The 272,176-nt window shown below is 40.9% G+C and overlaps 7 protein-coding genes across 12 annotated transcripts; all 7 read right to left on the bottom strand.

Annotated features, from left to right (window-relative positions):
• Positions 1 to 86,890: 86,890 nt before the first annotated feature.
• Positions 86,891 to 94,043, bottom strand: LOC142376751 (ADP-ribosylation factor-like protein 8B-A). The gene is made up of 7 exons (XM_075460288.1): positions 93,650 to 94,043; positions 90,970 to 91,050; positions 90,777 to 90,850; positions 90,547 to 90,640; positions 90,032 to 90,099; positions 89,711 to 89,781; positions 86,891 to 88,728 (listed from the first exon to the last, which is right to left on the bottom strand). The coding sequence occupies exons 1-7, from the start codon at positions 93,770 to 93,772 to the stop codon at positions 88,679 to 88,681; spliced, it is 561 nt and encodes a 186-aa protein (XP_075316403.1). The 5' UTR covers positions 93,773 to 94,043; the 3' UTR covers positions 86,891 to 88,678.
• A 676-nt stretch (positions 94,044 to 94,719) lies between these two features.
• Positions 94,720 to 99,322, bottom strand: LOC142377709 (dynein regulatory complex subunit 3-like). Its single transcript, XM_075462016.1, has 13 exons — positions 99,220 to 99,322; positions 98,685 to 98,842; positions 98,475 to 98,591; positions 98,202 to 98,368; positions 97,946 to 98,092; positions 97,625 to 97,744; positions 97,431 to 97,543; positions 97,162 to 97,336; positions 96,894 to 97,025; positions 96,607 to 96,677; positions 95,857 to 95,980; positions 95,406 to 95,537; positions 94,720 to 95,282 (listed from the first exon to the last, which is right to left on the bottom strand). The coding sequence occupies exons 2-13, from the start codon at positions 98,824 to 98,826 to the stop codon at positions 95,187 to 95,189; spliced, it is 1,536 nt and encodes a 511-aa protein (XP_075318131.1). The 5' UTR covers positions 98,827 to 98,842; positions 99,220 to 99,322; the 3' UTR covers positions 94,720 to 95,186.
• A 3,036-nt stretch (positions 99,323 to 102,358) lies between these two features.
• LOC142376750 (N-acylethanolamine-hydrolyzing acid amidase-like) lies at positions 102,359 to 108,736 on the bottom strand. The gene is made up of 11 exons (XM_075460287.1): positions 108,517 to 108,736; positions 107,073 to 107,237; positions 106,864 to 106,987; positions 105,161 to 105,251; positions 104,996 to 105,081; positions 104,739 to 104,911; positions 104,596 to 104,658; positions 104,450 to 104,516; positions 104,323 to 104,351; positions 103,497 to 103,566; positions 102,359 to 103,382 (listed from the first exon to the last, which is right to left on the bottom strand). Exons 1-11 carry the CDS (start codon positions 108,687 to 108,689, stop codon positions 103,356 to 103,358), a joined length of 1,068 nt encoding a protein of 355 aa, XP_075316402.1. The 5' UTR covers positions 108,690 to 108,736; the 3' UTR covers positions 102,359 to 103,355.
• Positions 108,737 to 116,150: 7,414 nt separating this feature from the next.
• On the bottom strand, positions 116,151 to 119,649 carry bhlhe40 (basic helix-loop-helix family, member e40). Its single transcript, XM_075460285.1, has 5 exons — positions 119,148 to 119,649; positions 118,972 to 119,035; positions 118,773 to 118,880; positions 118,287 to 118,410; positions 116,151 to 118,136 (listed from the first exon to the last, which is right to left on the bottom strand). The coding sequence occupies exons 1-5, from the start codon at positions 119,222 to 119,224 to the stop codon at positions 117,280 to 117,282; spliced, it is 1,230 nt and encodes a 409-aa protein (XP_075316400.1). The 5' UTR covers positions 119,225 to 119,649; the 3' UTR covers positions 116,151 to 117,279.
• Positions 119,650 to 121,826: 2,177 nt separating this feature from the next.
• On the bottom strand, positions 121,827 to 206,384 carry itpr1b (inositol 1,4,5-trisphosphate receptor, type 1b). Of its 5 annotated transcripts, XM_075460279.1 has the most exons (62): positions 206,183 to 206,384; positions 205,140 to 205,253; positions 199,832 to 199,902; positions 189,666 to 189,781; positions 189,462 to 189,548; positions 188,724 to 188,882; positions 187,266 to 187,364; positions 186,555 to 186,638; positions 186,274 to 186,420; positions 185,985 to 186,089; positions 185,748 to 185,792; positions 185,604 to 185,633; positions 184,959 to 185,113; positions 181,427 to 181,526; positions 181,180 to 181,340; positions 180,895 to 181,036; positions 180,647 to 180,805; positions 180,384 to 180,556; positions 179,954 to 180,073; positions 179,680 to 179,871; positions 179,206 to 179,457; positions 178,973 to 179,114; positions 178,715 to 178,868; positions 178,378 to 178,571; positions 178,164 to 178,302; positions 177,972 to 178,026; positions 177,673 to 177,838; positions 177,394 to 177,561; positions 177,182 to 177,253; positions 176,926 to 177,063; positions 176,681 to 176,806; positions 176,384 to 176,584; positions 175,901 to 176,152; positions 174,404 to 174,529; positions 174,104 to 174,232; positions 172,962 to 173,082; positions 172,678 to 172,868; positions 171,297 to 171,445; positions 170,625 to 170,736; positions 169,714 to 169,749; positions 164,892 to 164,927; positions 163,874 to 163,921; positions 163,065 to 163,194; positions 161,366 to 161,550; positions 152,568 to 152,751; positions 151,956 to 152,218; positions 151,022 to 151,222; positions 149,799 to 149,909; positions 149,236 to 149,331; positions 149,029 to 149,163; positions 148,454 to 148,561; positions 147,728 to 147,959; positions 145,240 to 145,362; positions 139,150 to 139,325; positions 138,865 to 139,029; positions 138,489 to 138,678; positions 138,135 to 138,227; positions 137,150 to 137,295; positions 134,962 to 135,127; positions 133,864 to 134,024; positions 124,507 to 124,668; positions 121,827 to 123,186 (listed from the first exon to the last, which is right to left on the bottom strand). In XM_075460279.1, exons 2-62 carry the CDS (start codon positions 205,229 to 205,231, stop codon positions 123,100 to 123,102), a joined length of 8,358 nt encoding a protein of 2,785 aa, XP_075316394.1. In that variant the 5' UTR covers positions 205,232 to 205,253; positions 206,183 to 206,384; the 3' UTR covers positions 121,827 to 123,099. The 5 variants fall into 5 exon arrangements, with proteins under 5 accessions (XP_075316394.1, XP_075316396.1, XP_075316395.1 ...); XM_075460281.1 differs by lacking the exon at positions 169,714 to 169,749; XM_075460280.1 differs by lacking the exon at positions 185,604 to 185,633.
• A 7,622-nt stretch (positions 206,385 to 214,006) lies between these two features.
• Positions 214,007 to 220,578, bottom strand: setmar (SET domain and mariner transposase fusion gene). The gene is made up of 2 exons (XM_075460284.1): positions 220,449 to 220,578; positions 214,007 to 217,327 (listed from the first exon to the last, which is right to left on the bottom strand). The coding sequence occupies exons 1-2, from the start codon at positions 220,542 to 220,544 to the stop codon at positions 216,530 to 216,532; spliced, it is 894 nt and encodes a 297-aa protein (XP_075316399.1). The 5' UTR covers positions 220,545 to 220,578; the 3' UTR covers positions 214,007 to 216,529.
• Positions 220,579 to 237,690: 17,112 nt separating this feature from the next.
• Positions 237,691 to 250,472, bottom strand: lrrn1 (leucine rich repeat neuronal 1). Of its 2 annotated transcripts, XM_075460278.1 has the most exons (3): positions 250,217 to 250,472; positions 250,021 to 250,061; positions 237,691 to 240,841 (listed from the first exon to the last, which is right to left on the bottom strand). In XM_075460278.1, the coding sequence occupies exon 3, from the start codon at positions 240,672 to 240,674 to the stop codon at positions 238,521 to 238,523; it is 2,154 nt and encodes a 717-aa protein (XP_075316393.1). In that variant the 5' UTR covers positions 240,675 to 240,841; positions 250,021 to 250,061; positions 250,217 to 250,472; the 3' UTR covers positions 237,691 to 238,520. The 2 variants fall into 2 exon arrangements, with proteins under 2 accessions (XP_075316393.1, XP_075316392.1); XM_075460277.1 differs by having other exon boundaries at positions 250,021 to 250,472.
• Positions 250,473 to 272,176: the final 21,704 nt, after the last annotated feature.

The raw sequence follows: 272,176 nt of genomic DNA, 5'->3' as shown, positions 1-272,176 counted from the left end.
AGTGGTGATTATGGTGCTTACCTGTTTGAGCACATTTTAATCTTCTACTATTAACGGACTGCTACAGATGACGAGCTTTACTGAGTCTTTTGAAAATGAGGCAGAAGAGCTGAAAGTCATCAAAAGACGAGCAGACATTACCTCCTTATTGTTGCTTATTTGATTTTTTGTTGATTCACCTGATTTAATCTAAGAAAATAAAGTAAAAATTCCCTCCGTTTGTCACTACAAGCAAAATCACAAAGTCACTTGATCAACTATATAATACAGGTTAAAGCAACTTTAGTGACAGATTTGTGTGGTGTTATATAGCATAGAAATGATGGTGGTAGAAATACTTTCAAACAAAACCAATGGCAATGGCACCAACAGTTACAAACACGTCAAACAGTCTTGTAAAAAACAAGTACATCTTCTTTCAATGCTAAGGTTTTGTGAATCATCATTATAGGTCTTAATATTGGGTAAATACAGCATCTGAACAACAACCCTTGACATACTATGCTTTGTCATTTCTACTGAACAAAAATAAGTCCAAACATAGAAGCAGTATCTGGAAAACTAAGGACACCTTACGGTTCAGTAGCTTTTAGAACAAACGACAACAGCAATAACTTGAAGTAATTGTTTTCTGTATGAAGTTATCAGGATTTTTTTTTTGCCTGCTCTTTACAACTTTATTTCAGTTCATTCAGTTTTGAGGGCATTTTGTTAACGCACAGCTCTCTTCAGTTTGCACCACAGCCGTTCAACCAGTCGGAGGTCTGGAATTTGACGGGACCATTGCAACTTGATTCTTTTCTTGCCTTTTGTAGATTTTGACATAGTTGACCCAATGACTGCAAGATGTCCAGGTCCTGTAGCCCAAAGCCCAATTCATCAGCCCTCAGCCACCGTGATGGTATGAGGCGTTTGTGCTGATATGCTGTGTTTGGTTTTAACCTAATGTAGTGCTGAGTATTATGGCCAAACATCTCCACACAGTTCCAGAAGTCTTGAGGTTTGTTCAGATGCAGCTTTGCAAATCAAAGCTGTGTTGCCTTGTTCTTTCAAAACAAGCCAGACTTGTTTAGCCTTTTTCTAATTGTACTGACATGAACTTTAACATTTAGCACGCTGACTGACACCAGTGGTCTGACATGTAGCTCTTTTAGGTAGGCTTTTTTTGTGCACTTTTTTACCATGGGGTGAACTGGCTGGGACGTCCACTCCTGGGAAGATTGGCAGCTGTCTTGAATGTTTTCTACTTGTGAATAATCTTTTTCTCTGTAGAATGATGGACTCTAAATCTACTAAATGTCCTCCAAATGTTTGGAAATAGCTTTATAACCATTCTCAGATTAATGGGCAGCAACAATTGCTTCTCTAAGATGATTGCTGATGTCTTTCCTCATTGGCATTATGTTAACGCACACTCGAATGCTCCAGTAAGACCTAGAAAGGAACATACATTTTTTAAATCATATCATGAAGTGTAAAACCTTAGAAAAGAAAGGGTCTACATACTTTTTCCCATGACTGTCAGTGGCATTGTGTAGACCACTGAGGTGTGAATATATGCGTTAATCATCTTCAGGTAAGGTCTTTTATCCTTTCTCTCTAGAGTCTTTCATAGAGGAGTTGTTTGCTTGCTTTAAATCGCTCGCCTGGATTTCCATCATCTATCTCTGTGACAACTAGCGAGCCACCATCTGCCACCCACACATGAGGTGTGGAGGGAAAAATTTTAGGCGGAATTGACTTAAACGACGCCTGCATGTGATCCTTTTCTCACAACAAGTGAGCGGATTCAAATGAAACCATTTTCTTTACATGCTGACAATTTCACAGTGTATATTAAAAGGGATAAGAAAATCACTTCTATTAACTTAAAAATTGAGTGTGACAAGTGTTTAACATCTTCAGCATTGTATTACATTGACTTCTCTTTCAGTTGAACATTTGACCTTTAAAGTTGTTCACTGACAATGTAACTATTGTCGGGTCTGCCTTATCAGAAATTAAAAGTCTTATCTCAGTTATGTACTCGGTGATTTAATAAAAGGGTGAGAAATGTAATTCATTTGATAGTATTTGAAAAATGACATGAAAATGCTTAATTTGCTCACCTATTCAAACACTGATTGGAGACTTCAAAGTCACAGAGTTACGGTCTGGGAAGAGTTTCTAAAGCTCATTGAGAAAATTAAACATTTTGCCCATTTTTTTAATCACATTCTGTTCAGTGCCCTTTCATAACTGCATTATCTGCCTTTCGTTCAGTCTGGAGCTTTAATGGTGAAAGCTGGAGAAAGAGTTTGAGGTGTTCAGCTGTTAGCTCAGAGAGGTCAAAAGAAGCTGCCCAACTTGACTTTTCTTCTATGTGAAGCCATGATGTTGGCTCTGTAGCCAGCAACCCGCAGCCTCACTCGACATAAGGGTTCTTCTTTAAATAGCGACTTGGCAACGGTTAAATAGAAACAGATGAGTGTGATGAGCCCAAATGGACCTCTTCCTCTTCAGAACAGAATATCTATTCAGTTAGGACACAGCTGATTTTCTAAGAGTCAGGGCCTTGAGCTTCCACAAACACACTCCTCATCCCATCCAGTTTTCTTAAAGGAACAAAAAAAACCTGCTGTCAGACCTGATTTGATGCGGTCGACCTAATGCTTATGTTTTTCTGGTTGATGGGAATCCGAGGTGAGTTGTGTACATTACAGAGGAGGACTTCTTGCTACTAAGTGGGCCCGAAATGTTATATTCGTGATAAAAATCTGCCCAGTGTGTGATTCCGAGCTGTTGCTGACATCTATCTAAGTGGTGTATGAAGTTGTTCTGTAGAAGAACCAGCATTCCAGCTGAGGTGTCAACTGTGCTCTTTGTGGCTCTGCCTGCAGAGCGTAAACAGGTGCCAGGTGCGTGCACACCACAGTACACGAGATCATCGGCAACACAATCCAAATCAGTGTGTGTGGAAAGATGTGTCACACTGCATGCTTTGTGATTTTGTGTTGCGCTGAATCGTTAAACATATCGGCGATTCAACAGGAGGTAAAAATGATGGGATGTGCTTTTGTTTTGTCTATTTCCCAGTTCTTCTTGGATTATCCCTCTTTCTTACCTCTTTTTAGGCCGTTTTACATTCTACTTTATCATTGCTCAATTTGACTTTGTCAGATTTTCCTTCAAGCCAATTTTAAGTCTCCAAAATGTAGTGTGGGCCATATTCAGATCCTTTTTTTCCCAGTGAAAGTAACAATGCTACATTCTGAAATTACTCAATTACATGTGAGTTTTAACGAATAAATGATATAATACAGTATGCAAGTAAACTAACTTATTATGCAGAGTAAACTTTTCATAGTCATAACATTTATGATAGAACTCTAAATAAAATGAGTCATTTGTACAGTGTGATACAACAATAACTTATGAGAAAATTGTATGTTTTGGATTTGAAACTCTGTATGAGTAAAGTACTTTAATGTAGTGGCAAAAAAAGAACATTGTTGCTCTCTGAAATGTTGAAGTACTAACTGGTATGAAATAGAAGTACTCATTGGATATCTCAATATACTTATACTCACATACCACCACTTTAGAAAACATGGCATTGTACTATAAGAACCAGACATCCTTGAATTGGAAACTATTTGCTGATAACAAATATTTAACATTAGCTTAACTGCAGTGAATAATTATTAACAGCATCTCTGAGGAGGACGGGACTCCTCAGAGGACAGTATGGTAAGATAACAGCATTGAATAACAACTAAAACAACAAACTATTTATAGAAAAAAAAACTTAATCATAACAGGACTTATTTCATAGTTCTTATTTTCATAATTACAGAAGTTAAATTCTATTTTGTGATACACAGCTTTGTTTGTCAGGGATGAGCCGGATTTAGAGGCATCTAGTGGTGAAGCTGCAGATTGCAACTAAGTGGACACAATAATCAAGCTACAATAGCTGTGTAAATTGTGAAATCCCTGCTTTAAATCCATTCTGTCCCACCTGTAGAAACATGGTGGGGCAATAAAGTGGACTAAGAAGGAGGGAACAAGCGCTACCTATCTACATGTTGGTAGATTTTAATGGCTCCTTTTAAAGGGAACGAATACACACATTCTAACATGATTCATCACTAATGAAAACAGAAATAAATGTGTTGCATTTATGTTAATAGATCCTGCTACAATCTAAAACGTCCTTTCCTAAAGTTTAGTTTAAATGCTTTTTTAAACTATTTTCTAACTGTTGTTTAATGTATGCATTTAGTTGATGAATTTCATGATGTAATTTTTCATTTACTAAGTACTCAATATTTTAGGATACACACAGGATCCTCATGTTTAATCTCATACCTTCTTTACAAATGAAACATCCTATCTCTGCATGAATCATAAGATGAATCAATGCCAAGCTTTCAAATATCTGCAGACAAACTCAATTTCTTAAAGAAATTGATTGTTACTTGTATTAGAAATTAAGTTCCAATAGTATCCTTACCACTCGATGGGATGTTATTAAGTTAAGCTTGTAAGACACTATGACATGCTTTTTCTATCGCAGACATAGAAAATGCAAGGCATATAAATCATAATCCGCTCTTTGTTTCACATTGGCATCTATTACATCATTGCCAGCTAAAGTATTAGGTCTGCAGCTAACAGACACTCTCACAAACACACCCAAATGCTTGTGCATTCACATGCACAAAGCCTTTAAACAAAGCTGTAACTGCCTTTGCCTCTTGAACAAGATTTAGCTGTTTTTCAAATTTAGCAGGTAGGTTCTCACCTTGTGCTGTGGCCAGATAGGAGAAAAGCTTTGCTCACAGCACTTTCCGTGGAGAATGTCCTCAAAGTTATTAGCATTTAAATGAGAAAAGAAAAGTGTCATATCAAGATCACAGAACAACTCTCACAAGTATAAAAGTTGTTCAACACTTCAAGAGTGTTTAGAACAAACTTTTCTCATCTCTTGAGGTGGGGGATTGAGTGTGAGAGAGTTAGAGAGTCAGTTTAACAAGCAAATTAGGTAGAAGTTAAGGGACGAAGTGGATTTCAGGCTCTCTTATCATAGTAAATGGAAATATGTGACTTCTTGGAGCGAAAATTGCAGCTGAGTGCTTGGACCACCTTTTTTTTGTCCCCACCTGTGGTTGGTGGTTTTGAGCAACAGTTTCCTCTGTTGTTTTTGGCAGCGCACAGAACTCTGTCAACTTCCCAGACTCTGAGGGTCAAACGATACTTAAGTGCCAATGTTGCCCCCGTTGCCGGAGGGAACCATAACCAACTGCAGCCAAAATGAAGGAAATGGCTTTGATTTCCTTCCACTTTTCACACATCAGATGGGCAAAAGATTGAGGTCCTTACACTGGTCTTGACAGAGCTGCCTAAAGAAACTCGTGCCACACTACGTGTGAGTGTGTTTGTGCACATGTATTTCAGGTGAATTGCTTACACATTGAGCACAGCGGGATGTGTGTGTTGAGGAAAGGGTGAGTTCATTTTTACCCACCGCTGCTATACATCAGTGTTGACATTATGTGAAAGGTAAATACTTTGTAATTGAATAAAATCACAAACCGCAACATCAGCCAGGGAAGACATGGCCAAACCACTTTCAGATTCTCAATGCACCTCTGTTCTCCAGAAGTGGCTGCCTGGGGTCTTATTTGGCCGTCACTGTAAAGTTGAGTGACAAAATCCGGACAAGTAATCCATCTACCAAAGTCTAAATGGGAATTCTATTCAGCAGAGGAATGGCCGTGATTATATATTAAAAAAAAAAAACTCAACCGAGTTCTTGTGTTGGGTCATAGATGATTCATTCTCAGTATGTGTCATACTTCCTTTAAACACCAACTTTCTGGGAGGTACCAGACCAGCACATAGTTGATGTTGTGTGGCTATGACACATGGGAGAGTTAACAACTGGATTACATCACTGAACACTGAAGAAGTATTTAAATATGTACTGTATGTAGTAGGAATTATTTTTACACATACAGTGCAGTGATTATGTTCTAGTTGAACATAGGCTCTCATGGTGCAGGCCACTAGTTAATGATTGCTCTTGGAAACATTTGCCCTGCAGCTTTCACCTGTCTGTAATGTGTCCGTAACAGCTCAGATGGTCTGAGGGACTCTGCACGATGTAAACCTGCATGGATGGTGTCCAAAAAAAAAGTCAAAAGAAAACTTTGCTTGTTCTTTGGCACAAAACTGTAAGATTAAACTTTGCTCAAGAACATGAACATGCAACCACAATGAATGCAGAGAGTGCATTCTTTGGTCAGATCAGACCAAGATAAATGTGTGTGGTTCCAGCAAATATGGTGTGAACCTCGCCAGGACTACCACAGTGAATACATAGTGTTGACAGTGAGGTACAGAGGTGTGAATGAGTCACGGTTTGTTCAGGCAAACAATGAATGAAGACTCAAATGCAGAACCATGACGGATAGTACTCATAGTCTTACAATTTTATTCTGCACAAGGAAATAACTGAGATGAGAGTTGGCACGAAGGTTCAAGGGAGCAGGTCTCACTAGGGGAGGGTGGGAGGGAGAGAGCTTCTCTGGGAGAGAGCAAAGAGTGATTAGTCCAAGTGATTCTGATGAAGAGATTCCATGGTGGATTTCCAGCTGGAGAAAGCTTTTTTGGAGGAGCTTTTCTATAGGAGTGGAAGATGTTGGAGGGTGAGCAGGTGAGTGACTTGGTAGGGTAAGTGTTCCAGAGAAGGTTTTCAAGAGAAGTGGACCAGCTTGACTAAAGGTAACTGGTAAGTAGTCCACTCTTCAGCCAAGGAGAATTACATTGGAAGCAGTGAGATGAAGGCGTGGGCACAGGGAATCGACAAGTTCACAAGAGAGATATAGATGAGCCTGATTTCCACACTGATGAGGCAGATAATCTGGCGGAGAATGATTGCTGGAGATGGTCCTTAAGTACTGGCTGGTGATGAGGCTGATGAGACACAGGTGGTCCGGCTAAAGAACGGGAACTCCAGACTCCACCTGGAAGAAACGCCTGCCCAACCCAACCTGAACTGCACAACCTGAAAATGTTAATGGCTCCACAATAAAAACAAACCAGTGCCTGACTATGACAGAGTGTGATGTCAGTTACACAGCAACATATGAAATTGCCATGACAATTCATATTAGTCGCTAGCTTCTTTATCAAGGTGGTTTTATAGCACTTAAAGTAACAACAGTAGCTGCTGTCAACATTAAAATTGTCATATGTCACTTAAGCAGGGCTGTCCACCACTGCTGTCTGCTGCGTGTGTGTTCAGCTCCTTATTTGAATACTGAATGTTTCCAATGGGATTTCCCTTGCTACATAGGTCATTGCTTTTTCATTTCTACACCAACCTGACTGAAGCAAACCTGCATGGCCTGACCCACAAAAACATGTGCTAATCAACCATCTAAACCTGATGACCTGCAAAGTTCATCATTCATCGATGCCATGGCAGATCTACAATATTTCAGGTTTATATTTTCAGTTTATGCAACATTATCTTTCTCACTCTTTGCTCTATACATCACAAACAGGACTGTTTTAGATGAGCCACATGACCTAGAATTATTCATAACAATATCAACAAACCCCTGTGACCTTGTTGCTGGATTGTTTTTTGGTTTGTTTGTAGCTCTAAGATTTCTGTCAAACTCCTGTTTGATGTTCACTTCCTGTGTTACATTGAAATCCTTTCTCCTTTGAGCGTTTCTGCTACTTTTGTTTCATGTCTGGGTTCTATCCTGATTGCCTCACCTGCATCTTGATAGTGATCCTTGTCTTCTGCTAGCATTCGTTTCCTTTGCTCTTTAAAAGATCTTCATTATCGTTATCCCCCATCTTCTTGTGTATGTTTCATCATTGCCTTCTGATCTATACCAGTTCAGTCTCACATTTACCTTTAATTTGGATTTCTGTTCTCAGAACTCATCAATTTCCACCCTGTGCACCGCCTTCTGTTTTTGTAGGTTTATTCAGAGACTTTTTGTTCTTTATCCTGCCTCTTGTGTCTTTATCCAGAGCTCACATCATTACAGATGGATAAACAAGTCTGAAAGTGTGACTAAAAGGGGGCCCATTAGGACTACATGCCAGAACACGGTTACTAACAGAGCATTTCATCCTGTTGCTGTGTTCCCAAGTCTGTAACCACCACTGCAAAACAACTTGTGTCTTGCCTCTGATAGCATTTCCACTCTTGTCATGACGTGACAACGTTGAAGCTTGCAATGTCATGACATTGACAGTTGCCACCCTTAAGTAGGACAAAAATGCTGTAGGGGGAAGGAAGGTCAGTGGGTGGCATTAAAGCCCTGAACTTTGCCATAGATCATTGCTTTAAATCCTGAGCTGCTTTTCCACAGTCCTCTCGATTTCTTGCATTTCTTTTTGCTCCCACCTGCCAATGGTTAGATTTAAGATTAATGTACAAGATCAGATGTATATGTTTAAAAATACATCAATTCTACATTGTCACAGATCACACAGTTTTATACTTACTGGTTATGGTTTCAGTCATATGACATAACATTACCAGCGTGTTGTTATCTCAATATTTTTAAGCCTGGATTGTGAATATACTACATATTGGGTATGTGGACAAACATTGCTATTCAAAAAATTCTGGTGAGAATGGGCAGCACTAACACATGTCTGTTCAGATAGGAATGACAAGGGCTATTAAATGTCGTTGTCAGAATAGTCATAAATTCATTTGTTTGCAAATTTCAGTTTTTGCCTGTAGATGTCACAACATCCCACACTCAAACTACTGCTACGTCAGCATTAAACCATATTACAAGCAATCCTGTGCCAATCTTTAATGGAACAGTTAGACTCTAAGAAATATATTTTTTTTTTTTAATTTTTGGGGGCTTTTATGCATTTAATGGACAGGATAGTTGAAGAGAGACAGGAAGCAGGGGCAGATAGAGGGGGAATGACATACAGCAAAGGGCCATCTGATGCGGGACTCGAACCTGCTTAACCCACTACGCCACCGACCACCCCCTAAGAAATATTTTTAATATAAACATCTGATCAGCTTGATACCATTTATACATTTGTATCATAAATATGTGGCTCAAGTCAGTGGCCAGTTAGCTTAGCTCTGTTCAAAAGAATAAAATCTCACTAACAGCACTAACTCACTTTCTTATTTAAGAAGCAAAAAGTCTATTAGCTCTTTAACAAGAGTTTTTGTGTGTAACTAACTATTTTTTTGACAAAGTGCACTAATATCTTGGAGTCAACTGGATGCTCAGAAAAAGATTCCAGCCAAGTTATACTTTTTAATTTTTGTCTTTAAATTTTGTAGTTTGGGTTGATTCAGCAGCCACACTAAGTACAAGGTTGGTTCATTCTCTGTTTCTGGTGCCTTATCTTTTGTTATTGACATGAAAAAGGAGACCATATGACAGTCATGGTGTTCCTATTTCAGCATTTGTTGTTACCATTATCCTAAAACACCAAATAACAATCACAATCTGGATTTCTGGCCCTCTTTGGCAGTATTTTTGAGAGCCTCCTCTGAAAAGTCTTTATCTAGCCAAAAAGATACCTGATGCAGAGTGTTCCCAGCAACAATGTTATTAGAGGAAAAGCAGAGAAGCCTACAGAGGGAGAGACCAGAGATATGAATAACAATCTGAGCTCTGCACTCTCTCCCTGTAGCTTTCTATCTATTGTGCTGTTGACTTGGCTCTGCTGACTGCGATGGAGCTTCCTGAGGATGTCGCGGTACTTCTAATGTGTGAGAGTACAATACTTTCTCTGGAATCTCATTCACTTCCTGCCTTTCGATAGGACACCGAGGTCCTGACCTCATCTATTGAAACCATTCAGGTTTGACCGAGTTGACTGAACTCTTGCCGTTATTTTCAGTTGAGGGAATAAATAACTTTTCAAACCTGCCGGGTGAGTTTCACCTTTGCTGCATGTCATGATTTGTTATAGATATCATACCTGAAGTCACACGAGTTCACAAGAATGTCAACATTGGTCCTTGAAAAGAAATGAAAAACATTCAAATGATGAATGGTAAAATGAATCCAAATTCAAAATGTCTAATAGGCGTGTATGATTACGTTGTTTAAAAGGCAAATCTGAACCTGAATATTATATATGGTTCAACTCAGTTTTACACATGTATTTCAGTTTTAAAAGACAGTCATTGTCATTAATATACCCGACACAAAGTGAAGCTGAGAAAACAAAAAACAAAAAATATCTACTCTTCTCCAAGGCAACAACCATCATTGAGATCAATCCTCCCACTGGAACTACAAATTGGTGCCACTTTTCCTTTCCTAAGCTGATGTACTTTTTATGTCTCTATTTCCATGCCAACCATGTAAACTAGCCTGCTTTAGGAGCTGGGAGTTGCCTCCACCAGGACTCCAAGGCTATCATGAAGTCTCTAAGGGAACAAATCCTACATACTCTCAATACTGGCCTGTACAACTATTGTTTCAGTAGGGACAGGAAACTCCCTTCCTCTCCCACACCCTCATCCATCCCATGATGTCAAAAACACTTTTAAAATATCAAACTGCTTAAATTGATATGAGTTGTGGAGAAAAGGCCAGCTCATGTTAACGCTTCTTAAACAAATAGAACATTATTGTTAATACGTAATGGGATATTTCTTCAGCTACCATGCTATGGCAACATTGACTTACAATACTTGAACAAATAAAGGAATAAAAAAAGAAAATTTAAAAGACAACATACAACATACAATGGAGAGCTGCATACAAATAATTGTACAAATCCCCCCCAAAACATAAACTGGCATCAACTGAAAAAAAGGCATGGCTAACAAGAAAAGGAGATGCCTCAGGTACTCAGGTGCAAGGATTGGACCATTTTCAAGAGAATATGTATTTTGTTTGTCGAGTCACTTAAAAAAAAAAAACTTAGGCGATAAACCAGCGTTGTGCCTTCACATCACAGACAACTTAGCAAAACATTTATTTTAAGTTGTATCTTTTGGAAAAGACGCATTAATTTGTTACTCTCTCCTTAAGTGCACCTACGAAGAATGCCAAAGAGAAAAAAAAATGTTCCACCAACAAGGTGATGTCCAAAGAGCTATTAGCTGGAAACTTGGCATATGTCTGCAGTGCAGTCTGCGCTAAAATGTTTAAGGAAACTGGACAAGTGGAGGACAAAAGAATAAGAGATAGGCCTAAAAACTATCCGCAGCTGATGAACAGTAATTGAAAGAAATATAAATATATCTTTAAGAAAATAGTAAAAAATCCAGCAAAGACCTGGCACGGGATCTGAGTGATGCATTTGGACCGTCAGCTGATCCATCTACTGTTCACTGAAGCCTCATCAGAAATGGTCTCCATGGAAGGGTGGCTGTTAAGATGTCATTCTTAAGGAAGGGAAACAGGGAGAAAAGGCTGAGGTATGCCAAATGACACAAGGATATGATTGAAAATCAGTGGCAACAGGTCTTATGGAGCGATGAAACCTCCCCAAAGCCCCGACCTCAACAGTATTGAAGCAGTGTGGGATCGTCTTGATAGAAAATGGAATAAAGGGCATGCAACGTCCAAAGAAAAGCTGAAACTTCCTTCAAGAAGCATGGAGAACTATTCCTGAGGACAACTTAAAGAAATGACAAGCTTTGGCCTTATACATGTGTCTCCATTTATGTTTGAACGTTTGAATAAGTTGGTGCCCCTGCTGCAATAGCAATGCTAGCAAACAATGCTAACTGCAATCCTGAGTGACTTTTGACCTGTTTTGGCAGAAAAACAAATTCAAACCATCATTTATTGTGACCTACTTACCATCCATCCATTACTGGTTTTACCTGTTTACCTGTGTCACAATGGCTAAAGCCTGTCCCTGCTGCCACAGAGCCAACACAGAGACACCATATAGCCTACCACATACATTCACATTCATTCCTACAGTCAGTTTGGAAAACAATTAACCTAACACGAATGTCTTTGGGCTGTTTAGATGAAACCAAGGAACCTGTAGAAAACTCATTCAAACATGTGAATAACATTTAAACTCTGTGCAGAAAGAACCGCCAGTTGAAGCAACAGTGCAACCTACTAAACCATCATGCTGTCTTTCACCCATTAGGTAACAAGATTTTTCAATAAAACACAAGTCAAAACCTATACAAAGGATATGTGTATCACCTAGCAATTCTTACAAATTTAATGTTTTGGGTCAACTTTGATATAAAGTGCCAACTCTGTCTCGGGTGTCTAATATTGCTGTTTATTGAGGCCAGAGGCATTTTTGAGATACATAGGCCTACAATGTGTCTTGTTGTAACACAAGGAGGTTCAGTGGCAGAAAAAGTCTTGAGACATGTGTCGGCAATGTAGGTTCATGCCATATGTGTAACTTTTTTTTAAAAAAATATCTTTTCTTAAACTTAGAGAGGTCTTCGTCCAAAAACACTTTGTAGGGTTTTGTAAAGCTAACCCTACAACAACTTTAACACTGCGTATTGACCGTTATGTTACAGGGTATGCTGTGAGGCTTCTGACAAAGCACCATCATGTGACAAATTACAAATAAGCCTGGGGTAAAAGTGCATTTTACGCTATCAGGTCATATATAATGGATCTGCAGGATCTATGTAAAGACAATATGACACAGAGGGATTGAACTCTTTCAGAAAGATGTTGAATCCAGGAAAACACAAAGGAAGGATGCCACAACACTCCTCTGGTTTCTGTCCTCCCTACAGACGTGTTACTCGCTTCACCAGCTCATAAGAAACCACTGCCATAGATACAGTTGCTGCTGAAGGGTGTGGCTTATACACCTAGGTGGGTGAAACTTGGGTACACGCCACCTAGTATTAATGGAAACTAATTTTTTTCATAACAAGAGGCATAAGTTGGCATGACACTGCATCCCGAAACCTATTATTCACCACCATGCCATGTTCATGGAATGCAGACTCATGTTATGTTTCTGTTGCTGTGCTGCAATACAGTAGGTGTGAGCCTGAAGAAACCCACACATACCTGCACGTTGTGGAAAGTGCAAAGCCATCCTCAATATTATCTTAAAACCATCTGCAACTGTAGCATTTCCGGATGTGTGAACACTTTGATATCCTTTCCTGTAAGTATAGTACAATAACCCCCCCATTCCCTGAAGTGGACAACAAAGTGCCGATACATGCCTGCATAAGAGTTCTGAGCAAAAAGTCCTGAAAGGACACCTTGTAACCTTCCGTTTCAAGTGCTGTGAAAAACTCTTGGTCTCTATGTGAGATACTTGTGTTGTCTGCCATAATGCTGGAGGGGCTGTGGGCCTTGCATGTCTGGGCTGCTCACTCTCTCAGTTTGTAGGCTACACTGCACCAATAGCACTAAAAGCCAAAGCATGGATTGAATTTATTTTTTCGGGAAATTGAGAAACAATTTCAACATCACCAAGTGACACATACTTTAAAAAGTTTCAAGTGTGGAGTTATCGTTAATCAGTAGAATGAACTTAATATATCACAAACTTTTCCACGTTTGGGTATGAACTAGATCAAGTGAGATTGTATGATGTCATGGGAGTGGCTGCTGGGCTGAACATTGTGTGTCCTTGGAAGTCTCCAACAACACTTTGCTCACTTTTCTATTTTGATGTGGCAAGTACCAAGGAAGCATCAGGCCAAAAAAAGACCCAGCATACTCCTGAAAAAAAAGCAAAGAGCTGCCATAAAACACAGGAGGAATGAGGGGTAGCATTATACTGTAAGCAACTCTGTAAGCAGTAAATGACCAACACTTCAATTTATACTGAAGAAAATTCCAAATGAAACTTGTGAAAGTGTGAATATTATTATTTCTAACAGTGCAACTAAGTCTGTTTTTTGTGGTTTCAGAGAAATCCACAAGAAATATGACACATTTTATGAAGTGATGTCAACAGAATCAGAGCTCGTTATAATATGGAAAGGGACTTGCGGCTGCCTTTAATCTTATGACTTCATAGACTCATAAAATGGTTAAAATTGCACAATGTGAAGCTGCCATTAGTGACAAACAGCAATATCATCAAATCTCTAATTGAACTGTTGGCTGATGGATTACATTTTGTGTAATGCAATTCTTAATATTTAAATGAAGATTCTATCTTTTTTACTTTACTTATCCCAAGGGCAAATTCTATTGTTGCAGTCATTTTTTTTCTTTTATCGATCAATTATTATAAGCTTTCATAATGAACAGATGTTGCAGCTGGCAGGAAGGACCTCCTGTATCTTTCTGTATTGCTGAAGACGCCTCAAACTGATTTAATATTGTGCAACCACTAGTGAGGTTGATAATGATAATTCCGATGATAATTTTCAAACCCATACCATGTAATATTACTGTTTAAACTCAACCGCAAAGTGTTTTAGTAAAGTATTTTCACATTATTGACTGAAAGCTGGTCTCAGTCTCATTTCACACAAGAACCAGGGGTTGAAAGCAAAAACTGTTCTGATGTGAGCTGAAGATTCAACAGACAGCTGGAGAAGTCATCCTGATCAGATGTCATCCCATAGTCGCATTGTACAGATGTTATACCCATGTCTCCAGGTGACCAAGTCATTAAGTTTTATGCACTTTTAAGTATTGATGGCGATGGGTGCCATCGTGGATCGCATTCTACCCAGATGATATATGAGCAGATAATGTGAAGTGAAGTGCTTGTTACTAAAAAGGCCCCCCTGTACTCTCCTAAATGCCACCTGTCATGTCCTGTAATAGTATTCAATTCAGCATTAGGGCAGCAGCAGCCCCGTCATTTTCACACTATTGGAAATTATTCTGGCTTACATTGCATTGATCCAAGAGCAGGAGACTTCAACCAACAGCCCTCTGCATGAAACTACTGAACCACATACTGCTTTGGTTTCTTGGCCTCGCTGGATTTCTGTCCTTCCCTTAAACTTCTTGTGCTCTCCTTATTCAACCTATTGAAAGTGTCACCTCAAGAGGATTTTCCAGCACAGATCTCCCCTGGCATCAAACATTAGCTAAAAGCATGAAATTTGCTTTTGGCACGTTAGAATGACTCACAAAAAAAGAAAAAGAAATCATCCTTTCACCCACAGTTAGAAAATACTTGCTAACTTCAAAGCAGCTTCTTTTGTTTTGCATAAAGAAAAGAAATTGCATAACTGCCTCAGGATTTTCTGTTTGATTATGTTATGCAGTGTAAAGGGAGGACAACGTATGCATGCGATGCCAGGTCATTAAAACAAGTCTTACTTCCAAGGGTGGATCTGTTGCTGTTAGCTCTCTCCGGGCCATATTTATGACAGGGTTAGCTGGCTTCATAAACACTCCAGAAAAAGTAAAGCAAGAAGGACAAAAATAAATCCACTGTGTGGAGAGACTGATCCTGATCCCAGAGTTAAGTCATTACAGTATGATGGATGAGCAGTGGAGCCAGTGAGTGTTGGACTGGTTCTCAATGATGGGGGAGAGTGCTGTTTGTGTGCCCTGGGGTGGGAGTTTCAGAGATCAGCAGCTTGCAAAACAATGTATATGGCATCACTTTGGCATATGACACATAGATATAAAGGTCAGTACTTTTGTCACAACTCAAATGTAACAGTGTGCCATCTGGCTGGATCGTTTATACCACTATCTCATCTTAACTACAATTACTACAATAGGAAATGACCTACTACAGGAACATGTTGGCAAATATCCCCAGGCCACAAAGACTGTTTTCCTCATGAATTAGAAAGGATGAAAGGGGTCTTTTTCTGAATACTAGGGTAACAATTCTGCCCCTGTAGGGACATCTTGCCTTTAGCATCTAAAGTTTTCTCGTGAGAAATACCTGCAGGGGTTGGAGGAACTTTATTGCGTTATTAGTGACCCTAAATGGTAAGTATTTGGAAAGTTGTCCCTGCTTAAGCAGGTGACGATAGGAAACGAGGGAAAATGCAACAGAGAGAGGACTGATTGGGGAAAACAACACCTGCAACCACAACCTGCAGCCCTGTCAGATAACGCGAGGGAATGCAGCGTGCAGCAGGTGATCAGATAATCCCCCTATCCCAGCAGGGGGCCCGACAGTGTACTCAAGTATTAGCAAGCACCTCTTTGATGGAGGTCTGGATAGAGACACAGCTCCGTGATGACAGAGGACAGATAGAGGAGATTAAACATTCTGTGTCACGACAAAAGTGCTGGAAGACGGAGATATATTTTGACGTAAAGGCACCACATGTTTTTTCTGTTATCTTGTGCAAAAATCACTACCTAACTGGTTTTAACAAACACACGAAAGCCATAAAAGAGACTGTGCTTTCATATGGTACTCTGATTAAGATCATACTAGTGAATGCAAGTGTGTGATCTAGAAAATATTTAAAGAAACCGCTCTAATGATTCATAAACATGACAGAAAACAATAATGACACAAGATAAGATTAATATCCCCATCGCAGTAGTTCTGTGAGGTCGTTTCAAAATTTAAAAATAAGCTTGCCATGCTCAGAGAAACTGTAATAAACTCAGTTAGAATTTCAAATGCTAAAGTTCATGACAGTACAATTTGAAAAACACTCAACAAGTATGGCTTGTTTGGAAGGGTTGCAGGAGAAAGCCTCTTCTCTCTAAAAAGAACATGGCAGCACAGCTTAGGTTTGCAAAGTCACATCTGAACAAACCACAAGACTTCTGGAACAATGTCCTTTGAACGGGATAAAGCCAAAGTCAAAATGTTGGTCAGATCCCTCTGTCACAAAATCACAGGTATATGGTGTAGAGCAGGGGTCCCCAACCACCGGGTCGCGGACCGTAAGCTCACTACTTACTTAGTTTAGCATTGTAAAATGTCCAGTATATAACAAATGAGGCACAACAGTCTTTTTTCATCTCCTAAGTCAACAGTTCAGGCAAATTATCTGATGTATTAGTAAACAAGCAATCCAACCAACTTGTATGCAGTGGCCCCCAGCTTTTACTTTGCTTAGGCCACCTCGGGCTGGAAATATATAATTTGGGGAGCTGTTCAGATTTGGCAGCTAGTGTTAAGTCACACTCCTAGCTCAGAGTAGAATTATCCAGTTCCCCATCTTCTCATCTTCATCCAAATTCAAGTTCAAGTTCAAATCATGCCTGGTTATAAAACCTGACCAGACAGGTTTTATAAAAGGGTAGACACTCATCCACTAACACACGCAGACTAATTAATCTCATAGATTATTTTACCACCAACAACTTGGAAACCACAATTGTCTCTCTAGATGCGGCAAAAGCATTTATCGAGTTAACTGGAAATTCTTATCTGCAGCATTAAACAAATTCGGGTTTGGGTCGTACTTCATTAACTGGATAAGGATATTATACAGCTCCCCAAATGCATGGGTCAGGACAAATGATCAAATTTCTCCAAGCTTCAGTCTGCAGAGAGGTACCAGACAGGTTTGCCCACTTAACTTTTTGCCATCTTCATCAAATCTTTAGCATTGCTATCAGACAAGATGGAAATATTAAAGGCATCCATCCCAAAAATAGTTGACATGAAATAAGTCTTTATGCTGATGATGTATTACTTTTCCTTCAGAACTCACAGACCTCTCTCACTCACACGATCACACTCATAAATAAATTCTCAGCACTTTCTGACTACTCTATCAACTGGTCTAAGACCACCGTTCTGCCCATTAACTGTAGTTTCAAGAATATACCTGAATATACCTATCACTTTACAGTCAGGAAATATAAGATATTTAGGCATAAACATTTCCTGCAGGCACTCAGAGCTAACAAAGCTAAATTATGTTCAACTCTTAAAGACAGTAGAGGATGATCTCACTCGTTGGAAGTCATTACCCATATCATTTATGGGGAGAGTCGCTACCATTAAAATGATGGTATTACCAAAAATTAACTACTTGTTTTCAATTATCCCCATAAAACCATCCGCTACTTGGTTTAAGTCACTAGATTCAACCACCCATCCATTTTTTTATACCCGCTGAATCCGTCAGTCTGGTTTGCGGGGGGGCTGGAGCCAATCCAGCGGTCATCGGGCGAGAGGCAGGGTACACCCTGGACAGGCCACCAGTCCATCACAGGGCCACACGAGACAAACAACCACACAGGAAAATTTTAGAGACACTGATTAACCTAACATGCATGTTTTTGGACAGTGGGAGGAAGCCGGAGTACCCGGAGAGAATCCATGCATACACGGGGAGTACATGCAAACTCCACACAGAAAGGCCCCAGCCAGGAGTTGAACCTGGAACCCTCTTACTGTGAGGTGACCATGCTAACCACCACACAACCGTGCAGCCCCGACTAGATTCATGTATCTCAAAATTTCTGTGGAAAAACAAACCACCCCGTATTAGTTTAAAAGAAGACCAAGGACAGTGGTGGATTAGATTGACCTCATTTTCAGCACTATTTCTTAGCCAATAGGTTACAATATATATCAAAATGGTTTAAACCTAGCCCACTAGATGAACCATGGATAAATATAGAACAAGCATTATGTGATAATCTGGAAATCTCGGACCTGCCACTTATTCGTCCAAACGTAAAACATCACAAATGTTTCAAAAGCATTAACATCAGCACCTCTCTGACAGCCTGGTGGGAATTTCTTAAAATTACAAAGTCCCCACTTCTCCCGTGTAAACTTACACCCATCTGGAACAATCCTGACTTCCTGCAAAACAAAAAAATGCTAAACTTTACTCTATGGAAGAACAAAGGAGTAAAACACCTGGAACACATTATCCAAAATGGAAATTTTGTTTCATTCGATACGCTCATATCACAACATGGTATAGGAAGCAATATATTTCCAGAATACCAACAAGTCTATAATAACTAAGAAATATATCCTCCACCAACCAGACTTACAACTCCCCATTAGGGTAGCAGAATTTTTATTTTTAAGCATCTGCACACCAAAACTGCTATCAAAAATATAAAAATTACTGTCTAAGATGGATGAAACCATTTCTTTACCATCCTCAAAATGGGAGGCAGATCTATCCTTCAGTTCCAATTCTAACCATAACTTCTGGCCACAAATATGTTTGAACACCTTCAGAATGTATTGAAATCCTAATTTGCAGCTCATACAATACAAAATCCTTCACAGAACACATTATCCAGGACAAAGGATGTTCAGGATGGGTCTAACACACTCAAATATCTGCTCACATTGCACAGATAACAAACCTGATGATTATGCACACGCTTTATGGTTTTGTGCGCCTGTCCAGAATTTTTGGCTTGAGGTCTGTGAGGACCTATCAACATGGCTTAAGTGTGGTATTCCTGCATGCCCCACACTGTGCATACTGGGTAACTTGGACAACATCAACATGGAAATTAACTCGGCACACATGGTCCTCACAGTGCTATGTATCGCAAAGAAAACTGTTTCCAGTTCATGAGAATAATCTGTGTATTAAACAGTTTAGAAATTTTCTTTTAGATTATATTAGCATGGAAACAATGTCCGCCTCCTCAAAAGATCAACTGGCTGATTTTCATTCTCTGTGGTCTCCGCTGATTAGATTTATCACATAGTGGGGGTGGTGTGTTGCTGTCCCGCCACTCTGGGCGGTTGGTTGTGTGCTGGGGGGGCTGTGTGGCTTCGGGTGTCTAGTGGTCTCTTGGGTCGTGGGGGCCGGGTTGATCATTGCTGGGGGGGACTGTGTGTCTGGCCTGGTTGGCAGTTTGGGGGGCTTGTGGGTGGAGCTGTCTTGCGGTGTGGGGCGTGGTCACTTGGGGGCCATGGGGGGGTGGTCGCTGGCTCTGGGTCGGGTGGCCGCGCCGCTCTGGCATGGGTAGTAATGCTGGGGCCTGGGCCCTGGTGTCTGGGCGCTGCCTTGCGCCCCTGGGGTGCCCTGCCTGTGCCTGGGGGGTCTGGGTTGCCCTGGGCACGCCGTGGTGAAGGTGGGTTTTTCTTTGTAAGGGTGTGGTGGGGTTTGGCGGTGCTTTTCCCCTGTTGGGGGCAGCTTGGGTGGGCCTGGGTGATGGTGGGTCTCAGGCCCGGGCTGCTGTGACAGGAGTGACTGCGTGGTTAGTTTGTTTTGTTTGTTTGTTTTGTTCTTTTCTTTATTTGTAGGGGCCGTCTGGGGTGGGGCGGGTGGGTGCCTTTCGGGTTGCCAAGAGGCTCCCCGAATACGCTGCGGGCCCCGGACCTGGTGAACATCGGGCCCTCCTGCCCTGTGACAGGTCCCAGGAAACTGGGGTGCCTATTGCAGCCATTATGTGGCTGCCCTCTCCGGGAGAGCCTCTCTCCGCCCTTATGTTTTTTTTTAAATGCAAATAAAAACAAAAAAAGGAGGGGGGGGAAAGGAAAAAAACTAATGGGAAGAAAGGTCATTTTGTGCTGAGAAAATTACATTATTTTAACCAGGCGAACATGGAGATGGAAAGGCTAGAAGAGTAATAAACCAGACTGAAAATCTCCAGTCTTGCACTATTCATCCCATGAGAGCAACCAGACAAAAAGAATTTCTGATAAAAACGGAGGCAGGCAGAAAAAATTTGGTCTGAATTATTGAAGGATTCTGAGGTTGTAATGTAGGCATACGACTGTGTTTATGCTCAGAGACCCCATGAATTCATATTTAGGATTGTCTGAAGAATGTGTCTGATTAAGTCAAATTCAAATACCTTCAGTTTCAGTCAATCATATACCCTTAGGTTCAGTTTCTTTGTCTCATGTATGCCAACATAAGGTTAATAACAGTCAGTTTGATTATTATCTCAATGCTGTGACATTTCACCAAGCAAAAAGAGTCATAGCTTTAATTTCTGAGGCTTTGTGTTGGATTTCTGAGGTGGTGTGGCCTTCACACTGTGCCACGTGGAGACTAATAGAAATTGGCGTTGAGTATGTGGTATCCATGGTGACCAACCCATAGTTAAAGGGAGGGATTCTCTGCCAGTATTGTGCGTCTAGACCGTGGAAGTGTTTGCTGTCGGTGAAGCAAGTCTGGTGTGTCTCACTTTCATGTCCTAGATCAGAGGCATGCTAATGCTACTTTCAGCAGATCTCAGCTCATCCTCCATTTAATTGTGAGGTGTCCATAGCAACCAGTGATTGTAAATAAAACGGTTCATTTTTTTGTTTGTCTTTGGCAAGAGTGTTGCACAAATCATCTAAAACTGCAGCTTTATTTGTGTTTGTCATGTTTAAATTGTGATTTCCAGAACCAAATAAGCTCACCTGTCATGTCTAGAAAATAAACCTATTTGTTTATCTCACTACTTTTTTTGTTTGTGAGTGACTTTCGTGCATTAATTTTGAGCAGCAAAGATAAAGACATCCTGGTTTGCCTACTAAAGGCCTCTTCTACTGCCAGGTGTGCTGTTACGACAGAACAACACATTACTGAATTAAACCTGAATTATTAAAGACAGAGTCAGACATGTTAATCCATCTTCAAAGGTGAAAGGAAACTGCTCTAATAAATAACTGGTCCCTCTTTGTGGGCATGAAGTTGTAATCAGAAAGGGTTAATGGGTATTTATGAAGATGCCTAGTTTGATTATGTGTACGCTCATGACGCCCTTGTTATAACAATAATAATTTACAGTTTTTAAGCTATGGAGCTGATATATCGGTCTCATAAATAAGTACGCTTGTTCATAACCTTTTTGTCGCTGGACTGCATGCATTAAAATCTAAAGTCAAACTTTATGCATACATTATGTTTATATGATTTTGATATATTTTTGTCACGGTTCGATGGTGGAGGTGAGGAAGGAGGACCAAGGTGCAGACACGGAGCTAGAGCCAGGAGGCAAAAATTAACTGAAAACTATTGATTTTAAAACAAAGCCGGAAAAAAACAAACATGATAAAACAAAATCAAAATGCTGAATAACGGGAACTAACAGATTGACCAAAACAGACCCGATGAACTGGGAGTAGCACGACGGAGCGTAACAGTGAGAATCTGACAAATGCTGTGAAACTACTGGGAGACTGGGGTGCTGTTTACACATACCCGGGTATTTTGATAAACGCATATTTTCTAACCTTCATTTGCAAAAAAAACTAGGTGCACACAGCCCCGTTTTAAAAAAAACCCACGTCTACATGGATCCGCATAAATACGCTATCAAGAGCTGTTAAATTACGCCAAGCCTGACGGTGGCAGTGTTAGAACAATGAGAATTCCACACAAGCCAATCAGAAGCCTAATAGAGAACCGCTGACAGGAAGAACTTCCGGATCCTTTTCAAGAATAAAGTATGGCGCCAGGCTCATGTGTGTGGACTGATAGTGAGACTGAGTTACTTTTACACGTTGCGCTGGACTATAAAACTGCTAAAGCCGTGAAAAATGTCTTTGTTGTTCAATACATTGTATGACTGTAATTTTCAAAATCACATAAGCGAGTATAGCTCTCAACAACAGAAATGCTGCTAGTACCTCCATGCTTGCCAGATAAACAATGGACGGAGAGAATGGCGTTTTCACGCTAGCATCCTGCCAACATGGCGGATAGGGGCGGGGCTCTGTACTATGACGACAACTCCTCATTCCATTCCCAAAACTCCGTTTTTGTCTCTTTCAATCAGTTTACACACAAACGCTAAACAGAGTTTTTAAAAAATCTCCACTTTTGCCGGAGTTTTTTTTTAGCTTCGTTTTCGGAGGAAAAAACTCCGTTTGTGTATAAACAAAAGGCACAAACGAAGGGAAAGGTCTTCGTTTATCAAAATACCCGGGTATGTGTAAACAGCACCTAAATACTGCGAGGAGAGCGATTGGGGAATGAGTGCAGCTGAGGATAAGTGAACACAGGTGAGGGGAGTGAAGCTGATGACTGGTTGAAGAGAGACTGAGGGAGGGAGTGAGGAAATGACAGAACCCAGCCAACAGAATGAAAACAAGCATTAAAACATTAAAACAACACGAATCATGACAATTTTAGGAAATGTGATAATATCATTGACTCTGCAACTATATATCTTGGACACTCGGGTGAGGATAGATGGATAGATGGATGGATGGATGGATTATTTTACAAATTAAGCTGTAGTGGGATTTGAAAACTTCTAAACATGCAGTGCTTGTAAGAAACCATTTGAGATAAACAAATTGTTCTATATGAAAGTCCCACTCTGGCAGTGCCTAAAAATAGTTCCTTTTATATTTAGACGACTGACTGTGATGCACGATGGGAGAGTGAAGAACAAAGTTAATGGTTAATTAAAACATTTCAGTGACGTTTGGAAGTTATTTTAAATCTTCAACATGAATTACCTGGAAACTGAGGAGAGGCAACAGACCTGTGCTTTCATTCACAATATGGCCCATTGCAGGGTTTTTGTAAAGCTTCAGGGGGGACTGGTGTTGGGGAAGGTCTCCCGGGGGACTGATAAGTATTTACCACCTGTTCCCCAGAGCCAAAGATCCTGGCATTTGATAGCAGCTCAATCAACATGGTATTGCTGGTATTTGGCAACGTTATCAAGTGACAGATAATCACTTCATTGTCCTGCAGCCATGCTCTGCCATTGCTCAGTACCAGAGCTGGACTGGAATCATCCAACCAGCGATGGCCCGTAATGAAATACTGTATTCCAGCATCCCTCTGCTTATCCAGTCAGGTATCTCATTAGCAGTCTGGTTGTGTGGTATTTCGAGCAGGTGGGCAGCCTTGTTGCAGATGGTGAGTGACATCCCCTTTTATCTCAGGCTGTTTCTTTAATGTGTCTCAGCCTCACACAGAGAGCTGCAGAAAAAGGGAGATCGAGACTCACTCCTATCCCAGCTGCACTGTTGACATTTTACTCAGACGGTTTTTTTTTTCTGCTAAAGCACAAGCACACGATGTTTATCATTCAATTTTAGCCGAGATAAATACACACATACACACATACAAGTACATAAAGCATTAATCAAACAATGATTTATGGATGTGCTAAAATGCTGCTTGTCGGAGTTATGACACGTTACATACAAACCGACATGCTTTACCACACACTGACCTCACAGTTGGCACATATGTTACTGTCTTTTATTACAATGTCTGCACTCCAGATGACAACTGGGGACCACCAGGAGCTCCGTCAAGTCCAGCAGCAGTAATGAGGACAACTGATATTACGTTTTTTTTTTGTTTTTTTTGCTACCTTTGTGGGAAAAAATGTGCACTTGTTGCATAGTCACAGTAGTCAGTTGCTTACATTTTGAAAAAAAAAGTGTTGTTTTCATGCACACGTGAGCATTCACTATTCATCAGGGACTTCTGCATAGAGTATCTTCATCTGATTTATTCCTGAGTAGATACTCTGACTGACTGAATGAAGTACAAATACAAGTGCATATCTCATCTGTATTGATTAATAATCAATACAAAGTTCATTTTTTGAGTTTAATTATTGACTACTGCCATGCATGCCTTTAAAAGTTTTGACTGTAAACAAATATGTGATGTATTAAACTGAATTATATGGCTTTGTTCTCCTGTAGTCTTTAACTATTTCTTTGTTGGAGAAAAATAATCCAAAACTTTGTAGCAATGAGTTCTTAGCAACGTAAGACCTTTTTATTTGTTCAGGTTTTTTCTTAATTTTCTTAATTGTCTTAATTGTCTTAATCTTCTTAATTGTCTTGGGCTGCTATGATTACCACTGAGTTGCTTTGGCCTTTTTAAACTTATACTTTTATGTACTTCTTAACTGTGTTTTTCTATTGTACCTGTAAAGCGCTTTGTGACCCTGGTCTGTGAAAGGCGCTGTACAAATAAATTACTTACTTACTTACTTCATCATTAGAGAAGCTAGCCATTAATGAGAGCTTTGAACCCTCTTTTGGAGGAAATGGTTCAAATTGAAGAGCGGCTGTCAGGGATAAAAGATCATTTCAAAAAAGTGTTAACCATTTACAAAAGAATGTTGTACTTGTTAGCATGTAATAGTAATATTGGGCTAATATTGGGGTAATTCAGCCTTAACCAATGAGTGACTCTGAACAAAATAGAAGCTAAACCATATAAGGTCACCTGCAAGTGTAAAGCCCTTTTCACACGTGCACTGCTGTCCATTTTTCTGGTGACAATTGAATGTGTTAGTGTCATTTGTCAATTACCCTCTTGTTGTTTTTCCCTAACATTTCTTTGATAATCTCCATTTGAACATGCCACACATGTGAACTGCAGCGTTCACATTAATGAACAGAAAGAAGCAGGGAGTTAATTTGTCACATGATCAGCTGTTCAGAGGAATCTCGACAGGTTGCAATATTAAGTAAATAAGTAACAGTGTGGTCCAAACTTCCCTCCACCACGGTTTTATCTGCAATAGTTAGATTCTGCACCAAGTTGTTTTTTCTCAGCATCTGAGATAAATGAATGAGAGTTAAATATTTGAACTGCTGCTGTTCTCCGTCTGACCAGATATCAATATGTCCCCTGCTCCCATTCTTCACCGTTTTGTTTATCACAATGCTCCAAGTCTGTTATCTTGTTTTTGCTAAATGGAAACTGTAACTCTAGAAGGACTGACAGAGATTTGTGTGATGATGCAGCTTGTCTTTTTGACAACCTGCTATGACTTGTGTTTATGCCTCTTAGATGAAACTGACAGCACATATTCCCCAGTTGATTATAGTTATGCTCTCACTGTAGTGCAATTAAACCCTAATGGGTACAACACTGACAGTTCATAAACATGTAGAGTAGTGATATTTGCAGTTGCTTTCATCCAACACTGCTTTGTCATACACAACCATTGTGTCCTTTGCACGCTAATATAAATTGTTACAGCAACATGTCATGTTGCCAAAAAACTGAAGAACCATTGTATTATGAAAAATGTGAAGTTACATTTTGCATGTTGGGACATAGCACCATCTCTTAAGGACTGCTTACCCGTTACCTCTGCTTACCTCTATTGTTGCCTAGTTATTTTTGTTTTGTTGGCTAAAAATTGAGAAATCAAAGGAGAAATGGACCTTACTGAGAGTTACTGAATTGCACCGTTGAATCTGATCTGCTAATGAATAAGCCAATATCAATAAGACAAGATACTTATAATAAAAGTGTGTTCAAATCTTGAAATTTATTGTAAACATTTTTAACTTGCAGTGGACAGATGTATTTAATATTTTGTTATGAAGAGTAGAAAAAGTCCGAAACATGATTTTTGAGGCTGATCTTACAGGTGGACTGCAGAAACATTATCCTGGAGTTAGAAATCAGGCTCTGCGTACACAGAGGACACCCTCAGGGCAAGCTGGAACACAATGTGGCATCTAAAAAGACTGCCAACTGATGCCAACTTCACATTCTCTACAGCCTTGTAGCCATAGCCCATCAGAACTAACACAAATAGAAATTATTGCTCACTCACCATGGCTTTTTCACATTAATGGAAAATTGACCAGTGTGTCATCGCTTTAACAGACACACTGGAAAAAATGCCCCTCCAAAAATAAGTAAGAAAAACAACAAATAAAAGACGTTTTTCCTTGAAATAAGCAAAAAAATCTTCCAATGGAACTAGTGAAAATCGGCTTGTCAAGATTTCTTGAAATAAGATGTGATATTTGGGACGTTTGAGATAAAAAGTGATCTTGAAATTAGCTTAAAAACCTCTTCAAATGTCAAAAAAAAGCTTGTTTCATATGATATGTGACTCAAAACAATTTGTTTTCAAGACTTTTTCATTTAACAAGATGTAAGATACAAGATGTATTGTCTTCAAACAAGTCCCTATATCTGGCTGAAATAGTACTTGTTAGGCAGTTGTGTCTTATATTAAGAGTAATGAGATATTTTGACTAGAAATTAGACAAATATACTTGGTAAGACTTTGATTTTTTTCCAGTGCATCAGTAATGCACCCTGTCTCATTCATTAAAAAAGGATTTAAGTATCAGAATGGTAATGTTTTCACTTTCCATCATTTTCAACAAAGTTAGAAACATCCCACGAATGGATTATATGAACTTATGGCTTGACAACAGTAATCAGCGGGTAATAAGACACAACTGATAATGGCCATAAATCACAGTTATGTGTAATCCATGGTAGATATGACTTGAAAAGTGAAGACATGGATGATATTCAAGTTGTAATTTAGTGATAGGCACTGCAACTGTCAAAATGCTAAGAAAATCAGTCAACATCATTATTGTTGATGACATATTGCTTAGACATTGAAACTAAAGGTATATAGTTGCTGCTATGAGGTCAAAATGATGACCAACAAATGTTTTAGCTGTGCATTTTTCAAATAACCACTTTACTGATGCTCGTGTATAAAAACAGGCACCACACTGAAACTCGTGAAGCTGCAGCTGAGATTTGTATGTCTTGGAGCTCATGTGGACGGTATAATCTGTAAACATTGGAACCAAAGCATTTTGCTGTTAACTCACACGCAAAACTCGAAGGCTATTCACGTGAGATGCAACACTGAGAGCGAGATGTGCGCAGTGGGTGGCAGTCAGGCGGTTTGGGTCCACCCACCTTCCGCAATGCTACCAGCAACCCATGTACTGCTGCAAATTACCCCTACAACCCAACAAACGTATGGATGTGTTAAGAAGTTTCAAAACTTTTTTCTTTTTAACATAAAATGGGGGGTCTTCAATAAGAGTAAACCATAATCATGATTGAGAGACAGACACAACTTGAAACAAGCACCAAATGTCTTCACATTGTTAAAGAACACTAAATCATCTTAAACACTCTTTTAACACACAGAGTGACTTCCAGTATTAACAGTAACCTTTGGAGGGCAGTCACACTGTAGCAGGTAGTAATTTGAGGCCATTGCAAGCACTTATTGACTTCTTTCCTCTTGCAAGACTGTAATTACCTTGACCTGCGATGACTAAATGGCTCTAACCTTAACACTTCAAAAGGGAGAATCCCTCACGTGTTCCCTCTGAAGATGAACACAGCTGTTAAGGTATCATCTGGGGACAACACCTTCAGGGCCAAAGTCCCACTTACCACTGAACTTTGTGTGCTTTCTCTGTTTCTTCCCTAATACAGGCTTTTTTCCCCCCTCTGTGAGTTGCAGATGGTGTCAGTTAACAAGCGAAGAATAGTATGGCTTTTGTTGAAATTGTCACACCTTTTGGAGTTGCAACCACTTGGCTTGGGTAATTTTCATAAAAAAACTTCATATACAATCATTTTCTCTGCTTATCATTATGGAGCTAAGTCAGGGAGCTTTTACATTTCAAAACTTAGCAGCTACTGTGCATGGCATGCTATGACAGATTAAAACTAGAACCTTCACAGCATCAGCTGCAACAGCAGGAATACATCTATTGAAACAAAAACTGTATTAAAGTCAATGTTTCCATGACATTCTAATAGTAGGCATTATTCACATGACTAGCCTGGTGGGGATTTCCTATCTAGTTTCTATATGCACATTACCTCATTGGCAAGGCAATGCAGCCAATTTGTCTAGTTGCATGATCCTTGAGTTTTTAAACCAAATAAAATCAATCAAATCCAAATTTCTAAACCCAATAGGTGTTCTGCTATAGCCAATGAATTTATTTCTACTCATTACCTGCATAAATAGTCGTTACCTCTGGCAGTGATTGGGTAATGGGTAATGATTCCCACACTGGATTAAAATTGCACAGAGCACAGAGGATTCAAAGGAAACCATGCATGCAAGTTGCTGAATGAAATTCAAAAGACAAGAGGTGGCATACTGCATTCAATTTATGATGTCCATATTCTTCATTCCTTCTGACTGTTTGCTTTAGACTTGATTGCAAACAATATAATGAACACAATCCTCTCAGTCTGGAGTTTGAATTCAGTCAAAGCTCAAAGAGTACACACAGTTTATGTTTAGGAATGCTTATAACAGACATGAAAGTAAAGATGAACTTGGGTTTAAGTTCTTTCTTTTCAAAGCCAAGGAACAATCACATGATGTAAATCGTGCATTATAAATGGACCAAAATCACCTTGGTGCTCAAGTTTGCTTTAGTTGTGGGCTTTCTAAATGGTAAAATATATACTCATTAAAACAATATAAATATACCTGCTTAGATTATTAATTTAGTTACAAATGATGTTTTAATACCCTGGTTCTAAGGCCTCTTCCTTTCTCCAAGTGATCGCGATTAATTCCTCCCGGTGGCTTCTCTTTGCCTACTTAAAAAGTATGGCACAGTAAAAGATCAAAAACTATTAAGTACCCAGCAGTGGCTACATTGTTGTAGTTGGAGGCTAAATCCCTCCCAAAGCCAGTGACTGTTCCTATTAATAATAAGCCTGCTCTGCTACCTGAGTGCCTAGCGGTGGCAAATGAGAAGACATTCACATATTCTTTAAAAAAACATTCTTGAATTGGGGTACACTAAAACTCAGCTAAAGGAACACAGCTAAAGCAAAGCTAAAATACATTTATGTTACTCCATTTCACTCCAAATGAATTCTAAAGTTGTTCTTGTTCCTCTGCACTAACTATATAGTGCCTTTCGTGACCACTATAACACATTATTTATTTATGTAAGTTTTAGATAATATATTTATTATTCTATATATTTTACACAGAAGTAAAGCACAATAAATTATTTGGGAGAATTAACCCTTAAGAACATAAATTCTAAGATATAACAGAAACAAAGTCTTTTAAACATCATGCGTATATCAAAATTAGGAGTAGATGTGCTGAGGTGAGCCATTGCTCTTCTGTGTAATAAATGCTTTTACTGGGGTAAACTGATACCAAAATCCTGATATCTCAATTACAATTTCCTTCTAAATCTTTACTGATAGAGATTAATTTATTATCCCACTTCCTTCTCGAGGAATAAGAAACAGATGTAGAGAAACATTACCACCGGCTTAACGGCACTGCATGTTCAGGAAAAAAGGTATAAATGACAACATTAGGGGTCCCAAAACCCATAAATGGATACTTTGCATTCTGAGTCACTGATGAATTAAGTAACAAGTGCAGGGCAGGCCACATTGTGTGTGACCCACGCCAGCAACTCTCAACTCAATGGGGCTTTTTAAAGAAGTGAAGTTAAAGAAAGTGCCAGAATGGGTGGAAAAACAGCCCTGACGGTGAAGGCCTGACCTAGCATTTAGATGAGTTAGCCCCTACATCCTTTTTTCACCAGGGAGAAAGCACGAGTTCCTCACCACAGGACTAAAAAGAAACACTGAAGCAGTTCATTGGTTTAAGTTCACAGAAAAGGTGATTGCATATATTTTTGGGTCATCATATTACAATGTGGCGGATATCTGCCCTTTAGGCAAGGAGAGGCAAGGCATCCGTATTTATATAGCGCATTTCATACCACAGGCAACTCAATGTGCTTTACATAAAGACAAGGCATTTAAAAGAACAGCATAAAGCAGCAATTTAAAGAGGAAAAAAATAGAATAATAATTAAAAACACTGTTAAAAGCAATCAAAGAAGAGGGGAAAAAGAAAGATATAAACTCAACCATAAGGACACCGAAAGAGAAATGTTTTTAACCTGGATTTAAAAGTGCTTACAGCTGTGGCTGATTTCAGTTCTGCTGGTAGTTTGTTCCAGTTGTGTGCAGCATAACAGCTAAAAGCTGCTTCACCGTGTTTGAACTCTGGGCTCCACTATCTGACCTGAGTCAGCAGATCTCAGAGCTCTACTGGGTTTATACTCTACTAGCATGTCATTCATGTATTCTGGACCTAAACCATTCTGTGATTTGTAGACGAGTGGCAGAACTTTAAAATCTATTCTGTATCTGACCGGGAGCCGATGTAAAGACTTGAGAACTGGGGTGATGTGATCTGATCTCTTTGTTCTGGTTAAAACTCGGGCTGCAGCGTTCTGAATGAGCTGCAGCTGTTTGAGACTCTTTTGGGGAAGTCCAGTCAGAAGACCGTTACAGTAGTCAAGTCTGCTGGAGATGAAAGCATGAATCAGCTTCTCCTGATCTGTTTGGGACATGAAACCCTTAATTCTGGATATGTTCTTAAGTTGATAAAAGTCTGATTTGGTGACTGATTTGATATGATAGTTGAAGGTCAGGTCTGAGTCTATCAGCACGCTGAGGTTCTGGACTTGGTCTTCAGTTAATTTAGACATTAACCTTTGGCTGTAGCCTGAAGGGTTAAATTTGGAGGATGTAGAACAGAGCTTAGCTGATTTTGTAAGCTGGTGGCATTTAAATAAGCCTTCATCCTTTTTCTTTTTTTTTTCGGGGTGACCCATTCATGCAAAAACACACACCCACACACAGAAAACACTGGCAAACAAAGACCTTTTCACTTTGTGAACATTCACCATGCTCTTCAAGCTAAACAAATCTCATAGTCCCCTAATATTTGCCAAGGATTACATATAAGGTGTTCTTTTAAATAATGAAGACTTCAATCACGGATAAAGTAATGACAGCAAACACAAACTTAGTCATCTCAATGTGTGGTCAGTTGTATGGGCTACTGTCTTCTGTGGAACTTCAGCAACACTTTTTAAGGAATTCTTAAGTTTTTATGGGTATTATTTAATTAGTTTTGAACATCACTTATTTCCATAATGAAAACAATGTAAAGCAGTATTTCAGACGTGTAGCAGCAACAGAAAGGATGGTGGTCAAATCAACGACCATCAACTTTCACGAGAAATTTAAGCATTAAGTAACCCATAGCCCTATCACCTGTATACAATGTGACTTTTGCTGCCTTTCAGAAAAAACAATCAGCTGGAAAGCAAGTGATGCTCCCAGTTTGCCCAGATGACTCTGCCAAATTGTAAACTGGGAATAGAGAACTGCAGCTATCATGGTTTTCATCTCTCAATTCTTATCGGCCAGACATGCCCTGAAGGCAAAACAATTTCCTCCTAAATCCAAGGCACGCCAGTATGTTTATGATGCTCAGCATGCAAAGTTCCCTCAGTCCCTTTTAATCCTTCCAAAAAATAGAGAAAAATGTTATTTTGCTCCAGTTTTTCAAAGCGGAGCCAAGAGTTTGTGTACAGGGAGTCTGGCTCTGTCGCTTTCAAGGCTTCAAAAGGCAAGCTGGTAAACATTTATTGAAGCTTTTAACTTCAGTTGATAAGAATATTTATACTGTTCAGAATAGAGTATGTCATTAGGCCTGTCACAATTACCAATCACTCATATAATTACAGTCAGAGGATCATGAACATTTGTATAGTCTTAATTGTACAGTCGCCATAATTGTCTTCATTCACCGGTGTGAAAATTAACAAGGTGAAGCTCACAGATAATGTCATATTTCCACATTTTTTTACTACCATTTAGTAAAGTTGACTGACTGCCTGTCAGCATTTAATAGGCCTGTTTTCTGCTCTAGAAATGCGGTATCTACCACCATGTGCTTGGTTATCACAAAAGCTTGTTCGTTGAGCTTTTGTTTAAAAAGCTTAAAAGCTATAATGTACATCACCTGTTTACAATAAATCAATTTGGCCTCATGTTATTAAAACTAGATGGTGCTCTTGGAAAGCTGTTTTGCCGAACAAGAGCATGAGCAGAAACAGACCTCTGCTTTTTTTACAGTACAGTCTGAGGTTTTTTTTGTTTGTTTTTTTCTGTTTGTATCATCCAGCAGTTCCAGCAGATTCAGAACCCATTCCAGCAAAATCCGGTTTCTAAATTTAGCCTTTCCATATTATGCTCTCGTAGACATAATCACAGGTATCAGTGCCATAGCTGAGTTCTCTCCTTTAAGCTGCAGTGGAGCAATGACAGTCCCAAAGATACTGATCCAGTTCGAGTGTCAATCCATCCATTCTCAGCCTGCTTTATTCTGCTTGTTTATAGGCCTAAAACCAGCAAACTCAAACTCATATCCACATAGATGAACTTTAACTGCAAGTGTCGTACAAGAAGCACAATTCTATTAGCAAGACTGTCTAATTCTGCTGTCTTTAAAAGACTGATCAGCAGAGGGGTCCTCACTGTGGTGTGTTAAATGAGAGGGAATGTAAATCCACAGGTGTATGGATTTATTCAGATTTCTTTCCAGTGATTTGGTTGAGCTAACCCTTTAAAAAGCTTAGAATAAAAGGTGGAATGTGTGTATGAATGGAAAGAGTTCACTTGCATTGAGCCTCAAGTCTCTTAAAAAAAACAATGTCCTAAATAATTCATTCATATGGTAAATACCAAACAAATGTACTGTCTGGGTTAATAACATAGCAATTTCATTGCTTTGTTTTTTTATTTTGGAAAAATGTTGCAACTGTGTGATAATGATAAACCAAAGTACAGCTATAGATGATGCAATAAGCTGTGTTTTATTCATTTTTAGGTTGTTTGTCCCGGTTTTTATGTTGCTTTAATTCTAAGAGGGATTGAATTTCTTTACAGAAAACATTTATGCACGCAGTGATGATGCTCTAATCACCTCTGTGAATAATGACTTTGACTTTCAGCACTTTACCAGAAATAATTACTTTTTTTCCCCATTTCTTTTCTTTTCTTTTTTTTGCATATCAGCGCTGCATGTTAACGATGAGCTCTTGGGCTTTGAAGGTAGGAAGCCCATCAGTCCAGCCTCACTTCTATAAACTCTCATGATTCTTAACTCCTACACAAAGAGCACACTAATCCCTGCATTGGCCATAACTAGACTGAAAACTGGCTTCACCAGGAGCAGTCCCTCCTTTCAGTTAAGCCTCACCAAATGCGAATGTTTGCACAACGTCTGGTTAAAGCAAGTATGCAATCTACTTTAGGTGTGGGCTCTGCAAAATGTCAAAACTCTGTGATTTCAGCTCGTTTGAGTGAATGAACAAAACACAGCTCCATTTGAGCGTGACTCCCGTGTGACTGCTTGGTGTTTACACCCATCATGCCCTGTTAATTACCTGCATGCCTCCAGAGCCTTCAGTTATGTCCCCTGCGATAACTGGCATTAAACAGCCATACTTCATAAATTGATCTTATCATTTAATCGCCTTAATTGCCTGTATAGCTTTGAGGATTACCTGCCTTGTTCACAGCGAGGCTTAATCTCTGGACTTCAAAACAAAAGGCAGACATATGTAAAACAACGGCAGATATAAAAGCGGGGGAGGCTTCACCCTCGTTGTGGGTCGAGGCATCTTCACGCGAGTTCTCTGCACGGAATACCAAGAGGCTGCTGGGAAAACTTTTGTTGTGCCATTATGGGGAATAGGGGTATTTGACTTAGATCTACATGATTGCTTGTGGCCGGTGGCTGCACCTCTCAGTCGCTTTCTGCAGCGGAATGCATGGACCAGCATCGCTTTCATGTAATCAAATGCAGGATGAGAATCATGAGAAAGTGGTTGCACTGATGATATTCTTTACTATGTAGAAAACTATTTCTATATGCATCTTCTAAACTCTTTTTTTAAAAAGAAAATTCAAGAACTATTACTGCATAGAGTTTTTTAAGTTCTGCTGTAACTTCCTCGGATTGAGTTGACCCAAGTTTGTTAGATACTGGCTCAGGCCCACAGGGGACAAGGGGTTATCATTACTGTGACATATCTCATATGCCTTTTTGTGTGGAAAGTTTTACACTTTTACCACTTACACGTGTAGCAGACCTGACCAAAGCCCTCATGCACAGGTTTTAGGCCTTCCCTAACCTCACAGCCTCTCAGTTATTTGCCTCAGAGGCTAACTGTATGTCAGTCAGATGGGACATATGACCACAAGGGTTTAACCACATAGTACATCATCTTTACAGCTTTCTTTGTTTTGTTTCCGTACATCTGCTTTCCATCAGACAACTGTTTGTGCTTGATTTTTCACAGACGTCTGCTGTATCAGGTCTCCAAATGGCTTGTTGCTTTGCAGATTATCAGGTGAAAATAGAATTCATATGGTGGTTGTGATTAGAAATGTGTGCTTCAGAGCAAACTGCTTATGAGATTTGGCTTCTAAGCAAGAAAACATTTTTTTTTATTTTGGATAGTTCCAATACAACATGCAAAGGAAGTTGGGAAGATGATGTCTGTTTCCCTCTTGCCGTTGAACCATGTAGTTGTAGTACATTGTAAGACAGGAAAAACCATGTTCGCCTAGTCTCACACTGATCCGCTCATTTAAAATTCAGCTTTGATTACAGTACATGGATAATTTCTATGTTTATTTTCTATTTTCTATCTTAACTAAAACTTAACAAGAAAGTTTCGGATTTCTAGTGTCGTATCTCACACTCCACCACTTCCACAAATGTTTCAAATCAAATCAAATCAAATTTATTTATATAGCACATTTCATGTACAAACAATTCAAAGTAGGGAGTGGAAGAAGCATTAAAAATACATAAAAGAATATAAAGAGAAACAAATAAAATAATTTAAATGAATTTAAAAACAAGCAACAGTCAAGATGAGTTAAAAGATAGCGTAAGTTTCTGTAAAGGCTGTGCAAGAGATTTGCGTGTCACACTGTACAAGATGGAAGTTTTGGCCCCTGCACAACCTCTACACAACATACTGATTAAACAATGCCATTACTTCAACCAGAGGCTGCTTCAGCTCCGCTGCAATAAAAACCAGCACAGGTGGTCATTCTTATTCACTCATTCTTATAATGACTAATCTTTTAGTTCATCCTAGATTTATTCACCATGTTATATGCTGCAATAACAAAATTGAAGTTAAGGGACAAATAAAAGAGTATTCTATCGAGCAATCTCCTTTAGAAACAATTAGAGGCACATTGTTTTTATCTTTTGAATTCTGACTGTGTGTGTTACCATCTTAAAATGTGCTCTTGATGACACCTGCTGTACCATGTTGCACCATCAAGGCATTTTTACTTATTGGTGCTAATATGATGGTTTGGATGTTTGGAGTCATTTTAAACAACACAATAGTATACATTGGAACAAAACACTTCAGATGTATTTATAGTTTCCATGACTACGAAGGGCAAAGAAGGGTGTTGTCTAACTCATGAGAGCTGACAAAAATTTCAAAAAATGAATTCAATTGACTAAGAATTATCTTTAGGTCTCTTATTGTTTTTCATCCTTTGAATATTAAACATCCTGGAGATCCTTGTACCAGAAAATTGTCGGTTTCTGTCATTAACATGTTACCAGTGCCATTTTTTGTCTCACTGTCTCACTCTGCGATCTTCCAGAGATACTATTTCTAGGAAACTGGCAGGAAAATCTCCAGAGTGGAAATACCAGAAAATGAACGTCTGTGCAACATTCAGTCAGTCTATCTCAGTTGTAATGTTTCAGTCTGAACTGCATTGTTGCTCTGACTAATGTTGGCATCCACTGAGGTGGGTCCTTATGGCTAAAAAAGGAACAGATGTTCAGTTTTTTTTTTAATGCTTTGATTTTCTTGGCTGACTTTGATGGACCAGTGTTTTAGTATTTTAATCTTATGACCATGTCTAAAACAAGTTCAAATCCAGATTGTAACTCAGCTCTAATGCCGTTTTTATATTGAGGGAACCACAACAGTGTGGGACTCATTACATGCTATTACGACTGGACCGTCTTCAAATAATATATTAGTTCATCAAAGTTTCAAACTGGCCATTAAACATCATGTTAAAAGTCCATTTAGGGGTTCCATTTGTACCCATGATGTTGGTCCTGAGACCTGCACCAGGCAGCGGCGATAACACAGTCCTGATAAATCCACCGCTGATTGAAAGCAGTGAACCCTACACCTCTGCTTGTTGTCTGGAAATGGAGAGCCATGAAGCTTGTTTGGCTGACCTTTCCCATCATTAATCAGGTAGGCCAGGCACAGCTCTGCGTGTGCCTGACATGCTGCCCCAAACAGCAGCATACCAGAGTTAAGTTAAAAAACTATACTGATAATTTCTGATCAATGTTACATGCTTCATGCTAATGAGATGGGAGTACGGCAAAAGGTCGCTCTTGTCTGAGCTCTGGCTTACACAGCATCTGTTTCTAATGTATGCTTCACGCTGTGTGATGGAAAACAGTAATTGAAGATATAAACTTTTTCTTTTGTACAACATGAGATGTTTCTTCAAAAAATAGTTTTGTAATTCAATTTCACTGTTGGTCATGTGAAGCGTTTTCATATTAGATATACAGTTCAGAGGTCAGCCATGAAACATTTAAAATAGGAAACAGTGATCATTTGGAAACCATACAACATCTCTATGATCAATGTGTTTGGTCAGCCAAACTGTTATTTAATAGTGTTAACTTTGTGGTCACGTATACATGATATGGTAGCATACTCAAACCGGCCAAGCAAGTTCATGGAACAGGAAGGCTCATCAGCAACTCCCCTTTCTTTTGGAGCATTTTCAAACAGCCATACTAGGAAAGTGAGTGATGAACCCTCCCTCTTACAACTTCACACAGCACTTTGCATCTGCCGCTAGGCCATCATCGACAGGATACCCACCATCCAGAGTAATATGAGAGTTGGCGACCAAGCCACAGTGGAGAAGCTTGAGTGGCAGGCTACAAGAGGCTCCAAACGTCACCTAACGGGGGACTTCATGCAGGGAAAGACAGACAAGAGAGTGAGGAGACGCCATGAAGATCAGGGCGGCCCTTTCTGAAATAGGGGCAGTCAGCTGCCAGCAAGGAGATTGGATTTCCCTACAACTTGTTGCCTAGTGCTAAATAAACGCTGGCATGTTGTGGGGAGACACCCTACACCCTGGCTGAAAGGGTTGCTCACCCAGAGTTGTTCAGAGCACCCAATTTCTGACCCTCCTTGTGCCCTCTTAACCTCCTCCTTCCCTGTGCAACCCATCATTCCCCCCTGCTCACTGCTGCTCCCGTCACATCTGACCTGCCAACAATTGTTTGCTACCAGGTAGAGCACGGTCGCCTCTCACTAACAAGGATATCTCATATTTGCTAAAAAAAGCAAAACAAAACACATCAGTCTTTGAAATCCAGTTATCTTTTTTTTTTCTTCTTCTTTGCCAGTTTTCTGCCTGCTGTGCACGAGCAAACAATTAACCCTTCCCTCTTCAGTCCAGCCATGCTTCAGAACTCAAGGCCAGTTCCAGACAACACACAGCTCCTTCAGATTCTCCTGATTCAGAACAGCTAGGGCCTTCTTCTTATGCTTTGCCAAAACCATTCACAGAGAAAAGGTCTGCTCTGTGGTACAGCCCTCACTAACTGGCTTTCCGAAGCACAAAGGGAATTCATCATTAGAGAAGCGATCGATACCTCTCACCCCATGCACGGCAAAGCAAAGCAAGGCAACGATAGTGAAGCCCGGTGCTGAGCTTCTAGAGGGGAATGTGGGGTACCAGAGGAGCTAATTAAAGGCTGAATGTCGGCTATCTTGTTAGCCCACATCTAGCTGTGGGAATGGTACTAATGAGACATGCTGTACCAACACAGACAGGCTGTTATTGCAATATGGAAGATCACTGCACTTCCTAATCTTGTATGCTTGTATAATCATTCAAATAATGCATATTTAATGTTTTATTCCCCTTTGGAGGTTCACGCTGCCGAACAAAGGAGACTCTGCCAGCTACATGGACACAACATGCAAGATCATGTCTGACGCCAAACAGGCACTTAAGAAATGCTCCAAATATTCTTGAGGCATGATCTGTAGGACGCTCTTCTCTGATACAATATTCATGTAAGTCGACATTTCCAAATGCTTATAAGACAGATTTTACACATGTTAAAAAGTCCTCTTTTGGACCTGTTTCATCAGTAACTTTTTTTTTATTGATGTCATGTTTGAAACTAACAGATGATAAGAGCCGCAGCACAGTAAGCATTTAATAAAAAAACTTCCACAAATTGAAAACCCTACCCTGTGTGACTGTTTGAGAGGCACCTCTTTTGCTGATTAATCTTGTAATTACCAATTAGCTGCGGTAATGGCTTGCATCCAGGCAGTCTGTGGAGCAGCATGCCTGTTTTATCTTCATTAGCAGTGAGGAGGCTGAGAGCGGTGAGGCACATTTTTACCCCTCTCTTGGGATACTATTGGCAGCAGATCAGGCTTCATATCACAGTTAACCCCCCCCTCCTCCCCTTCTTTTTGTTGTTTTTAGAGTGCATACTTCTCGCAAAACCTCTTGGGAGAGATTAATAAAGATTCTTCCGAAACTAAACCAATGTTTTTCCTGTAATTTATTTAAGAAAAAATAAACACAAGCTCTTCAAATCAACCAAATAGGCTGCAAGATTTATACTATTAAGTGTCTATCACTATATCTCCACCACTCAACTCTGAAATGTGAAATCATTACGGAGGGCACTATGAAAGTAGTCATCTGAGGATTATTATCCCTCACACTTAAACCCCTCTGGCTATGGCATCCAATTCAAAGTATATTACAGCCATTTGTGAAATAAAGCTGAGTGGCCACATCCCATGTTTTGGGTTAAAGCATCCACAGAGCCTTCTCGTTGAAATTAGAATGTGGCCAATAACTGCAGAGCCCTTTCAGAACAACCTCTAAGTTTGAAAACACAAAGCTAATTCAGAGGCCATTATCTGCAGCTCTGTCAGCGTCGTCGACATTGACTGCACACCCCTCAGTTTCATAGGCTCCTCACCAGGGTAAATATTTACAAATGTGCACTCAGTAACATCTGCTGCGGTTTGGGCTGAGGCGGCATGGCAGAACAGCGGAGATGAAGCTCATCTTGAACTCATGGGAATGTACACACTCTCAGGTTCCATCTGCTTATCAGGAGGCTTCAAATGCCACAAACAACTGGTCCCAGATGTAAGCCATGATGCAACACAGATGAATTTAAAACTGAAGGCATACCTCTCATCGTTTAATGTAAGAAATAGGTAAGTGGCAGTTGGCAGCGTAATATAAATGAGAATCATGCAAACAAAAAGAATAAGTGCTTGGTAACTTAATGAAAAACTGAGCATAACAAACAAATAGGGAAAAAATATACATTACAACTTCTTTTTTTTTTTTTCCAAAAACAGTGAGAAAGGTTCCACAATATTGGCATCATTCAATTAAAAAAAAACAAGAACTTTCTTGAAAAATACAATATTTAAAGAAATTAAAATGTTTTTTTTACATTTAAGCCGGTGGCATTGCTTTGATACATATTAAAGGCAGATTTCGTAGCTTTGGTCTGATCAGAGTTTTACCAGACAAGGTGTAGGTTTCCATTTCTATTCAAGATTCCAGTTTAATGTATTCATTTATAAGTCTGTATTACTTATTTATTTGATTTTCAACCTACTGAAAGATGAAAATTCTGCTCCTCATCAGCTCTGTTCTGTCGATTCAATGCTGGCTTCTTTTCATCTTCACTAAAAACAAATCACTTGAATAGATTAAAAAATCAAAAAACATAAAACAATTAAATGAGCATATGCTAATTTTGATCCTTATTCCTTCTACTGCCAAAACAAGACAGTTGCAGCGGTTACAATATTCAAAGCAACAATATCAAAACCTTGAGACAAATATCGTCCAACATCAGTCCTCAGCGCTCAGTCCTCAGAGTCTGTATATAAAGGAGATTTGATTTGTGAACACATGCAAACGGTCAACAGGTGCAGGCACACATCTCGCCAAATGTTTTTTAATGCTGTACCCTGGGAGCCCTAACTGTGGTTGTGTACCAGTGCCCAGTCAAATGCTAGGGTTTGACGGAGCGAGCATGTAGGACATCAAGGACTGCTGGAAAAGGAGACACCTGCTAGAATACTCCTTTCTAGTCGTACCATTAAAGTTGTCTTATTTCTGCTTATAAATCACTCCTTCAAAATAGTTTATGACTGAAGTGCCGTGCACATTCACGGGTAAAGATGAGTCTGCGTCTACACACAGTGGTTTTTTTGTACAGATGGCTTACAATTTGTCCCACTTGTGGATCCCCACCAAAAGTAAAACTGCAACATGGTGATATCTCCACAAACAAATAGTGTGATTGTAGTCATATATTTCAATGCTGTTGTCATGCTTGCTTTCACAGCATGTTTTAGGACCCCAGCATAAAGCACTTTGTTTTGCTCTGCAGAGGACTGTGTGCCCCCAGGTCCAACCAAAGAAAATGTTGTGCTGCAGTGTCTTTATAGGTAAAACCTTCCAGAGCCCACACTGGCATGGAAACACATTGGTGAAAAGGACCGGCCATACAGGGAACCTCATTCATTTCATGAAGCATGACACTCTGAGTCACTGCTCAGAATGCATGAAAGGCAAGAGGAAGGAGAGATTAAAAGGAGAGATAAAACGAGCTTGCTGAAAAATGGGCTTTTTGGTGGGGTGAATGAGGGAAGCACACAGCTCAAAGAGCACCCACGTGTCACCGATAGACTCTGTGACACAAATCTCCCTCTTCTTTTTTTCTTGTAAACAGTAACACAAACATCATGTCCAGTACAGTATTCTGTGTAAGCGTCATAAACACGACTAAAAACAAAGTAGCTACTGACTTAGAGGAACCGCCTTGTACGAAATTGTCACAAAGCAACATTTGCATCACATTTAAGAGGCCACAAAGTCCAAACACAAAGGTTGGATGGAAGTAAGTAATAAGTGACCGTCAAGTCAAACAACTGACTCCCACACCCATCTCAACCACTGAAGTTTTAAAGTGGTTTCACTTTGAAATATTGTTTTATGATTCAGCCATTGTTTGCTTGCACTTTAAGATGCTGTTTCATCATTTTTACATGTTACAAACTAACACTGTTCTCCTCCCCAAAACATGCCTGCGTTGCCTTCGTTCATGCTGGTAGATACCGACAATAAATAGGTTCAAATGTGGCCGTACGAGTAATTGCGTTGTAAAAGTGATCATTTTTTAGCCCTGACCATGATTTATTTTTCACTGTATGCAGGTAGTTTTTTAGATTTCTAACACTAATCAAGTGATGTGTCTCTAAAGCTAACCAGGAAGTGACAAAGTGTCATGTGTTTAAAAGGCAACCAGTGAAATGGCATCTATTACAGTGACAGTCATAAAAAAAAAGTGCTTTGGATCTAACCATGATTCTTCTCAAACCCTTCCCAATGTATGTTATTATTGTCTCAAACCAACCAGGGAATGACACAAATGTTTTAGTAAAGTGTTTCAATGTAATTGGCAGAATATGTTGGTCTCAATCTCAAGTAACATTAAAGCCCTGTTGAGCTTAACTACTCCATTCACCCTTCCTTCTTCCTTCTTATTAGGATTGTGCGGCTTTTTAGACTAAAAACTTGAGAATAACATCTGTACTGAGCTCTACAAACACTCAAATTAGTCCCATTTCTCTCCCGGTGTGCTAATTTAGGGTATAAACTATTAAAAGAAATAAAAAACTTTCAGTTTGAGAACCTGTTGTAAAAACCACTTGGTTAAGATCGTGTTTTACAGCATAAGTCATTAAAGGAAGGCATTAAAAACTGTATGTGGGTATGGTCAGGAAAACAGACACCTGGTTAACATTTTACATCAAATATCCTGCTGGATCCTGAATTTTAACAAAAAAAAAACAATACGTCCTACTGAGACACATTACTTTAAAAACTGTGCTGGATGGCATGCATGCAAGAAAAGAAAACTAAACAAATAAAAAGTTTTGAAAGCTTTTGGTTTTGTCAGACTGCGCTGTCTGCACGGGGTAAAATACCAAAGCTGGGGTTGAAACACTTACCAGAAATCTGACTTTAAGTGGTGTTTCCTATGTCTTGCTACAGTAATTGCATGACGACTTCCCATTTGTCACAGAATGCAGCATTACATTAAAAAAAAAGCGGATGAAGTAAATGCCTCACTTTTAGTGGCAAGTGATTCATTCACCTGAGCAGATGATTCAGAGGTGAACTGGAGGCTAAAAGATGTGGATTTGCCACATCAAACCTTCACCCACATCCCAAGCAAATGTGCATGAGTACATCCGATACAAGAGAGATGAGCAAGAAAAACTTCTGATCTCTGGATCATGTCATATGATCCAGAGATCCAAGTATGCCTTCAACTAGTCTGTTTAAGTATAATGCAATTAACGTGAAAGAGCAAACAGTGATTGTGTATATACTGGAAGTCACAAAGCTTCTCATCTGGGCACCTCTTCTGGACAATGCACTGTAAAAGCCTCCTTATGACCTGATGGTCATGGTCCGTTTCCCACGCTGACGTGAGCAGGGGCCCCTGGCACTAAGGGCTTATAAAAAGAAGCCAAGGACCCCTCCAACAGCGTGACAGAGCACCAAACTGCTCTTAACAGCCTCCTGCACACCCCCAGCATGAATAATGCCTGTATAAGTGAGCTGTGTAACCCCCACAGCTGCTGTGAACATGTTTTTTTTTTTTTTAATATAGGTCCTGGAACGATACCATGCCCTGTTTTAGCTGTAATGAGCCCTCAAACATTGCCACTGCTTGCTTACTAAATCCGGTTAGGGTGGGAATATTTGTCTTTTTGGGTCTGCTGCTTTGTGTCGAGTTACTCCACTATTAATGTGAAAGACAATAATTAGGATTTGGATAGTACAGGCTGTGGGCAACAATGCCTGCTGCTGAACAAACCTGGATGAAAACTGCTTTGATGCACAGTGAAAAATAACGCCTGAATTGCCCAATTACTATATTTTTTCCAATAATAATAACAACAAATATGTAAGCAACATTAACATTAGCAGCATTAAGGCAGTGCAAGAGAAAAGAAAGCTGAAGATGACATCAGAAATGTAAACAACTATCATATCAATAAACCCCAGTTGGTCAAGGTGGATGGCCACCCTTCCTGAGTATTGTTTTTCCAGAGGTTTCTACCTGTTAAAAAGGAGTTTTTTTTCTTTCCACAGTGCTCAGGATGGGAGAGTGGATCGAAGAGAAGTCTCAGTGCAATCTGTTGCTTTCCTTAGCTAGGTTACTTTTTTTTTTTTTTTTTTGACTTTGTATGAATTTGACTAATTTAGACATTAATAAATTGGATTCTAATTGGCTTGAATTGGATTGTATCTCCGAAGTGTCTTGAGATGACATTTGTGTAATGTGGTGCTATATAAATAAAATGGAATTGAAAACTGAACTGAATTGAATTGAAAAATCAATGCTAGAATTCTATCCCCGTATCTTCTCTGATATTCAACATGATTCTAATAATTTAACATCCTCTTTCTAAAACTTGAACATGCAGGAGCTGGTAAGGACATTTGGGCTCAAAGTTCAATTCAGTTCAACTTCAAGCAGCAACAGCAAGTGGTTTTTTAGCTGAGTGTGATTTACGGAGCTGCTTTGCAATACTTTCCTCTGAACAGCCTTGGTTGTATGTAGTGTCTTTTTAAACTAAAACAAAACTGAACAAATAGATTCAGAGTCGCTTTTGTCAGTTCACTGTCAGCACAAGTACGGATTTTAGTTTATGTACCTATTCATTTTGATTAAGAAACTTACAGTCATGTGAAAATGAAAGTACATCCTCTTTTATTTCTAAGGTTTTACATATTTATTCCTATAAGAATAAAGAGGGTAAGTAGCAGCCAGGTGCTGCTAATCAGTTGATTCACTTGATTAATCGATCATAAGCAAGTGTGAGCAACTCTTTAAAAGCAGAAGTTTCTGCAGTTTGCTGTTCTTTGGCATTCAGGTACGTGTTAACACAATATCAGAAAGGAGAGACATCAGCAATAATATTAGAGGAGCAACTGTTGTTGCGAGTCAATCTGTGAAGGGTTACAAGGCCATTTCCAAACTATTCCTAATATGGAGAGCTAGGAGGCCACCGTGTTCATGGACTGCATGATGGTGATATTAATCATGGACAATCACATCAGGCATCTAACATCGAGGCTGGAAGAGCTCACAGAGAGAGTCAGGAGACGATACTTTTTCATTTCATGAAGGAAGAAAGGAGAGCAGAGCGCTGCAGACAAAGGAGACCAGTGTAAGTTTAACTTATTAAACACCCGCCGGTTCTGTCTGTGTTGTATGAGTAAACATTTCAGCCGTGACAGCATAACATGGGGCGTAGCTACCGACCACCAAACACCTCCGTCAGATGCGTTCTATAGAACCATGAAAAGACCCGACCTCAGAGAAGGAGCTGAAATGGTTATAAGAACTAAGGGAGAAAGCCCCGAGTTCCTGTATGTCCGAACACTGGAGAAAACGGCCCCGCGGATTAAAAGGTTATTAGAACTGCCAAAGGTTCCTACAGTCCGAAAGCGGCTAATGATCCAGCTCACAGCAAATCTACAACAGACTGACAAGAAAATAATTGAATTGTTGCAATGGCCCAGTCAAAGCCCAGACCTCAACTTGACTGAAATATTATGGCAGGACCTTAATAGAACTGTGCATAAACAAATGCCTCCTGATGACGAGAGAGACTGATAACATCATACAGACAATGATTACTTCAAGTTATTGCTGTTAAAGATGGTTCTAAAAGCTGTTGAGTCATTATGGTGTATCGACTGTTATATGTGTTATATTGTTGCTCATCTGAGGTAGAATTTACCTAATTTTAGGACCTGCCAAGGACCAGATGATTTTTTTTTTTTTACCCCGGACATTTAAAATGAGGCCCAATAGCTGTGTAAAGTTAGCCTTTTAGTTCAAAACTTTTTTTTCATTTGTTTTGTGATAGCTACTGTTCAGTAAAATCAGTTAATCTTCTGATATTTCATCAAAGCTGCCAATAATTCTAACCAGGACAATGTAGCAGATGTTAACCACGTCCCCAAATATCATTCAGACACATGAGCCATTCTTGTTTTTTGTTTCAGTTGTTTTGTTTGTTCTTATGAAGTACGGTCTGTTAAGTGTATGGTTTGATTAACTCATTTTCATGTATTTTAAGCTTTAGGTGGCTGTGATTAAACTAGTCTCGGGACAGCAGATTGGTTAATTGGCAAAAAAGGCACATTTCTCAGTGTGCTTAGCCCTTGTATTTTGAACTGTATAACAAAATCCATGATAGGCCTTAAAGTGAAAAAATACAAGTCGGCGCAATATAGAAACCAACGAGGTGCCTGCCAGCTATAATCTATAAAAGTCATTGTTAGCAGCCAGCGAGGGGAGTTGTATATGTCTTTTGTGAGGAAGGGAAATGTTTGAACAGAGCTGTTAGCCGACACACTGTAGGGCGTGTGGATTGAATGTTGAGGCTCAGCTCTCCCTCGTTTCCATAAAAGTCACAAAAGCAGAGTAAATGCCCTTCAGTTTGTGGTGTAGCGTTACAGTGAACCCCATGAAACCGTCCTGCCTGTGCATTAACCAATGTCACATGTTTGGTGAGCAACAGGCTGCTCTGTCCTGAAATGTCTAAAAACCACTTCATGAATGGAAGACAGTGGGAGAGCTTATAAACGGTGATTCGAGGAGGCTCTGGGGGATTGTGCGTCTTTGTCAGTCTGACATGAGCCAACAATAAAGGATGCCCTATAGGGTGAAAGTCCAACCTTTCTAACTTTTCGAGTGTCAACATGAATATGAATCTCTGGACACACTGTTCATCATTTTTATAAGGGTCAAGTGGCCATGGCTGAGCTGAGGAAACACAGGAGGAAATAGTTAATGACTCCATGTTTACTCAGGGACACATGCGGCACAACCATTGGTTCCATTTGTACCCTCTTTGCACCACCTTTACCCTGTAGAGACACACAGGAACTGTTTATAGTGTATTTACTTAACCTGACTCATTAAGTTAGCTCATGTGCTAACTGATAACTGCAGCTGCATCACAATCAAGACCCGACATCCCATTTAACAGTCTTTGCTCAGCATTCTGCTCCTAAGGGTCAAGTGGCCATGGCTGAGCTGAGGAAACACAGAGGAAATAGCTAAACTGACCTTTGGTTAACTGATACAAATGTATACTGAAGCTCTCTAAATTTGGATTTCTTCATGTGTAAAACTGAGTCTAACATTCTTATAATATTGGACTTCATGAGATTGCTGACAAAGGCTGATCTTTGTCGGCACCAACACGAGGTGGGACTTCTCTGCTCACTCACATTTAACCAGGCTGCCAAACCTCTTTTTCAACCTGCCAGCCACCACTATTTTTCAACCGATAACTGTGTTTGCTAATGCGCCAGCAACAATTATGATTTTAGAAGCTTGACTTTATTCATTCATATCTGATGTCTGGGACCTAATTTTTAAAAGAAGATTACTCGAAAGTCAGCGTGGGAAGGAGCAGTATGCTCTGTGCTCCACTGCACACATTAGTTTTACCATTGTGATGCGTGCACATGTGCCACAGATGGTGTTTTAAGTCAAAGACTTTTTAAACCCCAACAATTCAAATACCCGATGGCTTAAAAAAAAGTTGTGGGGTCTGTTTTGTATCACACAGGTGTTACTTTGTCATGTGTCAAATTAAGACAGGAAATGTTCATTTTGATAGACGGCAGGCTCACTCCTCCCGTCCAGTTCATCTGAAAGCACTGCATTATATATTTCTAAATGAGTGACTGTTAAACATTTAAAACGAGCAGAGGGGGGCCCTTTGACAGACGTACAAGTCATAGGCAGGTTCTCTGAGGTCATTTTGAGTGACAGTGTAAAGGGATGGAGGTCAGCAGGGACTGGGTACCTTTGCCTCTTTCATTTCCTCTAGGGTGACGAGCTAGTGCCCTCCTGCCTCCTTGTCTCAAGCCAAGAAAACCCTGATGAGACCCAGAGCGAGGTCAAGCCACAGCACAGACCCAGAAACCTCTGCGTAAAAATTCTGCACATTCCAAACTTCTTGCACCCACAACAGGACCTGTGCACTCGGTGTCCTCTGCTGTTCCGCATGACACAGCCCTGAAGATACAATACTGTCGACTGTACTAAGAAAGTGATACGTTATGATGAGTGGTCAGGTGCTGTTATTCTTTTCAGGCTTAACCTACTAGATGACAATGTGCTTGCCAGGGTGTAGAGATTATGGCAGGAAGTGTTCTGAAGCGGAAGACTGAAAGATTTACTTTGAACAATGTCAGTTCCAAGTCAACCAACCAGAATGTTCTACCTTTTAGAGCCAAACTAGTGGACTGGACTGTTGCTTCCTGTAATGAGAGATTTGTTGCGATTTTAATCATTGTCAACAAAGGTTAATTTAATCCTCCACCCGAAAACGACCCTCTTTTGGTGGCGGTGTTATGTGAAATGGGAGAAACAGGACAAGAAGGACACATAGGTAGAGAGTGGGTACAAGTTGGGTGTTCTGTGAGTGCTGGGGTCACACAGTGCAGACGTCCGTTTATAACCAGAATGGTGGTCGAGTCTGGATGGAGCAACTAGATGCGGCGCTTTCAGCTATAGGCCGCTTATGAGACGTAAGATCGAGATCATCATACCTTCTGTCAGTTACACGGCAACAATTTACAACTAAACTTTTTTTATTTCAGTTCCTGGTTCAGCTTAGATGAAAGCATTACTTACATTACTCAAGGTTTGAGCTAAACAACGCAATCGTCACACGTAAGCACAACATGCTACTACAAGACCTTGTCATTTGTAATATCACTTGATTAGGATTAGAAATGGATCATGGTTAGAGGCTAAATTACCTTCTTTTTTTTACAACATGGTTGCCATTTTTACCCACATTGCATGTTCCTTGAACATAATTTTAGTCCTTATCTGCCTACATGCACATACACCACATGGGCACATTTCGGGGAGGAGGACCATCTCGATTTATCTGACCTGCTCTAACGTCAAGCAGATGTAGTCACTAATAAACAATATGAAAGCAGACAAATGTTTTAAAGAAAAGTGCAACAGCTGGTTTCCACTAACTTCACAGCCTTTGACAAAGCGTCCGATCTAACAGCTGACTGCCGATTGTGACTTTTTTTTTTTTTATTTGACATTCAGATTACTGATCATAAACTTCATATCATTGTGTCAGTCGATTGTTTATTAAAACAGGATGCATACTGAACAACTTCAGATGTGATGCCCTGAAGGTCTGAATGATTTACATGTCCCTCCTGAAAGCCATATTTTTGGAGTTCTTTCCCCAATGTATTTGACCATTTATTGATATTATCAGTTCATTAATTACTGTTCTGCTGATCTGATTTTTATACAACTAAAAACTGATTTATGTGTGGATTCATGTAAAATGGAGGCCTAACCATGAGCAGAGATCACTGATCACTTGTGCAGCATTTTACCAGGCAGCCATGTCATAATTTACATGGCTGCTGAACATTTACAAAGTGATTTATAGGTCTGATAAGATTCTATTAAATCAACATCAGGATATGAGCATTTTTGTGACTTCCTGTGCAGACTGGAGGCTGCAGGAAACTGTCTGACTTGACTTCTGGTCTTAGTTTCTGCCCCCTGCTGTGTCGGCTTTCCAGGGAGGGTGCAGTTCATCTTGAACGAGCCCAACACATGACCTCTAAGGAGATGACAGGGAGGAAGAGAGCAAAGGCAGAAAATGACTCTGTAACTTCGATACAGTTGATAATAATTATTTTCTTTTCGACATCATTACGTGTATGTATCATTATGAGTGCTTACAGTTAAATTAGCAAAATATACTAAAATATCATATTTACTTGTGAAAAAGACATCTTTGCTTTGCGTAAATTTTACTTAGTCTTTAGATTTTTTAGAACACACAAATATCATCCATATACCATTTCCATGTTAAGATCCAGTGTTTGGGATATAGTGACCTCTAGTGGCATACACTGCAGATTGCAACCAACTGAAAACCCCCACCTCACCCTTCCTTTCAAGTATGATTAAGAGAGCGTTTGGCTGCTGTCGAGCAGCACAACCTGCTAAAGTGCATTTCATTTGCAGTCATCCTCACTGATGGGTTTAATGAGTAGTGAAGCTGAACGCATATGGACATTTTAGTGTGTGTAGGAAGTATATTTATTCATGTAGGCATGATAGTGGTGCTGAGAGTGAGGCCTAGTTCCAATCATTTCTACAAAACTTAGTTTAATGCGTCTGGCTTATTGTCTAGACATTTGCTGAATTAGAAGATTGTGTAACCTATCGAGCATCTGCTTCTTACCTCAAAGCTTCTTTAAAGTCATTACCTATACTAAGGTGAGAGTAACTTTTACTGAGTAGAAGAAATATGAACAGGCAAATAATAAAATAAGAGAATAGCTCTGCTTTTAAGGATAAACTAATCTCGTTAGTGTAAATTGTTACTTGTAGAGTGGTTAAAATGTTTCTAAACACGCGTTCACCTGCTTTTCTTTTCCAATTTACAGTAGTGGCATGTTTACTCTCTGTGCTCTGAGGGCTATAACTTAGTGGTCCAGTATGCCACTGCCTCCCTGGGGACAAGCCTGTAACTAAGACAACAATAGTATGGCATTGCACTGTATCACAACTTTCTAAGATAATTAGGTTAGTTGATTAGTTTTACTGGATGCTGGCTGACTTAGAGTAAGCAACCATCTGTCTTGCAGACATGCAAGATCAGTCAATTGCCATGTTCTCATTATGTATCATGCATCTTGGGTGCATAGAAATGACTCCTGTCGACAAAACTCACTTGCGGTTGGGTTTTACACCCTTTGCCTTCAGACTCATTGGCTCTGATTGATGCAGTCAGCTACATTGTCAGATGTCAAAAGCAATAAATATTTGATAAAATCCCACTAAAGGTTCCCTGTCGAACACGAAACAGCAGACCAAAGGATAAAGTTTGTGTCTAGTAGGTGGTGAAAGCAAATGCAGTATTTAGAGGACACCCAAAAGAAAAAGCTTGTTTGTCATCTGTGTAAACATTCAATCAGAGCTATAGGAGAGTGGACAGAGGAATAGCTCTCAATAGGTGGCTGAACAGAAAACTCCAGAGAAAAAAAAAAGTCAATCAGTTTTTATTATCAACTGTAATGTTTAAAGTAGTTGAGAAAGAGGTTAATCTCTGTTTAATCTTTTTATTTCATGTTTGAATGTTCAACTGCTAAATTAGATACTTCAGCATATCCAACACTTTTCACTTTTTTGAATTTCCCCCATTGGGGAATGAACAAAGTATTTTTCTATTTCTATGTCTATTCTATTTGATATCATTACATTGTTTTTTCTTCCAGCTTTTCTCACCACTTTTAACCTAGTGCAGAAATTCCCCATATATGGCCACAAATTCCAATGAATGCTGTAACAGAATTAATTTCATGTTAATAATTGTAAGCCATCAGACACAGTTCAAACAAACAGCTAATCTGTGCATGAGGAAACATTCTGATTAGGTCCAGGTTTGAGTTTTGGTTCAACAAACAAACGGTATCGCCAGAAGTGTGCACGGGAATACCACGCACGAAGCCGTCTGATTCTGAGAGGAAGGTATGAACAAAGTGACCCTGATGGATCTGGAAGAGGAGACCTTTCTTTTTTGTCCCTCTTTGCCTCATCCATCTATCAATCCTTTATTTTGAACGGTCAGGTATGTTAAAAACTTTGATCTATGTCTTTGAAGAAAAACTTGTGACCATCTAACGAGAGGCCTACTCCTGCCATCCATCTCCCAGCCTAATAAAACAGCTACAGCTGAAGGCAAACCATTACAATCCCTTCGTTGTTTTGTACCTTCAACCTGTCAAGACCTACTTTGTTATCCGTGTCCACACTATGTCTTCTACTGCCACATTCCCACAACTCCACACAAGAAGCCAGCCTTCTGCGGTCAGAGCTAGGGTGGAAAAACAAAACCCCCATACCAGCTTCACATGAGAACGCTGTGAGATCCTCATGAGATATTGATGAAAGGCTCCGCCCAGATGGGTTATAGATTTTCACAGCCTTCTTTGAAGAAAACTCGAATCTCTTCTTTTTGTTCAGAGAGATATCAGGAATAGAGATGAGAACTTGCTCTCTGGGGACTTCAGCCAAGATCAGAGATATGTGCACTTCTTCCTTTCGTACTGAGATGCATCCACATGGTGAATATGTCTCTGAGACTAGCTTGGGTTAGCAAGAACTGCATGAAATGATCAAACAGAGCCGAAAACTCTGACTTGAGAGGGCTGACCACTTGTCCAGACAAGTGTGAATGAGAGGAAAGAGTATCGTTTTTTAGTGATCTAACCATAAGAATATATCACAGCAAAGTATTCTGTGCATGAAGCTTTCTTCATCTTGGCCTAAAATGAGCACTTTTTCTTTCCAACTGCTCTGTCTGGTAAGCCTTAACCATACCATAAGTATATTAAGTTGCCCTCAGTTTACAAACTTATGATGGCAAAACATATTTTGTGGCTGACCACAGGTAAATATCCTGAGTGAAGCCCATACTTTTCCAATTCAAATTCAGTTAATGTTGGAAGTTTTCCTGTAAAACTGCAGTGTTCCTCTGAGCCCACTAACCTCTTAAATAACTTAACCATGACCATATGATCACAGGCAATGCCAACATATACAGTACATGCAACATTACTCACAAACACATGCGTACACAACTGTAGAGGTTTTATGTCTTTTTTTTCTTTCTTTTTACAGAGAATCCTACGTAAGTGACTCATGTTGTTTCGAGCATTTAGAACTGTGTGACAGAGTTTCTGTGTCTGTCTGCAGTCAGACCCCGAGTCCCCAGCTGGCAGGAGTTTCTCTGTCGCAGGTTCAAACAACAGCAACTGGTATAAAAAGTTACTTGTAATTTCGATTCTATGAGAACATGGGGAAATAATAAATCTTTAAAAAACAGTCGCTTTCCAGAATTTACTACAACATAGAGCAGAAACAGGAGAAGATGGTGTGTGTTTTCAAATCTGGAACTGCTTTGAAAATGAAAAAACAGCCTACATCTAAAGTGTGCATACTTGTTATTATGCTGCTATTATGAGCTCAGCTTCTACAACATCCTGTTACACTTTCGAGTTCTGTCCCACAGGTTCTTTATGTTCGAGCAAAGCAATATGCGGCGTAAATACGGCAAACTGCAATTTTGTGTTCTGTATTCTGTATTATCTTTCTTGGGGCGTGCATGTAAGGCTATGAGCAAGCTACAATGTAGAGTATGTCACAGCCTGATATGAGCATGTGCTCAGATGAGTCTGCATCCGCCCTGAAAAAATGTGCCTTCCCCATAATCCCCTGCATGGATAGAGAAGACCTAAATGCTATGTGGTCCCTAAAAACTGATAGTAACTTGCTTAATTTGAATGCAAATTAAGTGTTGCTTAATGTAAACAGGAGAGATGGTAATGCTGATTAACAACTGCGGTCCCAAATGTTTTGAGCTGTCATTCGCATGTAAGACCGGCCTCTTCTTCATAGTTACTATAGATCCAGAAGTTACTATTATACTCAAATCTTCACCAGCTTGTCACTAAATGTCCAGTAGATTTTTTTGAGGCCCTGGAAACCCAGTAGAACTAAACTAAGGCCTATTTCTTACCATAAATCAGCAAAACCACATGACTTTGGTGATGCTCCCATCAAACCGCTGTATGAGCAGTGGTTATTTGTGTTCCCAAGAGGGACACATATAAGTGATGTGCTTGTGTCAGTGTTTAACCGCCGCGGCTGTGCTCACGGTCTCTCTTCACACAGTCATCCACGTGCCTGACCGCATCCGTCCCAAGAGCCACATCTGGAAGCCACATGTGTTGAGGACGTGGGTGTACCGGAGCCAGGGCCCAAAACTGCTCAAGGCGACATTTTATGCAAAGCTGGATTAACCTGGCTGCTTGTCAATCATTTATAATTACCAGGAACGCCTATTAATATGAGCTCCTTTCCCACATTTTCCTCATCAGGGTGAAGTCATTCTGTCTGAATAGAGGTTTTAGTTGGTAGCAGGGGTTGCATTACAGATTACATTAACTTTATGAGCAACACATCTCTACAAATCCAAACATGCTGTTTTTCAAAGCACAAATATAGTATTTAACACAAACTTTCCAAATGTCTTTAACCATTATGAGACCAATGCTGTCACAAAGTCATTTTCTTTATCTTAGCTTATTTCTTTTTCTTTTTTTTTTTTGGTAATACCTCACACCTTCTGTACACTCGCAGTTCTTTATCCGGGACATTTTCGTTTTATCTCCATCTAGCTTTGACTAGCCACGCCTCTAAAATCATCCGTTTAGAGGGAGCTGTTAGAAAAAAGGAGTAGCTAATGTGTCACTCTGTATTGTTTTTACAAAAGCACGTCACAGCTTGTGAAAAAAAGGGCACAATATTTTTCTTTTAATGATCCATTCAAGACTCACTGTAGTGATCACTCCATTACAGTCCATAAACCCTGGACTTCATTGTCACTCCATTTCTCTGTGTTCTTTTAAGTTTTTGAGCGGCTAATATTAAGAACTAATATGGGCTACTATACAGTAGTAATGAAAGAGGGCAGTTGAAATTTACAGCTCACGATGTCCAACTACAGACTGGGGAAAAAAAATAAAAATCAAACAACATCAATTAGTAGTTGAATATCTTTGTCTGAACATAAAATATTAAATGTGCTATAAGTGCAAATTCATAATCTCTTTATAATCTCTTTATAATATTTTTTTTCCAAGTAAATCATTGGCTGCTGATAAGTATTTGCTGTTAATAACAAAGCAAAACCCAAGAAGTAATTTAGTTTCGAATCCAAAGTACAATGAACACAACATGATTTGAACTTTAAGTTAAGGGGAGAAAAAGATAATACGCTGAGCTGAGACTTGTGTCATACTTTTCCCCTGCAAACCTGAATGGATCACTGAATGATATATTTTCAGATCCAGTGAGGCCCAAAAAAGGTCCACAATTGTGCTTTTTCTGAGTTTTTGAGTTGTTGGTGACTTTCAACACCCAAATACACACTTGTAAACACCCCCTTAAGGAGAATCTGCAACTGCAGAATCTGTTTTGTACCCTTCAGTCATTGGTTCTTGACCAATTACGCTGCAGAAATCAAACTGCAGACCTTAAACTTACTCAAGCCAGTAAATATTTTTGTGACACATAATGCATGTTTGATTAATTCATGTTCAATGTGTTGGGCAGTAATTGTGCAATCTGACACATTAATTTTGTAGCACAATATATATATATATCTATCAGTAAAAACCTAGGATTCATTCAGCCAACCCACTTGGATGTAGCACAGGTGCAGCTGTCATGTTTGCTGTTGGCACCGACCTCGACACCCCACCAAGTTTAGCACAGCAGGGAGTAGGAGGATTGCAATATCTTTGCTCCTAAGAGAATGTAGACTCCCACCAGTGGGAGTTCAAGTCATGGTGTTTTGTTTTGAATAATAAATGAACGACAAGAGTGTAGCAGCAAATGATAGCATACAAAAGCTCTGATGTGATCAGCGAGATAACAAGTAAGGCAGTACATTTTCAGACAAAATTATGCCTTGAATGTAAGGCAAGGCAAATTTATTTGTATAGTACAATTCAACAAGGTGATTTAAAGTGCTTTACAGATACATTAAAACAGTAGAGATAAAAAGTATAATTTAAATTTTAAACAAAAAAAGAAAGAAATAAGAACAATATGAAATCAGTAGTTAAAATGTGATTAAGTTTTGAAACTCAAGCTTCAGATTTGGAGCTTTATTCAAATGCAGCTGAAAATAGGTGTGTCTTCAACCTGGACTTAAATACACTGAGTGTTTCAGCTGATCTGAGGCTTTCTGGGAGTTTGTTCCAGACATGTGGAGCATAGAAGCTGAACGCAGCTTCTCCGTGTCTGGTTCTGACTCTGGGAACTGATAGAAGACTGGATCCAGATGACCTGAGGGGTCTGGAAGGTTCATACTGGACTAGGAGGTCACTGATGTATTTTGGTCCTAGACCATTCAGAGCTTTGTAGACCAGCATCTGAACTTTAAAGTCTATCCTCTGATGGACAGGCAGCCAGTGTAAAGACCTCAGAGCTGGACTGATGTGCTCCACTTTTTTGGTCTTAGGGAGGACTCAAGCAGCAGAGTTCTGAATAAGCTGCAGTCACCTAACTGACTTTTTAGGTAGACCTGTAAAGATGCTGTTACAGTAGTCAAGCCCACTAAAGAAAAATGCTTGGACTAGTTTTTCCAGGTCCTGCTGACACATCAGATCTTTTAACCTTTTGTAAGTAGCAGTGAGATGATTATGGTTTAACTGTGTGGTCCTATGTTCAATGTTTCTGCAATTTTTCAAGACTTGAATGGTTGGAACCCAAAAGGAAGCTCAGAATGTTGATGTTCATCTGGGTGATGACAAATGTAAAATAAAGACATTCTGGCCGACTCATTGTCTGGCATGTTTGCTGACTGCCGTCACGTTATCCTCATTTCCTCCATTTCCACATGTACAATAATAAATACGAGGATGTTTGGTGAGCTTTTGGTCATACTGCAGCTCAGTACTGATTAATTGAGCATGACTCCATTGTCATCATTTTTTTGTTCCAATGTTAACTTAACGTGGTTCTGAGTGTTGACATAAAGGCATTTTATGAGCCAACTGTTACCAAAGAAGATTAATATGATGCAGTGACTGTAAACAGTGCTGGAGAATCCATCCAAACAGTGATGAAACAGCATCAGCTCGATGTAAAAGCTCCCCTATTTAACAACAGTGTTCTCCTCTGTTGATGTCAGCTCCTCCCCTGATGCTTGTGACAACCACTTGGTCCCCTAAACGTATATAACAGATGTAGTTAATGTAGAAGTAGTTATAAAAATGTTTTGAAGTGCTTGTGAGTTTTTCTGGGACAAGCTGAAGACTTTTTCAACCGTGGGTCAACTGTCCCACCGGAGAAACTCGAAATACTCTCTCACCCTTTTACCTTGGTTTCATTTTGCTCAGCTATTATGGAACATTGTTCAAAGGACTGTAATCTGTAATGCACCAGATATTTAAACTGCATTACACGAGGATTATACCTCTTAGACCTGTCTGTGTTTGCTTAGTCGAAAAGGAAAATGGATGGACAAAGGGATTTGAAAAGCTTTTTACAGCTAGATCCTCAGTCTTGTACACCTTGAGAATTCTAGTGCAGGTTAGTGTCAGCAGGAAACAGAGTGTGAAGCTCCTGAGACAACAATGACCAATGAGACAAAGGGCGATACTGAATATTAAAAAAAAAAAAAAACAAGCTAAACAGGTATCTGTGTGTGGTAAAAGGCATGCAGAGAGCTGATGTTCAACAACTTTGGGGGAACGGTAGATGGCATCTTGTCATGGTTCTGTGCTTGGTTAAACTGAGATTAAAGCTGCAAGATCTGAAGATTGGTAGGCTAAAACAGGATTACACTTCTTAGAAGAAGAGCTTGCTGCATTCCACTGCTCACTGCAGTTAAAAATGAAGCGTGCAGAAAGTCATGCATTCTAACAAAAGGAACTCAAAGAGGCCGAGGGCGTGACGCCTTGCTGTCAATCACTCGTACGCTATTAGCTAACCAGAAGAAAAGTGAGACACTGTGATTTGTGTTGGTTTGAATTTATACATTTCCTCCCAAACATTCCTTAATTAGCTTTGAAAGAAAAGAAAAAAAAGGATCTAAATCAAGGCTTAAATCCAAAATTTGGATGACATTTTAGCCTATTATTTCAGATGTAATATCTATATATAACTGAGAGAATGTCAAATTAATTACAAAAATGGCAGAACAATGCAGCTTGTCATCAAAGCAATAGGTGTGGCTTAAACTGCTTGACAGCTTGAAAAGGTCAAGATGGCTGTTATTTTGTATCACAGATAAGATTGCTTTTTTTTTCTTTAAAAAGCCTTATTAGGCTCTCAGAATGAACACCAGTGCTTTGGGCATGAATGCAAACTGTGTGGGAAGGCAAAAATTTTCTGTCTTCATGCATGCAACTGGGTTTCAGCGCTTATACACATAAAAAGCAAGACTGTGCATGCTACTATTAAAATGGGCTAAGGTTATTCATACCTGGCACAGACCCACATAATGAATAAAGTACAATCCATCTTCGTCTTTAACTCGAGGCTTAATGAAGGAAAATAGCGGTGCCCCTTTAGGAAAAGTCCTTATGAAACGGGCTCTGTTCCGTGCTTCAGTCTGGAGTACATCATTCCAGGTTACAGGGGACAAACTGCACTGTGTCTATGTGATTACATAGCAACAGACCCGTTGGACAGTTTTTGGCTTTGCTTCTCACCAAGACTGTTTCTAAGATGAATGTTAGAATGTAAAATGAAACACACACCGTCAGGGAAACTCAGGATATGCCAACAATTACTGGATTACCAGTTTCAGACTACACAACATGAGCATGAAAACAGACCAACCTCAAAATGTCAGGATTTAAAGTGAGCATATAGCACTACATTTAATGGTTATAGCCTGCGTATCGCATCTTAGTCAATGACAAACAATGGCACAACAGGTACACCACATGACTTGTATGTCAGATTTATTCACTTTACCTTGTAAACTGAAACGTTACAGCTTTTATTGACGAGCAGGTGCGCAAAGTGCTCGTCTGAAGACATCGTGGAAAAGTGAAAGTGGTGCTAAACCATAAAAATTATTTTTTGTAATGTTTTTAGATAATATTTCATGAAACACATTTCAATCACATGGTTTTCTGTCATTGGACTATGGAACCTCCCTATCAATTATATCATTATCAATCAATCGATCTTCATCTAAACTGAGATATACTGAGGCCAAGAACTCTTTTACATTATTACTGATAAAAGACACGAGGAAAGTTAGATGCAGATTAAAGTTTTAAAAATTCAAGACAGTTCCATAAATTTCCATGGAAATATCTCAATACTAGGCGGACTAATGTAATTTATGGCAGTGAAATTCATTTTCCCCTAACAACTTCTGATACTTTTACCACTTTTACTTTTACCACCATCATGGGCCTAAATTTCACTTTGTCCAATCGTTTGATTTATAAGCAAAAAACTTTCAAACATAAGACTTTCCCATTAGTCTTATATGTACTTTGTGTCCACTGCAAAGAACAAAACTTTTAATGGTGGACATCATTCCGTGCCTTCTTCCCTTTAAAGCACAATGAGTTGCCTGTGGTATGAAATGCGCTATATAAATAAAGATGCCTTGCCTTGCCTTAAAGATTCGATATATGACTTCAGTCAACAACTTGTTTTTTGACTAAAGAAGCAGAATCTCATTCCAAAACAGAGTCTAAATCTAAAGGGAAATCTATCTTCGATCCCCTCAAGCAGATCTGTCTGTCTGAGAAAAGCCAGCTATGTTATCTTATAGTTGAAGAGCGTGGTTTATAAAATTTAGGGATATCTGGAATTCTGCAACCTCCATATGCACAAATATGCACACAAGGCCAGACTGGCTGTGATGGCACAAAAACAGAGACAGTGCTCTGTAGTAAGAATAATATAAAACCTTTATATCTTGAGTATTTTTTGGTTGAAAATGTGTCTAAAAAGATATTCACAGTAAATAATCCACAGACCAGACCAAAACTGGGCTAAATTTGGTTTAAAGGTTTAGTACACATCTAAGTCTATTTGAATATGTTGATGAAATGTTTGCATTTAGCTTCAGTTTCACCAGGACTGGCAATGAATAGAAATGTATTACAACACCATGGTATCATTTTGCTGTTCATTGTCAGTCTGTTCGGCCATCATTGCCAAATTGTAGTAAATGATTAGTTGTTTTTTTTAAACATTTTTGTAACTGCCCTCCTTATAATGCCTTTAACTACCTTGTTGGCAGCATAAAGCCTGCAAAGTTCCACATTTATAACAATCTATATAAAACGTCTTTGCATAGCCTTTAATCCATCAATGAAATGTGAGATCAGTATTTTCACTCTTTCATCTCCCAGCTGAACAAAGTTACGGTGTGTTTTTTTCTGACAAGCTAATGTTATAACAGCATTTTCAATCACTGAAAAGTGACTTTAAAAGGTTTTTTGGACATTTAGAATCAACCAATTTTGTACATAAAACTGCACTGAATTCCAAGTTTGTGCTCCTTTAGATTTAAGCATGATTTCAAGACTTCAGTTTAGCATCTTACATAATTAGTTGTGATACATAAAGTAATAATGACTTAACTGCTTGAGAAATTTAACCAGAGATGTCCAAGGATGAATGAGGCTACGACTAGACACGTCTTCGAAACCCCGTCTAGTTCAGTTAGCAAATCATGGTTTTGCAATGTTGTTAATTTGCAAGTTATCAGTATCTTGGCATGCTTTTAGTATTAACTGTTATGAGAATGCCATCACTTGTACTGCTTTCATACCTTTTTTGACAGGCATGAATCTCAGTTTCTCAAACCTCACATGTATTCAGTGATCATCCTTCAGATTTTTTTCGAAATCTATCCTGAAGTCCATTTCCATCCTCTCCAAAGTGGTGACACATTTAATCAGCAGTGGCGAACCAGACGATGTTGGTTTGACTTAGACAAACACACTCAGACAAACACATTCAGAGTGAAACAGGGTGAAACCATCAGACCACACTCCTCACAGACTGTCAAACACACACCGGCCCAACTCCATATCATTCTAAAAGATGAAAGACCAGATTCTTCCTCTTTGTAATCCAGATGCATTCTGAGATCTTAAATGTGTAGCTTTTCTGTCTCCAGTGGAAAATTGAACAAAGTGGAAAGGCATAATCAGTGTGGACTGCGATGACATCGTGAAAAACAGATATGCATCTTTTGTTTTGTCTTATCATGATGAGACCAAACAAAAGCAACAGGAGGCCTTTGAGCTGTTCATTGTCTCCATTTATAAAGACATACATGAATTAAGACAATGATATTCATGCTCGCATAATTCACATACAGTTAGGAGACACTGCCAAGGCAAAATTACATTGTCATGTTTGCCTTTTATGTGGTCAGTGACATAATGTGTGCAGCATCTAGCATTATCAAGGGACATTCGTATTTACATTACAGCCAAAACCACAATCAGGATTACAGTGACACAGACTTACGGTGTGACAACAATGAGAAGCTCCTCCGTGAAATGTTTGGTTATTGATGAGTAAATTGCTAAAGACTGAAATTTTAGCTGCATTTGGCCACAGGCAGAACAGTGACTATCAAAAAGAAGCAGAGTAAAGAAGGAATGCTGCCGTTCAGAACGCCCACTGACACAAAGACCCTACATAAAGAAATTCACAAAAAACAACGCACCTCTGGCGTGTAATGCAACTCCTTAGTTCTAACAATGATTCTGTGGCAGATGGTAGACGTACAGTGAGCACTCGCATGCCAGTAAGAGGGTTGAATAAGTGCCCCAAGGTCAGATCACCCACTTTTATTCAACAACAAACCCCAGCTAAAATACCTTGGACCTCTTAACAATTACTGGATCATGTTTCTTGGAAAGCTGCACTAAAAGATTTCATCAGCTTTATGACCTTAAGATATATGAAGCTCTAAGTTCAAAGATATGACGTTGTATTTTAGTCAGGTTAAATGCGGCTGATTCATAAAGACATTTGTTAATGCATCCACTCCTCTCTCTTTTTTTTTTTTTTTTTTTTTCCACTATGCACCAATGAGTCATGTGTGTAGGATTTCCATTTATGACTCGTAGTGATGTTCAAAGGGATCATTGTGACTTCATACCTTTAACAATGCACTCATGACAATGGAGTGAAAAATGAGAAAAGTATCTCAAAATGTGGGTATTGAAAGCAGAGACAGGACATGATGGAAAGATCCATACAGAGTCAAACTGGGGACTCAACTGCTTATAGCGATAAGTCTGGAGAATTTGAAGAGCATTTTTTTCCGTATTTAATACAACTTCAACTTATTACCCTGTTCTAGAGTAGCTTTTGCTTGATTCATCACAATGCATCCAAAGTATGCAAGCTTACTATTAATTCTAGAGCCTGCCTTCCTTTAGTCTCTAGTCCTACTTTCTGCAACTCAACATTTTCACGCACTATTCTAACCATATTAGCAACCATATTACCATATTTGCACAATTAAAAACACACAAACATAGGCAAAGGCAATTTCAGCAGGTGAGTAAATGCAACGTTAAAACAACCGGGGACAGCAAAATGTCAAATACCTAAACAAAACCAAGAAAACAGGCGGCTTTGTGACAAATCTGGTGTGAGAGCATCACAATGGATAAAATCATACTTAGTGGCAATGCATGACAAGTGAGGACAGAGTTTGTTTAAGCGCAGCCGTCTGTGCCAAGGTCAAAACAAAAGTTCAGCCTACATTACAGTTTCTCTCCTTTGGCTTTCTGCTGTGCAAAGTCCTCTGTTACATTGTTCTGATTCAGCTACCAAACGCCACTAACTCCTCCATAGGTATTTTTTGATCCACATTTCAGGATACCACTTTTTACCAGTTGTAAATATGTTTTGCTTCAGTGTGCATTAGTTGTATATTTAACAGTGACACCTGTCCCATCTCATAGTTTGGTGGCTTCCATACAAGTGCAGCGGTGTGTGTGCCGGCATTATTTATCATGGCACGTTCACAGTCCATAAGAATATTGTTAAATACTGCCAGAAAGAGCTGTGCTTCACATTTAGTCATAAACGTCCCTGTTCTGTTCAAAATTCATGGATAATATGAACGTCGCTCATTCTAAAATATAGTACCTATAAAATATGTGTTCTTGTGATTATGATGGCTTCCTCACATATTCTCTGTGTTTTTGGAAAGTCAATTGTACACATCCTTTATGAATAAACTATGCGTATGCAAGATGAAATGTGGAAGTGAATAGTAGAGGCAATGTAGAGACAAATATGACCATAGGGGCAAACATCCAACATCCTTGATATAGTAGCTTTAAATACCATCTACATTTCTGGAGATGCTGCTTATTCTTACATGATCTTAACATCAACCAAATACTAACCTTGTTTATCGTCTCCCTGTATGTAGTGTAATGTCTCCCTGTTTATTGTTTACATCCTGCAAATCCAGAAGTTCTGTTCTGAAGTTCCATGGTGTGCCCACTAAAGGAATCCTAAAAGGTATGTGAGCAATTACACCAGCAATGGAGCCAGTTGTCTAAATGAGTGTGACAATAAAAAGCAGGTATTATATTAGGCCATTATATTGAGTTACCTAATCCAAACAACTACTTATCCAACTTAACCTTAAGCAATCTTTCCACCCTTAAATTTTATGATTTACAGTCATTGTTCTTGTTGTCCCCTAAAGGAAGTTGAGTGCCTATAATGTTGATGTATCAGTATGCTAAGGCTGTCTCTTGGGCCCACTTACACTCCCTGATCCAGTTACCTTTTCTTGTTCCATATACACTCATGGTGAGACAAACCTTTGCCGTCTGCTGCTGGACCCTCACCCCGCAAGCTTGCTCTGACCCCCCCCCCCCCCCCCCTCCCCATCCTTCTCTCTTTCAACCTCAGCACAATCAATTAATCACATCTTCACCTGCATACATATTCACCCTCCTCTCACAAACCTCAGGGCCCCAGATCAAAACCTCCGTTTAATTTATGCTCGACTTTGCTGCAAGGCCATGTGCCCCCCCCCCCCAGTTGTGAGGTCCTACACAGTGCTGGCCCATTTCTTTTAAAATGATAAAGGTTATTTTTTAATGTCATTTCAGACCGAAGGTGGAGGTGTTCTTTTGAGGTTCAGAATAATTCTGCTCTCCACAGGGAGACAAACTAAGGTAATTCCACTGGCATTAATTAATACGAATGAATAGTTTAAAAGATTTCAAAAGCTCATTCTGAACAGGTTTGGAGAAAATCAGTTGGGTACTGACTATGACTACCAAATAGTAGCTCTTCATGGGGTTGTATGTCCTGCCTGACTTAGGCCCCTTTGATTTTTGTCCAAATATTTTTTTTCCTCTCTTTTCAGCTCTCGTCTTTTCAAGAACCATTAATTCCTCTGACAGCAGCTGGAAAACCTGGAAGATAATTCGGACCAAAAAAAACTCTTTGTTTTGACACAATTATCTCAGTACAGAGAACACCTCTCCACACGTTTTGTCCTGGTAAACAGGCCGGCTCTGAAACTACTGTGTGGAACATTTTGGCAACAACTTGCTACATTTAAAAAAAAGAAGAAAAAAAAGAGAACATAAAAAAGAAGTGACATCAGCTTTCAAATAAAAGTTGTCAGAGTATTGGATGGAAACTTTCGTGAGGAGAGATGGACTTCCCTTTTTTAGACAGATATTTGTCTGTCTACAGCACATTGTTTGGATCTTGAACTTGAAATACGAACAACAAATTCAAGCACACAAAGAGTCCATGAGTCAGAGCAATATACTACAATTTCTCTACAAGGTCTCCATCTCTAATACGAGACACACTATCATTACGTCTCGATTTAGAACTGAGTGACGTGCCACCCTGTGTCCATACATGCACATGCATAACAAGTGATATTTTCATAACCCGGTTATGATGAGGTAGTCTGCTATAAAGGAAGTCCTCCGCCAACAGCTGCAGTGAGGATGATCTTGGCCCGAGATCATGAAGTATAAAGATGGCTGCTCCCTTTTCCTCACACTAAGGCACTTTTCACTTTCCCAGAAAAAAAAAAAAAAAAAAAAAGGGGGACGGAGAAAACTAACATATGCCACTCTGACACCAGCACGTAGTCAGTTAGGCTGTTCAAATGTTTGGACCTCTGCAACAAATAAAAAATCTAGCAGTCGTCACTTCTGAGTATCTGCTCGTGATGTGGAAGTGTAGAAAGGTACCAAAGTAAAAAAAGAGAGTAATAAGGTGTGGTGTTTTAAAATATATGCTTTCATTTCCTCTTTAATAATACTTTCCAGAAAAACCCGTGCATGGAAAATAGCAGTGATGACTGGAAAATGAATTACATTTCATTCTCTGAAAACACAAATTAATTATATTTTAGCCTTTTAAGTGACTTTGAGATGGAAAAATAATTTGCCAATAATGTACCAATAATTGAAGGTGACAAACTACTTAATGACACCACTATGTGATTGAAATGATAAATAACAGAAAGCAAGCAATATCCAGCTTTGGACTCTTGTAAGTCTTCTAAATATACATTACGTCAGGGGTGACGTTATAATCTGCCATCGTGCATAAAATATACATACTCTACACACCATTTATCACTATGGGTCAATTTCAACAATTAACTTGGAGCTTCAGAGGCCAGAAGGTCTGTTTGCATTTATAAAATGCCCCACTGAGAGTTTCTATTCATTGCATAGCTCAACACTGCCATCACACTGAGAGGATCATAAACAATTTAAATATCTGAATTGAATAATACTTTCTTAGAATCAAAATAGTACAAAAACTATTTTTGCAGATTATGTTGATTTGAATCTTCTTTGCTTCATCAGGTTCAGCAGAGAGACTGCCGTCTGTATCAGTTTGTCCAGCTTCTTTGAGTCTGTGATGCTGCTGTCCTGCAAAGAAAACTACCCTCTCCACCGCAAACTTATAGAAGTTTCTTGTTGCAGATATTGCAGGACAATAAGCTTCCATAAGAAGTACAGTCTACTCTGACAGCTGCAGTGTTGCATTTCCAGTCCAAACTGTCCGGATAAATTCTCAGGTATCTGCCGTCCTCCACCGCCTTCACCTCACCTCCAAGGATGAAAACAGTGTTTGGCTTTTTCCTTATTCACAACTTGCTGAAATTTCAGATGATTTTCCTGATGTTTGGTCTGTTGCAAGCTATACATCAAGTTTTGATACCAAAATACTTGGTGAATGATGACAGTTTGAAATAGTTATGTAAATGAGGGAAATTAGCGCAACCTCTAACAATCTATTGTGTCAGTTAATGTGTTGGCATTTGCCTCATTGGTTTCACAAATTCTCTGACGTTGTGGTGGACGTGTGCCTTTACCTGTTGAGCTTTACCTTTCAAACCAACCTGGCTGCTCTGGCAAACAAATGTGAAATAAGGACTTTATTCCTCACAAAGCCAATGGAGGAAAAAAACTGATGTTTTCTGTGGAAATGTGGAACATTGTTTTAACGTGTGCCTTCATGAAGTAATGAAGTGGTAAGAGGCCACGCAGGTTTTCACATATTTCGAAGACCAGGCTGCTAAAGTATATTTTGATATCTGCATGTATTGTTATAACATGTATGCCATGTTTGAATGGGGAAATATGTGTGGAGAACATATACACAAAGGGATTTATTTATACTTCCCGAATGAGTGGAGGCATTTTCATTAAAGAAGCTAAGTTTTAAACAGTTTTCAATAAACTGTGCTTTTATGCTCGAGACCATTGTTTGTTATTAAGCTAGCTGACCATAAATGTTAGCGTTTGCTATACTCACATCATGTTACAGCAGGTTAATACATTGTTTAATCCACTGTGTTTGGAGGAGGGCTGTCAAAACATCATTTTAAATGTCAATAACTGATGAGTGTCACTCTTGGGCTGCATTCACATGTATGTGTTTCAGTGTTTTGGGGTTTTTTCATGCGTTTCAATGGTCTCGCCTACACTTCACTTGAATGGTGTCACGTTCTCCGTTGCCAAATTGAATTCTTGGTCGGTTGCTTTTGTATCTTGTGGTGACAAGTTGAGAATAGTGCAACAGTAGAGACGCCGGCAAATCAAATCACCCGACTAATTGCGTGGCTGATCTTGTGACTATTGTCGCAGATGTCAGGCCGGTTTAGTGCTGAACCTGGGTGCATTGCAATATGTGAATCCTGCCTTACTACTTGTAGACATGCACACAGCCTCAGGATGCTGAGAAAGTCCTGTTGACAGGCCTGTCGTGCCTACTTTGCTAAGCAATAACTGGAAACGGATCAGAGGAGAGGTTTACGGAAAGGTCAGCGAGACCATCAGCGATCAGTAGCTGGTGGTGCTTGCAAAACTTAGAATTTTCAGTTAGGAAACCGATTCATCATTAAAAAAAAAAAGCTTTAGAAGGCTTGATTTTGTGCATTGTAATACCTGCAGTGTTGGTGTGTGTGTGTCTTGCTTTGATTCGTGTCTGTGGTAGCTTTCATAGACAGGGGTCCCTGGGAGAGGTCGGGCAGTCATCCCAAACCAGAAGGGAACAGGTGGATATGCCTGTAACTGGGCCTTTCCCCAACACCAGGGCTCTAAGTGAGCATGGTGCTAACACTTTTACAGCTCCCCAGGCTACACTCATGACTCATGACAGGCCTTTATAAAAGCCTGTGGTGACAGGTCACCTTGGCAGAGTATGGCACTGCCTTCCAGGGCACTCTGCCTGGTTACGGGTCGAATCCGTATAACCTCATAGACAAGCTGTTGCTGGAACGAGAAAATCAAACAGCTGGTGAGTGTCTAAGACAGAATCACCGAATAGTTTTAAGTGTTGAAATGACAATGTTAAGTCTTTACTGCATATTAAAATCATGGAAGCTGGATTTCTTTTTTTTTTTTAGTTTATTTTTGATAAAGAGAACATGGACAGGCATAGATGGAGTTTAGTTAAAACAAGAGATGGACTGCAGCTGTCTGAAAGTGAATGTGACAATAAATCAGCAACATCTGCTTTGAGAAGTAATGCTTCCATTATTTACCATTAGCAGCAGTTATGTGATACAAACAAAAATAAACTGACGTGTTGGATGTATGTTCCTCATCACGACCCTTACAATAAACAAGGTATCTAAGATATTATAGCTGTTGCCTGGACCATTAATCCAATAACTTCTGAGCTCACCCGGGCAGTGCTGCTGTCTCAAGATTTATCCATCCATGTATTGATTTATCAACCACAAGTGAGGCTTATTTTTCACAAGGAAAACACAGTAAAGTCCAACCCTAATGCATAGAAGATCCCAGTTAATGTTACAGGTCCAGAAATGAGTTCGCATGCAGTGATGTATGTGTGCTGTCAGCTGACATTACAGGAAACATTCTCCTTGCAAAGCTTACAGGGCTGGCCTGGATTAGTATGTTAAGTGCTTCATTTGATCCTGTGAGAACTCCAGGACTAGCTTGATCAAAGAAAGCCATTGCATCATGAGCACAGACGCAGTAGGCATAGGTATCACTGGGGGACAACAAATTAACATGAATACCTCTGAACAAAATGAGATGTCCTCCAGAAAATCGTTTTGTGGTACATTGTATTGATTTTTGGCCATGAATGAGGCTTCTCAGACCGTACTTTGAAAGTCCCAACAACTGCAAGATGTGTTTAGTGTTAAACAGCAAACGCTTATAAATAAATTAATACCAGATACCTTAATACATTTCTATTGTCGTTTTATTCTGTTTAAATATTGTATCTGAAATTTAACACATTATTTTTGTGCCACATCTTATAGTATGCGTTGGTCTCATACATGCAGTTTAAAGGCAAACAAACTGATCAGTCAATTTTATATTGATTTATTCATTTATGAATCTTGTTGCGAAAGAAGCTGGTTAAAAAAAAAAAGACATTTATTTGAAATAATTATTATATCTAATTACAATTTAAAAAAAAAAAAAAAAAAGACTGGGACAATACAGGTATTGAGAATGGTCATATAGTTAGTTTGGCCATCAGCATTTTGTTTATATCTGTTCTTTGTCTTATTTTTTTTAAACCTGGACAACTTTTTTTTTTTTATTATCTACAATGTCTTTGGCGGCCCATGAAAAATGGGAAAGAAAAAATGATGAATGAGTTCACTTTAAAATTCTTCCTAAATACTGTATTTTATGGACACATGGGACTAGAAGTAAGCTTGATATTTCTTATTTTTTTAACATAATTTACAGTGGGTTGATCATTTCTTCGTGCAGGAGAATTTGCTCACTCTTCCCAAATATCCTTGGCCCCCGCTCAAAATGGGGAGGACATAAATCTCACCCCTTCAGAGATTACATACTATTAAAGGCATATGATTCAGGTTGGATGGAAAACAGGAGTGTGGAGGGGGCAACAGGAAAGGCTCCAACTCAACTGGAATGACTCTGGCTGACACACTGGCCCCATTCAGCGCCCCATTCTCCTCCGTGCAAGCAGGTTGTGACTGGAAGCCTGTTGCTGCATTTATTTGATTTCATTGTCAAAACTCAGTCTATTTCTGTATGTCAAATTCAATGGAATTCAATGGTAGGGTCACTGTTTACCCATAAATATTTTCATGTCCCACTGACCCACATTATGAAAGAAGACTGAATATGAGAAAATCCCTTTTTTGACATTGTTGCTACGAAATGTCTTGTACATTACAACACCTTCGCCAAAAATATAAATATCTTCTGCAGAAAATATGAGCTAAATGAAAGGCAGAAAGGTCTGAAATAAAAGGCGCTGCCCCTTAAAAACAAATGTCAGTTTGTCAAGATGCAAGATCATATTACTTGTCACACCCATCTCTCGAACTAACCATAATCCTAAAAAGCAGTTCATTAGTAGTCCTTCCTAATCCAGTAGTTTCTTTACCATGTCACAGTACAAAGACACACTAAATACTTCTTACCGCAGATAGAAGTAAATGTTTGATTTTACTTTATTTTTATCTAAGTGCTGCCTTTAATTCTGTTAATCATAGCATCCACAGATCTTGCACACTAGTCAGAGTCCTGAGTTAAAAATCAAGGTTTCTGTTCTCATTTTATTACTCTCATACCTCTAAAACAGAACATTCTTCGTCACTCTTAATAACTGCAACTGTCAGAATTGTGAGTTGTGACATGCCCCAGGGGTCAGACCTATCTCATTCAAGATCATAACCTATACTGCTATTTTTTTGCAGATGACCCTCGGCTGTACATGCCCGAATCCTACAAGCCCTGCAACTCGTCTTTCTGATGATGACTCGAAACTCTCTTGTAATAAGTCCGAAGTCATTCTGGTAGGTCATCTAAATTCCACCAGTTCTTCTGGTGTTAATCTTGGCAGTCGGTCAAATGATATCACCCAGGTGTCAGGGAACCTAAGAGTAAAGATTCTAAGCTCAGTTATGATGCTGAAGTTAGATTTAGCATGAAGCTGAAGTTAGATCGTCTCAATCTGTTCCCAGTTTAAGACAATCTCTAAAAGCCGGTTACTATTATAATTCCATATGTGACCATGACTGTGAATAGAATACATCACTGTTTGCAGCAGAAAAAATGATTTTTACCATGACAGCTCATATAACCTCAGATTTCATTGTTACAATCAATCTTAGTGCCAAGCACTGATGAGCTACTGTTCCACAAGAACAGATGGGGATCTGGCTGTGTTTTGAACTGTTTGGCGCATATTTTGATTAAAACAAGGAAATCCCTTCCTCCTTCAAAGTGCCATCAACTGTGCAAGAGCATGAGTTATGTGTTAGATTTATGGGAAGCATCATCATTCATCATTCCATTGTCATTCTAAAATTAAACCTTAAAATTCTTTTGTTTACAAAAAAGGAAAAAAAACGCCCTTTGTAGTTTTATCGTTAGACTTGCAGCTTTGGGTCTTTGAAGATCCGGTGAATAGAGATGCAGTGCTGTCAACTGATCATCACCTAGTGGTAAGCTGGATCCGGCGGTGTGGAAGACTGCTGGACAGACCTGATAAACCCAAGCAACTAGTGAGGGTGAACTGGGAATGTCTGGAGAGATATTCAAAACACCTCCGGGAGAGTTTTTTCAAATGTCCTGGAACATTGGTTTCAGATTGCCCATGTCTAGAGCCTCAATTGCAGATGCACCGTCCAGAAGTTGTGCCCAGAGGGTTGTCAGTACCTGTCATGGTGTCAAGCGAAGGCCCTGCCGGTGGCCACAGGCGGTGAGGCCAGCAGTCAGGCTGAAAGAGAAGGCCTTTCGGACCCGTTGTCCCTCAGGTTGCCTGAAGCAGCTGGCAAGTGCCAAGTGGCCAAAAGTACAGTAACATTGGTAGTTGCTGAAGCTCAAACTTAGGTATGGGAGGAATTCGGCGAGGCCATGGAGAATGGTTTTCAGTTGTCCTCAAGAAAGTTCTGTTAAATCATAACCAAGCAATGGAAAGCAGGGCCCATTGCAGGCTGTAGTCTTCAATTTGAAACTACAACTGGCAACTAAACATTGTCATCATTAAAGTCAATATCACTTGTCTTCTTGATTCGTTGTCTATGTACACTGTAATGGAAATCAACTCAACTGTGTCAAAAAACAGTCATCCTAAGTGTTTAAGGTACCTTCTATACAGAATAGTTCTGCTTATGTCTTTGGTTAATTACGTTAACCAGACAGATAGATGCAGGCACACACACACACCCATAATCCCATACATTCTTGATGGATAATTCCTTTAACATCAGTATGAGCACACACATCAAATGATTTCCACAAAGCCTTGGTAAAATTAGTAAAAGAAAAATAAATACATGCCATGTGTTTGCGGTTATTAAACACACTCGAACACACTGTCAATCCCTCCCCTTCCGACTGCTGAACAAAAGCTTCTCTGTTTGAAACAAAACATCACAATGTTGAAGAGGCCTCAGACTTTGCTTGGCTTTGCCCCAAGCTCTCCAATGGCTCATCAAAGTGAGAAGAAGGAAATAAATCCGTTGTGGTTTCATGACAAGCTCAAACATGGACTCCGTTCTGTGTAAAATGTTTGAAAAATCACCTTCACATGCAGTATTTACACAAGGCTTGCCATGTGAACAAAGGGTAAAAAGATATATCTCCTGTGCTCTTACAATGCGTTTAGAAATCATGTATTATGAGCATATAAGTCAAGAAAGGGGAAATAACAGTGGACATCTTTTGAAAATGCGCAGGGAGCATCTTTTACCGACACCCTTGATCTATCTCATGTAACTACAATATAAAGAGCCACACCTCATCTGGAGGTATTACCATTTGGTAAAGGAGAGGTTGTTACAACAGGCTGTCTAACATCCGACGCAAGTTTTTATAATTTATCTGCGCCTGGGTGAGAGGGAGGCAAGCATCTGGCGAGTCAGGCAGGCAGTCATGCAGGCCAAGGTGTCTGGGTGGCAGCATGACAGACAGGAGGGGGGGAATGGCTATACGAAGTGCATGGGAACCTTGCTCTAAGAGGATGACAGCTCTATAAGTCAGGCCCTGATAAAGCAGTCAGGAGTGACAATCTCTGGGCCCCAGTCCGTCCTGCTCAGATAAAGTCAGACAGGCCATCCATCAGCTCGGAGACAGAGAGCTCTCCCATGTTCTCCCGCCTCAATGGAAGCAACTTAATGAGCAACTGCTGCAGGAATGTATGGAGCTTTTTGCTCTGGAGAGGCAGTCGTGGCAGGAAACAAAGATGGTTGTGAACCCTCCCAAGAAATCATGCATAGAGATTAGTGGGAGTGTGTGACGTGCAGTCTGTTGAGTGGCAGAGGAACCATGTCTCAAGCTAAAAAGGCGAAGTAGGCTGTTGACATTGATGGCAATATGACATCTTTTTAGCTGAGGACCACCACGGCTGCCGGCAACAGGCCAGTTCAGGACAAGCCTCGTACCATAATGAGAAAACAATAAGCCATGGAAAACTGCAAATGTCACACATCACATTCCACATGTCAAGCCTGCGCAAATGCAGACAATAGCAGTGCCATAGAGAAACGAAGGAAAACACCATCTTTGGGTTCTCTTTTCAGTGGACGGATGGACAGATTAGTGACAGATTTTCAGACACAAAATACCATAATGCATTGATTAAGGCAGGGGAATAATGAAATGGATGAAGAGGTCTATTTTAAAAGACACAAATAGCCATAAACACCGTGCTGTAAATGTGATTATAAAGACTCTCACTGGAAAGACCTCTCTCGCCCTTCTTTGATGGACAACCTCCCTTCTGCCTAGTCTTATCCTTCAGGCTCGATTATGGTCTCAAGCCAGGTGCCTGCCTCTGTGCCACTCCAAAGAAAGTATAAACCAATTTCACATGAACAAACAATGTCCTCCGCCTGTTTGCTCAGAATTAGCATTTTGTGGGGGCACGTGATTTAAGTTAAACATTCTTTCAATTTGATGAAACAAATTATTTGCATGCATCAGATGCCTCTCGAGTCATACCGATTATAAGAAATGCCTTTTATTAGGCCTTACAGGAGCCCTTACAATAAATGTGCCTCACATGGGCCTCTTTTAATGGCTGATTTGTGTCCAAGTTATAAGAATGTGTATACACCTGGCGTGGGTAATTTAAAAAAAAAAAAGGTTTATTTATATTATTTATAATTATTAGTTATTTATTTATATGTAATGTTATAGCTGTATTTTAAAGGAGACATACTCTGGAAAAATCCCATTTTTCTGAGAGTATATATTTGGCTTTCCTAAGTTTTTACCAACTCGAAATATCAAAAAACAAAAGCCTTGAATTTTGTGTTGGTTCCTCAATATCTGAAAATGCAACATTCGGTGAGCTGATCAGATTTTTTGGGGGAAAAGTTACATCACTCTACATGGTTATCCAGCCTTCTCCAGCTGTATCTCTTCTAGCTTCAGTCTCCGATGATGATGCATTCGCTGTACCTCAGAAGTGGGAAGATGAAACTCTTTGGCTCATCGTTAGTTATATAGTTCAGTTAACTCAACAAATAATGAGCTAATAATGATCCGCCAATACTTTATTTCATGTTTTTTATTCTGACAAGGAAACCTGATTTTTTTTTTGACTCATATAAGCAGCAGTTCTCAATGTAAACCACTAAAAAAATTGTTTTAAAGTATTTTTCAGTTTCATGTGTGGACTAAGCTCTCAGGTCATTCACTGTGTGCTCTCCTATATTACAGTAACAGCTTGAAAGCTATAAAGAGGAAGACCCTGCGGAAGAGAGGGGAGGAGTGGGTCACTCTATGCCCTAAAATGATCCGCTTGAACACAAGTGTAAATTAATGGAAGAAGAAGGAGCTGCTCTACCGTCTGTTACATTTGGACTAAAGATTGTTACAGATATTATCTGAAGATCTCAGTGAATTGTGTCAGATTTAGAAAAGAGGATATAATATGTCTCCTTTAAACGGATACATTTTGGGATTTTATGTAATGAATCAACACAAAGCAATCTAAATTGGTGTGAACATGAGTGGCAAAAATCCCACAACTCTCATCACCTCTAAACCACATTTTCCACTGTTAGGTATATTGATGGGGGGGGGGGGGGGGGGGGGGGGGGGCATTTTACATTAGCATTGACTGGAAAATTTGTCAGAATTATAGGAATGGTGGATGGTGTGATACAGGCAAGTAATTCCAATCCTCCAGAGACCTGAGACTTGTACAGGAGTTTAACTTTCAACATGACAATGAGCCTAAGCATACTGCCAAAAGAGCAAAGTGGTTTAAGGGGAACGTTCAAAGGTCTTAGATTACCCTGGCCAAAGCCCAGACTTCAGAAATACTGAAATACTGTTGCAAGACTTAAAGATTGCTGTTCAGGAGTGAAATCTACCCAGCTCTAGAACGTCTGCCTTTAAGAATTGGCAAAAGTCCCAGAGGCAAGATGTGACAAATTTATAGACACACACCCGAGAGACTTGCAGCTGTAAATGTTGCACAAGGGAGCTCTATAAAATATTCACTTCAGATCCTAGGGGAAGTGCATGTGTGTGTGTGTGTGTGTGTGTGTGTGTGTAGATATTGATGTTGATCAATTCATAGAATTAAAAATGATTAACAAACAGAATATGAACAAATTAAAAACAATATATATATTTCAGTATATTTCAATGGGAGTTCTAATACATTATCTTTAACTTAAAGAAAAGGCCAGACAAAATTTTAAAATAAAGATAATAATAATAATAATAATAATAGTTGTGTATTGTTAATAGGTTAAAGCTTGAATACAGTTCAGCTAATAATTTAAAATTTGTCTTAATGCATGCCTTACAAGACTATTGACAAATAGGCTGGGATAGCCAAAATGAAAAAATTTAGTATCTAGTTTTTACAGTTTTTCCTACTTTCAAGTTATAGAAAATGAAACTACTGTGTAACAACACAAAGACACACACAAAAAAATAAATAAATAAAATACATTTCATGATATGGGACCTTTAAAGCAGGCTAACCTTATAGGAAGCCACAGGGAGTATATGGTTTAAACAAAAAAAAAAAAACCTGCCAGCTCGTTCTTTCATAACTAACGTTGATAAAGCATTTCTATATCATAGTACTTGCGTAATGCCAACAGATGTTGATTTGTAGAGGTTTTATGTCACTAATCGTCACAATGGTTTACTTGAAAAATAGAGACATGAATGTGGACTTTGCTACTTTTTGACAGCTATCCATTTCTCTGTTTCCTGTTTTTATGCTAAACTAGTTTAGAAGCTGCCTCATATTTTGTGGACATTTATCACAGTGGGCCCATTTATCTGATCTAACTCCCAACAAGAACAGAAAAAAGGAAAATATGAAACAAAAATGTGAACCTATTTCTTTATTAATTATACTGGAGCAATACGAGGGACACTCCTGTGGTTAGGAGGTTTCAGCAAGCTGTGACTTCTCGACTAGAAACGTTATCAGTGCTCAGGCTTTTCCATTAATACCCTGGTTTGCGTAGCCTAGGACATCAAGTTTTTGTTTACCACCAACCTCTATGAAGTGTCACCTTCAGAGGGAATTGTGCTCGTTGTGGTCTGGCACAATGAGTTCGAGGCATTCTCCACCAAAAATAGCAACTTGCCCTCATTTCAGAGTCAACAGCATGAAACAGCATTCCTAAAAAAAAAAAAAAACACAGGCATTCCAGTCTTGCTTCATCACGCTTCTTTATGGAAGGAATCTGTGCCCAAAGACTTGCAAAGGTACTGCCCGAATTTTGTTCAGCATGTAACCCTTAATCAGGCTCGCAGAAGTGCTTTTAACTTGGCAGCAGAGTGAGTGTGAAAGACACGCCATGTCAGAGAATGTAATTCTTTCTTTGGCTGTGATTGCCATGCCTCATCTCCTTTCCTGTGTACTCAAACACTTTTCTTCATCAGATCCTGTTCAAACACTTCTTTAATTACACAATAACACAGAGAGGCGGTTGAATAGACAATCCTTCACACAAAATATGGCAACGGGATTAATGAGTGGAAAGCTCGCTTTGGAAAATACCCAACAACAACATCCTGAGGCAAAACTACCACTTACAAAGCAAGACAGAAACTAAAACTGACAGTCTATTAGAGTCGCATTCAGAAGACAACTTAGAAAATGTGAATGATTCACAGGAAGAAAAAAGGACATCAAAGTGTAAGTTAGAGAAACTTATCTGTACATATCAGCACACTTTTCTGTGTGTTTCTCCACAGACTGATGGTTGATAAAAAGCTCGGATGATCAGGCAGGTGGTTGGAATTTGCCATGTTGCCATTTTTTTTCCAATTTCTGTAAGTGAAGTGGCTTGTGTTTCAGCTGTTTCTCATCAGTAAAACTTCAGCCTCCTTACAGTCTACAGTGGAGCACCAACCCACTGGGAAAACTCTCGCTTGTACTGTATGAGCAAGGATACGTCATGTTGCTCTTGAGACCGTACTTGGATATTTCCCATATGTAATAGGAAAAAAAATGAAGGAGAACAAAATTCAAGCCAATGTTGTCATGTGGGTTTAGCGAAAGAAAGAAAAAAAAGAGCAGCAGGTCAGTGCCTGTCACTTAACTTGGAGGCCTTATTGCAAACACCTTCTGATCTGCAGCAATAACGACTCCATCATTTCTGCACAGGCATGCTGTAAGGATGAATATTCAATCACCCTGTGTCTTCTCGGACTCTGGGAGAGTTGTCCTGGCAGGGGATCAGACCAAAATAAAAGCTGTTCTTCTATTAAATTGGACTCATGCTGTCGGCCAGGGCCAGCTACCTGCAGTTGAAAGGCTCTGCTGATATCAAAGGCAGGTTACCTGATCCATATCCAGCTGTCACGGATCCATATCCAGCTGTAACTGTTTCCAGTTAATCTTGCCCGAGGGAACATCTGTCCTTCTCATAAAACCGAGTCTAAAGACTCATCAGAACCTTATTTGGAGGTGTGGGGATAGTGGGATTGATTTGAACTCTTTCTGGGAGGTTCATCACCTTGACGAAAAGCAAACATTGATGTAAAATATTCTTAAGTTTAATGTTTAAAGTGCCAAACAAAACCTACACCTGTAAGTTTGGACACGATATACAAAAGAAAATCTGTGAAAACAGATTAAAATTGAAATTGTTCTATAACAATATTTGGAAATTATTACAACCCCCCCCCCAACATTCCACCTTGTGGTGCACCGTTTACCCTGTCAGACACTATTCACAACCTGGGGGTGTGCAGCCATTGTCAACCAGTGGCTGTGGTGATTGAAGGATAAAAGCACGGCCCTTTAAAGTCTTCTTAAAGCATTCATACCGTCCGCTGCGTGCAAAGAAAAAGCGGCACATTCTTCACGTCTCCAAATATGCAGGCTCGGGTGCGTTGAAAAGACATCTTTTGTTGGGGATTTGGACATTTATCAGAAAAGACACGTATGTGATATATATATATATATATATATATTTTAGCAAATGTTTCCTCAAATTTGAAAGACTTTTTGTGGGACCCAGCATGCATGTTCATGAATTGTCCAGTCTAACAACACAGAATTTGATTCTTAGTTTTAGAAAACAGTGATCGGGTGACATTACATAGCATCAGTTTGCACCCAGTTGTAAATACACACATTTTACTTCTTTTTAAAAAAAATTTTTAAATCATTTTTTTTTTTAACTTTCATGTTTTGTGATCAATACCCTTTCCTATTACAAGCTGTTCTGCAGTAATCTGCCACAACTTTAAATTCCATATTCCTGTACTATTTGCATTGTTTTCATAACGTGCCCTGTGTTGAGATATCAATCCTTTTGTTAAATGCTCTTTTAGATTAGTAATATTTGTATGTGTGGTGGCTCAAAGTGGTCTAACAATGTTGGACTGATTCTGAAAAGTAACAGAATGACAGAAAATCAAACTTGTTGTGAAACCTTTAATCCGAGTCAGAATGCATGATTTATATACTGTAATACAGCATTGTATTTATTTTTCAACATGCAACAATATCAGATGATTTGTTGTGCAGCCTTTGAAGATGAAACATGCTCATTTATGGTGACATTCATCACCTTCTAACAAAGAAGACTGATGCTAATATAAGCTGTCAGTTAGCTTAGTTTAGCACCTGGCTAACCTGGCTTTGCCCGGATGACTAAATTAGCACATTAGCATCTCAAATCAAACAGTTTAACATATTATCTCTCTATACATTTGTTTCAGCTGACAGTTGAAGCGGGTCATAAAGTTTGTGCACCTAAGTAAACTAGGGGCTCTGGGGTAACAGTACACTGTAAAGAATTATCCTGCAAAATAACAGGAAAACATGCCTGTATTCAACAGGACATTTACTGTATTTAATTATTGTATTTTGGATTATAATACTTGATTTTATGTCATTTTATAGAGTCCTCTAACATGGCACTACTGGTATTTACTTACAAAGGGTAGTGAAATCTGATTCTTTTACACTTGATTTTCTATAAAGACCCACCAACTGAAAAAAAAAAAAAAACACACCAGCTTTTGTCTCTAGTCTAAAAAGCCCCCATACTATAGTCTAAGGTGTGACCCAACATGTACAATTCAAATTCAAAAACACTATTAAAATGGGTAAGCATAAAAAAGACAAACATAAGACACTGCTTTCTCTTTTAAATAACATGAAAAAACTTTTGTCCCCTCTTGGTAGGGTTTATTTGGGTCTGAATAAATCTATAGATATAGATAGAGATTGAGATGAGAGAGAGAGAGTGAGAGTGAGATAAATATAAACTATATACTGTTAAGCTCAAAATTATTCACATCCCTGGCAGATTTATATTCAAAGTATTTTTTTCATTTGACCATGTTTCTTCTGACTGGAAAGGATAAATACAATTTGCCATAGATTTCAACGAAAAAAAGAAACTTTCTATGTTTGATTTACATTTCATGGAAAATAGCGTGTCCGACATGATTCAAGCCCATTGCGAATTGTCAAAGTCTATGGGAAAATTCCAGGTTCTATGCCATTCCAAATAGTCCATGCTGTTCTAAAGCATCCAAATTACACTGATGAATTGGGAACAGCTGTTTCCATCAACTCAACAGGTGAAAACCAGCAGCTCTCTGCAGTTGGTTTGTGGCAAGTCATGGCTAAAACAAAAGAGCTCAGTGAGGACCTGCGGCTGCTCACAACTCAGGAAAGGGCTACAAGGCCACATATAAATATGTTCAAGTTCCAGTGGTCACAGTACAAAGTACTGCTAAGAAATACAAGACGTTCCACATTGTGGAAAATCTCAGAGGATGTAATAATCTGGGACGTGCTGGTGGCAACATCTCAAGGCAGACAGTCTGAAGGACACTGCATACTGCTGGATTCCACAGATACAGACCAAGGGGGGCGCCACTTCTCCAAATAAGGCACACAAAAGCCCACTTGGCCTTTGCAAAATCTCATCTGGACAAAGATGAAACAAAAATTAAATAGTTTGCCCACAATGCCTTCCTTTTGAGTAAAAAAAAAAAAAAAGGAGAAGCATTTAACCCTAAGGACACCATCAACACGATCGAGCATGGTCGTGGGAACATAATGCTTTGGGGGTGTTTTTCAGCCAATGGGCCAGGCAACCTAATCAAAGTAAAAGGCACCTTGGAAAAAAAAGAAGACTCCATTAAGATTCTGGCCTTGGGCAGCACTGGACATTTCAGCATGACAATGACTCAAAAAGTGAAGAAATGGTTAGCTGACAAAAATATCAACGTTTTTGAGTGGCCCAGCCAGAGTCCTGAGTTGAATCCAATAGATAATCTGTGGAGGGAGCTAAAGATTAGGCTGATGGCAAGGAGGCCGTCCAACCTCAAAGACTTGGAGCTCATCACCAATAATGAATGGTCAGAAATACCAGGCGAGACGTGCAAAAAGGTTGTCAGCAATTATGAGAAGTGTTTGATTGCTGTAATAGCCAATAAAGGCTTCTCCATTGATTATTGAGAAGGTAATGAATAATTCTGAACATGTCATTTTTTGTTCAAATATAAATTAAAAACAGAAATCTTGTCATCATTTTTTTCTTCAATACAAATTTAGCTGTATCGATATTCAGTTACGCTTTACTTAAAAAGATGGAACTTTGGAGCATGTTTGGAGCCGCCAGGCCCTGTGTGAATTTTGAATGTTATATTTCCAATACTCTGGAAAAGAAAAGAAAAAAAGAAAGAGGGGGGGGTGGGAACATATTTTTGTTGTTTCATGTTTTCGTCATTTCTAGCATCTACGGAAAAAGAAGTGGCTTTTGTCCTCAGAGAAGGAGTTTACCAAAGCTTGTATGACTTCTCTCATAACTCTCTGTTTTGACAAAGACAATAAAGACTGATGCCCTGTATTCTAAATCAAATCATAGTGAAACGTGCGTACGCACCTACTCAGAGCAAAGTGCAAAGAACATGAAAAACAAAGAAAACAACTGCACCGCACCATGGAAATGTACAGACTTCAAAGCTGAGCTGTGCGCAGCAACTGCATTACTATTCAGCCCACATAGCAAGTATACTCTCTTGTTCAAAGAATTACACTCTCTACATCAACTTTTCATTAAATATACATAAATCCAACATGGTTTAATAAAGTGGGCTACAGTGAATCTGCTGTAAAGTGCAGACTGATAAATACTCAATCTATATGTAAATATGAGGCATATTGGGGAAAAAAAATCAAAAATGCAGGGAAAAACGTATTAACCAGCCTATTTGATCAGAGCCCCAAGAGCTGAAGTTTTGATTTTTAATGGAATCTAAGGTGCGGAGAGTGTCAGAGCCGGACTAGGGAGGTGAGAGTATGAAAGAGTTCACACGGGAGCTGGCTATCTGAGAGGCTACCGGATAACAAAATGGACCTGAAAGATTACTTTCACCGAGCGGAAATGGAAACATTGCATTTGGAGAGCTCAGCAGCTTTTCTGCACCTCCACAATCACCAAAAAAAAAAAAAAGTCTTTAAAGGTTTAAAGGTCAAAAATAACTTTCCAATTTGATGCCTAAGCAGCAGCAAACACTCCAACGGTAGCAATCCCCACAGGAAAATGTTGGTTTCCCAAGCATGATAGTTGTTCTAAGTAGTTTTTAAGCATTTAACTATTGTTTATATAATTAAATGAACAAAAAAAACCATTATGTAGCCTCATAATTTAGGTAATCTGTAGAAAATTATATTAAAAAGATTGCCAGTTGGCTTTTATCATCTAAAAAGAACTCACTTTATACTTTGGCACAATGGTGCTTTGATGAATGATAATGTCAGCATGCAAATGTTTACAATGATAATGATCAAACACTGATGCAAAGATAGAAGTGAATGCTGAAAGAGGTTATTAAATACAATCAGCCATAAAGTGTCGAGATAAATTGGGCTTCCAGGATAAGATAATCAAATGTTGTACACACTGTCACAGTCTCAGAAAGAAAAGCCCGACTGGCTGAAAAGTTGCAGGAGAAGCTGGGTTCTTTACTTTGAAGCAAAAGAATGAACGAGAATGAATTGTGTTGCCAGAAGGTGGCGGTACAGGCTACGTTCCTAGAGGCGTAATTAAGTCAAAGAAGCAGCTGTCTTAACCAGAAACAAACCTCAAACAGGAAAAAAGAAACCCAACACGAACTGGAATGGACTTCCATGGGTTCTTCTTCTGGAATTACTTTAATCTCTGGGAATATTTGGGATATTATATCACATCTGGAAAGATGCCAGTCGGTGATAGAAGTTCATTGTTTACCAAATATTGTTAAAAAACATTCTTTGTCTGAAAAAAAGCTTATCAATCGTCTTTTTTTTTCACACAAGTGTAATTTTTTTTCCATTTTCATCATTTCAATTCACCTTTTCTTGAGTTTTTCCATCACAGAGGACAAGATATACCGTTTAAAATGGGCTTTTAAAATGTGGGTACACCCGCTAAAACACACACTACCACATCGCTCTACCAGGGAATAAGCCTGAGAGTCGCCATTACACGGACAGCTTTTTTCCAAAAATTACAACTTTCTGAGATAATTGGGCAAGTTTATCATTTTTTTGACTGGATTATATGGAGGCGTTAGCCCTACACAGCAGGGCTGCCAGCTTTCTTTCAGACAGTAAAGTAAGTAAAATGTATCAATCTTGTCTCTCTCTGTCCCCAAGTTGTTGCTTTTAGTGTCAGACTTCCACGTGAAGCATTGCAGTTGGTAAACTTGTTTCTGTAAGGAAAAAATAGGCTGGGCACACTCCCGCAGCCCCGAGCGCAGCACCCTCCCTGAAAATTAGGATTTGTAGAGCAATTTGATGTGCGACTTAATGCTTGTGAAACACGTATCCACTGGACAAAAAAAAGGTAAGGTTTAAGGTTATTCTGTGGCAGTTTCAAAAGGTATTAAGTTAACAGGCATGGGTTACTTTATAATAAAGACAAATACTAATATTAGAGGTCTTTGGATCATCAGCAGTAATGAATAAGATCAGGTAATTGGAACACTACTATCAGTTTTCTAAAGCTTGGTTCACTGTGTGGTCTGCTGCATATTACGACAGCTAACATTAGTATTAGGTGGGCGCATGACTTGCATGTATAGAATATTGTATCTTCAACTTCTTGATCTCTATCAGCATTACTACTACCAGCCCGTCTCCCGCGAGCTCGTGCAGAGAGGAATTTGAAGAATTGACACAATCCTGAAGTAGTTACATACTAAACACATAAGCGTATAGGTGACACATCTTTACATTGATGCCATTTATTCTGGTGTTTCAACTGTTTACCAAAACATACTACAGTTACACACGGTCTGACCCAAAAGGGCACAGCAGGGCCATTTGTACACATTTTCTTGCACACAAACTGGTATTTATAGAGGAAGAAAGTGTGGTGAATATGTGTTCACCTCACACACTCCTCGTGCCATGCGTTTTCAGAGCAATGTAACCCTAATATGAGGTTGAAACAACAAAAAGATCAGTGACATAAATTAATATAAAACAACAATTTTACAGAGCTTCTCCTGCATGATAGTATTTATTGTTTTGATCTTGTGCCTTGTAATTTAGTATTTTTTTTTTCCTGGTCCCGATTCCAGAACTGAGACCACCAAAAAAAAACAAAAAAAAAACCCCAAAAAAAACAGATTCACTTTCTTTACTGGACTCATTAAAACAGCTTTTTCTTTACCATTGCTTTCATTACATTTATTCGGTTGGGGTGCAAACAGTATTTTTCTATTCTTTCAATGCAAATGATTAATTAGGGGAGTGTGTGTGGTTCCACAATGACTGAGATTCATAAAGATTCTTTATGAACATTCTTTCCTCTTACTACACATGTTTTTATAGATAGTAAGCATCCAAAGTGCTATTAGATGAGCACGGCTCAAGGCAGGAGCTATACAATTTATTTTTTTTACCCAGGCTGAGATAATACTAAATGCACAACAGTAGGCATAATTTGTGGGTTTTTAAAAAAAAATTTTAAGAGTAGCATAAAGACTTTTGCCTCTCAAATTGTGTTATACATCTTCCTGTAGAACAATAATATAATATTCATATTTTATCTTTGACGAACCAGAAGAACATCAGTCCCATCCGCTGTTTGGCATCGTTTGCTAACCCGCTGAGAAGTTCATTATTTTTCTAAAATAATGACAAAAAGCTTCAATTTTGACAAATGCGAACTAGATTTGCTGAAACCGTTTAATTGAAAACCTTTTAAACACGCTCTTTTGTTGATACATGAACCAATTCCGCAGAAATAAACATCAATTATTGGCCAGTACAAACCAGCTATGTAGATGAATACATTCATCTACAGAGCCCCATTAAACTGGGCTATTACAGGGTGTGTGTGCGTGGAACCATCTGCCTTTAACCGCGTGTAGAACACTAAGGAATGGTGATATGTGCCATGCGGCTCTTTATGAATCATGTGACATTCCACACATAGTGATTAGTGCCAAATTATGGTCCAGGCAGGGAACTTAAATGAAGTGCTTGCAGATGCCTGTCAATCCCAGCACTCCCAACCTCTAATCCCCAACACTACAGTTTAACAGCTTTGGAACACATTATTTCTGCATCATAAAGTTGGCCTTTTAGATCCCCGAACAAATTAGCCCACAGTTACAACCCCTAATCAAAAAAATAAATAAATTTGTACGTGACGGTTATGAAAAAAAAAACAAGATTTTTAACTAGATAATCAACTTAAATTCATTATTTACTATCCTTCCATTCCTGCCTTTCAGACCCGTAACACATTACAAATAAAGTTGGGACAGAGGCAGTTCTGGGCTAGAAATGAGGAGTAAAAATGATTTAAAAGATATATGATGCTATTTTAATCTAGTGATATCAACAGGTGCCAAAGCAGCATCCATGAAAGGCTGAGTCTTTAAAGAGCTAGGATAAGAATATTTCAAGTTTCTCAAAGAAAGATTGGAATGGATATGCATTTTTTTCCTCCACTACAGTGCATAACAACATTATACTGTTCAAGGTATCTGAAGGAATTTCAGTACATGGAGGGCAGGGGAGCAAGCCTGAGTTGGACACTCGTGATCTTTGATCCCTCAGATGGCACTGCATCAACATCCAGCATTCATCAGTTGCTGAATTAACCACATGAGCAGGCGATCTCTATGGGAAGCCCTTTGTCAAGCACTACAATATGGAGTTACATTCACAGGGGCCAATTCAATTTTACTGTGCGAAAGAAAGAGGCCTTAAACCCTCGTGCAGAAGCTGTGTCGACTTCTCTGGGCTCGGAGGCATTTGGGATGGACCCATCAGTGTGGTAGATCTTTTTGAAAAGAGACGGACGCCGTGAACTCAAAGACCAACAGGAACACCCAGACTGTTTTCTGTAACAAGTCCAAAAGCCAGGCTCTGTGATGGTGTGATCAGCTGGGATTAGGGAACCTCTGAGACCCTGAATCAGATGAAGTGGGAATGATGGCTGTATTAATGTAGAAAACTTTATTAAGATTTTAGAGTGACAGCTGCTGCATTAAAGACAACATATCTTCAAGGCATGTCCATGCATTCTTTCCAACCAATGAAATACAAAACCCACATTCTGCACACAGAAGGCACGGCTGAGGAAGAAGAGGTTGCAGGTACAGGTTCTCCCCAGTGTGTGTCCTGTTAGAATTTATTTTCAAGCTTCACGTCCTCTTTGTAATTCTCTGCTGAAAACTCCCACCAACACAGGTGCAGTAAATCAGACATGAAAACACCTTCACCTTCAGAGCCGTATATGTCGTCAGCTTAGGGATTGAGAAAGATGCTCCGTGGGTGCACTGCAAATACACACTGTAAACATTATGACTTTCAAGTCTAAATGCTGGAAGTGAACTAAATATTATTACAGGCATGCCTGGAAGACATAAAAACTGTTTACAATGATACAGCCAATGTGTGGGAGGAGGAAGGAAACCGGGGTGCTTCAGCCTCGATAGGGATGGAACGTGAGTCAGTACTGCTTACATGGCAACTGCTAAATAAGCAGCAGAGCACACACAAATTAAACAGGAATGGGGAGATTTATTTGGACTAAACATTGAACGTGTTCTTACATCGAGAAAAGTCTTCCCATAGCTGCAAAGACAAAAGAGATGGCTCCAACGTGTCCTCCATGAAAGAACGTGGATTATGAGGTTAAAGTAGGCTAGTAAAGCGCTCACTTGTTAGAGCATTGGCAGCCGACTAAGTGAACGTAAAGTGAAGGCATCCCACATCTACAGTGCGATGTCCAGGTTCTGTTTGCTCTAAAGACGGAAAAATGAGGCAGTAAACAGGAGCTTCCACCTGGAAACATTTACATAGAACATGGTAAACCCAATCGATGTCCCACAGCTGCGTTCTGTTGTTGCGGTTCAGTACTCTTTTACGGTTAAACTCAACCCTGGACATTGTTTGGACCACACCAGATCAGACTACAAACTCGGATCCCTTTTGGATGCTGCGTGGCGCTATCCATCACACTCTGGGCCGCGCGTTGAAAGCCAAGTTACATCCTCATTAGAACATCCATCAAGGTTTGACACAGAGGACGGATGGGGCTGAGAGCTGGAGCAGTTAAACAGAGGGAAAGGATCATGTGTGATGGAATACTTAAATAATTCAGTCCATAAGAGGCCCTTGTAAATTTGCTGATGAATGTCATTCGTGGGACAGACTCAATCGTATGGGCGCTCAGGGAATGCAACCGGTGTGGTTGAGTCAGGCGGTAGGTGTAAAACATGTTGCATTACATAATCGTAACGCAGTGCAACTAAATGAATAGCGTGTCACGCCTTTAGGTCGTCTCCGTGACCTCTTCTCTGCCTAAATCCCTGCGGCAGGTCTGGAACCACCATTTAATCCCTGTCGGTCACTGTGGTTGTAAAACACACTCAAGGACCCACAATAAAGACCCCAAACGGACGCACACGTGCTCCGTTCTCCACCCACCGACCTGTGGAATTCGTCGAGCAACACCCACGCCTGTCCACACCCTCCACCTCCCACCCGGGCTTACAATAAATGCCAGCAGCTGTGCATTAAAAGCTGCGGTGAAGAAATCTGATTTATTAAGGTGTTCCTGTTGGAACAGCATGAGTTCGCTCCCCTGCAGTCCCGGCTGAAGGAGCTTTTTTTTTTTTTTTAATAAATTGGCCCCCAGTTGGCGACACACTCCTCGCATTCGTTTAACACTCCGAGTGTTAGATTTCAAGGCATCATTGTTCTTTCTCTGCCAAGTAACACAAAGAGGTGCTGAAATTTATCGTGAGAGCCGCAAGACAAGTACTGTAGCTGCTTCTAAGAAAATAGAAAAAGCACATCAATCCTCAAAGGTGGCACCGAATTCAACGTGACTGGTGCAAATGAGAAGAAGCCAGCATATTTCAGGTGTTTGCCTTCCATATAAATTGTTGATGAGGGTGGGGGGGGGGGGGGCTACAGGTGAGAACCCCAATCATGTGGGAAGCGTGCAATTATACATCTCAAGACATCTGCGGAACTCCACACAACCTTGTGTTCCAGTAGTTATTCCACAGAAAAGAAGAGAGCACGGTCATGTTGCACCAAAAAAAAAAAACAGACTCAAACTGGACGTCCTTGCCTTACCATCATCTTCCCAAAGTCCTCTGCTTCCATCTAGCGGCGGAAGACCAAACTGACGATTACACACAAAAGACCGCACAGATTTGAAATCCTTAAAAATAAAAACAAATTTATTCGCAATCACTGGGAGGAGAATGCATGACATCTACGGGAGCATTTGATCGAATAAAAATGCTAGCGTCTTATTTACAAAGTCTGCAATTGAATGTGAATAAGCTGAGCACATGCACATAGAAATTGCAAGTTGGATATATTATTACACAGGTAACAAAAGCTTCATCTGCAGAATGACTCGCACGACCGTCACCCGACCTAAAACACCCCCTCACTGCTGCTGTGGTCCCAACAATCAACATGGAGACGATCATTAACAGACACAGACCAACATGTGAGAAAACCAGGAGCGGTGGAATCGTGGGGAATTCACTACGGTGAAATGCAGAAGCCACGTAGAAGGGAGAGGGGTCCAGGGACACCCAAAAGAGAAAAAAACAAAAAACATCTGAGATGCATCAGCCAGGCGAGCAGATCAGTGGTTGAACTCATCAGAAATCATTGTCTCATCAATGAGATGAAATGTCAATTAAGCCGTCGTTTTCAGAGGAGACCGTGTTGCTCTTGGACTGCTGAGGCTTTCACAAAAACACATCAGGATTCAGACAGCGGTGCGGCAAAGGGTGGACGGCCTCAACAATCCATCCAACGCTTCACTGCAACGGACTGTCCTCTGTTCTCCTTCTGCTCAGTCATGGTGACTAACGCCGGCTTTCTGTTGTCCAACCCCAACAAATAAAACGCACGAGGCAGGCTCCGGGCCGCCCCCTGAACGGTGTTCGGACTCTTTTCTTCTTTAAGATATCCTTTAATAACCTGAGAGCTGCAAGCAAAAGTTAGCTCACGTTTCAAAGCTACAAGTGAAGACAGCATTAAATTACCCGACAACCAAACATTATGTAACTTTTCCTCATACATTCATCATTACTGCATTCTTCATCCTCGGCACAGCACTCGTAATGCGTTCATGTGATTACAAAACATAAAATGAGATTGTCGACAAGTGGTTTTAAGTGTAATCAAGGGATCTACGCAGTGTCTGTACGCAGTGTTTATGGATAATAGTGGGTTAAAAATTGCATTGGGCAATAATTGTCTGATTGGGACACTATCATAGCCGAAGGCACTTAAAATTTTGCGTAGGACTTTTTTTGTTTGTTTGTGCGTTTGCCTCTGACAGAGCAGCCACTCAGAAACCTTACCTTGATTTCATATTTTGAGTCATGTGTAAACCGGAGTTCAAGTCACTTGATGAAGATACTTTCATTAACGCCAGCAAATAAAATTCAGGCTACATTGCTAGAGAGATTATCAGGAACTTAATGGCATTAGCAAAAGCAACCGTCGTCTTTTTTTGGCAAATAACTGTTCAAAACTACAATCACACAATGTCACAAACGCCAAATGTTGACAGGAGACATGTTCGATCGTAGGATTGGAGGAGCTCCGTCCTGCTGTAGTCAAAGAACACGGCAAAGCCCATAGGATTCCTGGAAACCATTTAAAAAAAAAAAAGATACCTCCTCCATGATGTACACAGATGCAGAGCATGTCTGTAATGGCTAGTGATAAGGCATGAAGAATATGGACAATCCACCCCTCAAGCACAGTAGTGAGACTCCAGATGGTTTAGGGCGGCGGTAGTGCTGTACAGAGAGCTACGCATCTATGGTAGTGTACTGGGTGGTGCAGGAAGTGAGCAGAGAGCTGGATTACTTCACAGAGGCAGTGGAAGGGATGACTGTCGAGGACCCGTGAACAAGGGGGGCTGCGGGGGCTGAGGCCAGAGCTGCGACCAGCGGAGGGGGCGCGAGGGGAGGCCTTCAGCTTCTCCGTGACTTTGAATGCTGGATGAGCCACTGCAGTGTGATATCTGCAGGTTGAAGGGGGACATATTAAAACTGTTTTTAGGACCTCAGCAGGTTCAAATATTCACTCAAATAAACACTTAATGCGCAGGAGGCTGGATGTCGTGTCATTTAAGCTGCAGACAGGCGTTTCATTCCGCCCAGAGGAGTCCTCTGTTCGCTCAGTTTACCGCAGAGCTCTGCAGTCATCTTGTCGTCTTGTGGGTGATGTGAATTTGCTCTGAATCATAAATGTTTAAGGCAACTATGTGTCTGCACTACACATTCGGAAAACATCGTCAAATTTGTCCCTCCCCGTACTGAGAATCCACGCACGAGCAAATGGAGGACTGCACTCCAACTGAAAGCACACTAAACTTCCTGGTTTGTTTTTTTTCCACTCTAATAGTGACTTTGTTCACCCACCAATAGTCCTCATGAATAACTCATGTGCAAAAAAGAAAAAGGGAGGAATAATAGCAATATAGTTTAACTCCTTGAAATAAAGCTGCACTCTCTGATCACAGACACTGCACTTGATTTTAAGGGAAGCAGACTGGTTGAGAAAAGAAAAAAACTGTTGTTTTTTTCCCCTGTTATCTGATGCACATTTATAATTTGAGATGTGTAATAAAGAGAAAAAGGTTAAGGACCTCTAATCTGGTGCATAAAGGGAATATGACCCCGATTCCTTTTCAGCTGGATTTTATTTGTACAAAAAAAAAAATAATAATAATCTCTGAGCGGGTAACCCAGAGTGCTCCGTTTTTAGATTTCCGGGCCTGTGACCTGCTGCAGTTTTAGAGGAAATGTCAAAATGATTTATAGTGTTTTACTACAATCACACAGTTACATCTTCAATTCTTCTCTGTGTGCTTGTCAGCGATAATTCTCAGAAAGAAGACTGGAGAGAGTTCTGTGCATCCCTACTTTAAATGCTGTTACTGAAAAGAGTGAGCCCGGCCAACCCAAACAGTCTTATCAACAAAACATCTGTCAGATATTTACCTATGTTGTCTTTCTCTTTGCAGGAGACAGAGTAGCAGCAGATCTCTCGGTCTTGAATGGCAGAAAGGTTCCTGTAAAAGGGGTAAAAAAGCAGAGTGGGAACTGGAATAATGCAAAAAACTACTCTCTGGACATGCCGCCATTACAATCAGCGACTTTTTAGATAATGCTGCCAATTCAAAATACATGGGTACCCCTGTCCACATTCTTTTGGGCACAATGTGTGAACCCATTATTATTCCAATCAGGCACTACTTAAGTCTGGGAGGCTGCTTCATTTCTAATCAACACAAGGTTTAATATGAAGGTAGTATTCCTCACATTTTTTCAATGAGCTGCTTCTCATCGAGTGCGTCGGTCAAGTCTCGTTTGTTGCCGAGGACTAGAACCTGCAAATGAAGAGGGGGAGAAAAAAAAAAGAAGAAAGTGCCGATCAATATCCAGCGGCCATGCATCAGTGTTATCCTTTAAACGGTTTGATCGCAGTGCGATATCCATCAGCCACCGGCCTCACCCTGAATCCCTTACAGTTAGGACATAACAAACTGCCTGTGTGTGGTGTCAGATCGCAGCAGGAAGAAGGATATTGATTAAGCACGTCAGACACTGTAAAAGCCAATAATCCTGGCTGATCATTAAAAGTAAAAAAAATAAACTCATTGCTCAGGGTTGAATGACCACTGAATGACCACCAAGTGCAAAGTCATCAAGCCTTAGTCACAACTAATTGGTAGTTTAGTCCCTGCTTGTGGCCAGAGTCGCTCGGGCCTCAAAAATCCCCATAAAGTGAATGCCGTAAAAACCATCGGCTCATGCTCCAAAACAATCACGCTTACGGGAATTCCTTGTAGTTGTGGTTTTTCTAAAAGGTTGTGCAGTTCGTTTCTGGAAGCTTCTACTTTGTCTCGGTCTGCCGCATCCACCATGTAACTATAAAGGGAGAGGAAAGAAAAAAAAACTGACGTTAAAGGGTCAGACCAAAACGGAAACACATCAAAGAAAAGAAAGCATTGGCAAACAATCAATATATCCAGCCACAAACGTAACGTGACGTCAACACACTTACACAATAGCGTTGACTCCTCTACAGTAGCGCTCCCACATGCTTCTGAAGCGAGGCTGTCCCCCAATGTCCCAGATCTGAGTGAAGAAAGCACACGGTCAGGGACGCAGAACACTCGGCGATACGCGGCGCTAAAAGGATGTCGGCGAAAGTAGCCAGGAGCATATCACAGATATGCCATCATATATTGGCTCACCTTTATTGTCACATTGCCTTTGGTGACCTTTCGCATGTTGAAACCGACTGTGGGGATCATGTCTTCACTGAACTGTCCCGACTGCACGAGGAAAAAGCAGGACAAAAGGGCAGCATATTAGCAAATGTTGCATGCTACGTCACTAGAGTCAGCACGGCTTCATCTGACCCGAAAGCCACATGAGAAACATTGTGGATGTGAAACATATCTGCTTGAGTAGATTAAGAAATGATTAGTTTACAATTTAATGCCCCCCACACCACACACACACACACACACACCGAGTTGGAACGTTTGCCCTTTTACTCCACGAATCATGATAAGATGATTGCATCAATGCGTCGTCATGCAGTCTGGGTCCTTAGAATTCTAAATGCTTCACATGTTGAGCTTTTCCCTGATCTGAGTGAAAGTACATTCAATGTGAAATACAATCATGGAAGCTTTCTTCAAGGGGCTACAGTGTGCCGTAATCTTAACATGCTGACATCAATAAGGGGGACAAAATCAATACATTTGCTGACAAGCCTTAGAAGTCAATGACCGGAGGCCTGGAGCGACAGACATCTGCGGAGCAAACGCTCTGTATCTTCCCTGGTGATGCTCTCAGGCCTTTACTTTTTGTGGAGTCTCCCCTTCTTTTCCTTTAATCTTCAAAAGACGCCAAACGCAGCTCAGACCGAGCGAGATGAGCCGAGTATCTCAGCTGGTCAAAGACATTCAACCTCTTTTGCCCTAAAAAGCTCTTAGGGTCGCCGTCTGTCTATCCGACGAATGTCCCATGGGTTTCGATGTATTTGGCGGAGTTTGGGCAGACGGAAGCCTCCGGAAAACATCTGCGTTACACCGGTTCCTTCCATCACCGCTGGTGAAATTGACCATTAAAGCCGACGTGCCTGTTCTGTTGTCGGATGTATGTGCCAAAGCTGTTCGGTTCTAAAGGTGTAAACAGTCTTTGATTAGATTGTTTTGTTATTACTTTAGAACCAAAGGGGAAGCTCTAAGAATAAGAAAAAATTAAAAGTGTGAATAGCTTTGTCAGAAGGTCCCTTCTAGGCAAGGAGAGGCAAGGCATCTTTATTTATAAAGCGCATTTCATACCACAGGCAACTCAATGTGCTTTACATAAAAAACAAGGCATTTAAAAGAACAGCATAAAGCAGCATAAAAACAAGCATTTTAAAGAGAAAAAAAAATAGAATAAAAATTAAAACACAGTTAAAAGCAATCAAAGAAGAGGGGAAAAAGAAAAATATAAACTCAACCATAAGCACACCGAAAGAGAAATGTTTTTAACCTGGATTTAAAAGTTCTTACAGTTGGGGCTGATTTCAGTTCTGCTGGTAGTTTGTTCCAGTTGTGTGCAGCATAACAGCTAAAAGCTGCTTCACCGTGTCTAGTTTGAACTCTGGGCTCCACTATCTGACCTGAGTCAGCAGATCTCAGAGCTCTGCTGGGTTTATACTTTATTAGCATATACTCTACTAAACCATTCCGTGATTTGTAGACGAGTAGCAGAACTTTAAAATCTATTCTGTATCTGACCGGGAGCCGATGTAAAGACTTGAGAACTGGGGTGATGTGATCTGATCTCTTTGTTCTGGTTAAAACTCGGGCTGCAGCGTTCTGAATGAGCTGCAGCTGTTTGAGACTCTTTTGGGGAAGTCCAGTCAGAAGACCGTTACAGTAGTCAAGTCTGTTGGAGATGAAAGCATGAATCAGCTAACATCATTAATGCGCCATGTTGGAAGCATTAGTCACACTGTTAAGATGCTAGAACACAATGCAATGTGCTGCAAATGTAACTGTAATGTGTTTTAGAGGTTACATCCTTTTGTTAATGCGTTTGGAGTGTAGGTCACATCTAGACTGGGCCCAGAGTAAAGGGAAGGGTAGCATTGGTTATTAAAACAGATCATTTGACACAACTGCCACTAAGCAAGAAGAAGAAAGAAATAAAAGAGGTTTCTTTAAAAGTGCCGTGGCCTAGAACTGATAGGCCACTTCTTCCGCATAGAGGTATGGCCAACAACAACATAAATCAACTTTCCCACTTATGCCACATCCACACAAGGGCTGTGAAAGACCGGACCACTGAAAACAACTGTCAGTGTCTCACAGGGTGCCAATGGCGACACTGACAACACCTAACTTAGCTAAAAAAATAAAAAGGAAAATAAACCAAAAGATATCCATTTACATTACTTAGCTGGTCCACGAGATAACCGACAACACCACACAGCTGCGGTGCCGCATGACGTAGACGATACAAGACTGTTTTCAAAACTAACCACGCGCCCGTGCTGTCGACATACTGCTCGTGCTGACACTCCTGGGACCTATTAAAAAGCTCCAACGAGTCCATTCACATGACCGGTTTCATAAATAAACGCAGAGTCATAACAAGAACTTCGTCATCCCAGCTAGCCAAACAACAGCTGTGTGAAACCATTGCACGCGCACCACTGTGGCAGGTTTAGTTATTTCCGTCCAAGCTAAACTACCGTTCAGTGCAGAGACGTTTATCGGCTATTAGTACAACATGCAATGTATGCCGTGGCAGACAGTTCTTGTTAAAAAAAAACAAAAAAAAAACAGAAACCTTCGTCCACAACCTCACCCAGGCAGTAGCCTGGGCCCACACTGACTGTGCGTCTTTGCTAACATCAGCTCTACTTACAGCAATCACATTGACAAATGTAGTTTTTCCAGAGTACTGAAGACCCACTAATGTGAGTTCCATCTCCTCCTTCCAAAAGAGCGACCTGAACCAGTCTAACAGTCTGTTTATGAGGGCCAGCATCTTGGATTTCACAGAAGTCGCAGTCTCTGTGGCCGTCTGGATGGGAGCTGGCTAGCAGTCTGCACAGGAAGCGGCTAGCTGCTTTGTCATATCATGTGATCCGCTCACAAGTGTGGCTTATTTTCCTTCTCCTCCTTCCTTCTCTTCTTCTTCTTCTTCTTTGGACACCGACAGTACTTTGCATCCAAAACGTTGCACTGCTACCATCGTCTGGAGCTAGTTGGGCCTGCCTCATGTGTCCGGTCTGTCAGATCTTCACTGTTGCTACAACTTTCTTTACATGTATTCTCAACTTTCTCTCAGCTTCATCCTCATATGTTCTGCAACCAACAAGCACGCGCTTCCAAGTGAATACTTTTATAGAAATCACAAAAATTAGTTGGATGAAAGTTGACGTTTCCTGCTCTTTTTTTTAATTTTTTTTTAATAAACTTTATTTATCTTCACAATATCACAGTAACAGTAGTCATGAAAGAAATAGTTTACAGAATCAGAATGCCTTTATTGTCATTATACGTGGTATAACGAAATTTAAAGCCACCAAAAAGAATATAAAAAATATATAAAAATATATAAGTAATGTAAAAAAAGGGAAGGATGTAAGGTGCAGTTTTTTACGGTAATAAAATAAATAGAATCAAATATGGTGTTAGTGGTGACATATAAAATAAAATAAGGTGTTAGTAGGTTCAAGTATGTACAGTAATGAACAAAGGACATAAAATGAAAGAACATAGTTAAAAAAAATACAACGATAGAAAACTGTTAGAAAAGAAGAGAGAAAAAAGGGAAGAAAAAAATTACACAAGTAAATGCGAGTTACAAAAATAAGTTATAGTCTTTCCAAATACTTATTGTTTTTATTTTCCTGCTCTCAGACATGGTAATTTTGAGAATCCTACGTCATATCTCAGAGAGAGGCAAAGAACTTAGCCTAACCTATGCCAAAAATCACTCAGGTTTGATATTACACGTGCCAACACACACACACACACACACACACACACACACACAGCCCCTCCCCTCCGTGCACACCGCGTGTGTCTCAGATCATCCTAGTCATCTGAGTATTTCTGGAGATGCCAACATTTCTAGAATCAAAATCTTATCATTGAATAAAGTCAGGTTAAAAACTCTAGACACATTTTGTTGACAATGTGGAGATAAAGATTTTTATTTTGGGGTGTTTGGATAGCATAGGCTCAGTGCTGTTTATAGAAGCCATTATTATTTTACCAGTAAATTAATACATTAAAACAGGCTGAAATGAATGGAATTTTCCCAAGTTTTTGGGAATAAAATGTTATCATTCAAAAATTATTATTATTTTTTTACTACATATGATAAAAATCTGCAAAATTGTAAAAGACAGATATTTTACTTGCACACACTTGAATTTGTTTTACTGATAAAGCTACAGCACGACGTTCAGCTGCCTCCTCAAATGGTCCACATATCTCTTTATGTCTGAGATGCGCATACGGTTTTGCTGAAATCCCTTTTCTTGGATCTGTAACAACCCATAAAGACAAAAAACAAAAATAACAAAACTGTGCGAGAATGAGGAGAACTTTGTCATCCATACATAATTATAAATCTGACAGTTTGACTCGAAGTATCTTCAGTTCTCTACCTCTTTGATGAGGGACACTTTCCAGTTACTGACACGTGTAACCAACTGATTTTCTCGGTCACTGATCCTGAGTAGGCGGCTGTCATGGCTGGTGGCCAAAGTATCCATCACTGCGTTTTTGTCTGTAAACAGCTAGGCATACAAACATAAAATCTCATGGTGTATACTGCGGTAATCAGGCTTAGATATCTCTGAGACAGACAACGAGGGAATTACTAGAGATTTTTTGCAAATAATCAAGTATGTGCTCTTATTTTGTCAAGTGATTCTTTTATAGACTGTGCGAATGCCCTTGCGGCTAAAGTAAAGTGCTCTTTTTGCCTTGTTGCAAAAAGGCACTACACAAATAAATCTGGTTAAAGGGTTAGCCTAAAGATATAACGAACCACATAACAAGTAGCAAAAATATTGAACTGTACAGACAGTTTGATCTGAAAGGGTAAATACTGACCATTAGCACATCATGTGGCATGTCCTCCTCTAGGTTTTCCTTGGCCACTCTTTCCAGAAATGCAATAGCGATTTCTTGCACCTTCTGATAGTAATTATCCTCCAGATCTCGACATTGAGCAAATGTATGATAGTGTCAAAGAAGACGTCTACACGGGACAGGATTAAAGACAAGGTATAACAGACAGGGTGCTGGCTTGAATGTTTATGGTGTCCCATTCAAATTCAATTGTGAGAAAGCAGGGAATTAAAAAATGTGGTAGTTTTGTCGATAAGCGAGCAAATTACACTTTTTTCCAATAGACTTTTTTTTTCACCATGATTGTCTGGTCGTTTAACCTGGTATTGCATCAAGAAACAACCCAAACATATTAACTATGTATATAACATACGCTGGGTCACCTCACAACAAGAGGATTCCTGGTCTGCATGTTCTCCCTTTGCACGTGTTGATTCTTTTAGGATACTCCGGCTTCCTCCCACCGCCAAAAAGAAAACAGGCATTTCAGCTTAAATGGTCTAAATTGACCTTAGGAGTGAGTATGAGTGTGCATGGTTGTTTAGTCTCCTTTGTCTCTGTGTGGTCTATTATAGACTGGCGACCAGTCCAGGGTATAGCCTGCCTCTCGCCCTATGACAGTTGGGATAGGCTCCTGCTCCAATAAAATATTTGATTTAGAATGGTAATAAATCAGTGCTCCTGGGAATGGTTTATAGCTGTAATGCAGACACCTACACGATAAAAGGATATATCCCCTGTGCTGTTTCGCTAAAGTTGGCCACCATGTCCGAGATGCTGGTGTCAAGCTTTTTGATATTATCCTGAAATAAACAGAAGTTGTTTAGAAGTTGCAAAGGGAGAACAGATGTTTATCGTCACTGACGATAAATGCAAAACTGAAGCATAATATCAAAGTAAAATGAATGATTAATTCTATAGCTATAGAATCTAGAAAAATATAATACAATTCTCAAAATATTATTGTATGCAAAACTTGTTTTTCTAACCCGCCAAAGATTCAGAAGTGGCATGTTTACCTCCAGCTTTCTGTCCAGCTCAAATTCCAGTGCCAACAGGCTTTCATATAACTGGGTGATTTCATCATTATGTTGGTTGACCTTGACCTCAAATGCATGTGGGTCTGATAACTGCTTTAACTCCATTGTGCTCTATAAAAAGTGAAAACACAGGAGATTAATATTAGCAATCACACTGACCATATTTACCAAATGACTGTAAAGTATTTATGTCCACAGAACAATCCAAACGGGTCATTTGAAAAATACAATGGTCCTCTCTGCCTACCTCTTCGTGCTGCTCATCAAACATTGCCAGCACCTGAGATGTTTTCTTCCTGTAGTGTGTCTCACCCTCACTCTGACCGCTGAAGAAAGAATTCAGCTCCGTCTCCCTTTGTTTGTGCTCTGCCAAGCCTACGTCAAATAAGTGCACGCACAGCGCCACCATTTGGTCCTCAAATGTAAGTGCAACGTCAAGGAATTGAAGGACTTTCTTGGTCACCTTGTGTAGTAATACACTTATGTGAAGTAGGAAACCGGGAAAACAAAGGATATGTTTGAAGCAGAGGAGCCACCCCTAGAACGCAACGTAGTCTCTGTGCCTCTGGATCATCTGTAAACATGCTGTCAAACAGACACGACCCGTTAAGGAACTCCACGAAGGCATCCTGTAACAGAGAAAAACTTAGTTAATACACAGTATATGTCAGCTTCAGAAACTGCCATAACCCACCTCAGCTTTACCATACTTTGTGTAATTTTAGCTCAGCTTCACAGCTTTGCTGAGCCATATAGACTTGTCGTTTCTGCAGCTGTTCATTCTTCATTTTCTCAAGGATGTCTCGGTATTTGGTGAACGCTTCCTCTCTCTGTACGTGCAAGAACATACACGGTTTAGTTATTGCACTCAGTATCAACATGGCACAACAAATACGGAGATAGACATGCTTTTAGATAAGAGTTTTTTGATGAAAATCCTGCTTTAACAGAAAGGAGAGTATATATACGTTATGTGACTACGCTAATTTGCAGCTGGGTTTATGTTGCAATACACTATGATTTACACTTACAGTCTCTTTGTTAATCAACATGTCGTCTAGGCCCATCAAGTCGGGAAAATGGGCAACGATGAACAATATGTAATCGTCCCCCTTGGAGACAGGATTTCCCGTCATGTAGACTTTGAATAATTTCTTAAACCTCTTAAGGTAAAGGACCTTTGAAATAAATCAGATTTGGGTTGAGTTACCTTTTTGCAATAACATACTGTTTATACAATACAAATGCAATATTTTACATTTATTTCCTATAACAAAATGCTCTAACATTGTCCAACTGGCTGAGGAGGTTGTTTGCAATGAGGAAATGAGTGAGGTTTTCGAGTGTATCCATGTTCTCAATGAGAGTGATTTTGTTGTAGGACAGATCCAGCACTTCAAGCTTGCGCAGAGACTCCAGACCCTCGATTTTCTCGATCCTGTTAAATGACAGATCTAAAAGACACATACAAAAATGTCACTGTCATTACCACCGACACTTTGAGGGCTCATCTTTTCCCAGTGCCGGCAACAAAATGTAAAATGAAAAAGTTATTCTTACTAAGCCACTTCAGATTAACCAGACTGCCCAGGCCCTGGATCTTCTGTATGAGGTTGTTATTCAGATTAAGCTTGACCAGAGATGTGAATTCCGTTAGGAGGTCAATCTTCAGGATGTCTATAAAGAAGAAAAAAAAAACACCTCTCACATTACTACACTCAATAATCATCCATGCACCAAATAGCAGCCGATTTCATTATTTCTTCTCACTTTTGTATCCCAGGCGTAAATCAAGAGCTTCTTTAAAGCGGATTTTCTTTTTTTCAATTCGCAGAATTTCTTCTTGAGTGACTTGCTTTATCACAGCCTCCCGCAGCATCTTCTCATTCATGTGGGTGGGCACTGAGTCCATGTTGCTTTCACTGGTTCTGGGGACACTCTGGGAAACAATTCAATCACCGTTCAAAGATTATGGCAAACTAAGAAAAACAGAAAAGAACATTTGAAGATGCTGCAAATTAACGATTAAGTGGCAGTATCCGCCTGAATTTATATAGCTGTATATATAAAAAAAATGTTTTGTGTGTCTTTTAGCCTTTAAGTAGATGGTAAATAATGTCGAGATTATTAATTTCACTTGTGCACAAAAAATAAATAGAAATTTTGGTATGTTGCAAATTTGCGACAACATCCTGGTCAATTTGGAGTCAACGGTTACTCCGGCTACGGTTTGTAGCATATATGCGACAATAGGCATTAAGCGGTTAATTCGGTAAGGTAAATGTCAATTCAAGTTCATACTTACTATTGACAACAGAAAATGTCAGGACAATCTAGTTATTGTTGTAAAATATCTGTAAAAGGACGTAAAATAGTTCTTAAAAAGCGTAAGCGTGTAACGTCTTCCCTCTGTTGGTTACTTACTGTTACATAGCAACAGCAGGTTGATCCTTAGCTGCGTTCAAAAACACTCAAGCTACTGTGTAAATATAAGCTTTCAATCCCACAGAATCCTATTTGTCGAGGTTGCCTCATGAAAATAATGAACAAATAAAATCACATTCTAGCAAGTTACAAACTCTAGGAATTCGCACAGTTTACTCAGTTTTCTTTGAAATGTGAAGCGTTACATTCACCATAAGCTCCAGATCATTGTTGACGTTGATTTAGCGCATTACTATTCATGTATTAACCGCTTGAACTCAAAAGTTATGTTTGAATGAAGTATTGTTATTGTAAACGTTTATTGAAGGCAGCTTTAGTTCTTAAATATGACTGTAATTGATTTCACTTTGGATTTCACCCAAACATATGGAAGGATCCATTTTGTTCCGTTCAATAGTATTCATCAATCAGATCAGTCACGTCCACCAACGCGGGTGATGGTGCTTCGGTGAGCGAGTTTACTTTATTTGCCATTTGTGTTAGTAAAATTGAGCAACAGATATCACTCAATATCTATTGAGCTGATCTGTCCAATGGAGCGTAACTTGATTGGCTGCCGTTGGATGAATTGAGACAGGGATCGATTGCTTCTCCCTGTTTTCCTGGATGTTTAGTCTGGTTCTTTTTTCACTGAATTTTTAGATGTTGAATTTTTTTCCACTGATTTTTGTTTTTAGAAATTGATATTTTTTTTTTACACTGTTGGTTTTTCAAATTCAAAGTCTGATTTTGATGCTGTAAAAATTCAGTATTAGAAATTCGTATTCAAACTCTGATGGCACAGAAAAACTTCTATACCAGACCCATGTTTGACTGTGCTGTTAAAAATAAATCAGTGCTAAGTCTAAATAAATAGCAAGATAAGTCATTATCATGGAATATTATGTAGATGACTGAGGTTGTTCCAGCTGGGTGGTCTTCTGATGTCTGTCTCTATGCACTACAAGCAGGGACTCAGTATGTTACCTGATTTGGAATAACGTAGGGCTGTAAGCAGCTTAATGCGGTGTGCTCAATGCAGGGTATTTTCCTCAGTCACATCAGGTGCTTTTTCAACAGATGCGAGGGGGGGCATCTCCCATTTCACTGTGTTTGTCAAAAGTGTCTCCTCGCCTACGGCCCAAATATCCACAGAACGTATAAAACAATAACACACAAAGGCAAAAAATACATTTGCAAACTCCAGAAAGGCTGGCGAGTTCTTTGGAAATCAAGCAAGGATGGAAAAACAATTCACTTTCAAAGCTACACTTGCAGTTCCCAACCCCCCCCCCCCTAGAATGATGCTGATGATGAGCTGATACAACACAGTGGAATAAAACGTGTTGCTGCCATCAAATTCAAAATCATTTCAAATGACAAATCTTAGTTGTAACATCTGACTGTGTTGTGATCCGAAGGTAAAGGAGGTTCACGGTGGACCCAAAGGCAGACAGGCCGGTGGAAAACTTAATGTTGAACCAAAATGTCTTCATTCAGACCAATGTGAGGCACTGAGGGACAGAAAGGTAATCCAAAACTAACAGGGAAGACACAGGGAGACGGGGAAACCAGGCAAATGAGTGGGGAAGCTGAGGGGCTATAAATACTCTGAGGGTTTATGAGTAGAGACAGAGGGACAAGACCAAGACAACCGAGGACCTTCAGGGTGAGGACAGGAACAGAGGGAAACTATACTGAAGACTGAAAACAACCAGAAACTAAAGAGAATACGAACTGAAGACAAACTGACAACAGAAAGAAAGAATACATCTCAAACAAAAATCCAAAACACACGACAGAGACCAAATCAAGACACCGAGAAGAGCGAAACCAAAACACTGATGAGCAAGTAAAATAAAGAGACTACGATGCAAAGAATAAAATGAAAGAAATCCCTCATAAACTAAAACCAAGAGAACTTAAAAAAAACTGCAAACCCTAACATATTAGGATATATTCCAAATACAAACCGAACGAACACATATCTATCAGTGAGTGAGCTGTAAATAAACGTCCTGTAAAGAAATAACACTGCCTTCTACACGGCATCCCAACTTTTTCAGATGCGGTGTTGTACTGCTGTACATGTCTTACTCACGTCTATGTGCTCGGTTCACCAGAATCTCATTTTCGATTTTCTATCATGCAGCTCTGTGTCAAAATGAGGAAGTCTCACTCAGACAGTCAGTGAAATTTGAATCTTTCCATGTAAATAGAATGATTCAGCAGAAAATGTCTCACACCAGTTTAGCTCTTTATTATTCGATATTATATGGGACTGCTCCTAACAATATAAAGCTTAAGTCTGGAAAAGTGCCTAAACTGTAACGGCCTGCTCACTGGGCTCTTAACGGGCTGTAAGACAGCTGCAGTACATCCAGAACTGCTGCTCGAGTCCTGACTAGAACCAGGAAATACGACCATATTAGTCCAGTGCTCAGGTCTCTGCACTGGCTTCCTGTCGCTCAGAGAATAGACTTTAAAACAGCTCTGCTTGTGTACAAGTCTCTTCATGGTCAAGCGCCAAAGTACATCTCTGACATGTTAGAGCCATATGAACCAACTCGGGCTCTGAGAACCTCAGGGAGGGGTCTCCTGCTGGTGCCCAGAGTCCGGACTAAACAAGGTGAGGCTGCGTTTCAGTTTTATGCTCCTAACATCTGGAACAGCCTTCCAGAAGATGTGAGACAGGCCTCAACTCTGACAATGTTTAAATCCAGGCTGAAAACAGTTCTATTTAGCTGTGCATATGACACCTGGAAGTGTTTTATCTGCACTCTTCACTTTTAAATGAATGAATGAATGATTATTTTTTTATGGGTTTTTTATTTTTTATTTATTTTTAATGATTTTATTGCCTTCTTGTGATTTTATGTAGCTGCAAAGCACTTTGAATTACCTTCTGTACGAATTGTGCTCTATAAATAAAATTGCCTTGCCTTGCCTTACAGTAACAAATGTGAGTGCATGTGTGTCTATAGACATGGTCAAACCCCAAATCAGAAGAAGTAACAATATCATTTCAAACAGGTGAGTTTAATCATGATTTAGTACAAAAGCAGGATCCATAAAAGCCTTAGCTGTTCGATTTCAGTGCGTTAAGTGCAAGGGAGCAAGCCTGAGCTGGACACTCAGACCGTCATTTATCAAAAGCTGCTAGAACCGCACGGATTAATGCACGAAACAGTTGCCAAGCGCTACAATACAGAGTTCTATTCACAAATGCTACTTAAAACCGCGTGAACCCGGTCCAGAGGCAGGGCCCACTTCTCTGGGCTTGAAGGCATCTGGGATGGACCGTGGCACAGTGGAAACCGGTACTGCGGGCCAGACCAGTCAGGCTCTCCGGATCTTTCTCGGATCGTGCACACTTCTGGGACGGCAGCATTAATGCAGGGAAGTTCACCGAGATTTTAAGGGACATTTGCTGCGTTCTTCAGCGCAGGACCACTTTCTGCACACGTGAGCAAAACACGGCTGAGTAAGAAGAGGGTAGCCCTCCCCGGCATAAGAGTGCGGGGAAGAATTTTTGGAGCAAAAAAAGAAAAGAAAAGGCAATGACAAACCCTTAATAATGCACGTGTTAATGCAGGAAAAATGGGATAAAATAACACCTGAGGAGTTTCGGCTCTTTGCATCCTCAGAGCCAGACATTCTCATTAGTACAATGTCAACATCACAAACAATTTTTTTTATTTTTTTCCAGGTGTTGTCGGCTTGACATGATAAAACGTGGATGTGCAGTATGTTAACTAATTAAAATGACTGCACTCTTTTTCTTTTCCACCCCCCCAAAATGTTTACGTGTGAAGCTCACTGGGTTTATGTGTTATAAATCCACAGAGGGTCGATGAAAGAGCTACAGGATTATGGCTGTTTTAGAGACGCCATCTTCCTTTTTCAAAAGAAAACAGGATTTGAGTCGTATTCCATCGTAATCTCATCAATTTTCTAACTGCACAGGATCTCCACAGGAAGTCCCACAGTCTGTGCCACAACTCCGTGACTGTCAGGTCACTCGGGTGGAGGGGGGGCGCAGCCCTTAAAAGATATCAGAGGAGTTGAGTGAGAGAAGACCTGATATTTTCTTTGGGGTATCAACAACAACGTTGCTTGTCATCCTGAAGGAAGGATCTAAAATCCAGTGTGGGTTACCTTTGATCGGACAAGTGTAGTGTACTTTTCAGGCGACGCCGCGCTCATTACTGTTGTATAAATGGTGATTCTGGGAGGTTTTACAGGCAGAAGACAGAGAATCAAATCAAACAGGATGAAATACACAGATCTGCAGTACTGTGCAAACGTCTCGGGCCGCCCCGGATTTCTTTACGTGTTGCTGGTAAAACAGGAAATAGGTCTTTTCAACAGGCTGCCAGTAGCCAAAGAGCCTTAAGATATAATTCAAAATGGGGTCGTTGCAAAGTTTGTCAACACTGGCTCATCCCTTAAGTTAGGCGCCTTTTTAATGCCCGAATGCTTCATAGGTCAGTGTTTATTGGTGTAAAAAAACAAAAGAAACCACATTCCTTTGAAAATGGTCACGCCATAGTCCGTGGGGTTTGTCTCAGTGGGAGTTTCGTTTTTTTTCTAAGTTCTCTATTTTAGTTTAGTTTTCGTCATCTGTTTACACTGCAGTTTCCTCGCTTCCTGTTTTGTTTTTGTATCATTTCATTTATGGACTGCCAAACCTTCTTTCTCCCTCAGTATTTATACGGCAGGTTTTCCTTCGCTTGCTCAGTGCCAGATCCTCGTCGTTGTTGCCTTGCCACTTTAAAAGACTGCACGAAATCCCGGCTGATTGGAAGCTAAATATAACGCAACGAGGGGCAGCTCAAGACTTTAGCACAGTACTGTAAAACAAGCCTGTTGATAGTAATGCTGAGGTTGGACGAGAGGAAGTAAAACTGTCCCACCTCGGCAACATTAACTGTAATGTGATTTGTTGAAACATAATTCAGAGAACAGATAACTTTCTCCTTACCCATTACACACCGGGTGCAGCGACAAAACCTGCAGGAGGAGGCTCTGTTATATTCTCATTCTTTCACTCTGTAACGTTCAGAAATATGCAGCTTATCTCTGTCTCTGATGGTCTTGTCCATACTTGCCTGATAAAGTGTATCCGCATTGATGTGTTCTTGACCAGTAGCATTTAGTGCCTCGTTTGCCACTTCCCTAAGAGACGAACACACACGCAGTGTTATAACAGCAACATAACATTATGGATGAGTGATCATCATGTGAGGTGACTCGCCTTCGATGATCTGCCGGTGGGGGAGGAAGCCAGTGGTCAAAGTTCGTCTCCACTCTGTACCATCTAAAACAGTCAGAAGCACACTGTTTAATGTTTGTTCAGTTCACGTAATATCACACACACACACACCAACTTCTACTTACCCTCCATTTAACGGATCCAGCGGCCAGATATCAACGGGGCCCGTTCCATCTCTGGTGATAACGACGCCTTCGCCTGCTCGCACCCCGCCCACGATGTAATACACCCCTGTAATGATGGGGGTTTTTGACAGGCGCATGACTGCATCCTGAAAGTCCTCTGCTTCCTCCAGCGTCTGCACAAGTCACACACAATCTATTTCCTACTTTCCCAGTTTCTCCCATCACAATAAGCTCCGCGAACAAAAAAAGAAACTCACCTCCCGCACCAGCCAGCTGACCGGAGATCTGTGGAACAGGACGGCAGACACAACATTCTTCCACCAGTTCCACCAGTGCTCTGTTCCTGATGGAGTGGAAACAACCATGAAGACGCCGAGAAACTATGACATGCAACTTTTTTTTACAGCCAGCAGAGGTCTAACCTCGCTCGTCACCAGAGACGGTAAACTTGTGAGGACTCTGTCCTGTCCATAAGCCCACGTAGCCAGCGAACGAAGTTCCACGGTACGCCACCTGCAAAAGGGCGAGTAAACGAGGAGCTAAAACTTTGCTCTTCATGTCAAAACATACACAAACGTCCACTGTGCACCTGAAAGAACTTACTACTCACATTAGATTCTGCAAATTATTGTTAGTAATGAGTCTGTGGACACTCTCAGCCATGGGCGTCAGTTTGATTTCAGAAGTGCGGGGGACAATTACCATAAACCTGAGTAAGGTTTGAAAAGTGCTGGGTACAAGCTAGGCCCATTACTTCCGAATTGAGGTTTCATGATAAATAATGGGCATTGCATTAGATGATGCGTATTGACGCGATATTGTCCCCATATTAAAAGTTAAAAACCATATGCGCTGTCTTGTTTAGGCCGTCGGAAACATCTGGGTTGGGACAAACTTAAGAGTAGGCCCTATTCGTATTTCAAAATCCGCATTTTAGTACTAGACACGATTTCGGTTATTGCACAGCCCTTGACACACCAACAAATCTCAGACAAACCTCGACCAAGCAAGAGCGCATCAGGAGACGTAGCCTGGCTACAAACAGCCCTTACCCTGACAAAGTTTTCAAACATTGCCAGGCTATGAAACGACGGGCAAGAGTGAACGAGCAGCAACCCCTCTTTGAAATAAGTTTTCATTCATTGTCTATCTCGCCTGGCATGCATCATAAACACTGACGAATCTTCACCTGCAACACCAGCGAGGTCTTTCATCGCTCGTTACACTGTAACAGACTGCAGACCGCAAACGCAGTGTGTGGGAGCGGAGCGGATTCAACATAGTTGCTATTCAGCAATGGGGGCTGATCGCAAACGCATTCATACAAGGAGAGTGAAAGCAGAGCGGATCAAATAGTCTTTGGTTAGGAGAATGCCATGATATAAAATTATAGTTTTTAGCAAAAGCGGCGTTTGCACTTTCTCTACTTTTTTAAAGTGGTGGGGACAAATCTGCTCGTCAGACGGGGACGCGTCCCCACCGTCCCCGGCGGAAATGACGCGCCTGCTCTCAGCCTTCCAGGTCATAGTAATCCCATGTGCTTAAAAAAGACAGTTTATCCGAAAAGTTTCTATTTAAGCATTCAGGGCTGGTTATACTTTAAACAAACACGTGAAGTAAAACTCCACCTTTTTGAACAGAAAAGTGTGCCTCTAATGAGTCTAGACACCCAGAAAGAACAAAAGACCACCAGAGAGCAGGATGGAGGACGCACAGACAGGCGCGGTGCAGCCTTCAAAAAGCCAACAGTCCTCACAGATGGCGGCAAACGCATGTGGAATAACGACTGCTTTGAAGTTAGCGTGAACGGTAAAGGCGCCGCGACAACAGATTTGATCACAAAAAGGAGGAAGCATGAAAGCGATAAAGAACAAGGAAGCACTTGTGAAAAAGCACAGACAATGGCTTAATTTAGTTCCACAGTCCGAAGCCGTGCGCTGCACCGAGACAGAGGGACGCAGCACTGAAAGCTAAAGTGGCCGAAAAGAGTCCTTTTGGACCATGACTAAAACCAGAGCTGTGCAGGGATGACGGCACAGGTGAGGAAAAGAGGGTGACAAAATACAGTATAAACTTTAAGGAAATACAACAACTTTGTAAGAATTTTCAGGAATACACGCCGCACCTTTCCATTCTTGAAGAAAACTACGTCCACCGTCAGATTCCTCAAAACAGAATGTGGATAATCGAGATTCCTGCCGTGGTACACGCTCCCATTTCTGTCCTGGGTTAAGATGCTTGTGCAAAATCTGCAGATGAACACAGTTGATTGGCACGCATGGCACACTCGATTACACTCTGTGGGTCCTAAAGTAGACTTTAAACGATACGTACGCAGTGACTTCATAGGCAAAGTTGAGAATGATGATATCAGACAGGGTTCCTCCCGAATATGAAGCCAGGCCGCGGATCTCGCCTGCGTAAGGCTGAGGAATGTACTTTTCCAGGGATTTCACAATTGGCATGATTGCACGATGCACCCATTTTGGAACCGTGGAGCTGGGATTAAAAGAAAAACATGGCCGTCACTATCAACAGACATAGTGAAAGATAGATACAGCAACTCAGGGCTCATCAAAAATGGCATTTTTAGTTCATTACCAAAAAAAGATAAGTCGCTGGGGCTTGGAATTGTTGGGCGAGATAACTGATGTAAACACAAGTTTTCGAAAGGTCGAACAAAGAGAAACAATAAAAAACAACTTATTTTAATCCCGACTTGTGGCTTGGGACACCAGTTTAGTTTCAGCAGGGCTGGTGTGGACATGGACGCGTATGGAAGTTTTTCTGTGCCATCAGAGTTTGAATACGAATTTCTAATATTGACTTTGAAATTGAAAAACCATCAGTGTAAAAAAAAATCAATTTCTAAAAAAAATTCAACATCTAAAAAAAAATTCAGTGGAAAAAAATAATCAACATCTAAAAAAAATTCAACATCTAAAAAAAGATTCAACGTCTAAAAAAAAATTCAGTGGAAAAAAAATTCAACTTAAAAAAATTCAGTGGAAAAAGAACCAGACTGAATTTTTTTCCAATGAATTTTTTTGAAGAGGAATTTTTTTTAGATGTTGATTTTTTTTACACTGTTGGTTTTTCAAATTCAAAGTCTGATTTTGATGCTGCAAAAATTCAATATTAGAAATTCGTATTCAAACTCTGATGGCACAGAAAAAAATCCATACGCGTTCCAAACGCGCTTTTCGGGGTTGAATCACTTCACCAAAGCCCTTTTCAAACCCAACATTTCGCAATTGCAGTTCACTTTTATCCGAGGGGAATTTGCTGTCAAGCAGAACTTCTTTTTTTTTTTTCTGAGCAGTGCTTGCATGGATACAGGCAGCCGTGTCGGTCATTTTCCAGAGTGTTCTTTAAACTTTACACACCGCTGAGGTCAAACCACGCAGCATGATCAGCAGTGTTGACACGCAGTGTTTAGTACTGACGAGAACTCCGCAGTAAAAAAAATATATATATATGTAATATGTAGTTAACAACGTGTAATAAGTAATGTGGTGTCAATAATTACTAATGGCGTAATACATTAGCGAATTACAGTTTCTGGGCCCTTTGCTCAAGACAAGTGCTCATGAACCCAAAGTCAGGCTATCAAAGCTCTAAAAACTGGTTTTGTGTTAGCTTAACAACGATAATTTACCGAGTTAGCATCCTAGAAGATCTCTTTTTTTCACTTTGTTCACAGTTTAAACTCCTCTCCGCGGCAAGTGGGGGGACTTTCGGGTAAATGATTAACCACCACGGCATAAGAAAAACTTACTCAATGATTTCTGCGGCGGCTTTTCTTAAGTAGTCCACGTCAAAGACTTTGACAAGAGGCTTCCATCTCACCGCTGGATCTTCGTCCAGGTTGATGTTCACCGTGGGAGGGGCTTGCTGTGCCCGGCACGAGGCTGCGAGTCCGAGCAGCAGCAGCAGCGCTGTCCACACCATCTCGAGCGCTCCACTCCTGACAACGGTCAGGACTAAAAGGTGACTGCGCTGATGCCGGAGAGAACTAAACTGACGCTTCCGCAATGACCTTTTTCAACATAAAATAGGGATAATACTCATTTTACGAAAACTCTTTGGTTTCAGGTGCGGGTTCACTGGCATTAACTGGTTCATATAATTGTTTGCTGTTTTTCGTTAAAATTAGGGCATTTCCTGATGTTTGTAGTGGCAGGCTTTTATGTTGAACAAAATCGGACCGGAAGTCCAGCAGACTTCTAACGGTGGCAGAATGAGCTGGTCGCAAAATTCATTTGGACTCCCAACTAGTACGATGATTTTATAGGGCTCGGGCACGTGACGTCACTACGTGAGCGGCGGCCATACTGGAGGCTCAGAACTGTTTTGTTTACATTGTTTTCCACTGCGCGCAGACGTACTCCCGTCTGGTCTCGGAACTTTCTTCGTTGGTTTATCTATTTTACTCATTGTCTTTGCCACTATGGTCGCACGTTGCTGTGTCGTGGAGTGCAATAGCGCAAGCCGTGACAGGAATGGGGGGGAAATCGTAAATGGTTTATCTTTTTACCGGTTTCCTGCTTGGAGGCGCACCCACGGAGACCAAGTGTCCGAGATAACAAAGCGTCGTCGACTAGCATGGATCGCTGCTGTAAGACGACCAAGCATAACTTTCCACTCAATCCCGGTGTCGATGAGAGTGTGTTCTCTGCATTTTCATTCTGGTAAGTTACAGACTTTTGTGTGCTGAGGTAAAGATCCCCGCCTTCACAAGAGGACACTGTCAGTTGGAAGCAAGGGATGTCTCAATGGGTTAAAAACGGAGGACAAATTTCATGTGTATGCATGTATACATGAAAATAAATCTGATCTTAATCTTAATTTAATGTGGAAAATACAAGGAAAATTGCCCATCTCCAAATTCACATGGAAAGGGCGATTGGAACTGTCAGAAACAATACACCTTTTTGTCAGCAAAAGTACCTATCAACATAGTTTTGCCATGCGAAGGTGAAGACAAAACATTCTTTGACAAGATTGTGTCTGTATGTTGTACTCTGACCACCATGAGCAGGAGTGTTGTGCAAAGTTGAAGTCGTCTGAAATAAATATGCTTTGAGATACAGCCAAGTGTGTGTGTTTCATTTTTTATTTACAAGTAGAGTAACATGACAAAAGTGTAAAGTGTCATTATAATTGAAACTGTTGCAAAGTATAAGCACTGACACCACATACTATATACGCAATTATGTCCGAAAGGGTGAACTTAGGCAGTAAATCTTCGTCGACAATCCATTCCTTGCTCGGTATTTCATAAGGGTCCAGTCCGTTTATAACGCCAATCTTCTGTATGTACCGATCTCTGGCTTCCTTCTGTAATGTATCCCGGTATATCCCACATCCTTTCTTCGATTTTAACATGCTTTTCTCTCGCTTTTCTCTCACTGTTTGGTCCTTGATCTCCGTCTTGCCTCAGGGTTTGTTTACGAGATTGTGCCTCCAATATGGCGACCATATCCCAGAATGCAACGCGTGTGCCCGAGCCCTATTCTTTTTTTTATTATAATTTTTTTCAGCCCTCATTTTGCTGTCCTGATATACGGAAGAGTATTAGGGCCAGGCATAAGAAAAAATATTAACATTTTGTCTGTCGAGATTAAAGTCAACATGTCGAAGTTTTCAACTTTATTCTCGACATGTTGATATTAATCTCGGCAGGCACAATATAAATATTTTTTCTTATGCCTGGCCCTAGTACTCTTCCGTACTGATACAACTGATCAGGTTTCCTGATTATGAAAACGATAACAAGTTGTTAATGGCTTTTTTTTTTAATTGTAGAAGTGTAGCAGTATGATTATAAATCCTTCATAGTGTTGATTCCACAAAGATGGAAACACAAATCTTTCATGTGGAGCAGCCTTCTCCTCAATTCAAAGACGAGCCGAGAGCTATTGAGTGGCAGAATATTTTACCCAGTACCTTGATCAATCACAGACTGGTCATGAGTCCATCTTCAAATCACTTGAGGTGGGATGACTACATTTTCTTTCTTCTCGGTCCCCCAGAAAAGAACATAAAGGTCCTTGCGACTTGCGAGAACCCATTCCTCCATTAACCCTCATGTCCTGTCATTTCAAATAGACCCACAGCAGAATTTAATGGGCTCTTCCTATTGGCCATACTCCCCCTCTCGAACAAGGTTTATGGAATTGAGTCTGTCCATTTTTGAACAAAGGGACAAACAAATTCCCCTAAGTTTTGCCACAGTGATGGAATAAAGGTGTTTAAGCCCTCAAGTTCAACCTTTTAAAGAATATCAATATCAATTCAATTCAGTGTCATTTATATAGCGTCAAATAAATTACAACAAATGTCATCTCAGGGCACTTAAATTCAATTCAAGCCAATTGGAGTTCAATTCATTGTAATCATAATTATTTATAAAATAATCCAATTCATTCATATAGAGCCAATTCAAAAACAATTTCCTAGCTACGGAAACCAACAGATTGCACCGAAACTTGTCTTCAGTCCAATCTCCCGTCCTGAGCGTGCCTGAAAGGAGCGACTATGGAAAGGAACGACTCCCTTTTAACAGGAAGAAACTTCTGGAAGAACCAGACTCAGGAAGGGTGGCCATCCGCCTCCACCAGCTGGGGTTTGAGAAGACAGAAAAGAGGGGACAACTAACACTGTAACACCATTCAAAGGATACCTGTTGGAACAGGGAAACCTGAGTTAATGACCACAATAATGTCACATGTACATAATATCATATGTAGTAAAGTGAGGAAAGGTGTGACAGATGAGCCCCCCCCAGCAGTCTAGGACTATAGTAGCTTAACTATCAGTAAATATCAGTTTACATCTACTTTATTACAGCACCAATATAAAATACATGCAAGCTCTTATGGTGATCTGCAAGAGTGGCAGATTTATATTCTTCTGAAAGCCTGTGATTGTCAGATATCGTTTAAGGCCGTATATTTGTAGAAATTTATAGAAAACAGCCCCTCGGCCATCACATCCCTCCCAGCTGCCTCGCTGACAGTGTGCACTCTGTTGTCAGCACCGGTCTCCATGACAGCCCTGTCCACGCTCAGAAGGTCTTGGTGAAAAAAAAAGACCTCACTGATTCCTCAAAACTCACTGATAAAGTCGTTCTTTTAATACCAACACAATTTCGTGGTTCAGAAATTTGATCTTGTGATTGCCACTTTGTCTGCATAATCAATTTGAGGTTACCACCTCAGGCAACATGGCACCAGAGACACCACATCCTGCGTCGTTCAATTAGAAATACCCTTTCAGGAAAAAAACACTTTTACATAAGTTTTCACTGTGACACGAGTGAGCTGGAACGTCCCACATTTGATTTAACTAGTTGCGTCCACCTGTCAGGGCTCTGCCCTGAATGTACAAGCTGGAACCGGTTTCAGTTTTGGGGGTTTTACGTATCAGATTCTGGACATTCTGAAATAAATGTATTTGGTCCCTACCAGGTCTTGAAATGAGGTCAAAGCAACCTCAGTTGAATAACAACACATGACATATTACAGCTTGCCATTATTTCTTAAATAGGTCACAAGCCAAAGTGCAGAAGCGGTGTTTGAATAGTCCATCTCATGATTCAATAGCTTCTAGAACCACCTTCATCAGCAATAACTTGAAGTAATTGTTCTCTGGATGACTTTAACATTCGCTCACATTGTTTTGGGCAATTTTTTTCCATTACCTCTTTCCAGTGTTGCTTTAGTTCATCCACGTTTGCAAAGATTCATTTAAGCACAGCTCTCTTAAAGTTCCACAGCGGCATCTCCATCAGGTTGAGGTCTGGACTTTGAGTGGATCATTGCAACAACTGGATTCTTTTCTTTCTCAGACATTCTGCTGTAGATCTGCTGCTGTGTTTGGGATCATTGTCCTGTTGATGACCCAGTTTCAGCCAAGCTTTAGCTGTAGGACAGATGGCCTCACATTTGACTATTTTGTTATATGGAGACTCATGGTGGACTCAATGACTGCAACGTGCCCAGGTCCTGTGGCTGCATGACGAGCCCAAACCATCAGCCCTCCACCACCGTCCTTGACAGTTGGTGTGAGGTGTTTGTGCTGATATGCTGCGTTTGGTTTTCTCCAAACATGCCGCTGTGCATTATGACCAAACATCTCCACTTTGGTCTGCTCTGTCCAAAGGACATTGTTCCAGAAGTCTTGTGGTTTGTTCAGATGTAACTTTACAAACCTAAAGGGCTGTGTATACTCTCGCAGCAGTGTGTCGCAGTGAGCTTGTCGCAGACACGACGCAGTTATTTTTGATTTATGCCCAATTTTGAAGCGCGGTCTGCGCTATGTTAATTCCACGCCACAACGCAAGAGGGACAATCCCGAACAAGCTAGGATTGTGGGTGTGGTGGGTGGCGTGTTTCTCTTCCGGTTACGGAGGTCAGTCAACAACAATGGCGACTGGACGAATGCACACTTTGATTGAGATGCAGCTGATCGATCTAGAAATAGAAGAAATATTGCTACTACTGGAGCTGGCAGAGAGGCGAAAGAATCGTCACGGTTAGCACGGTTAGCGTCACCATTAGCCGGTTAGCAAACCGGAAATACGCATAGTGTAGAGCGGATGTAGAGTTGACCAATCAGAGGCCGCCTTTCTCTCCTCCCTGCGACGATATTTTTCTTATTGTACCATCATGAACTTTAACATTTAACATGCTAACCGAGGCCCGTGGTGTCTGAGATGTAGCTCTTTGTGTTTTTACAGTTTCTCTGAGCATTGCACCGTCTGACCTTGGGGTGAACTTGCTGGGACATCCATGACAACTGTCCTGAATGTTTTCACTGTAGAATGATGGACTCATGATAGCACTCTTTCTACCCTTCCCTAAGAGCATTGCTTGTGTCTTCCCTCCTTGACATTGTGTCAGCACACACCTGAATGCTGTCAGGTTTGGGTGGTACGAGGTGTAAAAGGACACGGATGCGGACTTCAAAAAGCAAACTTGATTTATTATTCCAAAAAAAACAAGGTTAACACAAAGCGCAGCTGAGCCGGATGACAATAACTAAACTGTGAGAAAACAAAAACATCACTACGGCTGAGAAAAAACTAAGAACTTGACTTGACATGACATGACATGACATGACATGCTTTACTTGGCGTGGCATGAAGGATATTGACGGGTGGAATCTGGCAAACACAATGAGGAAACCTGGAAACTAAATACTGACTGAGTGATAGGTGAGTGAGTGCAGCTGAGGGGAAAAACAGGTGAAGTGAATGAAGGTGATGGCAAAGCAACAGAAACTATGGGGAAAACATGGCTAAACTAAATACCGGACCTGGACTAGAAAACTAAGGCATGAGGGAAAACTAAAACATGGCAAAACTAAAAACTAAACATGAGCTTGAAAGCTAAAGACATGACAGAAAACTAAAGCATGGTAAAACTAAGAACTAAGCAGGAACTAAAAACCAAGACATGAGATAAACTTAAAAAACTGATAAAACTAAACAGGAACTAAAAACATGGCAAAAACCCCATGGACGTGATAAATGCAAACTCCAGAAGCTTTTGCTTTCATAGAGGTGCTCACACTGATAACGAAGCGCTAGTGAAGTAAATCAAATTAGTAGCACTTGGCTGCCACTTACCATCTTAACTGCTATGAAAGCAGTAAGGATGGACTTGTTTTTTTTTAACTTTCTGCTTCTGCAGTTTGGCTGCCCCAGACATACGTCTACAGAGGCATTCAGAAACAAATCAACCTATTTCTGGCCACTTGGGGGCAGAAGAAATCAGCCGTGACTACAACTTTGTTCTGCTGCATACAGGCATCAACCTGCTGCCTTCCAGATGTTATATCCCTATAGGATCTGTCCTGCTTCCATTGCTTTTCCCATCATTTATTGGTGATGTGCATCAGGACGCCATGATACCAACATCAAAATGTATGCAGGTGGTACAGTAATTCATATACATTCACCATATCCCAACACATGTTAGAGAAGTAGAGACATAGTTGTGACAATCTATTTAAATTAAATGGTGCTAATATCGGTGCAAGTACAACAGATAAAAAAACCTTTTCTTTAGTGTTTATTCATGTGTACAGTTCAAAATATAATTGATGTCCAGTTGCCAAACGTAACTCCAGTTCTCTAAATATTTGATCTATATATCACCTAGGAAAAATATCAGACCGAGTAACTGCCAATTCAGCAAGTTTAATGAGAAGTTTAAAAGTTTAGAAAATGCGTAGAAGTTTCATGAAAGCTACAGCGACAAAACCAGGGGAAGCAAAACTGAAATAAAGACCTGAAAATCTTCTGTGGTTTTCCTACAACTAGGATTTTTTTTTTTTTTCGCAATACAATAAGCCACGATCAACTTCATATTAAATAACTGATAGCTGCAGCTAAACAACTTATTTTCTCTTCAAACTCTCTAGTACACATGATACAGTAGAAAAGACATCAAAACAACAGAGAAAATGACACGTTAAGGGGTTTACACAGACTGCTTTGCTAACGCAGGTTTTACAACAAGGTCCTCTGATGTGAAAATGGGAGCCAGCGCAGTGTGTCCCTACTTCCACAAGATGGTGCTGGTGTCGCACATTTCAATTTATGAGAAGCCTCAGCAGTTCTGAGTTTCGAGGCAGCTGAGATTATTTCACCGATCCGAAAAAACGAAGCACTGTTGTGATTACAAAAAAAGAGAGAGAAGAAAGAAAAACAAACAAACTGATACTCCCACACATCTCCGGGAGACGGGGTGGGTGGTAAAGCTGCTGCGGAAGAAGCTCATGACACAGGTCTTTTTTCACAATTACTTTAACTACAACCACCCAGGAGACATTAAAGGTCGATGGAGACTTGTATTCCATATCATTAAATATGAAAGTACATCAAAGGCCGAACCCTTCCTCCCCCCCTGCACCCTCAAATTGCATTTCCACCGAGGTGGTGTCAGGGACATCCTGCCTTGGGGGGGGGGGGGGGGGGAAATAATTAGACCACTTATTTAAACCATAAAAGTAAAGACGATTATTTTTCTATCTTTGCTTCTAAAAGTTCCTCTCTCAAGATTTGTAAACCAGCACCGTGCACTGCAGTATTAGGGGATAACATGACGGTGAAATAAGGAAATGCTTCCTGTGCACTGTCACCCCAACCGCGTAGAGCTTCAAGTTGCAATATTAAAGAAATGAAACTGCCGTCTGTCCTTTGCAACGTCACTTAGAAATCCTTTAGAATTGTTTACAGCCTGTAATCCAAGACATGCTATTGATTTACAGAGGCTGTGCAGCTTTACGGGTTATGTAAGTGTTATGTAAGCGTGTGGCGTCATGAGGAGAAGTCAGGTTGGCTGGCCGCAACACGTTCAAGCCAACCGGCAGTCAAACACAAATTCCACAGGGGAGGGGGGGTGTTCTTTATTAATACTTTAATATATATATATCAATAATACTTTATATACAAAATATGTACAACCTTGTGTTACATCTCAAAATAAAAATCCAGAGTACCTTGCTCTATACAAAACTATTATTTTTCTTCTAACTTTACATTCACACTCGTAGCAGATTCTGTGTCTTCTGCTGTCGTTGCGTCTGAGTGAAACAAGTAAAGGCGACAGCATGAGCGAACATCAGGCCTCATCTTGACCGAGAATTTGCGGGAAAGATGCAAATCTACATGCCGTTCTCTCTGCATACAGCAAACTGCTACCTCATCCTTCCTCTGGTAGCTAAACAAATACACTCAGCGGGTTGTGTATCAAAAATAGAGATGTACAAGTAGTATAGGCAAAACAGAAATACAGGTCATTACTTCACAGGAACGCCATTTAAAAATGCACAAACAGTCATGAGTCACAAATTAAATTGTAAAAGCACGTATGGCCACATAGCGCTTCAACAGACGAGTGACACACCAGGTACAGTGACAACACCCTGAATTCTCTGAACATCCTGAAGTCATGTAGCTACGACGTAAGGGAGCAAAGTCCGCCGGGACGCCTCCGGTCAACATGAACCAGACGTGTTTGTTTTGGTAACATTCTAGTCTAAGCGATGGCTTGTTGCAGTTACGGGAGCAACAAACACTGAAGGTAGATCTTCAATTTGTAGATCTACAGCAGGTGATAGCAACTCAAGCAGCATCTACAGGGAGCAATCGGTTTCCCATCTTTACATTCATTACAGAGGGGCAGGTCCAAATGGTTTTGTAGGGAGGGGCTTTACATTCTGGGTTTGATCCTGACATTCAGAAACGAGTGCAGAGAGGCCGAAAATATTAAAACAACAATAGAAAAATAAACCCTCCCCATCTCTTGTGCGCTCTCTATAATGACCACCTTCACTGTCTTTCAGAGCCAAGCAACAGGTGTAATTTAAGCCTCCACACGGACACGGTGTTGCCCACAAAGTGGTGGTGACCGTCAGAGGTTCTGCTCTGGGGTCAGGGTGCTGATGGGCTGAACTACAGCTGTGGTTTGAAGGGTTTACCCTCCATTCTACATTCAAAGGGCGAGATTCTGACAGGAGCACAGCTGCCTCAGTCTTTGCTTTCCAAGTTCAAAGGGGAGACCTGCTTTAAAGCTTTGTGGAGAGCGGGGGAGTCCACTGGGCTCTGGTGCGGTGCCGGGGACGCTGCCCTCGGGGACATCAGAGACGAGGACAGGGTCTCTGAGGGTAGGGTCGCCGCAGAGCCGCTCATTCCCGGGTACATCACCGGCATGCCCCCAGAGTACCAGCACTTCTCCAGCATTGGCAGATACGCTGCCGCTGCAGCAGCTGCGGGGGGGATGAGGTAGAAGGGGAGGCAAAATGGCGGCTGGTTGGGGGAGAAACTCATGTAACTGCCAGGAGCCCCAGCCGCATGGACGGAGAGAACCTCATCCTCCGAGGAGTCCGATCTCGGCCTCTTGGCCCGGGGCTCGTCGGCCTCCTGCTTGATGGCGCCGGCCGTCCGCTCAGACGCCAGATTCTTGAGCTCGCCCTCCCTCCTGTGGCTCTCCGACCACTGAGTTTTGGGCTTTTCGTGTTCTCCCCCATAGCCACTGTCAGTGTCCGTGTCGCTGCCGCTCTGCTCCCCCATCATCCCGTGCTGGTAAGTCCTCTGAATGACAGGAACGCAGTTCTTAGCGGGGGCCTCGGAGGTTCTCGCGGGCTGTCTGGTGGGTTTATTCACTTTCTCCGAAGCTTGAAGAGCGGGCTCGTCCGGCTGCGGCTCGCTTCGATGGTGCAGCACTTCGGCGGCGACCTTTTGGATGTGACCGATGAGGTGGGACGGACTCAGGTCTCTGCTGCTTTCTTGGCTGGCCAGATAGTGGAGGACCTCTTTTGCGCACAGATGAAAGCCGGAGCGGAACATCTCCTCGCTGCTCTCGCCACCGTCCCCTCCATTGTCGCCTTGGTGATTGGAAACGGCAAAAATGAAGAAAATTAACATCAAATCCCATTTCCTGCAGATGCTCTGCTTGAATTAAGTCCGACAAACCCACCGATCCAACTCGCGCCTCATTAACTTGTGTTTTTGTAAAAAAAATAAATCCAACTTACTAATCTGCAGGTCCTTCTGTAGCGCCATGATTTTCTGCTGCTGCTGCTCCAGCAGAGCACTCAGGGTTTTCACATGCTTGAGAGTGAGCTCCAGCACCACGGCTTTCTCCAGATGACCCAGCGTCTAAAACAGGAAGACCTTCGATAAGCATGTTGATCTTACTTATGTAACTCATTCTGCAGCTGAACGCGGGGCAGCACCCCTGGGAGCACATGCAAACCACTACACAAATACTCTAAAATCTTTAAAAAAAAAAAAAAAAACAAAGCTAGATGAATCTTATCAAATAGACCACACTGACACAAACCCACACAGAAAACAAAACTATTCAGGCTCATGCTGTTCTGCATTACATTTTTTTTTTTTTTTTTTTTTTTTGGTACTTGAGGCAGAACTAAATCCAAAGTGTGGAGCAAACACACAGCTCAGTGGGACCGTGTGATGTCTCCGTGTCACATGCCACATATCGCGCAGATAACACTCACCGTGAGCTTCAGATGTTCTGGCAGCAGGTCCTTCAGCTGGCCGATGCATTCGTTGATTCTGTCACGCCTTTTCTTTTCTATCAGTCGGTGCGGCAGCTTGTAGGTCTCCTGGTGAGGGATGAAACGTTTCCGTTAACATTCAAGTTCCAACCGATCAGTGCTGAATTATCACGCATTTTTTTTTTTTTTTTTTTTTTACCTTGCCCTCATCCCGGTGCTTCATGCCCCTCCTGGGTTTGTACACGTAAATGGGAAAATCCATTCTTTAGAGAGGAGATTCAGAGGAGTTTGTTTTAGGCTTCAGAGCAAAAAAAAAAAGTGTTTCACAGAGCAGAATAAACCAAACAAGGAAAAGTAAATAAACTTTATATTTACCCGTGCATGTCAGATATATCCACTGGTGGGTGTTTCGGCACATAAGGAGGTGGTTGCGCACTTGTAATCCTCTCCATGTCGATTTATTATAAGTATTTTTCAAAGAAAACCCGAAAAACGTTTTTCCTTTTTTCTTCTTTTTTTTTTTAAAAAGCGCAAACCTTCAAAAGGGTCCAAAATGCTTCTCTGCGATCGCACCTCAAATAAAAAAAAAAGAAGATAACTCTTCTCCTCGTGAGTGTTTCCGTACCACGTCGAAGTTGAGCACAGCTGGAGTGTTGTCACCCTGAGGTCCGGACTCGGTAGTAAGACTGAGGAGGCTCCACGCCCTGCGCGATGTGTGAGAGCTGGGTGGGTTCCTGACTACGTGTTAAATAAACCCTGTGACTGCAGGCGCGTCTCTCGGCTGGAGAAAAGCGGACTCCGTCACATGAGGCTCACGTGTTGGACGGCGCTTTCAAGTCCTCGCCCGCACACCACCGCCCCCGCCGCCGCTGAAGCACAACCCACTTTCTGTAGTACTCCACCACCGGGGCCGAGTCCCGTGTACCACCACGCGCCGACTCGCGAGGCCGAGCCGTGTTTACAAAGATAGAAAGTAGAGCAGCAGCTTCCGCGTCGTGCTTAAGTGAAAATATTACGTCTTTAAACTGCAAAAGCGTTTGTCTCGCGCTTTGAAAAAACTATGTAATGCACAGATTGGAGACACGCGCACGGGAAAACGATAGGTCAACTGTTGGAAACGACAAAACTAAATAAGAACGAGAGAAAAGCTCATTTTGTTTTTCGATTATTCTTATTCACGACAAGCTAAAACCCGTACTGCGTGAAAAAATGCCTTAGAATGAGATTAACTAATAAAAAAAAAAAAAAAAAACCGACACAAGCACGTTTCGCACGTTTTTTTTTGGTAATTTGATAGGCTATTTAGTTTCTCACCCTCTGGGCTTTTATTGCAGATAAGGAATATCACGCATGTCAATATCGAGTCGAACAGTATTTATCCTCGTAACTTCGACGCATTACTGTTTTATTGCGGCTAACAGCGTGTTTATTTGCTGTTGTCTGTATTGTAGAGCCTGCCAAAGTGTCAGGAGAGGAGAGCACACCGTGTAATGGTGTACCGTGTTTGCCTGCTGTGTGGCACGTGCACGCACCTGCGGCGGGATGACACGGTCGCTGTTGTCGGACGGTTAGTGAAGTGTGCGGGTTTTTTTTTTTTTTTTCTACCCGCCGCTGTGATGATTAAACCTGGCTGTACTGTACTCGGCGAGCTGTCACGTTGAGCTCCTCATGGCCGGCAGAGGAGCAGATCCCTGCCGCTGACGTCAGCGGGCAGATGGCCGAGAGTGCCCGACTGGCCGGTCGGTTCCAGCCGCCGACATCCCGAAGCAGACAGACTATTTATAGAAAGAGGCTTCACAACAACAGTCACCCACCCAGGCCAGAGAGCAGGGAGCGGGAAAGGGTCGCGGTTCAGCGCAGTTCCAACATTTGATCGGACTGGAAAGCAAATAGCTTTTCATCCCCCCCCCCCCATTGTTTTATGAAGTTTAAACCATAATTGTAGCTAAATATTACTTCCCCCTTTTTTTTTCGACATTTCAGAATTGTGGGTTGTTCTGTGTGCCTTTAAAAATGAATAAAATGTTCAAATTTGGATTCATCAGTATGCTTAGTTACTTTTGCCCACAGTTGTCAATAAGAGGATAGCTATAGGGATGCTATTGGCTGCAGAGATGCTACCGTTGTTCAGCTGAGGACCACTGCAGGTCCTCAGCTCACATTTAAAGCTACAAGTCTGAGGAACAGATGGTCTTTTATTTATTCTTTGCTTGTCAGCTTATTCTGTGGGCTGATTAGATGTTTAAGGCAACTGAATTTATTTATTTTCCAAATTGGTGTTGAACAAGCAACATGTCTCCCATGCACATCTTTTCCATTCAAAAAAAGCCCCCAGACTGTACCCAATTTTCTTTTTTTTCTCCACACTGTAGGAGAGTGTAAGGCAGGTCAGCATCAGCTCGTCCAGAGAACCAGTGCAACTCGATTAACTTTTCCGGAAAGTCCCTAATTGATGAGGATGTATGCAATGTTAAATTCAACCCAATTACACACATTCCACTCATTCTGCAGATGGTCGCTGATGTCAGGAGGCCGATTTCCAATCAACAGACACGGTTTCTCTGAAAGCCGAAGAGTTTTTTAAAAATTTTTTTTGCATTCAGGATGCGGCCCAGTTTAATGGTGGAACTGGAAAAATAGCCTGAAATCGCTGCGTTAACCTGTGCGAGACATGTTGCATATCATCAGCGAGCGTTAGACATTTTTACTCGTGACTAATTTATCACTTCCAGTATGCGCGCCCTCCATTTCCTTACACAGAAAGATTTTTTTCCTTCTTCTCTGAGTTCAGATTCTATGAGTGAAAGTCACACCCGGCTTATGGATGGCCGATGAGCATTTTCTGAGTTGGGTAGTGACTGAAAATGGCAAAGTATTAACAGAAATGAGTCAACTTAGATGAACTGATTGTTTTTCTTTTCTTCTTTACAGTATAACACAAAGCAAACTGCAAACATGTTCTGGGGCATGGTTATTCTTTCTTTTCAAACACAAGAATAAGTTCATGTGGTGCTCTCAGTATGCAACATCAACAGACAGTAAAGGACAATTACATGAATTTTAATAAATAATTCTACTTTAATATACAAATTGACATTGCTTAGATTCGTTTAATCTTAACATTCTTGAGTAACATTTTGTGTCGACCACCTTATTTTACTATACAAAAGCAAAAGGTAAGCATCCGCACTTTATGTACATGTTGAAGTTCAACAAAAGTCTTATCAGTAGCATGAAAACCAACTAAAACGTTTAAGTTATCTTGAACATAAAATTTAGCAGACTTAGCAGAGGCAGAAAATCAGATATTTAATTAGCATTTTTTTTTACTTGACAAAAAAAAAACAAAAAAAAAAACAGGCACAAACGGAGCAAGTCTGCAGAAAAAATAAAAGGGAAAAAAAAATTGAGATTTTACGCTAGAGGTGTTTATTACTGTATAAATGACACGACTCCTGAGCAAACTGTGACAACATGAGTGACACGGAGGGCAGTTTAAAGACAATTTCACAACCCACTTAAATAAGAAAGTTAATGTCTCGTGAAATAAGTTAGCGATGAGATATGACTGTTGGATTTACACAAGTGGAAGTCGTCTATCGGTTTATATTGCTCTCACACAATATACTATCCCTACTGAATGCGGTAATCAGTCAAGAAGTATGCACATTTTCAAGGAACAATAGAAGAAAACAACTTCGAAAAGGCCAGCTTATTATATCATCTATATTTTCGTTTAAGTACAGACAAACAAATGGCCCAATTTATCGAGTTACAATAAGGAACAGACAAAAGTTGTGGCCATCACTTTTAAATAAGACATAATGGATGGAACTTAAATTCACACACTGATGAGGTTGCATATTTAAGTTAATATATTGCACAAAATACAAAAATGAGACATCAAATACTGCTCGTGATGCCAGTAATATAAAAAGAAAACTTTCAAATAAAATTTAAAAAAAATGAAAAGGAACCGATTCCTCCCGTCCAGTCAGCTTCAGCACGTTTCAAGTTCACCCATTAAAAGGTCATGTGTCGAGAAACCCAAATCATTTCTACACAGAAAACATTTGGCACAGATTCTAAACTGAACTGAACAGAACGAGGTGGGCGAGTGTTACTGTCTGGAGTAACACGTGCGTGGGGTAGAGCTACACGTTGCCTTAGAACTACCTATATTACAGTATTTCCCTACCGTTTTTTTTTTTTTTAAGTTACTCTCACACTCAGTGCTGCACACGTGAAGCAGAACCCTGGCATGAGGCGTGCGCTTTGTCCACACAGCGAGTCGACGCGGAGAAGCTTCCAGACTTCACAGGGTTCTTCACGCAGGCTGCTGGGGGTTGACGTTCATGTGCTGAGGGTGTCCCAACAGGCCGATCCGCTGCTTCTGCTTCCTCTGCTCGGTCATCTGAAGACGACAGAAAGGTCAGACCTGCTGCCGCACACATCCTCCCCTCTGCTCAATGTACAGGCGGCTTCTGATGTACAGCCTCGATCGATTCAGATGTCTGTGCCACTTTGCAGGAACAAACAAATGCAGCACAAAACTCTGCACACTGCTCAACGGAAACCGATTCTTTTGAAATTCCCTGCCAGCCTCGTCATCCACCTTGCTTGGGTCTATTGACGAAAGCAGCGCAATACAAACTACTAATAATGAAACTCGAGTCGATAGAAATTTCAGAGATCAAGCAAAGCGTGAATCATAACACAGGCGTTAACTTTTGCACCGGCAGGAACAAGTGGCTTTTCTGCTCAGAATTAACTTTAATTAACATAAGGCAGTGATGTTCACCTCAGCACTGAAACACAACAATATTAAAACTGAGAAGACCAAGCCGTCTTGCAATGAGTGTTCCAGGAGAAATATCATTTAAGCACATCAAGTGGACAGTTTAAACTCAGTTAGCAGAAGAATGCAGTGCCTTTCTGCACTATAATTTCCCCATTAAACCAATTTTCTTTGGAATGATCCAATAACAGAGAGCGCTTGCAGCCCAATTTACCAATCTGTGCTTTTTCTAGGAATCGAGGCCATTTTTTTCCCCCCAAAGAACAGCATGCTTAAACTGATATAAGTGGCACCTGAAGGTTTTTTTTTCTTCCGAAAAACTCCTTTTTAATCAAACAAATAAAAAAAATAAAAACAGGTTCGAGTCCGTTCCAGTCTGGAGCGAAACGTGGCCGATTTTACGCCACCCTCCGCAGCTTCCAGCAACACAATAATCATTTCCCCCTGTCTGGGTCAAAATGTCTCAGAAACATTCACTTCCTCAAAAAATAGTTCTCATTTCGAGGGTAGAGACATTTTTACAATACTGTTTACTAGAAACAGTGGATTGTGGCTATTGTGCAATTGTAGCCGAGTTTATATGTAGCATCAGCAGAAATGCTGGATGGTTTCTCATGGGGATACAATCTTACTTGCAGGAGCAGCTATTCAATCACTAAGCTCCAACCTTAAAGCAACAGGTCTGTGATGAAGTCCACAGGGGAAGATAAGTTGTTGGTAAGTTATGAGATTGAAAGCCTCACAAGCTGTGCTGTGAACTATGACTCATCACCTTTAGCATTTAGTAAGCTATGCATCTAAAAGGGCAACGAGCGGCAAACAAACCAACCAACCAAGAACTACACAGGCAGTCCACATCTTTGAGAAAAAAAACCTGTGATGAGGTGACAGACCGTTCGAATTCTTTGTCACAATTTCACTTTACATGACACCAACCTGCTCTTTGAGCTCAGTCAGCTGGCCCGAGAGGTTGGTCACAAGTTTCATGGTGGACTCAAGTTTCTCCTGCAGGTTTCTGATCTCATTCTGCTCTCCGTCTGCATCGCTGCTGACTAGTGACATGGCCCGCATCCGTGGAAACCAGTCCAAGTTGTGCTCCTGGGAAACAGAAAAGCGTGTTCAGGTTACATCACGACATGAGGAAATGGACTCCGTTTTCTAGGAAATAACTTGTTTTCCAACCAAATCTAATACAGCATGTGGCATCGAGCCCATTTTTGATTTAGATTCGCCATCTTAGACCCAGTTTTGCTCTTTTGGCGCTGTGCAGTGATTTCAAACAAACTACTCACAATGGGACTTTCCATATTAGAATCACATGGGATACGCAGACATTCTTGAAATCACTCAAAACAGGCAGTGCGCTTACTGGTGACACGTTCAGGTCACACCTATTCTTGCCATACACACGATAAACTCGCCGAACTTACAATAAACTGATGCAGAGACTTCCTCATTAATGCAGACGCCGAGATGAACACATCGTTCCTCCGTGCACAGAACTAAAGTATACTTAGTCACAGCGGCTGGAACCAAGGAGCCGTGCTGCTCTGTCTTTTTTTCAGTTTGGTGCCATAGCAATCATATGGGTGTAACACGTATATAGATTTTTTTCAGGAGCGGCGCACATGGTTGGACTTAATTTAACATTCTAAATCTTGGCTGGTGCGATATTTATGAACTAGAGTGTCACAAATGAGATATCGGACAGCACTTCAATCACAGTCGTGTCAGCGGCAATCACAAAACATCGGAGTCTGATGGCTGTGTTTTATTCTTTGGTTTTTTTGGTCATTTTTGTGCTGGCCAACTTTCAACTCCCAATCAAAGCACTGTGTGACGGTCTGTGATTTTTCTTGTTAATGAAACTGTGTTAATGAAAAGGTTACCCACAGAGCAGTTTGTTGCGTGGAACTGGAAACCCTTGCTCAGCACATTCCGGTGTTGATATCACTGACCGATGGGTAAACAAGTACAGGTTTGATATCGGTTTTGCACAGTGGGAGCTGTGAGTGCACCAGGAATAGAAAAAAATAAAAACATACAAATGAATAGAATCCTACTAGGTACCCAATAATTTTGATATATTTTGGATTTTTCTTCTTCAGCAATTCCAATCCAGTATTCATTTTCTTGTAACTGGGACCGAAATCATTAGGATTGTAACTTCCAATAAATAGAGTTTGACCTAAATGTACTTTCTTAACAAAAGTGAAAAAGGATGTAAACGGGACACCCAGCACGCACCCAGAAGCTGCTGCGCTCAACACAGCTGCAGGCCACTCGGTCACATTCTTTCACGCTTTTATCTCCTTTGGCACTTAGCTACCACATGCTACTGTTATCATGAACTCAAAAATAGGCCAATGTCATGTGAGCACAACTATGTTTGTTTCTTCATGAACACACACACACACTTGTATCCCTATGGTATGTCCTCAGTCGGCACAGAATATGCCCCCCCCACCGAGGTCGCGCTAACAAAAAGGAGGATGCCGCGTAGCCGCTGTGGTCACTGGATAGAAACGGTGCAGTGCCAAAGAAAGAGGCAGAAAAAGTCCCCAGGTTTCAGTGGTTGATTTGGAAACAGTGGGGCAAGTGAGGTGGCCGTGCGTACCACAAACCAGTACTAGGTCAGACGGCAGCCAAAGGGGAATCACACAACACTAAGATAATGAAGAGCACACACTCATTCTGAAAGGAGGAGAAGACGTTTGTGAGCATGTTCCACTTCCTGAATGCAAAATGATCGAGGCCGTGTTTATCCACATGTCTGCCCCCCCCTCCCAAAACATGCACACACCAACTATGAAGTCAGGTTCAAAAGTGTTTAGACGGCAAAGTCATTTTTGCAGCTGTGCCACTTTCTTAAGACTTTCAGCTTTAATTCGAGGGGTTTACCAAAATAACTGCTGAAGTGTGGAACCCGTTGACATCACCAGCTGCTCAGCTTGTGATGCGTTGCCCGGCCTTTCCTGCATGTTTCTTCAGTTTGTTTGTCTGACTGAAGACTAAACCTGTGACAGTGAGAAGCACGCTCAGTTCATGGAACTGACTCGACTGATTGTATAAAGACTCCGCTTCGACAGGAAACTTCAGTGTTGCTATACGTTTTGGGTCATGTGAACGAGGGAAACATTGTCCTTTTTAGTTTAGTGACGTTTTAATCTAAGTAGGCATACATGTCACACTTCAGAACTCATTTGCTTACTCCAACTATAATCGATAAACAATAAAACACCAATGACCCATTTCTTTTGGTAGCCTCTTAAGCTCACATCTATGGTGCAAATAGGGAGCAAATTCTTTTTTTCAGTTCAAACTGACGACTGAGCTATTGAGCTGGGCGGCAATGCATTTGAACTAGGTTGCTACTTGGGTCTCACAACCAGGTGAACAGACAATGCTTTTCACACAAAGGTCTGAGAACAGGCACACTTATTAAATTTAAGGGTGTTTTTGTTACTGAGATTTGAGAAATGGGGAGTGAATACATACAGGATGCACACACTACCTTTTAGCTTAAAATGTTTTCGTTTTTTTCCCCTCTTTTAAATTTCACTTCCCCCATTTGGATCAGCTCACGTAGTTCCTGCCCATAAAATCTTTAAAATACATGCATTTAAATTCGAGCTTGTAATGTAGAAAAACTGGGAAAATGTCAAGGGGAAACCTCTTTTACAAGGCACCGCACCAAAAGGGTGATTTTTGCAACACTAAGTTTCTGTTCTTGATCATTGGTCTACTCTGGGTTTTTTTTCCCCCCTCTCAAGACTATCGGCAAATCTTCAGGCAGCACTTGAGAGTTCCAGCGCAGAGGGAAAATTCAACACCAAAACACTTATCCGTTCCTTTTATTCAGTTGACTTCTAACGAAATAATACGGAAAAAGGGTCACAGTCGACCATAAGAATGTTTATTGATCAATTTGTTCAATGACACTGAAAATGAAGGCAATACCAGAATTCATTGCTCTAAGAAGTCTTTGAACTTCCAAACATTTAATGCAATGTTTTATTTACCTTCTTGAATTAAAGTCGTAAATCTTCATTTCAATCGACTGCTTAATCTAAAATTTTATGTATTGGTGTACAGGTGCAAAATTTCTGATATTCTTTTTTTTTTTCTGAGAGATTTATATATATATATATATATATATATATATATATATATAAAAATAAAGTGCAAATACTGGACCTAAACACAAATATTCAATTATAAGATTCTCTAATCTAACAAACCTGCCATTTATTTATTTATTTCTGTGTGTATATATACACACACACACACACACACACATAGACACATACATACGTATTTAAGAGATGCTTCTATGATAATTTTCTGTCACCCCAAACAAGTTTGACTCCAAAAACGATGACGAAGGACATTTCCACAGTCTGTAATTTGACCGATTTGGCCGAAAGACATGCGTTTGTTTGATGACTTTTGTCACCAGCAGCCCTCTTTCCATCTGCAGTGTTTATAACTGAAAGCGGTTCCAGTAAACTGATCAGTGCAAGTACGATTAAAGACTACACCTCGATGGGTTCAATGGAAATGACGGAAGTACATTTTTCATTATTAAAACCGCACGGGCCATGACAGAAACAGGATGCTGTGTGGTTAAAACAGCAACAGAAAACGTCACAGTCATGCCACAAGCCACCTGATGCGCTGACAGCCCACTCACTCTACAAATATTGCAAATATATGCCGAAAAAAAAAGAGAGAAAAGTCATGTCTGTTAAACAGTTTTTTTTCCTCTTCTTTTGCTGTAAAAGGTGCTAAGAAAAGGAGAGTATTATTTCAGTGCCAAGGAAAAAAAAAAAGAATTTGGGCAGTGAGTGTGAACCATGCATCATCTTTTTACACCTTAGATGTGACATTTCACCCAGAGCCCTCTACCATTGACGTCAGTCCCAGTCATTGTCGGAGTAGTCTGACTTCAACTCCCCCCTTTCTGTCCGTCGCTTCTTCCACGTTACAGTAGCATCAAATAAATCGAAACACAGTGGGAGAGAGGAGGTGCAGATTGAAAAAAAAGAAAAAACAAAAGTCTTACGTATTCATCTTTCTCCTGAAGTCAACAACAAATAATAAATGCAGAAAATTCAGCAGCAAGAACCGTGAATTAATCACTCGATTTTTTTTTAAATCGTTCCCAAATTATTTTTCTGTTTTATACTTTTTTTTTTACCTTTAAAAACAGCTTGCATAACATCTAACAGAAACAAGTGATCTCTTATTTAATGGCACTTTTCTGTCAGAGTCAGTGACTCTGAGTTGTATCACCTCCCGATAACGATAGAATTTCATAATGAAAAGTAAAAAAAAAAAAAAGAATTCATTTTGCATCAAAACTATTCAAAAAATTCAGATAAATTAGCAGCAACCCACAGCTACAAAAGTGAGTATGTGTGATTGCAGCAACAACAAAAAACAAAGTTGAAAGAAAACTGAGAACACCTCTGATTTCCAAATGCAAATGAGCATAGTCATAAGAGCCCGGTGTATGACACGTTGGGCCGACAGTCTGTATCTGTCTGCATCAAGGATACGGACAAGAAAGACACGTTACAGACAGATAATGATCCAAAACATACTGCGAAAGCAAGATGATAAAGGAGTGAAATATTCGAGTCGATCACCAGATCTCAACCTGATCAAACTGCATTTTACTTAGTGAGAACAAAACTAAAGTCTGACAGACTGGTAAAAACAACTGAAGACAGCTGCAGCAATGGCAGGACCTTCTCTTGTAATGTCCATGACTTCCACTCTTCTGGGAGCGAGAGATGGCAAAAAGGCTTTGATAAAATATTAAAAATAAACACTTAAATTGTGGTTATGATCATTTGTTGCATTGCTTTACAGCCTCTTCAAGATGTCGGGGATTTAATTCCAAAACCTTTTATCCGATTTGGACGTAAATACCCCCAAACTAAAGCTGAGATCCTGTGCTTTAAGCCTATATTCATTAATGTTCTCTAAAAATTATTTTATTTAAATGTTATCTTGGAAATTCCTGGTTTTACCCAAATGTTTCTGTAGAAATAAACCCCTTAAACCTGTCCATTTAGTTTGTGCCGGCATGTGAAGGGTTGATTAAAAAGAAGCCTAAAGGACTGTCATCCTATCAGAATTCTTCAAGCTGTGTTGCTAGGAAGACAATGGAATGCGTTCAGCTCTGTGATCGGTGGGCCTTCTGTAGTAACAGACCGTGAGGAGCACATCGTCACCAGTTTATTATCCGTGCAGTTCCAAACATAACCAACATAGAAATAATGCAAAGGCATGCTGTGAAGGGCATTTGCTTTACAGGATGGACTAAAGCTTTTCTGCTTCGTTTGGAAATGGTTTTAAAATGTACGCCATCATTAAATGATCAGTAATTATGAATTTTGTGGGTTGCTGTTCCAACTGCTTCTACTCCAATCTCCGTGTACACCTTTTTGTTGCCCAGTGTCAAAGTTTATTAAGCTCGGGTTCCAATCAGTTTACCTGCATGTGATCACTGGAAAATTCCCAGAAAAAATGAAAATTGCTAAAGTAATACCACTTTTTAAAAGTGGAAATAAGCACATCTTCACAAATTATAGACCAGTCTCTCTTCTACCCCAGTTCTCAAAAATATTAGAAAAATTGTTCAACACCAGACTAGAAAAATTTATTGAGAAACATAAACTGCTTAATGATGGACAATACGGATTTAGACCAAAGAGATCAACCACAATGGCAATCATAGACGCTGTAGAAGAAATCACTGATGCAATAGACAACAAAAAGCACGCTGTCGGAATTTTCATAGACCTGAAGAAAGCATTTGATACAATTGATCACGGTATCCTACTTCAAAAATTAGAAAAATATGGCATACGAGGAGTGGCTTTGAACTGGATTAAAAGCTATTTAACAGAGAGACAGCAATTTGTGAAGTTGGGTGAGTTTGAGTCTGAACGAATGGGCATTGTTTGTGGTCTTCCTCAAGGTTCTATACTGGCCCCATTACTGTTCAACTTATACATTAATGACATATTTAAGGTCTCTAACGTACTAAAAATGGTATTATTTGCGGACGATACAAATTTATTTCACTGTGATGAGAATTACAGTAAGCTAATAGAAGAGGTAAATCATGAATTAACTAAAGTACAAACATGGCTGAATATGAATAAATTATCACTCAACTTAAACAAAACAAAAGTTATCACATTTGGAAATTATAGAGAAAAAGATAAATCAGCAATTAACATAAATGGTACTGAAATAGAGAAAGTAGCTGAAATCAAATTCTTAGGAATCACAATTGATAATAAACTGAGCTGGAAATCACATATCAGACATATACAGAAAATGGCAGCAAAAAATATTTCAATAGTGAACAAAGCTAAATATGTTCTAGATCCTAAGGCTTTGCATATATTGTACTCCTGCCTGGTATCGCCATACTTAACCTATGGAATTGAAGTCTGGGGAAATAACTATAAAAGTTCACTTCAGTCCCTAGTAACAATACAAAAGCGAGCCGTAAGAATCATTAATAAAGTGGGTTACCTTGAACACACAAATCCATTGTTTCTGCAGTCCAAAATATTAAAACTACAAGATTTAATTAATTTCTATACAGCACAGCTATTGTTCAAAGCAAGTAAGGAATTATTACCGACAAATATACAAAGAATATTTTTAAAAAGAGAAGGTAACTACAATTTGAGGGGCTGTGGAAATTCAAAGTACCAGCAGTGAGGACCACGAGGAAAACCATGTGTGTTTCTGTATGTGGCGTCCGTCTATGGAACAGTCTGTGTGTCAATATTAAACAATGCCCATCCATTCACCTTTTCAAACTAAGATACAAAAAAATTATATTATTAAAGTATAGTGCGCAAGAAGATCGCTGCGTACGACAGTAAAATATGTTATAATCAGTTACTCACAGGTCTTACCCTTGGGGTATTCTTATTACCATTGCTGGTATTTTTTAAGGAAGAAGAAAGGGGGGAAGAGAAATGTTTCTATATATATATATATATATCTATATATATATATATAGATAGATGTGTATGTATGTGTATGTATTTTTTCCTTTTCTTTTTTGCAACTGTACTATGTACACACATTTGATGGAGAACAAATGATGTAAATGGCGGCGGCCTTATTATTTATTAAGAACTGAATGGGGGTGGGAATCTATAAGCTTGTCTTCATCCCACTCCTTTCCAAGCTTATTTGAATTTGCACAAATACTTAGCCGCTTGTTCTGTATATTATTTTTGCTTGAAATAAACGAAACGAAACGAAACGAAACGAAACGAAACGAAACGAAACGAAACGAAACGAAACGGGTCACTGATCACTAGTGCTTGGCGCGTGTGCGCACTCTGGGAAGTAAAGGAGTTGGTTTGTGTGTCGGCTGTTTTGCATTGTTGCAGTTCAACAACTGAGGGTACAGAAAGCTTGTTTGATCATCCCAAAACATGAACCATTTTTTTGGTTTTGGTAACTAATTTGGCAATGGCACAGTTTCAAAAATACACTGCGATACTGTCGCATCCGCCCACCATGATAAGTGAACGAGGGTCAGAGGGTCAAAATCTGGGAGTCATGGTTGGCTTCTGCAGTGGAATATGTTTTAGTAATTGGTTTAAAAAGAAAAAAAAATGTCTTTGTCCAAATGTTTCTTGCTTTGCGAGAGAAGCTCTGACAACACCGCATTACTTTGGACAACAAGATGAGGCCCTTCATTAAAGAGCTGAATGTGGAGCTGAGAGTTAAAGCTAAGGATGACAGGGTCACCTGACAGGGTCATCGGGGTCTTTCACATGATGTGCTAGCTCTCTTTTAAGCCTGAGCGCTGCTGGTCAGAATGGACCCCCAAAAGACTCGGTTTGGCTCTGCAGGGTGGAAGCTTAATCCTAAATCAGGTGGTTCCTCACAAGACTTAGAAAAGAGGATCGAGACAAAAGGCTGGAAAAGTGGGCCAAATCTTGAAAAACCTGACAGCGGCACAAGTGAGTCAGGGAAGCCACCACTTCACAAAAGGGGGGTTTTCCTTTGGCAGTGAAATGCTTTCTAATGGTTTACGTGCAACAATTCAAACAATACTCATTTCGGTTTTTACTTTTGATGGCAAATTGCAACAGATGTCTAAAACTCCAAACTGCTTTGCTCTTTTTGGTATTTTTAATAATAAACATTTAATCACTACTGAGATGTTTCCTCCTGCAGGTCTGTCGAAGAGTCTATCGTGGTGATGAGCAGTCTGAAACCTGCGTGTGTGTTTTATGCTTGAGGTAAAGCACGGCTGCTTTGGGGTATTAAGACATATTATGTCAAAAGCAGACTCCATTCACAAGGCAGACGGTTGTTTATAATAGCTTTAGAAGGATTACAGGAAGTGCATAACAGTCTCAGTACTCTGGAGCACACGAGCTAGAAAAAATGTCCTGCGTATCGGCAGGGGAGCAGGCATTAAGACTGCGATAACCATTTCTGACCAAACCCGTGGAAAACTGAGTGTCAGACTCCGAAAGCAACAGCAGCGTTCTTCAGGAGGGAGGGTTAACCTCAGCAAAGACCACAGCGGCAGCTGACAGTCAGCTGTCTGTATTAGCAAAGAACATTTACACAGTGGGGGGTGGGGACACCTGTAATTTGAGAGGAAAGTGTTCAGATTTTTCTGCAGCATAAAGGTACATCACTGCTCCCTTTTAGCAGAGTCAGGCCTCAGGTCTTAATTGGTGAATTAACTCCCTCTTATGTGTCTTAATTGTGTTTCCACAGCCAATACAGCCAAAGACTTGAAAAATGAGTTCAGGTAAAAAAAATTACAGACTTATTTGTTTCCTAAATTGTCTTCCCATTTGTCTAGGTACCTAACTTAGCGCACTTACTCTAGCACTAGTTATGCTCTTAGCTGTTTGGTTTTGGAAGGAAATGCACTTGTGACTTCTTGTCACCTGAAGTTCTTTTGCCTACCGATGTGGAACACACTTATTTTAAGTCGCTTTGGATAAAAGCGTCTGCAAAATGACCGTAATGTAATGTAATGTAATTTGACAGGGCCGTCCAAACTCCGCGGGAACAAAACTCACTAACTTTACGACGCAAAGTACTGCAAAAATCAAGAGCTTTTTACTTTTTACATGTACCCCGTCTAGTTAGTTTATCAAAGGGAAATGCAAATGTGGAAGAAGAAGAAGACGAAGAAAAAAAAAAGAAGCGCGCCTGTATGTAGAAAGCTGGGGAAGTTGAGGGGTGAAATATGCTTGTGCATGATGATGTCCTTACCCTGATCATTTCGGCCACGTAGCTCTCGGGGCCAGTGTACTCCGTCGAGTCCTTAACCTTCACCAGGACAATGAAGAACAAGTAGTGCCACATGTTGTGCTCAACTTTGATGTGTTCTTCAAAAGTAACCGTCTTATTGTCAAACTTGTCTCTCTCCAAACCTGAGAATGGAATAATACACACACACACACACACACACACACACACAAAATAACCATTACACTCATTTCTTTGGAAGAGTGAAGCAATACTTTGTGTTGCAAGATGACATGATTGTTCTTGTGACCTAATTGAAGGTGACTGATGAAAAAAAAAGAAAAAAAAGAAGAGGAAATGGGCTCCTGCGGAAACGTCAGAGGTGAGACGTGCTCAGATTGCTCCCATTGCCCCCCCCCCCCCTTTTTGACTCACTAAATCCCAGTCATCCATACAGTTTTACACAACATTTTCACAAGAGGAAATAAAGTTAGCAGTTTTGTCAAACACACACACAAAAAAACAAACATAGCAGACGACGAGCTATTCAGATAAAATACCAATTGCTGACTAAGGTCAGTGTCTGAGTGTGTGTACAGTCTAATGTGGTCAAGCCCCGTATGGCAACAGGAAGAAACACTCCTCCTCCACAACAGCACCTATCATGACTAACCATTCATTCTGGGAAGAGGAGGCGTTGGGTTTTTTAACCAGAAAAACAGCCCCCATTTTGCAAGCAGGCCTGATGTGAAGCTGCATCACTGCACTCGTGTTCCTACGAGAGCAGGCTTACAACAGACCACTCGCTTGATTTCTCTTAAATCCGTCATCATCTGCAAGCCTCGGTATTCACACCGTTGCTGCTCAACTAAGGCTGCAGGCGACACGTCAAGCACGTCGCCTGCAGCTTCAACTCGAATAGCACTGAAGGGCTTTTTTTTTTTTTTCTCTCTCTCTCTTCTAATCTATTCTTAGAAGGGAGTAAGACTGCTATATGTCAATGACGGTTATAAAACAGGAAAATATGCGACAAAGTGCAAAACAAGTGACACTGAAAACCAAAGCATCTGCTTAGCAGGCGGACTGGCAGTAAAAGTAAAGTCAATTCAGTTATTGCCCCACCGCAAATAAAACAGGTCGTCTTCAGGATTTCCTCTTTCTTCTGCTTCTCACTTCTTAGGTCAGCAAATGTGTCGATGATGACACCGAAGATGAGGTTGAGGACAATAATGATGACCATGAAGAAGAAGAGCAGGTCGTAGATGACTCTCGCTGCAAACAAGGGTTCCTGTGGAAGTCGGGCGAGGAAACAAACACGATGAGCTCGTCAGTCATATTTAGCCGCTTTTCAAGGCAGAGCGAGAGAATGTAAAAATCTCCCCCATGCAACCTCGTTCCAAAGACAGTTGTGAAGGTACGCAAAATGATTCAAACCAAATGCAGTTATTTGTAGTTAAATGTAAATAAACATACATTTAACTCATAATAGAGAAATACGCAGTGCTGATTGAGGGTCGGAAGAAGACCCCGATTCATTATTTATTTTTTATTTTTTTTTTTTAAATCGGGGTGATAATTTAAAATCAGCTAAAAATGAGATCTGAGAAAATGAATGGATAAAATCAGACATTACCATTTCTATCCATATAATCTGACGCTGCCTGTTTCACATGTAAAGCTGCACCAGTGTTAACACTTCTCCTGTCTCACAGCCTTTGTATTTTTCAAGTATTTCTTTACAGTTTCTCCCAATTGTTACCATTCCATACACTTTTTTGCAACTCGTGTTAAACGTACTGGCATGTTGGACAAGTAGCATTACGTACCCTGCAATCTCTCGCAGTTAAGCACGATGCCTTCGTTCCAAACACACACCTGTTCATTTTAACACACCTGCATAAAATGGATTCTTTGACGTTGGGCGACGTCTTCTTCTTGATGTTTGATCTCGGGTGTCTCCGTAACACGTACCCACGATTTCATTATCTCATTCCCACACATCATCCAGACACTTTAATACCTTTATTCTTTCTCCACGTTGGTCTGAATACAGCCTGCAAACCTTTCTCCTCTCAAAGGGTTTCATAGCTACCCACCAGATTCTCAGGAATTGTGAATAAGAGGTTTAAGTAGTCCACATCACACTTGCTCACTTTTGAGACCACATACACACATATCTTCATCATTTCCGTGCCATGGCAAAAGGTGTCTGTTTTTTTCCCCCCACTTTAGTTTGAAAGCTGGTTAACACGAAAACTGCTGAGCAGGCTATCGAAAAAGTCTACAGTAAAGGAGGAGCCCATTTAATGTAGCTGGATCACTTTGTTTAGGTAAATCTACGGTATGAAACTGGTCTCTGTGGATGACTCTGTGACAGCCCTTCTGTGGGAACATATAGAAAACTGAGATTTAAGGGAGGAGCACAAGCCTTTCCTGTTCAGCAGATCAACAAATAATGCACGAGTCATTCTGCACAGCCAAGCTCAACAATACACGCCAAGTAACATCATGTTGAAACACATCAGTTTCCATATTAAAAGTCACGTTTGAGCTAGAAGTACAAAAACTTATCAACTTTACATTCTCAAAACTATATGTCTGTACATACTGTATTAACCCAATTACTATCAAACACAAAACACATGCAGGTGCTCATAGTGTCCTCTGTGCATACAGGGTAATATCTGGTTGCACATACTGCCAGTCACCTCTCTGTAAAACAGGAAAGGATGTTAATCTGAGTGTAATGTCACATAAATCTGAGTGACTCCCTCCTTCTGTGGGTCAAGCTGCAGATCTAAAGCATTCAGTGCCAGTGAACATGCTCGTCTTCATCCTAAATGAGCCTAATTCATTAAACGCCCTATGCAGTCTCTCGGTCACACAGGTGACAGCCTTTTCCTGCTCTTCTCATAAAGCAACTCATCAACATGACGCACAACTGGCTTTATTTTTGCTTATTGAGTCAGATTTGTAATGAACGTTTTGAAGTCGGAGAAAATCAAACGCTTGATCTTCTAATGCCCCCATTATAGCGTAAATGCTGTTTTTGAGATCTATGAAGTTTTCCTCATTCCATTTAACTCAATCCAGCTTAATCTAATATTTGTGTCTGGGGTAGGAGAATGTGCAACGATATGTCATGTGTCGTGTTGTCCGTTATCAGTGTGAGAGTAGACAGCAATGTTTAAAGATAAGATTGGAAGGAAGCAAAAAAACTTAACAAAACCTTTTTCTTTGTTTTTTTTCAACACTCACAAACTTCCATACGTATTTTTATTCTTTGATGTTGTGTTTCTGTTCTTTGTACCTCCTTTGATGGTTTCCGCAGGACATCCCCAACACCTCCTCCACTCCTGAGGCCGTGACTCAATACTGTCACAATGCACATGAGCAGGGAGTCACACGATCGCTCTTTGTCCTCAATCACCACCGATGGCTGGACAGCAAGGGAAGCTATGGAGGCAGTGGGAAAAGAATCCATTTGAGGGCTGAATGCAAGCTTTTGTCTGTTGTGCGAGTGATCATTTTTGTTTTAAACTCCATAAAAAACAAAAACAGCATAACAACAGCTTGAATAAAAAAAAAAAAGACAAATTTAGATCCAATATACTGTAAATGCAGTATGCATTTGGATTTGAATTTCAGGCTTTATCATTGGTTTGTTGGTCTGCGAGGGCTTAACAAGATTGAGAATTTTCTCAAACTATCCTCACAAAAGCAAGTCACCAGACCATAATTGGTCAGTCCGGTGATAACAAATTCAGAAGCCTAGACAAGGTCAAGGCCCTGGCAGGTTGAGGATTGGACATGGTTGACTGAGCGAGTTTTAAATGGCGTCTTTTCCAATCACGGTCAGCCAGTTTGCAAGAACTCATTGTTTGGAGTTAGAGGCTCTCTGCGCCGTCACTGAGCGGATTCATCGAACCTAATTATAGTAGTATAATGGTATTTAACCTTTCCACCCTGGGCCCCTAACATTTGGTCTTAGGCTTGGTCCCCTCAGACCACAAGAAGTCTAAGGTCCTGGCATTTCATCCTGCTGCCTTAGAGCCCCAACCACGCAAAGTTTGAATCCCATGATCCCCCAGCCACCTCCATTTGCAGCTGGCTAGAACACCAAGAAATAAAAGCCCAAACATATGAGCACACACATGCCATAAGCACAAAGACGGCTCAAACACTCAGGAATCTCTTGCATGCACAAACACGTGGCTTCAAACTAAAAAAGGACCAAATTGACTCCAGCAGCCAGCCTCCAACTATCTGCACGTCCTTCGCTCTTGTCAACCTACCATCCGTTACGGCCTCTGCTGAGCAGTTCTCCCCATTTTCTTTCTGACACACTCCACCTGAGAAGAACTCTCCCACCATGCTGGCTCCATGTTCTGTTCAGATGGGAGCACAAACTGCACATTACAGCCAAATATAGATATTTACAAAATGTATATCCATGGTTACATTCTTTGATATCATAAAGTGTCGAGGGAGGGGCGGGGGTTGTCCTTAAAGGAGTGTAGAAAGATCAGACACGTTTCTGACAATCAATGGCCACAGTGATATTTTTTGAACATTGAACTCTTGAGTTTTTTGGGTGAGGGAGTGCAACAACTGCCAGGGAATGAGAGGAAACCTGTATTTCAACGTACCTAATGTTTTGTTGGGTATCCTGTCGACATTCAAGATGAAGTCATCCTTAAAGAAGATGTAGCCCACAATAGAGAAGAGGTAGACGAGGATAAGGGCCAACACGGCTGTCAGGACAATTGAACGGCCATTGCGGGTGACGCTCTTTATTACGTTCAGCAAGGTCTCTTCTCGATAAACCAAATCGAAGAGCTGGAAAGAGGAAGCATTTAAAAGCGTGTGTAGCTCTGTGAAATGTGCATCAGAAAGAAACAGCTATGTCTTTGAATGAGTTCTGAAGTGAAATCTTGTTTTTGTTTTTTTTTTTAATATGAGAAACATTATCATGTATATGCATGTTGGGGTAAGTTTATGCGGTTTATGTGTGCGCTCACATACTAGCAGGCTGTAAAAGAAGACATGGACAAAGACCCCCAGGCTGCAGATAATCAGATAAAGCAAGTGGTACAGGAACTCCACGTCCATGATCATGGCTTTGTATCCACGTGTGAAGGTTCCTCGGTTTCCAACGAAGCTCGTCAGGAAGATCACCTTGTTACATAACTAAAAAAAAAAAGAAAGAAAAAAAGACATGGATAAAAGTACACGGCATGTCTGATTCTGACGTTGAATCTTTTTTTTTTTTTTTAAATCGCGATTCGTAGACATACTGCACACACTTACGTTAAAACCCCCCAGCAGGAGCAACGTGGGCTCTAAGCCCACAGAGAAGATCAGGCGTAGGATGGTGGAGGCGATGAGCGCCCTGATACCGTGAGGCTGAGGCAAGACGATGACAATAGCCAGAGATACCAGCATGGCTATCCACAGTAGGGCAGACAGATGAGGATCCAGAGTGCCTGAGGACACAGGTCGTCACATTACACCGGGGCTTGAGAGGGTTTAAGTCAACTGCTGTAAGTGCAAACATCAAGCTATCGGACGCTTATCCAGTTATTCAGAAGTAACTCATACCATTACCTTTATCTATATATCATGCTTTGCCATGACTTTGGTTGGAAAACTTTGGTGGGTTAATATCAGTTATTGTAGATGACCCTAACCAGCATGTCACAGAAAGGCTGCCTGACTTTGTTAATGTTATTCTAAATCTTCTGTGTTTATAAAAGAATAAAAAAAAGAAGCATTCAAGAGGTTGCGTCTCTTTTGCCTGTGACACCTGGAGGATCTCTCATCATTCATACCTTCACTTCAGAGGGGCCTCCTTCTTGTTCTCTCTCTGTGTACACAGCGCATGACAGGCACTTGTTACATAACCTTAACATAATCTAAAAATACAGCCAGATTCAGCCAAATTCATGAAGGGTGGTCAGAGCTACTGCTTTGCAACAGGCTACATGGGAGCTGAGAATTGTGCGGACAACCAACACACAGCAGCTTGAATGTAGCACACCTTCTGTCGGAGGTCATTCATCTCTTTTAAGCCATTTTCAAACATGGGATGCATACGTTTGAGTGGAGAAAATAAAATAAAAAAGCATCTGTAGTCATTTTTCAGGGTTTATAAATCAGGAAATAAAAAATATAGTGTGGTTACAAAAAAAAAAAAGAAAAAAAAAAAGCAGAATGTAGAAATGATGATGTAGAAAACATGATTCAATAGCTTGTAGAACCACCTTTAGCAGCAATGACTTCAGCTTAGGATGTTAACAGTTTCTCACATTTCAGCTCACTCTTCTTTACAACTTTGCTTCAGTTCATTTTGGCTTGCAGGCTTTAATTAATACACAGCTCTCTTAAGGTCCCACCACAGCATTGTAATTGGGTCTGGACTTTGACTGGACCATTGCTCATGATGGACTTAATGACTGCAAGGTGTCCAGGTCCTGTGTTTGCAGAACAAGCCCAAATCATCAGCCCTCCACCACCGTGCTTGACAGCTGGTATGAGGTGTTTGTGCTGATATGCTGTGTTTGGTTCTCACCAACCGTGCTGCTGTGCATTATGGCCAAACATGTCCACTTTGGCCTGGTCTGTCCAAAGAACATTGTTCCAGAAATGTTTGCTCAGATGCAACTTTGCATTACTGCAAGCTATGCTATTGTTCAGTCTTTTTCTAATTGCACTGTCATGAAATGTAACATTTTACATTGTAACTGAGGCCCGTAGAGTCTTGAGATGCATTTAAATTCTGATCTTGGGTTAGACTTGGTGTGTTGGAGTAGTTTATCTGCAGTTAATATAAATAATTAAATAATAATATATATTAATATATAACTGAATAACTAAAGATGATTTATTCTTATGTCCTGATTTGTAGAACCTTAAAATGGGTGGGTGTACTCTCCTTTTCACATGACTGCAACATCAGTGGCTTCATCAATCTGTCGAAGCTTCAGCATTCTGTCATTCAGACATGGTAAATGTGTGTTATTACCCATTCGGGTGAGACTTGACAGACAGTATACTAAAAGCAGTACACGGGGGGTCTGAGTCTTCTTGCTACAACGGGTCATGTTGCCACGACAATTCACTTTAGCATAACGAGTGTGTTGTGTGACGATGCTTAATAATTTCACTTTTCTGCATGTTCTAGTTTGTATGTTCGCACTTATACAATGCAGCATTATTCCAGTCAACCTGAGAACATTTTTTTTAATCTCTCACTTTCCCTGGGCTGATTGTGTCCACCCCCCCCTCACTGTCTGCTGTGCGTGTCCGTCTGTCTGAGACACAACGTTGCGGCTTGACAATAAACCACACCAAATTATGTTCAAGAGGGTTCAGCTTTTCAGTTTCTTTTGCTTCCATCTGGTACTGCGACGATGCAGTGAAATGCCGCAACTAATAATGGGTGCTGTTATTCATTCACTTGTTAAAAAGGGGAATCTAACAGGTTCAAGCTTGGTAACAGTTGCGGCGGCTGTTGCAGGAAATGTGCCAGACATAAAGCCACCTTTTCAGATACGGTCCACTTTAAAAAGCCAACAGTCGAGAACGGCAGCATTAACCCACAGAAGACAAAACAACCTGGACTCATTCATTGTGTTTGCAGGGAAAAGTTTCCAACCACAGTTTCTTTTCAAGCAAACCACCTACAGGAAACCATCCACTGACAGTTTGGCTCTCAGTTACGTTTAAGGGGATTTTATTGTGTTATAGTTGTCTTCAACATCTGAAAAGATTGCGTCGAACCGGCAGCGACTGCTCATCACGGTGTACTAAATGATAAAGTTTTAGGAGCCAATATTAGTTTTGCGCCTGAACCTAAATCAAACTAGAGCATACCACAAACCTTAAGGCTGAGATTGTATCTGAACTCTTAATTACTGACCTCAGTTTGGAAGGAACTAACCCAAACTTGCAGTTCGCAGATTGCCCAGGATTAACCCTCTAATCTCAGAGAGGACCTTTGACACTAAAAACCACATGAGGTTTCTGAAGCTAAGTGTTTTTTTTTCTTTTCTATACCACCGAGAGGAGGTTCAAACAAAAGGGGACCTCGCTGTTTGACCCCAGACTGAACAATTGAAAGTTTATGCGAACAATGTCTCTTTGCTGTGAAACAATAGCGGCCTTAATGGCTGTGGCTTTTTCACATCCCCACAAATGCTGCCTTCAAGGAAAGCCAGGAGAAAAAGCAAAGAAACGAGGGACGGCAAAACAAACGGATAACTGACACTGCAAGTAAAGGCATGCACTCATCTCTCGCTTATTTCACATGTTTGTAAAGAATCTCGTATCATTTTGAACTTTTAGCACACACACACAACTCAGATTGACTGAAAATAGTATTATTGAGTTAGTCTGTTCGCCCTTATGACTCAACTCCAGAAAGACTTAGACTCCCGACTTAAATCTATGCATCAAAGCAGCAACACATGAATCTTACTGAACAGAGGTTACCATCGTCTGGGAGTCAGATGTGTACACACAAATAAGCTGAATCATCTCTATGTTCACGTTTTTGACCACACGACATGATAAAATGCAACACTTCTGAGCTCAACAAGGATATCTGATTTTCTCCTTGTGTTCTCAGTGTTGATTTTTCAGCTGAAGATCCCCCTGCAATAGAAATCATGTAATTTTTTTTCCTTCACAAAGTGGTTGTCGTTGGTGCTACAAGAGCGCACAATGAAGGAAATAAGCAGTAAACACCACGGCTAAGCATCGTCACCTCGGAAACGCAAGCTTAAAAATCGTGCAGTTTAATTCCAAATTTGCAGACAGTTGAATGAGCCTTCATTGCTTTGAAACTCAGGGACTTATAGTGCAGCGTTGAGGCTGAAGTCATCTGGAGGAGCCTTTGTTTTTTTCTGATAAAGGAAGTCAGGATGACATCAGATAAGATAAATCCTTATTCGTCCCACAGCAGGGAAATTCACATTGTTGCAGCATCAGATGAATGTGCATTGATATGAACTCCTGCTGAATGTGCCTTTGCCTGTCATCCGCTGCTGTAACACAGTCAGTGTTGTTGCATGGCATTTCATTTCCTGCTGGAGACTCCAGCCTGGTGGCATAACCACAGTGTTCGTTAGGCACACACCGAATTACTAGAATAGATACTTGTGTTAACACTGAGACAAACCAGAACTCTCTTAACATGTTAAGTCATGTTAATGTCAGTGAGTGAGGGGTCGCATTGAGGACCATTTCGCCTCGGCCTTTTGTGAGGGCACAACAATTCCAGACCCAAAACCTCGTCTAGGATCACATTCTCATAACAACGCCACTTGTGATAAAACCCATTCTGGTTGGGGAGGTGTGAGGCTGCACCCAAACCACAAGCACGTGAGCACACAAGGCACTCGAGTAAACAACTTTAAACTTATGATGCATCTTATTGTATATGATTTGATTGCATGCAAGCTGCTATAGATAAAATGCTTTAAAAAAAAAAAAATACAAAAAAAAAAAAAAAAAAAGCATTTTGAAAATGGTTGCCAATGCTCTAGTCACACCAAGATTTGTTAAAGGACGCATCCATCATTTTAAAGAGGGTTTTTACTTTGGATCCTGAGCAGAAAATGTTTAAAGGTGCGCTCCAACAATAAAGCATTTCACTTAGGACAAAAAGAGTCAAAGAGATTAAAAAAGAAAAAAAAAAAAAGACGAATGAGTGAAAGATATCGTCTTGCTTCCGTGGGCTGATCAATATTCATGTTAGCGACAGTGAAACTTGACTGAAAGATCGAGCTTTACTTTGCCAGTAGTGTCTGATATAACAATAAGCCACAAACGAAAAGCATGGAAGAGCCGTATAGATTGGCTGAGCTCATTTCTTTCAAACTCAAACTATTTTTCCATTTTTTTCGGACGGGGGGAGGCAGAGGAGAATTGGACCGCGGTGGAGCTCTGCCACCTTTCAAACCTGCAAATAACTGTGGAAGGTGAGCGAGGCTGCTAATTTATTGGTTTTAAAGACCGAAACATTGGAAAATAAACTTTTAATCTCTTTCAGAGAAATCTGAACCGCTGCCAGAGTTGATATTATAAAAACTTCCCATTGGCCATATTACCTCCATAGAAAGCCATTGAGTTTATTGATGATTAGTACATGCATGGAAGCGGCACCCGACGGTGAAAATGTGTGAGGGTTTCACAACATTCCTCCACAAAGGGGTTAAACAAACCACCGCACAGTTTCTTTACAGGTTTCTCGTGATACATATCATATACTATACTGTCAACCTCCTGTCCCACCCCAAACCTCCGCAGTTAAAGACTGTGCCACTCACTCCCATTTCCTGTGTTGAAATAGTCCTAGTCAAGGTGTTAACCACAGTGCACTGAAAACATGCATGCAGAACCCGATTGAAGCTTCAATCAAAAAAAATCTGTCGTTCTCCGTGCAATAAAAGGATTAAACGAAAAGAGAAGAGATCCCTCACTGTATCCACATTTGTGCTCCAGAGGGCCTACGTGTGCATTCGTGAGCTTGCAGTCAGTAGCGGAACGGGACCGAGTCTCACAAATGCTGGCAGACACATAACAAAATAAAGTAATGCAACATGAACTCGACAGAATAGTGGTTTGTTGAGGAGCTCTTCTGTACTACCAGACAACCCAACTAATGACTTTATCGAGTGTTTAAATCCTCACAGCTTAAGAATCTGGGTTTTTCCTGTAATCTTATTATAACTGTTACTTATTTGCCCAGTTGCATCCAAAAGAGTCCAAACCTCTTTGTTGAGCTTCTTTCACATAGGATGTGGTATATGCTACACTCGCTGCAGGGTGGTTGTAAGACAGGGAGGAGGGCGCCTATGCCCAAATTGAAAAGATATCCAGGAAGCAGCTCATTTTTCCAGCTGAGGACATGGATGCAGGATATGCCAGCAGCGCTGTCAGAGGAAATCCCAGCTTTACAGTAACCGATGAGAAGGAGACAAGCAGCAGCTTAAGACGGGGTGAGTTCATAATATCTACAGGGCATGAAACAACTTTGGAGAGTTTAGTTTCTGGTCTGATCTGCCGGATTTCCTCTGGTTGGAGGTTTCGACGTACGGTCACAAAACCCTGTGCTGAGTTTAACTCCTTTTAACTTCAGGGCTGAGCACACGGACAACATGCCCAACCATGCAGGGAGCAGCACATCTGTTCTGGCATTGCGCAACAAATGGAAATTAACAGGTTTGGAAGCATCTTATGTGAGAGCAGCTTTAATCCTCCAAACACATGTGGGATCACTGGACACCTTGGCATTGTGGCTGTTACTAGAAGCATGTCACACATGTCGCGGCAAGTGCCGGCATCAAGATGAAATAAGAGATTTAAAAAAAAAGACAAAGACTGAAGCATACTGACCTCCACGGAAACCTTCCAGTGGGTAGAAGAAGGCCACGAGGAGGTTCATGAGTACAGCCAGGTTAAAGGAAATGCTGCTCCAGAAGGACATGTTCCTGGAACACCAGTATAGGATGGGCTGGGCTGAAGGAAGGAGTTTTTAAGCCAAGTTAACACTGCAGCATCAAAACATCATGTGCATGCAGCTTCATTAACGAAACTATACATCAGACACACCTGACTTCACAGTGTTTCACACCAAAGATGAGATAACTCTGAGCGCTGTGACAATGAAATGGTGCCATAAGCACTTTTCCTTCAAGTCGGCTGACTTGTAAATGAGTTTAATCTTTCTTCCTGTTTTTTTCCCCCCTTTCAAAGAAGAAATATGTTGGCATTTTAGAACATTTGGGGTGAAACACTGTAACCAAACAAATCAGAACAGGTCTGTGTGGTTTTATCGTCATCTGAAATAAATCAATCATTAAATCAATCACAACAGAGGATTAAAAAAAACAAAAAAAAACATGGATGTTTCACAGAAAATAAATTATTTTCGGCTTTTTAGGAGTGAAATACGCATTAACATGAACACACACACTTTTGCCGTATCCTTGTGGGGATACCCCACTGACATAATTAACCCAAGCCTCTTACTCTAATCTCAACCATCACAACTGAATGCCTCACCTCCAGATTTACCCCAACATTAACCTAATTCTTAACGTAAAGTCTTAACTCTTAAAGAGCAGTCTAGACCTCGATTTGATGCCCGTGGTTTGGTATGCAGTCGGTCTAAAGTCTGCACTGAAATACACAAACACAACACATGGACGCACATGCTCAGCCTACATAGACCTCGGTCAGGAGACCAGTACCGTGGCCAGTGCTATTTTGAGCCCAGCTATTCATTAGAAAAGCAGAACTGCGGGTGGGGACTTTTAGCAACAGAAGTCACTTTATTCATGGCAAGTGGTTAGCACCAGCGGAACAATATGGTCCCCTGCTGCGCTGATTCATTCATATCGGAAACATGATCTTCTGTTCACATGTTTTCACACTGGAGAAAAACAACATCCCCTCAGGCCTCACCATGAGGCAAGTCACAACAGGCTCCTCCACAAAGAAGAAATCCATAAACAAAGCAAAAGCTGAGAGAAAAATCTGTCAGGGGTCAACGGGGACAAGCCCTGACCTGAAAAGAAAAGTCAAATTGGGTGTTCTCAACTGCGCAACAACGGTGTTTACTCATAAGGAGTTATTTCTTTATGCATCTGGCTCGGCATTTCCTGACGTCTCTTATTTTGAGATGTCCCTTACGCTGTCTTGGTTTGTCTGCAGTAAAGTTGTGCCATGTCAGAGGTAAGGAATTAGCCATCATGACCTCAGACTGGAAGGTAGATCAGGGGAGTTAACCCACTAATCCCATCAAGAAGATGCAGACTCGGAGCATCACGCTATCTCACAAGTTTTATCTTAATTCTTTTCTTTGTTTTCAGTCGACATGAGAACAAAAAAAACAAACAAAAAAAAAAAAACAACAGGAACCCGACACGATAATCTCATTGCATCATACCTTTAAAAAGGGGAAAATGGAACAAAGATTTCCAAAGAAATAATGACTCTTTCGGTGCATTAACTCTACATCACTCTCCTGTTTAGAAAATGTCACGTTTTGCATGCCAAAATGTCACTTCACAGCCCACTCCGTTCTCGGATTTTAGCCTTTAATCCATCACTTCCTGTTACAACTTATGACTATCATTGTCAGAGAACTCAAAGACAACAAATGTATTTAGAAACAGTAAACTTATCAAGGTCTACAGGCTCTTTCCTCTTCCATCCCTCCAGGGTTCAGGGTCAAGGGAGTGCAGCCTCTTTCCTTCTTATCTATGATCCATTTATTCAACTACCAAGAAAGAGGTACCGGATCAAATTATAGAGGGGACTTTGCAAGCTTTCAAAAAAAAGAATTTTTTTATTCAATAATCAAATACGGTATGCTGAACAAATTGAATAAAAAAAGAAAATAATAAAAAAAAAAAGAGATGCAGAAGTAAGTCTGTCTCATTCTGCTGATTTCACAGTGAGTACCTGAGTGTTATCGAGTTGAACTTACAGGTTAATAAATAAGGGTATTTTTTGTGTATGTATTGCCATATTTGTCAGCAAAGGGTTAGCAAAGCCATAAAGTGTTGAGCTGTGGTTTCTTATTTAAAAATCACATCTGGGTCTTCACATTGCATATCTTTTATTTCCTTATTTAAATAAAACAGGCTGGCTTTGCCTTGGGGCCTTTATGTTCTTTACTGAGGTGTGTGCTCTGATCAAATTCGAGCATGGAGAAAGATGGGGATGTTTTGGGAAATCCTGCTGGGCCACAATTTGGAAAAATGCTAGAATAACCTATGACAGAAGGCAACGTAGGTGCTTGGGGGCCTGGAGGGATGCACGAGGAAGGAGTTTAAACCAAGCTCTATGATAGAAAAAGTTGAGGAGAAATACGCACAGGGAACTGCGTTTGTGTTACCAGTAGCCTCTTGAGTACCTCGCAGCTTTTTCTGCCAATTCATCTCATTAAAGAGGTCCTCAGAGCTCAGGAAAAAGTCATTGATCTTGCTGCCTTGCTCATCCCGTTCGGTGGTGTAGTAGACTCGCAACTTGGACTCTTGCGTGAGGAACTCGCAGATGTTGGGCACTGGAAAAACTATCTGCTCCATGGTGCGGTCCAGCCGCACAATCTGAACACAACCACAGCAGCAGCAGCCACCATTAAAAACTCTCATTTTCACATATCGCACGACAACTAGCTGCTATGTTAATTAAATCTTCAAATTGATCCGACTGCCGGAGACTGCAGCAGAAAGAAAGTGTTGTTTGCTCTACAAAAACTTGTAAAGCAAACAACAACGAAACTTAACCGACAACTTCAGCTTGGAATGCTGTTATCAGCTTTCCTTCTGGTCGCTGAGGGCACACAGGGAAATGTGCAAACGTGCCAAAGATGTGTCATCATTCGGTCACACAAAAACTCAAAAGCAGGCCAAGAGAAGCCCCAAAAAAGCATTCATCACATTACTCAAGTCAATTATGTTACAAAGCAGGTTGCGTTCTAAAGATAGTTCAGACTGTGAGCGAACAACAGAGACATTTTCCAGCTATTTCACTGAAAAAAAGAAAAAAGCAGCAGATGCAAAAAAAAAAGTGTCGCTGAGACATAAAGGCAACAACTGACCTCAATCTGAGCTGTGTGTTTGGCATAGAACTCCAGCGCTTCATCACCCTCTCCATACGTCCCTCCGGGCTTTAACATAGCCTGCAGTTCCTTGTTGTGACGGGCTAACTGAAACGGATCAAAAAAAGATATCCATCACAGATGGTGTCTCTTATATTATCTGAAAGTACTGCCCTGCAATAAGATGGTTACAATTGATGCGAGAGAGACAGGAAAGGAGGAGAAAGACAAGCAGGAAAGATCGCTGCTGTCGGGACTTGAACCGGTGATCGCTGCAAATGGGCATTGCCAACATGGGACATGCTCCATCCAAATATTCCTGGGGGGCATCAGAGCCAGTGATGGCCAAAGAAAAGGCATTGGGACTGGGCCTAAGAGTTCAATTAACTTATGTTTCAAACACATCACGTACGAAAAAGTGCCTGAGGACCTAAAGAGGAAATGAGTGTATGATGACAGGTATCACATACTCTTAGCAGTCATATTTATGATGTGAAACCATTACTCATGGAAAATACTATGCAGCAGCTCAAAGTGAATTTGCTCATGTGTGTGTCTGATAGCTTGCAGCTTACTTGATGTGCCAAGATGTAGATATTATGACCAACATTGCGTGGAGATGCAGAGTGCTCCTCCTCTTCCTCCTCACCCTCCTGTGGCTCCTCCACCTCTATCTCCCCCTGCATGTAGGCCTTTTTGATCACTTCCACCTGCAAGAAAACACACCGTCACAGGAAAATCCCCGTAACACCATGTAATGGTTGGTGCAGCGCCATACACACCAACTCTTTAGGCCTCATGTTGTACAGTATCCTCTCAGCATTCTCACTGTCGTGGCGGCTCTCCATAATCGCCAGAAGAAGCTTGGAGGCATTGTTCTGTGAAAAGATGAGGGAGTATGGGAGGTAGCTAAATCTCACTGCAAATGAAGGACCATCAAAAGGGAAAATCTAAACGCAAGTTCTCCTTCTCTGTCATGTGCTCCAACCTTTATGTACTTCGTGATAAAACACACTATGAGAACGCCGAAACGGCATTTTGCCAAATGAGCTTTCGGTCAACTTTACTTCCAAGGTTTTCCAGCTTGAACTTGCCTAACTCCTGTAAAGGAACTGTCCGTAATGCATTTGTTTATGGTGCCCTTGCAATTCAAAGAATAATTGAATTAATGAGTCATACCCGAAGCTTATCAAACTATTCACTTCAAGTAATCAACGGATCGAAATATTTCTGACAGAGTGATCAGATGATGCTCTCATGGGACACATAAAAAACAGTGAATCCACCAACAAAACAAAGACTAACCTGTTGTCAGAAACCACCAACTGAACCCATGAACACTCACTTTGAGCTCCAGCACTAGGTCCATCCTCTTCTTGCCAAGGGGGTTGATGTCATTGAGGATGAGAGCGATGATTATGTCAATGCCATTGCACTCATGAGTGGCAATGCAGTTCTGAAGAACAAGACAAAATACACACCAGTACTGCATTGATTAGATAAGAAGAGTGATGCACAACACAGATGCTAACACCACTGAGAAATATCGTGCATAGGCCTGAAAAAAAAAAAGAAAAAAAGACAGATTCTTATGACCCAAATATCTTGCAGATCTAAGCATTATATTGTTCGCCTGGGATCATGTGAGGAGGCAGAACGCTGCACATGAGCACGCAGCCCGAAGATCTGACACTGCGTGGACTGATTTAGGAGTGTAGATGCCAGGTGAGAACACAAGACTTTCTGAGTCAAAGTAACCCTGCAGCGGTGTGCGTTTAGCCTCAACTAACACGGTCTACATTGAGGTTTTAAACAACAGGGTTTTCTCCTACTTTGTTTTCAAAAGACACCACATATCAGCCACTGAACCAAAATCAGTCATCAGATTCTTTCCCAAACGGTTCGAGAACCAATCGCACCTCAACTCATGAGACCCTAATGACTCACAATGTTGTGGAGCAGGTCAGCGACCAACATGACCCCATATGACCCCAGACGACCCCAGTGACTCCATAAGGTTTTAAAGCCATTCGACTTCCCACCATTTAGTAAGAGCTAACGAACCCTTTCAGATGGAGGGTCAAATGTCTTGTGGTAGCCTTGGTTTAGCGCTTACATATCCCATGAAATGGATGACTGAAAGTAACTACAACAATCCCAGTATTGTCCCCCATATTTTGCCTCAAAGTTGATACAGAGCTATACATAACTCTTTGTTTAGTCAATCCACCTTCTACTGCTGTTGAAAGAAAGTGAAAAGAGTTCATACTGCATAATGACAGTCACGCCAGTTTCACAGCCACCATAAACAAGGCCAAGCAGTGTTTATCTACGCCAACCAACAAATGCAGGTACACTGCCAAGAGTAGGCTGGTGTTATACTGCAGCAGAAAGGGCCTGCGTAGCTTTTGTATAGCAGCCGAGTGACACCCAAAAAAAGGACTGAAAGGATCGATTCAATTCATCTCAATTTGATTAATAAATTCATAAAGTGAACAAAGAAAAAAAAAACAAACCTTAACCTTTACAGTAGTCTGCACAGTGGGGTTCAGAGTGTTCAAATATCACCTGGTTCTCATGACAGGGGCCTTGGCAGTACTCAGTGAGGCTCTCCACAGTCTGGTTGATGAGTCCGACGTTCTTCTCATTGATGTAGAGCCCCAGCAGGCCCAGTCCTCCTGTGGTGCTGCCACAGATACAGTCCAGGAACTGAAGGGTCTCACACACCAGATTATAGTTGTTCTTGTTATTCTGGTTACGTAAAAAGTTCTGGAGAATGACAGCGAGAAGAAATAAAGACTCAGCGGCTGTCTCCATTGTTAGGGGTTGTGTCATTATCATCAACTTGTACAATGTCCTAAACGTGATGTCTTAGTTACTTAAAGTGAAAATAAAGTACAAACTGTGAGATGTGATACTGAACACAAGCCCAGCAGAGACAGCTGGTTGCAGAAATATTGTCTCTTTTGTCTCTTGACCTCTTTTTCCCCCCCTTTCTCTACTGTGGCTCATTGAACTTTTGTTTCCTTTCAACATACAAATCTAGACAGCAGCGAGCCGATCAGTTATCTTTGAAAGGAAAAGAAACACAGATTGGCTGGCAGTAAATCACTACCTTGCACCTTTGTACAGTGAGAATAGGTGACAAGGGGGAAACCAACAACCAAAACAATTCTACTTTAACAAAGATCTGCCGCTGTTTGGGTAGTAAACAGAATCTGTGCATGAGGGAAGTATTCTGTCTGGGCTGCTGGGACTTACACATATACACCCTCATAGTGAAACCAGACCAAGATATAAAAGATATGGAAACAACAGAATCAGACAGTTCTGCAACTCGTGCCCATTTTCAACACAGTTTCATTTCCGAATAACTGAGCGCAATGATTGGTATTCAGAACACGGTTCAGGAGGTGTTAACATGCCATCGGCCGATAAAAGAGGCAGGACAACTTTGGCAAAACAGGAGCCTCAGTCACAACAAGCTGGTCTAATGGCTGACCTGCAGATCTCTGTTGTGGTTCTCACAGAGCAGCTGCATGAGGCGTAAGATGGGCTGCATGATGGTGATAATGACGCTCATCTCGCCTTCGTCCTGGCTCTTGTCAGCGGTCGGCAGAGGAGAACCATCAGCGGCGGCTTGGTGCTCTTCGGCTTCAGCCTCGCGGCGGTAGGTTGTGTAGGCCTTCTTGGTGACGGCGGTGGCCTCAACAAGCTGCTCCTTCACCTCCTCAGTCACCACTGCTACCGCTGGCACGTCTTTCACTAACCACAAGCAAAACACAGACAGGTGGAGAAATTCAAAGACCGTTAATCTGAAAAGTAACTATTTTACATTTTCCGTGTGCAGAATTTCAAGGTAATCTGACGTCATTCAGGTCATTCGATTGAAGAAAAGACAACAGTTTTCATGGGATTTTATAAATCAATGCTGCATTACATAATGTTTTACTGCGTCCGATACAATTTATTGTGTTTTTCACGACAGATTTTCTTGTACACAAGCACAATGACGATAAAAGACAAGTGATTCACTTATGCACACGTAATCCAACATGAACTCTTCAGCCTGTTCTCGTGTCATGCTGGTGACCCTAAACCCTGAGCCCCTGACCTTTCTTGCGCGTCGGCATGTCTTTGTCTGGCGGTTCCTCATCCTTCTTCTTGCTGCCCAGGTCACTCGTGTTGACCGTCACGGTGGCTTTGATTTCCTGCTGGGCCAACTTCATGCGCTCATAAAACACCTTGAAGAATTTCTCCGACTTGTTGTCCCCCGTTAATCGTTGAAAGAACGACCGCTGAAGGAAAAAAAATAAATAAATAATCAAAGAGAGTGTTCAGGGGAGGATTATTTCTATCTGCAGTTTATGTCTTGTTTACTGCACCCTTCATTTTCTGTGAACTAGCATCACCACTAAACACTGATCTCAAGTGGTAGAGCTTCTACTTAATATCAAGATACACACCGACGTGGTACAAACAATGTTTCTGATACAGATGACACCCGTTAAAGATAAGAGTCAGGGCTTTGATCCCAAGCATTTATATAAGCCTCCTCTGAGAGGAGAACATGCTCACCTGATAACCCTATCTGCTCTCTGATCACCACACGTTTCTGGCCAACTGGGGACAATACTAAGTGTTTACAAGAGCACAAGCGACGGCAAAGTCTGAGGCAGGATTTGGGATCAGCTTGCAGCCAAATTCAGAAGGGTTCACACACGAAAACGCAGCCACACAACTGTTCCAGCAACACGCTGAGGCCACGCGTTGCACACGCACAAACTTCAAAAGAGAGCGTGCACTTACACATGAAAGCAACCCCGCTCTGAACAGAATTGGGGTAATTTGTTTCACAATAAAAAACACATTTGTACGATGCAAAAAAAAAAAAAAAAAAAAAAAATTTCGGCTATTATGAGCTTTTCAGCTATGCAAGAGAGGCGCTTGCTTCAGTGCAGGAAGAAGGTGGTTAAGTCAGGGGGAGGCATAAAATGTTTAACGCACAGTGCAGCCACACAAAAGGCGATCCTGTGTGCACGGAGCTGTTGTTTTTCTGCAACGGGCTCGTGCGTTCCGTCCCATTTTCCTCGCAACAATCCCTCCCTTACATAAGACCCGTAATCAGTTGAATGGTTACAGTTAGGGCACACAGAGTCTCAGCTCTAACGCTGTTATATGAGCCCACAGGAGACGAACAGTGGAGAGACAACGACGGGGAGAGAGGAAACCCCTGCCCCGCTTTCACTGCCAGAATGGCACGAAGAGAGCATGTGGTGCGAGAGGAAGGAGGTGGGGTAGGTTGATGCAAGCAGGAGTTAACGCACGCCGAGATTCTGTGGCAGTTTTGAAAGCCTGTTACATAAGACTCTTTCCAGGTTCAGCTTAACTCAATTATGTCGCAGAGGAGGGACACGTGCAAACAGTGAAATGCCATTCAAGTGCTGCGCATGGCACTAACGTATCATATCTGTGTAGAAAATCTTTGATAATAGCAAACAATGCAAGCCTTTGAGAGAATCTGCCAAATCACCTGATAAGTCCTGAGGGAAGTAGATCACTTAATGTATTAAGTTGTTTTCCTCCTCTCCTTTATGCAACTATTCCCTTGCTTGTTTTTCAGGCTGTTAACATCTTGATGCTGACAAGATGGGGTCATTTACTGACAGTGATCTGATCAACAGTCCAACTTACACAAGCAGGCAAACTTCTCCAACCAGAGAACAACAGCTCCAGGATAGCAGCCTGACAAGATTACCGCATTAGCACAGATCTCATGACCGTGGCCGTAAATACTCAATTTTTTCACTAATGTGGAGAAAATAATTTTGTTAACACTTGTTTATCCTACATGCCTCAGGCGGGAGGAATAGCATTCAAACGTTGCATCGTGCGCGGTTTGAAAAGAGTCAGGGGACAGCTTCATACCACAGTTGTTTTTAACCGGAGTGTCGGCTGATTGGTATCGGAAACCACCAAAAGCTGACCACGAAGCTTGCTCAGACTGGTTCTTTATGTTTAAATCCAACCAAGCCTGACTTTTTTTGCATGTTTAACCACAGATTTGAAGATGATTTCAGATTGGCTGACATCAAGATACATTTGTGAAATGAGCCTCTTAACAACTTGTGAACATTGTTCATAAGCATTTCATTCAATAACCAAGTCTGGTTTCCGTCCACAAGATCGGATCTCTGGCTTGACTTAAATATACTATAGTTAGCACTTGCAGATTAAGCGAGTAGTATTTTTCTAAGCCTGGTCTTACTTAACATGTGCAAATTTGAATGAGGTCACAAATCATAAACGGCACCAGTGGGGTGGGGGGGTGGGGGTCCATTCTGCAGATAACACCCTAAAAACTGTCCTGAGCTCCAAACATACCAAAACACTCTTCCGGGAGCACCACTTAGTGTCGCAAACAAACGTATTTTTATAGAAATTCTTATAGAATGCAGACGCAGCTTGTTTCCTGTTAAGGCTGAGTTATACTTCTTTTAACTGCCCTTGCGCTTGCGTCTTGCGCTTGTGTTACTGGCTCGAGACGTTTATACTTCATTTAGCTTTGCCGGCGCTTGCGTGTGCTGCATGGCGATTCACTGCCAGGACAGTAGGTGGAGTAGCGGGTTTTTTCAATGACAAGCCTACTATGATGAAAGGAAATTCACCGCCAGGACCTCTTCGAGTGATTCATGCTTCTTCTTCTTGTAAATAGCCGGTATTTTGTCAGATTTTCAACACCTTGGGGGTCTAAACGACTACTTTCTCGCCTGAAAATGTTTCAAATGTTGCTAAAGTTATATATTTACAGAGTTTATAGCTTAAGCGAAATCAGCTTTTCAGGCTGGCTGGTTTCGGCTCGGGCAGGAGTGAAGTGCACTGTGTGTAAACGCTCTGCATGCTGTCTGATCGATGAGTATGCCGTTTTCAAGTAGTAGGCTTGCGTCTTTTCTTGCGTGAAGTTTAGAAAATTGAGGTGACACACGCAAGCTCGCAAGGGGGGGCTTGCAACCGTGCAAGGGCTTGCGTTTCTTCTTGCGTCTTGCTTTGCGTCTTGCGTTACCGACTATAAACCAGGCTTAAAGCCCCCCCTTGCGTGCTTGCGTGTGTCACCTCAATTTTCTAAACTTTACGCAAGACGCAAGCCCAAGCCACTGGCTGTGGTCGAAACCGCCTACTACTTGAAAACGGCATACTCATCGATCAGACAGTATGCAGAGCGTTTACACACAGTGCACTTCACTCCTGTCCGAGCCGAAATCAGCCAGCCTGAAAAGCTGATTTCCCTTAAGCTATAAACTCTGTAAATATATAACTTTAGCAACATTTGAAACATTTTCAGGCGAGAAAGTAGTCGTTTAGACCCCCAAGGTGTTGAAAATCTGACAAAATACCGGCTATTTACAAGAAGAAGAAGCATGAATCACTCGAAGAGGTCCTGGCGGTGAATTTGCTTTCATCATAGTAGGCTTGTCATTGAAAAAACCCGCTACTCCACCTACTGTCCTGGCGGTGAATCGCCACACAGCACACGCAAGCGCCGACAAAGCAAAATGAAGTATAAACGTCTCGAGCCATTAACATACGCGCAAGACGCAAGCGCAAGGGCAGTTAAAAGAAGTATAACTCAGTATACCGTGCTGAACACGAGTATGAACCTCACCACATTGTCAGATAAAATATCTAAGATTATGCACGTTGGCTCGGATTAAAAGAAAGGCAGGTCTACTTTGCCATAAAACTTCCCTCTCCAGTTTCACTATTCTCAAATTTGAAATGATTTATGATGGCTCCGGATCAGACAGCACACATAAGTGAGGAAGAACCATTAACCTCTTTGGAATGCCGTCAGCTACTTTCTACACAGCTCTGCAGTACACACAAGTACAGTGTGTAAGTGGCTGCACATCACACACACACCGGCAGAAAGCTGACATTCCTAGGATATGATTGATGCGACCTCACTTAATAAGTGTTTCATTTTCTTGCAGAGCTAATAAGAAAGCATGTGATGTGATAAGGCAGAATTTAAAATGCTCCACCTTATGTAGGATAAAGGGCCCCTCCGCACCATGCGTTACACATGTGCTTCTCTCCACTGCCTGCTGAGTCATTCTTTAATGAAACTGTCAGTCAGCCGATCAGCCTCAGCTTTCCTCCACAGAAAAGATTAACCCTCCATGTGTCCCACTACAGCATCACTAAAGCCCTCTGCTCATGCTGCCGCCAATCACGTACCACTTGGCAGGTTTTGCCTAATTTCCAGAATCAACAGGGTGGCCCAGCAGGGCCAACTTAGGAATTCTTTCGTGCTTCTACTCTCCTCTCCGTCCCCTGACAGATGCCACCCTGGCTCCTGGCATCAACATGGGCCAGTTATGTAAGGCCTGTTCATACCACCAGCTCTCCGGTTTCATCCGCCTCCCGCCTTTGCAGCTCGACACCTTGGTGAGTGACAAAACCATCCCTTCGCCTATTGGATGGCTGTGCTCGAGTGCTCTGCCACCACCCTGCTGGTATCCACAGATTCAAACTTCCTCTTTGAAGCTGTGACAAGTCGGACAGATACAATGTTTATTTCAAAGGGAGTGCGTCGTCTAAAAAAATAAAAATAAAATCTGCACAGACAACCAGCCAAGCAAACTCCGAAATCTATCCAGTGACAATAACTAAAAAGCAAATGCACTGATTTGATAGAAATGGTGCAAGTGGAACGAGTGAAATAATCAAGCTTCGATAATGACCATGGAAAAGAGATCCCCTTGCTCAGTCTGTGATTATAAGAGAGCTGGTATGTTGATGGCACTGGTGCCTGGAAACTCACTTTGCAGGATCTTTTTAAAGCTTTCCAGGAGGTAGCCGTCAAGTGGGCCTGAACCAACCGGGCAGCGGGGGTAGCGACTCATGCTCGGAAAGGGGTCGCAGGTGGCAGCATGCCACAACAAGCCTGTTGAGTAAGCGCGGGGACACCTGTTTGTTCCTGTGACAGTTAGGGATCTCAAGCTGTGAAAACCGTGTTGAGAAGATCGATGGTGGGCTGGGGAGGAGCAGAAATGTTGCACTCTAGCTCTTTCATAAGACTTAAGAATCTCTCTCGGGGCTGTTTTTGGAATCAACTTTCTCGTCTCCAAGTATATCTTACTGCCCGTGTGCGTGCGTGCGTGCATGTCCTGGTGGGGTGTAGAGGTGATGATGCACGGAAGGGGTCTCACGCCATGATACGTGTCTGCTACGTGCTTGCTAAGGTTATCTGTGGACTGTGGGGTCATTTCTTGCTTATCAACAAACAATCTAGAAGGTGTTGCCGCAGGTATCAAACAGCATGTCATCTTTTTCACGCCCAGCCACGCAGGCTTAGGCTATTAGTAACAAGTTATATGATTCAATAACTAATGTTGGACTCCCAGTATTTATGCCTGTGAGGATAGGTTGAAGGCCATTTATTGTAAGACTTTAATTCTACAAACGGTCTTCAAATGATGGATTTGTTTAAATTGTTGTTGTTGCTTCTTGCAGTTGCAAGTGGAGACGGTGTACATGTTTGGACTGAGTAAGCACAGCTGCCGCGTGACTGCAAACATTAATACGACCTCAAGAGGGATCGGTTTTTACTGCTGATAGCTCTACTATTCAGAGCATGCCTACATTTGAGGCACGATGTATAAAGCCAAGCACAAAGGGTTTATTGGAGGGCAGTGGTTCCTGGGGCGCCAATACTCACAAAGGGTCCACGAGGTCTTAGATCTGCACACGTGCAAAATCATGACTCATTTACCGAGTCACAAAAAGTCTGCATGAGGATGAAGTCCAAACACTTCCTAAATAAGGAAATACGAAAAAAAACTGGTTAACTTTTTATTCTAACAAAGTATTTAGACTGCCCCAATAGTAACTTGTTCGTCAAAGACATCACTTTTTCACAGCATGGAGAATTTGTGCCCCCCCCCCCCCCCCCCCCCCCCACACACACACACACACACACACACACACACACACACACATCCCTCTGTGTGCATCTGGTACTAATTACACAACTGGCTTCAGGTGAGCAGGTGCCAGGCAACCAGCAGCGGGCCATCTCCAATTTCCACGGAAACAAATGCTGCGCCACTTCTCCCACGAGATGTTGGATTCTATACTTAACAAACCGGTTAGTACGGTTCCAGCTTTTTCTGTTGGTCCATGTTGGAGCTCTTCTGAAGCCGCTTCTCTGCATACCTGCCATCATGCATACCTCTCCGTACTCAGTTCTAATGTACTTTGGCCAGGATTCCACAGGGGGTGTACTAGCAAGTTCCACACAGCCCGGCTTTCTTGGTGTTAGCTGGCTCGACTCAGAGATAATGGGCACTGTGGCGGTGGTTCTGATCTGCGTTTGCTCACTTTCATCTTCAGGCTCTGTGCGTACTCTCATTAAATGGGCATTTTACACCTCATTGGACGCTTTGTTCACACCAAAAATTTGAACCACCGGACACTTTGTTCATAAGTGAAATGTGAAAAAAAAAAAATAAAATAAAAATCAGTCCAGAAAAAACAGTTGCTGTAATTAACACAATCGAGGACTGCTGCCAGAAAACTGTACATTGTGCATATTAGTGTGTTAAAAAATACCTGCCATTTCTATCATGACAGCTGGACATACAGTCAAGCTTTTAAACATTTAACTTCACAAGAAATACATATAGCTCTGCTACTGTTCCATAATCATGGGGAAATGTGAGAAACCACGAGAATCAGCTAAGAATCAGCTAAGCGCTACCTTTGTGACCCTAAAACCCTGACTTTTAGCTCACCGTGGCTCACTAATCTCGCCTTGTGGCACACATCTCAGATGTAGCTTAGTAAAACTCTGAAAATTCTCATTACGACAAACTTCCTCGGAAAAATCTTTTTACGACGCGGACACGGGTTCACCGAGCAGCTTCAAGCACAGGCAAGTAACATTTAAAAAGGCCTGACACAGCATCTTGCACACAGCTCTAGACCCTGGAGTAGTTCTCAATCTCACACTCTAACACTCGCCTTTTTCCCCAGACATTTTCTTGGCGAGGCTGCAACCCTGGATTACCCTGAAAGCAAACAAGCAGCCTGCTTGCACAAATCTAGTGGGCATGTTTTTGTCCTGTTTTTCATTTCGACAACAAGAACCTCTCTGTCCTAAAAGCGGGGCAGGCAAACAATTGTTGTGTAAGAAAGGAAAATGTGACGCATCTACTAATGTGTAGTAAATTCACTCTTGATCCCGTATTGTGCAAAAAGGAGCAGAAAACAGTTAACCCTTAATTCAAAAACAAAATGCTACTTGTATCATTGTTTTTTTTTGTTTTTTTTTGGTTTAAACCAATAAACTACTGTGCTAAGTTCACCTGTAGGTTCTCTGTGTTGTATGCAAATAACATTGGAACCATTCCCACGGATAACAGCTCCTCATAAAGCACTCTTTGATAATCTAATGCAAAAAAAACAAGGCACAGATGCAAAGAAACAAGTGCAAAGCACCAAAGCGAATCCCCGGCTGCACGCGACTTCCAATGACCCCCCCCCCTGACTGTCCTCTGACTTTAAAAAAGGTCACGAAAGGTCAAAATACATGATAATTAAGTCAAAAAGTCCAATTGGGGTATATGTCTTGAGACTGTAGGGAGGGACGATCCCTCGTGCAGGAACAGAGAGCCTGAAATCTACTGGAACTCTCCTAAGGCCTCTTTCAATCAGCGAAGAATGACCCAGTTAGAGTCCAGTAGGAATGTTAGGAAGCCCGGGGCTCTGGGCGTCACTCATCCAAGCAGAGAGGCAGGCAGCAGCTTATGTAACATGAGTCATGTGAGTGCCTTCGTGTGAACTTTAGGAAGCCAGGCCTCGTCAGGTAACGATGATATGCAAATAGTTGCCTATTATGCAACGTTCCTGTTTACGCAAGAGTGCAAACAACTCGACACATGCAGGAACCACAAAACAGAAAACCCTGACAGACTGCTTACGAGCAGCACACACACGGATACAAACATGCACGCACAAATTCTACTATACAGGCAAATGCAAACCCTGCAATGCTGAAATGATTCGGTAGCTGACAGCGGCTCTCTCCTGTCAACCTGCCTTTTTTAAAGGTTCTGTTAGCTCGATTCTTTCATTGGAAGCTCAAGAACAAGCCGGAGGAATCTCAAGTTAAATAAAGTGTTTATTGGTCACACGTGATGCATATCAGCGCTGGGCTCAGTGGAACAGAGCTCCCGCAGGAAATCCGTCTGACAGCCTCGATTTCCATTTATCATTTGTATTTATAGCCCCTTTTTAATCACAGAGTTTGGACTCACACTCAACCGAGTATGATTGGACATGAGTAGGTTCAACATGCTTCGTCATATTCTCTGGATCAGCCCAGGCTAATTGTTTTGTCTCACTATGCCTGGATCACTTTAGGTCATCGTGGAAAAGTACAGAAACCATTTCATTCATAATGTCTAAGAACAAAGCCAATTTTAACAGTTCACAATGAGTTAGTGTTGCTAAGGCAACCCCTGGCTAGCTGTGGGAAGGTAATCACGTGTTTAGCTGCACAGCTTAAACCTCTCAGACCACCGTTCCTCCTCCTTTCTGGTTTATGGCTTAGCTTATGTAGCTTTTGTTTTCTTTCTCCCCACAATTTGAAACGTGAATAAGTTCAAACATGTCGGGATGCGTTGCGCACCCGGCTGTGAACTCTGCTGCTCAAAATACACCCAGGCCACCGGTGACTGAGCACAGCAACGTGTCCTAGCCGAGACTCTGCTCATGTGGATTTGCTTTTAGTGCAACCATTTAATCGCCGGCCCGACTCACAAGCATCAAGCCTGATTAATACCTCACACCCATTTTCAGCTGCAGTGTTTGTGGAGTGCATTCATTAACTCCGTCACCTCCACTTACCTGAATGACAGTGTTTCCACCCTCCAGCAGCGCAATGGCTAACAATATGCTCTCCTGGAAGATCCGATCACTGGTGGCGTTCATGATGAGGTCAATGACCAGATCAGAGGCTCCTTCCTTGTCCAGGTGGCACTGGACCTCGGCCAGACTCAGTTCCCCTCGACCTCCAACCCCAGAACTGACAACTAGAGTCACAGAAGACAGACTGTTATATTCCACATTAATATGAATCCATGTTACATATGGATCATAATGTGTTATCAAATTTGATTGTTGATTCCATGTTATTTCACATTTCACGTGGCTTGATGATGCTTTTATCAAAAACAAGTCAAATTCATAAATTCAGAAGCATTTTACACCAGATTAGCAAACATATGACATATGGTGAGTTTTATCAAGCAGTGTTGTTCAACGAAGGTTAATATAAGATGCCATTTAGTCGTAGGCGGTAAGGAGATTGAAACATGTCCACACAAATAACAACATGACATGCGTCTCTAATCCATGGAGGTGCTTTAATTCCTACTGCTGCTGCTGGCTCCCGCTGCCAGTCAGGAAAGTACTGGTGACATAACGGCACCCATCAGAGCCATCACTGACTGGGCGAGTAAGTGAATCAACAACACGTCCTATTCTAGACGGAGCTCGGAACGCTGGTCGCCTGGCAACGACACGGCCAACGTTATGGCAAGGAGAGAGGCAGCCAAAGTGAAAGGGCTTAAAGGAGTGCAGGGAAAAAAATCTTAGATTTCCTTCAATCTTGTTAAGCATTGTAGATGAAAAGAGGAGTCTGAGAGAGTCTGAGATGTGACGGGGCGACATCAGCCGTAAACAATCTATTCAATTTGTGAATTGATCGAGATGGAGATGAGACAGGGGAAATGGAAGGATGGAAATACTGCTTTAGTGAGACTTTTTTTTTCTGCATGGGCCTCTGCAAATGTTATTTGTGAACCCAAAGTGCATCTGAACAGTAAAAGTCTGATCCATCAGCAGGCTCAACCCACACCGTTTACTACTGCCCACTGGGTAGTCGCTCAGTGACGTCTGTCATTTACACAGATTACAAAGAAAAATCAGCACCAAACATTTCCCACCGGAGGAACTTTGAGTAATAAGTCAACTCTTTCGCACCGTGATTCACGCTTTTTTCTTTTCCAATGCTAAATTTCTGACCAAAATGTAAAATACCCAAACCCTCATTACGGCCAAAACAGGTGTTATTGCATAAAAACATATAGGTGCTGTATAAACAGGGTTTTTTAGAAAAGTGCATTAGAATCTGATTGTAAAGCTATCAGAAAAAGTAACATGACAATCACAAAGATCCTCTTTACAATTCAAAGTATTTCAGTTTAGTTTAAATGTTTGGAGTAGCCTGTGTTTGTTTTGTTTTTTAAACAGAACGTTTTTGATTTTACTTTTACCATCCGAAATTTCCAAATGCGTAGTACAATAATTCCCGCTGGCTCCTACTTCTTATCTTAGTTTTTTCTAGAAATATGAACTTCCCAAAGGTTTGATAATTATTACCTTTTAAATACCAACAATCTTTTCCCATCTGGCATTTAACTGGTAGCCCAATACTTCATTTCTTATGGTACGCGTTGAAGTCGTTAAAGCACCGACAGTTTTTCGGAGTTTCTAACCCAACTCCTCTTATCTTTAGACACACTGATGCTGCCGTTAAACACACCTGTGGGGGATTTTCCCTGCGCTCCAGGTGCGAGCGGACCGTTGCTGAAGGTCGTGAGGCTCTCTCTTCTCTGGCCAGATTTGACATTTCCATAGTACCGGTTGACCAGAATCTGACGCAGAGCCTCCCCCTATCAGAGAAAACGGGCGTTGGTAAATGAAGCTCAAACTCTGTCGTGGACACTTATCTGGATCCCAACGTAACAGCACAAGACTAGGACATTGATGCAAAATTACACTCACACAAACAGTTCAATGGCAAGTTCCACAACAAAACCTCCACAACACAGGACTATGGAAGGCTGAAAGGTTGCACAAAGAAAAAAAAAAAAAAAAGAAACCTCTTTTCGTGGAACTTAGTTCCGAGGTCGAATTGATCTCCTCGTAACCTTTTTTTGTGAAATTTGCATCACTCGATGGCGTTGCCATTTGTTTTTAATCTTTTTTATCTCCTCTCTGAGCTGCTAAACATGATCAAGATGAAACACGCTGCAAATGTTTTACAATGTAAGAAAAAATACGCTGTGCAAATGGAATTCATTTCCACTGAAAAGGAAAAGCAACAACCGTCTAAGGGCATACGGGGCGAACTTAATAAGATGAACACCTTGTGCGAGCCTAAACAAAACACAAAAATAAAAGAGTTTATATCCTCTTGAGGTTTTTTTGTGCATGTTAAATTTCACATAACCGACATGAGAGCGAGTGGGCGCCATGCTGTGGAAGCTGTGTAATTGTGAGGGCGTTGCAACAGTTAGTCAGTGGTTGGAGTCCCGGACCAGATCACGCCAATCCAAACTCTTTACCTACCCTCCTCTGATCCTCCACTTGCTTCAGTGGTTGGTTGGGATCAAGCTCCTTAAGGGTGATGTGAGTTAGCAGAAAGCATTGAAATAAGGAAAAATAAATAAAGAAAAGAAAAGTTCGGAAAGGGAATTTGGGAAATAAATAGAGAACAAAATAGGATGTTAATACAGTGCAAATTAGTTACTTTACAAGCAGGCAGGAAACAGGGTGCAATTTCAATCATGCAGTTAAAAGGGAAGTGGTTGTGTCAGGGAAGATGTGAGGTTGAGTTAAAGTCATGCAAGGCTACATGCAACGGAGGACTCGAGCATCAAAAATTTCATGTGGTATTTTTGTCAAGTTCTGAACGCTCGGAAGAGCGTACCCACAGTCAAACGTGGGTTTCTCTGCACTTTTAGTTCTGAGGTGACTCCCTCATTACTTTGCATTTTAGCACAGCGGCACAACAGCGAAACTATTTACATGTGAGAATGCCAAGCTGCCAGAGGGAAATAAACACAAAGCATGAGAGAGAAAAGGAAAAATAATAATAAAAAAAAAAAATCCAGGTTACATAATGGAGCTTGTGAGCTACTGACACACGCACACACTGTAAGCACCGATCTGGTATGGTAAAAACACCTCATCCATGACTTTAAACCCCACCCTCACTGCCACCCTGCAGTACGAAGGGCAGGAAACCGGAGTTCGCTACTGGTAGAAAGGGTGAACAGAGGGGCAGGATAGGTGGAGGGAAACATGAATGAGCAGAGAGGTGGGATCTTGGGAAAAAACAAGGGAAGATAATGTAGCCTGGAATGAGATTCACTGAGGCACCGACGTCTGGGTGGGAGGAGATGTATGAGGGGGCACTCAGAAGAGGAAATGCACGAGGATGGGTTGGGACTCTATCTGTTTTAGATAAAGCGATGTTTAACACTGAGCACGGATATAATGGGATGAGGTTGGTGTTTAAATAAGAACACATGATCTCTGATCAGCAGTCACCCATATTAGTGGGCAACGTGGGTCTGAAACACACCTCGGGAGGGACTTCAGGCTCGGGGGGAGGTGCCAGCTGATTGGAGATAAAAGGATGGTGTTAGTCAGGGTTAGAAGGTGTTAAATTTGTTGTTTTGCTTTGCCTCCAAAGTGCAGGAACTTCCTTACAAGCAGTCTAGCTTACTTCTCATCCTTAAAACCGCCTTTGTTCTGATGCATCTGTATCTTGCTTTCTACTGTTCACTAACATGCACAACTGGACATCATCAATGTGCGTGACTTGGAGCCGGGGGGTGGAGGAGAAGCAGACAATGTTTTTTCTTTTTCAATGTGCGTCTCATGTTAGTAGTCTCATGGGCTTTTGCCTGATGACATGACATGAATGGTAGAGCGGCATTAACCTGTTGCAGCAAGAAAGCAGAAGCTCTGTGAACAAAATCATTAAGAAAGAAATATTTCATGCTTCACATTGTAACCATAGACTTCTGGTTATAATGCAACTCTTAGTGTTCTGTGGTCCCCTTTTCACCTCCTGCTAAAACATGTTGCTGCCCATCCCCAAACAGGAAACTATATTTACATTTAAAAGGCAAGACTCAGCCAAATACAAATATGTGCGTTCATGTTTGCTCTTAAGCAGGAGAGCACTGTTCAGTTGGACTAATCCGAAAAGCTAGTCATGGAAACAAACAGCAGTGAAAAGGAAAAGTTTCTTGGCCACTAAATCACTTTTTGAAGCATAGCTCATGACGTTGGAACAGCAAATGTTGGCTTTGCTGAAAAGAGCAGCAGCGGGGAACAAATAACTCATATTCAGTAAATGCCTCGAAACAAATTCAGCAGAACGGAACAAACTTTCAACAAAATATCAGCATTTAATGGTTGTCTCAGTGTGCAATTATGATTTACACGCAAGAGAAAATGAGAGATGATCAGAACAAAAAGTAAAATAGTTATTTCACAAATAACGACGTTTAGATAAAGACTCACTTGTATAACAGACGTCAGCAGAGTACAAAGGCAGTTTAGTAGTTTAGTAGCGATAAACATGATCGAATAAGAGTTGACACACACACACACACACACACACCCCTCACTGAAGAGAGGGGGCAGCAAAAGCGGAAAAGTAAACACAAACTCACGCTGCTTTAGGCTGATTAATTGTGCAACTGGACAGGAATTTCCCTAAATGAAGTCTCCTTTCATGTCAACACCCTGATTTCCACAGAAACTTTTAGATTCATAATGCATGCCACCAAAACAGTAGTCAGCCTCCGTCACTAAAATTTGGTTGACTTTCACGCCTACTTTAGAGTGGCTGAACGTAACAGATTCTCCCGGTTTGCTCTGTTTACTAGTGTCAACAGCTCATCTGTAATCCTTTCAGGTAAAAAAAAAAAAAAAAAAGTTGCGTCATATGTTCCATAGGGCCAGCAACCGTTTCACTTATGTCCCTCAAATGTCAGGAAAAAACAACAAAATTCAGGGGGTCAAAGTGAAATCAGGAGTTTAGGGACACACAGACCTGCTGCATTCTGTTCTGGAGGGCGGCTTGGAAACAAAACACCTCTAACTCACAGCTAAAGCATTAACCAATATCCCCCCCCCCAAAAAAATAAATAAAAAGCTAGCAAAACACACCGAGCACTGTTGTAACTTGTCTCACAGACAAAAACCTGAGGAGTAAAGGAAAAAAAAATATAGAAAATAGTTCCTCAAGGTACTAACATCTGTTAGGCTGGCTCAAGGGACCAGTTATTAGCCAAAGTAAATCTTTAATTTCTCCATGTCCGTTCAGTGTTGTGTAAATCAAGGTGCACGGCTGCTAGTGTCTCCTGGAAGACATGCGGCTGCATTTTTATTGCCAATTACCACTGAGGGTCACACATCGAGGGTTTTAAAATTCCAGGAAAAAGGATGGGGGGAAAAAAAAGGGGGATAAAATATTGTTGGCTATTATGCAACTGCTGCTTGAGAACTGGCTGGAGCCCAATAATGTGCAGCACTACGTTAAGGAAACTGGGACAGAGCTATGATTTGCAGAGAAACATCTCCTGCTCCCCCTGTCGAGTAAGAGCAAACACTGCAGGCTGCAGTAAAGCAGCAAACAGAAAAGATCTGAGGCACTTTGGCAGTGCTTTTGACAGCAATAAGCAACAGGCTGAAAACATGGCCGAACAGTTAAAGGGGAGTAAGACAAAATAGCTCCTTTCTTTTTTTTTTTCTTGTATGTTGTTCTCAAGAGAAATGGAGGAACCTAATGTTGAAATCAGGATAATAAGGAGAAAGTGATGACACAGCACAAAATAGCTACAATGTCTGACAAGCACATTCACAAATACGTGCACACAAACAGAGACGGAAAGCAGGAACTTGTCCTCTTACAACTCATGACGTGATCCCCCCACCTCCCCCCACTCTGCAGTCCTCACTACATTCATCACGGCCTGCTTATTGCTTTAAAATCATCTAGCCTTTCAAACGAAAGGCCTGAGTGCGAAGGAAATACAAACGCGTGACAATGAACCTGGCCATTTCTGGCCAAATCTGCTTCCTCGCAAGCTCGCATGTTATCACGTTTGCATTCCTGGAAGAATGAAAAGCTACAGGGTGAAAAGTAATTCTGCTTTATCCTGCTCTCATCACACTGAGTGGATGTGTGATATCCAGCCCGCAGACCGGGCAAGAAATAACAAGAAGTGGGATGGAGTATGTCAGACAGTAGTGAAACCAACAGCTGCGCTTAATTCTAGTGATCTTTGGCTGGGTGTTTATGGGCTGAGGGAATGCGTATGTGCGTGTGTATTACAGTCAGTCGGACGGCAGCATGAGGCTAAAAACTTGGGATTACGTAACAGGTATAAGGAGAATTCATCTTGCTGCTCATGAGGGGAAGCTGGGGCTCAGGTCTGCTTGCTCCATGTTAACAGAGACGTGCAGCCAGGGCACTCAGTGCCGTTGTAAATGTGAGAATGCGCATGAATGAGTGACACAGAGCATGTGCTGGGGGGGGTGGGGGGTTGAGGGAGTATGCGTGCATTCTTCAGATTCTGCTTATGGGCAGAGTTGATAAAACAAAGTGCTGCTCTGTGGAAACTGGGGATTTCCATCACTTTAGTACCTAACAGCATGTATACAGAGGGAGGGAAGGAGGGAAAAACGAGACAGAGACATAATAGAGAAACTGAAAACATGCTGCTTCCTGGCAACTCTGGAAAGACCCTTTCCGACAATTTCTCCATTTCCCAACCTAACATCCTTGCTCACTTCCCTCGCAGTCATTACACTCTGGGGAAAAAAAAGGCGTCTATTGTGCCACTGGCCTGTTTTTTCAGTGCCATTTCTTCCTTCTGACACAGATTCTCACACTGACAATGTGTACTTTCAGTTTTCATTAAATTAATGATTTCAAGAGAAGCAGGCTCAGAAATATTAATACCGTTTGCACTGCATGAAAGCGAGTAAAACCAGCCTCATCAGGGTGCAGTTTTTTTTTTAAGTGCTTTCATCGATGTCACAAAGCCCTTAACTAATTGATATCCTGAGATATTAATTAGTTAACATTCATAATATTTGTAAATGCTACTTTAAAGCCAATAATCTGTCCGCCTCAGATTCCCTAAAAGAAAAGAACAACCTGAAGAAGTCCACAAATCGTGACCACATCATACAGGAACAAACCTGGGCTATAAATCTGTTCAATCCTCATATACATAGAGTATCTGAGCTCGCATCCGCTCATGCAAAAAGCAGCAAAAGACAAATAAAAGCTATTCCAACCATCCATCGTAAAGGGGCTGCGTGGCGTGTAGATTATTGGAGCTAGAAGTAGCCCACAACACAGCTCGGATAAAACTCGGAAATAACCAGTCTATAAAAAACGATTGTGGGGAGGTGATGTTGATTAGAGTTTTTCTGGGAGAGAGTACAATTAATTTGACTTAGAAAAGCAGAACCATCACTTCAACATAGAAGAAGCGATCCAATGCAACAGCACGGGAATTCAAAGCCTCAAACGTGAGCATAAGAATTTCCATTCAAAAGGCTCTCATGATTATCTTTTTTTTTTCCTCTTTCTCTTGGGCTAAGGATCTTTCTTGCTGCTGTAACAATGTGAATTTCCCAAATAAAGGGAAATCTAATCAATTCTGATCTGATCTATATTTCAGACTCCAATGAGGTTTAAAAAGCAACTGTGTTTCTCTGATCACTGAGCGCTTCGTACATGGCTTCTCGAATGATTTACCTGGGCCTGTTTCGATCTGATTAAGAGCAAAACAACTGTGAAAACAAAAGAAAGTAAAGAAAAGACTAAAACAGATGAGTAAAAGAGGAACGAAACTCATTTATGGAGGAGGAATATGAATTTACAAAAGAAACGACAACTTTAAGTGGTTATCAAAACACGAGATTGCACACAAACAATAATAGTCAATTCAAATCAATCAAATTGACTAAAACTGTGCAACGATGACACGTGGCAGCTGCTGTTTGTACCTGCACTCTCTGGAATGGATTTAATAACATGTAAATGATCTGAAAACGAAATCTCGACTTAAAGAGAGAACTTTGAAACAGCAAAAAAACAACAAACAACACAAACATGGACAAGCAGGACACACGAGCTTACGGCAGAAACTGAGCTAGGAGGGTCTGCAGTATGCTACACTTTGACATGGAGCTCAGGAGTAACTGGTTACAATGTAGGTGGGCACACAGCAGGGAGGGATGGACTAAGCTGCCGACACGTGTCGCACATGGGATTGCGGCGCTTAGAAGTCTACTCGAAGCACAAAGTATGTCTATGTTGTTAGTGGGAGACAAATCAGATGAACATCACAATAGTAAGTAAAATGATCAACCTCAGCCACATCCATCTCATCATCAAAGGCAATCAGCTGCAAGAGAAGAAGTATAGGGGGCAGAGAGTTAGTAGAGCTTGTTAGTGAGGTGAAGCCCCCTTCAAAAGTGTGCATTTGTCGAGCTTGTTACACACAAAAGCACACAAACTCACCACAGCATGTCAAGTTAGAAAAACCGTGAAAGCAAAGCAAATTGATGACAGTAGTAACGCCCGAGCATCATCATGGTTCATTGTAGTGCAACACTGAAGCATGAATGATTTTAAGCTCTTCTGATTGACACTGATTAACAGAGGAAAGATTGCTAGAGGTTAGTTTAGCACATATTCCGGCACTGTACACACGAACACAGGCATTTTGATAACTGCAGGTTTTCAATGTGTTTGAGCATATTGTCCACTCGCAAATGCAATTTTGGGCACTGAAATCAGACTTTTTGGAAAACGGCTTCCGGGTTTTCACTTACTCCGACTGCAACGTTTTATGTGTGGACATAGGCGGTCTTTGGTCTGCGGTGTCAGACCACACTCTGCACTTCTATGTCTTTGGACCTTGTCCTTCGTCCTCAATGAGGGGATCTTTTAAACTTCCATGTTCATGCTAGCCTTTCTTAAACTCTTGAAAAACATTCAAACTTTACCAAACTTCGAGGATTCTTAAGTTATTAAGCGATTTCAAATTAACAACTTGATCACACACACACACACACACACGTGGATCATCTATTTTCAGAGTGCTATACAGGGTCCAAAGGAAACTAATGAGCGCTAATGAGATCTTGCAGTAACTTTGGTGCAGTGGAACAAAGTCTCCTGAGATATCAGAAAAAACATTTTAACTGGTTTCGATTCATTTGTGGAATCATCTCGGGCACAATCGCAATCACAGACATAAAACAAGACCCTGCATACCTTCTCCCCGTAGCCCCGGTCTTTTGTCATCATTTCCCTCAGTGTCTGCAGTACTTTGATGCACAAACGCTCCTCATTCTCCTCCAGCAACTGCTTGGTGTGTTTAATCAGTCTGGTGATAGAGAAAAAAAAAAGAAAAACTGTGAGTGCTTACATGCGATGGAAGTTATCAGACCACCAACATGTCAGGTCTTGACATCATAACAGCAAACCACTTTGGTTGATTTTCCATCACAGCAATTTACTAGGTGCTCATATTCAACTGGGCCGTTAACTCAAAGGCTGCTGTTTGGACAGGTGTGAGCTATTCATTGGTGATTTTTCTCCGTCAGTTAGACCGGTAGAAGGCCTGGAGTTGAATTAAAGTGCGGCACATAGGCGCTGCTGAACCCACAACTTGTCGTCCACTTGCTCTCAAAGTGAGAAGCCCGGAAAGGCGACACAGCAGGAAAAAGTTGAATTTGTCCAATTACATTCGAGCTCCAAAATGTTCAAAACTGCTTTGACAATTTTTTTTTTTTGGACTATCCGGGAACATTTATTTCACCCAAGACCACATTAAAAAACAAACAAACAACAAAAAAAAAAAACTACACTCCAACACCTGCCTGGACATGTTGGGTTTACAGTTATTTTGACATAACTTCAGTGGTATCCGAGGTCAGTGCTCACTTTGATATGAACCCCCCACTTTCACATTTCTTGCGAGCCTCCGTGTTCTCAGGGAAGAGCAGCTCTGGTCGATGCAGGACGTCCACCAGCACAGAGAGCTCAGCTTGGACCAGCGGTCTTAGGCGGTCCTCCAGTGCAGATACTATGTCCTGCATTGCACAACGACACAATCAGAGGTCCTCTGGAATCTGAATATATATATATATTATATATAGATACACACACATATATATATATATATATTTATACACACAAACACACACATATATATACACACCCACAGAGATATATGTTCATCAATTTACTTATTTATTTATTCTTTCTACTCTAGAGCACTATCTGAAGTTAGCTAAATATCCTTCAAAACAAAGAAAACAGAAAGTGACACATCTGGGGAATTTAACATGTAACCAAATCAAACCAAATATAGGATTCACCTCCAAAGTCGCATTTCTCCACGCACTAAAACATGAAAATAACTGAAGTGGCAATAGTGCAACAGCTGGTGTGGTGGCTGTTACATGACTTATCTGATGAAGGTGAAAACAAAGCAAACCAGAAAACAGAAAGCACAAAAAAAGAAAAAGAGATTAAATCATTGTGGGAATCACATCACTCTCCAATCCGAGAGCAGGCAAGCGAATAATCCAAAACAACTTCTAGACATGGTGAGTGGGTGTCAGGATCAGATTTGTTTTTTTATTTTGAATGGAATGAACGTCTTATCCAAACCAAGAGTTTTCCGTGTAAGCTGAGATAACAGCTGAACTGAACCAGTCAGTTCTTCCAGTAAATACTGAGTCACGAGTTGCGAGAAATCTGGGTGTGACAGCTTTTGCCATTACTGTATTGTTTTTTTTTTTTCCTTGGATAACATGGCAAACTACTTCTAAAGTATCTTGTTTGCCACACAGTTACCAGAAGCATTGTCACACTCTTGGCATACAAACAGGTTGTGATGCTGGCGGGGTCTTAATAGGCTCCATCAGGTGTCACACGCCACTTCAGATACAAATTACAGTTACAGGGTGGAAGTGTAGACTGAGTTTTCTCTCACAGCAGGTTTTATTTATTTTTTTGTCAGAAAACCCTAAAAGGAGCAGGTAGAAATGTACTGCTCTTCTCTTGGTTAAGATAAACAACGTGACGAAAGGACAGATTAGAATTTCATGGATAAACATGAATGATCAATCCGTATAAACATAACAGCCAGTGAGTCGTCTGTCCAATCAAGACAAAAAAATTTAAAAAACGAGGCTATAAAAGTAATTCCCTAACTTCAGTTTGATCATGGTTCCATGCTGGTTTTTATTGCTTTCTTGGACCACCCCGCTATTTTTCAGGGATCACTGTTAAATGAAAAATGAGTCGTGCTACTGACCTGTAGCCGCTCAATGATGTTTCTGTAGTCTTTTGAGGTCGAAAAGCCAGAGTCTCGTCTGGTGGTGGAGGTGTTCTTCGCGGACAGTCTCCAGCTGAGGATGCTCTTCTGCACAACGTTATTGGACTTGACAAACAAGTTGTTCACCTGACTGTCAAGGTCCACCGGGATGGCAATTGCTCTGCTCTTAGCTGAAAAAGCCAGAACATAGACACCGTTTGAAACAAAGCCAAGCGCAATATGAAAGGCCTCGATGGAAGTCGGCGTTCGGTTTAACTGCTTACCCACGTCTGACAGCACTTTGATGCAAGCCTCAACCGATGCCTTCTGAACAGGGTTAAGCCAGTTACAATGGTATACCCTGAACACTCCCTGAAGCAGTTGTACAAATACAGGCTGACGAGTCTGGAAGATAAGCAAAAGCAAATTATATGAAAAAATAAATGAAGGAGAAAAGGAGATATTGTATAGAGTAGATAAATCTGAAAACGGTCAGTGAATATTCAGTTACCAACGGGGTTACTATTCAACCCAGTTTAGGTTTAGTTCATCACATGGCATTCTGAGGATACTTTGGCATGGCACAGTGGAAGGGTCAACAACTTCAGGCCCAACAGGGCCAACAGTTTGTTATCAGACGCACTCCTAACACAACACCACTAACCAATGCTTAACAAAAGTACAGCTACCTGCCAACAGCCCTAGAGTACAATAAATACCTCAGTTATCTTTCCAAATATGGCTGCCTGTTACAGGAGAAAAAAAGGAAACAATCACTGGGTCAAGTGTTGGTAAACCTCAGCACAGAGAATCCTTGGAAAGTGTGCACAGTTTCGTAAACAACTTCTAAAAGGACCTGGGTATCGACTGGGCAACTGTGTTTCATGTGCAACCACAAAGTTCATGTTTAAGGGAGTTGGAATTCTATGGAGGAAAGCGGTCAGGATTTATTGGGAAAGTCGAGCATGATCAGACACAGCTGCGAGAAGGCCTAAAGTAGGAGTGACCATATTGCATCATCACACCTTATGCACCACGTCCCAACCAAACCTTGTGCAAAACACCCACAAATCTAGTAATTGCTGAGTCTGTGTGCTGACTAAGCATTGAAAATGTGAAAACCCACACAGTGAATACTTCTCAGCATTCAGAGCCAGCTGATACGGAACACACCCAGAGGTTGGGAAACAAAATTTGGGTTAAAGATACCATTACTTACATACATATGACGAGCAATCTGAATAAAGGGGAGAACATCATATTGTAGAACAGAAATGTACGACAGATGGTTTTTTGCTCTCTTCAAAAACAAATGACTCATGTGACTGACTTCAAATTAAAAAAAAAAAAAAAAAAAGGGAAAAAGAAACAAAAAACAATTGCACATCTGCTTGTAATAAGCATTTCAAATCCTTTTCAACACTACCTGCAGGCTTGTGCTCTGGTCAGAGAAAGGCGAGCTGAAGAAACACGTGACAATGCTCATGACTGTCTCAGTTACATAACGCTCCAGCATGGTGTCTGCATGCTTCCTGTCACTGGTGTTGTTGCACACCTAAGCAAGGACAGAGAAGACGATAACATGAAGCACAGCCACTGGATCACACTTCCTTGATGTAACACAAATGTTCATGCATTGATGCTAAAAGGCAGTCAAACGCATCATAAAAAGCAGAATAGCCTTTCTCCAGCTGTTCGTCACAGTCTCAAATATGTCATGGCTTACCCTGCAAATGTCCACAAGGAAGTTCTCAAACAGCTTCCACATGTGGTTGGATGTATAAATCTCCTTCATCTCCACCTCTGTGTCCACATAACAGTGGTTTAGGAAGTTGATATAGGCTACTTTCACCTGTTAGGACCCAAATGATAAAAGCAACATTAATAAAGGCACATTTTCCAGAGGCTTCAATGCATTTAGGGCCAGTTCTGTTCAGCACAGATCAGCCACAATCTTGAATGTACTGAAATGTGAAATGAAAATCATTGATCACTGAAGAAACCTTTGGTACTGGCGTTCAAATGAATGTTAATCTAACACGTCCTATTTACACTAACATCCTGTGCACAGAGCCTGGCGGCAGCACTTCCCCAGCAGCATACTGCACGCTGCAGCACTGCAAAAACTGCAAGAACGATTGAAGGAACTCCAAAGTTCGAAGCCCAAAGTGTTCACCCAGCCTCTAAAGGTGAAGTTGGTTTGATATTGGTTTGAAAAAAAAGACACCTTATTTCCTTATTGTGAATATCTGTCGAATATCCAATATCAAACCAACTTCACCACGGTCTGTAGCGGCAGCTGCAGCAGACACATTTCCAGAAAGGTACTGGCTTGATTAAATTCATTCTGGACTCTATATCCGACCACATGAAGACCTCGGGACACTTCGGTTTGGCTTTAGGGACCCTCTACTCACTACCACGTAAGTGTTATGTTGTTTGGAGCTGTAGAAGAGGTATAAAAATAGCGTTTTGTAGCGGCGATACTCGATGCCCTCATCACTTCCAGGCTAACGACTTTTGGCTAAAAACGGTCAAATCGAAATTCTCAAAACACATCCGAATGACATGATTTTGATGTCAACTCAACGTATGTACTCCCAACATCCCGTAAATTGATCTAAAGTGCATTTTACTCTGGATTATCCTTTTAAGGTGAACTTGATAATTTAGAATCTACACAGACAAACTGTCCTGCTCTTTGGGATGAACATCCTTTGAAATCTTCTCATACGCCAGCATGATTTGAAGGAATAGAAAATAGCTCCGTTACAAAGATTCAATCAGACTCGTCCAAAACAGCACATGGCTTGGCTCCACTAATAAAATAAGGACGGAGAAGACAGGTGGTTTGAAAGAGGAGGGAAGGAAGCCGTCTATAGCTGCGTAATCATCCAGTTACGAGGCTTATAAATTTCGGTCATTTCCATCAAACCTTTAACTGTTAATAAAGAAACTTTAAAGCTTGCATTAAGAGAAAGTTGATGAAGTTTTGGGGGGGGGGGGGGACACAAGATGTCCAGTTGGATCAACAACACACATGGCTGCAATGACTGTCGAGGTGCCAACTTCTCCCAGGAGTTGAAAAGCCTGGAACTCCCTACTGAGGTCTAGTTTCCTTCTCTGTCTTCATAGTATTTCAACTTTAATTTGATTTCATAGCTTGATAACACAGCTTAATTAGGTAAATACAATTTACAGCAGTCTCTGATTTTATTCATACCTCAGGGATACAGTCTTCGTGGGTGACGACACGCACAATATCATCCAAGGGTAACAAAGAGTTGCACTTGATCTCAGTATAGACATTCTTGCCCTCGGTGCAGACAGCCAGCAGTTCGACCAAGTGGATGTGATACATTAGAGGACTGTTTTCATCCATGCGGTCCCGCTCTGAGCGCATCATCTGCACTAGGGTCTGGAAGGAGGCACGATCATTGTAGAAGACCAGGATGTCTTCCCCAGAGTTTACCAGCTGAGTGGAGGAATGGTAATGTGTTAGTAACAACAACAACAAAAAGTAGCAAGGACAGTACATCAATCACTATAAAACCTCTTACTGAGAGGCTGAAAATCGCAATTTACAACCGGAGTAGATACAAAAATATTTGGTCGAAGGTCATGAAAGGAAAAACATTTCCATATCCGTTAAACAGTGGCACCACCGTCTCTGTTTAAGGTACTAATTTGATTTCACTGAACATACCTCCGCCATGACAATGTCCTGACACTTCTTGATGAACTTGTTCTCAGCTTTAACGATGGTCTGCAGAAATTTGAGATACTGGACATGTCGACCGTGGGTCTCGGTACAGTGGACGAAGTGCTGAACCACACGCTCGTTGATCTCACTGCACAGCTGGAAATTATTCATGAAGATGTGCTGCATGGTGACAGCCTCGAGGATCTGTAAACATGAAAGAGATAAAGATTCGTTTTGCCAGTTTGTTTGGAAATTTCTTTCAGTCCCAGGACCGACTGTTAAGAGGCCTGCGATACTCACCCCTGGGTTGAGAAATAAGTTGATATGCTTGTGGAGAAGAACTTGGTTCTGCTGGTTTCCTGCACAGAAATTCTGCAGAAACTCGTGGGCTAGCTTCATGATCTCCTGCATTCGAACATCCTCACCCTGGTGCCGACAACACAGACTTGCTTTTATAACATCAAGTTAACTGGGGAGTGCAAATGTGCAAAAATGATGCTGATCTTTAAAGCTTTCTTATTCTACATCTTATTTGAGTGTCGCACCTTCTCGTAGGGGATCTGAAGGAGTTCCAGCACCACAGTGTGAGCTCCCATGTTCCTCAGCAGCCTCTGCTGCTGTTTCTTGCTCTTCTTTCCTGAGCTTCCCTCCTGGACACAAAGCTTACTGAGGCGCACCAGGATCTGAGAACACAAAAAAGTGGGATTTGGATTACCAAAAAAAAAAAAAAAAAAGAAAAGAAAAAAGAAAAAGGCAAATTCACAAATTCACAAGTGAAATCAAAGTATAGAAAAATGATACCTCTTTTACAACTCTGTAGTTGTAACTGCTGGTGCTTTCTGTCTTCTTCTTGTCCGAACCAACCGAATCTCCCTGTAAGACAAAGTAGAATCATCAGTTGCACGGATTTTATGACGATCAATGACAAACATTTGTTGCCACATTTTCATCTTTAACAGGTTATAAAGAAGCATATTAGCTTTATGATGAACTTTTCGTTATGTTCAATGTACCTTTTTCTTGTTGTCAGACTCTGAAGGGCCATCTCCATCCATCCCATCTTCTCCTTGCCTCTTATAAACCCACAGCTCAGATTTCTCCACAATAGAACGCAGCTGGTCCAGGTCCGACTTGATCTGCTTGTAATTATCAACATCCTGACTGGTGACCAGCAGCTGGACCTAAAATCAGTTAGAGAAAGGGAATTATGAAGCTGTGGGAACTATGTCGGAGATATGTATGGTGAAACGTTCATATTATAAGTTTCGAATGTGGTAATGACTTGGAATTACTTGTTTGAAGGCCATGAGGACTTCCTGCCTCTGGCTGAAGTGTCTAAAGAGCAGGTGCAGTGCTCCAGACACGAGGGGTGGGTAGTCATGCATGGTCAGGTGCAACAGGACCCTTAGGAACGTGCGCCCACCATGATCATCCAGGTCAAGTGGAGTGTTCTCCTCACTTTTGCGGAAAAAAAAAAAAGAACAGAAATCATAAACCTTAGGTCATCTTCACTCGTTTCAGTGGTAATCTGCTTCTCGTTATTGTGAGTCATTTCACGAGGCTTTTGAAATAGCAGAATTCTGCGAATTACCTTCCTCCAAAGATCCCCTCTGCTTGTTCCTCAATGTTTTCAAAGTCGAAATTTCCTAGGGAAGATTTAAAAAAAACACTTCAATGAAAACATACATCAGATAACATAGTTTTAGTATGCAGAGTATTTGGTAGACATGGTAAATAAACCCCCCAACCCCAAACACTGGTGTTAAATAGTGTGGTCTCATACCTGGCATCTGACCCGCAATGTTGTTCGTCCCATTCTGAGTTGCAGTGTTATCTCCTTGTGGGTTGTTCTCATCAAACTCACGTTTGAAAATACAAAGCAGGCAGGATATCCTGTAGTCTAGCCGGACATTCAAAATAAACTACAGGAGAGGATAAAAAGTTACAGTATGGTCTAAGCGTGGCTTTGAGAATATACAAGTGTCATCGTGTCGTACCTGCAGAATCTCAATGATCTTGAGCTTTGTGTCCATGACCATAATATCTTCTCTCTCCGGTTCGATCTGCGTTTTCACCACATCTCCCTCCGGCTGATGAGTTGGTGTGGTGGGAAGCAAACCGCCTCCTCGCAACACTACCTGTGTCATCAGCTCCCCAACTCCGTGAATGGACTTCATTACATTACTGCCAGCTATGCGACGAGACAAAGGCAGAGTAACACTCAAATCTACAGCCCAGAGGAAATATGCTTTTTATATCCTTTTAATATAACAGAAAGAAACCATTTAGATTGCACAGTTAGAAAAAAGAAAAGTTAAAGAACAAGATGTTTACCTTTGGTGTCGTCCCCCTTCTCGATCTTGTTGATGGGGTAAACGGTGCTGACATGTACACAGTCCAAAATGTTCAGTAAGATCATTGTCAGGCGCAGCAGGTCACTAAAGTTGTAGAAGCCAAAGTATATGAGGTTCCTTGCCAGGTTCACAACCTACAAACGAGAAAATTCCAACACAAGATTTATGATGTGTCATGTTTGATTTGTCACATGAAGCAACTTCTCATCTGGTCATATGCTGCACAAAGAGGCAGTACCTCAAAGGTAAGCTTGTTTTTCTCCTTGTCAGTGAAGGGAACATTCTGTGACACCACCTCTCTCAGGTAGTTCTCAACAAAATCCATGGTGAGGCTGAACCGCTCCTTGATCTCGTCTCGGGTGGTTCCATCGTTGTCATAGCTGTAATCAGAGAATTACATCAAGGTCATGCTAAAGTATCCTTGAAATGATAATACACGTCAACTAAAAGGTATTCATGAGATGAACTCACTCATCAATAGCGATTTTAGAGGGAATCTCAGACCAGAGACGAGCATATTTGACAGGTGTGACCTGCTCCTGAGGGTCCCGGTCGACATGCATGTGCAGCATCAGACGGCAGAAAGACGCTCGCAAGTCAAAGGGCAGGTCTTCATCGGACATACAGCGCAGGATCAAATCCACATCCAGCTGACCAGAAATCTTGTTGATGGCCAGGTACTGCCGGTCCAGACACATCCGGGCAAAGAGATTCAGCTGGCACCTGGGAGGATATGTTTATCATGACTATTAGTCACTCGTATTTCTTAAAACTAATAAAGAAAATAATCTGCCATGCGTTATGTTTGTACATGAAGGCAGCCCTGTGATGTAAAAGAAATTCAAAGTTTGTTACAGACTGTTTGGGAATTACATGTGGCTGTTTCTACAACTTCGCAGATTAAAGCAAACGCATTGAGCATGTGTAGCATAGAAGGCATCTCACCTGTAGTAGCTCACCACTTCTTGGTCGTCTTTCTGGCCCTCCTTTGCATCCTGGGCCAATTCCCGGACGCTCTTACTCCGGATCTCCTTGCAGTTGTCTTTCCAGAACAGCCACACCTCCTCTTCATCTTCTGCCTCCACTGGGGTCTCCCCGTTTGTCGTCACCTCAATCTCGAACCTTGACAGGACCAATCTGGCGAATAGCCCAGAACCGGTTGATTAGGTGCTTGTGTCACTTTGGCAAATGAAAAATGAAATGAAATTGAGTAGCTCACTTGGTTTCAATGAGGATGTCAGCATTGCAAGAATCCAACACTGCATTGCAGATGAGTTCCTGGGTCACTGGGATGGATTTACTCATTGACACGCACAGATCTGACAGGTAGTCCAGAAACCTAGGCACAGATGATAAATCAAGTATTTTTTCCAATGCTATTTGTGGACGAAAGGAAAAAAGGAAGAGAAATACTGGAAAACTTAATACCATTTCCCTAATTTGAGTGCTGTATCATTTCAAACTATGATAACCTCCTGTACTGAAACAACCCAAGTACGGTACTCTCTAACTGCAAGTAAAATGTTCTCACTGTCATGGTCACGTACAAGCAGCACTTCTATTGCTACTTCACACATTCTAATACAGAGAGACCCTTTATGCTGGTTCAATGATGACATTCAGAACCCATCTGTCCCTGCAAGCCTCACCTTGGCTCCCGGTTCTTCCTCACTAGAGTTACAAAGGTGTCTATTTCAGCAGCAGTGATGTGTTTTTCCAGCAGCTTCCGGTTGTTGTGGAGCAGAGCAGTTATCGTGTCTTCGGCCAACACATCATATCCTATTTGTTTCTGCATGAAGCGGAACTGTTTCGCTATATATTCCTGTAAAAAAAACAAAGTAGTTGCAGTCTGTAGTTGAACAAAGAGCAATACTGTCAAAGGTTCTGGGTGAAGTTGTGGTCTGCAGCCTACTTGGTTCTTCCTGTAATCCTGCTGGGAATGGCGGAGCACTCTGTAGCAAAGCCTGCAAATATGTCTAAACGGTGCATGGCGCTGATCTCCGAGCTCCTCCAGTCGCAGCATGGGACCGTCGCCGCTGTCTGTGAAAGGGGCTTGGAGAAGTTTGAAAATCTGCAAGAGGTGACAGAAAACTGGATTTTTTAAAAAGAATTAGCTACGCGGACACGTTAAATTCTCTAGCCTGTGACTGTACAGCCTACCTGTTTAAGGATATTCTGCTCTCTCATAAGTTTTTGTCTTTCTCTGTTGGGTTTGTTAACCATGATCTCTAGAACATCCTGCCCGCTGTTGGGGATGTCTACCACGAAGAAAACCAAGTCTTCCAGGAGCTTGGTCACAAACCTTGATCACATGAGAGTAAAAAGCAGAATTTGTTTTGGAGAAATAAATATTTGTGAAATACATAACTACATACAAATTAATATGACATTAATATACATAATAACTGATAGTGCACATGATCTGTAGATGGTTTCCAAACATACCTCCTTTCATTTTGTGTAATGGTACCCTTTTCAAGTTTGCCAGCAATGGACGCCAACACTTTACTTGCATCATTAGCAAAGTCTAAATCACGCACTTCTGCTGGTGGCACTGGAACAATCGCAAAGGCTTCCTTGTCTTCTTTTACACCCGATGTTCCAATCTGAAAAAAAAACAAATGAACTAACTGTTGAGACAGCCCCAGCCCAGGTTTCACTGGTAGACCAACCACAGTAACCGCCCACTCACCCGTAGCATAACAGGTTTCTCCTCCTCTTTGTCAATGGGGTTGTTGGTGCTATGAACCCATGTGTTGGTGCACAAGTGTCTTAGCCTGACGTAGGAGCTCCTAGAGGTCACAGAGGACAAAAGAAGTTGCAAATTAGATAACAATGTAGCAGATGTTGTCAAAGAGCATTGTATTATGGTGTTTTGAAACTCTGTTTTGGAGAAGATACATTGCTTGGTCCGCGTATAACTCTGAATGACCATCAACAGCCAATCAGTGTGCTCATTTGGAAGTAAAAGCGCTATGACTTTTTTTATAACTTTCTGGACAAGCTCCCACAGCAATGACATCACATTGTCCTGTCGCGCTTTTTCAGCGTCCTTCCAAGTGTGTCACCATCACCAGACAAACAAACCATCAACAGACGTCAATCATCACTAACACCTAAACAGAAGAAAACAAGGTCACAGTGTGAGAGGAGGAGCTACCAACCAAAAAACATTTTGTCAAGAAAGACATATCAACTCAATGCCTTAGCCAGAACACAGTCCGGATATTTATCGTGGGAATGGAAAATACAAGAGCGGGAACCTAATTGATGAAAAATATACTGTTCGTGATGTCCACGCATCAAAAACCTTCATGCTGTCATAAAAGCCAGAGGAGGTGCAACAAAGCTAAAAGGTTCAGCTATTTAATTAAATAGTTTGTGTCATGCCTGTTTTGTTTATTCTTTTACAAAATAAAAATAGTGAACCAACATCCTCCAAGTATGCAGATTCCATCATTTTTTGCCAGGGGTCATTATACTGCATTCCCAATATTCCAAGCGTGACCTTGTCAATGCGCCAAGCTTGTCCAGTGATCTCACATTTCCCATGACGATCGCTGGCAGAAATGCTCCACACTTCATTCTCCTTGCTCCTGCTCTCCATCTCCTCTTCAGTTTATCTGGTCTTTGGTTCTTTTTCCGGCCATTACTTGGGCTTTGGGAAGCTCAATCGGCTGCTCCCTCATATCTTCCTATTGGCATGGTTATTCATCTTAACAGATGTTAAAAAGTGCCAGAATTACCAGCAAAAGTCACTCCAGCAGCACAGCATTCAAACCACTCAAGAAAAAAGAAATCTGTGTTTTAACAGAAAAAAAGCTTAATAGAGAATGTCAAGAAGATTCAAGGAATGACACGATGTGATCTTGAGCTATTGCAACAGGCTGCCAATGGTGTTACGCCATTGTTTTGCTCTTTACAAAGGGGCCGCGAAAATATCATAAAACAACACGTACGACGCCCATAAAAACGGGAGAGCGGGTACATTACAGAGATGGGATTTATTGCACATTGTACTGCAATAAAGGCGCACCTAATAAAAGACAAATCACTGTTGGTGACTGACTGTGTTTGTACAAGTGAACAGAGCATGTAAGCAACTTTGCATGGAACAAGGAACAAGCTGCTTATGGCTCCCTGGGCTGAGTATGTAGCATGATTATAGATTAGTCAGCGGTGACATGTACAGCATCATCCGCTTCTCCATTAAGGTCTTAACACCGACACACTGTTAAGTCTGAGACAAAAACGCACATCATTCTAACAGTAACAACCTGCTCCACATGTTCGTGTGGGTACTGTAAGTGTGTGTAGTCTGTCTGGCCTTAGGCGCAGAAAGCAGATAGTAGCCATGTTCTTGGCAGGCTTTATGTAATCGCCCACTGCAGCTAACAGGCTTACACTTGTGTACCAGTTCCAGGGGGCATCAATTACCCCCCCCGGGCAAAATTTTGAGAGACGGGGTTGTTTTAGTATGGAGTGGGAGGTGGCAGAAGTAGTCCGCACCATGCACACATGCACCTGGCGACGTGAAACAATAGAGGCTTTGAGACAAGCCGGAGGCTCTTTTCTTATCAGATGTGCAGTGACGAAGACAATCACACTGTTGTAATTGCAGAAGTGCAAATTCACCCACAAAAAAAAAAAACTGTCGACAAGAATTAAGGAACAAAGATAAAGTGTGACACACAATATTCGAGAGTATTTCATAAAACAACTCACGGTGAAGGTGGTGCTCTTACTCATAATCAATGTGTCGTAACTAAGACTTTGATACATTACATCTATCATTTATAATGGCTCCTTCTCATTTTCACTGGATGTGTTGGTGTGGGCAGATATAGACAGTGTTTACACAACATCCTGCTCTGGTTTTCACTCAAAAGAAAACATCACTACGATTTTGCTGGCATTTTAGAAGTAGGGACTTTTCCCCCCCTTGTGCCCACTATCCATGACTGATTTGTATCCTGTTTCAAGCCAGACTGGTACTTTCCAAACTCCACTTCAAAATGATCGCAGAGTTATTCGCCAAATTGAATTGAATAAAATAAGATGCAGCATATGTGTGATAAGACGGCGCTCTTCCTCACAGTGGCTTCATGTACAAATTGTATTTTAATCTAATGCGAAAGATGAGGCCAGTGTCTTTGTTTTTTGATGAACAGTCGAGAAGTGACTGGAACAAGCAGCTGATCGCACAGACAAAATATGCCACATCACAAAACTGGTCTTTGGACATAGCTGCCAAGACAAACACAGCCGTTACCTCAGAAACCATCTTTCCATTTAAGCTGACAAAAACCCCCCCCTCAACAAAACACATGAGTCAAATGGCTACTTCAGAAAGCTTAAATTGTTGCAGTCTTGACATCATTGTGGTCTATGTGAAAGGTCAATGTGACATAAAGATACTCATTCTGAGTTTGCAACATTCACAATGTGATTTGTTTCACTAAAGGGTTGGACATTTTTCCACTGATGCTTTGACATCATGTGTGACATCATCTTTGGCTCGACTACTTACCGTAAATTCCAGACTATAAGCGGCTACTTTTTTCCCAGGCTTTGAGCACAGCGGCTTATAGTACAGTGCAGCTAATATGTTTTTTTGTTGTTTTTTTTTCATGCCGCCAGAAACATTTCGCCTCATAACATTAGACCAATAAAATTAACGAACAGTCCACAGTGGTCCAATGAAACTATGATAAATCACACACACTTACATTACTAAATTATTGTAAATTGGTCATTTGTACTCACAAATTAGAGGCAATCAATCTGACTGAACAAGATGAAGATTTTTTTTTTTTTTTTTTAACCAGCCGTGTTACAGGCACTGTTCCAAAAAAAAGAGAAAAAAAAAAAAAAAGCATTTACGCCACGTATTTGTGCGTTACCGATAGGTATTTAAGTTAAAACCATCGGTGGTACAGGCACTGTTCGGGGAAAAAAAGCATTTGCAGTATGTATTTGTTTCTGTTACCTTTAGCATTTAATTAAACGTTTAAAAATCCTCATGTGTCACATCTTTCTGTGTAAATCCAGTGTGGCCTATACTAGCACAAAATGGATTTTCTTTTTAAAAATTAGAGGGTGCGGCTTATATTCAGGTGCGCTCTATAGTACGGAATTTACGGTAGAATCAGCGGCTCAAAGCAAAGTGTTTTTGGCACGGGTGTGAATGCAGTTGTACGTATGGCTGAGTTTAAACGCCGTACCTGGGCACCATGGAATCCCCGCCTCTTAGAGTGGTAGGGTCCAGCTCAAAGATGGAGGAGATATCCATCCCATCAGGAACTGGGACCAGAGAGTACATGATTTTCTCCTGTGGGGCTCGAAGGCGGCCTCGTAGAGCTTCATTATCTGTGTCCAGCTGGAGGATAAACATGCAGTGAGAGGGACAAAGCCACAGGCTATAAACAGCACAGTAGTATAGCACTTACAAACCACACTGAATTTGCACTTTGATCTATCAATCACCACGGAAGCTAGATTTCCAAAAATGTATTTTCACTTTAGATGGAATCATCATCAGTGATCACTACAGACTGTTGGGCCTTGTAGGCACAGGGTTACGATTTACAGATAAAAACAACATCCCGTTTAAGCCATGTATACCAACACTGCCAACTGATACGACTTCCTTTGACATGTGCATCAGTACAGACGATTTCATTGTGACACCCTGTGGTAATCAAGAGCTAAGAAATTGAAGACGGATTCAAGAGATTTGCTGAATATTGAGGGTATAAGAAAAAAAGTGGCCAACAAGAAGCAGAATCATGAGCATGATCTATGAAAATCCAATGACAGACAAGCAACTACTAGTTTACTGAAGCCAGGTAAGGATTTTTTGAAGGTACCTGGAAATTAAAAGGTGTAAAGTCCACCACCTAAAGCAGGAAGCAAAAACCCAGAATAGATTTAGTTAGATAAGATCTACAACAGAGCAGACAGCAACATTGTGTGTCACGGCACTCACAAAGAAAGAGATCAGGCGTACTTACAGAAGACCGCTGCTCAGCACTCTCCTCCTCAAAGTCTTGATTTACCTGGAAAATAAAGAAACACAGGTCAAGCATCACCCTCGCCAACTGCTGTCTGCACCGTGCATCCACCACCTCAGCAAATCTGCACCAAATACTTATTATAGTTTGCTGATCTAAACTCCAAATGTTGCTGCTTTGTAAGGTACAGTATGCATCAGCGGAGTGAAATAAGAAGATAAAGTAACTGACACGCACTTCACCCATCTCTGCAGCCAAATACCACCCTGTGGCCAAATGTTTGAACCTGAACAGGCTGTTCCAGTAACCTGCACCTCCTCGGCATGGATCATGGTGGACCACCTGGTAACAGAAAAAAGAAAAAGACATGAGAAAAAGTTGCAACTTTTTATTTGTGTTTGTGTGACAACTTGTCACGGAAGTACGGATATTTAGGACATTCTGTTTTCAATTTCCTATATGAGCAAACAGAGGCAACAGGAAGACGTTCTTTAAGATTTTTATTTGGAGAAAATGCTGCTCCAACCTCCACTTCCCACAGTGCTTTGCTGCTGGTGGCTGAAGTTGCCGACTGCCGGCCGGTGGTTCTAAGAAAAACGTGCTGCTTCTTCCTGTGGTCGTCGCAGGTGAGAAACTTTTCCTGCTCGGCATGGAACAACCGCACCACGTCACCCTGCGGTTACATACAAGAACACATGCATGCATGAAGAATGCGTTTCATAAGTTTAATCTTTTGATGCGGCATTGACGGAATGCTTTCCTTCAAAAACGTGTGAAAACTGTAAACAAATATACTATGCTACCTACCCCCTTGAGTATCGTTTCCTTGTTGTCACTCCATTTCATGAAAAGAACAACCTTCCAACTTGTGTTGCAATTCACAGAATTAACCTTAAACGAGAGAGGGAAGAATTGCATGAACATTTTAAATCAAGTGCTTAATCTGGAGGTTTTCACATTTCATGGAAATAAAAGAACCTCTCATGTCTTAAGCCTCGTTCCCACTATGCAGTCCGGTACGGGTCAGTTCAGAACGGTTCGCTTATTTCAGTGTTTCCATTACCACGAAAGCGTACCGGTCCCATGGAACCCGTTACCATTTTTGTAACCCTTCTGCTTGGGGTACCGAGCACACAGGACCGGTTCCAGGCTCTGCTCTCCGTTGTTGGTGAGGAGGCTGTGCAGCGGGAGCTCGATGGCGCTGTGCGAAACCAAAAAGTTTTCCAGCTGATTGTCGCAAAAATGACAGAGAGTGGTTTCAACCGGACCGCGAGCCAGTGTCGCATTAAGCTGAAGAAGATTGGAGGTGGTTCGAAATTATGGATGTTATTTGCTGTTATTTACCATTTACGCTTCGGCACGCGCTTCGCCCACCCCTGAGGGTCCCCTTTGTACAGTGGGAACGCAAAGCTGACCCCAAAGCGACCCGACCCGTACCGATAGGATGTGACCCGAACTGCACTGACAGTGGAAACGAGGCTTTAGACATACGGCCCCGTAAGACAGTAATGGTTGTACCTCGTTACACCCTGGGTTGTCAACAAGCTGGTGGCTGCTGGCGTGAAGAGGTTGTCCTGCATTCACAGGGTTAAGGACTACTTTATCTCCAATCACCACCTGCAGGGGCAAAATAAAAGCACAGCACATGAGTACTCAAATGACCAGTTTTCAGAAACAAGAGGAAGCAACCGGGAAATTCTAATCAGTTCCTCATTTTCAAAGGCAATGGAAAATCTTTAAACATGATATAAAAAGTATGCCACTTTCTCAGCGGAAGCAGATCCCTGTAGATCCCGGAAAAGTATCTGATCTGTTGACAATGGATGTGGCTATCCTTTAGATAGCCACTAGGGGGAGACAAAGACCATTTTTTTTGCACAACAAGGACAGGATAAGACTGAAAAGATTGAAGCTGTAGCCCCTGACCCCGAGGATCAACTGATCACAACAATGTAATGTGTGAGGGATAAAACTATCAGCAGGAGAGTTTTGGTCAACAGCTTCATTGTATTTCTGTGCACATCCCACCGCATTTAAGCTTCAGCTGTCCTTGCCGCTGACCAAGTCAATGGCGTCAAACTGTTTAGTAATACAAACGGAACCGAGGCTGGCCCTCTGTCTTTGGGAAGATGAATCAACTGCAGAGGACACATCTTCCCAAAGGGATTAATTAGGTGCACCTTAATTTGCCAATTAGCCGGCTTAACTCCATCAGCCACGATTAGAAACTACAGCCTGAGCAGAGGTTATGTCCATGTCTGCTCCATCTGCAGCAGCCTCTCTGACTTCTCTTTATGTATGTGAAGAGTGAAAAAAACAAAAAACAGTACCCTGCTTCTTTTTCTTGCACCTACTTTATCAACAACACCCTTGTGTGTCACCCTTGTAGTATCACAGTGATACACAGTGGAGTTCCCATTAATTTTCCACTAAAATTACAAAAAGGTATAAAAGCAAATAGGCTCAATGTATTTAATAAACACAAACCTAACTTCACTATTCCCTAAAATGTCTCCATCCTTATGTCTTAGATCGTCATTCATCTGCTCAGCCAAGCTTTTAAAATGCTACTGAGCCATCGCTGCACTAACACAGCACCGGGTGCTCCCCAAAAATGTCTGTTACACCGAGCAGGTTATAAAAACAACTGAAACTGAAGAAAAGCACCTTTCGGTTCCATGTCTGTTTCGCTGACTTTGAAAATGATTTTGCATCTAATCCAACAACAAAAAGCAACTCTCAAAGGTCGACTTGAAAGAACTGCTCGCAGCCGCTCAAGCATGGCAAGTTAAGTATTACAAAACAACAGACAGGAGCTCAGATGTGGCTATTTGTCTTCTCTATTTCAATCAATTAATCTCATCTTGTGAGTCCATGAAGGTTTTATATTCAAACCCCTTGATAAGTCTAAAAATGCATGCTTAATATCTCCTACTGGGCATAATTAACTTCAGTCCCACACCCTGCTCTACCCACACTGTCTCCCAGGGATCTGAGCTTGTAGAAAGGCTGAATGTAGAACCAGGATCCCTCATTTCCTGCAGAGTCCAAAGTCACTCTCATGGCATTCTTCTCCAACAGCGCAGGTAGCCGCTTGTTCACTGTCAGGTATTTGTTGCTTTTCAAGTGCAGCAGCTGCGTTCAAAACAAGACACAAAGTTACATGGTTACAAGCCACTCAGTAACATGAGGTGAAAGTGGAAAAAAGGGCCTGAGGGAACACTACAGAAAATATTGATCTCCGGAAATGTTTGGCACATTCATATCTTCTCTAATTTGTGCGAGTTCTCGAAATATCTACGAAAAATTTAAACTAGTGGCCTTTCCTGAACCTTGGCTTTACCCTCTTTACTGAAAGTTCAACCCAAACCAGTCCAACAAAAGCTATTAGTAGCTGTACTTGAATAAAAAAAAACATTGTATAATAGAATGCATCTGGGCCATTCTATATGGTCTCCCTTGTGAATATCACAGAAAGGGAAATAACTTCTTTCTTCTTGTCAGATGTACTCGAACATGAATGCAAAACGTTCGTGAACAAAGAGCGAAGTAAGACCTTACAGCACATCTTTGTGCGGTGGCAATTATTTAAAACTCCTCTAATTAAAATAAAATTATGGTCAATACTATCGCGCACAAAGTGCCATATCTGCTGCTAAACAGTGCTGCAGTTCTGTTAAGGGAAGCACCTTATCTCATAGGGCCTGAACACACCTGAATGACATTTCCATACTGGATGACTGTCCCCAGCAGCTTGCGGTTTTCAGACTCATTCTGCTTCTTTTCGAGGTCCGCAGCATGCTAAAGGGACAGAACAGGGGACAAATATTGAGAAACTGACATTTTTACACATCTCCCAGATAACACCGATAACTCTCATGTAATTATGCTTCCTAAAAAACAATTGCTTGGTCTTACATGGAGCTTATTAAGCAGGACTGTGTCAGTGGTACTGTTGCCACCAGGCTTTGCCGCTTTCCAGAACTGTTTCTGTGCAGAGTATCTGTTCATGGGACACAGCTTGAAAAGGCAGTCTAAGGAAGAGAAAACAAGGAAAAGAGAAAGAGTCAGGTTTTATCATTTCACATTAGTAGTGGTCTTCTCAGATGCATGGCTTCCTGAGCTAAGAAACAAAGTCCTGCCTCAAAAAAAAAGAAAAGAAAAGAGAGCTAAAGGGAACTAGCACAACGGTGGACTGAAAACGGAGCAGTTTGGCATTCATTCTACTTCACGGGGGACGAGCTTGATCACACACAAACTGAAAATGTAAATAATAATTGGTATGTAAACGTAAGCATTTGAGATTCAGTTTGGCGGCCTGGTTCTGGGTCTGGATATATCTTTATCCATCACACCAAATATACTCCAGAGGTTTATTTTTTTGGGAACACTAAAAATATTTCATCCTTTTCTGGACAATTTGTTCTTGACCCTTATCTCCAGGGCTTGTGCCAGATTTGCTTTATATGGTATCAGATCAATGTTACAAGCAGGAATGGTAGCAATTTTGCTCCACATCAGCAAGCGTAAAGGATGATGAATGATGCTCTGCTGACCGGCTTCTTAAAAATCAGCTTTCGAGACTTCTCTGAAAGCTGCAGAAGACGTTCATGTTTTACAGAAGAAAATGATTTGTTAAAGGACACCTTAAAATTTGAAATGACAGAAGAAAAAAAAGCATACCCAGTGTTAAAACAATAATGTAAGTCAACAAGGTGAGCAGCTGTGTCAGCCGATTTGTTGTTGTGGGGGACAGAAACAGTCCAGGTGAAATAATAACATATCAAAAGCAAATTCATCAAATTAAGTCAACCATAGACAAAAAAAAATGTTTAAATGCTTAAACGTTCAACAACCCAACTTATGAGTTGAGTATCCTGCTCTGTCAGCCCACAAAATCACCCTGACCAAATGCACATTCGTGGTTTACTTCCCAAATTGAGGCAAATTTGTAAATCAGACCTGATCAGTGTAAAAGAGAAAGACGCCACCTTATAACTTTTGTAACAACTGAAACAGACTTGGACAGATTAGAGGCTGAATAGAATGTTAAAGTCAAAGTTACAAGAGACTACGAAAAAAAAGAAGACTATTAATCTGGCTAAAAATATACATGTTTTCCGTGGTTGTCACATCTTAACAATTTGATATATCATACATGATGTCTTTTCATTTAATCTCATTGAAAAACAAACACAATCCCTCCTCTATAGTTTCAGTATACGACATGATAACTGGCACTAACAGGAGACCCAAGGATTTAGAACTGTGATAAAAATAGCCACTCTGGCTACCTCAATCAGAAAGGGGGCCAACGCAAGTGTATCAAGGGATTAACCATCATGGGGCCTGGAGTGGAGGAAGGAGGACGGGAAGAGATGAGGCCAAGGACCAACTGAGAAAATGGGGCAGTGGGAGAACATCTGTCTGTCAGGGGCGAGCTATTAGGGGTTGTGAAAGAAGGAGGGTGGGGTGTGTGTGTTCGTGGGCGGGGGGGGGGGGTTTACACACTTTATTCTGAGAAGAGATGCATTTTGCAAGGATCTACAGCAAAAAGCTGATGAGAAACATAGGTGACGAGGCTAAATCATATTATATCCACAGCACACCCATTGCAATTATAACATAATTATTTGAGTGGCACTCATCCAGCATGTTGAGGGAGGGGCTTAAATCACTCCTCCACGCGCTGCACACACTCTCCTTTAACATTTCAGGATGCTATGCGAGTATTTGTAAGGCAACTGTTCCGAGTTTGTGATTTCACACGTTTTATTTCAAATTCAACGCGTTCGAAAGTTTGAGTAGATTTATGCCATTATTTTGAGGAGCTGTATGAGCGTTACAGTTGGTTAAGCTCTTCAAATCTAAATATCAAAAAATACTCCCGGATTAAGTCATATCAGACGAAGAAAGCCACCCGAGCCCTGGTACGAGCCATGATGTTCTTTCAGCTCGACTACTGCGATGCTCCTCTCACAGCTCTCCCAGCATGCACCGCAAAACCCTTCACATATTTCCCAGAACATAGAGGTGCATCTGGTGTTTGATCTGCAAAATAAAAAGACCACATGCTTCTCCATCGCATATCAAATTCCAATTCCTAATCATGGCTGCCCAAATCAAATTTGTGTGGGTAATGCTTGCCTTCATGGTGACTGCAGGGTATGCAACCAGCCATCTATACTCAGCCATACAAGATAATGCTTCTTCTCAACTCTCAGGAATGTAATCTTGTACTGCCATCATTATGCTCGAGGCAATCTTTCTTTCAATTTATGGTTCAACAATGTGGAACGAGCTACCCTCTGTACCTTCAACAGTCCCTCAAAGACTCATCTCCTCTTAGAGCAGCCTATTACGCTTTGCACTTCTCAGATTGTGCTACTTGTTCCCCGTCATTCTAAACCGATTTAAATAGATTCCACACATAATGTGTAGGCCAGGGTTTGTTACGGTCCCCAAGCTTGGATGCTGCTTCTCACTTGTAAGTCACTTTGGATAAAAGCACCCGCTAAATTTGCAGATGTTGAAGGACCCCAGCCTTCTCAAGAAGTACAGATAGCTCTGTTCTTTCCTGTGTACAGAGTCTATAGCCGCATTCGGACAGAGCAGTTCTAAGAACGGTCCTCCTCGAATTTCGTTCTGATAACTGTCCTTCCCCAGCGGAACTGTTTCAGTCTGCATTCACACATGAGTCTGGACCAGGTCGGGACTGATGCGGCGCAGCGTCTGCGACAGTGACGTGTTACTTTAGCGCCACATTCAACAACAAAACAAAACAAAACCCGGTAAAAGTAAGGAGAGAAGAAAAAAACACCACAAAGAAGCTAACATGGAGAGCGGGGAGGCCACCGTGTTCATGCTCTGCATGATGGTGATATTAATCATGGACGATCACATCGGGCGTCTAACATCACGGCTGGAAGAGCTCACAGAGAGAGTCAGGATCGAGCGCAGGCCATACTTCTTCATTTCATGAAGGAAGGAGAGCAGAGCGCCGCAGACAAAGGAGACCACGTGTCAGTTTAACTTATTAAACACGCGCCGGTTCTGTCCGTGTCGTATGAGGAAACATTTCAACCGTGACAGCATGACATGGGGCGTAGCTAACAACCACCAAACACCTCCGTCAGGTGTGTTCCTATAGAACCCAGAACAGACCCAGCTGAGGAGAAGGAGCTGAAATGGTTATAGGAACTGAGGGCCGTGGTCCCGAGTTCCTGTATGTGCGAATGCGGGAAAAAATGGCCCCGTTCCTGAAAAGGTTATAGGAACTGCAGAAGGTTCCTACAGTGGGAATGCGGCTTATGTTTGCTGTCCAGTCCAACCTGTCATCCAGCTGCAGCCCCAGATAGTTGTATGTCCTGACCACCTCCACATCGACCCCCTCAGGACACAGGTTGGAGCTGTGGTTTCTTCCTTCTGAAGTCCACCTCCATCTTGGAGGTGTTCAGCTGTAGGCGGTTCGACCTGCTCCACCCCACAAAGTCCTCAACCAGGCTCCTGTACTCCCCCTCCTGTCCATCCATTGATGTATATTACTCTCTGCTTACAGTACGCAGTGTTGCATTTTATGGATCTAAAGATTACAGTTGAGGGTGAGTCGGCCAGGCTTTGTAAATCTAACACCCATAGCCCACCTTTCCTGCAAAATTGTAAGTCCGTGCCAGTCTTCATCCCTTTTAAGCTCACTTGAGGACAGGTGAGATGTTTCGCACAAATTAGAACAAATTTCCCTTTTATTTACCTACATCGACTGTAGGTCGCAGCAGGGCAAAAAGCCATCCTTGGGTTAACAAGGACGTCAATTCCTCTTTGGTATTTAAAACTTAGAGGTATATACCAAGTTACCAAATGACATCCAAAAAAATTCAGATAAAGACGTGTAACTCGGTTTAAATATTTTTACGCAACAACATGATTGTGCAAAGATGTCCAAAGTTTCCCTTCATACACACTTAATCTCTCCATACTTTGTTTCATTGTGTGCATGCACACAAGCGCCTCCATGCATAAACCACTCAATTCAGAGAGTTAAGCCAGGTTAAGCGTAGCACTCCCTGGAATACACACATTTTAAATAGCTTAAGCACGCTATTAATACTCAACAGAGAGGTTAGGATTTAGATCTGGTTCACTGCTTCTCTTCAACACTGGTCTCACAAAGAGAGGTTAGAAGTGCTGTTTATGGCAGAACTGAACATACCTTTACAATAACTATCAATTTCATGAGGACTGATTCCACTGCTAAATATACCAGTACTTAGATATGCCATGAACAATAATAGTGGTGTTCAAAACAACAGAAGAGCAACAAAGGGCATGGTTTGCAAATGTGAATCATGCTTATAGTCAAAGAATGACTAAAAGGTGCGTTAGCTTGAAGCCAGTAGCATATTTGTCTGTGTGTCTCCACAGTTATTGGTCATAAACCACACCTTTGAATATGATTTGAATAGCTCAGTTAGAAACGGACAAGCGAATTTCCTTCTCTGCAACTTCAACTAGGAAGATAGGGCCTTGTTTGAAACCATAAAACACCAGCCTACCTGCTGTTCACAGAATCTGCAGAACTCTTCCTGGTACAGAAGAGTAGCACATACAGTAGATCACAGAATGAACACGACTAGTCAGGCTGGTGCCGAATAACACAGTAATGGCTTAAAGATGTACCACATGAAACAAGCGAGGTACTGATGAGCAACAATTCTGGAGCCCCGAGTTAAGTTTTAAAGTGATGACGAACCAACAGGTTCATGGTGCTCGATCATTTCTGCTTTAAAAAAACAACAACAAAAAAAAACACAGTAGAGCATCTGTGACAGGCAAACATCTTCCAAATTATTCATTACCAATGTCTAAATGTCTAAAACTGTGTCAAAGTTCATGACAACTACAAACATGAAAAAAAAAAAACCAAAGGCCCATTTTCAAAGATGTCCAGCAGGATGTAAAAAATATACACAGCATATTTCACTATTCTCATTCTAAGTAGTTTATTATTATTCGTTCAATTATAATGCCATAGGGTCATGAATCTTAGTACAGTCTATAGGTCAGGGCTTGAATCCATTGGATAAAGTTCAACATTGTGAGGACATAATTAATCTATCGTATTAATGAATCTGTAGTAATGCACGTGGTTCATGCAGGAATGTCACAGTTTACTGTCTGTAAAGCAGTTCCTGCACTTCCATCTATTTTCTATAAGTGCCTCATCCAATTCAGGGTAACGGGGAGGATGGAACCTTGCCCAGCTGCCATTGAGCTAATGGATACAGACTGGGGTCACACAGAGGAAAACAAGGCACACTCGCAGTCACTCCTAGGGTCCATTTAGAATCCCTAATTAACCTAACATGAATGCTTTTGGATGGTGGAAGGAAGAACATGTACATTTATGGGGAGAAAAAGTCCACACAGAAAGGCATCGGCTGGGATTCAAACAGGAACCCCCCGAAGGTGAAAGTGCTAATCACCACACCCCTTTACCACAAATGTAAAGAAAAATCTCATGTTTTCTGTTAGCTTTTCACATTTCATCAACCACACGCTGCTCCACTTGGTTGGACTGTCCAGTTTGCCTTTGTTCCAATTTGTAGGGTCTGCAAAATTTGGACACCGTCTAAACACATCACACAGAAAGAGAAAGTAATGATGCAGCTCGGCAATTTGCGTGGAGAAAGAAATTATCCTTCAACTCGTGGGTAGACCTCAGTCTAAAATTGTATTCTGCAATTTTGCCGACGTCTGACAAGGCTGAAGGAGACAGTAAACTGTTGAACACTATGTTTTGGGCTGGCACACAGGCATATGGTCTCAGTTTTAGAAAAAAAAATAATAATAATAATAATACACATGAAGGCTAATAACCACACATCCAATTAACAGCCCGTCAGCACCCCTTAACCAATGAGCACTGTATTATAGATCTGCTGCAGCCAAAACTAAGGCACACACAGAATATTTTAGGTCTATTGTAGGTCTACTCACACTGCAGCACATATGAATTATTGCTGATTCAAGACCACTCCAGCAGCTTCAGCATTGAGGTATCTTTAGCACACTCAGATCTGTTTCCATCACAGAACCACCACAGTCAACAGCACATGAAAAATATCACTTTGATTAGGACGACGTTCAAGAATCAAATTTAAAAAAAAAAAAAAGACACAAAGGGCAACACTGATAAAGGTTAAATCCTGGTTAAGACCTTTGCGAGACGATGTAAAAGAGGTAGGCAGCCGGCTGCAGTAGCTCTGGACATACTGTGTCTTTCTTTGCATCTTGAGATTTTCTACTGAGCTTTTTTCTGGGATTTCTGAGACATTTTTTCATGCTGGTTGGATGCTGTGCAGCAGGAAGAACGTCTGCTGGTTACTGACAATGCTTTAAATCTGTTATGATGCATAGCCATGGCAACAGGAAAGATGTTAACCTGTTGTAGCGGCTAACTGAGTTTTCCAAAGCCGAAGTAATGCCTGGAATAAGACTCCAAATCAAGACGAGCTGAAGAGGAGACGTCTTGGATACATAGCTGGAATGGCGAGGCGAGAAAGGTGAAAGAGGGTTAAACCATTTCTTTCCATTGATTGACATGGGAGGTGTGGGATAGACAATGGACAATCTTGGGCCTCTGATGACAACACAGCAGGAATATCAGGAAGATGATAGCCTGCAGGAGTGCCTCTCCACTCAGGCTCTGTTTACATTAATTCATTTCACCATTTCTTCGTGTCGGCGTCTTGCAAACTATTTACATTTACACACAAACGGGGATCGGCTGATTCGCTAGTCACATGACTAATCAGCCATCACATCACATGATCCCCCTTGCTTTATTATTTATTATGCTTTATTATTTATTCTTCGGCGACAACAAGTTGGTCCACGAAATTGTCCCACCATGCGCTGCTTCTTCCCGGTCTAACCCAAAAGCGGCGCTCCGTACGGCTTGCGTTGCTGCAGTGGCTGGGTTCTCATCATAAAAGCTTGTTGGATCTGGCGCCTCCTGCCACGTATTGTTGTGCACAGCGTACTACCAGCAGTAGGACGTGGAGCAGGCTCCCATGCTGATCGTGGTTGTCCACGATTTCCATATTCTTCTCGATGACACGAATAGAAAGGAAGTGTGTAACTGAAGTGGAGCACGCCGGTTTGTTTTTAGTTTCCCAGCACTCAAGTCACATGACCAACGATACCAGCCTAGCGAATCAGGGAGGAGTACGTCCGCAGTATAGAGCTCAGCACTGCGGATCCCCGTTTCTCCCCGTTTAAAACTGCTAAAATCGTATGCGAATGCTTACGTGGGCTCCGGCGTATTTGAATCCTTCCACCTATGAAGTCGCATTCCAGTATTTTAATGTAAATGGACAGTGCATCCGCGATAGAAACGATATAGAAACAGATTAGTATAAACGGACCCTCAGCTTTGGGACTGTGCGGGTGGGCGGAGACTGCAGACGAAGAGGTGTTGAACTGTTGTGCTGCGAGTTCCTGTCTACAGAGAGAGTTCACCTGCGTTACCTGCCAACGCTGTGTGTGATACCGTGCAGCAAAGCTGCTGACAAGTTACAAAATACACCCTTAAACCCATTAATGGCAGCCTCTGAAGATTTCTACCACACCTTCCTCTCTGCTACACTTAAACTTTCTACATGTTTGTCAGCTGATTTCTATTTAATTTTGTTATCCATCTATAACAATAGCATATTTTTTCACAGGAATGATTACTGCAGCAATATAATCTCCCCTCCGGGAATAATAAAGGATTATTGAATTGAATTAAAAAGAAAATCTACACCTGAATGGATAAGAAATAATAAAATTAAGCTATGTGGAGTATATGAATCTTAGTTGCGTTATGTAGACATGTATACACCTTAATCACTCCTTCCCGAGGTTTAAGCGCATCTTGCGACACACACACTGCTGCTTTATTACTCTTCTCTAGGCACCACAACTAGAAGGTCCGCTTAGAATGTGTGAAATTGGCACGACTTTTGGGAAACACCATCCACACTACACTATAGACAGCACTGCTCGTTTCTGTCACAACATCTGGCAGAACCAGCCCAAATATGAAGGAAAGACATGCCACGTATTGAGCAGTTCTAGTCATCACAAAAAGCCAAAACCAAACAAACAAGTTTATTTTTTTAAGACGCATACCTGGCAGCTAATCTGAACACATCTTCATGCTGTCTGGTTGGAGCCTGATGTTAGATGTTAAGAGTTTCTCTTAGTCTCTGTGCTCGACTCGTTTTGCCCATGAGAAAACAGAAAAATGGTTCATTCTGAGACATCATCAACAACACCACCACTTGAGACAGAAACAAAGCTATTCCTTATGTTTACACCAAAACAACGAGACTAGAGGAAGCTCATTTTTTAGAAAACATTTCTCATTCTTGTTCAGCGTGATAGCAACGAGCTTTTACAACACAAGTCATCTTAAATGTCTTTTATACATATCCGACCCCATTCATGGGTATGACCAAAATTTCCCACCACCGACTGAATCTGGTTTAGAAAAAAACAACAACGAAAAAAACAACTGTCCCACAATGAAACCATGAGCAGTGGCTCTGTGTTCTGATGAAAGGATATGAAAAAATAAAGCCATCTTCAGCATCATTTTGTGTTTTCATCTTCCTGATCATTGTTATTCATTCAAAAATATTGTTTTTCTTACATTTGATAGCTACCTTTGCATTTGGTATTCAGTATCAATTTGGTGATTGCATCATTTTACTCCATTAGAAGCCTGCCAAAAACATACAAGACAGTGTTTTCACCTGCTAAAAAGAGGCAGGCTATTAAAACATGTCCTTATATAGAATATCAACTACACTGCTTGACTAATGTTTGAGTCAGGATAAGAACTTCACACGCTTGGTATATTTAGATGCACAGCAATAGTCTTAGTCTTAATCTATAAATATTCTCAGATTACCTTAAGATTGGGGGTAAGAATAACTGCTGTAAGAAAATTCCCTTACAGGTCATATCTGAAGCAAGCAATGATCAAGTGTATACAACTTGCTCGCACCATTACATACTAACAGAGGTTTTGCAGCAATTCGTGACTTAAAGTGCTGCTTCGTAACACAAGCCCCAGGCTCCAGCTGAGTCAGTGCAGAGCAGGATGACGGCAGGAGGGAGAAACCAAAATGTAAAGCTTGTGTTCTGACAGCTACGGATACGATTAGGCACAAGTCTGGGTTAAACTGAAACTATGCTCTTTAACATCCTGTGTGCAACTTGGGTAAATGTAATAATCTAAAAATTATTACGATTTTGCCAACAAAGCCAATAATGGACCTATTAGTGCTTAAGTTGCTTGTGTAGCCTAGTGGATACAATCAATCCAATGCAACCAATGTACTAAACAACTTTATAAAGAATGCTTTCACCAAGCTTAAAGAGGCCCGGAACAATTATCCGAACATGTTCACAACTCTGCTTGCCAGGAGAAAACGTCTGAATGTAAGAATACTCCGATCAGATGATATGCCAATGCAATCATTGATATATAAACATCGTTTTTGAAATACCAGCAGAGACTTTGTAGAGTGGCCTTTACAGCTTCTAGATTATGAAACAGTGGAGCACCTTTTGGTGGACACAAAATTTTACACCAACAACGTGTTAAGAGTATCAGAGCACATCGCTGCAGAACATTTCCGTTGGTTTGCAAAAATGGTCTCAAGGGACTAAAGCTGGTGTGAAACAAAAAGGCCACTTACACTGAAGCCTCCAAGTGACTTTATGGTAAAGATTTAACTGCATGAGAAAAAAAAGTGACAAAAAAAATCTCCATATACGTTTACACAACACCCTAAATGTAAAGGTTTTACCAAACTAACTAATAGAGGATCCTTCTAGCCAAGCCTTAATCGGCAGAAATTAGCCAAATACTCAATCTGGAATTGAATCTAAAAAAAAACAAAAAAAAAAAAAAAACACATACATCTCCCTTTGAATAGCATTGTCAATAAGCCAAAAAGACTCACAATTGCCAGCCAGTTACACGCATTTTATAGCATCAAATTGTCCTTACTTAAGAAGTGAGGCCTTACCTCTGAATTTCTTGGGTGGGTTGTTGAGGTCGCCCGAATCTGGTTGCACCACACAGCGGTCGTCCACAAGTCTGAAAACAGAGTCATCATCAGAATAAGTCAGCCATTCCAAACACATGCAAACTGCATAGAATTTAAACTTGAAAATAACTGCTAGAATCTTTCATTTTCTAAAAAGTGACATTATCATATCATTATACCATAATCCTCTCAATAATGTGGTTAAAATATTGTGTGAAATTTATGCAGCTAATTTAAATTATATATATATATATATATATATATATATATATATATATAAACATATCAGAATGAAGCAGAATTAAAGAAACAGTATTTCATGTTAATGCCAGAGCTTCAGAGGAACTATGTTGTCAGCGGCTTTGCTCGTTTATCGGAAAGACTTTTCAAGAGCGCAAACCCTAATTTCATTAAAGTTGTTGAAGAGGTGCAGCAGGTGGACTCGCTTTAAAAAATGCGAGAGACAGACATTGGTCTTGGTTAACACACTACCAGACTGCAAAACTGAGTTTCCATCGTGAGTATTCTTAATGAGTAATACCGTTCTACGACAGGGCATTCGATTCAAAACTAAACCTTTTCCAGGGCAGAAACTGGGAAATTAAACAAGAAACTAGAGTTGCCGCCTTGTTTTTATGAATCCATCGCCCAATCAAATGAGGGTTTACGTCAACATCTGATAATAAAGGCCTATATAATATTCATGAAGTGAAGGCTTTCAAAGGAAGTGAATGGGTTGGCATGCTGCACAGGTGTCCACAAAAGATGTCAAATATCATTAAAATGTCCTTTTCTGTTCCTTTCTTAAGACATTCAATAATGGCCAAGTTTTTCTGCAGAACCTTGCTGTTTATTAAAAACAAACAAACAAAAACAAAAAAAAAATGGTTTGCAAGTTCTGACTTCTAAGCCTTGAGGTTTGTATTTTGGCATTTGTGATTCTTTGACATCCGATATTACTAGTGAGTGGTGCAACTGAGAACTCATGCTCGCCCACAGAGTAATGATTTGTCAACCACAAGGAAGCCCCACCCTAAAGCCTAGCCTGCTTTATGGTCCATTTTTACCTCTAATGGAGCCATAATTTACTAAACTGACATCATCTTTTATCAAAGATGCCTTGGAACTAGTGAATAAAGAATTAACTTACTTGGAAAACATTGACCGAGCCTGTAAATCATCTGAAAAGTAATGTCCTTTGTAGACTTAACAACTGGACAATATCAGGATGTCACGGTACAGTAGCCACTTAGCCATTAGGATATAAATCCTCCTCACTTCTTTATTTTTATCCCATTACATCCTATAAGAAACCATAAGAACAATCACCTCATAAGAAAAGAATGGATATATGGTTTGAATGGTTTTGACCATTTACCACCAAAATGCCTTCAATTCTTGAGTAAAAGTGAATGGCTGTCTCAGATCTGAAAAGATTCACTCATCTAGAGAGCCAGGGTGTGTGCAAGCAGTGAGCTTGATCTTTTATCACCAAAAAACGAATCAATTCATCTTTGAATGAAAGAAAATGTAAAAAAACTGAAAAAATTCCCCCACAGTATTAAGGAGAAATAATCTGCACATGAGAGTTGGGTGAACAGACAGCCAGCATCACACAAACCTGTAGGAAACACGAGACAGACAATGACTGGATCATACATACTTGTTCCAGGGCCAAAGGACTATGAATGCAAATAAAATTGTAGGTTTAAAGAAGTTCATTTACCAAAAGACTTGAACTTGACTGGTTTTAAAATGCTTAACTATCCGACAGTGCGTTGCACTTGAACCTGCAGCTTCAACTCTTTTTTTAATTTGAACGCCTTCCTAAACTTTTCTTGGGTAAAGGGGTTGCATAAACGTCCCTTCAAAAAACAACAAATACAAAGAAAAACAGCTGTCCCACACCATAAAAGACAAACATGGATGAAAAATAAAGAAGAAAAAAAACACTAAATGTATCGTCAGAAGAATGTCAAACAGGCAAAGTTATCGAAATGCTTTGGATGAAATGAAACAAAGAAAATCTAAAAGCAAAAGGTTCTTATGACTGAACTCATTTTCTCTCATTTATTTCCACACAGTTAGATAACACAGGCTGTTGAAATGCCTGGTTGATTTACTAAAATCCCAGTCTGAGATCCTAAGCACTGTCGGCCATCTTTTTGTGAGGTGTTGCTTCCGTCTGCTACTCCATGTCCAGCTGCAGGGTTCTCGCAAAGGGAACTCTGAACCTCTTTCATGCTGACCACTGACCTGTGGGCCAGCCTGACCAAGATTCCTCATCCTGATAACTCACACTTGCTGGCACATCAACATGTAGGAGAACTGTTGGTGGTTCCAAACCTTTTTTTATGTAGGCTAGTGTGGTTTTAGTTATTTTCGAAGCGACTGATCACTTCCTGGATCTGTGCTCTGACACAGTCTCATGGGAATGCAGACAAACAGGGACAATTGGAAATATTTCTGCTACAATGCAGTGCATCAGACGATGGAGGACAAAGCAGTGACATTATTCTCAGGTAATCTCTACATTTATGACAATAAAGTGAACCACCACACCTTAAAAAAGGTCTACCAAAACTAGTTTTTCTGCTTAAAATAATGTCCAGTAGCAGCTGTAGCAGTTTCATGCCACATTCCTCATACTATTTTAGCACTATCATTCTTGGTAGAGTTGCAATTTTCCGAAACAAGAATAAAAATGTGTCAAGAAAAAGACAAAAAAATAAAATAATGACTTAAATGCAATACAATGTTGAGGAATTTGGGGGATGCCCTGTTGTTGCAATGAGACAGTGGATGAACACAACTGAAACTCCTCTGTGGGATGCTCTAGCTCAGAGAAGGGAGACCTTTTCTTTTTTTATTTATTTATTTATTTATTTTTAAATCCAGAGGCCTGTATTGACTCAATCAAAATAACCGCACCAGGGCCCATGACCTGTGTCATATGGTCTATTCAAAAAAGATAGGCCGACACTAAAGGCCTCGCTCCGTTTCACAAGCGCGTATGACAACATGTAGCCGATTGTTATAACTGACTGTCGGATGGTTGACTGCTTTATAAAAATACTCTGCCGGGAAATTGAGCACTTAGTGATCGAGCTGCGAAACAATTTTTCTTTTTCATCCGTTTCCCGCGATTACAATGTTGCATCAAAGTTAACAAGCTTGGTCAGAAAAATGCCTCTTGGTGTTGTGCTCTGTTGGACACTTCACGTGTCTTTGAACCGAGGCATGTGACAAAAGAGTTCAAATGTCCGATCCTTCCAGACACTCTGAGCCGACTTCGCCCTCTTTTGAAGCATTCATCCTAAGTTTGTTTCTGCATCTGCGAGACATTTAAAGGCCTACTTCAACCACGTCTACATTTAGACAGTGCTTTCTGCTTCAATCAAGTGATATGGCAGCATAGATTTAGTTTTCCCCAACCTCAAGATTCATTGACAAAATACTGGTTTATAGATTTTTTTTTTTGGAGGGGGGGTTTGTTTGATCTTCATTTGAGGACATTGTGGGCCGGACTAAAATGGTCCATGGGAGACAAGCTGAATTAGGGGGAGCCTCTTGGGACACTAAGAGATGGAAGATCAGCACAAATGAAACACCTCTGTAGGATGCTCTGGCACCGAGGTGGGCAACATATTTTGCCCTTGTGTGCTCAAGCTTCTCCAATCAGTTGCATCTTTTTTTTATAGCTCACACTGTGCGCACTGCACTGCAGGAGCACTGCGATGATGAAGGGAGAAGCCACATGCTGAGAGGACCGAAGAGCTGTAGTTTCTTTTAAACACCATGCTGGGCCCAGCATGAAAAATGAAAAATGAAAAGAAACTACAGCTCGGTCCGACAAGAACAGGTGTTTTAAGGGTCGCTGTCATCCAAGGTCAAGATGAAACTTGCGTTTTGTGTTCCAGGACACAGCGCTGTGGCTGCATCAAGCTGCCAACCTCTCTGTGTGCCAGCAGTGCTCCAGGTGGATGCGACTGTCTCTCAGGGGTCACATTCAGCATGCTGACAGCCAAAGCAACCAGCAGTGATACAATGATGCTATTTTTAGGTACGTCCTCCGAGCTCCTCTCCTCAACAGAGAGCGCACACAGCAGCGATGGGTGTTGGGGGGGTTGATTACTCGGCATAAGAATGCAGGATGGGAAATTTGATAAATGAGCATTGTCACGGTGGCGCTCCTTAAAGCCGAGCCCGCATTTGTTGCTTTTGTGGATGACGCAAAACACTAAACTGTGAGAGAGCGTGGCATCTGAAACCTGGGGGGGCTCTGTGCTGCTGGCGAGCACCAAACAGAATGGTGACACAGCAAGAGGAGGAAGATTGCAGCCCTTAAGAAGGAGAGGGAGGACATAACAACATGGACACTGAGCTCCTTTTCACTGTGGGACAAGAAAAATAAACTCTGTAGGGTAAAGAATAGAAAGCCATCATGGGAGACGTACTGGCTAAATGCACAGCACAGCACAATATGTATGATGTACGCAGGACAGGGACTCTCACGTCGGTGATCACTCTCCTCCTAGCTTCTCTGTTTTTTTTTCCTGAGACTGTCAATCACGTCAACATCTGTTCCGTTTTCTCATAATGAGACGCGTTTTTAAAATGTTCCATACATTTAAGGGAGGAGGGGAGATGTCGACGGCTTAAACACATTGTGCTCAGCATGTAGCCAGACAGCAGAAAATCCATCATCAAAAGGGGAAGAAAGGGAAAGCAGCCACCAGAGGATCTCCCAAAGAAGAACATTATACAGACACCCTTATCCAGTGTGGCTCTATTTGAATTCAACTTCTTTCTTTTTCATTTTTTTTTTTAACTAAACTTACCAGAAGACACTTGAAAAAGTTCTTAAGAGCAGTGCCCTCAAATTACAAGAACACCACCTCGTCTACCCATTAATGTGCCATCACTTTAGCTCGAAATACCAGATACTTTAATACCTCAGGCCCTATATACATTGAGCCGGTGAGTCTTCAGTCTAAATATAGAGATGTAGTATGAGCTAATGTTTATGTTGACAGCTACACGCGCATGTTGTATTCATCCATTTCTGATATCCATCTTTTTCACTACATCTTCTGTGTAAACGTCTCTTTGGCTTTAAACAGCAACTGTTTAAATCCTCATCTAAAGAGTTACAGTTGTGCATTCCACAGATCGACATTCGCTAAAGCTCCTCCTGGTAAGCAGTTGCTACCTGGCAAAAAGAGGGGACTGGGGAAAGGAGGTAGTAATAGGTTAATGACAACTTATTTGGAAACATCCGACTTACCCTAAAGTGCTGATAAATCCACTGGTGGAGCCCTCAGCATACAGGGAACAGACGTCCCCTATATGGAGGAAACTAGACATTTTGTCCGACATGATTTCTCAGGGTTAACTGCACCTAGGAAAAAGAAAAAGATGACAAGTCTTCAGTGTTTCGTGGAATAAAGCAGTCGAATCACAAGCTTCCCACATTTATGAATGATCCATCTAAAAAATGCCTGAAAAAGACAAGCTAATCAGTTGGTCTTTTCAATGCATGAGTCATTTATCTTTTAGAAATGGAAACTAATCATTCCTCTTTTACTGAGGCATCTTTATCAATCTGGGTTCTCTCCATTTTAATTCAAATCTAACAACATCAAAAATACATATGCGTGACAGAACCAGAGTTTATCAACTGCACTGCTCATTCAAGTTGGACAGATTTGTGTGAGTAATAAAAGCTTGAAAGGAGAACAAAACAATGCGTGTAGTACTGTGTCATCGTTAGCAGCGTGAAACCAATAGGTCTGAAATTTGGGTCACCAGCCTGCACACAGGTTGGGAGTATCTGCCTGTGTGAGAGTACCCACCAGTTATGGAGGTTAAATAGGTCTATGTGGTCCGTCTTTTTCAGTGAGTTAGACATATTTAACTTACACTTCACTACTAAACTATACAACAACTATACAACATAACAGTTAAATGTTATATTGGTATGGAACTAAAAATTATATTCATCCATATCCAAACAGAGAGCTCACCACAAATATAAACTTTGCATTTTGTTCTGAGGAAAACGCCAAAACGAGAAGCGTAATTTGAACCTCCTCTGGCACCTTTGGGGTGTCGTTTTCAGTTGTAAAAACGTACAAACAAACATAAACAGAGCCATCACCGGCCGGACTAACTGTCAAGTCCGCCTCGTTCTTCAGTTTTTCAGCAGCAGCAGCAAACAACAGAAACAAATGAGCGCGTGGGCTACTTCCTTGACAGGGATGCTCACGTTTCGGCGAACAAGGGAAAATTTGCGCTAGCTGGAAAACAACAAACAGACAAGGACTTTACCTGGTAAGAATGAGGGAAGGCGTCAAAGAAAAAAAAGAAAAGAAAAAAAAAAACAGCGAGAGAATGAAACTGAGGAAGAACTGGGTCAGCACGGGATAATTTCCACAGTCCTATCCTCGGTTAAGTCCATGGCAGCGAAACTCCAGGTAAGAGTAGCATGAGCGGCGTTATCTCTGACAGCTGAATGCGTCCTCGGCAACAATCCTCTTCTTACCTCCTCCACATGTCACCGCGGGAACGCCCATTTCGTTACTATTTATATTGCAGCAGAGCTCTCTGGGTAATGTAGTTCTTTGGACATTAATATTTTTCTCCCATACAGAAAGGGCCTTTTTGGCCCTCTGAAGGAAGTATGAGACCTGATTGAATTACAATTGTTACTTTCACTCTGTGTGGAATGATTAAAAAAAAGTATAAGCAAGAAAGCACATAAATATTTGATTAAAAAATAAATTAAATAAAAAAATCAGATATTGTACTCATTTGCAATAATGACAGCAGTGTTTTGAAAAAACAAACAATTTTCAGCATTTTTCTTTATCTCCCAGTGGCTAGTAAGTAGATCAGTGCTTGGGATCCATAATCAATTTAATTTCAAATGAGCAGAAACGTCTTGCTCCATAAGCAGAGTGTCCGTGTGTCATTACAAGTCACTCTCCGTGGATGTGTATGGACATTTTTTCATGTATGCAATGTCAAAACCAGAAGCATGTACACTCCCTTACAAAGAGGGGGTTCATGCTGTGCATGTCAAAGTGTGAAAGGACACGAGATAAAGACATCAGTGTGAGCGGTGTCCTGTCAGAAACACTGATTTGGCCACTGGCAGTCAAGAGTCAGGAGTTTGCAATATATCTCAAACCTTTGTTGTTAATTTGCATCACCCATGCAGCATACTCATTCAGACACAACAATCTCATTCATGGACCACCAGTTTTCTAACTTTTTTTTTTCTTTTCAAGTAGAAAAAAAAAAAAAATGGAAACATTAATCCCAGCACATAGTGTTTCGGTTTAATTTACAGCTGACCCTTGTAGACTGTACCCCCTTAGACCGTGTGACGTATTTAGTTTCTGGAATAGAAAGGGACTCTTCCTTGTCCTGAAATATTCATTAGCATTCTAAGATACCAAATGCACAAACACTTATCATAGGAATTGAAAATAATGTGTCAATGTCTCTTGATCACTCATAATTATCCATTATTGCAATATGAATGCGAGACAGAGCGACGCATGGGGAGAAAAGTGCACTTTCATCCATAAAACAGGTCGAGTGCCATTAACCGAACCCAATGATTGGCTCTTAATGAGGTTTCTTGGCTACAGCATCTAGAGAGATAGCAAGAGTGGAAAGAGTGTTGGAAGACAAGAGTGCAATACCATGAAGACAAGCACTTCTTTTCTGTTTCTACATTCCATATCTGCTTTTCACTGCGCACAGTGAGGTCTTTGAGATGTAAATGACTGCATATTGCTGTGTTGCAGAGTACTCCAAGGCCAAAAAAAGAAAAGGAGAAAAGAAATTCGACTCTGTGATTCACGTTTTAACGCTCTGCATCCCTGGTGTGGACATAAAATACAGGGTTGACGTGAAGCAGTGGAGAACACAAAATATGCTTGCGGTGTCACAGATACTTTTCTTTCATATTATATCAGATCATATAACAAATGTTACCAAAAGTGCTGTAAAAACCACTGATGTGAAAACACGCTATGCCACTCCCTTTGTGGAAAAGATGAAAGATGGGCGTTTTGTCTCTGCACATCGTCGCCTTTTGGCCGTCCATCTGATATGTGAAGTCCAAGTCATGATTTCACACCGCCTCAGAGGCTAACCTTGTTATTTCCAGGCTTTGGTCAAATTTGACATCAACTGAAGTTGAATACAAATCACTAAGTGCTCAGTTGTCATGGATACTGTGTACAGACGACAGGCTTCCAGACAGAAAAAAAAAAAAAGGATTATAAATATAAGACTGAACACAACTACTGCTATTTTTAAGAATTGCAACAATGTGGATGTTAGGAACGTTTTGAAAAGCAGTTTGGTGAACATAGTGTTGCCTTTGTTCTCTGCCTTATTTCATCATTGTTTTAGTCCAGTGCCCCGCTTTAACGCGAAGAGCTTATCCGCTGCGGTTTCCCCACACATCCATGAGTACAATGGAGCCATTACTTTAGATAAATATGGGATGGGTGTGAGGACAGATTGGTTTCTCGTGTTCTGTGAGGGGTCATGGGCATGAGCATAAGCCTGGTGGGAGGTGGGAGTGATGCACCGTGAGCGGTCGTCTGACGCCGAAACACTGCTCAAGAGTACAACATCTGCATGTATGGAATTTTCCAGAGACAGTGGGAAGACAAAATGCTGCCACCATCTGTGTAGGAGCACAGATTGCTTGATTCATCATTGTGCATGAGTTAGAGTATTCTCATGTGCAGACTGAGGCCTTCCCTCAGAAGCTCTGTGTGGGCTCGGTGGTTGGACATTTTCTTGTCTGAGGCGCAGATAGTCCTCTGTGTGGGCCACGTCTACGAAACTAATCCTCACATTCATTAGAATGCTAAGAATGCTCCTTTTTGGTTTGTTCAACCTTGAGATCGTAAAAGAAGATGAGTTGCAGAGTCCTGAACAAGTTGAGTCTTGTTAAAAGGAGACGCTGAGGGTTGCGACTGACTGCTGCTGTAGATCTGGGACAGCAAACCACCGAAGACGTTATGCCGCAGGGATTAAGAACCACAGATAATGGACTGCTTGCAATCTCAAGCCAAATGTAGAATACCTGAGAGAACTTCTTTTAACTTTGCAACCACTTTTTGGTTAGCTCAAGATCAGCGTGTAACAATTTGATTCAGTTTATTTCTATGACGCCAAACGACAACAAAAGTCATCTCCGGACACTTTACAGAGAAAGTAAACAATCTTGATTCAAGTCCAATTACAGTTTTACTTGATCCAATAGGTGCGGTGACTGATTAACAGAAATACAGTATGGAAGGTAAAACCAGAGTTCTCGCAATTCTAACAGGCTTTCCTGAAGTGGTCTTCAGGAACAGTTCTCCAGGCTTCTTAAAAGGACATTACAAAGCTCTTCTTTGGATGTTGGTTGCCTTTTGATCTGTTTTCTGTCAAGATGTACCCACACTGCTTCCATGATGTTGCAGTCCCAGGCTATGGGGAGGATTCATATCTCCATAAGACCTGTTGCCTCTGATTTTTAGTCCAGTTCTTGTGTCATTCAGCATAGCTCAGCCTTTTCTCCCTGTTTCCCTTCCTTAAGAATGGCTTCTTGACAGCCACCCTTCCATGGAGACCATCTCTGATGTGGCTTCAGTGAACAGTAGATGGATCAGGTCCAGATGCATCTCTTAGGTCCTATGTCAGGTCTTTGCTGGAATTTTTTTTATTTCTTTTAGAATATCTCTTTCAGACACTTTTCATCATAGTTTTTTAGACCTGCCAGCTCTTCTTTTGTCTTCCACTTGTCTGTTTTCCCCAAATCTTGTAGAGACACTCTGCACATCTTGCTAAGATTTGCCAAGTTTTTGGCTAATAGCCGTGTTGAAATAATCATCTAGGCGCAAATCTAATATTCCAAGTCTGTAAAACTATGCTATCTCTGACATTGTTCATAAATACAACTAATGCAATGGGAACAGATGATGCGTATTTGTAAGCACATAAATTGGTTCGTTGCCAAGTTGTCTGGTATGTGTAGAGACAAAACTGGTCCATCCCTTCAGTTAGGTGACTTTTTTATATTTGATTGATGCAGGTCAGTTCTCAGTGGCTTCACAAATAAATAAATAAAAAACAAAGACGTATTCCTCTGAAAATGTTCAGATACAAGAACTGGACTTAAAATTATTTTAAAAAGCAACCAACGTCCAAAGAAAAACATCTTCAGAAAGCCTAGAGAACCATTGCTCAGACAACTTTCTAAGACTTTTTTTAAGAATTAGTCGAGGATCTTTTGACATAATAACTTTTTCAAACTATTGTGAGTGACATCACATCCCTGCATCACATCTCCTTACTTACTCACATCCCTCACACACACACACAAGTCATATTGTCACCAGCCCCTCCTCAGAAACCGCGCTTGGGAGTGCTTCTTCTGCTGACCTCACCTAGCCGCTGAGCACGAAGCGAAACGGGGAAACGAACAGCAGAACCATCTTGCACGAGATCGGGCGGTCATGAATGTTCCAACCTGGAAAACAGAGACCCCACTTATTTCCTCGTCTTCCTGATAACAGGCACCCTAGCATGACACAGAGATCTACTTCACTAAAAATAAAAGACAATTATGCTGCTTTAATGGCTCACATATCCCCTGTGGAAAAGTCTGATTAGACCAGCTGCAGTGATATTCTAATTAGGTCTTGTGATTTTGTCTTTTAACTTTGAAAAATAAGTTTTTCCCTTTTTTTTTTGGCTCTGCATTTATATTAAATGGATCTTTTATCTAGTTGTCTTTAGGAAAAACTGTTTGAACGCAGACATGAACAACTGGTCTACTTGCTATCGACATGTCCACAGAGCAGAGGATCACTTCACCATGTCCCCTTGGTTACGGCATAATCAGTATGACGGATCATACGCACATGCCGGGGGGGGGGCAGGTCCAAGTGCCAGGTGTCTGATTTACTTAGACAGACTGAGTACAGAATTTTCAACACGGTTGCCCCTCAGATACCTGTTTGAGCACCTGCCGCTGAAGGAGAAATGTGTCCAAGCAGGCAGGAGCCTCACGTCACCTGTTTAACCTGCTCTGTAACATGTTCTGTAAGCTGCTTTAACTGTGGGTAATCCGTTCGGATCAGAAGGAAGGAAGGACGCCCAGCCTCACTTTCACTGTTACAGTGCATTGTTACCTCAATCAGCCTACCTGTTTCTACCATGCATCACAATCATATCACAGTTCATTTAGTTAGGAAACATACTCAGTATGACAAATGCAGCTGGACTGCTAACAATAACTTGTAAGCAACTTGCGTTATATGATGGTTATCCAGAGCAAACACAAAGCTCTATCCACATTTTAGAAGCAAGGAATCTAAGTTCCACTCAGTAACCATAACAAGACTGAGGTAAAAAGATGTCACTTCAAAACTCCCTCAGAGTTTTTTTCTGCTGCTCTAAGACACATCTGCAGCTGTGGAGGCGGGAGCTTCATTGCACTCCAGAACTTCCTGCTGTGTCCTGAACAGGTGCCCTGGGCCAAATTTAACTTCACATCTGTGCTGGGAGGAGTCGGGGTGTAAAACCACTCCACACCGTCCTCTGTTTACACTGAAGTGAAACTGCAAGCCGCAACTTTTCCCCCACCACGCGGCTGTTACATCAGAACGAGAAACAAAATGTCAAATCCGGCATGCGGAGTGAGTCACAGTGAAATTCTACTTTACAGAGCGTTTGGCTGCTCTGTTGAACACTTATTTGGAGAGGCTCCACTTTGAGAGTGAGGCAGTGAGGATTTCAAAGACTGATTCAATCTGTGTTTTAGGAGTGGACACGACACAACAAAACCAAGAACAGAACGTCCTGCATCAACTTGTTAAACGATACTTGATTTCATATTTTCACTGACGTCATTATTTATACCTCATTAAATGAGGTTAACTGGTTCTGCATCAGAGTGCTTCTGAATACTGTTGTTGTGAAACTCTTATATAAATTCCACGTTGTACTTACCACCAATCTGGCTTAATCATCTGCAATTTGGACCAGCCAACATCACAACAACGCTGGAGGAAATGTTTCAAAGAGGACTTTGAATCGCCTTTGCCAGCTGAGGCCCATAAGATAAGCTGTCATGTTTTTGCTTTTTTTCCCCCCTCGCTCTTGATTTGGCTGCAGGATTCCAGGAAAGGACATCTGCTCCCTCATCAGAGAGGTGCTCCAGTTCTGAACAAATCGACTGCCAGCTGTAATTTCTCTGCTGGTCACACGCCACGTAATAGTCTTTTATCAATGTGATGCACGTCTGTCCTAATCAAGGTGCATCTCATCATTTTTGTTTTCAAACCGCATTTGATAAAACTATCCAAGTAAAAGCTTTATTAGGATAAATCAAAGAGAGGCTTCCAAGAGGGGCCATAATATTCGAGCAGACACTGTTTACATGAATCTAAATCTGTTCCCACTGGGAGACTTATAGCTGCAGCTATAGCAAAGGCTTCCTCTTTTTCTCTGGGTCCAACCCAATGTAGAGCTATCTACATTACAACCCTCTGCATCTCCGCCGGACTTGCAGTGGCATTGCAAGTGTCTGGTCAGATCGCTTGTTTTGCTTAGGAACCCTCTTGATTGAATTGGTCAAATTCCTCGAATGATGAAGCAAGCGCTTCAGTCCCTCATTTAATGTCTCTTTGAGCGCAGGAAACACTGGGCCACCCTTTAAAAGAGGGAAGGCCACATAAAAGCAAAGTCATGCTAACTGGAATCTGTGACGAATATGAGAACAGGAAGGTGTGAGCAGCATGGGTAAACAACCTTAGACATCTTTCACTTTGGTGAAGTTTTATTTCCTCTTTTTGAATGAATCAACCTTGATAATTAAGTCATATTTCGTACATTATTGTACTTAGATTACATCTAGTAGAGATTCTGTGGAACAACACAACAGAGTACATGACGAGCAGATTGCGTGGTGCAGACTCACATCACAGCTTATGGTCAGTGTGACCAGATTCTCCTTGGAGGCCAGCTGCCTTTTCCTTTATGAAGTTTTCTGATCATCTTTTCTTGACGTTTTCCAACAAGGCCAAGGGAAAGTGCATAGGAAAACACTACAGATGGTAATGTTTTTGACTATTCAACCTAAGGTGCTGTTTACACATACCCGGGTATTTTGATAAACGCATATTTTCTAACCTTCGTTTGCAAAAATAACTAGGTGCACACAACCCCGTTTTTTAAAAAAAACACGTCTACATTGATCAGCATAAATACGCTATCAACAGCTGTTAAATTACGCCAAGCCTGACGGTGGCAGTGTTAGAACAATGAGAATTCCACACAAGCCAATCAGAAGCCTAATAAAGAACCGCTGACAGGAAGAACTTCGAAAAAATGTATTTCGTTGTTCCTATGTTTCCCAAACGTATTACGTGAGGTACTGGAACAGTTCTTCACACAGCAGTGATTTCCAGGCATGTTCTTTCAATTCCAGACTGTTTAAACTTACTGATTTAAAAACACACGTGTACACTGTAAACGAACGGAGAGAATGGCGTTTTCACGCTAGCATCCTGCCAACATGGCGGATAGGGGCGGGGCTCTGTACTATGACGACAACTCCTCATTCTCAATTGCCCAAAACTCCGTTTTTGTCTCTTTCAACCAGTTTATACACAAACGCTAAGCGGAGTTTTTAAAAAATCTCCACTTTTGCCGGAGTTTTTTTTAGCTTCGTTTTCGGAGGAAAAAACTCCGTTTGTGTATAAACGAAAGGCACAAACGAAGGGAAAGGTCTTCGTTTATCAAAATACCCGGGTATGTGTAAACAGCACCCAAGTGTTTGGGTGGTGCATGAGTTTAATTAGCTCAACTGTTTCAGTTGTTTGTTTAGGAGTGGATTGTTTTTTTATCTCATTGTGCTGTTCCAATAACTAGGGGTATCGCAATATACTGGTAATAATTTCAAAGGAATCAAATGTCAATATCGTGTTCAGAAAGCATACAATATTGAGATTTGACCTCAGCAGGTTAAATCAAAAGATTATTCAATGCAGACCAATTCCCTGTACACATTTTTGAAGTTCCTTAACATCTCATTTGAGTGTTGATACAAAAAGAAGACAAAAAAGCTCCATATTCACATGGAATGTATTATTTTAATTCAATGAATTGATTCAAAATTTCTAGATGTGGCAATTGTTATTGTGAATGTATTTGGGCACAATATCTGCATAATGAAAATTAGAATTAATGATAGCCCTGATATCTGAACACAGTAACTCATTTTTTCCCTTTAAAGTAATAGTTCAACACTCAGTAGATCTGGTGTTCTACAGAGATCTGGATGAGAAGAAGAAGGGTGGATTTTTTTTGGTAACTGTGGTATGAAAACATCACATTACAACATTTTGAATTAAGCCACCTTGCAAAGTCACAAAATATAACACAGCACATGCAACAACGAATATGTTTTCCAATCAGAGTATCATTTTGGAAAAGCCAGACACAAAGACTGTTGTGCCATCAAATTGTTGTTGATTGTTGTGCATCTTAAAATGGCAGAATAGGCTCCCGCGCTGTAAGCATCCTTGATGTGCGTCTCTTTGTGTGTGTGTGCGTCTCTTTGTGTGTGTGTGTGTGTGTGTTTTGGGTGGGTGTGGAGGGAGTTTGGTGGGAAGTTCACCTCATGTGATTAACTGCTGGTTGCTAGGCGACCATACAGGAACGGAGCCCTTCAGTCGCAGCCCTGCTCTTCGGCAGCCAGGATCTGAGATCAGCCTTCACGCACCTCCGAACCAACCGCTGCTGTCTAAATCGCCTCCTGTACACACGGCCGGTTGCCATGGCGATTCCAGGGACATCTGACTCAAAAATGACATGAGTCATGAATTTGAATGAAAGACTTCTTCTTATACTGTTGAATCAAATTTAATCGCAACGAACATCAAAGAAGAACTGTCCAAAAAGGGACTCTGGACTGTAAAATGTGCTGGGAAAAGCAACATACCACCACACGCTGATGTAACTCACATCATACATTTCTATCCTTTGTCGTATATTCTGCATCATCTCCATCCCACTTTTCTGCAAGGCCACGGATACAGCTCACGTCCAGCTTCATTTCCCCACTTGCATGTACAGTATTTCTGTTCTGCACATTTGGACACCCGTTATGTTATTTAAGTGAGAATATTGAGGATGTATCCTTAATTTTGAATATGTTACTTAACTTTAGTCAGTTTTAACATGCTCTGAAGGTGTTTTTATTGTTGTTTTGTCCTCCTTCCAGGCTTCATGCTTAGCTTTTCTATCCATCTACTGGGGCTAATGTCACTCAAAATACCCATAAGAACAGATATTGATATTCTCAAAGTCAATTCAATTTCTGAATACCTCTAAACTATTCCTTTAAGTTTCATTTGCAGCCTCTGAATGTGCATCAGACTGACTGCAGGGAAAGACTCATTCTGGACAGAAAGAACACCAGGTAAAGCTTACTATTTTTTTTTAATTTATTTTAGTATTATTATTGTTTTAAATTATATAGCTTTTTTATGTCTTTTAATTTATTCTTGTATTTTATTTGTTTTTATTTTTCTGTACAGCACTTTGGTCAACTGAGGTTGTTGTAAAGTGCTTTATAAATAAAATTGGATTGGATTGGATACAGGGGACAGAAAATAGGTCGATGCAACAATCGCCTCTCCACTGACTGACACGAAGACCAATCGACTTGACAGCGGTCTCCGATCAACAGAAGGTTTCCATCCCCACCAACATTTACTCCCTCTCTGCTCCGGTGCTGCTGCAGCACTGGTCTCATTTCTGGATGAAACATGGTCTCCATCCTAATTAACCCAGATGTGTCTATTAATAAGAAGAAAGCAGGTCTAGACTGGAAATGGGGCAGATTGAAAAGAGAAGGTCCTGATTTCAGAATGGTCACGCTAAAGTGGGACACCTTCGCTCCTCCTCTGACGGGGGAATACAGTTGGTTTCTATAAAAACTATGCCCCGCGGCCCTTTTTAATTGGTCGCACCTCTCTTGAGGTCAGAGCAACACGAGAAGCCGAGAATATCCACAAGATGGGGGGGTTATCACATGACAACAACAAATAAATGTTAAACTGACGCAGACATACAGTTATTATTGATTATGTGAAGCTCTCTTTTTGATGTTGTGCAAATGTTCTCTTGTGCTGTGCTATTAAAAGAAAGTGGTGTGAGAAATATGACTTATGTGCCTGGACGAGATAAGATAAGACCGTGAAACTGTTGGGACACAACCTAAACAGAATAAGGCTGCCCCGCATAAATAGACAGGAATCGCAACCAGTTTGCTCCCTCAGACGAAAAAAAACTTTCATTGCCTCTTGTTACACTGAGTGGGAGACGGGAAGATCAGAAGATGCTCAGAGGACCACACAGGGAAACAATGATGAATGTAGTTAGGCTATGACTCATCCAGCTGATTGTGTTCACAGAGCCATCAACGTGTTGTACACTCTTGTCCTAATGAGCGGCTGAAGTGACCAAAAATTTCAGGGAAAGTGAAATTAAACACTCATATTCAAATAGGAATCAGTTCGAGAGAAAATTTGCAAGCAAAGAGCTTTTACCCAAATCTAGAAACTGATCTAAAATCAGCTTTAGATCATTTCAGCTTAGAACAGACAAATCCAGTGGAAGGAAATGTGTACAGTCATTGGCGCCACAGTGGCAGGCTTTCCTCTGGAGTGAATCTGTCCTACTGGCCTGTGCAGCAGCGCCGCTCTGCGTGGGCAACAGCTCGGCAGGTCGTTGGTTACCGTGTCCTCCCGAGTAGTCGAACGTCAGCTCCTCGTGAGCATCTATATCCCGCTCAGCAAACAGTGCCAGTCGAGGAATTACAGAGTGCACGCGCACCGGCAACATGATCAGGTTGGGTTGGCACGAGTGGTTGAGAAAGCGGCCTACGTTTCCCACCTGGGCTGGGTCCACAAACGTCTCGGTTACGGAGCCAGTGCCCGCGTGCTCCCTTACGGCAATAATGTAATTATTTTCCTCCGAACTCTGAGCGAGCTGTCTGCGTCTGGCCTCCTCAAAACTGATCACCTCCCCCGCGTACTCGCACACAAACGTCCCACGTGGGATCCGCTGTAGTGTCCGAGCTCCCCAGCCCCTGTTCATGGTGCGGTAGACCTCCAACCTGAGCTGCAGCCCTCTCTGCACCACCCTGTTAGAACAGGCGTCACTGCAGGTGCAAAGGGCGTTACACTCAAAAACGGGTGAGCAGTAACCAGAGTCGGCCCTGCTGAGGTTCAGCAGTGTGCCGGCGCCGTCGTACGCCTGCCCGTACGTCTGCAGGCAGAGGCAGCTCTCAGTGCAGCAGGAGCGCAACAGGCAGGAGCATCCAGGAAGGGAGACTTCACTGGGGTCTGTGGTGCATCCAGGTCCCTGAATGTTGTCTGAGCAGTACTGAGAAATGGTAAAAAAAAAATAAATAAAAAAAATGCACAAACCTAATTTTCAGAAAATGTTTGAAGCTTTACTTGACGAAGAAATTATTTTCAATGACTTTACAGACCAACTTGATGACATTTAGATAAATATTTACAAATGCCAGTTGTCTTTATAGTAAGACACGTGGAAAAAAAATATATTGAGACAGAGACAAAGAAAGCACAAACATGTAGAGAATAGACAAGTAATTGTGTCCTGGAAGATTCTACAATCAGCAGATTAATTGGTGACGGGTGGGGGTGTCAGGATTAGATACGAAAGGAGCATCCATTAAAAGATGCGTCTTTCCATAAAACCATGGGTTGTTGCTCAATGTTGCTCAAAAACTCCAATAGTTAGCAACCCCAGTTGCTAAATGATTAAAAAGTGACGTGAAAAAGAGGGCTGATAATCCAGTTGCAAACATGCCTCTTAACACTACTTTTTTTTTCTCAGTGTGTTGCTGGCATCAAAGTTTTAATCTATTTATATGTGTCATTAGTGAAAAGCTGCTTCAAGCTTCAAAGTTAAGAGGTTTTGTTGCCCCCCCTTAAACAATAAAGTGCATTTGGTCAGACAACTGAATACAGTTGCAGAACTTATCTAAAGCTTTGGGCCATTTAGCGGATATAATCAAGGAAATTACCTAAAAATCAATCACGAACCAAAACAATCAGAGGCTGCAGCTCTAATTCAGATGTATTCAAATTTATGGAAAGTTTGTTTCAGAACACAGGTCCAAGTGTTTTGCACCTGCAAACCCTTTATCGATTACATAAATGCATCAAAAACTGCTTGCGAACAGCCACAGTCTTGCCCACAATCGTTGGTTTTCTAGATTAAATGTCTCTGGGATTTTTAAAAGAAAGAGTTTGCATTATACAAGAGCAAAGAAAGTGCTCTGTAGGATGATGAGAAAGGAGTATAAAGTAGGCCAACCCTTTGGGTTCTCCAGAGGATGTTATTTTTTGATTCGCTGCACTGCAGCTTGACAGTTTTGATGGAATGATTTGCTGACACCCACTGGTAAAATAAGGTATTTTATTCGATCCAGTTTAGGCCTCTATGAGCTGTTGGCACTGCCAAAAACCCTCTGGGAAACTTTCTTCATTTGGACACTTTTAAACTAATACAACATAATAACACCGCCAAAGATGATCATGACTCATTATATCACGAGCAAGTTGAAATGAATGGGGAAAAGCCTTTTTTTATCTTTTTGAACCCAAAAATAAAAGCTGCTGCAACGCTGCAGCAAAAGGGGATCTTGATACGTTATTTATTGTGTTCTGCAAAAACGATCATGTCAAAGCAACAGCCACATGGATATCAGGACACAGAGCCGGCCCAAGGCATATGCCAACAACGCGGTCGCTTAGGGCCCCCACGCCACCAGGGGGCCGCAGAGAGCACCGAGACGTTGTGATAAAAAAGTAAATACGTGAAATTAAAATAACATTGAATAATTTAAACGAAATTGTATTACGCCAGAAAAAAAATTAATAATTTTGACAAAATACTAATACTAGGTTAATGTATGCCTCCTGTTGGCTGCTGCCACCGTTGGGCAAAATTATTTAAGTATTGTATTTATTATTTAAGTATTTAATTTTGATTACAACTTTGTTTTTCTGTAAGATAATGTGAATGTCACACCATTGCACATCTGAAAGAAATTAAACTATTTAAAGGCCTACAGAAAGGTGATTTTTTGCACAAAACTGAAATAGCAGATCGATTCCTTATATACCATGGAATTTTTTTATGATTTTAAAATAATTTTAGGCCCCTGGATAGTCCTGATTAGGCCCAATAAACTATCACCACATTTGACTCGAATTTGGCAAACTGGAACGACAGGTGCGTGACGTCGCGAGTGCCAGCTGCTGGAACAACCCCCAGTAGTTCTAGTCGCGAAGCCAGCAGTTTGCCAGACCTGGACAGCTTCTTCACGGCAAATTTCGATATGTGCCGCGGGACGTCGCTTGGAAATATAAAACGTTGGGTTCAGTGCAGTTTTTATTGCGAGTAGATGTACGAAGTGCTGTGGGTGCGTGTGTTGCCCTCAGCAGCAGCAGCTCACACCACCGGGGACAGAGGAAGCAGAGAGACCCGCGGTCTTGTGTCTGTGTCTCCCTGTTCGCCTGCCTCCTCTCTGGTGAAATCAGCCAGAGCCATCCCGCCGTGTTCAGCTCCCTGCGGTGCGGACGCTCAGGGGGAATCCACCTGGCGGAGAGCGGACACACTCTCCGCCAGGTGGAGAGTGGAAATCTCGGCAGAGCGATCATCAAGAGCCCCGACGTGTGTCCACGTTGCCTTCACCACTCAACAAGCATACTAATAGCGGCAGCCAGGAAAACCCATGGCACCTGTGACGTCACACGGAAGCCCCGCCCCCAGTCTGGAATTCCAGGAAGAATTTCCAAGCGTTTATGAAATGTTTTGGTGTAGAGTCCAATGATCATTATTGTTCCTCTGTGTATGTATTATCATTATGTATTGGGTGTAGTGTCAGCTTTCTGTAGGCCTTTAACGTGTTTACTATAAATGCAGTCTCCAGCCTGCTGATGTTACTTTCAAATAGTTAAATTAATGAGCCATACTTATACATCACTCTTTATGTGGAAGTTAATTAAAGCATATTTATGAGTTTTCTATCCCTTTAAGGTTAAAAACAATTATGACACCTGTATAATGTAAGATGATTACAAATAATGCTAATGATAGTGGGTCCGTTACACACATAACAGTGTAGCCTATGGAACAATGAGGCATCTGGAGCTGAGGTGATGGTAGGGGGGTCCCAAATGAAATTAATCTTAAGGCCCCATAAAGGCTTGGGCCGGCCCTGTCAGGACTCAACTACTGCAGCCAGCTTCAAAGTTTCCAACTGTTTGACAGGGAACTACCACTACAGTACAGAACGGACATTTTAGTTAGAAATATGTGCGGCAGGCTCCCTCTTAATATGAGGAACCTTTTCAAACTTGATAGAAGCTACGCCCAAGTTGTGCACTCAGCTAAACGTTCACGTTGCAAAATATCTGTGCAGTTAGCATACATGTTCAAGTGCAGAAACAGGGTGGAATATGGTTACCTGGAAAGTAGGACATGATGTGAGCTCCTCACATAAAACAGGAACATCCTCCAAACCGTTACTCAAATCCAAGCCGCGCTTGTCAAACACATTCATATTGTTGCCAACGACGTGGTGGTTGACCTGTCGTGTGTCAACAAAATCAAATCAAGAAGCTGCAGCTTCCGCTAGTTTGAGTAGCTACTACCTCCACCTGGCGGTGTGTTGGAGTCATTACACCGAGGTGCTTTCCCCTGTGTTTGTTCGTTCAGACACGCAATGATGAAACAGAAGCAGTGAACTCGCGTTGTTTTTCTTGTGTCAACACTGGAATGTCCCCTCATTTGTTTGAAGAGTATTGTGTTGAATTAAACTGTATAATACTTATGTCACACCTTATTGTCAATATGAGACAAACATGTATTTTTTCTAATCAGTTTATGTGTATTTCTTAAAGGGCTGTTTGATTATGACCCATCTCCCCGAGCTAATGGTGACAGGACAGCTTAGTCACACCAGGAGTATATGGTCTGTCGTCTGAAAAAATATCTCATTAAAAATTATGGTCATCACCATACCGTTCATACATATTATATTTTATTTATATAGCAATTTTCACAGATTAAAAAAAATCACAAAGTGCTTCAAAGATAACAGAATAAAACACGGTGATTCACAGATAAAACCCAATACAATAAAAATAAAACACAATGAAACACTGTGAAACACCAATTTAATTAATTAAAAGCTTTTCTGTGTAAAAATGTCTTCAGCTGCTTTTTAAAAGAGTCAATGGAGTCAGTACAGCGTAAGGAAAGCAGGAGAGAGTTCCACAGTCTTGGTGCCACTGCCTGAAATGCCCGAGCCACACGAGACCAACAACATCTGACCTGTCGACCTCAGAGCACGAGAAGAAGAATGGGGTTTCAGCAGTTCAGCGATATATTGGGGAGATTGACCATGCAAGGCCCTAAAAGTGAGGACTACAATCTTAAAATTAATTCTAAAATTTATTGGCAATCAATGAAGAGAAGCCGTGACTAGAGTAATATGGGATCTTCTATTGGTGCCAGTTAAAAGTCTTGCTGCAGAATTTTGCACGGTCTGAAAACGGCCCAATGCTGATTTATTTAAACATGTTCAAAGACTGTTACAGTAATCTAAATGAGAAATGATAAAAGTGTGGATAATCATCTCAAGTTCAGCTTTTTACACGAGCAGTGTTCCTTAGGTGATAAAAACAGTGAAACTCAAATGACATTGAACTATCAAATAGGACACCCAAATTTCTAGCATCTGATATATCAGAAGAGCCTATAAAGCTGACATGTTTTCTGATGGCTGGGATCACCTTGTCTGGAGCTATTATCAAAATTTCAGTTTTCTCATTGTTTAATTGAAGACGGTTGTTGTTGAACCATTGCCTGATATCTGATATCAATTCTGTAAACAAGACAATTTATGAAATTCAGAAGCTTTCAAGGAGCAATATATCTGGATGTCATCGGCATAGAGATGATAAGAAATATTATTGTAATGTCTAATAACTTGGTCAAGAGGAAACATGTACAGCAAAAAGAGAATTGGACCAAGAACAGATCCCTGAGGTACCCACAGAGCAGGTCAGCTGAATCAGACATTACCCTATTTACATAAACAGTAAAATATCTCTCAGACAAGTAGGGTGTGAACCATTTTAAAACAACATCGGTAATATAAATATATATATATATTTATATCTTTAAAAAAAAAATCTAGAATATAAACAGCCAATTAGAAGAAGCTGACCCTTATTGTTGATGTATAAAGATAGTTGCTATGGAGATCCTTCTGTTTATATTCAAGTAAATGCTTTCAGAATCCCCTTTCATCCTGAGACTTTGGAAGAGACACATCTTTCTCGATTTCTGGAAGAAATTCATCAAGTTACCAGTGAAACAAGAACCAAGGAACCTCAAGCCAGCTTGACTCTTTCTTCATGGCAAACGTATGAATATAAGAAAGTAGAATTTCCTCAAACTAACCATTTTTTTCATCAGGGCATTTTACTCAAGGTAGCTAACAAGCTGTTCTAAGTCTGAGCAATTTTATGAAATGCTGTCAAATTCTGTAAAGAAAAACCTTTATTAGTACTACATATCTCTGTTTTGGAAGAATTAATTCTTTCCAACTTTAAAGTAGCTCCTCAACTAATTAACAGGCTCAGAATTTGAGAAAATAACTTGGTGGTCTTTTGAAACTCTTCGGTTTGTGTTATTTCCCTGACTTTGAAAACATTGTAATGCTTATAGTCCAATTTGTAGTCCTGTATCTTTATGAATATGTTTAGAGGTTATGGGTTTAATACTTTTGAGCCCAGTCCCAGTTTGTCCCCTTGGTCCTACCACTTGCTTTCATAGATCTATTGCACTTTGGTTCATTTTTCTTTGTTTACATTCAATTTGAAATGGAATCAATGCACATCTAAGTGCACATGTGACTGGCAAGCTATATGAAATCATAATTTTATGTGGAATATTGTTTGTTGCGGGAATACATTTGCAGAAAAAAGTTAGAAAAATGGCAAGCACTTTCAGATTATATTTAAATTGGGATCAGATTAAGTATTTATGACAAGAAAACTTCACCTCATCAAATACTGCAGAGCTTGTTTGACAAAGAAATACATGAGTGAATTCAGCAGGATAAAGAGATTAACAAATTAATCAAAAGTTGAGTGAGAAGATACAGCTGTTGTGCTGAATCTTGAATTGCATGTTAATTATTACAGATGTGTGACGTGCCACTTCACCTCCAAGACCACATCTACTGGAGGAGAGTGTCCGGCACGAGCCCGACGAAGGTAAGACTCTTGACTTTTGCTGTTTGTGCACACAGGAAATGTGCATCCTGTCAGATTTACAATGAAACAGTACATAATGTCTGTACCATAAAGAATAACACCTTGATTTGTATGTGGTGATGTAACACTGGAATGTTTTAAATCATAATAATGGTGGAATCTGCCAGCACACTGGAGCAGATCCTTTACCTTTTGCCTGTGTTCATCTGTTGTGCAGAGACGGAGGGAGGAGGAGAGCAGCTCCAGAGCCACCGAGGAGCCTCCGCAGAAAAGACTCCGTCAGAGTGCTGCTATCCCCGGGCCCTCCACTTCTGCGCCACCGGCCAGGCTGGTAGAGGTGAGTGCTTTCACCATTGTCCTGCTCTTCAGTTGGGCAGTCATTGCTCGTGTGTATCCCACATTACTACATCAGTTTAAAGGGTGTAGCTGAATCATTCTGAAGCTTCTCTCCCTCTCTGTTTCTCAAAGCTTCAGCCTAGCGCCCCCCAGGGGCCTCTGCTGGACTATCCGCCATCCTGGTTCAGGCCACCCAGGCCACCCAGGCCTGAACCTCCTGGTCTGCCACCATCTGCTTTTGATGCTGTGTCAGAGATGGTGATGGGGTGGCTGACTGACTCTCCATACAGTCGGGAGATGTGAGCGCCACCTGTGGACCAGGCAACAGCAGTAACACACACACACACACACACACACACACACACACACACACACACTAACTCCAAACAAATATTCAAAGGAATCCTTAAGTCAAAGGTGTTTAGCTATCAATTCCTCTACTTTCGAGACTCCGATCGCGAACTCAAATACTTTTTTTTTAACTCAGGCCGTTTCCCTGTAGTCCAACACACAGACCATCTCAGCACATCCAAATCAGTCTTACACTGTGCGTTTTTGTTAGAAGTGACCTTAAGTCTGTAAGTATGTAACATAAACCTTACGAAATGTTCAATAGCCTTCAAGCACTCTCTGACACTAATGTAAAAAGCAATGGTAAGTACTTACACTCTTTCCTTCAGATTCTATTTTCTGGTTTAGCTTCTGGGGAAAAATAGTATAAAAAGGTTCTTTTTTTATTGTGTTAATCATTTGCATACAGACAAAAAACTTTATCCTTTACTTTAAAAAAAAAAGTCTTATTGAAGAAAGGAGCTTTAGGAGGGTCTGCTGAGAGTTTTCTATTCCAACTATAGTAACTGTAAATAGGTGAATTTTATTTTTTCAACTAATGCATTATTATGTAGATAATGTCAACAGATTGTACATGCTGGTGAATCAAAAACAACTTGTTGATGGGTGTCAAATTAAAGGGAAAACTAACCAAAGCTGGGTCTCCACCCTTGGAACGTTCTGCTACCTTTTGACTGCAGGTGCCAAACAGAACACAGAAAATGTGTTTCACCACTGAAAACAGGCCGTATTGTGCAGTCGTACCTTTAAGACCGGTACTGTTGAGGTGTTGTAGCCTGACCAAACATTCCTGACAGGTCGACTACTCCAAGTGTTTTGTTTCCGCCAGTTTACTTCACCTCACGGACATTATCGACTCCAGCTTGATAAATCTGTTCACTTTAATGGGATTTGCAGCGATCCCTCCCTTATAGGCTCAAAATTACAGAAAGAGTTCATAATTCAGCATTTAATAGTGTGGAGCTTTAAGCCCCATCACTGCAATCTGATAAGTGGGAACAGTTGGATGGAACATTGTCAGAGGGTTAGGGTGAGGGTTGGTTTCGACCCTACTAAAGACTTTATGTCTTTGCATCTTCAGCAGAGGTGAATCTGTTACAAAACAGCACACATAGATTCAAATGGAACATTGAATTCGTTCATGAGTGGCAGCTTTAGTGTTAGTACAGGATGTATTTGCATTTCTAACAATAATCTGATTATTGACCTTATTCTTCAAAAGACAATATTCAGAATATTGTCTGTAGCGTGTGCTGCAGCATGTGCTGTTTTATTGCCAAATTGAAACTTTTTCATTTCTTTTTACAATTTCAAAAAAGTTGAACTTCTTTATGACCTTTCGAGTTGAAGTTTTTGTGTATTTCTTTCAGAACTGAGATCAATTCTAACTATTTAGATGTCTCTTACTATGTAGATAAGATTTAACATCTTAATTCATTCCCAGTGTGTGTGCAGGTACTGCCTGTCTACATTTTATGATTTATTTTATTCTGTCTAAACATCAAAACGTTTCAGGATCAATGGTAAGTATCGTCACATTCCAACTTTCCAACTCTTAACTGCAAACTTTAATTTCTCAGTTTTGTCTGTTTAATTTTTTTTCCTCCACCAGAGGGAGCCATGGAGCCTCATCCGGAGGACGGACCAGCTGCTGATTGCTCGCATCTGAGTTGCATTAAGACTCATCAAGCTACAGGATAAGAGGAGGGGATTGCCAGTCATTCCACGCCTGAGTGTTAACTTATGGTACTCCAAGCTGCTCCCCCTAGAGTGCTCTATGCTCCCCCAGTCTTCTGTTCAGTTTGGTTGTTTTGCACTAACCTTATCTAATCTGCTACCAGGTAACTCCTCTGTGATCTTCAGAAAACAGTTCATCCAGATTCCTCGCCGTCTCCTGAGATCTCTGCACCCACTGTCTGATTTATGGTTCTCAATCCACGACTGGCAACCATAACCTCCTCTTATCAAGCCACCAACCTCTATCTGGACTCCTGGAAGGTCTAACCGCCCCCCCTATACTCATCTGGACAATCACTTGGACCCAAGCCCCTCAAACTCCCCTCACCTCTCCCTGGCGAACCAACTCCCTTCACCATCAGCAGTGAGTCGTCCTTCCACCAAACCTTTCCAACTCAGGTTACCCAGTTACTCACCATCTCCACTTCCGTTCCGGTGATCCAGTCTCTCTTCACCACTTCACCATTCCCCAGGGCAAAGGACACTTGCATTCATAATTTTTGTAATAAACTTTATTCTGCCTCCTGAGAGTCTCTGCATATTGGTCAAATACCTTTCTAAAACCATGATGCATATCTTTAATGCCAGTGGATTTGAATTAATGGGGAAAATTGAAATTGCATCGCCAGACTGGTAAAAGTTCACATGTCTACCCTCATGCTTGCAAAGAAATGGACAAAATAATAATGAAAAGACCTGTTGTGTACAGAACTGTATAGTTGCAAGGATCAAACAGAATATGCATGAAGGGGTCAGGTATCGTGCCCTCTGGAAGGAGCCACGAGGTTGTTGCCTTAAAACTGTGCACATGCATAGCTGAAGTTAAACAGTGGATCAAAAGCTTTTAGAAATCTAAATTTACAGCGAAATCACCAAATCTTTTTAAAAGTCCAATATACGACCTTAGAAAATCACTGTCGCACTCGAGCAACAGAAGCAGTTTCCGAAACAATTGGAGCAAAACAGAGTGAAACTGTACGTGGAGCTGTACAGGTAATGTCAGACTGCCCAAGCATGATTTTTTTTTTTTTTTTTTTTTTTTTTTTTTAAACCTATCCAAATAGTTTTCAGTCTAAACATGGACTGAAGGCAAAAATAAAACCCTCTTCCGGAAACCTAACTGAACAGTGGTTGAAAAATACCTTCAGAAGAAACAACTGAGATTTTAGCAGCTGAAATCAAGACCCAGTCAAAAAGTTAATTAATTCTTGGAATCTAAGAGGCTTTTATCACACACTTTGCTCACATTAAGTTGCAAGAATGTTCCGTGCGTCTTCTGTCAATTAAACATGTTTAATTTTTTGACATAATATAACCTGACGCTCTGGCTGTAGTTGTGTTGGTTGACAGAAGGATGAATCTGCTTCCCTTGTTAAAGATAAGGCATTTTGTTGTGGGGTCCTCAGTGGTCTCTCTTGTGGGGCATCCTTTGACTTTAATGAGAACACACACACCCACTAAGGAACTGAACTCAGAAGCCTGACTACAATTGGTTGAAGAATTAATGAACCAAAGGCGTGCCAGACCACGTTCTCCAGCGAGCTTAACAACAACTGTCCAGTATTCCTTCTCATACTGTGCTGATTGACTTGACCTTAAATTGACTGCGATGCTTCTGCCAGCTTTCAGGGGAAGCTGTGCAGCGGCCTGCTGGATGCACTCTTGACGATAGAGAACAAAGAAAATTACGAAGCTTTTCCTCATCTGCCTTGTCAGCTCGAGTAGGCATGATTATGGTGAGTCGATCCCAGAGGTTTCAAATGGGCTGATCCATTGCTCAGCTCGAGGGAGTTCCTCAAAGACCATCTGAAGCAGTGAAATAAATAGGCAGGCAGACGAGCAAGGTGCTGGCAGAGATGACAGGATAAGTCAGGGGTCGTGTTTGAAAATCTAAGAAGGCGAAAACAGGTCACCTCAGGATGACTTCAGTTTTCATTCACATCTCTAACAGCAGCCATTCTGTGATGCCTTTGGATGTCTGGTCCCCGTTTGCAGGGGAAAAAAAGCTATGACTATGACAGAACAATTAAATACCGAGCCAAAAGGGTTAATAAGTATCCTGAATCAGTCGTTATATTTAGCTTTTCCCTGCGAGTTTGAAGAATGACTGCATTCAATCCATTACTCATATGTATAGACATAAAAAAAATCCTATTTCTTATTTCTGCTTAATTTTCATACATATCAAGTTACTAGGGTTGCCACTAGAGTTGCAACTTACGGAGCCCCTAAAGGGATATGGAGGGATTTTTTTTTTTGCGAGATCTCGCAAAAGTTTTTTTCCCACGTCAGTGAACCGGAAGTAAAACAGACACAGCGATGGAGGAGCCTACCCATCATCCGTGGGAGAAGTTTATTGATTTCTATTTTAGTATTGGCCTAACATATAAAGACATCAAATCCGTTCTTGCACGTAGACATGGCTTTGACATAAGTGAGAGACATCTGAAAAGATGATGGGTAGCAATACTTTTGCAAGATCTCGCAAAAAAAAAAAATCCATTCATGTCCCTTTGGGGGCTCCGTAGAAACTGACCTCGAAAGGTAAAGCAAATTAAGCTCAGTCATCTTGGACCGATGGTTAATTCTACTACTGCAAAGCCTACTTGAAAAGATGAAAGAGAAAAGAAAACGATGAAATAAGGATTCGGAAATAAAAAATCTGAGACTCTGCATGTGGACATTAGAGGCCTGGCTCAACTCCGACTTGAAGAGCAATATGTGTTTTTCATTAACGGAATATAGGAGTCAGGTAACATGAAGGTATGGAAGCCCTAAACGGCCACAGGTACATACACTTTATTCCATCCGTTTTCCCGTGATAACGAGATAATTTTCCTCCGTTTTCCTGTGATAATGAGATAATTAATTCGAGATCTCGAGAAAACGATAACAGCACCTCTCGTGCATCATTCGGTAACCATGGAGATGGCCTGGTCCCCTCAGCTGGTCACTGATGAAGTTGACTATATCAGTAGGATCACTTGGGTGTAAACGCCTATTGAGCTGCAGTCGAGCCAGCCGTCTCTGGCTACTTTATTCAGTTTTCAATGAAAGGGGGGTAACAATGAGTACACCTTTGCCAGAAATACATATAAACACATATAAACAGGGGCGGACTGGGAAGAAAAAGTGGCAAATCGGTAAATTAACTCGTTATCTCGAGAAAACCATCAGAAAAAAGTTTATACGTACCATGTCCGCTGTGGGCTTCCGTGGGCTTCTGTATAAAGGTGTTTCCATCAATTATTTTTGGTTTTCGGCTGCACCTGGTGGTGGTGGACAGCTTTTGATTCATGCCCAGTCTAGCAAATATTAAAACTATGTGAATCGCCGGCTGTTTCCCCAGCGGTGCTGACAAACAAAGTCATGACACTGAAACTTCCCAGATATGGCATATAATTCAACATATTACCAGAGATTAAAATAATTCCTGAAGCTTGTTCCATTTTTCTCTCGTGGTTGTCCCCCACAGCCACTTTTTCCCCCTTCAGGTTTGTACACAGTTAGGACAACTTCTTCTTCTACTGATTACAACTACCAGCAACATAGCTTCTACTTCCACAGTCCGCCGACATCATTCAGCTGTCTTGATTTCCTCCAGACCAGACAATAAAATTCTGTCTGATTTACATTTTTTGTATTTATTCGTTCATCTATTTATTTGTTTTATTTTTTAAAAGAAGTTCACTTCAAATTTGCTCAAACTTGTTCCCACATTAATAAGAACTAAGAAGAATTGGGGCCTACTCTCAACATGAGAAAGAAAGTAAAGCGTGTTTGGAAGGGTTCCCTCTTCCCTACTTGGTGCTAAATGCTTCCAGCAATATTATGGACACTTATGTTCTCAGCGATGAGGCTAATTAAAGCTGATCTGGTAGAATGTAGTGTCTCAACAACTTCTCTGAAGTCTTACATCCAGAGCAGCAGGAGCACTTCAACAATTGTTACTTTTCAGGGTTTAAAGTAAATGGGCTGCTTCATAAAGGTGAGGCCCATTTGGGTTTCGTTAGTCTACAGACGCTCGACCTTTTCTTACCTGCTTTACAATGCCACTGTTGTGCTGGAGGAAAAGTCAGAGGCAGCATTAGGTCAGGCTAAAATATGTCGCCATCTTGACTGAAACCTACTGCCGATGCCTAACACAGCAATCAATGTAAGAGCGCATAGTTTTGACGACCACTCATCGATATATTGATGGAGAAAGGTCTCATCTGATTGTTGTGTCCCATTAGCGTTTCACCCTCATGTCTGTAAAAGTAGAGTGTGGTCTATGACGCTATTTTCTCAGTAAAAATGAAGCCGTGTCCTCATCAATATTTAGCTGTGTTTATTCAGTACTTTTGTATATTCTGTTTCTGAATTTAGATTATCGTCCTCATGGATGTTGATTTAAATTTCTGCCAAGCACTTTATATTTCTGTTTGAATAAAGACACAATAGTTACAGGAGCTACATCTAAGAAGATGGAAATGAGCTTCAAGCCTCAATGTCAGCGCTGAGATTTAACACACATTCAGGCTTGCAGAACGCTGCAGGCAAAAAGAAAAGCTCTTTAATTGGGCCCTGAGAGAACACACCAGAACAATATGTCCCACCATTCATTATTTATTACACAGCTGATTACCATTACAGAAATTCATTGTTTCTGCATTTTACAGTGTTTTGCTCTGCTACTATTCAGATAGTATAGTAGTCATAGTCCATTTACAATCAAGCCCTCTGTGTACTGTACAGGACAACAAAATAATTTTTTGATCAGACTCCAGTTACAGTAAAGAAATGTCCAATCACTTATCACTGAGTGATCTCGTGTTCCGTTGTTACAGGTGGAGCTCACTTACTCATTGCCCCATTACAAGAATGCATTTGTTTGCCATCATTTTCCAACTGTTCCATGGTCATTACTTGAATGCTTCATTTGCATTCTGATAGAAAAACTAATAGAGGATGATAACGGTGCGGTATGAACCTACAGGACCAGGTTTGCATGCCTTTGCAATGCGCTAGAAAAACTTTATTTTTGACATTCCTCGGACGTTAAACTAACATCTGCTCCAATGCAAAAAAAAAGAAAATTGAGTTTGTGGGGACATATAACAATGGAAAATGAAAGAACAGATAAAATTGAGAGTTCAGCTTCACATCCACCACACAGCATCAGTTTGCTCAGAATTTTCACTTTGCAAGTGAAATTTTGAGTTTTTGTTTATGTGAGAGTTTGGAAAAATAAGATAGTCAAACTGGTGCTCTCTCTCCAGGACAGCCACATGCTCTCTGGAAGAGGTGTAAAGTTACACCCACACTGGAAATAACCACTGCCAGGCCAAAGCCATCGTAACTTTGGTTATATGTACCCCTGAGACCATAACACTGTTTGTCTGTTATACTATTGCTACAAGGGGACCGTGCACAGGAGAAGTTTATATACACAGTGTTTTCTGTACAGTGTTAGTCCTTGTGGGTGAATTTCAGCAGCACAAACATGGCTGAAATAAATTCAGACTGTTTGCTGTTGCCTCCAGAAAGTGGAGAAAATTGGTGTTATCACATCACTACTTACAATGATTACCCCACATTCCAGTCAAAGGTAACAGCACATACGAGAAAAAAACATCAGACAAAGAAGGAAAAACACCACAGATTTTGGCCGTCAAAAGTGACCCTGCGGGTTGAAACTAATGATGCGTGTCAACGGTATAATCAGAAGAGGCTGCTGACAAATCAATACGGATTCAAAAACAGCTGCTGGTATTCACTGCTTTAGTGTGAAATTAATATCCCAGTGCACAGGCCAAGAGGACCAAAAGATGGGACCCAGACTTTAACATAACATATACATAGCTGATATGAACCTGCAAATAAGGTGATAAAAACAGCCATAACGTCTCTGCTGACTTCCAGCCCAGTGTTAAACGCAGAGCACAAGAGCTCATCATTACAGGAGCTTTGGTGATATCTGCATTCTCTTGACTTACTTTCCTAAACCTTCCTCCCTGGAAACATTTGTGCAATCATAGCCTGGCAACTGTAACTAAGAACAGCTGGCACATGGCCTCGCATGTTGAAGCCACGTGCATGCAGTAAAAGTGAAACTCTAGTTTTTCCTTTAGAAAGAAAAAAGCCTGTTTTTTCTGGAATGTTAACAATGAAAATATCAACAGTATAAACTAAGCAGCCAAACTACTTTGCTGTTATGCTTTCGTTTTTTGTTTTTTTTTCACGACAGTCTTGTACCTTTTTCATTGTAGCAGCTTATTGGCTACCTTCCAAAGCAGCTGGATACTTGCAAGATTTGCAACATCACATGCGAATCAGAATCCAAGCAGAATCCATCTTCCCTCGATCGAAGACATCCTTTTGTGGTTGCGACACAAAAGTTTGCAGCAGTCAGCATGTTATACTGGTAGATATAGAAAGGTTTTAGGTAGGGCTGGGCGAGTTAACTCGTTATTATTGCGTTAACTCGTAAATTATTTAACGCCGATTAATATTTTATTGCGCCTTAACGCAGGTTTTTTTTAGGGGGCTTTTGTGCCTTTAATGGATAGGAAAGTTCAGAGAGACAGGAAGCAGGGGGCAGAGAGAGGGGGAATGACACGCAGCATAGGGCCATCTGATGTGAGACCCGAACCGGGGCCAGCTGCAGCGAGGATTATAGTCTCTTGTACATGGGGCGGCTGCTCAATCCACTACGCCACGGACCACCCGTTTCATTATTTATTTTATTTTGTAAATGTCTGTTGCCATCTGCTGCGGAACTGGAAAAGAAAGTAATTGGCGGATCCACCAAACCTGGAGAAGGGTACGGAAGTTTTACTCGGCCATTTTCATTTTAAAGTTCTTCCAGACGGCGGAGTCGACAGAACCAAAGTCATCTGTAAACACTGCCAAGTTGAATTGTCTTCTCAGCGTAGTAGTTCCAGTCTAAAATATCACTTAAAGGCAAAACACACAACTGATAGCAGCAAGTCATTCAAGGAAACAGACAGTGGAGCGAGGCTTCTACATAAAAACTACAGAAAGATGCTGATGTTAAAAGTGTGTTTGTACAACAAATGTTATGGCACTTTCATTCAAATGGCAGCACATTTAAAATAAAACTAAATGCTAAAAGCTATACACTACTTTTGAATTCATTTTTGGATTTTGCGTACAAATGCGATTAATCGTGATTAATCAGGGAAATCATGTTATTAATTAGATTAAAAATTTTAATCGTTGCTCAGCCCTAGTTTTAGGCATAACTAGATTGGCAACAATGGCAGCTCACTGAATAGTTATGTGTGCATCAGGGAATATTCAATAATGTTTAGGTAAAAATAACATTCATCATATGAATGCTAGGATGCAGATTTTTCAATCAGAGCATTGCACTGTAACAAGATCAAGATGAGCAGTGTTACTTTATCTGTCAGTGACTTTCATGTGTTGTCTGATTGGTGTGAGCTTAGTTGTAGTGTTAAATTACATTGCTTCTAAAGCTGCTATGGATTTTGAGTGGCTTACTTAGTATTAACACTGTAAAGCCATCCCTTGCAAGTTTTAACAAGAGGCTAAAACAGAGGCGAGCACACCTGAAACCAAACTCACCATCAGCTATTGTCATGTCCATGGGGTTTTGCCCATTTTTTCAGTTCTTTTGTGTTTTATCATGTGTTAGTTTATTTCATGTCTTAGTTTTTAAGTTCATGTTTAGTTAAGTCTTGCCACGTTTTAATTTTGCCATTGTTTTTTCCTCAGTCCCCATGTTCTGGTCATTAGTTCACACATGTCACCCGTGTCCATTGTCTTCAGCTGCACCCATTTACCAATCACCCTGTTCAGTATTTAGTTTCCAGATTTCCCCAATCAGTTGTGAATTCCTTACCTTGATTTCACCATACCCTGTTTTCTTCCTTCCTGCCACGCAAAGCCACCTTAAGCTAAGTAAGTCATGTTCTTTGTTTTGTTTTACCTAAGCCATGTTGTATTTTCCTCAATCTAGTTTTGTCTTCTGGCTCTTCCAGCTCAGCTGAAGGCTCCTCTGTTCCATTCTGCTTCACCTTTAGTGAAAGATGGAACTTTTCTCGCTCCTCACCTTTAAAAGCGGACACAATGTTTTAGTGCTTTCCCACCTGCAGGGAGTTGACCTTGTCAGTCAGATTTCAGGCACTGGGGACTACTCTCACTTGGCAGCCAGAGCTCGCAGGTGGATGGAGAAAGGGGTTGCCATGGAAACACACCACTGGGATGGGACACAGTGGAGGCTCCAGCACAGGCTTTGAAAAGTCTTCATTGATAGCTGTCCCATTGAGCTGATTTCCGGTCTGTTACTAGGCTACCCGCTGCGTCTGTATAAAGGCTCGTCCGTTTCCTGCAGATAAAAAGAACGCCAGTAGATGTTTCATAGAAGCAGTTTCAGTGTACGGGTCTCAGCCATTCTTTTAGCCTCATCTCAACAAGAGTAACATCATGCTCACACTGTATGGATGTTTAATCTATTTCTTAAGATTTTAAGATGAATAAAGAGACAAAAGTCAGTGAGTATTATGCTTTTTCATTGTTTGCTGTGATACGTACAACTGTATATACTAACTGAACTGTCGAAGATAACAAGATAAGTTTTAGTGTTAGCTGACAACAAAGCTGTATTCATAGTTGGGACGCTGTGTAACATCTAAATGAAACCAGAATTAAATGACTTCCAAATCTCATAAACCAATATTTTATATTAAGTTTATTGGTAACAGGTCAGCAACATTACTGGGTATAAAAAGAGTAACTTAGAGAAGCAGAGTCAGATGCTGTCAGAGGTTCAGCAATTTGTAAAAAAAAAAAATTGCTTCCACAATTTGTGGAACGATTTTCCTTTTACTTAAAACTGCAAAGATTCCAAGAATCTGGAGACTTCTCTGCATGCAAGGGACAAGGCTGAAAATCAGCATTGGATGCTTGTGATCTTTGTGCTGTCAGGCAGCTTTGCATCAAAAACAGACAGGATTCTGTCATGGAAATCACTGCATGGGCTCAGGAATCTGCATCTATTACAACAGCATGACTTAATAGCAGAAGAGTCCAGGTGTTGGTGTAGATGCTACACAACTTTTTTTTTGAGGCATGTTGCTGCCCTCAAATTTAACATGAGCAGTTGTTTCTTATGTAATAGTTAGATGTCTCACTTTCAACATTTGATATATTTTCTGTGCTACAGTATGAATACAATTCATCTTTGAGATTTGCAAATCCCTGCATTCTGCTTTGGCGAATACTTCCTACAGCATCTTAACTTCTTCAGAATAGGGGTTGCACTACATTTATCGTAAAAAGACAAGGGGTCAATTGTAACATTAATAATCCAAAGTAACCCATTGTGTTGAAAACAAAGAAACGCCTCAAAGTAATCATGTTACTGCTTTGGGATCTAATAATAGTTCTTAAGATTTTTGCAAATGGTGGACAAGTTCTTCAAGCTGTGCGTCACTCAAAATAATCTTTATTTTGTTGTACAATTACACACTGAGTTCATCAGGGCAAAGTGGGGATCAGTATCTTCTCCGAGGACTCTTAGAAAGCACAGGGGAGCCAGGCGTGGAAATATCAACCTTCTGATTGAAGCCCAGTCACTCTACTGACAGCTACCCCACAATGTGTGCTTATAGTGGGCTACATGGCTTACGAGGAAGCTTTACAGCAGCCATTTGGACACGAGATGATATCTAAATACAGTTTTTGATTCATCACACTTATTACAGTTCTTTACCTAAGAAGCACAAAGATTACATAACTTACATTCATCATAAAAATGACAAATTTTCCAAAATTAACTTTTACGGCTCAAGATAAGTTTTTGGAGAAATTTTAACTGTGGCGGTCGTGTTCCTTTTTTCTTTTTCCACTGACACAGAAAGAATGACTGTGGTCATTTTCATTAATATCTATGCAAAACTATAAGCTCAATGATAACAACCTGTGTGGATATGGAAAAAGCTCTTTTGCACATTGTTGCAAAAGGTTGACAAACTCCTGTACATTGTTTGAACTACACTGAGGAAAATGTGTTTCCATTCAAGCCATAACTGAGTTGAAGGGCAGAGAGAGCATCCACTAAAATGAGTGTGTTGTCATGGGAGACCAAGTAGAGACTGCTTGATTGCGCCTCAAGGCCCATAGCTGTCAGTCAACGTTAGAAGCAGACAGAGCTTCCAGGACCACCCTGGAGATCGACTTTTTCTAGACAGTGAGACACTACGATGGAGTTGGGGACCTTGCGAGGACACTGCAAGTTACTCAGCACCTGACTGTTTGGTTTTTTTTTGCAGAAAGAACAGATGGTTGTTTTGTGTAATTTTACAGAGATGTATGAAAAGCTATAAATACTCCTACAGCAGATGAAAACTCAACATGGCACAATGATAAATAATTTGGAGTCTGAGATGTGCTGTTTATCCCATAACATACATTACAAAATTCTGAGAAGATGCCGGCTGATCGCAACAAGGTTGTTTGGTGTCAAATGATGCTGCAGTATGTACTTGCTGTAACTGTCATGCTCTATAATCATCATCTCCTTTGATTTGGTTTCTGCAGCATTATACTTTTCCTGTTGTTTCTTTTTAACATACATTGGGAGCAGCAGTATGTACACTACCCAATGCCAAGCCGTTGACAGGGGAACAGCGTCCACTTATGACAGTATAAACGGTACTGTCTGCTTGACTAAAGTTCAGATATAAATAAAAGTCACTATACCACCCATTTGTAGCCTTAAATGAACAATCCTCCATCCAGTCACTAAATTAAGTCTGTTAAAGACGTTCTGTATGTGTTGGTGAGCAAAACTTACATAATTGTGTGTTTTAAACAAAACAGAACATTTGTACGGAAGCCCAGAGCAGACGTGGTACGTATAAACTGTTTTTGGATGGTTTTCTCGAGATAACGAGATAATTATGTCGTAACGAGATAATTTACAGATGGTTTTCGAGGCCACTTTTTCTCCCCCGTCCGCCCCTGTTTATATGTATTTTATGTGTTCGCAATTTGTTTGTCTTGTAGAGATAACTTTCATATCAGCCCGCGTCATTTAAGGAGACGGCTGGCTCAACTGCAGCTCAATAGAAGTTTACACCTCAGTGATCCTGTTGATATAGTCAACTTCATCAGTGACCAGATGAGGGGACCAGGCCGTCTCCATGGTTACCGAATGATGCACGAGAGGTGCCGTTATTGTTTTCTCGAGATAACGAGATAAATAACTCGTTATCTTGAGAAAACGAAATGCTCGTCACACCAGCGGGATTTGCTTTGTGCATTTTCACAAGCAGAAGTGTTACACAAACGCTCCACATTCCATGTTTGATTCATAGGCTACTTTATTCAGTTTTCAATGAAAGGGGGGTAAAGATGGGTACACCTTTGCCAGAAATACATATAAACACATATAAACAGGGGCGGACTGGGGAGAAAAAGTGGCCTCGAAAACCATCGGTAAATTAACTCGTTATCTCGAGAAAACAATGATGTTTTCTTGAGATAACGACATAATTATCTCGAGAAAACCATGACAAAAAAAGTTTATACGTACCACGTCCGCTCTGGGCTTCCGTACATTTGTAATAGATTCCAATTTTTTTCATTTGACTTATTTGAGTTACTCAATGAATCATCTCAGCCCCCAAAATCTACTGCTACTTTATCCACCAGCTTGGTTTTGAGTGAAAACTGTCTTTGTGTTTGATATTGACGTGTTATATGTACTCTCTGGCAAGATTTTTAGCGTTCTACAGGGAGTAGATTTTAAATTATTCTTTGATACTCATCTTGCAAGTATACATCTTCCATTTCCCTCCCGTCAACACTTATTTTAGGTTGTAAAAAAACCCCAAATAAATTAAACTAACCAGTATCAGCTTTCATGTTTTCTTTCAACTCTCCAGTTTCTCAAAATCACATACAGTAAAATACGTCGCAACTATACATCCACTCTGTACATAAAAAAGACACTTGGTGTTTAAATCATGGTTTAGAAAATATGAGGAAAGAAGATTTTATTTGAATTGCTCCTCATTAAACAACATGTTTGCGTGTAAACCACAACAAAACCAGTGATTGTAGACGTTTTAGCAAAATAAGAAAACAGAGTTTTTAAGAAATTTTAAAAAGCCTTACATCTATTTACCTAGTGTATAACATTCATATTTCTATTGCTGGTTTACAGTACTCTGCAAACGTAAAGTCTAAATCAAACAGATTGTTATCTTAATGTACAAAAAGTAAGATAAATCATAGCTGATACAACATTACAGAAGAATTTCTAACATTATTCAATAGACGGTATATCAAGTCTAAATTTACTTTGTCAGCTTACATTTGAGTTGATAGTTACAAATTAGTATATATATTTCAGTGCACAACAGTCAACAGTGAAACTGTTTTACAATAGAAGAGAGATAGCAGTCTCTAACAGTTCTGCCAGAGAAACATCTCAAAACAGTTTGGATTTCAGCTTTTCCTTTGTGTACGCACGCTGAAACATCACAATGCTCATGCTGTGTTCATCAAAATGAGTACTAAAAGTAAAGCACAGTGACTACTAAGTCCAGGAAGCTAAGCAATGCCTCCGTACTTGCGTGTCAAAACAGGTGAGAGGTTAAAAGGCAGTATGCTAAACTAGAGATCTCAAAATCTCGGTTCAGTGTTCGCCTCAGTCTGAGAGAACCAATGAAAGCAAAAGGAAAAAATGAAACGGAACGAAAGAACTTGTTCACTTTTACACAAAGAAGCCGACGTGTGTATTTGTGCTCCTGAAATAATCAGAACTTTGTATCTCCATAGGAAAGCTGCTCTCACCACATATAATAGCTGCGTGTGGTGTCCACCTGGCTGGGTTTGGTCTCTGAGGTGCCCTCCTTCTCCTTCTCACTATCTGCCTCCCACAAGTTAATAAGAGGAGGGTACAGCTCATTCAACGGTATTGAAGAGGTTTTCTGCATATATTTTTTTAGGGAGTGATGATAATTTTTCCTCTTCCACCTCTTAGCAACGTACACACCTAGAGAGACCAGGCTAATGATCGCAAACATCGTTCCCATGACCGCTGCAAGAGCAGTGTTGGTCCGTTGATCAGATATCTCCACAGCAAAAGTTGCTTGCTTCGTTGTCACATTCACACATGACTTCTGTGTTTGTTGGTGGATGTTGGAGACAGTGAGGCACACTTCATACTCTGTTGCTGGTTGAAGATGTGTAAGATTGTACTCATGGACGTCCACAGGTACTCTGGCAGTGTAAGTAATGTGTGGGTTGTCTATTTTCATTGTTGCAGATGACCACTTGAGATTGGAGGTCATTACATTTGAGTTTATTTTCCAGGAGACAAGGATTGAGTGGGTTTCTGTCTGTTTGACGTAGATCTTCATGAGCTGCGTGTTGTCTAAAAGAGTACCGTTTACCTGTATGGCTGTCACTCTGGTATCAACTCCCTCAGAGTTTTGAGCCACACAGGTGTATCTGCCAGAGTCTTCAATTTGGATATGAGAAATTCTCAAAGTGCCTTCCCTGTTGAGGACGTACTTGTCCGATTGGGTGTCAGTTGTTATCTTGTTTCCCATTGGTGTCACCCAATAGATTTCAGGCTCAGGCTGGGACATGGCTCTGCAGTCCAAGTCCAAGGTCATTCCAATTTCCAAACTGAGATGGCTGGAAAAGGTGTCGTGAGAAATCATGGGCAGACACTGGTTTACTAATTTATTTTGCAACACCTCACGCACATGCATGCCTCTGACCTCAGATGGCATGTCACAAAACATGGATAAGGGTTCCATAAATCGCACTGCGGTTTTGTTGGAGCTCATCCACTGGATGACACAGTCACAGCGCAGAGGGTTGGTATGGATGCTTATTTCACGTAAGTTGGGGAGAGAATCCACTGTGGACTGATAGAGAGCATTCAATGCATTGTTGTTCAGCATCAGACTCTCCAAAGCTGGGACATCATGGAAGGCCTGTCGATTTATATAAGAGAACTTGGGGTTGTTGGTAGCCTCCAGCTTAGTGAGCTCAGGGAGGTTGTCCAGAGCATACCTGTCAATAGAGACCAACTCTGCCATGTTGTTTATACCCAGCTCTTTCAGTCTCAACATGTTCTTAAAATCTCCCTCCTGAATCTTGTGCACTGGGTTTTTGTTTAAATCCAAAAACTTGAGGTTGGGCAGTTTCTGAAGGGCTCTTTGAGGTACTTGTACTAGCTTATTATCATAGAAAGAGAGGCTTTCAAGATTGTCAAGTCCAACAAAGGCATTACCAGGGATGTCTGTCAAATCCATCCCGGCTAAAACCAGGCTTCTCAGATTGCCCAGTGGCTTGAAATTAAAGTCCATAATTCCAACAACAGGGTTCTCTCCAATCATGAGAATCTCCAGGTTGGGCGTAGATTCAAACCATTGGTTGTTGATGGCTCTGAGCTTGTTGGAGTTCAGGTGAAGCCTGAGCAAGTTATGAAGCCCAGAGAAGGCATTGGCAGAGATGGCACTGATCTGATTATGGTTGATGTAAAGTTCTTGTAGGTTGCTGAGGTCTTGCAGACAGTAATCGGGCATTTCTGTGATCTGGTTCTCCTCCAGATGAAGTGTGGTGAGCTGGGACATGTTGGTGAGACCAACATCTCGAATGCAACTGAAGTTATTCTGGGACAAGTCTAGCTCTGTCAGGTTGAAGAGCTGCTCCAGCTCCTCACTGGTCCTGGCAATGTAGTTGCTCTGTAAGAGGAGAACCTGAGTTTCACTGGACAGGTTCCCTGGGATCCGTGTTAAGCGAAGGTCGTTGCAGTCTACAGTAATGGCTTCTCTGTATGTGGACTGGGGAGTAAACCAGGGTCGGATCTCGCACACACACAGCTGTGGGCACTCATTGCTCTGGACACAAGATAGTCCTATTGTTATCAAGAACAGGCCAGCAAACACCTGGCCCAGAGGAAAGCAGTTTAACCTCCGTCTAGCCATGCTGGGAAAGGAGAGGAAGATGATCAGGTGACTTTGGAGGAAGGTGTGTAACAATCATCAACCAGACTTTCCAATGATTATGCCTTTCAGTCCATGGCATAAAATGTTGAGGAACTGAAGTCAGGGGTAGATTTTATAGGAAAAGGATCTTGGAGTTGCAGGATTATCTGGAAAAGAAAGAAAAAGCATATGTCAGCATATGGAAAACAATGTCTACCCCTCAGTTAGCATGTCTCATGGGATTTAAAAGTTTGTCAGCATGTCTATTAGTTGATTTACCAATTTGGTAACTACATGAATGAGAGCATTCCCAATTTTATAATTGCATGTGTATTCTAGTGGATGAAACCAACATTATATCATATCGCAACAAGTAATCCAGTAGTGAAGCAGACTGACAAAAAGAACAACTGCTTCTCCACAATATTTGCGTGACTGCGAGTTGTGTGCATCATCAACAGTTTTGAGAAAATGCAAGTTCAGCTCATTACAATGCATGCACAAAACACTGCTTTGAACTACTTGGAAACAGATCAAATCCCATTGAGGGCTTTCATCTATTTTAACAGGCCCATACGGACGCCATCATTAGCTTTTCCGAACATCATTAAAGACTATGAGATATAAGTGTGCACCATGCCTCAATGAAAGTAGCAAAAAGTTGTATGTCTTAATTTTTAATGCAACATCCTCAACATTCTGAATTTAGAGCAGATATGAGGATAAAGTTTTCAGCAGGCATAGGATTTTTTCCCAGATGAATGGGATGGAAGAATGTCAAAACTTTGTGCTGTGTTCTTCAACTTTAAGAAGGCTTATGACTAAAAATGGGATTTGAAGGGATGGCTGTGAGAGGATGAGAAACCTTGATGTAGCCCTCTCTGTTACTTAATGGTTCAGGGAGTGGGAGCTTGCGAGAGGTGTAATGGACATCTGCTAGCCCATATGGTATTTACACTTACTGAAGACGGAGTATTAATTCTTGAGCTTTTTACCATAAAGTAGTGCCACATTTTAAATTGCTTACTGTGTATTAATGGGACATACAGCCATCTATTCTATGATGACAGTGTTATCTGAACTAGCTCATCCAGCTGTTAGATGGATTACAAAAAGACATTTTACCATTTATGTTACTTGTGACTTTGCCGATCCCTTGATTATCTTCACCAGTGTCACCATATGGTTGACATTTTGAGTCTTATCTTAACTACTCAAAAGCAGAGCTTTGGATTAATGGCCCAGGGAGTGGACCTTAACACATTTTTTTGTTTTTTTTTGTTTTTTACAAATTTTGCCCTGTATCTTCATTATGCAAAACTCCAGAAGGGAGGGAATACTTGTATATCTATATGTATGTGTCAGTGTGTGTAAAGAGTGAGAAAACGCTGATCTGAATGTCTCATCATTATAGCAATACAGGGCAAAGACAGTGTGAGGCCCGTTATCAACTTGTGTCTTGTCAGCAAGTATCCAACTCTTACTCTCTGTGTGCGCTTTAAACAATAAGCAAATTTTTAAATGAGGAGATCATCCTGGCATTCCCGGGCCACTGCAGGCCCAAATCTTTTTGAGGACAAGATAAAGCTGTGCTGAAAAAAAAGCAAAGATCTTGCCAAGAGGAATGACGAATGCATTTTACTGAGATCCGCTCTTAATAAGGCCAAACAAACTAAGGGGAAACTATTTTGCTGAATTTGGCAGACTTGAAACAAGAATAAATTGTAAACCTTAACAGAAGTATAAAGCAGTAACAAGGCACGTGTTATAATGAGCAAATGGACAATGGCTACATTTACCCAACAAAAAAGAGATGAGAGTCCACACAGAGGAATACAAATCCCCAACTGCCTTTATCTAACAGTAACCAAATAAACTGTGGTGGTCATGAGTGGATGGTTGTAAATATGGGAGGAAATATTTTATGTATTGTCATTGAATTTGTTACATATGTTCTATTATGTTCTATTTGGAATGACCTAATTTATTCTGCACCATCACCACGTCATCAAATGCCTTCACTACTTGCTTTATAACCCAATACAATTCATCAACCATAGCTTTGCTTTATGTTTACAGCTAATTAGCAAATGCTAACAAACTAAAGTAAGATGGCAAACACAAGTTGAATTTCCAATCACTTGCACGTAAATCTGAAGCAATCTTTTGAAAAAATGAAGAAAAAAAAAAGTGAATCAGACATGTTTCCATTAACTGGTTTGAAGTGAATAAAGTAGGCTACCTAGAGTTGCCAGATGGTGACAATGTAGACTATGTTGCAGATGAATTTGGTTGTAATTCAGTTGAAGAAGTAGTTGTCCTAACCAGAAACAATCCTCCAGGATTTCAAATCTCAACAACAGCTGTGGTGGACATCTAAAAGAGAAAGATGGAGAATTCTCTTTTTAGGAATTATTTTTATTTCTGGGAATATATAGTAAGACGCAGGCCAAGCGCATGAGTTTATTGTTTGCTGGTTCGGACTGGAAAATGCTGGTGAGACAAGTCACTTCAGTCTTTGTTAGATCAGATGTAATTTTCCAAAGTTGTTTCCATTTGGCCTAATACAAATCAAGTATTCTTTGTAATAGGCAAAAATCTCACTTTGCACATTAGTGGAAGTTTTCTTTATATTTATACTGTTTCCATTCATCTTTTATTATTCACATAATTTGAATGCAAACCAATAATAGCAGTGGATACCCAGCTGTTGCAAGCAAGTTATCGTTAGCATTCAGTGCAAATCAATATAGTGCAGCAATGCCGCCAGCATCTTTTGAATTAGTATTTCTATTTATCTCATTTACATCAGATGTGTTTCACTCACTTAATACAGTAATTGATTTCACACGCTGTAAATAGAGGTTTTGTATCTTTGCAACAACAGTGCTCATTAAAAAGATTAGGTTGCCAGCAGGTCTTTAACAAGCCTGTGTACTTGCAGTAATATGCCAACACTTTAGGTATCCTTAACTCAATTAGCTCTATTTAGGAGGCACCTCACCCTGTCAGGAACCATACATTGTAAGCAATGGCGTGTCCACCTTCTTAATGGTCGCCACCGGCTTAAGAAGATACCGCTTAAGAGGCTTTTCAAACAAGAGAGCTAAGCAATACATTTGAATGTACCTAAACTGCCTGGCAACAGCACTAGAGAGAAAGGAACACTGCTCTTCTCTTCCTATACCAGGGATTCCCTATGAGACAGGGTGGGGCATGGGTGAAACGGGGATAGCACACAATCTTGTTTTTAAGCTAAAGCACTGTATATTGTGACTATTGCTGTGCCAGTTAGGATTAGCAGATGGAGATCCTGAAGAGATTAGCTGGGGGTAGTGTACTGAATTCAGACCCAGATGAGAGAAACAGGTCACTTAGCACTTTAATTAAAAGCAATAGAACAGTGGAAGCTAAGGCTGCAGAGAGCAGTGTTAATACACTGGTTATGTCATTGTGAAAATATTTGCTCAAGCGCTTGTGTGTAAATTTGTGACTAATAATAATAATAATGACTGAGTAATCTTTTGCATTACAATATTTCAAATAATTCAACTTCTTGCGACAGTGGGAAATGTTATGAAGACTACAGACTATTGGAGTATTTAAAAAAAATTTGCTTGCTCTATCCACGTTAGTCAATGAATGATTTGCTTAAAAAAAAAAAAAAAAAAAAAAATCAATACTCCTTGCATTGTCAGAATGGTTAAAAAAAAAAAGATCAAAATCTGTGGATGCAGCTACTATAACCGTGCTTTGTTTTGTTTTATGCATACAATATAAATAAGTATAAGGCAGATGTAACACTATAATTATCTTACATTCCTGCTTTTCTGTTTACCACAAACGGGGTTAATCCAGCTGTTAATCTTAGATTCTTTCATTCGCTTCCCATGCTGTCAGCTTTGTCTGTGCTCCCTTTTATGCAAGATTAAAGATTAAAAGTTTCTGATCCTATTTAATACTGCACTCATAAAACACAACGTTCTTTGAGTAAAAAGTGGGTTAATAGATTTTTTTTTCCTTTTGCTTTTCTGAAATACTGTTCTAATTTGCTTGAACGCATTTGCCAACAGTCGAACAGGTGGTTTTTAATCTTTGAGATGGTCCTCCTCCCCAAAATGTGCCCATGTGACGTTTGTTCATTCAGGCAGATACGGGTAATGATCACCATCAAAGAATATGTGACCTTTAGTGCTCGTGAGAGCAACTGCTTGTGAAGGGTAAAAATGGCGTCCATGGCAGTACGGTCATTTATAAAAGGAACATTTTTTTTGTTTAGCTCTGCCTATAGTTGTTTCCTAACCCTCACCGAATGAAGGCAATTTCCCAAGCTGACTAGAAAGTGACAATTTTTTGTCATGTTTATATGAAACCAAAGTAACAAACAAAATGGCATCCTTTGGGGTGACAGTCCAATTGTATTTACATAGCTATACTGATGATAATTTTCTGGTGCTGAGAGTTCACTAAAAGCAGCTTGTAAGCTTCTTTTTTTTTACATTTTAGATTTAGGCAGTGCCTTTTCATTATTCATTTCCTTTGGTTTGACAAAACGCATTTGTCTCTTTTCACGCTCGGGTAGGATTTTTTTCATGCTGCCAGACGAAATTAACTGGCTAAGTGTTTTAATTATCAAAGGATGGCCCAAACAGACACCTGTGCAAACAGCTGCACCTTATGAAGGCCTGCGTTATGGGAGACTGTTTATTCATATGCCGCTCTGGTGAAACTATTATTAAAATGAAGTTTAAGCATTCACTTATTAAATACTCAGGCCTTGTGGCTAGAGCATCATGAAATCTACCAGATGCACAGCTCTTAGAGCAACGTTTTTCAGGATTTTTGCCTTTATTTGATGTGTGGGTAATTTACCATTTCTACAAGTAATTAGAGGGGATCCAAATTCTATGGGTGATGTTCAAACCATTTTCTTTCATGGCAGAGATAGCTGCAGGTAATGCGGGTGGACAGGTTGCCACGTCAACTCGGAAATTTTTGGACAACCATGAAATGCTTGTAGATCCTGTCATTTCCATCTGAGAAACTTTCACTAATGAATGCATATTAAAAGTCCACATTCAAATACTGTATGTCATCTGAGCCCGAATATACCTAAAAAAATATCACTTCTAGTGACACTGTGGTAATATGTGCATTTGATAATGACAATAAATGTACTCAAACAGGTTACCCCCATTAATATTTCTTAGGAAAATGAGTATGATCCTATTTAATAATTATGGTTCATGTCTGTTTGATGGAAGGCATCACGCACATCATTCATCTCAGAAAAACTAACCTCATATCTCCCTCTTTTATTAGGACTATTTTGCCTGCTTTAATAGAATGACAAAACCTATGTGGAGAAGTTGTAATAAATATGATAAACCCATCACCATTGGAAGAGGTTTGTGGATTTCTTTAATATGTTAACATACGAGGAAGTGGTTTTACATTAGATGACTCAGTTTAGGTCTTCCCTGGCCGGATACGGCTGGGCTGTTCCAGGATCAGCAAGACACAGATTATTGATTTTACTGCAGCCTCATTACTGCATTTCTTAAAATAGTTTTGCCTTCAGCCACTAAGTGCAAGATTTCAGAAAACACGTTGAGGCTCCCTGCAAGCTAAGCGATTTGATTTGTGAGAATCAGGATTACAGAACTCTGTCTTCATGGAGCTGAGATATTCAGATGTTTTGGTAAGAGGAACAGACAGTATCATAAATGTATCCAGACAGAGAACTTTGGTGCTAAAAAAAATGTATATTCCTCTTCCTCTCTCTTAGTAAATTGAGAAAAAAAAGGTATTGGAAAGAAAAACAATTAGAATTGGCTCCGAAACTAACTTCAGACTCCAGTTCCAATCAAAGGTTTGGACACATGTATTCAAAATGAGTGTGTACTGTAGATGTGTGAAACCTTTGACTGGTACTACTGATAAGTAGCAGCAGTATAACAGCATTTAACCACAGGTTTGAGGATGCCGACTGAAACTGAACTTAATAGGAGCATACTTTCAGTTACTGAGTGTCGAGCATCTCCTCACAGCCACAAGAATATCCAAAAAATCTTACATGCATCAAAGCAAAGTGTTCAGTTTAGGGAATAAAACCTTCTGCTTTTAAAGACTGGCAGACGCTATTTTATTATAAGTTGTGACTTTGATTTCATTTTCAAATAGTGAGAGGTTGCACTCAACACATGACCAAAATGTAAAAACTAGGGATGTGTATCCATCCCTTTTGAGACAATCTGATACATGGGGTACCATAAAATTCTATTGTAACGAACTCCATATATCATACGATTCAGTGTAGTTTGAAATAGTTCCTAACATTTGTTTAGTGTACATATTTATTGTCCATTCGCCATTTCTATAAATGTTTAGCTGCATCCTTCAATAGATGTGTGTGTATATTATAAAAAGAACAGGGAATCGCAAGCATTTTTGGTACTTCATAGTACAAAAAAACAACATTTAATAGTTTTTGTTTGGCTTTGTTCTTTACTTTGTTTTTCGAGTCTGGCACAAATTTGTCCAAGAATTTTGTCACAAGAGCTGTCAGTTTCACACAACGTCATATTGTTAAACCTTGGCAATAGCTTGTGATTACTTTTGTCTTTGCCTTGTTTGTTATTGTTCTTGTTTGTGCTAGCTATATTAGCATCCAGGAATTCACCGCCTAGTCTTATGCGGTTCGTGCACTTCATCGATGCTCTGCAGACTTTTGTCAAGCTCTTTTCTTATGAAGTCAAGAGGATTCCCATACTTCTGATTAAATGGTTACTTTTAATCTGCGCTGACGCTGATCGTCGGACATGTTAAATTTGTTTAAACCTCGCAAGCAGGAACGGTCGGCATCTACGTAGCTTTAGTTGCTCGATCTGAGCGGGACATCCTGTATGTGAGCCGTAGTTTAAATGATGTGCTAGTCTTACTCTCTCAGCGTACCACAAAGGTGTGGTGCACGCACAAAAGTTTTACATTGACCCTATGCAGATGCTACAGTCAACTTTTAATGGTGGAACCAGGCCATAATCCTGTTTATGGCACATGGAAAATAATCTAAGGGTCCATGCTTCCAAATAAGAAACTGATTACCTGTTCTGTAGGCTTAAAGGCGGAATACAAATGGCCTCCTCTTTCCTGTTCAAGCGTTTTATTCATAAGATTGAGTTGGTATAATACACGGCCTTTTATATAGCATTAATGGATTAATATAGGAAAAAAAGCCAAGTTGTGGGTGTTAAGGAGCTGGGAGTAATCTCATAGAACTGGAGTTGTATTCAGGGAAATTATTTTGTGAAGCAGTATTAATGGTGTGATAACAGTAACTAGAAACACCTGCACTGAAATTATACTGAACAGACTGCTGTTTGAGCTGAACACGGCCAAAAGGACTTTGCACCTCTTCAACCTTCTTATTCATGTCCAACATCTGGTACTATATCGCCATGCCCACCAAGTCTAAATTGTCTTGTGTGTTTAAGGCAATAAAAATAAGAATTCTAAGGATTTTTCTATAAATCTTTAGATTTATTTTTTTATTATTTACCAGTTTGGGCCAGTTGGGTTAATAGCCCATTCTTCTGTCGGTCGGCCAATTTAGAGTGCAAATTTATTATTGCATTTCATGGACTTGGACATAATTACGTTTGCCAATCTGTCATGTAAACAGTTTTAATACATTTTCTTAGATGCACTAAGAGACGCATAATCTGTTTGTCATTAGAAAACCTTTAGAAAGCAAAACATGTTGATATTCCTCTTTCATAGATTGTATCATTTCAAGCAGCTGTCTGTTGAGAATGTGGAGCAAGCAACTGGATCTGATCCCTCCAACACCAGCTTGGCTGTCAGACTGAGCTACTCAAAACACTGATCAGATGTTTTCCTTCATATGGACTTCCACGACTGAAAATAGTCATAACTGTTGCTGACTACGCTGTATTGGCTGGAGCACACAAAGTGATGTCTTGAGGTGATCGTAAGCCTTTGTGGGACAAAGGGTTAACAACGCTTCTTCTTACAGGGATAATGGTGGAGGCTTGATCTCATAACCCAGCTCCCCCTTCCTCACCCCGCTTTGTACCCTTGGGACCTAAGTGGTGGTATGGGGATGGGTCGGGGGAGTGGGGTGAAGCCTTTCACCCCTTAGCATAAGCAATGCAGACACCTGCAACACACACTCTTTATTGGCCTTTGTCACCCTTACGCAGGCTAGAAATACTGGATTCTGGGATCGGGATAAAAACGGTTTGTGTGGAACATGGTGTGTGCATACTTTGTTCATTTGAGGCTAAACGAGCAAAAATCAATCAGTTGATTTAGCCTGTCAAGTTCACTTTTAAGCCTGTCGAGTTCAGCTTTATTGATTTCGCTTCTGTTCTCACTGAAATTTGTCTTGTGACGGAGCATCGAGCCAGAAGGGCAAGGTTTGTAAAACGTACAAACAAAAAAAAACTTCAAGAAAATTGTAAGTAAACACAGACCATGACTTTACTGTCTACTCAAGTATTCGGTGTAATTGAATCCAAATATACATTTGCGAGACTTTCTTGAAGTATAAGACCATAAATGTGGATCTGTTCGCAGAAAATGACACGTTAAAGTACAATGAATGCACTGGAACATTTAAAAAAAAATCCTTATAACCTCTCTATAGCACGTTCTGCTCAGTCTGAAGTTGAGTGATACAATTCAGCAGCAGTCTGCATCACAAAAGCGCAACAGCTGCAGCGACAGAAGCAGCGTTTGTGAACCACAATAGACCCCCTGCTAATGCAACCCCCTTCTCGCCAGCGCATCTCTTGCACAGGGCCCTGTCTTTATCCCCGGAGGAGACCTCGACTTTTCGCTCAGACCGGAGGAATCGAGACATCTGTCGGGATACTTGCACATTAATATGCAAATCACATCTCCACAGCGGCGCGCGCGTCGCACGCAGCTCCCGCTGGGGCTGCAAGTCGCTTTCCCGCAACGACATCAAAGTTTCTTTTCTGTGGAACATCATCCGACGCGTTGAAGATGGCTTACACGTGCCATCTCATATTGTTTAAGGTTAAACGCTCTAGTGTGGATCGAAATCATACCGCAAGCCCGAACTGATGGGCCAGACCAGACTGCATCTTGTCTGTGTGAAAAAAAAATTGATTATGCCCTTGAGTGCATCTGCAACTCTCGGCGTCGCCCTTGTAAAACTGGGGATTCACGCAGTATACAAGACGTGAGAACAATAATCAATACTGAAATGGTCGCGTTTGTTCTTATTTTGTTCTGACTGTAACAGCAGCTCAAGGCGCAACTGACCAGCTACAGCTGTGGAAAACCTGAGAGATCTCACCTTGTTGGCATTCCAGTCGGTTGTTCCCAAGTGCACGGCTCCTTCATCCAGGTATGGGCGTCAGTGGGGAAAAAAGGGGGGAAAAAAGAGAAAAAAAGAAAAAGATGAATGGTACAATGCCAAGTGATCGGGATCATCAAACAGCGCAGTAACACATATCCCTGTATATTACGGAGCTCAGCGGGTGGCTGTTTACAGAGAGTTGCCGCTTGCGTATCCCATCAGTCCCGGAGCGCCACAGAGAGACATGATGCGGTCCCCGACCTGCTGCGACCCACAACCACCGGTTTGCCACCCCTGATATTCCTCCGCACTGACTCTGCTGCTGCCTGCTCCTCTCTGTGTAAAACGGAGACGAGAAATGATAAAAAAAAAAGAAAAAAGAAAAAAGAAAACACCTGGCGCTGTCCAGACCAGTCAGCTGATTCCCCAGCAGGCTATTGGCTGAAAGCGGCTGTCTGTCACCGCCGGGCAGAGCGAAGCGAAGCAGAGCACCATCTGCTCCAGGCTTGTTGTGATGAGAACAAAGGCAGGAGAGGGCGGCGGGGTGGTGGGGTGGTGGGGCATGGGGCGAAGCCGGAGGGAGGCGTGTGGATGTGGGGGTAGCGGTAATACTGGGCCTCACTGCCAATGTGTTGCAGCACATAAAAGACTTATTTGATTTTTTAAAATGTTTTTCATCGTGTCACACGACGCCTTTCATCAGCAAAAAAAAAAAAAAAAAAAAAAAACTTTCTTCCCTAGAAATAGCCACATTTTGCCCCCCTCCTCCACCACCATAAGAGCTCCAAGTAGACTTTTACCTTGCTCTCATGAAAAGGTTGGCACCGGCAGCTGTTAAGTTTAAAAATCTAAACTGGGGCAGGAGGCATGCCAGATAAGGAATAAATTAAATCTAAGGGATTGTGTCTTTTCTTTTTGAAGTGGGGTTGTGTGAAGTACATTTGAGTGGCATGGTTTATTATGAGAGGTCAGTGTTTTATCTTTAGGAGACAGCAGTTTGGAGAATCATCGGACATATTGGCAAAAAACTACTCCGAAGAGATTGATTTCTTTTGAGGATTTTATGGTGAGGATTCAACAAATCGAAACATAGGTGACATAAGGGCAGGAAGCAAAACTGAAGAGAATGCTGCAAAGCTTACATGGAACATCAAAAGACAAACCCTAAACAAAAACAAAACCTCAGACCATGACAGACACTCGCTTTTCTATAGTATTTACATGGCTTCATTTAAAATCCAGCAGTCAGAAGACCAGTGCTCAACACAGAATATGTTCATATAGTGGCATGGAAAAAGTTAGTCATAACGCTCAATTTTTCATCTTTTTTTATATATAAAAAGGTAATGACCTGATTCCCAAAAGCCATAAAGCTGAAAACACCACATTGCTTTTTCATTTTCAACTTTAATGTTCTTCAAAAGGAGAGATGTGTGCAAGAAATAGTTAGGGTACTCCGCATGGTCAGCACTAAAACACCCCCTTTGGCAAGTTTTGCAGCTTCCGTGCAGGCTTTGTTGGCTGGAGCCAAGAGTCTTCCAGATCCCATTTAGGGAACAATCTTCAGCTTGTGCTCTTGTTGAGGTCCATAGTAAACACTGCCATGTGTTTAGGATCATTATCCTGTTACTATGGTGGCTTCATTAGCACATATATACAGATGGTGTGGTTGCTGGAACAATTTGCAGGTATTTGCAAACTGTTGAAGTTAGAGTTAGAGTTAGAACTCTAACTTTAACAGTTTAGAGGGTTCTTATGAAATTCTGCACATCACCTTCTGTGAACATGCCATTGCCTATCCCATCAAAGACATTTTCAAATCCGTCTGTCTACAGAACTTAGAATGAATGAGGATTGTTTACTGTTTATCATCATTTGTAAACTCCCAATGCTGAATTTTGGGGCGAGGACATGGGAAAGGTTCCATCCATCCATCCATTATCTATACCGCTGAATCCGTCGATCGGGTCGCGGGCGGGCTGGAGCCTATCCCAGCAGTCAATGGGCGAGAGGCGGGGTACACCCTGGACAGGCCGCCAGTCCATCGCAGGGCCACATAGAGACAAACGAGACAAACAACCATGCACGCTCACACTCACTCCTAAGGACAATTTAGAGATGCCAATCAACCTAACATGCATGATTTTTTGGACAGTGGGAGGAAGCCGGAGTACCCGGAGAGAACCCACGCATACACGGGGAGAACATGCAAACTCCACACAGAAAGGCCCCAGCTGGGTGTTGAACCTGGAACCTTCTTGCTGTGAGGCGACGGTGCTAACCACCACACCACCGTGCAGCCCATGGGAAAGGTTTTCAATTCAAATCCTTCCAAGATAGGTCATATATGTGCGAGAGTCTCCACCATCCCAGAGTCATGGGAAGCTTCTTGAGGCTCTTTTACAGAATAGCAAGGATTTTGATTTGCCTGGCAGCAGTCTATTGGACAGTTATCTCAGAAATCTGTCTCAGCAAAAGTTTTCTTCCTCAGTCAGCTTCCAGCACAGTGACACCAGCTGAGGTATTTTGCCTTTCAGGTTGGTTCTGTTGTCTTACTGCCTCGCTAATTTCTGTGATAACCTTCAGTTACATGGTAATGTGAAGCTGGAGAGAGCAGAAAGTGTGTGGTAGGTATGTTTGTCCACCTGTAAAAAAGAAACGTAGTAGATCAGTCGATAGTAGATTTACAATAAAGGCCCAGACACCTCCTCCTGCTTTGCAGGCACCACTTATCTGGAAAAAAAAGCTAGCGCAATTTGTTAGAACTGTGAGTAAAACAGTATCCCTTCAGAGCTAATTAAGGTATGAGTTTTCTGACAGCCTAAATCTCTTTTGGTGCACAAGCTTTAGCATGATGCTCCTCTACTTCTATCGACACAGAAGAAGTTGTCAGAATTGTCAGACTAAGTAACATCCTGCTGTAGCCTGTAAATACATTTTCAACTGAATGCAGGAGTGCAGTGAAGACGCTCAGGCTGGAGAGCACCCTCATTCCATTAGCATTTCTGTGATGTAAGATGAAGCATTAGTGTCATTTTGAGAATCCATTTGCTCACGGCTGCAGAGAGACAGAGAGATTATAAAGAAGTCTGTTGTCACATCCCATCCCAGAGAGGAAAGCAGCTGCAGCAATATAAAAAAAAAAAACGACATGAAAATGTTTTTGCGGAGGCCCTGAATGTATTATTGCTCCTCTTAGCATTCTCTCATAAACCAGCCTCCTCCTCCACAGCATCACAGATTGTGGGAATATATCCTCCAAACATTTGCTACATCTTTTTATGCTTAAAAGAAACATTAAAAGATGTGGTTTCAGTAGCTGGACAGGTTCTCTTTGGATTGTCCTTTAAAATGAGTTCGTGCCATGAGTGTCCTTCAGTGTCCTTCCAATCCATGAGTTGCATGCTTTTAAAATCTCTGGAATAGGAGGAAAAACAATCATCTCCATCACTAATTTCCTTCATATTGTGGATGTCAGACATATGAGAATAACCATGAAAACATTTCATGCGTGTCATCACATGTACGTGACACTGTAGCCAAATGCTATTTCCCGTACAAACAAGGAGGAAAACGTCTTTGAGCACAGCAGAGGCAGCTGCACAAGCACTGTAGAAATAGATTATCAAATGGTTAGCACTGTCGATCAGGACTTTTTTATGTTGCAGGACTGCCTATCTTCAAAGCCACCTTTGATGAGGTGAGGATGAAAAAGTGGGTGGGTAGGATGCAAGCGGGGAGAAGAGCTACTTTTTGTTCACCCCTGGTTCTCATTCGCAGGGAGAAGAGGACAGGTAGGCCACCCTGGCCGTGCCAGAATAACGAGGCTGTGGATACAAGCTGCATGCAGATGGAGCCACACACAATAATTTATTCAGAAAAGATGGAAAGATCTGACAGTTTGTGTGCATGTGATGCTTTTTTCCTCTGAGTGTTCCACTGCAGAGAAGAGGGCTGATGTTTTATGTGCTGGTTTACTCAAAGGAATATATGAATCATCGGGGTTCATATCAAGGATCTTTAAAAAGATCTATTGAAGTCAACCAAATTATAATGATAATTTATGCCAATTGATTTGTCTTATTTGAGAAGCATTATGTCAGAACATTTATTGTGTGTGATTCAAGTCATTCCAAAGCTGAATGAACCTTTGAATGTCTCTGTGTGATGCCAACTGTCTCTCTTGAAACATATTGAGAAATGTCTTTAAATAGGACTCAAGTTTTGTATTTCTGTCAGACCAAAATATTAGACTTGAAATGATTTAATGTTTGGTTTTAAGAAACTATCAAACCTGTTTGATAGAAAGACTTCTCTCTCTTACCACAATGTGTTACCAGCCACTTCAGCACCATGGAGAGCTCACACTCAGCGGCCAAACTGTGGAAGTTTCACAACACATTACGTCATCTTTTTTTATATAGCAAATCTATAAAGAGAAAGCACATAAATGAGGCACACTGTTGCTGTTTGTGGCAGTTTATTTGGAGTAAAACTCATATGCACTTCATGTCTAAATGAAGAAAAAATTGACCCAACAAACTCACCATTTATCCTATTTTATTAGGAAAAAATACAGAATCCCTTTATTTCAGAAACAAAAAAAAAATGAAGTACATTTATCACCATTCTGTAAACATTTACATAGTTTTACATTCTCACTAATGGCTGAGGTTGAAAAATAACAGGCTATATAACAAAGCATCCTTGCCCACATCCTGAATATCAATGTAAATCACTTCATATTTTTTTCTATTGAGCACCTCTCAAATGTTTGATCTGTTCCCCTTGAGAATTGCAAGTGCAGAAAGATGACCATAATGAACCGAAAGCCAGAGAGAAGCTCTGAAACATGATCAGACATGTTGCTTCTACCCTAATGTACTTATTTTGATGAAGTTCCAACAAGCAGCCCTTGTTTGAATCCTTTTAGTTGTGACATTCACTTATGAGTGAGTTACAAAAAAAAAGATCCAGAGGAATTGTTCCATCCTGCCCTTCAACTGATCCATCATATAGAGAACGAACCACTGCATTTACACTTTGATCAACCCAATTATGATAACAAAATGTAACTTTTTGAGACCTGCAGTATTACCCCTTATCTGACCCCAAACAGACACAGAATGGGAGTTGAGGGCATTACTGAATCACACCAGCTACTCGGGACCAACACCCCAAATTCTTTCAGTAACATACAGTACATTCTCATCTTATATCCAGGATAGTTCTCTCCAGTGTTCTACACTTCCAGCTTAGATTGTCCCTCGTCAGCTTCATTTTCTTCATTTCCTTATTGGAGTGCAGTAATTTCTGTGAATAATCTATCCCTATCTGTCAGAATAGTTTCTCTACCAATACAATTTCGCATTGGAAGATTCTGTGTGGCTCAGGTGCTCGAAAGGTTGTCTTCCAATTGGAAGATAAGTGGTTTGATCTTCAGCCACTCTACACGTTGAAGTGTCCTTGGATAAGATTCTGAGATCCAAACTGCCATCAAAATGCTCATCTATTGTGTAGAGAGAAAAAAAATTATAAGTATTTACGTGAATGGGTGAGTGAGAAATTTAGTGTAAAACGTATAACCTACACAAGGTTAAACTGTACTGTGTAAGTGCAGACAATTTATGATTCTACTGACATGCTCAGTGAGTGTTATTCTTCATAGTTTGACTAAACTAAGATCACACACAGTTTTTAAAGTGACTTGATAGAACGCATAACTGTATATGATAATGTTTTAAGTTCGAGATCTTAAAAGTCCTCCACAGGCCAACAGTATCTTAGTTGATCCTGTTCTTTAGTAAGAGTAAGACCTGAGCACCCTCATGACATTGTTTAGACCTATGAGGTTTTGGAGCCCTCATATCTAGGTCCATGTGTAACTGCTTGTAAAGTAAGAGTAATTTCCTAATCCTGCTTCCACTGGATTTCCGACCATTTGCGATGGGTAACGCAACACGGCTCCCAAAGGACTGGATCCCAATCCCAATGCAGCCCTCTGATGTGAATCAGCTAACAAACATGCTGTAATTTATTGCAACAAAATGCAGTCGCAGCAAAGAAAGGCACAGAACTATCAATATTTACATAATTACACTTAAGTGGGACAAGCATGAAGCCACAATTTGAAATCAAATTTTTGTTAGCTATCCAAATCACAAACAAGTAACATTAAAACCACACACTCTCGTCAGTATTATTTCAGATCCCAGTCTTTACAATCCCAATGCCAATGGGCAAGAGGCGGGTTACACCCTCGCCAAAGCATCAAAGGACAAACACAGAGACAAACGCACAGAGGCAAACAATCACGCATGATCACACTTATAGTCAATTTACAGTAACCAATCAACCTATGCATGTTTTGGCAATACGAAAGGATGGTGTACTGGACAAAACCCACTCAGCCACGAGGAGAATATACAAACTGTATACAGAAAGGCCTCGCTCGAGACTTGCGAGTTTTGAACTGGGACTCTCCTAGTTGTGAGGTGACAATTCTTGTTCAAAATTATCAGTGAAAACACCCACAATGCAAAATCTTTAGTCTGTCCTGTCATTCTGTCTCTCTCTAAAGTCAGAGGAAGTCTAATTCTTGTTGAGAGAAAACCCAAAACTTTCATAAAGCTGTGCATAAATGTTCCATTCTGAGTGTTTCTATCATTCAACATTCCCATGCATCATTTGTGCTGATGCATTTAGGTGGTACTGTCTGTGACAGGATTATTACATATGAAAAAAGTTGAGTCTCATTTTGAAAAGTCTGTTTTTTTTTCTTCTGAGTTTAGAGTATTTTGCCACATTTCTTACTATTTCCCTGGATGATACAGTCTTGCTTCAGTTATTTTTCTATTCGGGGTGCTGCCCTTGATTGCCTCTCTTGCAAGTGCAGTAACACCGTGGTTCATCAGGACTTGTCATCTCCCAGCAGGATGAGACATTGTGTCTGCTAAGCTTGCGATAACATAACCACCTTGAAAAGCTCTTTGATGCATCTGTGATGTGCAGAAACATACAAGTTTTAGCTTCTTCTCCTGTGTCACTCTGTTACCAACAAACTCTAATCTCTCAGGAGGTGGGCTGAACAGATTTTTTTTTAAATTAGAGACAAGCTTGTGTCATTGGGATATGAAGCTGGAGAAGTTCAATGTATTGACAATGGCATATTTAATACTAGGCAATGATATATATATATAAAAAAAGAGAGGTATAGGGAAGGTTTTCATTTTCCAACTACATTGCTAGTGTAATGGGAGGTAGGGTTGATGGCATTAGAGGTGGATGTGGATATTAAAAAGACTGGAGGCCAGACCTGGGCAAAGCAGAGTCTGGTGTGTGAAAATGGCATTTAACTTCCAAGAGGTCAGGCTGTCAGAACGACTGACAGTTATCTGAGCAATAGCCTAGTGATGGTGGAGAGGTGGAGATCAGGTGCAGACGGAGGCACGTGCAATATTTTCCTGACTGTTTAGTGTGACTTCAGAAGAAGATGAAGAAAAGCAACACCTCAGCCAAATTTGCTCTCTCCTTCTCCTTCGTTATGTGTCAAAGCAGAGCAGAAATGCATCTCCCTGGCTTTAGTATTTTCTTCTGCTTTGAATAAAAAATGTCAGGGCACAGATGAGTGACAACAGCAAGACATGGTGCCACAATATTCTCTCCACTCTGTTGACAGAGGGAGTACTGCTGCGAGTCAGATCTTTGCCATCCTGTCCATAATTATCTGCCCTCTAATGTGGACTCACTTTGGAAGAACTTTTTCTGCATTACAAAGCACAAGCCCCATTTCCAGAAAAATTGGAAAGTTTTCTGGAAATGCAACAAAAGCTTAAATTTGTCTGAACTTTTATTCAACAGACAACACAAATGGATTATTTTTAAAGTTTTCACAGCTCAACTTCTTTGTAATTAAAAAATGGAGCCAATGACGAAAAAAATGAGAAAGAGAAGAAACAAAATACAAAACTAATGGTGTTCTGAAAGATTTTACAAACAGCAGATTAATTGGTAACAGGTAAGGGTTTCAGGATTAGGTATAAAAAGGAGCATCCAACGGAAGGCTTCGTTTTTCCAAGCATGGATAGGTTGTGGCCGAATTCCATCAGAGAATCGTCAAAAAAATGGAGGAAAAAGAATCAAATTTAAAACAACAATCAATTTTTCACCGTCTACATTGCATGATACTGAGAAAAGTTTCAGGAAGTCTGAGGAAATCTTGGTGTTGGCCTGTAGTCACATGGGGTCAGGAGTGTCTCAAAAACCATGGTCATCGGCTGGCCTGCCTGAACTCCAGAATGATCTCCTATTGAAAATGGTGCATCAGAGGGGCATCAGACGACAACAAACACAGGATGCTGAGCAGCTGAATTCTTTCATTCAGTGAGCATGGACACAGATTCCACTTGCAAAGCTCCAACAATACTTATCATCAGTCTCTAAATGAATAAAAAGTATCATTAAAAGGAATGATTATATAATACAATGAAAAACAGGCCCCAAAGTTTTCAAGTGTGTTGCACTCAAATTTTGGCATCAAATTTTAAATTTGGTTAAACTTTTCTAAACCGAATGAAATTGATCAGTGAAGACACTGAAAGTCCTTTTTTGTCTCTTAAATTAAAGTCTAAACAAATTGACAAAATATGGACTGAAATTATTTTTTTCTTACATTTTTCAAAATGTTTGTAGTTTGACAGTCATGTCAGCCAATAGAAAACTATGAAAAAGACAAAACTCTGGTTATGTCACAATCGATATATAAAAAAACCAAAACTAATGTGTTTTGTGATGTGCCAAAAAATGGTAATCCATTAGAAGTTTATTTTATTATTTCAGGTTTCTGGAGACAAGAGTATTAATACAAGTTAGAGGGACAATGATGGATACACATAACAAAAACGGTGATTCATATCTAATAGCAGTTCTGCACATGGCTGTTGCAGCTTTTCACAAATTCCTTGCAAATATACTCCCTGTCCAATCACAATAATGTCCACTAGGACCATCATTTGAAAACTGAGACTGCAGTGTCCTGTGGGAATATATGTTTTTTGATGGAAGCCAACAAGGAACTGCACTTGGATGTATTTCTACAAGATTCCAATAGTGGCTGAAGAGGGCTTAGGATTGGGTAATGAATGTTCCCTGTTTATATGGTGCTAGTATTACTTAATCTTTAACAATCAATGTCCAACCTCTTGTTCGTGATACCTTCAGTCAGTGTGTGTGTTTACATTTTGCTTTTAGAATAGACTGGTGGTAATCTAGTGTTGCACCTCTTTTCACTCAATAATCAGCATCCAGGATGTGCATGAGCATGTTCTGGAAATGAGTTCCCCTCTTCCCTCTACCCCTTTCTATAAAAATGCTCAATGACAGGTCAGTCTGATTCAGAGGACAGTCTATCTGCTCTCATCTCCTACAGCAAATGCAGCAGCTTTTACCAGAGACATGCACGTCAATGTTACAGGTTGAGAAGGTCAGTAGGAGCAGCTGAACTTCCAGTCAGGTTATTGTTGCTAAACAGTTGTTGCCATGCAGATTTGGAAACTTCATATTACTTAAACACCATGATCACTTTCTCACTTGATCTTTTTTTGTCCTGTTTTTTTTTTCACCTCCTTCCCTCTCTGTGTATCTGCCATCTCCCCCATGTAACAGATTTGAGAGGTGTTTCATTACTCAGGCACTTCCTTCACCGTCTACACTCACACAACCCAGAATTAAGGCATACATCCCCACCCCATCCGAATCCACCGGAAAAAATACTAATTCAAACCTTAGCATGAAACACACTCATCAAAAACTGAAGAGTATCTTTCAGTATCCGCCCACAGTTTTGAGGATTCAGAATATAAATAAGCAAACACACTCTAAGTGGGGTTTTCTGTACTCTGTCAGCTGTGTGTGACAATGACAGAGAAAAAAAAAGTCCTGCATCCCAAGGAGTCTCCCCTACTTAGCCCTGGAGAGAGCACAGCTTTTGCACCAATGAAGAAGTGAATTTACGCCCCAACATGCACAATAACACTTTCTTTAATTATTAATAACATCTGCCTGGTAACCATGCCTAAGCTCTCTATGGATTGCTCTCCAGCTAATGTGCTAAGAGAGGTGAAACACATCGGGATGAGGAAGGTCAGCTGTTCACTCAGATGTCTGGATTTATAGTGGGGAAATTGAGAGGTGGAGAGTGTAGGGGGGGGGGGGGACACGACTTCAAAGACAGACCAGAAGCTAACAGATAATCTGCTCCTGCCCTCTCCACTATGGCTCCCATTTCCAGCTGCTTACAGTTGTGGATATCCTCCTGTGATCACCGAGTACCTGCAGGGTGAAGTTGAAAGTGAAACTGACGTGTGAATGGATAAATACATTTTCTGGGACACTCTGGCGAGAATCACTTCTTAGATTCATAATCAGGTTGCTGCAAACCCTAGAGCACTGAGGTGATTTTAACAACCTGGAGAGAGCTGACAGGTTACAGATGGGAACATCCCACAGGCTAAAGAGGTGTTCACTCAAAACAGCTTTATTTTTCTGAATACAGTCATGTGAAAAGGAAAGTACATCCTCTTTTGATTCAAGATTTTATGTATCAGGACATGATAGAAAATCTAGTGGTCCTTGATAGGCCTTAGAATGAGGTAAATACAACCTATTACACCCGTACTTCTTCCATAGGAACTAAGAGGACAACAGCCAGGTACTGCTAATCTCATCTTGTGTGAGCACTTTCGGAAGTTTTGGTAATTTGCTGGTCTGGAGCATTCAGGTGTGTGTTAACACAATGCCAAGGAGGAAAGACATCAGCATTGACCTTAGAGAAGCAATTGTTGCTGCCCAACAATATGGGGAGGGTTATAAGATCATTAACAAACCATTTGTAGTTCATCATTCTGCAGCTGGAAAGAATTTTCACAAGAAGAAAAACATTTTCAATTTTCAAAAAGTTGAAAATGAGTGGACGTCCCAGCAAGTTCACCCCAAGGTCTGACTGTGCAATGCTCAGAAAAACTGCAACAAACCTAAGAGCAACATCTCAGCCACTACCGGCATCCTTTACCATGTTAAATGTTAAAGTTCGAGACTGACACTTCAGACAGAAGAGACGAATCTCAGCTAAAAGCACCTCATCATTGAACAGTCTAGTTTAATGACAAAGTTATGTTGTTTTTAAGGTATTGAATTTGAGATTCTTTGACCTGATCTCACCAGGCCCTGCACACACATTGATGTCTTAAAAGCAGTTTCCAGATGTGAGCGTGTGGAACTTCAGTTTTCTGAAAAAGATCTCGAGCTCTCATTTACACTCATTTACTTTGAGATAAGTAGAAAAAAACTTGAAATGCCAGAGTCAAGCCCTGCTGCTGCTGCTACTTATGTTATATGTCAACGTAACAAATAAGGAACAAACAGGATAAAAATCTATAAGCAGATATAACACCATAGAAATAATGTTGTCCACCTTTGATTTCCACAAATGACAATAAATGTTATTAAGCAGGATAGGGTAAAAGTTGGCTGTGGTAGAGCTGGTGCGCCTTGGTATTTCGTGTTGCGGCATCTTGCCTTTCTAACATGATTTTGCATAAACCTTCACTCTGCGACCAACAAGTGGAACTGATGCCATGGAAGGTCTGGAAGAGCTGCCCTTTGAGGCAGAAAAAGAGAAAGAGGCTTGTGCATTTGCATTCTGCAGCCCAACAGATGGAGCATCAGTCATCCATATGAATGAGGGAGACGGCTGCCAGCCCATCACCTTGACCCCTGCTATGGGACTGTGACCTTAGGACTCAATGGAAGAGAATGGGACATGTCTGAGCTGTGGTGCTGAGGCTTTTTCCCATGGCAATCTAATCCTCATGACTCCAGTTTTCCTGCCTACAAAGGAATGCCTCTCTGCTCTTCAGCACGTGCCTGCGTACACGCAGTTCATGTAAGCAAATGATAGATGGAGGAGGAGGAGGAGGCATGAGGAAATGTCACAAAGACACTTCTGTATCTAAGGCAGATGGAAAACCATACAGCTTTCACAGATGGCTGGAGGCTAAAAAAACAACAGCACATATCTAAAGTGATGTAAAACTGCACTCTAAGTTCATATATCCAGCATCATTTGTACCTATACTGACTTGAAATCGAACAAGAATGCAATATTTTTCCATAATTTGTGTTCGCTCCTGACATGCAGACAGCAGCAAAGGCAGCAACAGCCACCTAATTATGCAATTAACCTTTTCATTGTCCCAGGGAAACTAAAAACAATCACAGTGAAAAATGCAACAGAAATGACTGCAATCCATTTTTTAAATGAACCTTTCACAGGGTTGTCTCAACCCCATTTGGTCCCTTGTGAGCAAACCGATTCCTCTCAGAGTGATGACAATTTTATTTTGCCTCAGAATGCCAATGAAGGTAACCTTTGCATAAAAAAAAGATGGAGGCACAACGGCATGCCATTCTGGGATGAGTCGACACAGCGTAGCAATGAATAATATTCATCAAAACTTTAAATTTCTGATTTCTGCATGATGTGATGACAAAACATCCACACTCGTACAGGCACAGAGGCATTCTGTGCTAAAAATGAATCGCTAACTAGTTTTATTTACTGAAATGAATTGCAATAATAAAACTCAAGTCACTCTAGCATTATAGACTGTAACTCATTTTGAAAAAAAGATCATTTTAGTTTTTGGCTAGGTTTTCAAATAAGACAGCAAACTTGGAAAAATACATAGCTGACTGGGGTTTTTCTTCACCCCCAGAAAACAATTATCTTCAAAAACTATTTTCTGGATTTTTCACCATATGATCTCTTGGATAATGAAAGAGCCTCTTAAATAGGTCTTGAACAGTTACAATAGAGGTTCTATGAAAATTGAGAATGCACCAAAAACAGCATGGTTTAAGATCAGGTGGATCAAGGTAGAAAACAGTCATTAGAAGAATGACTGTTTTATTTTAGAAATTGTGTTTATTTACCCAGTGGTGGAGCCAGAAATTTCATTTGTATGGCCAGGTTGAAACTGTTGCTCCATCTTTGTTTTTCCTGCATGCACATATGGACTGTAATTCATTTATTGGATCATGTTTACATATGCAGGCATAACCACAATGCAGAAATACACTGTTTTTATTGATTAAATTAGACCAGGAGCAGTCTCTAATATTAAGCTTTCTAAATTGCTGAGAAATGTCATAAGAATTTAATTTGACAGTATTTCTATGTTTATTTAATTTGACCATATTTCTGTTGACGAGCTTCACGGTGTTCAACAGGGTTCCCGGTTGGATGGATGGATATTTATGTTTATGGTCTGAACATAACTGTTCATTGTGGAACTGACTCTATCCCCCGCACTTAATACTTTTCATAGACTAAAACGATTGTAAATTGCAGGTTTTTTTCAGGTTTAATGAGATAATATGAATTGCAAATTAAACCTTGTTAAATAATGCTAAAAATGAAGGTGTTTCTTGATGGAGGTTTTATGGAAGGAATGGGTTTAATATAGCTGTCAAATTTAAATGTCCCCCATTTATTTTTTTAAACGTAGTCATAGTTTATTTTACCACTATCGGATTCGTTATACTATAGGTATACATGATCGTAACCTAAAAAGATGACAATTTTCTTAAATTAAGGATTATTTTAAGGCCCCACCTTGAAGGTAAAGTTTAACAGTGACAGATTCACAGTCTGTAACCTGTAGCAACAGAGGTTGGAAATGCTGCTGCTTGCTCTGTCTCTTACTCTGAGTGGACCCAAGTGCAGGACCAGGAAGAGAGAGCTGAGAGCTGGCAGATGGTCTTGAGGCTTTTCATAAACTGAACTGAGGCACAAAAAAAAAAAAAAAAGAATCCATAGGTAAAACAGAATAACGTGCAACGTGCATCCAACAAGGATCAACTGAAAAACCATGGAGTAATAATTGCAAAAATAACCGGCAAGTAAGGCAATCAATAAAATTAAGACCTGGTGTGAAAACAAGAACAAAAGAAAAACTCAACAGAGTAAACAAGGGAAAAGCTCTATGAAATAAAATTATACATGAGTTGGCAGTCCTGTCAGTCCCATCTCTACAGCTGAATCCTGTTTAAGCGACGAGTTAACGTTAGGTGAATAGGATGAGGAAGTAAACCGATTCAGCATTTAAGCATTGACAATGCAATCCTAATATTTAAAGTCTGGCTAGAGTTAGCAAAGAAGATTAACTGAACATACCAGTTGTTCTGTTTTCAGTCAGGGATTTTTAAGGTTAGGATTTTATCTTTTTTTAAAGTTACTTGCATTAAGACAAGACTAAAATGATACCTGAAACATGACTGGACAAAAATATCCATCTTTGATGTCCAATACCTAATTAATGATTTTATCATTTACAAACAGAGAACCAGCACTGACCAGAGAAACGGCCTCCGGTGAGAAGTAGAAGCTCCTTTACTGGGAGTTTATTCGAAAAATAAAAAAAAAAAATTTTGTAGCCTGTGTCTGACCTGACCTTTTCAGACCCGGTGGCTACATCTACCTCTTTTATTCAGCCTATGGCTTAATAAATGTTCAACTTCAGTTTGACATAGTTATGCATATTATATACAAATATTGGGAATAATATTTAAATAAAAAATAGCTTGTGAGGTTGAACCTGTTTAACTGAATTGAATTTATTTGTGAAAATCTTTTCTTTTTCTTCTTTTGACATGTCATTTGGATATAGAAAGGACTGATTCCAGGCCAGAATTCCCAGAACTTGGGCTGTCTACTTAAAGAGCAACAGATTGAGAACAAGAAAAATCTGATTCATTTTGTTAAGAGTGAAGTTGAAATGTGGCACCACTGCAGATCTGGTGACACACCTGCTCTGAGAATCAAATATGTGCTTGGTGAAATGAGGGAGTCAAGTAAATACATTTTTTGAGAGAAGCCAACACCTCAAATATGGAGGTTTCCGTGTTGTGCCCCCACAGAGAGCTTAGGTTTCTGAGGTAACTACAGTCAGTGAACTCTCTGTGGATTGATATTTTTTGCAGAGCTGCAGTGATAGAAGGTCCTGGGTTACCGCCATCATTTTCCTATGATTTTGAAACCTAATTTTATTCACTTGGTGACTGTTATAGTGATTCATGTTTGGCTCGATGGTTAATAACACATTTCTCCATAACATGACAAACTCAGAAAATACTTTTATTTCTGCTCTACTCAGACTCAGACAGAACGAAGAAACAGCAATCAGCAAACTTAGTTATTCCTATCCAGAGCTGTGGCTCTGAGCTAAAGTGGAAAAGGAGGACTTATGCACTTATTCTTTATATAGCACTCCAGCAATATGTAGTGATTAATGAGTACCTATAGCTTTGTATCAGAGAGACTTATATAGGATATAAGGTCCCCGTCTGATTCATACAGTTAGCTTTATTTAACTGCTGCAGTATATCACTTTTTTGACTGGACCATATTTATCAGTACTCCCAGCACAGACACTAATGACACTATATCCGAGAGATTTCCATGTGGGAACAGATAGTATTTCTGCACAGAATGTGCACGAACAGTACAGGCTTCCCATTGCAGAGGAAAGCTGGAAGAATAAACCAGGGCATCCTGCCATTAAGATGTACACCAAAACAAGAAGTTTGCCCAGCAGTCAGAGTAGGAGAGAGGTTATTAAGTGAAATAGCAAAGCCTTTCTCCTTGAGAACTTACTGTGCTGAGGCAAAAATGATAAAGATAGTTCATGTATGCGTGGCAGGCTAGCATGTATAGTGGATGTGTGTGCGATTGCTATCTGCTAGATCGATCACAGACAGACATGCACTTATGGAGTGCTTGTGGTTGGTACTTGTGAGATTACTCACATTGTAAACAGGTTAAAAAAAAATGTCCTAACCCTATAGGCACATTTTGACTATAAACAAATTATAATTTCATTCTTTGAATGACCACATTGTTCAGTGTTATCATCCAATTAAATTTTCCAACAGCACAAGCCTTATTAATTACAACCCCCCCATCCCCCGAACAATTCTGTGACAAATAGGACTTTGATTGTCTGCACACAGTAGGAGGTCTGTGTGTGTGTGTGTGTGTGTGTGTGTGTGTGTGTGTGTGTGTGTGTGTGTGTGTGTGTGTGTGTAAGTATGTCTCTCGGCACAGTCAGGATGCTTCGGTCTCATCGGGCACCTGTCGTCACCACACCCCTCAGGAGTATGGCTCCTGTAGTCCATTTCTCACTACTGCCTCAGGTGTCTGCTTGATTAAAATACCATGGTGTACATGAGAAAACGAAAAGGTGTTTTATTGGCATTTTCACTTACAGGGATAATTGCATCACTTAAAGGGGCTGCCTGTCAAAAATGTTATCAAGAGGCCAATCAAATTAAAAGCTACTGTGACAGTGATCTTGAGATGTATCACAGCTGTATTCATAGAGAGATTGGTAATGTCCCAAAATTGAACATTTAATATGCTAACTGAGGCCTGGGGAATCTGAGATGTAGCTCTTGGGTTTTTTGCAGTTTCTCTGAGCATTGCATAGTCTGACCTTGCTGAGATATCCACTCCTGGGCAGATTGACAGCCCAGGAGTGGATATCTTGAATGTTTTCCCACTTGTGAATAATCCTTCTCACTGTTGAAATGTTCGTTAATAGTTTTACAAAACCTTGATGGGCAGCAGCAATTGCTTTCCTCCTTGGCATCGTGTTAACACACACCTGAATGCTCCAGACCAGCAAAGTGGCAAACCTTTTGCTTGTGTAGAGGTGCTCACACTAGACGAGGATCAGTTAATCAAGTTCATCTGATTAGCAGCACCTGGCTGCTGCTACCCTCTCCTTTGGAAGAAGTAAGGTTGGACTCTGAGATTGTATGTTAAGACCCAGTGAAGAACAGATTTGTTTTTTTCCGTTGTGTCCTGATATGTTAAACCAAATAATTAAATTTAGTGACACTTTCTTTGGGCCATGGATTTATTTACCACTGCTGTTAAGTCACATAACAAAATTCCAAGTGACTTAGACCATTATAGACTTGCAGTATTTCCAGGCTTAACTCTTGTAACTGTTCATTTTTGCTGTCTGTTATATAAGCTGTAAGAGTTTTATCTGGGTCACAAACTCAAACACCCAGCATATAGAATACGATGACAGAACAAGGAGTCAGACACCACTAGAAGGGTTGGAGAGCTGCATTTGCTTCCAGGATAGCAATTACACCATTACAGATAGACGTGAGGTCAATGACAATCAATATTATCACTGTCAGCTCTCCATTACCCGAGGGAAGGACGTACAGCAGCTACTGCTCATCTGCCCAACTTTCTAGTCTCAAAGTCCAGTTTTACCCTGAGGGAAGAACTATTGTTTGATGTTTTTTGAAGAAGCGAGCTAAGAAAACTGGAGTAAAACCTGTGGAGTTTTTCTCTTCTTTTAATGTGGTTTGTGAAAACATAACTTGCCCCTTTCCTCCTTTGGATAATACATCACACTGACTCCTTTTCAGCCCCAGCAGACTCACCATCTTTTGTCACGTTATCGTAGCCACAGGTGCGGAGTGTGTGCAGCAAATGTGCTGCCATGATCACACAAGTAATTGGTGTTAAAAATGCAAATGGCATAATCAGTACAGGTGGCCTTGGAGAGATACAGCATGTCCAAAGGAAACAAATTATGAGAGTATAAATACCTTGCAATTACACGAGTGCAGATGTCCCTTCAGATCTCTTTCAAGAAAGTTTAACTTGAAGGTTTTTCTGTTCCCGAACACATCAATCAAAACGTACTCTGACTTCTCTGACTGTAATGTTGCAGCCTGGAATCTGCTCATTTCCTGGTTTGCTCCTTGCTCTGCCACTAATTGTTATCATGATGTTCACCTGTGCCTGATGACTGATTGTTGTCTCAGTCTGGTCTCTGCCTATATTAGCTCCTTCCTGCCAGAGTTCCCTGCCAGATTATCTCAAGCCTCACAGCCAGCACGTATCCTGCTTCACCTCGCTGCCTTGCCTTTTTTCCATGACCATTGCACTGGAAAAAATGCCCATCCAAAAATAAGTAAGAAAAACAACAAATACAAGACGTTTTTGCTTGAAATAAGCAAAAAAATCTGCCAATGGAACTAGTGAAAATAGGCTTGTCAAGATTTCTTGAAATAAGATGTTTTATTTGGGACTTTTGAGATAAGTGATCTTGAAATTAACTTAAAAACCTCTTCAAATGTAAAAAAAAAGAAGGTTAAAATTTGAAATTACATCAAATAGTATCAAGACAAGAATGAAAATATTTTTCAATATTTCTCAATATTATTCAATATTTTTCAATATGTACTATATTTCCAAGTTCAGTTTTAGTTTTCATGTCATTTTGGGGTATAAAACTATGAAAATATACTACTACCAAAATATGAGTCCCACTTGTGATGCATTTGACAAAACGTATATGGTAATAATTATGTTCACTTATCCAACTCCCATTTTCATAAGATGTCTCAAGGTGGCAAATATGACCTCTTGTGTGATCACTTTGGAGAGGTGAAGCAATCAATCTGATTGCTAGACAAAAAAATGCTGCAGAAACACTTGTGTAATGCTGCATGAACGGCTGTAAAAGCACACGAATGGAAGAACTGAAAATGAACGAGTGTTCATGGACAATAGAGATGTCCTGTCTTGTAAACATGTAGGAAAAAAGGAAAGAAAATTCCAGCATCAGTGCCTTTTCTTGTTCTTCCACTTGTTTTTTGTCAAAATTCACAGTAAAGATCCTCAAAAACGGCACACAACTTTCAAAAAATCAACTTATCTGAAGCACTTTGTATTGACCGTTCATGATTGAATGTGGTCTGGGGTGAGATATGAGACAATGCCGTATGAGCACGCTTCCAAGCGTACTTTTATCTATGAAAGAAACGTTACCTGGCTATTATAAATCTGATTATTGCATGTTTTTTGACATTTGTGCACATTCACTTTTACTATGGATCTTGCAAGCTGTTTTATAATTGAGGCCCAAGCTCTTTGCATACATGTTCAGTGAAAAGCATTAGTTTTGCTCTGGTGCTCCTTTTGGACAGAAAAGGTGTTTTTCCTGGCATTTTTTCTATGCCATCTCACATGCATTTTGACACCAACAGCAGTAAGTGTTACCTGGAGATACCGGAAAGAAATATTGAAGGTTTTTAGGGACTTCTTTCTGAATAAAACCTCCTGAATTTACTGGGGCGTCCCAGACCAGAACGAACTGGAAGTTGGTCATAGGCTGTTTTTTTAAGATCTCTAGATATTGGCATGATAAAGCCACGCATGTCAACAGCAGAAAGAAAATCGGGCTCCAAATGTTGGAGGTTCCCTATTGGCACAGAACGTGGAGACCCTAATTCCTATTTAATGTGTGAATTAATTACACAGAATTTGGGGTGTGATAAAAGAAGAGTTACAACAAAACAAAGATTTTATGTTTTTAAGTTTATCACCTTTATCTGTAAGGACTGTTTCAAGGAGGTCCAAATGTTTGATTACGAAAAACAATTGGAGAAGTCAACAATTTCTTTATAAGTTTTAAAGTTCTAAACATATACAGTAGCCTACTGTGCCAAAACACCAGGTACACTGCTGCTTTTCATCAGCCTATGACCTGAGGCCTTATATTTCCCTGGAAACATATATCCACCTCCTAACCACTTAGCCACCTCTATTCACATACTTTCCTCAAAGCAGCTAATGCAGTGCTGACGTTGCATTATCTACTTTAAAAGCATACTAATATCCACAAGCCAAATTGCAAAAATTAGTAAATCTGCATATTACATGTGAGACTTCGCCGCCGTTTTTGAATTTCAAAATTGAAAACATTTGCATTCGAAGTAATTATATTTCTGCCACTGAGGCGATCTCACGCTATTTAATGAATATATTCAAAGTATGAGGACAGAGCATATGACTACACATTGATTGATTTTACATTTCACCTTGTGCCCGACACTGAGCCACTGCTGCACTGCCACGTGCATGTCCTTTCTCTTCGTCGGAATATAGTGTTCAGCTCGAAGATTGATTTTGTTCCAGAGATAGCTTTGGTCACATATCATTTGATTTTTTTATAGTTAAGCCCAGTTTCAGGCAGCAAATACTTAACATATCAAAAACTAAAACAAGTACTTTATATCAGTCTTCTGGTTTTTCTTTTAGCTCTAAAGTCTGAGTAAAGCAGAAAAAAATTTACATTTTAACTTTGTCATGTAACAGACAAATGTGAGGTTAACTATCAAGCCAAACATGAATCATTACAACAAACATCAACTAACACAAGCTGAACAAATCAATAGCAAAATCACGTTAATCAGAAAAAAATACCTTAAAATTCTATTACTGGAACGCCAGTTGAGGTGGGTGCATTGTCATGGTGAAACAGGTGAATGCGTGAAATATGTTAATCTTTGAAACTATATTACAAAACTTGACTGTTTCTTTTGTACTTAAGGGAATAAAGAAGAATCAAATCACATATAAATTTGTCTGTATTTTATTTAGAAGTTGATAGAGCTGTGACGTGGATAGTCATCTCATTTAGATTGGTGAAAGGTCACTTTGCATTGATCCCATTGGAAGCATTTGGGTAGGGCTTCGCCCTTACCTTGAGTCACATTACAATACCTTTAGCATTAAAGCTAACTAGCAATAAAAGTTAGTAATAAGCTAGTCGTTATTAGCATTAGCAATAAAGCTAATAATAACCTAGCTACCAACCAATAATGAAATTAGCAATAAGCCTACAGCTATTAGCATGAGCAAAAAAGGATAATAACCTAGCTACCAACTAGCAGTAACAATAACAAGCTAAAATTAGCCTAACATTAACATTAACATGAGCTTCAGCCTAGCCTAGATTATAAACCTCCTAAATTTACATAGTTTCACATCAACATTAACACCAGCAGTAACCTAGCCTAGCCATAAGAATAGTTGGCAGCATCTAAGTTAACCTAGCCTAGTGTTGAGCAAGCATTAACATGAGCCTTATATGGAGCCCAAACATCTAAGGGTTTCTCGTTAGGGCTGGAGAAGACTGCATCCAGAAGTGAACAGGAGACTCTAAGGTAGATTTAAAAAATGGGTTTATATACAGAGTACATACATAGGTATGTGGAGTTGGGGGCAGAAGCAGAGCAGCGAGGATGGAAGGTTAGAATCTGTCCAGTGGAAGTAGGATGCAGAGGATTTGTTGCAAAGTCTGTTGTCTCATTGAGGGAGCTGGGTGTAAGTGGACAGAGTGTGAGGAAAATAGAGAAGGAAGTGTCAGATGAGTCAGTAAAGTCCAGTCAGTGGACTTGGATTAGAAGAAGCAATATTCGCTCGGGGGCCCAGCAGGGGTAGCATTTAGGGTAAACAGACTTTTGGAAAAAGCAAAGAAGAAGTTCAAGATATTTAAGTGGAGGGTGTGCCCCATGTGAGCCTTTTGAAACCAGTCGGCCATTTTGTGTGAGTTGGCTTAGAGTTTTATGGCTTTGCTTTTGCTGGCATTTTTTAGTGATTATAGGACTGTTTAGGTGAGTTTGTCTACTGAATCTGCTATTGCAGGGATTTCCAAAGTCGGTCCTCGAGGACTGCTGTCCTGCAGGTTTTAGATGTTGCCCTGCTTCAACACACCTGATTCAGATTAAATGGATCTCTTCAACAGATTGTTAAGTTCTGCACAAGCCTGTTAATGTTGTCTTGATCTGAATCAGGTGTGTTGAAGCAGGGCAACATCTAAAACCTGCAGGACAGCAGCCCTCGAGGACCGACTTTGGACATCCCTGTGCTAGTGTGTCTTGTCCTGCCTCCACCTCTGGCTTTCATTAACCCCATTCCCGAACCAGGGTTTGAATCCCCACCCCGCTGTAAAGACCAGATCAGAAAACCCGATAATTCAACCAGACACAAGCTTAGTGGTAAAAGGTTTATTGGATCAAAGGTGCTGGACAGGAGTTGAATATAGCTGGAGTCTGGATAATCCTCCAATAAAGATGTGGGTCCATGATGGTCAGAGTCCGCTCCAGGGTACGGAGAACAGGGCCAGAGAAGACAGTCAGGGGTAATCCAAGGTTAGGTATGATCCTGAGGATCCAGGGAGGTCTTCTGGAAGCAGAGGGTTATAATCCACAAAACTGA

The sequence above is a fragment of the Odontesthes bonariensis genome, chromosome 3, assembly GCF_027942865.1.
Source record: "Odontesthes bonariensis isolate fOdoBon6 chromosome 3, fOdoBon6.hap1, whole genome shotgun sequence".
Classification (NCBI taxonomy): Eukaryota; Metazoa; Chordata; class Actinopteri; order Atheriniformes; family Atherinopsidae; genus Odontesthes; species Odontesthes bonariensis.
The sequence above is the reverse complement of the archived record's forward strand: the minus strand, read 5'-3'. Positions and strand labels throughout refer to the sequence as shown.

Bases quoted from the DNA above. Each gene is read 5' to 3' on its own strand.
- LOC142376751 (XM_075460288.1), bottom strand. From the start codon at position 93,772: ATGCTGGCCCTCATAAACAGACTGTTAGACTGGTTCAGGTCGCTCTTT. The intron at 90,100-90,546 runs GTAAGCGTGATT...CTTCATTTGCAG, and splicing joins CACAACTACAAGGAATTCCC to GTTCTAGTCCTCGGCAACAA. The intron at 89,782-90,031 runs GTGAGGAATACT...CCCCTTTTACAG, and splicing joins AAGCAGCTCATTGAAAAAAT to GAACCTTTCTGCCATTCAAG.
- LOC142377709 (XM_075462016.1), bottom strand. From the start codon at position 98,826: ATGGACTCAGTGCCCACCCACATGAATGAGAAGATGCTGCGGGAGGCT. The intron at 98,093-98,201 runs GTTAGAGCATTT...TTTATTTCAAAG, and splicing joins TCCTCAGCCAGTTGGACAAT to GTCCTTTACCTTAAGAGGTT. The intron at 95,538-95,856 runs GTCAGTATTTAC...TTGTATGCCTAG, and splicing joins TGCCACATGATGTGCTAATG to CTGTTTACAGACAAAAACGC.
- LOC142376750 (XM_075460287.1), bottom strand. From the start codon at position 108,689: ATGGTGTGGACAGCGCTGCTGCTGCTGCTCGGACTCGCAGCCTCGTGC. The intron at 104,912-104,995 runs GTGAGTTTCTTT...TGACTTGTGCAG, and splicing joins TCAGCTGGCTGGTGCGGGAG to ACGCTGGAGGAAGCAGAGGA. The intron at 103,567-104,322 runs GTAAGGAGAAAG...AAAACCTCCCAG, and splicing joins CTGCACCCGGTGTGTAATGG to AATCACCATTTATACAACAG.
- bhlhe40 (XM_075460285.1), bottom strand. From the start codon at position 119,224: ATGGAGAGGATTACAAGTGCGCAACCACCTCCTTATGTGCCGAAACAC. The intron at 119,036-119,147 runs GTAAATATAAAG...TCCTCTCTAAAG, and splicing joins GATATATCTGACATGCACGG to AATGGATTTTCCCATTTACG. The intron at 118,881-118,971 runs GTAAAAAAAAAA...ATCCCTCACCAG, and splicing joins AGCACCGGGATGAGGGCAAG to GAGACCTACAAGCTGCCGCA.
- itpr1b (XM_075460279.1), bottom strand. From the start codon at position 205,231: ATGTCGGACAAAATGTCTAGTTTCCTCCATATAGGGGACGTCTGTTCC. The intron at 181,037-181,179 runs GTATGTTTGGAA...CATGTGATCAAG, and splicing joins ATTACACAAAATGAAAGGAG to GTTTGTGACCAAGCTCCTGG. The intron at 161,551-163,064 runs GTGTGTTTAACG...CTGTGACTCTAG, and splicing joins GCAGGGAAAATCCCCCACAG to TTGTCAGTTCTGGGGTTGGA.
- setmar (XM_075460284.1), bottom strand. From the start codon at position 220,544: ATGAATGTGTTTGACAAGCGCGGCTTGGATTTGAGTAACGGTTTGGAG. The intron at 217,328-220,448 runs GTAACCATATTC...ACCATTTCTCAG, and splicing joins CATCATGTCCTACTTTCCAG to TACTGCTCAGACAACATTCA.
- lrrn1 (XM_075460277.1), bottom strand. From the start codon at position 240,674: ATGGCTAGACGGAGGTTAAACTGCTTTCCTCTGGGCCAGGTGTTTGCT.